The sequence below is a fragment of the Pelodiscus sinensis genome, chromosome 1, assembly GCF_049634645.1.
Source record: "Pelodiscus sinensis isolate JC-2024 chromosome 1, ASM4963464v1, whole genome shotgun sequence".
Classification (NCBI taxonomy): domain Eukaryota; kingdom Metazoa; phylum Chordata; order Testudines; family Trionychidae; genus Pelodiscus; species Pelodiscus sinensis.
The window spans coordinates 250,269,933-250,558,290 of NC_134711.1; the positions used below are offsets into that span (position 1 = coordinate 250,269,933).

A 288,358-nucleotide genomic window follows, 5' to 3' on the forward strand; every position below is an offset into this window, starting at 1 on the left:
TTTAGCTAAAGATAGACTAGAAATTTGTTTAAAGAATGAATGGGTCAGTTATCAGTGACTAGAGCAGCTGAAGGCTGGGTACAATTAGCATAATTTGTCAATCTTCACAGTGTTGTCCACAGAATAAAGACTTCTTACAGAGCAGCAGCCTCCAACTTTTGGCACCTTAAAACCAACATGACCTAGAAACAAAAAAACAAAACTCCTCCTCTCCCCAATACCCATCACATTCAACAATAGTACATTATAGTCATGTCAATAGCACCAAGATGTAACTGATAATCAACATTATCTAGAACAATCCTGTTAACATTAGCTATCACTACAGAGATATATAGTGAAATTCTTCCTAAGACTATGTATTTGGTAGAGCAATGCAAGACTAAAAAACCCCCCAAAATAATACACTCATCAACAGAACAGCTGATGTGATGATCAATCCCTGTGTTAAATTAAGCCATTGTAATTTTAATATAATAAAAGTAATAGCTGGATATTACATCTTCATGGTTAATCAAGTTCAGCTTATTAAATAATTTTAGAACATTTCAGAACAATTATTATTCAACTTTTCAGAATGAGATATGTACCTTAATAAACTTTGAAGCCACTGATGTTTTCTTGGAGCACTTTGTCTTAATATTTTATCCAGAGCAGTATATGTGAAGCTACAGTATATGTGTAGGTAAAAATGGAATTCAGAGCATTTGCCTGCCTCACTTCAGCTTATTTCAGAAGAACATTTTGAAAGGAGAACCTATCCTGAACTCGAAATAGGTCTGGTTAGTGCTGTTTACAAGTTCTAACTGGCTTTGGATGAGCAATTTAACAAAACCAAAATGGATGATACAAGGAAATCCAAGCCAAGTTTCATTAAATAAATTTATTTGTTAAAATAATTTAACTCCAAATACAACTGCTGAGTTTGCATCGAGTTCTATGTACAATTCTTGTTTTATTTGAAACATCAAGGTTTAACAATTGACATTGTTACAAAACAATAAATTGTTGCTCCATCTTTAGGTTGCCAGTTGTACTAGAGCTCAACAATTAACTGTGAAATATACTTATTCACCTCTGGGAAACCCCAAATCAATACCGTTAAACCTGGTTCAAAACCCACTGCAATCATTCTTGAGACCTGATGCACAACAATGCAGATAAAAGCCGCCTGCTGTTGTCAAACATATGCTTTGTTGCACACCATTAAAACCTCACCAGTGCTTTGATTCTACACAGGTAAAAAAAAAAAACAAAAAAACCAAACATGCATAACCCACCCCCAATCAAATGGCTGACATCTTTAGGCAACATTCTTCATACAGGAAAGCAAATGCCAGTAGTTTTCCCACAGAAAAGTGATGGCAACTGTAGCACTGGGGTTAGAGAGAGGCTAGTTACTTGTTGGCCAACCCACAACAGAAAGTCACCAAAAGCTGTCTTTGATGCTCTAATAAAAAACCCCAGGTGTAATACTTTTAATCTGATGCTGGTTTAATTTGTTCTGCCTACTTTTAAAAAGCAGGAGAAAACAGTTACTACTACTATCACATCTGAAAAAAATTAAAGTTGCAACACTAAAAAAAAAAAGACCAATAAAACTTAAAAATGCTGTTTTTGTAGAAAAGTACAAAACTCTACAAGAACAGCTAAAGAAAACATGGGTCTTTGGATCAAACCATAATATTTTAAGGCATGTTATAAAAAACGTTCACATACTATAATTGGTAGTCTGATCAGGGTACAAAGTAAGAGGTGACCCAAGACCACTGACTTTCTCCAGGTGGCCATCTATCTTGAATGTGGCTCACTTTACTATCCTCTTGCTATCCTTATGCTTTCAAAAATATTTTAGCCAAACGCAACTGTCATTGATTCAAGCTCCACTATATTCACATCAGTGGAAATGCAAATGGTGCACAACTTCCTCCTCAGAATTATACAATAAAGAGAAGAGCATTTTTAGCTTCCTCTGCCCTGCCCCGCGCAATGTTGTGTGATGGTATATGTGTTGCTTAGTCACTACATTTTTCCTTTCCATGTTGCATTTATGTCTCAGAAGTATCTTTTTTTAACTAAAGTTTTCTGTTTAGAATTTTACTTGTGCAATTTTCCTAAATTAAGAATTAATCTGTTTTACATTACACACTTCAATTTAAGCCTTTCATACATATTATTTATACCATTTACTGGTTGCACAGCAATTTTTATAGAAGATCTTAGCATTTTATGCATAGTATTGTTCAACATGCAAGCCAAACAATAATTTGGTATCAAATTTGATGTTTCTGAATGCTCAGGCAGTGGGTCTCAAAAATGGACAAGCTGCCTATTTTATTAACGAATTGTACGGTTTCATTAGATCCTTCTTCCATATAGCTATTATAGGGTGATACTACTGATTCAAGTTTCAAAATTTGATTAAGCAGACACATGGTTAAAATTAGGTGGGAGAAGGTGCAAACACATCAGAGTTTGTAGAAATTAGCTGGAAGGAAAGATCTACATTTCAAGGATTCAAAAAAATCTGAATAGTAGGGCCTCAACATTTATTACACTGAACATCTTTGTTTCCTTTAAAAGGACTAAGGGCAGTGGTGGCTAGTTCTCTTCCATCACTAATATCTCCTTTAGCTGTCACCCACTGAACAAGATTAAAATTGTTACTATAAGAAATTTTGTGAAGCTGTTTTATACTTGAGTTTCTCGTTTCAGAGATTAAGAGCATTTTTAAAGCAGTTCTGCTGTTGGAGGCAAATCTGTCAGAACCAAACTCCAATTACAGCATTTCTGAGGGATACACACACCCAACACATGCACCCATTTTCACTCATTTACACACAAGGAACTACACTGTTACTGCACAAGACTGAGAAACTAATATAATGCATGGCGGTATTTAGACCACAGGCTCAGTGATATTGCATTTTGATGACCAAATTTTAACTATAAAGGTCCAGCTCAAGACAATTGCTCCAACAAATAAAACTTAGACATTTTGATTGAAAACTTTTCTATACTTGATTGTAAGACTTCAGAATAGATAATTCTGTGCCATTAGTCATGCAAATGATAAATACTTCACAGCTAGAAAACTAGAACGCCAGAGCTCGAGCACCTTTGCAAAACAAAATATTTGCTTCCACTATTTGATACCCCAATAATCAGGGCAATCTTTGAATAGCATGTCAGGTAATTACACAAAAAACTTTTTCCTCTCACCCTTACAGGATAACCATAACCTATATTCCTCCTGTGAGCCAAAATGATTTCATATGGTTATTCAAACAAAGTTGCCAACATTAAAGCTATGAAATAGCAAACTTGATTTCCAAAGGTTAGTTAGGGATCACACCAAAAAATACCCAAAACAAAAACAAAAAAACCCCCCACCCTTTAGCCCTTAAAGGCAAGAAAGAAATTGTCTTCTTTAGCAAACTTAAAAATGCAGGATGTTCATACTGTCCCATGAGGTTTCTGCAAAAGGGAACATCTGGATGTAACATGGCTTTGTTTTCCTTACAAGATGGTACTAGTTAATCTATTAAAGTGTTCCTTGTTAGTAAGGCTAAACGATTTTTTTCATCACAGTTGCTTCCTCCTGGTTCAGTAAAGTGATAAAGATGTTTCCTGCTTTGTAAACAGAGGGTTTGTTTGGCTTTTTGTCTGACCGAAACCTGAAGTGATCCTCCATTCTTGAGCAGCAAAGTGGAAGATTTAAACATTCCAATGCCATATTATGTTTTTTCACTAGCCATTGGTTTTTCAGATCGTCTCTCTCTTCTTTAAAGTACTGATGCAGTGCTTTCTATTTCACAAGGTGGGATAAAGTGTAGAAATTGCATCAATTTTGAAAAATAACTATATAGGCCTTGTAGATCATATTTGCCTGTAAAACTGTCAGAAGTTCAGATGAAAATAGGATACTTGTTTGTGTAAACTTGGCCTCAAGCAAAAGTACTACTCCTGAATATCGTCACTGAAAGACTTTCCCCTCCTTTTGTGTTTATCAGTATAGACTATGCTAGTTGCATGTGATCTTTGCAGGTCTTCTCTCTATCGCTTTCAATTTTCATCACCAGGAATCTTCTAATTTATGAAACAGCTGTTGCTGACATAATGCAAACACATATAGTTCAACTGAGATCATCCTGTAGATCAACTGATTAGGACATGAAGTTGTAGGTGCACTAAGGGGTACTGGGTGAGAAGTTGTTGTTTAACCCTATTATGTTCAGAGATATTGATTCACTTTCAATGCTCAGCTCTGATTTAATGTTGTTACTTATGAATTATTCCAAGTGACCCACAAACCAGAAAATGAGGCAGACAGTTTTACCACCTTACAAAAATTCTGTAAATTAGGTCCAGGTAGGTCATTTTTAATGCTATTGAATATTACATGCAGAACAGCATGGATCATCTTTGTCTGGCTGAGCTGCATAGTTCATTTGTCTAACGATTTCTGCGAAGAGCTCATCCACCATTGTTTTACTTTTAGCAGAAGTCTCCATAAAAGGACAGCCCCATTCTTCAGCCAGAGCTCTGCCTTCATTCGAAGATACTTCTCTCTCACTCTCCAGGTCCACTTTATTACCAACTAAAATCACTGGCACCTTCTCATACCTATAATGCAAAAAAGGGAGAATTAAGATACCTTAAAATAGACTTATTTCTCCCCAAAAACACTGTGTATAAAATGAGAAATAATTCGAAGTCCTTCATCAAAATCTACCTTACAGTTTAAAACGCAAGCTTCCCACCCCCTTGTGCTAGTTCGTTACACCACTCCCCTTCAGTTTTCTTAGTTTTCTAATGAATGTTTCTTAATTTCCTCTCCAGTAAGGAAATCAGTCAGAAACACTTATAACCCTACCTCTTTTGGTGAGGCACAACATTTCATCATACTCCAACACATTCTGGATTAATATTTCAGATCGGCTGGAGTTTCAAGCCTCCCTCTAACTTTAGTTTATGTTCCCTCTCTCCAACATATGATGCACTTACTATTTTTGGTGGGAATGGAGGAATTTCTCATGTATAATTCCCATTCACATCAGTGGGAATCTCAAAAATCCTTTCATGCGTATGTCTACACTGCAGCTGCAGCAAGCCTCCCAGTCCTGGCAGACAGATTCACACTAGCCGAGTTCAAAATAGCCGTAATGTGGACATTACAGCTCCAGAGAACACCACAATCCCCTCTAAGCTGCACGCTTGTGCATGCACACTGAGGAAATTTCTACCCCGCCCACCTCCTAAGCAGAGCTGTGCAGCAGCATTGCAGGAGGCAAGCAGCTGTTCGGGCAGGTAGGCGGCTTCTCCAGCCAGCTAGGGCCGGAGGAACCGCATGACGGGGGAGGTGGCTGCTCTGGCTTGCTGACCAGGGCCAGAGGAACTGCATAGTGGGCAGGTTGCCACTGCGGTTTGGGGCCGCGAGCTGGAGGGAGGGTTGCTGCCACCAGGGGTTAGGGTTGAAGGGATTCTTCATTCCCATTATTAAAACAGAGAAGGAAAGATTAAAAAAAAAAAAATATCAGAATTGAGAACAGATCCTGGATGTTAAGCCCTCTTGCTGTATATGCTGGATGAATGGATCACTGCCCAAAAATCCATGCCATAAGCAAGTCTGGAGTTAAGAGCTATACTGTATCTTTTATTGTAGCCCTGAAGTGTAGGAGGTATTGTGTAGAATGTACTGGAGGAGAGAAGGTAGGACTATTTACAGTTTGCTTTTATCTGTGCCCAGCTCTGTTGATCACTTCCTGTGTGACTTCAGACAAGTTACTGACTGCTCTATGCCTCAGTTTCCCTGTCTATAACATAGGGATTCTGTGCCTCAAAAGCATCACAGAAGGTTTAGGATGCCAACTTGGTCACTTAATGTGGGCAAAGTGGCATGACACTGCCAGAGCAAAGGGGAAACAGTTATCTGCTACACTGAGTGTCTAATCTCACCTTAGTAGGTCAAACTATGGGCTTCCTCCCCACTGCTAAAGCACCAAATGTATATCCACACCACCCTTGCCCTCAGCTTCATGCACTCACTCCCCCTTGCGCAGAGCTGCAAGAAAGGGGAAGCACAGAGCTACTCCTTTAGCAGGGGAATTCTCCCATGAGTGGGTGCCACAGTGGCACACATCCAAACAAACGCACATGTCCTCATTGTTGGCGCACAAGACAAAACTCACTCTGCTCATAGATGGAAAATCTTGGAGGGAACACTGGAGAAGACTCAAGCTACTCAACCAAGTTCAGACAAAAAAAACCCACACTGAAAAACAGTTATTTAAAGTTGCAAAGGCAAACACTCAAGTTAAGCAGTGCAAGAATAAGGTTGCACAGACAAGTTTAAAATTTGGTTCCCTTATGTGAATGCATTGGGATATTTATATACACTTTAAATTACAAAACTCACAGATTATTTTTCCATGGCACTTCTATTGCACTCAGTGGAATAGATGGATAGTGCTCAATAAAGACAGATACTCAGTGTTTTTTTACCCTTATAATTCAGAGTGGGGCCCCCAGTTTATTTGCTGTACAGCACCCAAACCCTGATCTGAATACAGCATTATTCATTTGTAAATTTTTGTTATGTTTAGTTTCTTCAAACATAAGGGAATTTATCTTTGCAACTCCTTGGATGAGGAGTATTAGCCTCATTTTACAGATGAGGAAACATTCAGAGCAATTTAACTGAAGCTCTACAGTGATTCACTGACAGTCAGAATTAGACAAAGAACATCCCAATTCTCAAGCTTGCGCTCATTCTTCAGATGACACTGCCTTACTGCCAGAGGTATTAAGCATCTATAGTTCCCAGTGACTTAATTATGAATGCCCAGCACTTCTGAAAGTCAAGACAGCCAGGGCCTTATGAGAGCTCAGAAAAGGAACATAAAGGCTGTGAAAAGTCTGGTTTAATTGATTTGCTCAGCACTGCATAAACTATGTAGCAAAGGTAGGAACAGAATCTAGTTATCCTGTGTTGCATTCACCTGCCTTAATCAGGAAGCCATTCTTTTACTTCTTACTTTCCCCTGCTTCATTCACTACATGCATCCTGGCACAGTCTGAGAATGAACAGGAGCAGTTAATTACATCATAGCGTTCCCAGATCCTAACCTTAAACCTAAAGTATATCATGTTAATACTCTAAAGCTCTTTTATTTCTGAGAATTCAAAGTTCTTCAGTTCACAGCTCATAAGAAAGACAATGCTGAGTGGTGTGAAGGAGCCCACTATGACGGAAAAGGCAAGGGTGGCGTCAAAGAGGTAACCCTCTTCATGAGCCTCAGCTGTGAGCAGCAACGGCAGATCTAGGAACTATGCGCCAGTTTCACACTGATGTTTTAAGCCACTCCAGGATGGACTGAATGGGCTTACCACTCCATTAACACAATCACAGCCCAACCCTACCAGATGGCTCCTTCAGCCAAAGCTGCTATAGAGAAGGAGATCAAGGACATGTTAGAGATGGGTATAATTCACCCCTCTGAATGTTCATGGGCCTCTCTGGTGGTCCTAGTCCCCAAACTGGATGGAGAAATCCACTTGTGCGTGGTCTATCTTACGTTAAATGATGTAACTCGCCCAGATGACTATCCAATGTCCTGCACAGATGAGCTATTGGAGGAACTAGGAGATGCCCAGTTCATCTCCATCCCAGACATAACCAAGGGATACTGGCTAGTACCTTTGAATGACTCAGAAAAGGAAAGGTCAACCTTCTTTATAGGTGGGGCTGTATGAATTTAATGTTCTCCCTTTTGGGCTACACAATGCACCCACAACCTTCCAAAGATTTATAGATAATCTGTTGGGGATCTGGATTATGTGGCTATATTCGCTGTTTCATCAGTAGAACACAGAAACACCTCCAAGCTGTCTTCTAGCACGTAAGGGAAGCCGCTGACTATTAAGGCTAGGAAGTGTCAAATAGGCCTAAATAGGGTAACTTACCTGGGACATCAGGTGGGTCAAAGGACTATCAACTCTGTACAGGTTGAAGTAGTGGCTATCCAAAACTGGCCTGTCCCTAAGTCAAAAAAACAGGTCCAATCCTTCTTAGGCTTGGCAGGATATTACAGGGGATTTGTATCGCACTAGTCAGATCTCCGCACCACTGACAAACCTGACCAGAAAAAAAGTAACCAAATGAGGTTAAGTGGACTGAGAAGTGTCAGGAAACTTATAAGCCGCTTAAGGCTGTTCTTATGTCTGATTCTGTCCTAAGGGCCCCAGACTATGACAAACTTTTCTTCGGCACTACAGACACATCAGAGCGTGGTATGGGGGCAGTTTTGATGCAAACAGGGCAAATCAACAATTCCACCCTGTTGTGTTCATCAGTAAAAAACACAGAGGGAAAGCCACTGGTCTATCTCCAAGAAGGAATGCTACACCATTGTATATCCTCTAACCTCTATGACCATATATTTGGGGACAACACTTGTCTGACCATTCTGCTCTTCAGTGGTTTCACAAAGTCAAAGAGACTAATAAGAAATTCCTTCTGTAGAGTTTGGCTCTCCAAGACTTTGACACAGGAGCTCCTGAGATGTGTTGTAACAAAGTGGCTGATGCACTCTTGTGAAAGTTTTCCAGACTAAGCCAATTAATACTCTCCCTATATCTAAGTCATTGTGTTCCATGCATGTGGGAGTATTGTTTAGTTCTTTGTATACTCAGTATTGAGAGTAGTATGTACATATATATTATTAACTATATTTTATTCTAGACCTCCAAGAAGAAATCACAGCTAGTGTGGACCAGCCTTGTCCAGCACCACCTGTGATTTGGGGGAGTATGTAATGGATAGGAGGAGTGCTGGCCAGTACTTGGTAACTAAAGGGTTAAACTCAGGTAGCTAAGGGTGTTGGCAGCTCCCCAGGGCTGCTAGGGTTGCCAGGCTGCATGGCCGTGGGACCGCCAGGGGTCTGTACCTTGGGGTGTTAGGGCTGCCATAGCTCTGAGACCACAAGGGCAGCCACGGCTCTGTTATGCAGGGCCACTGGGGCTCTGCGCCCCAGCACGACTAGTGTTGCTGCAGCTCCACTGCCCCGGGATTGCACTCCTGTGTCCTGGGGCCACACATTCTGCCATAGCTCTGCTGCCCCAGAATCAGTGGGGCTCCACTCTGTGGGGCCTCTAGGGCAGCTGTGGCTCAGCTCCCTCCATTGGGGCTAAGAATGTTAAATTTAGATGAATCAACTAATTGAAGTCAATGTAATTGGCATCGACTATTTGATTAGCCGATAAGGAGCCTCCACCTTTGAAATCTGGCAAGAGCCCTGCTGGCTCTTGCTACATTTCAAAGGTGGAAGTGCCGCAGGGAGCAGGGCTAGCAGGGGACTCAAGCAATCCCTCACTGGCCCCACACTCCCTGCTTTTGAAATGTACAAGAGCCCCAGGAGGGCTCTTGTACATTTCAAAAGCAAAGCGCCACTGGGAGTGCAGGACCAGAGGAGGACTGCTTGAGTCCCCAGCTCACCCCAGGCTCTCTGCAGCGCTTCCGCTTTTGAAATGTAGAAAGAACATTTCAAAGGAGGAAGTGCTGCAAGTTCCCCGCTGCACCCCTACCCATTCTAGCCATGGAAATAGTACTGGGGGGGAACCAGCTCTCTGAAATATTTGCATTAATTTCTGTTATAATATGAAATGGGCATTTTAATTGTGGATTGTATCAGTTTATCTGCATTGTTATGGTAATGGTACCACTTGACAACTCCACAACTTCATCTTAAAGTAGACATAAAATTTGAAATTATATACATGCACATGATAAATTAAGAGGGTCCACTAAGTTGACCAAATTGTTGGTGTCTACTGCTTGTCTAAGTTTTCCTCCCTGAACCTAAAAGGTATACCCACAGATCGAAAACGCTACTCAATGACTGAATCCATATCTGAAAAGTTTTATCTAGACTGAGTCTTAGATGTAACAGGCTTATCAAAAGATAAAGTGAAATTTTGTCACAGGAGGAGGTAAGAATGACATACAGCTAGCCTGAGAGCAAAGAGATTCATTTTTTAAAACTCTGAAAATACTCAGCATCAATCAAAAAGAAACTGGCACAGAGTTGAACCAATGTAGCAAATGAAATTAAACAGATCAAAACTGTTTTTGTTTCCTAATTTTATGTTCTATCACTGCAGACAAATCTTTCAGCTTTTCAATAATTCCTTTTTGTCCATATTTCAAAACAGAGCCAAAACACATCCAACTTAGCTATGCAGAAAAAAAAATCTGCAAAAATGTCCAATTTGATCTCGGAACTTAGAGGGTCCCACATTAGCACTGATGGGAGTTAAACTCTGTGACTCTCCCCCAAGATGCTCAGATAGTTGCATAATAGTTCACAAAAAGGCAACATGAGGTCTTTCTAGAGACTGAGTATTCCACGGGTCATCATAATCAATGTAAAATGTGTGTATATATAAATTCCAATACAGATTCATATCTCTTTAAATATTATGGTCTTTAGGCAGGCAGGGCCGGCTTGAAGCCGATTTGCCTGAATCGGGCCCCACGCCCAAGGGGGTCCTGCACCCTGCACCCAGAAACTGAAAAGGTGGCGGCGGTGGTGGCGCACGTGGTTTGGAGTCCGGCCCTGCAGAAGGAGAAGGTAGGGGAGGGGAAAACTAGGAGGAGGTGTGGGAGAGGAAGAGGCTTGTGCAGAGGGGGAAGAAAGGGGAAGGTACCAAGAGACGGGTGCAGGAGAGACAAATGGCAGGGGGTCAAGTGCAGACAATGAGGGCAAAGGCAGGAGGGGAGGTGACAGTGGAAGGGGGGACAGGGTGATGCTGGGAGAGGAGAGGAGAGGGGAAGGGAAGGGCATTGGGGGCTAGAGGGTGGTGGGGGGTGCTGGGAGAAGGCTTGAAAGAAGGGGTGGGTATGTGAAAGGTGGGGATGGAGCAAGGCTTGTGTGAGAGCACAGGAGCATGAGGGGAATGGGAGCAGAGAGCGGTGAGGGGTTGAGCATCAGGGAAAAAGGAGGCAGAGGCAGTGAGGGAAGGGGGAGGCACGAGGAGGGTGCAGGGCTAAGAGAAGGTGCAGGTGCCAGGGGATTCTGGGGGTGAAGCAGAAGGGCAGACACCTGCCGGGGAGGAACCAGCACCAGAGGAGAGAGGCAGGGCAGGTGTGTAGAGGGAGGTGTTAGAAGAGGGGTAGTTCACATGATCAGAGTGGGGCTACTGGAGGAGTGGGCACAGGGGGGAGAGAAGGGCTGGTGGAGGGGGGCAGGTCGCAGGAGAGCTGAGGGCAGTGAGAAGGGCAGGAGTCAGGACAGCAGAGGAGAGTAAGGAGTTTGGGAGCAGCAGGTACCAGGGGAGATGATGGAGCAAGGAGAGGAGACATGGCAGCAGAGAGGAAAGGGAAAGGTTTATAAAATATTTATTAATAACTTGGTGTGCTGCCCACAGCCAGTTTGTTTGCGCCCTGCAGTGTAGTTTGGGTTTATGTGGGGATCAACCCATGGCCAGCGAGTGGGAGCCAAAACAAAAAAGTAGTCAGTGTAATGATCTTCTGTTGATATGTTTTTAAATTCTTTAAAATGTAAGTAGTTAAATTCTTAAACTGTCATTGCTCATGAAAAGTGCTGTCACATGGGTAGAATCGGGTAAATACTGCATTTTATTAATATCAGCAGAACTGACTTAAATGGGGCCTATGTGTTGTGTAGTCTTGCCTTAATCTTTGTAATTTTCATGCCTGTCAGTATGAGAGAAGCTATTTGTATATATTTGTTTGCAAATGCAACCACACTTAAGTTAAGGCCCTCAGCATGTTCTGTAAGTATCAGTGTGGCCCCTGGGGCTTCCAAAGTTGAGTTGCCTTAGCTCTTCCCTGAAAGGTATCTGTCTAACCTGGTCTTAAATAGCTGCAATTTAAGCCCATTGCTTCTCATCCTAACCTCAGAGGACAAGCAGAACATTTTTTCTTCCTCCTCCTTATGATACTCTTTTAGATACTTGAAAGCTGCTCTCATGTCACTTTTTGGTCTTCTCTTTTCCAAGGTAAAAAAGGCCAATTTCTTCAGCCTTGCCTCATATCTCATGTTCTCTAGACCTTTCATCATTTGTGTCGATCTTCTCTGGACTTTCTCCAGTTTCTCCACGTTTCCTGAAATGTGGCATCCAGAACTGGACATGATGCTCGAGCTGGGGCCTAATGTAGATGGCTCATTCCCTGCATAGGGGACGTGAGACTGAGCGGGTTAATTTCCAATCCTCCTGTTTATTCTTTTCCTAAGCCAGGAGGGCACAGTAGTTCTGATGGAGGTTGGAGAGGGGATGGAAGCCAGATCCAAAGTCAATGAACCCTGGGAAGTGGGCCCATTGAAAGGAGACTGGACCTGTGGATGCCTTGGGGGTCAGCAGCAAGGGCCTGCTTTAGGAAGCCCCCTCTTTGGAGGTGAATGTAGCAGCACTGAGACACCACCCAGAAGCAGGCGCCACAGACACTAACTGCAGATTCATGGGACGGCTCTCACAGATCTTGCACATGCCTAAGAGGATAGATCTGCGGGGGAGGGGAGGCAATACTGCTTTTTGATTGGTGAATTTAGAGAGGTCTGCCTCCTCAGTTTCCCTTTCCACCTTCCTTTTTTGTTACAGGTCATCAGAGAATCATAGAGACAATGGAGAGTAGGGCGAGTTCATGACTATGGCTAATGACTGGTCAGAGTGACTAACTATTATCAGCCAGTGGTCTGAATGAGCTATCTACTGCCATCTGTTAATCAACTGTAGGAAAAGGCTTCACGAGCAGACCTTATTTATATAGGCAAACTACTTTGCCACAGAGATCCATAGACACACTTGCTGTGTCAAGGTGATGAATTTTGGCTCTTTTGGGTTGAAATTCACATAAGACTTGGAGCTGGGAGAATGAAATGTTGTTATCCATATTGTATGATTAAAAGGTAAAAGACCTGAACTTAACATGACCTGGCTTAGGTTCTGCCATAACTTGAACACTAAGCAGAGAATAGTGAGTCACATCTAACAAAGTCACAGAAGATGGAAACAGGTTTTTCTGGTGGTGTAGAGTCTATTTGGGAGTCCTCAATTATATCTGACACTTTACATCCAGTGTTTAAAGGCAGAGCTGACTAGAATCAACTGAGAGTCCTTGTCTTGTCTCAGTGATCGCTTGAGCAAAAATCATTGATAAAATCTTGTGTAGACTGACCTTGGACTCAACATGCAGGCAGTGTGTTGAAGGGTAGTGCAAAGGAGGCAGTGGTGGTGGTGAGATACCATGTTACCTAGTGAAATCATTGGTGCTGAAATCACTAAGGACTGGAATTTAACCACAGAACTGACACTTTCTTAACAAAGACTCCATATTTGCTATTTAAAAAGTAAATCAATGTAAAAAAAACGGCAACGCTATCTGGTAACTTTTAAAAAATCAAACTTTAAACTTTATTGAAAAAATTGGATAGTTTGCAATTGAAAATATTTGACCTACACTTAAGGCAACTGATTTAATTTTGTGTAAAATTTTGCATAATAAAGGATGGCTCTTTTTGAAAATGTTCAACTATATTGGATATACATTTTGATCAGATCTACTTCTGATATGATATTTGTGTGTGGTTGTGGTTTGTTGTGTGGGGGGGTTTTTTTTTGCTCAACAAAAAATCCGGGGGGGGGGGGGGAGGGGTCTGCCAAAACTGTTTGAATCAGGCCCCTCACTTCCTAAAGCCAGCCCTGTAGGCAGGTTGCTGAGAGGTGACATACATCTGTTCCTTTCAAGCAGAAGGTAAATGATACCTATCTCCAGGGCTGTAACCAGGATGGGGCAAGTGGGGCTCATAACCAGGGGCGCAAAGGTACAATGAGTAAAAATAATAAGCTGCAAAAGGGTGCAACAAGTGCTAACCTAAGGAGAGAGGGGCATAATTAATATTTTGCCCCAGGCACAAAAATACCTAGTTACAGCGCTACCTATTTATCTGTCTGGCCATTGTATAATGCATGCCTCGCACTGTGTGCTCATTTGAATGCTGAGCCAGCTGCAATTAAGAGATTGTGAAAACTACAAGGGAGGAAATTCACAGGAAGAAAAACAGGATGGGGGTATCCTGTTCATGAATAAAGACAAAGTATTTGTTTCCCATATCTCTGAATGCAAAGACATGTTGAATCTTTCACCTAGGAGGAAAACTGATAGTGTGCATGTCTCATGAGAGAACGGTCAACAGCTCCTGGATATGAGGTAATAAAAACCCCATGGCACCAAGTCTCAGAGCCCAGGTCTGCTAGCTAACTTAGGCTCATGGGGATCACCGTGCAAGGCTATTAAAATAGTGTAGATATTTGGACTCAGGCTGGAGTCTGAGCTCTGGGACTCTCCACCTTCGCAGGGTTGCAGAGCCTGGATTCCAGCCTAAGCCATAATGTCTACACAGCAATTTTACATGCTGCAGCCCAAGCCCTGAGAGACAACACCAGCTGACCTGAGCAGCTGCAACTGTACCCTTAGTATTATTCAATCAACCTCTTACAGTGTTCAGCTTCCAAAAAGTATTGTGGGGAGGGGAGAATCCAAGTCCCTGGTTCTAGAGCAGTCTTCACAAAAACCACTATAAGATGCAATAGGACTTCTTGTTGTTTTTACAAAAACCACTGACACTCCTGACAATTCTCGCATCAGCCTTATTTCCTTGTGTCACATACAACTCAATAGTCCAGGAAAAGAGGGAAGAAGTGTCCTTTTAAATCATTTCTCAGCTGGGAACATGCCCTCTCTAGTCCAGTACTATAGAACCTCAGGGTTATGAGTAACTGCCTTCCCACTGAGTTTGTAACCCTAAAAACATTGTGGTTGTTTTTCTAAAAGTTCACTGCAGGTTGACCTCTTAGCCTGGCACACTCTGGTCCAGCAACATCTGTGGTCTGGCATGATTTTAGTTAGCTGGATAGCCACTTATCATGGGTGTGGCCATGTTCCCTCGGTCCCATAAAGTTTGTTTACAGCCACCAGTCCTGGCTCAGTATTCTGTGCTATTATTTACCTCAAAATTTACTCTAAGAGTCTTAAGAGCTGAGTAAACAGTGGAAATGTTAGCAATGCTGCTCGACAATATTGATCTACTGCGGTTTGGTACCAGCGAAGCCCCAAGGGTGATGGTCTAGAGAGGTTCAACTAGTACTGAACACTGACTTCAGATGATCAGTCTTCCAGATGAGAACCTTGACAAGCTCTTTATCTCCAAACTCTTTATTGCTTTTGATAAATTCTCTGTAGCGCTTTCATTCTGAATAAATACTACTTTGCTTTATGCAAGCTAGCTAGTCACTTGTTAAACCTGCCGCTGTTCTGCAAAATACAGTATAGTAGGGGCTGTGCAGAGGTCAAACCTGCTGAAATAATCACGTGAATTCCAGCAGTCTGTAGCCTAAGTCTGGACTGACAGGATAGCAGGATCCTGCCAGAAACTTATATGCAGCTCCATCTAGGAAACTATGAGAAAGTGGGGATGGGATGTGTGGGAGTCAGAGGTGTAGTTATCTCAAGAACTGATGGACTACTATTAATCTTTTTGGAAGAGTCAGTGAATACAGCCACCTAATTATATGTAGTTCTAAATTAAACAGAATAGAACAAATTAAGTTTTAATTATTTTATACTAAATTAGAGTTGATTATAGTCAACGTATTTTTGTTTTCAGTTGGGTTGCTGAGACAGGCTATAAGCAATGCCAGAACTAGCTGCAATTATGTACATACACTGTTGGCAAACCGATGCCTTGGCATTGTATTTATTATGCAAAGTAAACAGTATAGGAACTCTTCCAATCAAGAGGACATGGAAGAGAAAATTTAGTGATATATTACTGTTACTCCCCAATTGCTACTATAAGCACTCTTGCATGAAAGCACTCACAAGTTGCCCTGTTTTTGGACAAATGCAGAAAGGAAAAATACTCAAATAGCCTTAAACAAGGAATTTCTTCAAAATTATGTTGTGTAACGGCAGCAGAGAGCTCATGTGTTCAGTTATAAAAAGCAGTAAACTACTTGCAGAACTTTCTAGACTCTGAATTACATAATCTGTAGATTATTTGCAGTTACCTCAGGTTTGGAGTCACCTCTCTAAAAATTCTCACAAAGGCTATTTGTGCTTTGTAAGAGCCCTCAGCACTGGGTAGCTTCTGTTTTGGACTGACTACTGCACCACCAACTAGATATCACTACACTTGTGGCTTCTCCAGCAGCAGCAGATGGATGAGGACGACAACACCAAAGAATTACTAGAGGATTTTCTTGAAGCAGCGTGACATAATGCAGCATTGTTTCTGGGCTCAGGTAACCAGAACTGATTGACAGGAGAGGATTGTTTGCAGGTCTCTGCTGACCACAGTTGTAACAGAGTTTTAGGATGGCAAAGGCAGCTTTGAGGTCTGTGCTGAACTGACCCTGTTTCTGCAGTGATAATGCACAAGTACATAGTTTCTGGTAGCAATGATCAATTGCTTCTCAGTGCGTATCTGGAAACTGACCACACACAACTGTTACCAGCCCGCTGCTAATTCAATATGGGGAAGATTGACTGTTGGGGCCATGTCACAGAATCCCACAACTCAATGGGACTTCAAGAGGTCATCAAGTCCAGTCTCCTGCCCTGATGGCAGGACTTAGCACCATCTACATCAGGCCTGGGAAAAAACAGCCCGTGGGCCAGATGCGGTCCACCAAGCAACCAGATCTGGCCTGCGGGCACTGTGGGGAGCCCCAGCCAGTCTCCATGCTTGCCTTGCACTACCCATATGCCTCTCAGCAAAGCAGCTGCCATGCCATTTCTCTTTAAAAACTGTGAGCCCAGAGTGGAGGGGAGAAGGCACTGCCCCCCAGCACAAACCCATTGTCTGGTTTCTGGCCAGAAATTGGCCAATGGAAGCTGCCTGTTTGAACAGGCAGACACAAAGCACCATGCCTTCCCCCCCCCCCTCGCCTAACCTTACCTTCAGCTTGTAGTTATTCAAACATGCACATGGCCCTGCAGCCTGTGCGAGGGTGGGGCAGGCTCCTTGTCTGCCTGAGAAATGTGGTGGGCTACTGGTCGGGAGTCTCACAGGTAAGTCTTCCAGCCAGAGGCTGCCTCTGGAACCCCAGCCCCTCCCTTCCCAAACTCTCTGGCCCCCACCCCTCTGGTCAGAAACCCGCAACCACTCGGACACTTCTCTGAATTAAAGTTACTTTAAATTATCTGATGAGTGGTTGGCCACTCCAGTGCTCCAGGTCACAACTGCCTCCTCCATTCAACCTCCCTCCCAGGCCCCATTCTCCCTCACAATCCCTTCTGCACCCAACCTCCATCCCAGACCCCACACTTCCTCCATTAATATCATGGAAGATTGCAGCTCTTGGCCACTTTCCAAAATCTTGGAGTGCCTACCCCATCAAAAATTATTGCTCACCCCCATCAAGATCATCCCTGACAGATCTCTGCCTAACCTGCTCTTTATGTATATACAACGGTCAAGATTCCACAACTTCACTGGCCAATGTATTCCAGTGCTTACCTACCCTGACAGTTAAGAAGTTTTGCCTAATATCCAACCTAAACCTCCCATGCTGCAATTTAAACCCATTGCTTCTTGTCTATCATGAGAGGTCAAAGACAATTTTTCTCCCTCCTCTTTGAAATACCCTTTTAGCTCTGAGCTATCATAAAAAAGGTACTGCTGAACTAGGTCATAAAACTTGGTAATGCTCATGAGATTGTTGATTGATTTGGATGCAGTGGGCTCTGAACTAAAGATGTTAAGGACTAGTTGACTAGTCAACTCCTCCCCTTGATGCCTCTATCAGATAGAGGCAGCAATGGGAGGATGGAAGAGTGGGTACTTCAAGGACATATGGAGCCTGGGGTCAGCTTAGTGCAGCGCTACTTTGAAACGCCGAGGTGGCGTTTCAAAGGGACAGCACCACATGGAGCCCGGGATCAGCTGTGTGGCACTACCCCTTTGAAATGCCACTCTGGCATTTACATGGAGCCTGGGGTCAGCTGGGGAGTCCTCAACTGACTGTGGGCTCTGCATGGCATTTCAAAGCAGCAGCACAGCATGGAGCTGGGATTAGCAGGGAACTCTGAGCTGACCCCAGGCTCCTTGAGGGTGCTTCTGCTGGGGACTCTTATTTTTGTACTTTACACCCAAAAGTTTAATCGCCAGCCCAGCTACAATTAAGGTGTTGAAACAAATGTGTTGCAATGGTAGAAAAAATGGTAGAAAACTGTAGGTAGTGGGGGTACTTATAGTTTTTTGGTTTTTTTAAATGGGTACTTTATAAAAAAAAAAGGTTGAAAAACACTGCCCTAGCTAATGAAACCATTTACAAGGGACTTGGACAGAAGAAGGGAACTGTTTAACTATCTCCTCCATAGTTGCAAAATGACAGTGGAGCATGTATTGGAGCATCTCAAAACTAGACACTGTGGTCTTATGGCTAAAACAAGACTCAAAGAGAACAAACTTGACTTGAATAATAAGTGCATGTTGTATTTTATACAATATTGATAAAAGTGAGGGAGAATGTTTTAACAGTGGGTGGAAGGCTAAGGTACAGCCACCTGCTTAGCAGTAATGAGTACCCCTCAGGGTATCCATAAGAAATTGTAAGTCACCAGGCAATGTTGTCAGGATTCTATTTTGTTTTTCCTTTGAGTCTGAAATCTGAAAATGTGGAGTGGTTAACTGCAATGGTATATGCCTTTGTATTGTGTGTACAGTAGGTACTTTTATGTGTGACAGAAGTGCCATGTTGTTGCACTCTGTATCTTGTCTACACCTTTATACTTTTGTAAGAACTGACAACCTGTGAAAATGTTCGCTTGTACCATGCATGCACTGTAGATTCTTCATGACTAATGGCTTTTATTGCTCAAGTTATGCCAGTACACAAGCCAAAAGTGAAATAAAAAAATTGCTTCTGCATCTTTTGCTAACAGTGATTGTAAAAACATGAAAAACTGATTTAAACTGAAAGTGTCTGAAATTCAATTCAGTGCACTGGAGGGTGGTGGTTAGCACAAAAGAATGGGTGGGGGCTCCTATGCACAAGTGAGTGAATGCCTTTCTTTTACCTGTCTTTTCTGTGGTTGAGTGTCAGGGGTCAAACTGCAGGGTGCACTAGATGCTTTGATTATACGAGGCTCCAATGTAATGATTTTCTCCCCGTCCTGTGCCCATCCCCTAGGAATGGGGTCGGGGGGGCACAACTACAGGGCAACAGCAGGAAATACATGGTATTTCCCAATACACAGTATTATCCTGAGGCTGTGGAACATGGTTGGATTCTACAGGGTTGGAGGGCTGCACTCTGACAGAGCATTGTGTCCAGGTATTGCCTCTATCCAATGTTCTTGCACTTCCTCATCTTTGGTAGTACTAACACTGTCCTGGGGCTCTTCAACACTGTCACTCCCCCAGACATCTAAAATGCTCTCCAGGTCTCCATGGTTTTAATTGTCCTCCTCCCCAAGTCTATAACAAGGACTGTAAGGCATTCCTGCCTCAGCCCTCAGCCTTTTCTTCCCCCTCAGATTGGACAGCTGCTCAGCCACTGATCAAGATCCTGTATTGAAGAGACTTGCTACTGCAAGAACTGTGGATGGGGAAGTAAATAGAAAACCAGTGCTTATTGTTCATAGTACCAGGGCTTGACAAACCGAGGCAAAATCTACTTGCCAGCCCCGCACTGCGCATGAGCAAGACCCACATTGCGCGTGCGTGCGCCGCCAATAAAAGGGGCGACTGGCTGAAATCAACTCACCACGGGCGAGCCCTGCATATTACATTTATTTCCACAAAAATAACAAAAGAGAATTAACACAGAGCTATTTTAATTCCATGCTATGAAGTTCCCCCAGACACCTGAGAGGAGGTCAGTAGGGTATGCATCAGGGTTACATGGGGACATTAAGCTTTATGTTATCAGTTTGGTATTGAGGTTTATTAAATTAAATCTTAAATCAGAACTACCCTCAGCAGAAGCGATGAACTACCACAGTCCTTCAGATCTCTTTTATAAACTTTACACAAAGCAATGCACCCAGGTATGGGCTACATACCCTCACAGTTGCCAGTATGGAGGGCAAGACTAGGATCATAGAATACTAGGACTGGAAGGGACCTTGAGAGGTCCCTCATGACTGGACCAAGTACTGTCTAGAAGACCATCCCTGATAGATATTTATCTAGCCTACTCTTAAATATCTCCACAGATGGAGATTCCACAACCTCCCTGGGCAATTTATTCCAGTGTTTAACCATCCTGACGGTTAGGAACTTTTTCCTAAGGTCCAACCTAAACCTCCCTTGCTGCATTTTAAGCCCATTGCTTCTTGTTCTATCCTCAGAGGCCAAGATGAACAAGTTTTCTCCCTTTTCCTTTTGACACCCTTTTAGATACCTGAAAACTGCTATCATGTCCCCCTGAAAACTGCTATCATGTCCCCCCTCAATCTTCTCTTTTCCAAACTAAACAAAGCCAGTTCTTTCAGCCTTCCTTCACAGGTCATGTTCTCTAGACCTTTAATCATTTTTGTTGCTCTTCTCCGGACCTTCTCCAATTTCTCCACATCTTTCTTGAAATGCGGTGCCCAGAACTGGACACAATACTCCAACTGGGGCCTAACTAGCACAGAGTAGAGGGGGAAAATGACTTCATGTCTTGCTCACAACATACCTGTTAATGCATCCCAGAATCATGTTTGCTTTTTTTGCAACAGCATCACACTGTTGACTCATATTTAGCTTGTGGTCCACTATAACCCCTAGATTCCTTTCTGCTGTACTCCTTCCTAGACAGTCACTTCCCATTTTGTATGTGTGAAACTGATTGTTCCTTCCTAAGCGGAGCACTTTGTATTTGTCTTTATTAAACTTCATCCTGATTACCTCAGACCATTTCTCCAATTTGTCCAGGTCATTTTGAATTATGACCCTATCCTCCAAAGCAGTTGCAACCCCTCCCAGCTTGGTATCATCTGCAAACTTAATAAGCGTACTTTCTATGCCAATATCTAAATCGTTGATGAAGATATTGAACAGAGCCGGTCTCAAAACAGACCCCGCGGAAACTCACTTGTTACACCTTTCCAATAGGATTGAGAATCATTAATAACTACTCTCTGAGTATGGTTATCTTGCCAGTTATGCACCCACCTAAGTTACATTTGCCTAGTTTATTGATAAGAATATCATGCGAGACCGTATCAAACGTCTTACTAAAGTCTAGGTATACCACATCCACTGCTTCTCCCTTATCCACAAGACTCGTTATCCTATCAAAGAAAGCTATCAGATTGGTTTGAAATGATTTGTTCTTTACAAATCCATGCTGGCTGTTCCCTATCACCTTACTACTTTCTAAGTGTTTACAGATGATTTCCTTAATTACTTGCTCCATTATCTTTCCTGGCACAGAAGTTAAACTAACTGGTCTGTTGTCTCCTGGGTTGTTCTTATTTCCCTTTTTATAGATGGGCACTGTATTTGCCCTTTTCCAGTCTTCTGGAATCTCTCCTGTCTCCCATGATTTTCCAAAGATGATAGCTAGTGGCTCAGATACCTCCTCTAGCAGTTCCTTGAGTATTCTAGGATGCATTTCATCAGGCCCTGGTGACTTGCAGGCATCTAACTTTTCTAAGTGATTTTTAACTTGTTCTTTTTTAATTTTATCTTCTAAACTTACTCCCTTCCCACTAGCATTCACTATGGGTACGTCTAGACTACATGCCTCCGTCGACGGAGGCATGTAGATTAGCCAGATCGGCAGAGGGAAATGAAGCCGCGATTAAAATAATTGCGGCTTCATTTAAATTTAAATGGCTGCCCCGCTCTGCCGATCAGCTGTTTGTCGGCAGATCGGGGCAGTCTGGACGCGCCGCGCCGACAAAGAAGCCTTTCTTGATCGGCACAGGTAAACCTGGTTTCACGAGGCATACCTGTGCCGATCAAGAAAGGCTTCTTTGTCGACACGGTGCGTCCAGACTGCCCCGATCTGCCGACAAACAGCTGATCGGCAGAGCGGGGCAGCCATTTAAATTTAAATGAAGCCACGATTATTTCAATCCTGGCTTCATTTCCCTCTGCCGATCTGGCTAATCTACATGCCTCCGTCGACGGAGGCATGTAGTTTAGACATACCCCAAGTTAGGCATTCCTTTATCAGACTTCTCAGTGAAGACCGAAACAAAGAAGTCATTAAGCATCTCTGCCATTTCCAAGTTTCCTGTTACTGTTTTTTCCTCCTCGCTGAACAGTGGGCCTACCCTGTCCTTGGTCTTCCTCTTGCTTCTAATGTATTTATAAAACGTCTTCTTGTTTCCTTTTATTACTGTAGCTTGTTTGAGCTCATTTTGTGCCTTTTCCTTTCTAATCTTGCCCCTGCATTCCTGTGTTGTTTGCCTATATTCATCCTCTGTAATTTGTCCTAGTTTCCATTTTTTAATAGGACTCCTTTTTTATTTTTAGGTCATGCAAGATCTCGTGGTTAAGTCAAGGTGGTCTTTTGCCATATTTTCTATCTTTCCGACACAGCGGAATAGCTTGCTTTTGGGCCCTTAATGTCCCTTTGAAAAACTGCCAACTCTCCACAGTTGTTTTCCCCTCAGTCTTGATTCCCATGGGACCTTACCTATCAGCTCTCTAAGCTTCCCAAAATCCACCTTCCTGAAATCCACTGTCTCTATTTTGCTGTTCTCCCTTCTATCCTTTCTTAGAATTGTGAACTCTATGATTTCATGATCATTTTCACCCAAGCTGCCTTCCACTTTCAAATTCTCAACCAGTTCCTCCCTATTTGTTAAAATCAAATCTAGAACAGCTTCCCCCGGTAGCTTTTTCAACCTTCTGAAATAAAAAGTTGTCACCAATGCAGTCCAAGAACTTATTGGATAGTCTGTGCCCCACTGTATTATTTTCCCCAAAATATATCTGGATAGTTGAAGTCCCCCATCACCACCAAATCTTGGGCTTTGGATGATTTTGTTAGTTGTTTAAAAAAAGCCTCATCCACCCCTTCCACCTGGTTAGGTGGCCCGTAGTAGACTCCTAGCATGACATCGTCCTTGGTTGTTTTTTTTTTACCCCCGTTAGCCTAACCCAGAGACTCTCAACACTTCCGTCTCGTATGTCCATCCTATGGAGGTGAATCTTTGGCTGCAAAGATGGTGTCGCCAGGAGGCGATATGGATAAGACACTGGATTAGTGCTCATGTGAATCCAAGATCATAGATCAACACAGAGGCAAAGAAGAATCATACTTACTACTTCAGTCCAGCAGCTTAGGCTAAAGTGGAAGCTGCAAGGTACCTTAAGGCTTGCAAAGCCTACCTCTCAGACTGAAGGTTAATTTCTTCCTCCTCTTCCCTAGCCACAATCCTGAAATTCTGGTTTCATATGTATTTTAGGCATTTCACACTATATGAATTAGGGATGTAAGCGACTAGTCGCTTCCTTCCCCCCGCCCCCCTTTGCTGCCTCTACCAGCTTAAAAGGCTGGTTCTCCCCAGCACCATCTCTGCGGGGGGCAGGGGAGGCAGAGGCATCCCTAATGCTGTGCCTGTCCCTTTGAAATGTACAAGAGCCACAGTAGCCCTTGTATATTTCAAAGGGAAAGGAACTGGAGTGGGGATCTAAGCAGTCAAGGGCAGCGCTTGCAACATTTCAAAGGGAAAGACACAGTAGGAGAGCAAGCACTCCTAGATCAACTAATCGAGTAGTCAATATTCCATCGACTACTCAATTAGTTGATTAATCAAAATTTAACATCCCTACTATGAATCCAAATTTGTATAAAGAACAGCGTTCTTTTAGATACTTTTCTAAAGCAATTTAGTTTAACTTCCCTTACACGTTCTTTTTCTACAAGTCTATGAATCATGCTTGACTATTTTATTTCAATGCAATGTTGCAATGCAGCATCCAATACAACTGTGACAGAGTAGCCCTGCCATGCATTTCCTTCTATCTCCATATTAAATACCATGCCCACACATGTGGTATCATTTGAGACACCTATTTCCCATCACAAGAAGTCTGCTTCAAAAATGCCTCCTTTTACACACAATTTTGGATGCAATACTTCAAAGGAATTCAAGGCATAACAAGACCATGGCACACTAGTTAAAGGCAAAAGATGACCAATAGGCTTTATACTATTCTAGTTTTGGGTGTTTGCTGTCAAGTGTGAAGTGGAGGCAGGAGCAGGTCTTTGACAGGCTCGTAATATTAACTGTACATTTGGAAATTTGTAACAATATCAAGCCTTTCTATTAAATTAATTTAAAAACAAATATTATTTAGTCACCTAATTGGTAAATTCTTGGTTTATAGTATTAATCTGTCCAGCAGTTAGTTACACAAGTAATAGCATAAAAATTTAGCCTTGTACAGATATAAACGTTGTATCATTATATGAAGATATCCAGGGACATAAAATGAATATCAGTACATCTGAAAGGTTTTTCCAGGAACTTTACCAATGAAAGAAGCAGCACTGCTGTTTGCAGCAGTGAGTACACAGCACAGGTAGCTCCCCCAACGTGATTGTGCAGGCCTGGGAGCTGTACAATGATGGAGGCACCAGACTCATATCTGTCCCTGGTATCTGTCCAAGGCCATGCGAGTGTGTGCAAACAGCTTGCATGCTCTCAGACAGATTTAACAGAACTAACTGGAGCTCTATGCTTAACAATTATTTTTATCTTTATATCAGTTTATTCAAGCTATAAAATAAACAAAGGAAAAATACTGGTTAATATGCAAAACAGAAAAGTGTTCTCTAATTTAAAGTATTCTCTAAAAACAACTATTCAAAGGCATAAGCTTCATTAAAAAGCAATTACAAGAAAGATGAGCAGACAGCATTGTAAGCCTGTTCCAAACTTCAAAGTGAAAATGTTCTCATGCTCCTTTAACAAAGTTAAAAACACAAAGTCACTCCTACTACAAAACTCATTTAAAACTGTTCTAATAGGATTTTCTTTAGCCCATTAAAACTACACTTTTATAATCTTTAAGCATAGACCCGACCATTAATTCAAAACCTACTTAGCAGCAACACCTGTCTTATAAAGGATTATAATTTAGGAACTGCAGTGTCACATCATTAAATTAGAACTATTTAGAATAAGAGTACTTAGGGGTTTTTTTCCACATGGAGGGTATGTCTAGACTGCACCCCTCTGATGGCAGTGGGATGTAGATTAGGCTGGGCGAAATTGCTAATGAAGCGGGGATTTAAATATCCCGCACTTCATTAGCATAAAAATGGCCACCGCTTTTTTCCAGCACAGAGCTTTGTTGGAGAAAAGTGGCAGTCTAGAGGCTATCTATCGCTAAAGAAAGCTTTTTCTGATAGATCCTGTATACCTCATAAGGAATCTATCAGAAAAAGCTTTCTTTAGCGATAGATAGCCTCCAGACTGCCGCTTTTCTCCAACAAAGCTCCATGCCGGAAAAAGCGGCGGTCATTTTTATGCTAATGAAGTGCAGGATATTTTAAATCCATGCTTCATTAGCAATTTCACCCAGCCCAACCTGCATCCCTGTGCTGGCAGAGGGCGTGCAGTCTAGACATACCCGGAGATGGCAACTTTCCTTTTTTGGTAGGAAAGTGTGTCTGCTCTGGGGCTGTGTCTACATTGGCACCCTTTTCCGGAAAAGGGATGCTAATGAGACAAGTCGGAATTGCAAATGCCGTGGGGGATTTAAATATCCCCCGCGGCATTTGCATGAACATGGCTGCCGCTTTTTTCCGGCTCGGGGCTTTGCCGGAGAAAAGCGCCAGTCTAGACGGGATCTTTCGGAAAATAAAGCTTTTTCCGGAGGATCCCTTATTCCTCTTAAAATCAGGAATAAGGGCTCTTCTGGAAAAGGCTTTATTTTCCGAAAGATCCCGTCTAGACTGGCGCTTTTCTCCGGCAAAGCCCCGAGCTGGAAAAAAGCGGCAGCCATGTTCATGCAAATGCCGCGGGGGATATTTAAATCCCCCACGGCATTTGCAATTCCGACTTGTCTCATTAGCATCCCTTTTCCGGAAAAGGGTGCCAATGTAGACACAGCCTAAGAGTATAGATTTCCAAGCAAATATATGCAAGCCTGAATTACCACATCCACCCCTGGGAATTTGGTGGCCATGGGTTGGGATGCAGAACCAGATATTACATAAAGTCCTACATTTCAGGGGTATGCTTTTGATTTTTCTTTTTAAAGAAAAGAAAATGACCTTTTGCAATGACACTAGTTTTGGGCCATCTGATAAAAAAATTAAAGATAACAGTTTAGAGTCATTCATGCTAGCAGAAGTTTTACTTTCCACCAGCACCCATGCAGCAGTCTACAGGCATACTATCTGGTTTTTATGCCTTGGCATAGAAGGAAGAACTCCTTGTCTAAAGTAGTAGCAGCTATGTGTACACTGCAGCCAAGAAGAAGTGAGCCTCCTAGCCCAGGGAGACAGACTTATGCTAGGAGGCCTCGAGCAGGCATGCTAAAAATAACAGCGCAGACTCAGGTTCTCAAGCCTACCCGAGTCCCCGTGTCCAAGGTTGGGTGGCTAGTCTGTGTCTCTGCCAGAGTTGGATAATATCCTTACTACCTCTAGCATACTAGCTCGAGCCCAGCTAGCATGTGTCTATCCATGCAAGTGAAGTGGCTCACTTCCAACTGCAGTGTAGACATAAAGTAATACAGGAGTCACTGGTTAAGTCACCATAGAACAAAACTTAAGGTCATTCATGTTATTAAAAAGTTTCTCATATTGCTAACAAAAACCTTGCAGAGGGACAATGCTCTGTTGAGATTCTTTCCCTCATAGCAGTACAATTCCGTTTCAGTACTCTGGGTACTCTTCCTACAACAGAGATTTCTTTTCAGACGTCTTAAAATTTTAGAGCAGCAATGGGCAACTTAGACTAGTGAGAGGGGCACATGAGTGGTCTTCCATCTCACTGAGTCACAAGATTACAGTTACCAAGACAGTCTCCCAGGAGAGGATAGTTTTGCTAACTGCTCTTGCGCACTTAGAATTTGTGGGATTTGCTGATTGAACCCTAGCATCTCTTTGGTTGAACACAGAGCGAGTGAACAGCTCTTACAGTCAATGTTGTGTATAATCAGCATGCAACTTTCAGGTGCCCTTGCTTTATGTGTATGTAATTTAGTAATACCGGCAGGAAACAAAGCTATGCAATTTGGTAACCCTGTATGCAGGCAACAGTAAAGCAAATGTCTCATTGGCCACACATAGAACCCAAATAGGCTGCATATGGCCCGCAGGTTGCCCACCGTTTAATACCGTCCCTGCATGGACTATATTGAAGCAATTCAGCGTATCTTCAGTCCATACTCCCCCTCCCCAAAAGAGTATACCATGCTTTTGATTCTCTGGAGAAGTTAATCAACTTCTCTTTTAATCACATATTATACCACTATAATCAGTTCTGTAAGCATATATTTAAGATACTTGCTGGCAATATTTTAACTTGAGCTTCTTTCAATCATTAGGACAATTTAACTGATTGAGGCCTTGTCTTTACATAAAAGTTGCAGCGGTGTAAATTCCTAATGAAGGCACTTTAGAACTGGTGTGTTTCTGACTTAAAACAACATAAGTCAGTCTGCAAAACTGTTTTAAGAGTGTCCACATTGGATATGTGTGCAAAAACTAATTTAGTGCAACTTGTGTGTCCAGAAAAGCCCAGAGACATTTAAGACCGTACAACTGAGAAAAAAAGCATGTGGCTAAATATCACTTCTGCATTGACACAAACTCCTATAGAGCTATATCCCACAATTCCTAGGGCATGTTTGCCCTAGTCCTTCTACTGCCTCACGTCCTACTCATCCCTCTGCACCAATAGTTATCTGCCAGTCTATATACCACAGCTCTGCATTTAACCCTTAATTCAAACACAGGTGGTTCCATTCTCCATACAATTCTGCCAAACAGCATTACAAGAAGGGTACTCAGTGTAATGCTAGCTAATTTCATGGCCCTAGCTCCTACCCACAAGAAGAATTCTTGAGCAGACAGACACACAAACTCTCACATGTATAGTAGATTGCCACTGAATAGGAGAGTCTAAATGTTAAGAAGGCTTCCATTATACGATAGTATGTAATAGTACACTTGAGGGTTCTTGTTAACATTAAGAACAGCAAGGACATGATTTCAGGAGAGGCACCCAAAAACTGCAATTCCTTGAGATCATCTAAGAGAAGCTGGTGGAGGATGGAGATCAATTGGATTGGTGTGCACTTCAGGGAGTTCATCAAAACACCCTGAGACCCTATACTACAAGATTAAGAATGCAGATGACAGGCCCAGAAACTCACCCTCTATCTGTCCTTATTACATGGAGCATGAATGGGTGCTCATCACTGCCCCAAGCACAAGGTTGACCCCACAGCCTTGCACAACAAGCTTCTGAACAGAGATGGGCTTGGCTGGAGTCTCAGGTATAGCCTCCCTTATTTACATGTTCTGGCACTGAAGGGTCAGAGTAAGCTCCCTGTATGGTTCTACAGCTCTGAAGCCACTGCTGGTTGACTTAGGCCTGCATTACGATGTGATCCCATCATGCTAAACTAATTATCTTGTTACCATGCTAAACTAATTATCTTACCAACAGGGAGGGTCTACACATTGGGAAATGCAGTTTTAATCAAGTTGAAAATTATTAGGTAATTTGATATGAAGTCACTGAATAGTTTGAGACAAAAAAACAGGTGAAGTGCTAGGTAGGTTGGGCACAGAGTTATTCTTGTGCTCTCTCTGGCCAAATGACTATTCACCATCAGTTATCATGGCAATTGTGTGTGAGTGTCCCTCCTCTTCAGTAGTTTTAGCAGGTTTTATGAAAATATTTTAAATACAAAAATAACAAATCTGCAGCAATTGCAGCAAGGGTAATATGTCTCAGACTGTCATGAGTGAGCTCCCCTCCATGTCTTGTGTCTTCCACTATTCAGACACTTCTGCTGAAATGGCATCTGTTATTCGATAGAACGTCTACTCTGATACATGGAGAGTTGAAGCACAAGCAGGGGCAGCTCTTCCAGCAACACTGGATCCATGACACCAGGTCCAGCTGGAACAGACAAAAGTAAGAAGTGTGCAGACCTGGAAGTGCTTCAATTAAATAAAACTAAAGAGTACACACTGCAATATAGGCATGTACATAAACTGCAGGAGCTACATTTTAACATTTTCTCTGTAAACTAGTGATGGGCAACCTAGTCCGGAGGCCACATGCAGCCCACTGGGGTTCCACTTGCTGCCTGCACACCCCCTCTTGAGCCCTATCTCCCATGCACACTGGGGCACGCATTGGAGCCCCACACTTCCTACTCCTCCGCCTCCCTTCCAGCTCTTTTGGAGTCCCATGAATCCACTGATTCGTGTTCTGCCCCACTCCTTCCCAGAAACTGAACAGCCACGAACACCTTTTGAAACATGCAAGTGATATTTCATATACCTACAAATGTTAGCATTTATCTAGTCCCTCTCAACAAGAGGAATGTTTCTTAGCATGTGCACTCTCTCTCTTTTCATCAACCTAGTTTATTTCCTGAAACCTGTTGGGGTGTGTCACTTTCAATCTTTGTTTCACTGGAAACTGCTGCGCTTTTACCTCACAGCTGATTCTTAGTAGCACTACACTAGCAGCTTAGCCTTGTCTAAACAAGTACATTTCTTTAGAAACAACCCAGCTCATTCTTAAATTAAGTGGATTATTTGTGTAACATAAACACCACAGTTTGCTGCATTCCTCACTCTAACTGGAGAGTGAAGAAAGCAGGCAAACCTTGACCTGCCCCAGACAGGAAGCATGCACCCCATTCCCCCAGCTATGCCCACTAGAGCTGCAGTGGCAATGGAGAAGCACTTCTCACCTGGCTACAAGCTACTGCAGTGAGAGAAAAGACTGGGGTAGTCCTCTCTCCCCCCAGGGCAGCCCTCATCCCCACCCCAGAGCAATGATTAAAATGAAGCATGTTCAATTTCATTTTATTTTTCAAAAATTGAGTTGAGGATGCAAGCAATACCAGGTAAATCTTCTAGTGAATTAATATTTGGCATCTCTCTGCCCTCTAACACAGAATGAATCCACTGGACGTTGTGGCCATGCATAAAGTCTACAATTTCTTGCACACTCAGTTTCCAATCATTCAACATTTGGAACTAAATACTCACACAGCTAGGCATGTGTGTAAGTGTTTTCAAGATCAGGATGTAAAACTCTAACCCTTGTGAACTGGACTGAGTTTGGGCTTATGTACATGGGCAGGCTCACCATCACCACCACAACTATACTGGTACCACTATAATCTCTGTGCATACTCGCTCCTATGGCTTTTGGACTTACAACATTCAATTTAATTAAAATCTCATTTTTTAAAAACTTACTATGATTACAAGACTATATTTAAGATCACTAAAAATAAAATGGCTAAATATTTAAATGAAAAATTAATAAACTGATCATAAAACTGCAGAAGTTGCTATGAATACTAGTGGTCAGTACTACCCAAAATGACTTTGGGCTAGCTTTTAAAACAATTGCCTAAATTTAAAGGTAGTGTTCCCTTATTAACCACAATCCAAGTCCCCATTTAAAGTTACATGATTGGCAAAGTTTCTCTGTTATTAGCTGTGGACCTGCATTAGACTTAATTTCTGTAAAACACTGTAGTATTATGATACGTTGCTCATAACACTAAACCACAGAGCACCAATTACAAGTGTGAAAATACTACAAGAGCAAAGGTAAGAGTAGATGATGACAAAAAAAGGAGAAGCATGCAGATCTACTGGTAGCAGTGCTGACTGAAGTCAACTAAGGAATTGCAAGTTGGATTCTATTTTGCTTCAACTATCCACAAATTGTCCATTTAGGTCTGACTGCAGAATCTTTGTTAACAGTTATGCAAGATGCACAAGCAGCAGCTAGATTTTCAGATCCCAAATTCAATTTGGGATCTGACTGTAAGATCAGCTTTTGACTGATTAACTTAGAAAAATCTGACAGAAAGTTAATAAATGTGAAAGCCCAGAACAGTTAATTATTTAAATAAAAAACCGTCAGTGGGGAAACAATGAATGGCACAACAGAAATACATTTTAAACTGACCATTTCATCTTTAAATTTCCCACTGCATCAAATGAAATGCACGGGGGGGGGGGGGGGAGAAGGCAAGTTATAAAGCACTGAGTATAGGAAATTATTACCCAGAAATCTTCCTGAAAAAGATAATTTTGTTATTCCAAAATGTATTTTCCCCGCTCGTTATAATATTTACTTCTACCTTAGAAACTGGAATAACAGATTGCATGAATAATGTAATGATGTACTTACATGATTAAATGTTGCTGCTCTAAGCTCTGACTACATTAAGAAAGATGGAAACACAATTGTGGACATACTGTGTTATATTACAAGAGCTTTTTTCCCATATATAGAAAGAAGTGTCCATGTTGGAGAACCATGATTTAACCTTGACAGATACTTTGTTTGGCTTAAACATGGTTTTTTAGCAAATACTTCTGTCTACATATGCAAGAACAAACACAACTATAAGATGGTTTGGCCACAGCTAAGCTCTCATTCACACAAGCAGCTCAAAAATTTCAGATGATTGGACTGCCATTAGTGCAGTTCCACCAGTGGTAGCATTAATGTATAGTGGCCTCTTGTACTGCAACCAGTGTTACCCAGACATGTTCAGACTATGTCTCAATAATACAGTGGTTAAAAACATCTGGTCCACATACACTAATTCACCAATCCACTATTATGGAGGCAACAGGGCAATGAGAGATGTAAATGAAATTAGAGTGCAGATGAGGCCTAAGAATCACAGCATTCCTTGAACAGTTTTTATACTGAGAAAAGGGTTGGTATCTTGATGGGGTGTGGGAGGGTAGATACAAATCTATGCAGTCATGTGTCAAGGTAAATTTTGTAGTCAGCTAAACATGTGACCAGCGAACGAACACACACACACACACTACAATCGGTCTTTGCCAAATAATTGATTAGTAAAGTACTTTTAAGAAAGGATTTTGTGCATGATATCCAAGTCCCAGCTACCTCCCGCATAACCCCCGAGTTACTAAGGGCAGTCTGTCGCCTGTATAGGGATTAAGCAGCCTGACACATTTCAGACACGAAATTCGCAAACTTGTCTGTGCTAGCAGCTCCCAGGAGGCTCAGCATCTCCTAAGACCGGCTCCCATCCTCCCGCCTCGGAACCAAGCCAAGCAGCTGGCTTTGGAGAAGGCCCCGATGCCAGAGAGGAGTTCCCAGCACACGGGGAGCAGCGGCAAAGAAACCCCAGCCCGGCAAACCTCTAACTAACGAGCCACCGAGTAACGCCCTCGTCCCCCGTAGCTACGGCAGCTGCAGGGGTGGGGGCCGCTCGGCCAGAGGGGCAGGGCCCCAGGCTGCCGGCGGATGGCTGGGTGGGGCAGGGGAGCCGTGCGGGGGCGCGGGGCAGGGCGGCTCCCGGGCGCCGTGCGGGGCGAGTCACCTCTTGACGCGGATGATCTGGTCGCGCATGGGTCGGATGTCCTGGAAGCTCTGCTGGTTGACGAGGCTGTAGACCAGGATGAAGCCCTGCCCGTTCTTGATGTACAGGTCCCGCATGGAGGCGAACTGCTCGGTGCCGGCCGTGTCCAGGATCTCCAGCACCGAGGGCGACGCGTCCACCTCGATCTCCTTGCGGTAGAAATCCTCGATGGTGGGGTCGTACTTCTCGATGAAGGTGCCGGTGACGAACTGCACCGTGAGCGCCGACTTCCCCACCCCGCCCGAGCCCAGCACCACCACCTTGTACTCGCGCATCCTCCCGCCCGGCGCCCGCCCGCCGCCGCCGCCGCCGCCGCCAGCGCGAGCCGCTCACCCCCCCGCCATGGGCGCGCCCCCCGCGCTCGCTCGGCCCCCGCCCCGCTCTCGCTCGGCCGGCGGGACGCTCCGGCCGCGCGGCGCGACGGTTTCTTCCTAGGGTGGCGCTGCCGGTTGGCGGGGACGCGCGCTGACTGGCAGCGGCGGCGCGGCGGAGACTCCGCCCCTTATTCCTCCGTCGCCCAGGCAACAGCCCGCCAACCAGCCAGCGCGAGCCACGCCGCCACGTGACTCGGAGAAAGTGTGTGTGTGTGTGTGTGTGTGTGTGTGTGCGTGCGGTGGGGCGGAGCGCCAATCGCAGGGGCAGAGAGCGTCGCACGTGAGGCCGCCGCCAGAAGCTGCCTCCTCTGCTGCTGTAGCCTAGGGAACAGCGACCCGCCCCCTCCCAGCCGGCTTCGGACGCGCGCTTCCCCTCCCGGCCAACCGGAGGCCGAGCGTTTATCACGCGCACGGCTGAGGGAGCCAATCGGAGGCTAGAAGAGGGTCGATCACGCAATGCCGCGGCTCGGCCGGAAGCGTCGTCCGTTGCGCGAACGCGCACGCAAGGTGGTGGCTGTTGCTGCTTGATTTCTGCTAACCCGGCACGCGGAGTTTCCTGCGCGAGGCTGCTTTGCCTGGGGTGGCGGCGGCGGCGGCACGCGCCCTGCGGTGCTGTAGCAGCCCCGTTCGGTTCAGGGGTCCGCTGCTGCGCGCGCCGGACCCGAGCTCTGCAGGCGGCCCGGGGCTCGGTTGCGAACGGTTGGTCAGTCAGAGGCGCGGGGCCCTGTCTGGTTTGTTTAACAAGCGGCTGCCAGCAACAATCCTGACCTGGCGCGTGTGTGTGAGCGGGCCGCGTAGGCAGCGGGGCTGCTCGCGAGTGGTGTGTTTGCAGCGTGGAGCGTAGAGGCGTGAAACGCGTTTCTTTGCTACCCACAACTTAGGGCTCCATCGCGCTTTGCTCGGGATCCATCCCGAGGATACATGCAGATGCGCACTCGTGCAGGCACAGCTAGCCAGAGAAGAACATATGCAGGAGATGCCCCGAAAGGAAGACTACTAGCCTGGGACTTCTGTTTTGCTCAAGAGGTCGTTCTGGCAAGAGTCTCGCTCCTGCCGTTTGTTTGCCCTAAAAAAGACCAGGGGAACTTCCCAAGTTCTAAAATTTGCTGATCTGCACCATCAGCAGTAATGTAATAGCCGTGGGGAGCAAGCTGGGCTTAATTTGCGCAGAACCAGTTCTGGGCTTGCTGTGTCAGTTATTAATGTTAAAAGAATTGCTTGAGCTCAACTCATCTTTCTTTGCAAATTAAATAGTGGGTGCCAGATTTACTTTTAGGGATGTAATTGTTTAACCAGTAAGCTGATGTTAGCAGTTAAGCTTTACATGGTGATGTTGGCAGCCTGGTGGGCTGGTAGCCCTGACAGTATCTTCTGGTCAGCAGCTGGCAGCTCTGTTAGCAGTTAACAATTCTATCAGTTACATGGTTATCAGTTACATAGTTAATGTTTACATATTTTTTTACATTTCTACTTCCTTTCCAGTGGTGACTTGGGAGTTTAGTCACTGCACTTAGAATCTCCTGGTTAGTTCCTTTTCAACTGCAGTCAGCAAATACACTCACTTTAATTGTATCTCTGTGTAGCTTTTAATCAGCCTTTAATATCCTTATGTCTTTTCAGAAATCCAACTTTGTTTCCCTGTTAACTTTTTTTTAAAGGCCTCCATACCTTGGGGTTGATGCTAAGCAGGGAGTCTAGTCTTTGGAGACCTTGGAGACTCCTTGACTTGTGGTCAGGTCGTCTTATACTTTCAATGTCTACATGTCTGGTGCGTCATCACAGTGTTTTGTTTTGGCACTTCAGTTCCTTTCCCCCCCTCCAACCTATCTTCTGTGACCTCAGTTTTGAATTTTGATGCTTTTTGCTTCAAGGAGTTCATCTTTTAGGAGGTTGTCATACCCTAATCTTTCAACAAGGTAGGAAGACTGCTGCTCATCAGCAGCTAGTGATACTTATGTGGCAAAAGGATACCCAATAAATGGTCTCTAGCCAATGAGAATGTTCAGTGTATTCAGTGGGAATTGGACATGTGCTGATGTCTGAGTGCTCAGGTGTTTCTAGTCAGATTAGAAGTGACTAGTGTAGTATTTTCAGTGACTGTGTTTTTTCTTTGTTGGTTACTTCAAACCAGAAAAAATTACTTGGTCTCTAAGCTTGTTTCTCTACAATGATGCATGGTATCCAAATGGGCTAAACTATTCTGCTTCAGAAGGACAAATCTGTCAGAAAAGCCTCCCAATACTATTGCAACAGAATTTGGCATGTGAGGCATAAGCCCTGCTTTGGCATATGGTGTAGGTGTTCTTTGAGGGGCCCTGGCACTTCTATAAGTATCAGCACATGTAGTGACAAAATTGTACTTACCTATACTGGCTATCCGCTCCTGAATATTGTAGACAAATCTGGCTAGCATTTTGAGTGGCTTCAAACAGCCTTGGTGCATTTATTATGCCAGCAGTAACTGATTGTTGCTTCAGCTCAACAGGCCATTGACATAAATGTTCAATGTACTGATGGAGATCAGATATCAGAGCACCTGTGTATTCTATGGGTTTTCACTGCAATATAGCATCATAAAAAGACTGCACCTAATGGCCTAATTTTCTGAAGTGCTGAGCATCCACCAGGAAATGTGTTGAAATTAGCATAGAAACCCTTTTCTGTTTGGTCCCCTCAAAGTCCACTGGCAGTAAAATAGGACATATTTATCATATCCTAGAAAAGAGGGAAATAAAGATAGTTGCTGCAAATTGTTGCTGGCCATGCAGTGTTCGAAGTTGATTGCAATAATGTCTTAACAAGAACAAGTATACTCCCTGGTGTTCTGCACTTGGGGATGAAGAGTATACCTGTTCTTACACCTTCAGCCTCTCCTTTTGTTTTTAAGCAGGACTCTCTTCTCTTTTTTTTCCTTTACAGAAATAAATATAGAAATCCTTGGATTCTGTGCCAGTTCTACTGGACTCAGCTGCATATGCACATTATCTGCACCCTTTCTATTCCTTGTCTCAGAGTATTTGGCAACTAGTAGCAAGTGAAATTTGGGTCAAATTGAAGGGGGGAACCTTTCCTTGACAGAGAGGACACACAAGTCAGGACTTCTGGGAAAAATCTCAACCATACATTCATATAGGCAGAAAAAAATGATGTGTGGGGGAAGAGAAAAAGCCTGACTGAAGAGGGAAGCCCCTCCATTGTGTTGAAAGATACCTAATCCCCAGATGCTATTTAGCTGGCGTTTGGCTAGCTTCCAAAAGGCTAAAAACTTGTTCATGGATTTATTTTGGGCCAGTGTGCAATCTGAGTCCTGCAATTTATTCTTCTTTTTTTTTAAATGGTTTGTGTGTGTGTGTAGTGTCACGCTTCAAGCTAGAAGACAGTTTCTACAGTCATTGGCTAACCACACAGTCTTATTCAGTACAGTTACTCAACAAATGTTGATCTTTATCATCTGCTGATGACAAAAGCATGTCACAACTTTTTGCTCATGTCACAAATTACACTATTAAAAATTAAGGTTATGACAGAAAACAGTAAAAATCAGACAACTGCATACCTATGGCTGAAAAATTCCCTCGAATATCTGAGTACAACAGGATGTAAAAAAATGAAAAGCCCATCTACTTTAGGAGAATTTGCTAGCACGCTATTCTTTTCCACTTCATTATGTAGATTTTTTTTTTTTTTTTAGCCAGCGAGGACAGGAAAACAGAAATGAACAAAGTGTATTCTTGTCCATGCTGACAATAAATCTATGTATTTTAGAAATGTGAGTCTGTTTGTTCAAGAACTTTCTAAATGGTAAGAGCTAGGACCACCAGATTTGGAATGCAGCTTCCTCTAATAATAACTTAAAACAAGATCAGGGTTTGGTTGTGCCAGGATAATAGGATGTATGTGTAATTGTTTCATATCAAATGGAAAGTGTGGGTTAGCGCACAGACAGTTGTATACTTAACCCTGACCATAGGTGGTAGCAAGCACACCAGCTACTTTTAAATCCATTACTGAATGTCCAGGGAGGTTTAAGTGTTCTCCTACATGTTTATGAATATTACCTTTCTTGATGTCTGATTTGTGAGGCATCTTTCTACAAAAAAAACCCACCCCCTTCAGAACCACATTACAAAGGGAAACAGCAGAACTGCAATTCATTTGCAAATTCAGTACAATCAAGTTAGAACTGAATAAGGATTTAAACTGGTTATCTCACTATAAAAGCAATTTCCCCCTCTCTTGGTATTTACACCTCATCAACTACTGGTGAGTGAGCCACAGTCCATCCTGACTTAATTGGCCTAATTAACAATGATTGTATACTTGATAAGTAATTTCCTTTTCTTTTTTTATTACACACACACACACACACACCCTGCCTCTGTAATTTCTACTCCAATGATTGTATACTTGATAAGTAATTTCCTTTTCTTTTTTTATTTACACACACACACACACCCTGCCTCTGTAATTTCTACTCCAGTGCATCTGATGAAGTGGGTTTTGCCCATGAAAGCTTATGCCCTAATAAATCTGATAGTTTCTAAAATACCACAGGACTCCTCAGATTTTTGCAAATACAGACTAATACAGTGACCTTTCTGAGACTTCCCTTATAACAGTTAGCCTAGTGAGCATGGTACTCACCCAGCACATGGAAAATGTCTTATTTAAGTTCCCCTTGTGCCTGATAAGGGGTTTGAACAGGGATCTGCTACCTCTGAGTTAAATGCCCTAATCATTAGAGTATGGAATATTTGTATGAGTTTTCTTCAATCTCTACTATAGAAGTTTACTTAAATGAATAATTAAATCTGAAATAGGCCAGAAAAATTTAGTGACCCTTTGGCCTGCTGGTTAGAGCAGTGACCCATGTGGCAGTACCAGGAAAAGAACCCATAATGCCCGACGTGTCATAGGCTTCAGTCACTAGATCATGCATTCATTGGCTTGCTGTCTGATTTGGTAAGTTCTGTTGTATAATTTAAGAGCTTATTTATTTCTAAGTTTCCTAAAACATCACTCACAGCTTGGGTTCCAGCCCCACAGTTGCAGCCTGGGGAGGAAGCCCCACTTCCACTGCCTCCTTCCCAGCTTGTGGGTCATTGCAACAGAGGCATTGACTCTCTAATATTTTATTGCTAAATTGCTACACTTGTTTGTTGCTATAACTATGCCCTGATTTTGTACATTTGTCCCCCCCGACTGTCGTCTGAATTTTGCTGCATTTTACAGTGACAATCATATCCATGCCAATGGTTTATCTAGTCCAAGAATCTCCAGCAGTAGTCAGCACCAGATACAGCACACAAAGGTGTTAGAACCCTGTAGAGACCAGATGGGGGATAATGTGCCTAATTCCAATTAAAGATTGGTGTAATCCTTGAGCATAAGGTTTTTATATCTCTTCTTCTTTTAATACTCTTTTTTATCATGAGCTGTTAGAACTTTAGATATTCTTGTGAGTCATGAAAATGTCCAAATCCCTTTTGAGTCTTGCAATACCCTCGCATACAGTGGCATCTAGTGGTCGCATTTCAGTCAAAGTACATATTATGTTAAGGAGCTTTCTTTTAACTTAATTGAATGTTCCATTATTCTTGTGTTATGTGACAAATCAGGAACTTCTGTTTTCTCTCTCTTTTATATACTATTCATAACTGTATGTATTTTTATCATGTCATATACATTGCCTGTTGCATGTCAGCAATCCCCATCTTTTCAGTCTCTTCATGAGTGTTTTCATGCCCTTGATCATTTCCAACTTTTTTTCTCTAACCCCCTCTTTTTCTTTAATATCCTTTTTGATCTGTATGCTTCCTGGCACAGTGAGTGTGTCATGGGTAGATTAGTGATGGGGAAAGGAGTGAGGAGAGTGCTTCATCAAGGTGAACTGCAAATAAGGCAGACAATCCACCAAACAGGCTACTGACATGAGCTATGCTGAGTCATAGCTGCTTAATTCACAAAGTCCCTGATGTTCGTTACTATTTAAGGAAGAATCTAGCCAAAAACCTTTATTGACAGGGAGGTGAATTTATATGACCTAACATCACATAGTCTACCTCCCATTTCTCATCTCTATATTCTGCATGGAAAGCACTATTGAAATGTTATGAAAATTGAAGTTAAATGTCATGTCTGTATTAATGAAAATGTTGCTTTCTAAGAGATGGACAGACATTTTCCACTTGGAGATTGGGGGAAATTGGGGATTTTTTTGTTATCCATTAAACTTGGGGAAGTAGGCAAGCAGCCAGTACTGATCCTTCTTGTTTTTGTCAATGACAGATTCTGCAGGAAAAAAAAGAGACTGAATTTTTCAATGTAAGTGTATTTTTCAGGTTCAGAACTGCAGGCCCAAACACAGTATCACAACTGCAAAATATCTTAAAATTGGCCACACAGTGTTTTTGCATGGAAGTGCTGTGGAATTCAAGGGACATGACTGACACATACTTTAAATAACTTCTGAATACATTCTTCTAGATCATTGGGAGGTCCTGAATTATATTTCTTTATTTTGAAATCTTATAAAGAGTTTTTGCTGTTTGACAGAAGCTATGACTGAACAATGAAAAAGATCAAGAATTAAAACATTTGAATTCATGGAAATCCTTCTTTCAAAAATAGGGCCTATTGTACTATTTGGCTTAGAGCCTATATATAACCTAAAGCAGAAAATGCTTTCACCATGAGAGTATTGTGAACCTCTAAAAGCCAGCTGCGTGTTCTGGGTCTACAGAACACAACCCTGTTCCTTGCTTTTCTCAATGTCTCCCATCACCTAAACTCCACCGCAACTGCCAGTCACCGTAAGACATCCCATTGAGCAAGCTAGGTGCTTTATGTCCCTCGTCTCCCTGCACAGACCAAGTACTGTGCCAATTCTTAACTGTCCCTCCAGCCTCAGTGCTCTTGGTTTCTGCCATGATGATTGGCCGGGCCAATGGGGATAATCATATCTACTCAATTTTGCCTCCTAGACACCAAAAGCTCTCTTTTGGACCCTTCTTGTTCCTCCCAATTCCCCTAGGAAACCTCTAATGCAGTCTATTGAACTCCAGAGCCCCACCATCTTCTGTGGAGCTGAAGCTAGGAGCTATAGGGTTGAATTCTGCAGCCCCAGTGCTTCCCACAATGCAGAAGCCCTGCGCCCATGGGCAGAGTTGGAGAGACATGGAGGTGTTGTCTCCCAAAAACTGCAACACGTGAATCCCAGGACAGGTCTACACCCCTGCTCTACTTCTTTCTCTCCCCGCCCCCAGCCAGATCGGAGAGGCCAGAGCTGGGCGGTGGAGGACAATTGCTTCTCTGGCTGGTGCCATCTCCTGCTGGTGAAGGGGGTTTAAACTGCTCCTCAGCTCCTAGCCCTCTTTGGTCACACAGCTGATAAGAGCCACATGGGCAGGGGAACATGGCTGTGGCCAGCAGAGTCCTTGGAGAACAGGGATTGCAGGGGAACCTTACCAGAACATGGCCCCCTAGTACCACCCCCCTGTTTGCACACAGCCCCTAGCTACCTCCTCCCTACATCCTGAGCTACCTGTGTGCCCACACACGATCCATAACTACCCTCTTCCTGTACACCAGGCATGTCAAACTTGAAGCCTACTGAGGGATTTCAAACAAAAACTGATAGCTTTCAGATGGTTTGTCACGCAAAAAAAAAATTTAGGTGCCAGGCAGAAGGCACCAATACCGGATCCCTGGCAACCCTAGGGACACCAAAGAAAATGTACTTGTTGGAAAGTCATAGTTATTTATTATTATAGATTATGTTTTAGGTATATTTTATATTATTACAATAACTTGATGTGTAAAATTATTTGCTCACATTACATCATTTTAAAATTAATTTTACATCATTTTTAAATTTAAATACAAAATTTAAAAGTATCTTAAATTTATATATGATACATAACTTGTTTTGTTGAAATAAAAACAAGTATAGACCATGGTTAATCAAATAGAACAGGCATCTGTGAAAATTTCAGACACTTTGCAAGTTTGAGATGTTGCATAAAGATATAATTATTCATGCAATTGCAAAAATGGACATATTTATTGATATAACATTAATATACATTTTTTAAAAATTTATTTGGGAATAAATAAATAAAAAACAAAATAAATAACCGCTTCCTCTCCCCCACAGCCAGGCACTCCCATACCCTTCTTCTAACCCAATCCCCTTCCACGCCCTGACCCAGGCCCCTCCAACCTAATGCCTCCCTTCTCCCCCAAAGCCAGCCCCCCCCAACCTAATGCCTCCACCCCTCCTGCAGAGCCAGGCACTCCCAGCCCCGCCCTCCGTAATGCCTCCTCCCTCCCCCATAGACAGGCACTTCCAGCCCCCTCCAACCTAATGCCTCCCCCTCCCCCAGAGCCAGGCCCTCTCAGCCCCCCCAATCTAATACCTAGGTCCCGGAGTCAACATTGCCACCTGAGGTGCTGGGGCAGCGTGAGCACAGTAGCCAGCTGTGAGCACCTGCTGGAGCTCCCAGCGCAGAGTGTCCAGCTGGCCTTGAACAGTTGCTGTGGCGCAGAGCGGCCCGGCCGGCTGCGAGCAGGCACTCAGCCACATGATCCGAATGGCCAGTGGGCCGCACTTCATTCTTATAAAAATGTTCTGGCAGGCCACAAAAAATTTCGATTGGGCTGTTCCTCCAATTTGACATGCCTGCCATACACCTTTCCTAGCTATATTTCTCCTTGCATAGTTCAGGTGAGTGGCCTGCTGAGGGAAGTCAGGAGTAGAGGTGATGCTCCCCCATTCCTGGATTCTACAATGCAGCACTGGCCTGAGTCCACTGGCCCCTGCCCACACAAAGTAGAAGTCAAACTATACCTATGCTTGAGGTACCTCCTCTCCTGCTGGGCACTGGAGTTTTTGTAACGTTGTGGGAGCCCTCAAGGTGGCAGGGGGAGGGGGTGGGAGGAAGGTTGGGAACCCGTGCTCTAATAGATCCAATTTGTTTAGTAACTAGGTTCATTATGAGATGGCATCTACTTAGGAATAAGTTACTATCAATCCAAACTTGCTGCCCCAAGGAGGAAAATATAGATCAGGATGAGAAACAGCTGCCTCATACTCAACCTAGGAAGAACAGAGGTGGTGGTGAAGGGAAGAGATAAGCAGCAGGAGGAACTAGCAGGAAACATTACCTCATCCTGTACCGAGAGTATCTTTCTACTATCTGACTTTGTGGTCAGCAATTTCAGAGTCCTGCAAAAACATAACCTTCCTAATTTGTGGATGATCAGATAAAAGCAATGGCTTGATTTTTGACAGGTCCAGACACTCTCTCTTTGCATTTCACCTTAGATATAATAATCTATGTTTTTATCACCTTACAGCTTGATTACTGCAAATCATTTTACACAGGCCAGCAGGCATGCTAGAATAACATGGATAGTGGGGGTGCTGAGAGCTATTGAACCAAACTCTAAACCCTGTATAATAGAAAACCATTTCAAGCCAGAGGGTGTTGCAGCTAGAATAGAGTCATGGTGTTGTGTGTTCTCAATTTACTTCACTTAGCAGTCAGGTTACTCTATTATAAGGTGACCAAATGTCTTCCTTTGAGGAGGACAGTCCTCCTTTTGAGGGGCTTGTCCTCCCCAATAATTATGTCCTCCTTTGAAAAAAATTGTCCTTCTTGTCCTACTTTGCCAAAAAAATATATACCGCTCTTTTTAGAAGTATCATTATACTGCAATTGAACCCCTATTAAAAGGCTTAATATACAGTAAAGGTACACAGAGGGTATTTATAAAATTTTATTATTTATTTTGAGCCATTTTAATTTAATGTCAATGTGATTTTTTTAGTTGACACAATTAACCCTAAAAATGTCGAAGAAAAGTAAATGCCATTTCAACAAGAAAGGAAATTCCTTTTTTAAAGTAATCAGAATTGTGGATGAAACAAGAGATGATTCATTAGTGAAGTGTACTGTCTGTTTGGTGGAATTCAGTGTGGCAGGAGGTGGCCGATCCAGCATAACGAAGCATGTTTCATCAAACAAACATCAAAATTCTTTAACATCAGCATCAATGTCCCAGAAAGTTACAGATTCTTAGGAAGTACATCATTTGGAGAAGACGAAAAGAATTTAGCAGCTGCCGAAGGTCTGACTGCGTACCACACTGTGATGCACAATCAGGCTGTGTCTAGACTGGCAAGTTTTTCCGCGAAAGCAGCTGCTTTTGCGGAAAAACTTGCCAGCTGTCTACACTGACCGCTTGAATTTCCGCAAGAACACTGACTTCCTACTGTCTGAAATCAGTGCTTCTTGTGGAAATACTATGCTGCTCCCGTTCGGGCAAAAGTCCTTTTGCGCAAAGCTTTTGCGCAAGAAGGCCAGTGTAGACAGCTCAGATTTGCGCAAAAAAGCCCGATCACGAAAATGGCAATCGGGGCTTTTTTGCGCAAAAGCATGTCTAGATTGGCATGGACGCTTTTCCGCAAAAAGTGCTTTTGTGGAAAAGAGTCCATGCCAATCTAGATGCTCTTTTCCGCAAATGCTTTTAACGGAAAACTTTTCCATTAAAAGCATTTGTGGAAAATCATGCCAGTCTAGACGTAGCCTCAAAGTTTTCGGAGAATGGACTGTTCCTCAAAACTGAATAGAGTACTTTATAATAAAAAATTCCATTGTGTCAGAACTAAAGGAGAGGCTATTATTCGCAATGTTTTTCAAACTTACGCACAAGAGAATATGAAGAAAGATTTAGATGAAGCTAAATTTGTTACACTTCTTTCGTATGCTTCACACCACCAAGATACAAAGTTGTATCCAGTGTTAGTTCGTTACTTCAGTTTTGAAAATGGTATTCAAATCAAAGTTTTGAATTTGGAAGCAATTGATGGTGAGACATCTGAAATAATATTCAATCATATCAAAAAATTAGTGGATAATCATAATTTGAATCATATTGCGACGTGTGCCAATAACACAAATACTAATTTTGGCAGTGTAAATCGCAAAGGCGATAAAAATGTTCATAAGAAAATGATGCATTTACTTGGGAAAACAATTATTGGAATCGGTTGCAATGCCCATATTGTATCAAATACCATCAATACAGCATCAGGCTTAATGTCCATCGATGTCGAAGTTGTGACACCTCAAATTTATTTACATTTTGAATGATTCACTGTAAGAATTACATCATTAAAGAGTTTTTTATATTCAACTGAGGCTTCTTCGCAAAAAGTGTTTGGATATTCGAAAACAAGATGGTTAGCTTTAATGTCAGCCATTGAACAAGTGCTGCAATTGTTTGAGTCTTTAAAATCACATTTTCTACATTTGGAAAAATGTCCACTCATCTTGAAAAACTTTTTTAAGAATGAATCTGCTGACGTAACTCTGTATTTTGTTCACAATCAAGCAACTTTGTTCTAGTCAGTTATAAAAAGTATTGAAACAGAGCATATAACTTCTACAGAAGTCAGATTGCATATTAAACAGTTAAAGGAGCAACTTCAATCACGTCTTGAGTCGAACTTCCTTCCATCGGTTGTAATTACCAGGGCTCGACAAATAATACAATCTAGTCACTATGGGCGAGTAGATTGTGTCCCGGAAGAGCTGGGTTCGGGCGATCTGCGCATGCGCAGATCGCCGGACAGTGTGGCTAGCGAGCAGGGCTCGCCGTGGCTTGGCGAGCCCTGGTAATTACTAATTTAAACAAATTACAAGAGAGCAATCAGGGAATGAAGAAAGAATTTACAAAGGAGGCGATGAGTTTTTATAAAAATGCCTTGAATATCTAGAAAATTGGACTAAGCATGACGAAACAGTGTACGTGTTTCATTGGATTCTGTCGAATGAAGAAATTCAATGGAATAAAATCGTTGAAACAGTTTTATTCGTTAAAGAAAAATTTAGCAGCACAATAAATGACAATTTATTGTTCGACAAAGTACGAAAAATTAACAATATAATAAAAGACAATGAATGAATGGACTAACGCTAAATTGATAAAAAATGGATCGAGATTTTTAATTTCTTAAGAGTGACAAATATTGATGTTTTTAATGTTATATGATTGTTTTTGTTAAGTCTGTTTGTCTTATAAGACGACTAATATCGTGATAATTTATTTATATGATTATTTATATACATATACAAGTATGGTTTTTTTTGTCAACTCAGTGTCCTCCTTGCACATTTTCAAATTCTGGTCACCTTATTTATTATATTGAAACAGTGGTTTTTGACTGTTCTGCAGGTTAGATTGTAAACTTGCCCCAACAGTGTACTTCCTGGAGCAACAATCCAGTCCCAGCTACCTAAAAGGAAGGCCATTAAAATAAGGAAGGAATGAGAACTGGCTGCTTTCTTCATGGATTTGTGATGCATGCCAGAGTTAACAATAATGAAAAGTAATGTAAATTCTCTTCAGCACAATATTTTCAAATTTCAAGGATTCAATAGAATGTAAAATGATTTTTGATGTTAGACATTTGGGCTGCCCAATATTTGATACTATAAGTATCATATTCTGAGAAGGGTAGAAAGAGTGCTCTTGCTTTGTACAAAGAGGTACTGCTGAATTCCTCTGACAGAGGCCTTTATTTAAACAAGCATAATTATATTCCATAGGAAACTTGGCTTTGAAAACAGTTCTTCTGATAATTACTCTGAAAACCCCCCACATCTGCTGCCTGCGCCACAGACTGTAAGCAGGTCACAACATTTTTGTTCTTGGACCTCTCTCAGATTCCTGGAGGATAGCTCATATTTTAGCACAAAATGCAATGCGGTAGCTTTTGTTTTGTCTCTGTCACACAGAAAATAGTTCCTCTCACTAGTAGGAAACAGCCTAGTTAAATGGGAGTGCGGAGGTTGGGAGGAAACCTATAAGAGTATCAATATATCATTTTAAAGTGTTTCACTGCTGATTTCTGTACTGGTGCCTGTTTGATGATCCCTGGCTACTCTGCAACCTTCTCTCTTCAGACAAGAGGGCTACGTCTAGATTGCATCCCTTTTTCGTAAAAGGAATGCAATCTAGACGTAGCCGAGATGTAACTGAACACATTGTTGTGAATAATATTCACTGTGAAAATTGTCAACTTTTCACTAAATTATTTAGAGCTGTTGATTAATCAGTTAATTCATGCAATTAACACACTAATAATAGTGATTAAAAACTCATGATTAATCACACAAACAATAGAATGCCAATTGAAATATATTAAATATTTTGGTTATTTTTCTATATTTTCTATATTTATTTCAATTACTACACAGAATACAAAAGGTATTTTGTATTCTGTGTGGTGCTAATTTTATTTTTGATTACAAATATATGCACTGTAAAAATGATAAACAAAAAAAATATTTTTTAAATTTCCCTCATACAATTGCTGTAGTCAAGTGCAATCTCTTTATCATGAAAAGTATAAGTTAAAAATATAATTTTTTTTTAGTTACATAGCTGCACTCAAAACCAAAACAATATCAAACTTTATTGCCTGTAATCCATTCAGTACTACTTCTTGTTCTCACCATAAATCATTTATCACCAGAAAGGGAGAACAGGCATTTGCATGGGTCTTTTGTAGCTGGTTTTTCTAGGTATTTACTGCCATATATGCTAAATATATGTAAGTCCTTTCGTGTTTCAGTCACCATTCCAGAGGACATACTTCCATGCTGAAAATGCTCATTAGAACATTTTCACTGAAGATTTGAAAAAATGCAAAGGTGGTATCAATGTGAGAGTTCTAAAAATGGCTACAGCATTTGACCCAAGGTTAAGAATCTGAAATACCTTACAAAATCTGAGATGAGGTATTGAACATGCTTTCAGAGTCTTAAAAGAACAACACTCTGATGTGGAACTTACAGAACCCGAACCACCAAACAAGAAAATTAACCTTCTGTTGCTGGCATCTGACTCAGATGATGAAAATGAACATGCGTCAGTCAAGCTTTGCTTTGGAGAGCTGTTGAGCAGAACCCATCATCAGTATGGCCGCAGCATGTCCTCTGGAGTGGCGGTTGAAGCATGAAGGGCCATATGATTCTTTAGTGCCTCTGGCATGTAATATCTGCAATGTCAGCTACAACAGTGCCATGTGAATAACTGTTCTCACTTTCAGGTGACACTATAAAGAAGAAGCAGACTGCTATATTTCCTACAAATTGTAACCAAAATTGTTTATTTGATTGGCTGAACAAAAAGTAGGATTGCGTGGACATGTACATTCTAAAGTTTTACACGGTTTTATCTTTGAATTCAGTTGTTTTTGTATGCAATTCTACATTTGTGATTTCAATTTTCATAATAAAGAGATTGCACTATACTACTTGTCTGAGGCAAAATTAAACAAGGTTTTTTTTTGTTTTTAATAAAAAATATAAGGTGAGTACTGTACACTTTACATTCTTTGTTGTAATTGTAATCAAAATATTTAAAATGTAGCAAGCATCCCAAAATAGTTAAATAAATTTTTTTAACAGCACAAACATTTTTGTCAGAACAAGAGAAGTACCTCAAAACAAACCTTATTCAATTATTCAGCATTGCCAACTCATATTTTATCTTAAATATTATGATATATGGTATTATTCTTAAGCCCCACCTCATGGAGTCATATGAATGCAAGAGGATCTCAGTTTTGATCCAGTAAGTTTCAGGGACTTCAAGGTTGGGAGAGGGGGTTAGAAAGTTTGTAAAATGTAACCTGTGTATTCTAAATGTTCAAAAACCAGATGGTGAATAAACATTTACCAACATTTCAGTTTTTTTGAATCAAGGTTTTTAAAGCCAATTTGATAATTTTTAGGTTACTGACTCAGGATTTTTGAATGTTCAGGGTTGCCAATACTGTGAAGTCCAGCATAGTATTTGTCTTTATTGCTGGTTACTTGTGGTTGACAGTGCTATAAATCAAACCAATTTCTTCATGAAAAAAAAATCTGTATTTGCCTCAGGCTTAAAAGTGGTTAGTGCTGAATAACACTGTTACCTGCTACCTCCAGGCTCACTGACTCTCCTGTGTATTGCAGACATCTACTGAACAGTCCATTTGCCCTTAGCTAGGTAGCTGTTTTCATAAAAAAGAGAAGAAAACCTCCCTTCTGTGAGAAGTAAGCAAATGCATTGCTAATGAAAGTACAGAACTAGCTATGGCTTGACTCAAGTTCAGACCAGGCAGGAAGCTGAGCAACCCCACCCCCATCTAGTTCCTCACATGTATGTGAATTCTGACCTATCTATATCACCCTTACATCACCTGGGTATTTGGAGACCTTGTGTTATTTTGATCCCATGGCTCTCAATAACCATTCAGGCTAAACTATACTGGTTTGTGATGTAAACTAAGACTAGGAAAAGGCTCACCACATTTATTTCCACATGAAACTAAGATTTGAACACAGATCTTCAAAGGTGAAAGGCCACTGTAGTGCCATACTCATTTTCATAAAACAATGTGTTCTCCAGCATAATGCTTCAAGAACCTTTGGTAGAAACATCATCACAACATACCATGACACATAGAATCTTTTCTTGCTTTTAACGTTTCCTTTCTCAGTTTCAGGCCACTGACCTTCCTTTCAAATTTCAAAACATTTTAATTTCTCTTCTCGTTGCTGTAGCAAACAGTTTCATATAATATTTCAAACTAATGTTAGTCGCACCGTTCTATTTATGAAATTTTAATCACTTTGCTGTACATTGCTGAATGTACTCTACACCCAAAGCAAAAAAACAACAAACTTTGACCATTAAAAAAAGTCACATCCAAAAAATGTAATCTTCACATGGCATTTGAAAAGGAAACCCAGAAAAAAAGCTGTTCAAAGAAAGCAAGGAGCATAGCATGCAAATGACTTCATACCAAAAAGCTGGAGTCAGTGAGGCAATACAAGGCATTTTCAAAAATCCACTAAGTCTCAATGAAGAAATATCTTCAGTATAAGATTCATTCAAGCCTCTGCACATTACAGTGGTCATAAAAACCACTTGCATTGCCTTCTGCATTGGGTGAGACTTTGCAGAAATACCTAATCATTATTAATCTTTGTCTCTTTAAAGTGCTTTGTTTCCTTTTTGACACCCCACAATTATCTGAGGTCAGGTGGCTTTATTAGTTAAAACATAGAACTTGGTTATCAAATTAGGCTAGGCATAAGGGAGGAAGTTCAGAAAGGGAGGGGGGGTGAAAGCACTTCTTAAATGACATGAGAATAAGGGCTTTTTAAAAATTAAAATCAAAACATCAACATGGCCTGAGCCTTCTTGGCAGCAGTCAGCTTTCCAAATACCTATAGCAGGACAGAGCCTAGTGTGAAAAAGTACACCCACAAGCAGGTGAAGCTGAGCCATTTTAAGTAATTCAGTTAAACATTCTGAAATCAATTCTACTTCTTCCTCTTTATTATGTCCCTAGCAGGCCACCTGCCTGGCCTCATCCAAACACACACTTCTTTGATAAGCACTTAGCTTGAGACACCTGCCATTGGACAGGCTTTTCAGGTATTTCCCCAAAAATCATGTGAGACATTGGATTCCTCTCTAACCAGCTCTCAGTGATGATACAAATGCTCCTCACCCTGCAGGGTTTTATTTATTTTTACAGGTTGGCTCTCTATAATCCGGACTTCTTTGTATGCTAACACCCATGGCCCAACATCCCTGTGGGTGCTCCTGGGCTGGAAAAGAGGGAAGAGCTAGGGACCCAGCAGTTAGTAACTCCTCTCTTACGCTCCCAGAGCGCCTCAAATAGCTCATTTGCAGCATTTAAGCTCAGGGAAGGAGGGGCAGGAGAAGATGTTCAGAGGAAGAGGCAGGGTGGATGCAGAGTCCTGTGGCAGTGCACTAGCACAGTCCCATGGGCAGTGATGGGGGGTGAAAGAACAGCCTAGTGGCTGTGGGGTGCAACGCCGCCAGCCTACTTCTTCCTCCAAGCACACCCTGCCATCATTTACTGCTTGGTCAATGCTGGTTCCTCTGCTGCTGTCGGAGCAAAACCTTGCAGCCGGTAGCAGCAGAGGAGACAGCATTAACCTCCCCTGGTCTGGCAAATTTCCTGGTTTGGGGGCTGGATCAGAGAAGTACAACCTGTGCAACCATTAAAAAAGTAAATGTAATGCTCACCAAAGGTGTAAAATTGACAGCCTTAGAGAACAAAGTGCTATTTGCAATGGAACTGGCACTGCACCTGCTGCACACACTTCCTCATACAGCTGCCTAGCACTCATTTGTCTTGACCCCGAGTGGCAATTCTAGGGGATAAGAAGGGTGTTCAGCCCTCATGCTGATCCATGGCCTCTGACAAAAGGAGTGAGCCCATTTATTTCTGCTCTTTTCAATGATGCATAACTCTGTCCTCCAAGAAGCGTTACTTCTAAGTCACTGTTTCTCTCTATTCAGGAGGCCCCCAACTTCCAACGTAATTCGTTCCAAAGGAAGCGTCACAAGTCAGGGGCGTTGTAATTTGAACCTGCATTTATGGTAGGTGCTGTGTGCCATCATAAATGCGGGCCAAGGTCATAAGTCGGGAGTTTCTGATCCCTTCCACACTTACAAAAATGGTTGTAAGTGCGGGAGATCGGAACTCGGGTGGTCACATCTCGGGGGCCTCCTGTACTCAGTGCAATGGGTTGTGCCCTGCTACTGAAGATTCAAATGTCAGCATTATCTTCTGAACAGATCATGGGACTCTGAGCCAAACATTTTAACCTCTGCTCTGTCACTGGCTTGCTGTGTAATATTAGATTTTGGGCAAATAACAATCTCTATGAGCCTCTGCTTACTCCACTGGGAAAATGCAGCCACACTCACATTTACTTGTTTTTATAAGGCTAAGACTGGGGTCAGCGGCCTTTTCAAACCAAAGAGCCAAACGGCATCAAAATTCAGAACAAGTGGTCAACAAAGAGCTGTATAAAATGCCCATTTGCATAACTGAAAATATACAACTTAATATTATTGATAATTGACATACTACTAAATAATAGCATAAATGAAACATTCTCTCAGACTTTATTTACTCGAACTTCTGCCGCTGCATCTTTTCATGCATTTCTTTGATGTTTACGTCATAACTGGCCAAATCCAGTTCCATGCACGCATTCAGGCTGTCTTCTGTCAAATCTTATGGCAGGAAGCTGGTGATGCGGGGATGCAGGAGTCAGGGTTGAGGGGCTCAAGGCAGGGGATTTGGGTGTCCGAGGGACTCAGGGCACAATGTTGGGGTGTCTGGGGGTGCAGGAGTGTTATAGCAGGAGACTGCGGTTGTGGGGGTGCAGGAGTTTGGGGATGTGGGGGTATGAGCAGCTAGGATTGCCAGATGGTTTAACCAAAAATACCGAACACCCTTCCCCCCGCCAAAAAAAAAACACCAGAGAAAAAATTCTGTTGAGAAAAAAAAAAGGGGGAGACCAAAGTTGTTGAGGAAAAAAAAAGGACCCCGAGAGTTAAGCAAAATAAATAAATAAATAAATAAATAAAATAAAAAAATAAAACAGTATGGCCCCTTTAAGAAAAGCCTTTGAGGCTTTTTGCTGGCAGCCATCTTATTTTCCTGATCTGAGCCAGAAGACCATTCCCCTGTGGAACCAGAGAAGTGGGGGTCCAGAGGGTCCCGGTTGCTGAGTGTGTTTAGGGTTGCCAGGTATTCTCACCTCCTGGCAGAGAAAAAAAATCAGTTGGGGCGTGTGGGGAGTGCAGGAGAGTTAGACACTGTGGTCAGATGGGGGCTGTGCCCCAATTGGGGGCTTGTTGGCCAGGCTTCATTTTTAAATAAAGTAAAATATTATGTCTAACACAAAAGGTTTCAACATTGTCTTTATTTATGGAAGTAGTGGGGAACCTTTTTTGGGTTGGGGCCACTGACCCACAGAAAAATCAGTTAGGGACCAAACAAGTGAGAATAAAAAACAAAACAAAATCTTCCCCAAACCCTCAATCCTCACTGATGTGACCCCCACCTGAAACACCTCTCTCCCCTGATGCTCCAGGCCCACAGTGGGGGAAGGGGCAGGGAAGACTGGGGTTCAAGACCTCAGGCCAGATTTCCTGGAGTTCTAAGGTTAGTGGATTTTGTGGGGCCTCCTGCGCTCTGAGGTGGGGCCATAAATGAGGGGTTATGTGTGCAGGACTCAGCTGCCAGTGAATGGGGTAGGGATGGGAGTGCAGGATCTGGGAGGATGTAGGGTATAGGAGGGGGTGAGGGTACAAGGTCTGCCTGGGGGCAGAAGTGTACCGGGGGCAGGCTGCCTAGCAAGGGGAGATTCTAGCCAGCAGGGCTGTGGGGAGAGGCAGGGAGTAGGGAGGATTTTGGCCAGGGGACAGGAGCTGTCTGGCTGGGGTGATGAGTGAGGGGTTGGTCTCGGCATGAAGGGGTGGGGTGCATGCACTTGTTTGCACGCTGCGTGGCAGGCACCACCTGCTGCTCCCATTCCCCAGAAACCTCCAGGCGGGATTTCCAGGAGAAACCTCCAGGGAAGTGTTTCCTGAAGGAACAAAAAAGGGCAGTGCACAGGGAGCCATTTTGATGACTTGTTTTCCACATTCGGAGGGAAGGAAAAGAGCAGCACACCGAGACATTATTCACTCTGCTTTGCCTTACTCTGCACGGCGCCTCGGGGCTTTCTTCCCCCGCCCGCCCGCCCAGGAAGCCGGTGCTGATGCTCCAGTCTTATGGAGCCGTAAGGTTGTAGCACCAGCGTGGGCTCCCTTCTGGGGGGCGGCTGAGTTGGGGCTGCAGAAGAGCCATATCTGGCTCCCTAGAGAGCCGCAGGTTGTCGACCCCTTATTCTCATGTCTAAGTGTAGCTGTTCTTTTTTCAATACACCTGCGCGCACAGTGTCACTGTACGCAATTCTGTGCGCGCTACCAGAAGTGGCACACACAGTTACTGTTCTGGCCAAGGTAAATCTGTGGCAGGCCCTCATGCCCAGGTCCACTAAGGTATTTAGGCGGTGTTATGTCTGCAATTGCAGTGCAAGTCTTTTGAGCACCCACAAAGTCACTGGTACATGATCCACAAAGCTTGAATGAGGCGCCTCAACTTCTATACAGTGAATGTGGAGAAACAGGGGATTCAGAATGCAATCCACAAAGCCAGCATGCTAGGCAGGGAGCTGCCTAAGCTAATCTTTTTGGCATAGCCCATTGAAAGATGTGTCCTAAACTCTGCTCTTCTCAGAAATAGGCACCTAAGTCTGAGCTGCAAGGAGGTGCGCTGGCAGCTTGTGACCCATGGATAGGAATCCCTCTCCTGGAGGCAGGCGACGTAGGTATCCAAATTCTTTCTCTTGACAATGAGCTAGGTAAACTCCTAAATCCAACTGAAACAGCAATGAGGTGGGGGCTGGGAAAGACCTCCATTATAACGCTTAGCTCAGTGGCAAGGGTGAGGTGAAGGAGCTCCCTTAGGGCTTGTCTACACTACAGAGAAGTTTGAAGACGACATAGTCAATATTCCGGGGTTCGAATTAGCAGGTCTAGTGAAGGCATGCTAATTCGAACTGGGCATGTGCTCCTGCAGGCACCAGTAGTCCTGCTTCTCACAAGGAGTTAGGGAAGAAAATGGGAGCATGTACTCCCCTTGACCGCCCGCTCTGTGGATGGTGCCAAAACATGATTTAAGATACTTTGACTCCAGCCATATAATTAACATAGCTGGAGTTGCATATCTTAAGTCGACTTTCCCCTTTAGTGTAAACCTGGCCTTATTTACTTTAACCCAGTGGCTAGGGTACTCACCTGGGATCTAGGAAACCATTCTTGTGAGACAGGATTTACATAGGAATTTACCACTTCTCAGGGTTAGGATGGGATACCCTAATGTGGAGCGCCTGCTGCCTCTTCCGTTGAAGTTGTTCCACTTTAATGATATAATAAATTATTAAATATTAATTGGGCCAGTGAGAGAATGAGACAATCTATAGCTGAGTAGCTACACGAATCACCTGAGAACAGAAATCTCATTTGTTCAAATCCCTTCTCCTCCTCATGGAGGAAGAACTGGATCCAGGGTCTCTCCCAATACTAGACTAAACATTACAAAGGAGGTAATTCTCTCCCCCCAGCCATTTTGCATGTGGAGCTGAATGGCCTCTGAACACATCTGTTGGATTGACAGGTAAACACCTATCTTCCCCTGGTTTGTGAAATGCTCTTCATCTTAAGGGGAGGCTGCAGTGAGCATGCCCAGAGACAGAAACATAGACACCTAACCAACTTCTAGTGCAACAGCTTAGGCACCGAGTGCCTTTATGCACCTATAGGGTTTGTGTGTTAGATGCTTAAGCCTGAGAGTTCAAGTACCTTTGTGGATCCAAACCTCAGTGCAGTGGGACTGTTGTGTACAGGAAACCCGTGCCTGGCAGACAGAAATGTAGCCGTGTTAGTCTGGTGTAGCTGAAACAAAAAACAGGACTATGTAGCACTTTAAAGACTAACAAGATGGTTTATTAGGTGATGAGCTTTCATGGGCCAGACCCACTTCCTCAGATCAAATAGTGGAAGAAAATTGTCACAATTGTGTCCTTTTCATATGTGTTCATTTTTTTAAATTGTATCCTTTGGTATATATGATTGTGACAATTTTCTTCCACTATTTGATCTGAGGAAGTGGGTCTGGCCCACGAAAGCTCATCACCTAATAAACCATCTTGTTAGACTTTAAAGTGCTACATAGTCCTGTTTTTTGTTTTGGCAGACAGAGGCATTCTCAGGATTGGGACAAGGCTAGTAGATCTGCAGCTACAAACTTAGCCCATACATATTCCCTCCTGGAGATGATGTGCACAGCAGCCATAGTGCTGCTGTAATAGCTCCTGCTGACTAGGAGTGAGCAGGTAAAAAGAAGAATTCCATCCTCCTGCAAGTCACATTTGTTCACCCTGAGCCAGGTCATTTTATGACATTTCATCTCTCCTGCTTGCCACAATTAAAAAATGGTTTTAAAAATACCATGCTCATCATCTTTGATTTTTGGTGTTTTCTTATTGCATCAGTTGTTCTTCTTAACATGATGTCACAACAATGAAAGAATGCTTTGCTCCTGCAATCTTTTTAAATGCTTTTTATTTGAGCGGTTGCACATTGGGTGAATAAACTTAATGTTACAACAAAAATATAATGGATATTTAACAGATTGCTAATGGTTTCAGTGAAAAGTATGAAAGAAGGGATTTCTTTAAGTGTTATTGAAATATTCAATATAAGTGCAGTCAATTACATTTTGTATGACAGAGGCAAATGATAAGGTATTTTGGTGAAGTGCTATTTCATTTATAGAAAATAAATACTGAGACATCTCAAGTAACTTGAAATCACATCTCAGCTATAGTATTCATTATTTCAATGTTGGCCCATCTTATGGTTCTTCCTGGGGAGTTTATTTAGTTCAATTAAATAAAGCATTCATGGTTCACACATTGTCATTATAGTTTCTTTTTAAAATATATAAAAAATTTGGCAAATAATATTTATACAGAAAAATAGTTTTAGATCTTCCCAAATTTGTAATTGATCTAAAAATTATTTTGTTAATAAATAAAATGTTGTATATTTGCACATCTGTGTAATTGCCTCCTTATTGTTAGCACAGGTCTGTACTTGTACAATTTTTAGGACTATCACAAAGTTACAAAGTTGGAAAGTGGCTTTCATATTAAAAATACATTTTTTTCTTTTGTTTTGTAGGTTTGTCTGGATGCAAGACTTGAAGTATCTGAAGCTTTGTCACGAATGGGCAAAAAATAGTAGTACTGAAGTAATTATAAAAAAACTATAGAATAATTATCATGAAACATAAAAAGTTTGCACAAACAGTGTTTTAGAGAGTCCTCTACATAAAATATTTAAACAACGTGGATAATTTACCATTTAGTCTTTTACAATAAGCTACCAAAATGTCTAAATGAACTATTATTAAAAAAAATAAAAACAACTTTGACAGATTTAGGCAAGTTGCAATGTCAACTACCTAGTTATAATGACTGAGAAAGTCTACAAATATTAGTGTTTTAATAGTACATAATGGTGATACCTTAACTGCTAAAGTAACAAGTTAAGATACATGTTTTCCCCCACAAAATAAAACAAATGCAACATTACAACCACTATGTTAATTTTACAATCAGATTGTGATTTTTTTTTCTTTTGGGTGATCAGATCTACAGCTTTAATATAAATAGATAGTAATCAGACATTTGACAAACAAAATTTAGAATGAAAAACAATTTTCTAGACAAATAATCATTCCATTAGTGCCTCTAGTGCCTTTCAGAAAAGGCAGTGCTGCCAAAGTTTAAAACAGTTTACAATCAATCTGAAAAGGTTAAGTTAAAATACTGCAATCACTAACAATGTTCACATAGAAAACTGATGTTGCCAACAATTATACATAATATTCACTTATAACAGCTGTTTTGATTTTTAAACAATAATTTAAAAACTATGTATTTGTAATGTGTGCAACGTACAAAATGTAAAATATGAAATATTTGGTACAGTAGTGCTGGAAATAAATCTTAAACCAAACCTAAATGAAATTTTATTGTACATATATAATTACCATGTAAATCAACAATGTATTTAAAAAAGTAAACAACATTAAAATCTATTTAGTCCATATATATGTATGTATGTATATATATAATATGTATATAGTTGTATTAAAGATATCTTCATATTTCTGTGACATAAAATATGTTTTTAAAGAAAAAGTTTAAAAGTACTATTATTTTCTTCCATGCTGTAATCCGGTTACAACCCTTTAATCCAATTTTTAAAAATGCAAGATCAGTAATGATTTATTAAACTGAAACTCTCCCTACATTTTTAATGTTTAGTTAATAGTCTAGATTAAAGTCACTTATCAGGTCTTCAGTGACTGAACTCAATGTTAGTTAAAGTAAAGTATCTTCCAAATCTCCTCACCTTTTTGTTGTTGTTTTTGATAGAAGTTGCCTCAAAAACAATTTGACTCTTTTAGGTAACCTGACTGAGCATTTAAAAGATTAGTCACTTATTGTAGATTAGATTGTTGGCATTAGCCTCACTTGTTTCAAGTGTGATGTGGGAAAATTTAGGCACTTCTGCAAAGTCTCTTTAAAAAACATTATAAATATATTCATAAAATAATATTTTCAAGACTTTGTTGTGGGGGTATGAAGTTCATACCGTGCAAAGTTTTAATTTTTTTCTGTTGTCCCATGATTCAATTCAGCTTCTCTATACAAGTCAATTATCAGCTTACATGCATCTAAAGAATTTGTGCTTTATATTCGATTTACTATGTAAAATTTAGACTTATAGGGTAATGAGTGGGGGTAGTGGGTTTTGTTTCACTTCCTTTCTTTGTCTTGGAGTCAACTGACTAGGGAAGTAAACATAGGACTTCTTGTTTTTCTGCTTGGTTAAAATAATAATTAGGGTTAGAAATCAAACCTGCAACTGGAATATATTTTAGTCAATGTAAATTAATTATTGCTAAACTTGAAAGATTCATAAAATTGTGAATCTTACATTACTAAATTAATGGGACCATTTCCATTAGCTGTAGTTATGGAGACAATAAATATTCCTATGAAGTAAACTGTGTTTATAAAATCTTTAAAAGTAAAATGTTACCCTTTATGTCTTGAAACATCACAGCTGGTATCAGGTAGTTAACTATTTTAGGTTGGAATATATTAAGCATACCATATTTAATAATCATATATAATACAGCAGCACTAGCTTTTTAGAATTTGTGATCTGTCCATAAGAACAAAATCTTGTTTATTTAGCATGCAGTTTGTGGCAATTCTAGAGAGGAAGAGACAGGATAGTATGTACAATAACAATGTTTTGTCACTCTCAGTGAGGCCTCTTGACATTTCATTCCATTTCTGCTGATTATTTCAGGATTATCTGTAAAGAAATGAAATTATTACTGGATTTTTTGATTATTTTATCTTTTTAAAAGAAAACCACTACACTACAATTTATACTTTGGTCTCTTAAAATTAAGACACAGATTACACATGGTTTTCACCATTGACTTATGTTGGGTTTAGGCTTTTGCATTTCACAAAATTGTCCTTTTCCTCTCATTTACAGACTCTCAAGAGGATGAAATCAGACAAAGGGGATATTATATTTGAAAATATCAGTTACAGTTCCTCATTTTTCCAACATGAGAAAAGTGAAAAAGAAAAATATCAAAGTGAGACATGAAAGAGTACCCTAAATACTCCTTGAAATGTACAGAAATTGAGGGTACAGGAGGAAGTTACTTATCAAGTGTGGGACCAGTGTTAATGAGTGCAATTCAGTCAGGCTGGATATGGCTCGCTCCCAGCAGCTGATGGTGGCAGCCGGGGGGGGGGGGGGGGGAGAAGGAGGAGCATGGTTTGTGAAATTTCAGTATACTAGAGCTCAAGAGGGACCTGTGTTCTGCAGGTCAGTCATTTTATTTCCAACACAGCAAAGGTTAACAGCTTTAATTTAATGCCACCTCCCCACACACTGTACAGTTTTGGAAAACAAACCAGATTGCCACCATCCCTCCCAATAGGTTCACTATTTCATAAAGAGGCTAGCTTTCATACCAGATATAAAAATCACTACCTGGGGGACATCACACAATATCTCACCATCGCCATGTCTCCACTTCATAGCTAAAAGTGAAAAGGTTTGTAAGTACAAGGTTTGTGCTGAGATGCCCCTTTTTCCTGTTCAACTGGGCATTCAATACATTTTAAGCCATATTTGTAAGTAATCTATAAGGGCATGTCTACACAGCAGGGCTAAAGCCAAAATAAGCTATGCAACTTAAACTACACAATTGACGTAAGTTCAAGTTGAAATAGCTTATTTTGGCTTTTGGCACTGTCTACACAGCAGGAAGTCCGAGAAAGAGCATTCTTCCTCCTACTTCCCTTACTCTTCATAAAATGAGGGTTATAGCAGTTGGAGCAAGAAGTCCTCCAGCTTGACATTAGTTTGACATTATGTTGAAATAACTGCTTGTAGTGTAGATACGGACTACGGTATTTTGGAATAATGGCATAACCTCAGAAACATACTACCTCTGACATACAGACCACCAAAAAGAAACACTCACCCACACATGGACAGACCATTATTTCAGGCATATGTACAATTAAAATTTAATATTTTTGTTGAAAAATAAAACCATCAATGACTGTAGCCACTGAATGAGGGGTGCCCCAAGAGCTGGCTGGAGTATGTCTATTTCTCTGCCAGTTTTCTGCTCTATGTATAGTATGAAAGTAAGTTAAACTATTACAACTAAATTCCTGTGGGTATCCCAGAAACCACAGCTAATGGTGGGGACAATGAACACCAATATGTTCCATTTCTCCAAAAAAGATGACTGTTGATAACATGCTGTGTTCCAGGAGTGACATCAGTGTTTTATTATATCTGCACGTTGCACCACTTTCCAGGTAGGAATTCTACAAGTGCTCAGATCTGGAGATGGATCAGGTACACAAAACACTGAATTACTGTTTTTCAAGGCACCTACAATCTGGCCATTCTGTTCAAGCCATCTGTTCTAGAAGGCTGAAATAGCAGATCCCATTACAGTTACTGAATGATCTATTTCAAGCCTGGATTGTCTTTATTATCATTTATATTTTAGTATCTCGAGGATTCAGTCACCAGGCTCCCACAGAATGGGGGTGAGCAATAAGTGGCCCTCTGGGAGCTGCGAACAGCTGTACCTGCAGATGATCAGGTAAATAAAGCATCTGGCATCTAACCCCGTCGGGTCCATGGGTTGCTTATTGCCCACTCCTGCCACAGACTAAACATTTATTTGCCCCCAAAGGACTTAAAATTTAAACAGACAACACACAATGGGTTATGAAAGAAACAAATGAGTGGGGAAGGGCATAGGGGAGGATGAGGGAACAAAGCTTTGATGCTTACTAAATATTTTAATTGTGGTAGTAGCCTCAGATCAGCCAGGTTGGGACCCCATTGTGCTAGGCATTGCACAGAGCAACTGACAGTCTCTTTCCAAGGTAGATGATTTATCATGATGAGATGGGATGGCTGCCTAGCAGAAAAGGAGTTAAAAGCCGACCTAGAGAGGCTGTGCAAGAGGCCAGAACCCAATCATATCCCCGCAGGGTCATATAAGAAGAGCTTCAGGGCAGAGCAGATATCAGTAGCTGATTGGAGCATGAGGGGAGAAGACCATACTGCTAACAGAAGGAAGAAGTGCCAGCACCCTGGACAGAACAGAGCAGAGCAGAGCAGAGCAGAGCAGAGCAGAGCAGAGCAGGGAAGCGACAAAGAACTCCTGGCTTGCTGCTATGACTGGCAGGTGAAGTCCTGATATAAAGGCACAGATGGTGTTTGGGGCTGCAAGGAAGAGGCCTGGGGAAAGGTATGGAGAGGTTGGATGGGACATAGCACATGACCACATCTACAGGGTCCCTGAGATGGGACCTGAAGTAGAGGGCAAGCCTAGGTCTCTCTCCTCCCCTTCCTTGCCATTGAGGAAGCAGCTAGACAACTGGCTCTGGTGTCACTGAAGGATGTGGCTGGACAGTGAACTATGGTTTCCCTGGAAGGGGAGAGAGCTAATTCCCAAGACAGGCAACAGGCGGCACCACAGTGAATCCACCCATCACACATAGATTAATGGTTTGAGTAATTTGTAATCAGTTGACGGCATTAATCGCAATTTTCCACCTGCCTCGCCATTCTCAGATGGCAGTTTTGTGTACACATCACAGTAGAAGTGAATTTTAAGGAGGAACCTGAAGGAGAATAGGATGGTGGCTTTATGGATTTCAATAGAGAGCCTTCCTCCACACTAGTGGCAGCCTGGGTGAAAAGATGAAGGTACATGTAGAAGAGGCGCACAAAGTATTTTACATTGGACATTTCATATGCTGTTGATTTGTGCTGAAAATCCATATAACCACAACAAGTGGTATGTTATACTTATTCATGTGTGTTAATTTACTTTTATCCTCTCAGTCCTTAGATTTTTGTTGAAAAAAGAAATCAATTGAAAACCATCTCCACCATGGGAGTGGTATCTAAGGATCACCTATAATACTGTGGTGGGACTGACATTTTTGGCGTGTGCCCATGGAGGTGCACACCTTAGAGCAGGGGTGCGCAATAATTTTTGGCTGGGCTGTCCCGGAAGGAGTGGGACCTTTTCTGGAAGGGGAAGGGCCTGATCACTTCTGGGCTTCCCCACCCCGAGACCATAATTGGTCTGGGGTGGGGGAGTCCCTTTGCCCCCCCTTCCCACTAGGCAACCATGCCCCTGGGAGGGCGGGAAGAGGCTTCACATTCTCCCCTGCCCCCAGGTCCTGATTGGCCTGGGAGTGGTGGGAGTGTGCAACGCCTCCTCCCACCCGACACCCGCCTTGAGAGGAGCATGGGGCACTTCAAAGTGCCATGCACTGCTCGCAGGGAAGGAGGAGACATTATGCGCTCTCCCACCCCCAAGCCCTGATTGGTTTGGGGGTGGGGAAGCTGTGCGAAACTTCCCTTGCCCTGCTCCCGCCTTGCGCAAGCGTATGGCACTTTGAAGTGCCCCAGGCTCCTCGCAGGGCGGGGGGGGGGGGGGGGAGGAAGCTTTGCGTACTCCCCCATCTGCAGGCCCTAATTGGCCTGAGGCAGGGGAGTGGAAGGGCCTCTGCGGGCCGTATCAACCCACTTGGCAGGCCGGATCTGGCCCGTGGAGGCCCTTTTGCCCACCCCTACCATAGAGGGAACCCTGGTACCCAACTACATCGTCTGCAAATTTTGGAGGCTTTACAATTAAGTTTTCCTATTTAACATGCCTCTCTCCTAGCTGCTGTGTGAAAAGTCCACATAAATCACAGGACAATACTGATAACTGTGTAACTGATAGTCATCTTCCATGAGACAGCCTTCTGGAAAGGATTCGGGGGGAGGAATTCTCCACAAAGATCCCTGTGAAGAGATTTCCTAAAACTTCCAGCAGGTATGGGGCCTAGTCAGATGTCGAGCTTTTGAAGGAGACTTCTATTAGCAAAGGCTAGCAGGGATTTCTCCATGCTGCATCTTTTCCTGGAATCTCTTGAGGGGAGCTTTGTAGGAATGGTTAGAAAATTCACAGGCGTATTTTAGGATGGTATACGGAAGAGGAGATCCTTCCTGCAGACCTCACAGGATGCCTTAAAAAGGGCATTCTAGTGAAGTCTAGCCAACTAGTTCTAAAGCACTTAATTCCTTCCCCCCCTGTTTTTTCTCTTTTAAAATGCTACATGAAGAGAATATTGAAAGTGCACAACTAAGCACACAACATACAGGAAATGACAAATACTATACATACAACCACAACTCTTTGCACATGTGCATTCTGTCCATGACCCCCTGCTCTAATGCATTCTGATCCCTTTATAATGCTCCCCTAATGAAGAGAGAGTGGAAAGCAATTAGATCTCTCCTCCTGGACATTCATTTGGTCCCCAGCTAGCTCTTACAATATCTCCCCTGCACTCTCTTATGCAGGAAGTGTAATTGATGCAACGTGTTTAAAACGAGGGTCAGTCAGATAAGAATATTTTTTAATCACTGTCTTCAGTTTCCTTGCAAATTAACAATCAGCAAACATGGTAGATCACTCCAAATTATCTCAGGATTGCCTCAAAAGAATTAGTAAGAGTGTGAACTTGCTGGCTAATTCTGAAATGAAATAGTAACATTTGAAAGTATCTTTCAAAATAAATTCCAACTTTCTAAACCTCAAATAACCTTTCTTAAAATCCAAAATAGCATGTTCTTGGCTTTAACTGAGGCAGTTCACACCAATAAAGAACACCTTGTCTAAACTTGAAATGCACATAATTGAAACAGCCAATATTCACTACTGTGCCTTCTAAATTCTGGCCAATCAGTGTTGATTGGAGGCCTGCCTCCTTGGTCCTTACAACTGTGTGACATTAGCTGCTTGAATATCCAAAGTTGATATACAGCAGGGGTGGACAATAATTTTTGGTGGGGGGCCACTCCAAGATTTTGGAAAGTGGTCCTGGGCTGCACTTTTCTGTGGAGGTGGTGTGGGGTCGAGGATGAAGGGGTTGTGACCTGGGCCAGGGGATTGGGGTGCAGGGTGTGGGAGGGGGTTTCTTGGTGCAGGAGAGGATTCTGGCCTGGGGAGAGGTGTAGGAGGGGAGTACAGGATCTGGGAGGGAGTTATGACCTAGGCAAAGGGTGCAGAGGGTTCAGATGGTGACCTGGGGAGGGAGCTGGGGTGTGGGAGGGGCAGGGATGCCAATGGCAGGCTTTGGCTAGTAGGTGCTTATCTCCCAGCCAAAAGCCCTGCAGCACCCCCAATCAAGCTGGGCTTCCTGCCTGCTGCAGCCCCAGACAGCTTAAAAAGACAGCATGCTGATCCCTCCATGAGGCTCTCAGCTCCAGGCAGGGAGAGGGCATACGCTGCCTCCGTCCCCCAGGCCAATCCCTCAGTTCCTATTAGCTGGTTGTTTCCAGCCACGAAGCCTCCTCCTCCCTCCAGAGCAGAGAGGCACATGGAGCAGCCTGCGCTTATAACAGCAGCAGCTGTGTGCCTGAGGGGCCCGGGAGGGTGTCCATGGGCCAGATCCATTCAGCAAGGTTTCCTATGCTGCACAAATCTGATGTACGCTGACTCTTGCTCAGTTACGGATCTGTCAGTGGACCCACCAGCAATTGTAGTAAAAAACATGCTTTCTGTATATATTTGAGAGAGTCTCTGAAAGAGACAGATTACTCCTTAAAAACCTTTCATTCCACGGGTTTGAATGTATTTTGAGCCAAGATTAAGGCCATCTCCCTAAAATTGAACTTGTGCTTCCTGACTCTGTAAGTGGTGTTAATAAGGTGGCAAACATTTGTCTCTCCCCGTTGCATATTGCAGAGCTAGCTAAGAAAAGGAGTTTCTTGTAGACAAAGCAGTATTTTATGCTTCCATGCATTTCACATGAGCAGCAGAGCAGTCACGCACATGGAGGTAATACATTCTAAAGGTCTTAAAGACACTTACTTACAAGAGGGCTGCCCTTCTCAAAAAGCTTATCACACATTCCAAAAGTTACATGAAACATTTAATCTCTCTGACACACAAGCCAGGGGGATTTATCTTTTCATGTGTTTTAGAAAATGCATCTACATCAAAATTTTCTCATATTTCTATCTCATGTGCTCTGTCCTTTACACTTACCCTGCTCCTGCTTTAGTCTGATTATTACTACAGCTGAACCTCCATACTCAGGGTGTCCCTAATCCAGAAATATCTGTGATATGCAGGAGGAAGTGGCTGTGCACATTGCTGCTGCTGCCCCCACCCCCCGCAGCTAGGAAAATGGCAGCACACAGAGCCAATTCCCCTGAGGCTCCCTTAGTGAAAGGGGGTGATGCCTCAGAGTGACAGGGAGTGCGGAGCCATATGTGTCTGGGAGTGGGATGGCAGGTAAGCATCCCACCTCCTCAGTCCCAGGTCTTGCAGCTCTCTCTTTGGCCCGGTAAAATCTTTAATCCGATATACCCTGTTTTCCAAGACTAAAGAGGTTCAACTGTATTATCATTGTTCACTCCAAAATCCAAAAGGGTAAGTAGATATGTTCCAGATTATTTGGTTTTTTTAAATAAAATCTAAATCAAATCTGTGATTTATCTCATTTTAAAGTCCCACATCTTGTCTTGGCTTTCTGATATCCCTTCTGAATTGCTAGCCAGCAACTCCAGATCAATGTGGCCAAAACTCACCTTTTGATCTGTCTCTTGAAACCTTCCTCCCTAATCCCAATTTCTATGTTAAATCAGCCTAATTCCCACCAATGCATAATCTTGAATTCTGCCCTCCCTTGACATTCAGACAGCCACATAGTATCCAAGTCTTATCACACCTATCAACATTTTAAAGAAAATGCCTTTTTTTTCCTGTCTAGATTGCCAAGGCTCTAAGTATCCTATGCCCTGGCTATTGTGCTCTCCTTTCTATCCTTGACACCAGTTATATGCCCCACCCAAAGACCAGACAAAAACTGCCATGAGGATCATCTTTCTGGCCATATGAGACCTCCCTTTGCACTCCTCCATTGGCTTCCTTTCCTCCATCATACCAAACACAACTTCCTTTTTTTACATTTAGTTCCGCAAAGTCTATCTTAGCCCAAGTCTACACTGGCAAGTCACTGTGCAGTAAATCAGCTCCCAGCGCTGTAACTCCCCACGTGTCCACTCTGGCAAGGTACTTAGTGCACACTAACTCTGCAGTTGCTGCACTCTAGATAAACCAGCTTGTTGAGAAGTGTAGAGCTTGCTGCGCTCTGGATTCAGGGGTGAGATACCAGTGTGGACCCTTGAATTGTTTGTTGCATTCTGACTGGTCCCCAGAAATGGCCCATAACACCTCAAGACCCCTCTGCTCTTTGTTTGGAACTCACTTGGCTGCCTGCCATACAGGCACGTGTATATCGCCTTTCAGAGCTTTGTTTCGGACAGCCTGAATGCTGTGCTGATTTGCTCCGGGACACAGAGCAAACTAGCCAAAGGCAGAGAGGGAGACTGCAATGCAAAGACCCAGAGAGAGAGGTGGGGAGGGGACAGTGTTCCTTTTAACATTTTCTATCCTTCAGCAGGTTGAAATTTCTTATGTGCAACACCAATATTAAGGTAGTGTGGATGTGCACCAACAATACAAAAACCTATATAAATACAAATAACAGTTCATATGTATGGAAGGAAATATATTAAAATAAGGACTATTTAATATGAAATCAAATAAAAAAGAAAATTAACACTGCCCCTGTAGTACATGTATCATCATACTTTAACAATTCAAGCTAGTAAACACACCAAAATGCATATTATCCATACATAGCTTGGCTTTAAGATGTCAAACAAATTTATGGGTCAATTGGAAATAGTATTTGCAAGGACAGCATGACTAATACAATATTCACTGACACTGGAGAGTAAAAGGCATTCACTAAGGCTTATACAGTTTCTCTGGAGAATGTTTAGGATCCATGCTGTAAAAACAGATTGAAGTTTTCCTGGTTTGTGTGCACCATCAACACAAAGAATGGAAGCCCCAGAGCAAATTAACACATAGTTTCAGGGCTTGTATGCAGATAACACCTAGTACTTGCTACTTCTGACTCATAAGAGCCAGAACTCTATTAGACAGCAGAGATCTGGTCTTAATGCAATACCCTATACCATGTATTAATTAGTAATAATGATTTTTTTAAAAATACTGTAAGATTAGAATTTTAGATACCTGCAACACTCTAAAAACTTCTGTTAAAAGAATCTTTTTCTTTCTCACCTTAAGCCATTAACATCTATGCAAACTTTGCTTGAAATATAATCATGCAAATGTCCTGCTTTCCACCCCCTGCAACCCAGACAGACAGAGAGGACTGCAGCAAATGAGTCAGTACACCCTAAACAAACTCTCCTTGTCTCCACCGCACTGCATAGATGCCAGCACCCACCCACTGCTTTTCCCCACCTACCCCTGGGTAATCTGCTCCTCCCAGCCCAGGTAGATGCCCTACCTACCCTCCCGACCCCCTCAGACAGCTGAGCTCCCTGCCTGCATGGGAGCTTTGAACCTCTGAGTGGGGCTCAGAAAACAGCTGCACAGGTACGCAGCTTACAGGGAACTTAGGGAGGGGGTGAGATGTCAGGGTTTCCACGTCCCCTCCCCTTCCTCAGGAGGGGTTGTCTGAACTTACAAGACAGCATGCTGACACCCCCAAAACAGTCTACCAAAGGGAAGTTGGAGCAAAACCAAAAACCCCTAATTTCAAGAATGAATTTAGTTTATGGATGGGATGGTAAGATGAGCTATCTTATAATGGCATGGAGCTGATCTGCAACAGCTAGTAGCAAAAATTCCTCATGGCTGGAGATGGGGCAGTAGATGGGGAAGGCTCTGAGCTACTACAGAGAATACTTTCCCAGGTGTCTGTATGGTGATTCTTGCCGACATACTCAGGATTCAATTGATTGCCATATTTAGAGTTGGGAAGGAATTTTTCCGTATATCATATTGCAGAGACCCTGGGGTTTTTTTGCTTCCTGAACCGGGGGAAAGAGTCACTAGCTGGTTCAAACTAGAAAAAAAAGTTTGAGAAGCACTGCTTTAAAGTTTATCATAGTAAGCATCAGAACATTCTCATTTCTGTTAATTGGACTGGCAACAGACAGATTAGTAGAGAGGGAAAAGCCATTACTATAGCTATATTAGGAGCACTCATGTGACAACTGTTTTTATATCCAACTCAATATGATCTTTCAGCAGATTTGATCTACTACCATAGGTTTCATTTTCCATTTGCTATTTTTAGGGCATTTTTTTCCCCTGCTTTCATTTTCTTAACTGCCGTGATGGGTAAGTGTGAGATTATTCATTATGGCAGGTCTATATTTCTTTATGTGAGTGCTATTTCACATAGCGTTTCCAAGTTCACCCATTCTTTTCAAGTCCCGTTTTCTATTTTGTTTTCTGCTTGTATTTCATGTGCATTTAATTAAAAATATTCAGAATGACAAAGAGTACAAATTTAATACTACTAATAGAGAATGCTGCCTCATCACAAAGGTTACAGGGATCATTTCTTTTCACTCTTCAGGAAAAACGAAGGCTAGTTGTCTCCCAGATTAATAAAAAAAAAGCTCCAAATAAGCTTTTCTCCAGTGCAATAGCTCTCTAATGTGATGTTATGGGTCATGCCTGAAGGCATCAAGAAAATCCAAATTATATTTCCCACATAATTCATCCACCTTGCACATATTGTAAGTACAGTAGTATTTTCTATTACTGCACTTATGGTTAGCTTTAAAATCTTACTACCCATATTTTAGAAAATGGTCTAAACCATGTTCTCTGATAGAAATGTATCCATAAATGTCCTGACTTTTATTCATTTAAATTTTCATTACTTTTCTTTGTCTTAAACAAGAAAAAAGTGAAGCTACAAATTGTGAATGACTTTATATTTAAATTAATATATACAGAGTTTATTTGAAATAAAATCTTCAATGGGATCTTCACAGAGAGATACCTGCAAGATCACTGCCAAATACATAAGTGCACTATTGTTGAAAGGTGTGTGTGTGTTGGGGGGGGGGGGGGAGAGTCTTCAAGGAACAGACTGCACATTTAAGGAAGCTATGTAAGTTTATTCTTGAAATAGATAACTGAAATTATTTCAATCTCCAAACAAGTACAGCTGCAGTTCCAGACTGCAGTACATGATTAACATTTTAAAGGAAACACACATACTTGATATGAACTCTGAGTGAATTTCAAGAAATGAGAAACAGTTATATCTAAACTTTCCCCCGAATGTATGAAATCACTTGACCTAGGAAAACTGCCCGTTTTCCAATAATTAAAGAACACCCAATGGAATTTTGCCATATTTGCCAGCAATACCATTTTTGGCATGATCACAAATAAGCAATTTCATCTTAAAGATACATTGTTTGGAAAATTATATAAAAGCAGGAAATCATAAGGAAACTACCTCCTAAAACATATGTATACTGTATCCACTACAGTGTTATATTTTATGAAAAGGTTAAGTGCAGATAAACATTCCAAAATTAAAATATAGAGTGTAAAGGGAGGGAAGGATGCCTAGATTTCTGATATAGAAAAGAATTAAAATACATGTTTTCTTTACACATCTGTGTGAGGATACTGCCATCTAGCTAGTTTATGGGAAAAAGTCAATTTTCAGTTTTTTGCAAAAGATTACTTCTCCCACACCCTTGCTAAATTAGTAATATTTTATACATCATTAATACCCATCTATTGTACACAATAAAACTGCTAAAATTAACTGTCATCTGTAATGACTTCCATAGGTAAGCCTAAAGCGTTCCAAAAAACAATATTACTAAAATAAAGTGAAGACATTTCAAAGTATATTTAGCATTATATTTCAAATATCAAGCGCTTTAATTTTTGTAAAGTTATCTTTTGGTTTTGCTCTACCATATCTGCACTAAGAAATACAGCTACTTATGCAGTTTTGTTGTTAAAAAAAAGGTTTCATATATACTGGATAGCATCAATGTTTCTAGAAAATGTGTGTGTTAAGGTCTCAAGTCAATGTGAATTTTGATTTTAACACTGGCCCCTTGTGTTTGCAAAATTCTACAATCCTTACTTTGGAAAGTGAGACTTCCATCAACTTCTTGGAAGATTTTCTTTGATTACATACATTGGGTCTAGTGTGTCTACAATGAAATAGGACATGAGCCTATAATTTTTGAGCTCTGACCATGACATGTGTCTCAAGCACAGACCACCTACTGTTATCTGCATACTCTCTAGTACAGGGGTGAGGAACTTAAGGCCCGGAGGCCACATGCGGCCCCCGGCTTGCCTGGATCTGGCCTCCAATGCTCAGGGCTTTTCCCCCAGCATTGGGGAGCCTGTGCTGGTGCTCCAACCTCTTGCCACCCCCCCCCCCCCCCCGGGGCTGGAGCACACAAAATTTACTAGCCTGGGCCCCTCCCCCAAGGCACTAGTGAGCAAAGGGAATGTCTTTCTTCTTCTCAGTTGGGGGCCATGTCAGTGAGGGCTCTGTTTGCGTTTTTTTTGCTTCTCACTTGTGTGTGGCTCCCAACTGATTTTTCTGTGGGTCAGTGGCCCCGACCCAAAAAAGGGTTCCCACTCCTGTTCTAGTATAAACTCCTTTTTGCTATCTTGAGGAACAAAAAGCAACGGCCTCCTAAACCACTAAACATACTTTTTTCCCCTCTCACAAATATGTGGTAGGGTAACCAAAAAGAAAAGTTATAAAGAAACAGTCACTTCCTAGGTCTGAGAGGACCATGGGAGAGGAGGAATCCAGTCAAATTATCTGTTATTCCTGGGGGAATTCTGTGCCAAAAATTAAATTCTGTGCACAATATTTTAAAGAAACCCCTATGATAACTCTGCTGGAGAGGGAGCTGTGCAGGGTTCCCAGAGCCAAGACATCTGCACTCCCATTCCTCCAGAGCACAGCTGCAGGGCACCTCCCTAGCTCAGACATCCCCACCCTTTTCCTCCCAGAGCCCAGGTGCAGGGCAGCTTCCAGGCACCAACTCCTGTCTCCTTCCCCACACAGCCCAGCTGCGAGTCAGTCCCCAGACATCAGCTTCCCCTCCCCATAAAGCTCATCTGCGGGGTACCCCCCAATAACAGCTCCCTACAGAGCCCAACCTCAGGACAGCCCCCAGACACTGTTGTCCCTCCCTATAGAGCCCAGCCACAGGGAAGCTCTCGAACCAGACATCACCATCCCTCCTACAGAGCCGAGCCACAGGATAGCCCCCAGTCACCAGTGCCCCCCACTACAGCATAGCCATGGGGCAACCCGTAGCCTAGCCATCAGCTCTGAAGCCTTAAGAAAGGGTTGGAAGATCTTTTGCCCACTGAGACCCCACAAGACTTGGTACAGGTTGGACCTCCCTGGTCTGGCACCCTCAGAACCTGACCCATTCCGAATCAGGGAATTTATGGGACCAGGGAAGGTTCCCTGCCACAGTCCGTCAGCTCTCAACTCTCAGCACTGCTAGCTCTGGGGGCCCCCTCACTACTCCAAGCCCCGGCCAGCCCTGCTGCCACTGCCCTGGCTGGAGGCTGCCCGCAGGCTCCAGCAGCCTGCACTGTCACAGGCTGACACAGACTCCAGCTCCAGTTCTGCGCTGCTGCAGGCTGCTGGGGCTGCCACCAGCCCTGGCCCCAGTCCCACTATGTAGGCTGCCAAGGGCTAAAACTTCTGCCCTGTGGCAGCCCGGAGGCTCTGGCCCTGCTCCCATGGGCTGCCCAGGGATATGGCTCCAGCATCTCATTACCACTTGCTGCAGGTGCTGCCCTGGAACTGGTTTCATTGCCGCAGGATGCTGGAGGCTGCTGCTGGTTCCTGCCCCACTGCTGTGGACTGCTCAGGGTTGCCACCAGCCCCAACTAAGGATGTAATAGTGTAGTTGATTAATCGATAAGCAAAAGCTTAGCGGTCAATGCTACAGAATACACACATTTCCTCCTTTTCCCCCACTCAGTAAATTTTTTAGCAGGCTGGCCAGCAGCCCAGCTCAGTCTTGGCTTGTGCTGGATCTGGGACCTACCCCAACTGCGGCTCTGCATTTAAAGTGTATTAGGAGCCTGACGGACAGGGAGCCCGGCAAAGTTCCAGCTCACGCTGGGTCTGGGAGCTCAGACACCCCTCGGACAGGGGCTGCTGCCTCTGCATCAGAGGCAGCAGCGTGGGGCGACAGGCAGCCCATCCGTGAGGGGAGCTGGTTTTTAAACTGGTACCCCTCACAGACCAGCTCCCATCAGGCACCCCACGCTGCTGCGTCTGATACAGAGGCAACAGCGCGGAGTGGCAGGGGGCTCCTCGGGAGTAGAGCTAGAGTGCACTGGCTGTAAGCCCCACCCTCAAGGACTATGAATAGTGGAGTAACCAATAAGAATTCATGAGGTTAACTGACTGTTCAATTAACTGATATTTAACAACCCTAGCCCCAACTCCTGCCCTATCCTGCTTCTTCGTCCTAGCCCCACTTTTGGATAGCCCTCCTGCCACTAGGCTGCCAGGCTCTCTCATTCAGGAACACCCAGGGTCATGCTGGACCACAGATGTTGCCAGACCAGAGACTGCTGGTTTTGGGAGGTGCAACCTGTAGCTAGTTCTGAGTAAAAGCTGAAATGACCACAGGATAAATGCCTATGGGGGAGTTTCGAAGACTAATTGGGCTGATGTTTGGTAAGCTCATGAGCATGCATATCTACTTTTTAAATTGTGTTTAATGTTTTATCTGTAATGTTTTCACCTTAAGAATAAATGTGCTTGCTTATAAAGGGCTGTGTAGTTATGTGACTGAGGCAATTACACTATTGAACATCTTTGGGAAAATACGTGGAGCACTCTTGGTGAGCACACTTGCTCTGCTGCACATAACCGCCAATGTCATATCTCTAGGGGACTGGGTGCCCTGAAGAAAGAGACGTCAGGGTGATCACCAAAAGAGGTGGAGCTTAGGAAATGGGAACCAACAACCTGTCCCCCTTCACCTGGACTGCGCAACTGCTCCTGCTGGGGATGGCCATGGGCTGGGAGTTTGAGACCCCTGGTCTATACTATCACCTAGATAAAGCTGTAATAGAGCGGAGGAAGATTAACTAGATGAAACAGGAACCTTCCTTTCTTCTTATGAGAAGGGGAGACTGATTGGGTGAATTTCTATTTCTTTTCAGGGCTGGGATCAATGCTTTGATATTTCCATTTGTTTTCAAAAGCCATGAGACAAAAAAAGGGGGGGGGGCCTTCAAACAATGATTGGGGAAGTCCAAAAGGGAGGATTTTACAAGCAAGACTGATTTTGAACACTGGGAAAAGGGAAAACTTGCAGTTGTAATGTCAGATATGAAAGGCAGGAGAAAAATGCAATATATAAGAAAAAGAGTAATAAACCTTAAGTTCTTTAAAATATAGTCATTTTATGAAGTAAATATGAATTCTTTAGCATTGATAAGACTATCTCCATAAGATAGCTATTGAATTTAATAATATTAGTCTTATGCAAGATCCTCTGATTATACACCTACACTAAAGGCTTCATAAAGTTATCTTTCTCCCCAAGATGTTAATTTAATCCACAGAAATGGCCATTTTCCTCTTATCTTTCAGCTTTTTAGTTCATCTGCCCGACATTTTGCCACTTTTCTACAGATCAGTTTAACTGGTTTCCTTAAGAGACAGAGTGGAAAAGAATCAACTCTCATAATTCAGTACAGCAATAAGAATGGGAGATACCTGCTTTGCCAAACCTTCTCTGAGGGAGTGGATGGAATCAGCTTAATTATCTTCCTGGGAGCAGGGCAGGTTTACAGAGGGAAGCAGTTGCCATGTGCTGCTCCTGTGCTACATACAATTGATCCACTCCTGTGGGCTTTAACAGCTGCACAACTGAGCAAGGGGGCTATCGTGATTCTTTAGTTTAACATAATTTAGGTTTCCTGAATGCCTTGTGTTCCAAGCCTCCCTCTTCCCTTTTTCAAGACAGTTCTGTCACTGCTTGTTCCCCATCTTTTGTGTTACAAGCCATAAAGGAGGGATACGTAGCTGTCTTTCCAATCTTCACAACTCTGTATTTCCTGATGAAGCATGTGATTTAATTAATTGTTTAAAAAAATCATTTCCAACCAAATTCTGGGGCAATTGCTTTAATTTGTTTTTTTTTAAATTTGCATGTAATGTGCCTATTTTTATTTTCACTGTATTAATTTTACAATTAATTTAATAAAATGAAGGTTTTTTAATGATTTCAGAATTAAGTGTTTTGCATAATTTCCTATTTGCCTCAGAAATGGATACATAATTTAGGTCAGTTGGTATTGGATAATTCACAATTCCTGGCCTTATTAGATAACATGTTGATTCTTCATCTGTTTTCAAATATAAACTGAACATTTCTCTCATATAAATGCCTCTTAAGGCCATAAACAAAGGGAGAAAATTTATGCCCCAAAATATAATGTCTTTACACAGGTTTTTCTGTAATGTATATTCCATATTGTCTATCTGTTCTGTAAAGCATTTTAGAACAGTTTTGTATGAAAGATGCTACACAAAGTCATATGGTAGTGAACTGATACGAGCAAGGCTACTGTCCAAAGACATTTCAAGTTCTTATAAGAATTCTGGATTGTCACTCTGTCTCTCTGAAGTTAAAAGGCCTGAGTCAGCATGAAGCAAGAGAAACAGCTTCATGATGATTGCAACCTCCTTTTGTTTAGGATATCACCAGATTCAGTCAACACTGGATTTCACAGTCTATCACAGTCCAGGTTTTTAAGTTCTCAGACACTACTTCTTTTTACACTTTTCTACAATGTCGGGCAACCTGCAATTCACTGGGGTTTTGTGTGAGGCTTACAAGTTATTTTGTTTGCCGTTACCCATTCAGAGCTACCAGATTCCACTGGTTTCCAGCCACGTAGTTTTCTTCTGATCATTATTACTAAAGTAACATGCACGTAAAGCACAGTATGTGACAGCAAACAACACTGTAAGAGCTGTGCATGTTACTTTCTGCATCCAATTAGAATGCTGGTATAGTTCAATCGGCACACCCTGCAAATTCTAGGTATGCAAGCGCAGTTAGCAAAACTACCATATCCCAGGATATTGTATTGGGTATAACAATCTTATAGTCCACTAATATGAAGGAGAGTCACTCACATGACTCACTCACTAGCTTCAGTTGCCTGTGACTGCTTCACATATCTATATATCAGTACAAACTTTCATCTAGGATTTGGGGGTCTTTTTGTAATCAAGAACATAAGAACGGCCATACTGGGTCAGACCAAAGGTCTATCTAGCCCAGTATCCTGTCTTCCAACAGTGGCTAATACCAGATGCTCCAGAGGGAGGGATCACATCAGGTAATCCTCACATGATCCCTACCCTGTCACCCACCTCCAAAGAAACAGAGGCTAGGCATACAATTCCTACCCATCCTGGCTAATAGCCATTGATGGACCTAACCTCCATGAATCTATCTATCTTTTCTTTGAACCCTGTTAAAGTTCTAGCCTTCACCGCATCCTCTGGCAAGGAGTTCCACAGGTTGACTGTGCACTGAGTGAAGAAAAACTTCCCTTTGTTTTAAACCTGCTGCCTATTCATTTTATTTTTTATTTGTTTTAAACCTGCTGTCTATCTGTTCTTTTATTGTAGGAATGAGTAAATAACTTTTCCTTATTCACTTTTTCCATACCAGTCATCATTTTATAGCCCTCTATCATATGCCCCATCAGTCTCCTTTTTTCTAGGCTGAAAAGTCCAAGTCTTTTTAATCTCTCTTCATATGGGACCAGTTCCAAACTCCTAATCATTTTTCTTGCCCTTTTCTGAACCTTATTCAATGCCAATATATTTTTTTGAGATGAGGCGACCACATCTGTATTCAGTATTCAAGATGCGGCCGTACCATGGTTTTATACAGAGGCAATAAGATATTTTCTGTCTTATTCTCTATCCCTTTTTTAATGGCTCCTAACATTCTATTTGCTTTTTTGACTGCCGCTGCACATTGAGTGGATGTTTTCAGAGAACTCTCCACAATGACTCCAAGATCTCTCTCTTAAGTAGTTGTAGCCAAATTAGACCCCATCAACTGGAGACATGCCATGGATTCCTACTTCACCACTCTGCAGCTGTAATATCAGTTGAGATAAATTACACCAATATAGAAAAAAATATCACAATGTTCTGAAATAAAAACGAAAAAAAAAAAACCCCTGAATTCTTGGAACTGTGTAAGATTTCTTTTCTTTTGCTATCTCTAATATCAAAGAGAAAAAGAACCACTGCAGTGGAAGCTGTTGGCAACTAAGCAAGCAGCAGTCTCTTGCGCAAGAGTGTGTCCACACTGCCGTGTGCTTTTGCGCAAGAGCGTGTCCACACTGCCATATGCTTTTGCACAAGAGAGTGTCCACACTGCCATGGATGCTCTTGAGCAAGAAAGCTCTGATGGCCATTCTGATAGGGGTGTCTTGCGCATGAAACCCGTGTTGTCCGTCCACACATGCCTTTTTGCACAAGAGCTCTTGCGCAAAAAGGCGTATTCCTCGTAGAAAGAGGAATAACTCTTGCACAAAAAGCCCTGTCTTCTGATGATCTACTACACTTTTTCTTGTGCAAAAACGCGCTTGTAGTGTGGATGTTCCGTGAGATTTTGCACAAAAACTCTGCAGTGTAGACATAGCCAAAGTGAAAACAAACTTAGGGGTTATGTTCCATTTGAAGGCTCCTAATTAGGGCTGGTCAAATCTTGAAATTTTCACTCCATGGAAAATTCTGACATTCCAAAAAATTAAACAACAAAATGTTTTTTAAGTACATCAGAAGCAGGAAACCTGCTAAACAACCAGTGGGGCCCCTGGATGATCGAGATACAAAAGGAGCACTTAAAGACAACAAAATCATTGTGGAGAAACTAAATGAATTCTTTGCTTCAGTCTTCATGGATGAGGATGTTAGAGAGATTCCCAAACCTGACCCGTCCTTTGTAGGTGACAAATCTGAGGATTTGTCACAGACTGAAGTGTCATTAGAGGAGGTTTTGGAATTAATTGATAAACTTAACAGTAACAAGTCACTGGGACCGGATGGCATTCACCCAAGAGTTCTGAAAGAACTCAAATGTGAAATTGCGGAACTACTAACTATGGTTTGTTACCTAGCCTTTAAATCAGCTTCTGTACCCAATGACTGAAAGATAGCTAATGTAACGCCAATATTTAAAAAAGGGCTCTAGAGGCGATCCCGGCAATTACAGACCCATAAGTCTAACGTTAGTACCGGGTAAATTAGTTGAAATAATAGTAAAAAAATAAAATTGTCAAACACATAGAAGAACATAATTTGTTGGGCAAAAGTCAACATGGTTTCTGTAAAGGAAAATCCTGTCTTACTAATCTGTTAGAGTTCTTTGAAGGGGTCAACAAACATGTGGACAAGGGGGATCCAACAGATATAGTGTACTTCGATTTCCAGAAAGCCTTTGACTAGGTCCCTCACCAAAGGCTCTTACGTAAATTAAGTTGTCATGGGATAAGAGGGAAGAACTGATTAAAAGACAGGAAACAAAGGGTAGGAATAAATGGTAAATTGTCAGAATGCAGAGGGGTAATTAGTGGTGTCCCCCAAGGGTCAGTCCTAGGACCAATCCTATTCAACTTATTCATAAATGATCTGGAGAAAGGGGTAAACAGTGAGGTTGCAAAGTTTGCAGATGATACTAAAATGGTCAAGGTAGTTAAGACCAAAGCAGACTGTGAAGAACTTCAAAAAGATCTCACAAAGCTAAGTGATTGGTCAACAAAATGGAAAATAAAATTGAATGTGGATAAATGTAAAGTAATACATATTTGAAAAAATAACCCCAACTATACATATAATATGATAGGGGCTAGGTTAGCTACAACTTATCAGGAAAGAGATCTTGGAGTCATCGTGGATAGTTCTCTGAAGTCGTCCACGCAGTGTGTAGCGGCAGTCAAAAAAGCAAACAGGATGTTAGGAATCATTAAGGAGGAGAGATTAAAGAGACAAGCACTTTTCAGCTTAGAAAAGAGGAGACTAAGAGGGGATATGATAGAGGTCTATAAAATCATGAGCGGTGTGGAGAAAGTGAATAAGGAAAAGTTATTTACTTGTTCCCATAATATAAGAACTAGGGGCCACCAAATGAAACTAATGGGCAGCAGGTTTAAAACAATCAGAAGGAAGTTCTTCTTCACCCAGCACATAGTCAATCTGTGGAACTCCTTGCCTGAGGAGGTTGTGAAGGCTAGGACTATAACAAGGTTTAAAAGAAAACTAGATAAATTCATGGAGGTTAAGTCCATTAATGGCTATTAGTCAGTATGGGTAAGGAATGGTGTCCCTCGCCTCTGTTTGTCAGAGGGTAGAGATGGATGGCAGGAGGGAGATTGCTTGATCGTTACCTTTTTGATTCACTCCCTCTGGGATAGCCGGCATTGGCCTCTGTCAGCAGACAGGCTACTGTGCTGGATGGACCCATGGTCTGACCTAGTATGGACATTCTTATGTTCCCTTCTAAGTCTGAACAAAACTGAGAAATTTCCCATGGAAATCCCCAAAATGTTTTAAAATTCTGAACATTTTCATTCAATTTTCCCCAAAGGAAAACAAAGTAACCAGCTACCCTCCATTCCGGAGCCAGCCCAGGGAGTCCTCCATCAGGGAGCAGAGAAGCCCTTAGAACACTGGTTCCAGTCAGGGGGCCAGACTCCCTGCCTGCAATTATGTGATCACATGCTATTTTCTCCACAGGCCTGTTTTAGTGCACAGGTTGAATGACTGTGTATGGTGAATAGCACAGAAGGGTTTGTGTAATCTATGTTTTGGGTCCCATTTACTCATGTTATTTTCAAAAGCACCCAATTGGACAGTAGACAGGATTCATGCAGGATTTTCATTCAGTATGTTGGCACAAAATATGAACCATCAGCACATGGTAATTCAATTTCTGTGCCTGACTCAGGATTTTCAAAAAACCGTCAGCTGATACTCAGTGGCTGTAGCAATCCAGTATTCCTGGATTGCCATACTCAGTTCAGAGCAGGTCAGCACAGTTTTTCTAAGAGTTCAAAATATTAACCCAGATGATTAAGGACTGCTATGACTTCCTCTTCAGAATCAAGTCTGGCATCTCACTACATCTGGGTTAAAGTACCTATAGCTAGCAATCTGTTACAACAGCTTTCCAACGACTAATGCTAAGGAGGAAGCAAAAAGCTTACTGGGGAAAACAATGGCTCCACTGATAATCAAGAGGAAGAAACGCCTAGCAGTTCCTATTGATTTTATTGGTTAACTAAAGATTAATCAAATTTAAGTGTTCCTGTCTTCCAATATAAGTGGAAAAGAAAACTAACGTTGTCTAATCCAGGGGGAACTAGGGTATCCTCTTGCAGGGAGACAAATACCTGCTGTTTGGCTGGTGGGAAAAAAGAGCAGAGATATGATAGCTCTGTCTCAGGTGGAAGAAGCCTCTACAGAAATCCATGTGGAAAATATTACTGCTGACTGGAATCTTTGGCTGAGTCTACTTTGCAGCTCAGAGCATCCTTCCCAGAGCAGGCAGGCAGACATGCTAGCTCTGCTTGTCCTACACATTAAAAAGTGCAGCGTAACTGGGATAGCATAGGCAGCAGCTTTGGTTAGTCATCTGAATACAGCCCGGTTCCTCTGAGCACATACTCAGGCAGCCTGCCCCAGCCATCCTAATGCTACCCCAGCTACACTTCTGTTTTTACTAAGCTAAGTCACACAGAGCTACATGTGTCCATCTACCGAGAGCAGGAAGCCAGATTCCAACTGCAGTGTAGACATACCCTTTTTCTACGTAATTTAACTCCCTTGTCGTCTGTATTTCCACTTGTTTGTGACTCCTGTTTTTGACCTCAACATTTCCCAAGAGTTCATTAAGCACTTTTGAAACCAATTACTGTTGTGAAGACTGTTATCTGCATTATTAACTACATATCCTGAGAATCTGAAATTCAGCAAATCTACGGGATCATCATCCTACTCTTTAGGGAAGTACTATAGTATTATTCATTACCTTACCATACCTTTGATACAAAAATGAGAAGAATAGAAAATAGCTAAATTTTAAGTACTCCAGTTACTTGTAACATTTGTATTCTATTCTCAAATATCCTTCAACATTTCCCCTTATTAAAATGAATTAGCTATCAGAAAGGGAAGAACAAAAGAATAGCGTGTAGAAAAAAAATGATAAAGCCATGCATACACTATCACACTGAAAAATGTAAACCCTCCTAAAACCAAGGTATATGTTTGTTAGTATTTCTTGAAGAAAGCACTGTATTTCAGAGGTAGTATTTTTTCCCTAGAATATTATAAGTAAGCAGTAATGCTGACTTTTCTATTGCTTCAAGGGGTGTTACCAAACTTGATTTGTTTTGAAATTGAATCAGTTTTGAAAATCCAGTTTTCTGGTAGAACATCTTTAAATATTTTTAATATTTTTAAAAAATCCTTAAAAAAATTCTTTGCATGTGTTGCTGCTCCTCTGTTAGGTCTGAAAGGGGGCTGGAAGCAAGTGTGCTGAAGGCCATAGGTTCTTCCCCTTCTCTTTGTGAGTAAATCTGCCTACCAGCTCTTCAGTTCCATCTTACTGCTGCTGTTGCTCGTAAACACCCTTTTGCACACCGGGGAAAGAGTTCACATATAAGTTCCTCCTGAGCCGTGCATGACAGTGATGCACCGGATAGAAATAAAATAGCAAAAGTGACCAAACACAAAGTGGTGTGATAACTGGCACACAAAGGACTGAACTGGGGACCTCCAAAAAGCAAAAGTGAGAATCTCTACAGAGCCCAGGTTTTATATGAAAAATTGCAACAGACTCATATCCTTAGGAGATTGGGAACAGAGGAGAAAGGTAATACAAAGTGACCAGTAGGTTACATAAGCAAACCGAAAAAAAAAAGAAAAATAGTACTTCCGCTGATCTCTTTCATGTTAGGGGATACTTGTACCAACAGTAGATATAATATTTTCAGAAGGCAATGTAATTTTCAAGTTGGCACAGTGTCCCTTTAAATCTAGAGTGGACAGAGAAGTCCAACTTCCTATGTAAATATACAGAATGCAAATGAGAGTTATTTCTTATGTTACTGGCATTTTCTAGAAAATGTTTACTTTTTACTTTCATCAATGTCTCTTCAGCTGACTTTGCCCACTTGTGTTTTTCATTAGCTTTCACAACCACAAAGAGCTAGTCATTTAAACACACTGTATGGAGAAAATGATATTAACAAACATGAACATTTTAACACTGCTGTAATATGGTTTTCCTTTTGGCATCCAAAGTTAGTTGTAAATCTTAACAAGAAAACTACTAAAATTATTCTCTCAGCCAGGTTAATTACACAATATTAGATACAAGAAACAAACACTGCAACACAAAACATAGCTACATCATTATTTGCAATAAATGTTAACTCTAAATAAGTGCAACCTGTCCATAAACACTTGCTATAAACCATTTAAAAATAAAATTTGATGGGTAAACATGAAAAAAAATTCTCCATGAGAATTTTTTTTTAAAAAAAATATCAGCACTCATTTAGAGTTTGGGATTTGTGAAAGAAAGCTTTAAAAGGAGCAAACCTGATTGGCTGTGGCTGTTGCGGCGAAGGGGACACTTGTTGCAGGAGTTGCTGCTGCAGAGACAGTGGCGGACGTAGCGCTGTGCATCATGGGTACTTTCAGGAGGGGAACCATGGAAGCAATGAACAGGAGGGTGTAGCATTATGGTAATAGAAGTGGTATTTTGGCATGGTGAATATCAGAGCAGCAAGCCATCATGGGTTAAACCAGCAGATGGCATGCAATCACAATGCAAAGCAAGAAAGCGTGGCAGAGAAATAAAAAAAGGGAAAAAAGCTTATTACAAGTACAATTAAAGGAAGTTTGTCAACATAATCAGTGATTCCCAGAAAAAGCAAAATAACTTGTAATTGCTGACATTATATTTAAGAATTTGGCAAATTATTTTAAATTGGGCATTTACTTTTAAAATAGCTTATCACTTCAAGGGAGAATTGTAAAATCAGTTTTTAAGCAACTAAAATATATTAACAATCTATTCTTAAAGGAAAATCTTTCATTTTTAGTATTGGAAAGGAAAGAAACTATTATTTTGATATATATTAAACATAATTTATTTTCATTTACCAGTATTAGAGGTTAAAGGTATATTTGCAATCTTGCTTTAAACATACATAATTTTATATTTTGGTTTCTGGACTTATGTGCTACCAGCTCTGTACAACCGTTACATTTTATTTGAGATAAATTACCATCTGCTTTGAGGAGAATATCATCAGTGTTATAATTATTTTCCTGATAAAAATACTAATTTGTTTGATCTAAAAGAGCAAATTAGATTGTGAACATTTATTTTTGTTCAGTTTTAATATACGGATGAATTTATGAGCATGTGCAAAATTCACTCACGTGATTTGCTGAAAGTCAAGTAAGTAGCCCCATTAAAATAAATCAATTACAGGCAGTCCCCGGGTTACATGGATCCGACTTACATCGGATCCCTACTTACAAACGGGGTGAGGCAACCCCGCACTAGCTGCTTCCCCCCAGCAGACCAGGGAGACGCAAAGCTAGCGCCTCCCCCAGCAGACCAGGGAGACGCGGAGCGGCTTTTCTCAGCAGACACCTCAGCTTGAGAATAAAGGACTGAGGGAAGTGAGGTGTGGGAGAATAAAGCTCTGGAGAAATGGTTGGCTAGAGTTTCCCCTACAATATGTACCCGTTCCGACTTACATACAAATTCAACTTAAGAACAAACCTACAGTCCCTATCTTGTACGTAACCCGGGGACTGCCTGTACTCACAGGAGTAAGTGTCTGTTGCTAAATTCGCAACCATAAAAGATGTGCATTCAAATGCTGCAAATTTTAAAGTGGATTTAATTTAATTAAAAAGGAATGTGATTCAGACTTTAGGTCTCAAGTACTTTCAGTTACAAGTATTAAAATACATGCTTCTGGGAAACTCTGATAAAACTTTCTAACACACAGCAAAAAGGAGAAATAGGCACACGACTATGAAACTTCAAAACACTGATGGAATTAGCCTGTTTTACCAATATTTTATGATTTAAAAATATTAGAAAATATAAAATATATTGATAGAAACACAATTTTGGAAACTGAAAAGCAGATTGGAATCCATGATTTTATGCATTTGCAGTGTGGTTGTTATAGCAGGTGATGTCATATCTAAACTGAATTTTAATCTACAAATAAATCTAAGCTCCTACAAAATCAATCAAAAAGCCAAATGAACCATTACATCTAGTAATCGAGTCATGTTTAATATCTTCCAAACAATTGACGGTATAGTATACAATATAAAAGATCAATAAAGAAATTTGAAACCTACCAATACTGGTAGCGGGTGTCATGCACAAAACTGACCCTGCATGTCATGCAATGATAGGTGGAAAAAGTGAATAAAGGGAAGAAACAGGTTAGCTGTTTAGAGTTAACATTCAAAATGAGATTCAAGCATAACCAAGGGTAAGTAAAAGTTAGCTGAACACAATCTTAAGGTCATTCATAGTTTTTGTGTTACAAGAGTGACTTTAAATAATTTGATATTAAAATAGTATTACATTACACCAAAACATATTTTGTACAGCTGTATGTGTACTTAAGATGGACCAGATTTCATAAATATCTTTCATTTATTATTTTTTAAATAAATTATTTTAAAAGAAATCTTGATTGAATATTGGATTATCTATGGGCTGCTTAAATCCACTGAACAATTCAGACAGTATTATGTTAACTACACAGATTCATATTTATTAATTTTGCTCATACACAGCAGAGAAAAGCATTTAATTAAATAGAAATTCTCTTATTATTCGGAGGATATTTTGCTAAATCTATTTAACATACACTTTTTAATGACAATTTACTAATGTGAATTTTATCTACAAAAATGCTAAAATGGTAGCCCTGGAAATGGAACCACTTCAGCATGGCTAGTGACTGTACAAGTGTCCACAAAATGTCTTTCCAATGTGCCTCAGAATTATGCAGGGTGGAGGAAGGCCTCTATACGGCTAAGTTCAGTTTTTGTACTCATTCAACCATTATCCTTTCTGCTAAAGTAAATGAACAAGGATATGGCTTTTTAGGATGGTGAATACAATATATGATGGGGAGAAAGTGGAAGGCAGAGAGGAAGAGGAACAAAGGGGCATGTACACAATGCTGCACATTCAGCACACAAAATAGATTAAGTTTGCAGAACTCCTGTTTAGTGATGTTAACAACCTTTTAGGTATTTTGCTGTTTGCTGTTAAATGCGTAAAGTAACTATGAATGACCTTATCATGAAGAATAATCCCCACACACTTTCCCCTCTTGCACTGGTCTTAAAAGTTCTAACAAACAGCATTTGAAGAAAAACACTGCCCTCTTGCTTTTCTGATCATGAATAATCATTCACCAAACAATAAAACGTGCAGATGAAGCAGTCATACTGACTTAGTGTGTGCTTTGTATTAAAAGAGAATGACAGTGGGGGAAAAAAAATCCGAAGATAAGCAGTGCTATCAAGCCCCAAACCTTTAATTAGTGAGTCAGTGGTTAGAAAAGTCAGAAAATTACATAAAACAACTTATCAGTTTTCCATATACTTCATAAACAAACCCTTGCTCTAGCTGTAACAGTTCTACTGAACACGTCGGACATATTTAAAATTGATACCAGGAAATACTGATTTACCAATTTAAACCAAAGGATTGATTTCATGAACAGTTCTTCATAGGGTGTGCTTTATTTACAGCTACAATCCCATAGTGGGAAGGAGTGGATGTATTTGAAGCCAAGTTCCAGAAGACATAGTTCCTCCCACACTCCCTGAGAAGTGCAACTACTATAGAAGCAGCATGCACTGTTTTCTAATGAAAGGCTCATTATACTGGCCAATGGGAAGGGTGTGTGCCATCTCTTACATCTCCATCCTGCACCCTTCTTTACAGACACTAAGGATACCAGACCTGACGATTTCTCAGGCTCACTACGAGGAATGTCTTCCATTCTGCCCTGGCTCATGTGCTGGATCTCCTGGAGATGAGGAGCTTTTTGTACCTCTTCCCTTTGTTGTGCACCAGTGCTAGGACTGGATGACAATCTAGCCTTGCAAGAGTCTGGCAAGAAGGCCCACATCCTTTTACATCTTGAATTTATAATAAACAAACTCTCTCTCAATTCTGAGCTAATTTGTACTGGTGGTTATAATGAGTCCAGTGTTAACCAAAAATGTGAATTGAAGAGAACCAAAAATGTGAATTGAAGAGAAACGGCACATGGAACAAAGTACAAGCATTCTAAGTTTGGAAAATATCTGAATGCTGTCTAACTGAAATATTTTCAAACTAGCTTATTTTTCAGGTTTATTTTAATGTATTTTTACAGTAATTATATACTATGCTGATAAGCTCTGAAAGGCAGTCCCTAAGAGGAGGAACAATGCACATTGCACCCCAAGGTTTTATGCCTGTGATGTGAAGTACATTTGCAGGGGACTCTTCAACATTTGTAAGCATCAGATGTGCTTCCACCCATTTCTCAAATTCCTTCAAACCTTCCCACAGATGCACATTTCCATTTTAGTAGCAAGTTACAAAATGGTCATGGGATCTCACTGGAAATTAAAATTAAAGTGAGTCCATATGTAAAACCAGTGCAAAAAATAAATCATTAGAACATATTTTTACAAATATAGGGCCAAATTCTAAGATCTTAACTAAGTTTTAACATGCTTCTTTTTCCGGCAAACTTCCATTAAGTCCGTGTGATTTTTGGTTTTTTAAAAAGATTCTTGTAAAAGTATATAATAAGAAATGGCAGCATCTTGAATTCTTTCACTTATTTAATTGTTAATGTTATTGGACGGTTAAAGAATATGACAGAAGATAAGTAAATATATTAAAAACAAAAAAAATTACTTCAGAAAAGTGTTTTAAAACAGCCTAAAAATTCATGGTTACTATATATATTAATACTGACACTGCACTCTTTAAGAAACTCTTTCAATAGCTCTTTTTGACTAACACAGAGGATTTTATTGCAACTGTTCACTTCATTCTTAAATCACACATTTAAGTAGAATATTCAACATTCTTTCACAGTGTTAAAAGAAAGTCGTCACACTGCATGTGTGAGCTCAGGATGTTAATCCTGATGGGGTAATGGATTTTTCCAGATATAGTTTTCTACCGCTCTGAACTCCAATGTAATATTAATGTTACTAAAATTCCACCATAATTAAATCACTTATATTAAAAACCAAAACACCAGTTAATAATTGTAAATTCTGGGGAGAGTTTTGGATTATAAAATATTCCATTATGAAGACAACGAAACACATTTTCCACATAAAAAAGTTATGTGCAGACGTGGGGAGTATTTTATCCTCATTGTGCATCTGTGTAGGAATTAACTAAAATTTTGCTGTTAGTGCTGCAGTTCTAGAAGCCAAAGGGCAACATGTAGCACAAGCATGTCTATCATTGCAGAACAGTAGTACAAAATACACCCGAGGAACAGAGACAGGCATTACAAACACTTTTCACACTTCCCCTAGAATTCAAAAGCATTATGCCTTCTTCATCAAGTAAATGACATTCCACCTCTCCACCAATCACAGCTCTGGTAGATGGACCCAACATACAACCCATTACATATAGATATAAAGTACTCCAACATATGCAAAATAACGGCTATAACAGAACATACTAAAAGTTACATAATTACAAGTCAATTTACCTCCTAAATCCTATCATCCCACTGAAGGAATTAAAATAATGTAGTAAAATACTTGTGCATACCTGTCTGAAATCTGTAGGAAATGGGTTAAATATATTCAATGCACTAGGCACTGTCTTATGGGGCGAATGCTTAATTATAATTCTTTTTAGTGCAAATACAACATACCTGTTGGGATAAATGCTGCATGTTGTTGCAACTGTGCATTGGCAAGAGCCTGTTGATAGTGCAAGACACTGGGATTAAAAATGGCACTGGCACCATTACTTTTTTCAAGTGCTTGTCTCTTTGGTAATGGGTGAAGAACACCAGGAGGAAAGGCCTGTAAAAAAGAGAGAGTTTAATTACATTTACAGATTTTTTCAAAATATATACATCTTTTCTAATATATATATATATACACACACACACATAAATAAAATCTTGTAATATAGTTTTTAAAAAAGCAGTTAAAGATGCTTTGCCATGCACCTTAACTCAAATTATAGCAATGTAAAATGAGTGAAATTTTGTTGTTGATCGCAAAAGCATGGCACTATTAACATAAAACTGTAGCACCACAACTACTGAAAAGGAATGCCTTTAAAGCAACAAAAGTGGTATTTCCTTTAAATTTGGGCTTAAAATATTCTAGGAAGAAAAAACCACTTGTGTTTCATTACCAAGTATTCTTTCTTAGTTAAATATTTTTCCTATTATTAACTACAATGAAGGATTATAATATTTTCAATTACAAAAGCAGTCATATCTAATTTTAACTTGTATGAAAAGGTATTTTAAAATGAAATTATGTTAGGAAAAAAACTAAATTGTTTGCATTTATTGCATATGAGAATGAGATGGATAAATATAATACTGATTTTTCTGTAAATTAATAGTATATGACAGTTTTCAGTTGATGTTAAAAAAAGCAATAAAAATTTCATTAGTTGCTTCTCTGAAAAGCTACATGCAAAGCAAAAGGTGAAAGGTCAAAGTACCAGGTCTACAGTTGCTTCGAGAGGTCGCTTCATTGCTTTGGCAGTCGACTGAGTCTTTTAATAACAGGCAGCGAGCACATGATGGCAGTGGGCCAATGGGATTCAAGCGAATTAACATACAGGTAAACAGCAAGCAGAGGTGCATCATGGGAACGGCATTGCATTGTGGATAGGTGAGAAGGAAAAAAATATTCTGAATGCAGTATACAACATACAAAACACTAGGCATGCACAACAACAAAAATGTTTTCTAAAGAAATGAATATTACACCTTGAATTAGTACTGAAGCAAAAATGCATCTACTATACCTTAGTTAAAAGCATATAAGAGAGTAAAATATAGATGTTTGAAATTTAGGAAAGTTAATTAAAACAGCAGCTTGCAGACATCTAAGCATAATATAACACTTCACAGAAACACACAGGTTTTCAGGATTTTCTTACAATAATTTCTGATAATTATGTTAGTTATGTCAAGTTAAGAAGCATACAATACATTTTCAACACTAACATTTAAAATATAAAGCATTAATGATAGTTTTAATGCTTTAAAGGGACTACTCACGTGTATGTGTGCAGGATCAGGGCCTTAGTTAATAAAATGTACATTTCAATAGAATTTTTAGGAGTCAAAATAAAAACAATTTCTAATATAATAAATTAATATTATGTCTAATCAATTGATTAGTTTAATTTTTTTATAGCTAGAACACTAACTTGGATTATCCTTTTTAACTTATCATATTATACTGAGAAAAAGCTCTACATTTTTAAACAAATGTTTTCTCAGATGTTCCTTGTTCGCCAAGGAACCTCTCTCTAATCACCTAACCCCCGCTATAAAATATATTTCTTCTATTAGGCCTTTCTGTGATAATCAACCACTGGAGAGCAACAGAAAGAGAAGAGGGAAAAAGAAAAATGAAAATATAATTAACTAACTGCATAAAGGTTCTATATACTTTGTATATGTATACTATTATGAGGTGTGTTTAAGGTATGGTGACTATTTAATTTAACTTAGCTTTTATGTTCCTTAGTGTCTTCTTTCATGTTTATTATTATCCTGAACACTCTTTTAGTGCTCCATAAATAATGTAATGATTACATTAATATATCACACTGTCTTCAAATTGATTCCACAAAGCACAATACCACCAAAATACTTGTTTTTAGCTATAAAAGGATTGGGGTCTGGCTATTTCATAGACTGCTCATTGCTTTGCTTTTACCTTAAAAGCTGAAATCAGCTAAGGCATTTCAAAAAAAAAGTTACTAGGTTTAAATGTCAGGGGCAAGAGATACGCTTGTACCCTGAGGTATCTTGAACTCTACAATTCACTGACCCTGTTAATCTGTCTGGGATTCTTTCCTGGAGGCACAGCATTGAAGAAGCAGCCTGAGGGAGAGGGGGAAAAAGGTGACTAACTCACCTTAGCTCTATTTTATGGCAGCTCTAAAGCTACCTTTAAAGAATCTTTGCAGTAGTGTATGCTCCTGGGACTTCCTTCTTGTCCCAGACATGCTTTCTGTCTTGGGGCTCATAAAAGGGCCTACACAGGTCTAGAGATAGCTGTCCTATGCAGGGGCCTGGACCAGGGGAATTCTCCTTGGGCTGGCTGTGGGACTTTAGCAGCTCCTGTATGTGGCGGTTACAGCAGCATAAAGTTACCATAGTGGGAGCCAGACTCTCACTCCTCTTCTTCAGGCACACAGTTTACCCAAGACTTCTTTGTTTACTCATTCTTGTGGTATTTTGGTTTTTGAGGGAGTTAAAAATATTATTACCTTCCCTCCCCTTTGCTATCATCCAACTTTCCTTAGTAAGTATGGCAATCGCTTACATAGAAAAGAAAGCGTTCCTCATTCCATCAGTGACCCACCGAATAGAGTCATGAAACGCTTGATTTTGGATTTTTTGACTAACTGCTGGGGGAATTATATCCTGTGTTGATTACCTAGTATCTTAGGCTGTTTTAGAATAAGCAAAATTCATAACCAAAGACAGATGAGTCAGTGCTTTTATAAAAGTAAAAGAGTTCCAGCACCAGTGAAGATGACTGTTAACGTGTTCTACAGCAAAAATATGTACTGTTCAAACATTTATGAAGCATGTAAATTAACCCTTTTTCTGAGAATTAGTCTATAAATCCCTGCATAATCTAGGTTTTACATACACAAGCCTCCTGATCCACATCCCTGCCTACCAAGTACAGTGTATCAGGGTCGGACTGCTGAGAGACCATAATTTCAGCTCAGGACCCGTACTGAAGTTGGAACTGTTGGTTAAGGATCTCTGATTGTTTATTCCAAAGGAGATTCACCAGAGGTTTCGTTTGTTTGCTTAGGTCAGGCAGCATTTTTACCATTATTCTTGACCATTGTGGGGTCCCCTCTCCTGTATAATATACTGTATTAGCAATCACTGCCCCCCTCCATACTCTCTCCCCATTTATCCCAATGAAGAATTGATCTCATTTATTTATTTTGGTCCATGGTTTCCCTTTGTTCCAGATTTGTATTAAATAAAAAGTAATTTGGATGTAAAAAAGCTTCTGTCATCTGCACTGTAACTTTGGAAAGTTTAAAAATTCAATTAAAGGCCATCTATATAATTTCCCACAGGAATAATATACCATCATATGCCTTTTAGCCTTCTCCTGTTGTGGTAGAATGCTAGTAATTCAAACTGTTTCAAAAGACTCTTGGTCTGAATCTTCAATGGAGTTTATTCAATAAAAGGAGATACATCTTTAGAACTAGTTCGGCTCAGAAAAAAAAATGTTGCTTATGTTTTAATATCTTCTAGAACTGTAATGAATTCTGCATGATTGAAAGACTATTAATGGATCTGGATGCAATTTATTTTAGTTTATTCTCCAAAAAGTGCAATCTGAGTCAACCTGAAACTATTCATGACTTTGATTTGGTTCAATTTTGGCTGGAAAAAAGTTTTCATGGCCAGTTTTAGAAACAAAGCATATGTTTATCCTTGTGTCACTCACAAGCTTCAGTCCAATATTTAGAGAAGTTGAAAAGGAAGTGAGAGACCAACATTTCAAACACCATTCTGGTGCATGTAGATAGTATCATGAGCTTTCGTGGGAAGAGCCCACTTCTTAGGCTGTGCCCACAAAAGCTCATGATACTATCTATATGTTTTGTTAGTCTTTAAAGTGCTACCAGACTATTTGTGGTTTTTTTAAGTTTATCCTCTGCAGACTAACTCAGCTACCCCTCTGAAACATTCTGGAGCAGTGACTTCTCCACAAGTCTTCTTCCTTGCCAAATAAGTTCCTTAACAACTAGGCTACAGACTAGTGTGGAGGGGTTCCTCTCTATTTCTCCTGTTGAAGCTGTTTCATTCTGCATAAACACTTAAATTTGCAGTGGAACAAAGTGAGCTAGTGAATTTGACTAGCCTAGTGATTAATGTGTTTACTTGGAAGACGGAAGATGTAGATGCATATTTTCTCTGTCCCAGATTCAGAGAAGGGAACTGAATTTTCAAACACAATCTAGCATTTTTTTCTGATTTTTTGGTTTGCTGGTCATTCCAGATTCTCCTCTTCTCCCCCAAAATCTGTCCCTTTCCCTGCTCTAATTATTAAAGCATAAAACTCAGATATTCATCCTTTTTTATTTTCAGACTTCTGTGAGCACAGGGAAGGTTTTAGCTAAAATTCCAATATTTTAGATAGAGACTGGAAATACTGTAGGAGAAAATCCTGAATTATGAAAAGTTCTCCTTTGTTCTCTTCCTTAAATTCTTTTACAGTAGTCTCATTTAAAAGAAATTCACATTTTGTCCCCTAAATGTCTGGTCTCTATCTATTTGCTAAATACAATACCCCATGATAGTTATATACTGTACTGTATTGTGTTTTTGGTAGGCTTCTTAACATGAGAGTAACTGTATTGTCTACATCTATTGTATGCACGATCTACAACTATCACATCTGTATAATTATTCTTTCAGTGCTAGGAATTAGAACAAGGCTGCTTTGATCTATGAGCTGATTGCACCGCTGTCCCCAAAAAGACCCTGCATGCTTTATTTGTTCAATTTTCTCAATACTGATGTGGAATTGTTGCTAGTAATAGTATCAGTCATGATGCAAAAGGACACAGAGGGAAAGGCATTTCTAAATATGTTTCAGTAGGAGTATAAAGTTTCTCAAAACAAATCAGAATCTTTAACCTCTTTCCTTTGATCTTACTAGATATAGTGTTGTTAATTTATTTATAGGCATTATTATGCCATTTACAGATATAAAGCTAAATGTCTGAAAAAAGTTTAATAATTAAGCTTATTTCCATTTTTGTAAAGGAGAAACTGAGTCAGGTGGCAACTTAAAATGACCTACACAGGATATTACAGTAGTAAGCAGAGAGACCAGATCTCTCATCTGTGCCATGTCTTGGAAACAAAACTATTCTTCCTTGTTTCCTAATTTTTCAGATTATATTCCTGCCATCAGAGAGTTAATATAGCACATGTACATACTTCCCAATGACCACTAAATTCTGCCAGTTTTATTTCTCATCAAGAAATATTAGAAGGCAAATTTAGCATATCATCATGGAGCAGAGAGCAAAGACAACTACAAAGTGTCTAACTGCTCCACTTTCTCAAGAGAGGGACCTACTATGCTAAAATAGGTGAGGGAGAGAAAGTATTTTTCCCCTCAAAAAAACTAATCATTTTTAGATTTCCTAGCTTTTCTGAAGGTGTAAAAATAAATACTACTTTAAATAACGCTACTAGTGAGAGAAAAAACAGAAACTGAAAATTTTATGAAAAAATGCAACCATATATTCTTGCACTTACCATCACTGTCGCAGCTGCAGCAGCTGCTTGCGCTGCCACTGCAGCCTGGTTGGCTTGATGTTGAGCAGCTTTGATTTTGGCCTGCAAGTGTGCAGGAGGGTGAAAATATTTGCATTTCTCCCTCATGCAACGCCCCTTTATGTAATCCATACAAACGGTAACAGTGTTGTCATTTGTATCAATCATTGTGCTATCTGCAGGGTGTGCAAAGCGGCAGTCAGTCTCTCCCCGCGCGCAGTTTCCCCGCTGGAACTCCCTGCATACCTATGTGCAAAACAACACTAATTACAGCGGATGGGCTCACAGCAATCTTACCTGGGACAAGCGAAACAAAAAACCCCCACATACTCCACTCTTTTTCTGTAGTTTTAGACTTGTCCCATAGTGTTTACAATAGTCCTTTACCTATCCATTAACCACATTGCCTGCTTTTGATTAAGTTGCTGTGTTGTTTGATAAAGAGTTGAACTTACATAGAACAGTGTCATTTAAAAAAAAATCTATTCTTGTTCATCTACCTAAAACCGCTATAAATAACGCTCAGTATTCATCAATTAACTGCTCTTGTGGACCCAGTTACTTTCTCGATGAAGAAATTCATAAAGACACAGCTGTTTTTTAAAAACTCAATGTCTTTTGTTACTTTTAATATTGATTTGATATAATATATGTGATATCAAGTTGAATCCTCACATTCCCTGGAATTTTATCAAAACATATTAAATAAAAATGACACTAAACAATGGTACCATTTTCATTGAGGTCAAGTGTAAATCCTACAACAGTATTTATGAGATCTATATTTGTAATAACTAACATTTATGCTATTTTAGGGAGCGCGTCTAAGGACAAAGCTTTTCAATGCTCTTACTTAAACAGCAGAAAATTACTTTCTAGTCACAATGGTGTCTGTAGTACCTCCAGTTTATCAGTCCTCAAGAGTTTCTGAGTAGCAGTCGAACCAGGGACTGTCACAGGCGGACTTCCAGGAACAATGACAGGCGGCGTGGGTAGAATTTCAGTCGGAACTATCCCAACTCCAGGGGTTACAGGTGTTAAGTAAGGAGCAAAGCTTATAGCTGTGTTTGTTCCTATTGTTGGACCTACTGGAAACGTGGGCTGCAAATGGAAACATAGTGAGATGAAAAATAAATAAGTGATCTTACACTCATTTAAAAAAAACAAACTTTGCAAATCTTATTTGCTGTACATTTTCTCTGGTTTTGATTCATTTTCTTAATTAAAAGGTTTGAGAACATTTATGTTTACACTGCATGCTTTCTTCTCTTAAATGGGTAATACATTCCAGTGAAGTACATGTACAGCACTTTGCAGCCATATTATGAGAAAAGTGGTTGCCACTGCATCTATACAGGTCAGTTATCATATGAATATGGCCTTCTACTGAGATTGCTGTTATATTACCTTTCAGGTTTATTTATATGTCTCATATAAAGTGCATCTTATTTGTACTGCTTTCCTCTTTTTATCTGCTTCCCTGGTAAAATGGAAGGTAAAAAGTTATTCAGCATACTGAATCCATCTTTGTACTAATGATGAACATCACATGTTACATCTATCACTTTGCATATCATATTTTGTATCTGTATACCAACTTATTGTGCTCTGTGACATGTAAAACTGGCCTATGCAATGATTATGTTATATTCAACTGTCACCTGTGGACAATGGAGCATTTATTATTGGACCCAATATTTAGGTCATGATATTTTTCAGGTTGATAGACTACGGTAGTGAGATTAGTCTCTCTAAGCTTAGCCAATCAAAATTCTTTGAGGGGTGCAAATGATATGGGCCTGAAATTATGTTTCACAACCATTTAAAGCTATGCTATGCAATGCAATGAAGCTATATCAAAAGGAAGAAGCAGAAATCCAGTTCAGATAATGCAGGATAGCAGATTTGCTAATACATATTCCACGGGGACAAGAGTCAATGCATTATCATGGTCAAGATTGGAAGGTCTTTTGTAAGCCTGCAGAGGTGATGTTGCTAGAGAGAGGCAAACTACAGGCAGTCCCCGGATTACGTACAAGATAGGGACTGTAGGTTTGTTCTTAAGTTGAATCTGTATGCAAGTCGGAACTGGCGTCCAGATTCAGCCGCTGCTGAAACTGATCAGTGGCTGATTCCAGGAAGCCCGGGGCAGGGGCTTCCTGTAGTCAGCCACTGGTCAGTTTCAGCAGCGGCTGACTTGGGGATGCCTGGGGCAGAGCAGCTGGGGTGCTGCTGGGTTGGTCCAGTAGCGCCGCCGCTCCTCGGTGCTACTGGACCAACCCAGCAGCACCTAAGCTGCTCTGCCCCAGGCGTCCTGATTCAGCCGCTGCTGAAACTGACCAGCAGTGGCTGAATCAGGACGCCTGGGGCAGAGCAGCTGGGGTGCTGCCGGGTTAGTCCAGTAGCGCCCAGAGCGGCGCTACGGGACCAACCGGCAGCGCCCCAGCTGCTGTACCACAGGCGTCCGGAGCAAAGCCGCGGAGCACGGGGGCAGCGGGACAGCCTAGACGCGCCGTGGCTGTCCTGCTGCCCTCGGGCTCCGCGGCTTTGCTCTGCTTTGCTCCCCGTCTCCCTGGTCTGCAGACCAGGGGAACGGGGAGCAAAGCGGCAGAGCATGCGGGCAGCGGACAGCTCAGACGCATCTGGGCTGTCCGCTGCCCGCGTGCTCCGCCGCTTTGCTTCCTCTCCCTGGTCTGCTGGAGACCAGGGAGACGGGCCCCGTTCGTAACTGCGGATCCGACATGAGTCGGATCCACGTAACTCGGGGACTGCCTGTATAATTACAAAACTGAAAAGAATATGCATAGAAATGCAGCAAGTTTCAGACAAGTGTGGACTGATATTACAAGAGCAATTGCAGAGATTGTTTGTACCTGCACTCACTACTGGAAACTTTCGGGTTCTTACACAACTCTATCCAAGACTAGCCAGGCCAGAAATGCAGGGTCAACCAAAAGTTAAGCCCCAAAATAAGCTGGCAGCTAGTAAATGCCAAGATGTAGCAGAGCTCTAGAAAATGTAGCAGCAAACATTTCTTTCTCTTCAAGGTGGCCTGTGTAAGCTCTATTAGAAGGGCAAGCTAGCCATCTACACTGTATGAAACAGCCCGAGGGGGAAAAAACATGACTCAAAGGGGTTTTAGCAGTCCTTGGAGAAAGTTGCCAATCAAGAATGAGTCCAATGTAGCCCCCAAAAAGGGGCTGACAGCAGCAGAAGAACTAGCTAGGGTGCCCAACTGCAAGAAAAAAAATAATCTAGTTATCACTCATGAAAGAGTAAAAACTTTAAAAAATTGTTTCCTATGCACATCAAAGACTTGCTCTTATCCCAATGAAAAACTATCCATAAACTGTAAATCAAAATAATTTAAAAAATTAAGAAAAAAAGGATTCTTGCTCTAATAGCTCTATGTTCAATTATATCACACAATAGGTATTAAAAAAAGAAACGTGCTATTACAGCACAATGTTTAATAGAAAAATAAAATCTTTGTACTAAACATAGTTTTAAGAAGAACCCTACAAGCTTCACAGAATTTTTAGGTATTTCTTTGATGCTTTTTATTCTGCTTCGTCAATAATAATCTATCACAGCTCAATAACAGTTTCAGACAGAGAAAAAATAACTTGCTTTTTACTTTCCATTGTAGGTGAAAAGTGAAGTTTGAATGATGATATTGATAAGATAGAGAAAGGGGAAGAAACGCCTATGTGAAAATTAGGGGATTTCTTTCCTTACAATAGTGAACAGTTTAACCAACCTCATATTACATTCAAAACAGGAGTTTGTTCTGAACCACCAAGAAGGCCTACTGAGTCATTATGAAACATTGAAGAATAAGAACTCTGTTGATTGCTACTTCCAATACCCATGCAGAGAAGAGGTACAGATGGATTAGTCCCATCAACTTGACTTCTGGGGCAAAAGGAGTAAAAATCCCTGACAAGAAAGCACTGTACCTCTCAGCTGTTTGAGATTTCTAAACACAAGCAAGAGTTTCCCTGGGTTTGGCCCAGCTTAGCTGTAGAGTATATACAGACCTTGCATGTTACAGCAGCTTCTATTGCTCTTTGAGAACTTAAGAGTGAAACCAATTTGTGTGCGCCTGCTTACTTACTTTAACCTTAAAATAATCCATTTCTTTTTCCCAGTTAATAAATCATTAGATAGTTTATTACATGACTGGCTACAAGTGTTGTCTTTGGTAAGAGATCTAGTTTAAGCTAACCTGAGGTAACTTTCACTGGGAAAACCAAACCTGATAATATAAACAAAGTTTCATTTTCTTCCACCACAAGATCTTTCTTCCTGTCCCTCTTGGGCTAACTGCAGTGTTATTTCAAAATAAGCTATTCCGGAATAGTTATTCTGCAATAGCTTATTTCGAAATAGCACGTCTACACTGCAGGGAAGCCTCAAAATTAGTCTGAGGCAGGCTTTCCTAATGTAGATGGCCCTGGTGAGAGGCTATTTCAAAATAGCAGAAGTGGAGCATCTACACACGCCTTATATGAAACAGCTATTTTGGAACAGGTGTTATTTTTCGTAGAATGAGGCTTACAGAAGTTGGAATAAGTTGTCCGTTATTTCGAAATTATTTCAAAATAACAGAATTGCTGTGTAGACGCTCGCATAGTTATTAAGGAATAACGGCCGTTATTCTGAAATAACTTTGCTGTGTAGTCACACCCTTCAGGACCATCCCTGATGTTCATTCTCCCTGCTCCCCTCATATTGTCTCCTTGCACTCTCTCTCTCTCCTGTGTGAGACACAAATCTGTCTGATGCAACTTCCATGTGAACCAATGAAAGCAGGCTTTGACCTTAAGTGTTCCCACTGGGTCACACTGCATTTGACAAGAAGGAGTACTACCCACTCACCTCTAATCTTTATTGTTTGTTATGAAGTTGTCCCTGACCTGTTTGAACAGGACAATATTGCTGATTACTTTTACATTTATCCATATCATTTATACATATATACTCAGCTGGTGTTCATGGCTGCAAAGTGCTTGCTTTGGATTTGGATTTGGATTTGAAGGAAGTGCCCCGGACTGTTTTATATATGATTTCAAAAGAAGCTTTTGAAGCTTGTAAAGTGCCATATCATTATTCTTCTTTGTCCACATCATTCTGGGTCACTTCAAAAGTAAAGCTAGGAAGTAAGCACAACCCATTAATACAAGATCATTTGTTCTCTTAGGAAGGGAATAAAGAAACAATTGGAGAAGAAAGATTTATTTTAAATTAATCAGTCCATAGACACTGGGAAAGAAGACACAGCAATCCTACTCAAATGGTTATGGTTGCTGCAACTCTTTACACACAAGCGGGGATCTTGCACAAAGTCCTTGCAAACCTAACTCATTAGGTAGCTAGGTCTCAAAACCTGAGAAAAAAAAGAAAGGAAAGCATTTGGGGAGGAGAGGCAGAGGAGTGCAACGGGTGAGGCTGAGACTTGAATGTGCCACACCTATCATGACTCCTTGGCACACAAATTTAAATTTGTGCCTCTTTTCCAGCATTTCTGTAGTTCTCGCAGACTCTAAATAGCAATTTATTTTCATTGACAATGAAAGTGTTTAAAGGCTATTCTCATGTCAACCCAATCTCACCTCTGAGCTTTAATTACCCTCCATATGATTTGAAAAAGGACACTTACCACTGGTTGAATTGGTGATCCTGGAAACATGAATTGCATCTGCTGGGCAAGCATGGCTGCTGCAGTTTTCTGTTGGATTAAGTTGTTCCTGCCATTAATTTCTAGTTGAGTTTTTAAATGTGTTGGTGGATGAAGATACTTGCAATTCTCTCTTGTACAACGACCCTGCAAAGAATTACGTCAGTTGCTTTATGGCTTTTAATGGCAGTTTGGAATCTCAAAACAAAATATTACACCATCAATAAAGCAACAAAAACTGAGTTGCAAGGCATTTTCTTGGCATTAAGCGAGTAGCTGGGAGGAGATGACAATCTACAGCTGTGCCTCAGGCCATTAACCCTAGTTCGTCATTAATGTTATCAACTGCAAATTAAAAAAAAATCCACCAGATGAATTTTAGAAAATTATTGATGGTATGTTAATGGGTAAATATGGGACATTGCTGAAGAATTAATGCTCTGTATATTAGCCAGACTGCTTGAATTTCCTCTCCCAAGATATCCTGAGCATAGCCTCTGATGTTACCACAATATACATGTTAATAATTAATATTAATAGATTTAACATTCTAATTTAAAACAAAATATAGCTTTTAAACACCGGATATGAACTACAAGTCTTTTGACAGTTGGCTTTCCCTGGTCCAGCATCCTGGGGGTTTGATTGGTCCTAAACCATGGAGTTTACTGGATCAGGAAGGTCAATGCTCCCCTGCTGGCCATCAGCTCTCAATCCCAGGCTCCCCTCTTGGCCGTTTGCCTCATTCATGGTCACCAGGCCCACCCACTGAACTCAGCTCTCAGCCCTGGCAGGGCTACCAGCTGCCAGCCCCCCCGCACTTCCAGTCCCAGTAGGACTTCTGGCCGCTGACCTGGCTGTGCTTCTGGCCCCAGCAGGGCTCCTGTCTGCTCTTCTGGCCACTGGCCTGGCTATGCTTTCAGCCTTGGCAAGGCTCCCGGATGTACTTCTGGCCCCACTGCCACTAGCCCAGTTGCACTCCTGGCCAGACTCCAGGCCAGCTCCTGCTTAAGGTTGCCAGGTGTCCAGTATTGGACTAGACAGTCTGGTATTTTTGCCTCCTATCAGGTAAAAAAATTCAGACAATACTGGACACCTAAAATGTCCGGTACTTTCTGACTTTTTCCCAGCCAGGAGGCAAAAATCCCAGGCTGTCCGGCTCAATACAGAGGCAGCCTGGCAACCCTAGTGCTTACTGGGGAGCTGTCTGGCCCAGCGCAGGGACGTAAGATTGTGGGTGGCCGCTGGCAGCCTGTTAGGGCCAAAAAGCCTCACCCCCGTGGTTTCTAAAGGGGCCTCTGCGGGTTTTTTTTTCTTAACAAGTGTTGGGGGTCTCTCTCTCTCTCTCTTTTTTTTTTTTCTTCTCAACAAATTTTTTCCTGGCTTGGGGTTTTTTTTTCGGTATTTTTTCTGAAGCCATCTGGCAACCCTACCCCTGCTCTCAACAACTAGGGCTTTCTGGGCCAGAAACATCTGTGGTCTGAGAATCCTGGATTATAGAGGTTCAACCTGTAATAATTTTCTTTGCATTTCCATTCCTCTATATTGTTCTCCCAATTCGACCCAAGCTGCTAGTCAAATTTTGAGGTTCTGTATGTGTTTTAGTGGGAAGTAGAAATAGGCGATAGGTATTTCTTTGATCCAATTTTGTTTCTTTACAAAGAATATATAAAATTCTGTGTCTCTCAATACAGGCTGAAACAACAGCAGGAAACAGAAATTTTTCTTCACAGTTCGGATCGGAATGATTATCAGTAAACATCAATTTAATCACACATACACAAAAGCTAAAAACATTTCCATAGATGATTATCCAAATGTACAGATATTCAAAGAAAGAAAAATGCTGCTTGAGAACTTACTAAAGTTTGATGTAAGGATATTTATTTTGTGTATTTTGAAACATAGTTTTGACAATTTGATTTAATGCTTTTGAAGCTTTAACTTTCTGACCTATTTGTCATTTAAGGCCTATTGTCATTAAATAATTATTGTCCAACTCCCCCCATAACTTTGCAAAACTGAGGAAATTTAAAATCAAGTGAAAATGTTTTCAATTAAACATTGATATTATCCATCAAAATTATACATGTTTTAAAATTAATTCTGCCAACTCTACTTTATTTTCAGTCCAAACCGTAACCTAAAACCTCTTCCCGGGTTTCTTTCAGTAGCAGCCATGGTGCTTTCAGTTAACATTTCAGGCTATCTTTGTCAAATCTGATTGACACTACAGATTCAGGTTGAGGCAAAGCAGATTACAACATCGATTTAACTATGGAAGTGGCTAAACTTAAATTATTTCCACTTTTGGGTGCCACATTTCAAGAAAGATGTAGACAAATTGGAGAAGGTTCAGAAAAGAGGAACAAAAACAATTAAAGATCTAGAAAACCCGACCTCTGAGGGAAGACTGAAAGGCTTGGGTTTGTTTAGTCTGTTACTAAAAGCCAGGCAGCATAGCCACTATTTGTTGGCTCTTTTGCCAAAAAAATATTTGTCCCCAACAAGCAGCATTCACTTGGTTGTCAGGAGAACACTCCTGCCAACGCATCATTGTTCACACCAGCGCTTTTCCTGGCAAAACTTTTGTCTTTTGGGGGGAGAGAGGGAGTTTAGCACCTCTGAACAACATTAAGTTTTACTGCTCAGTTGCCAACGTAGACATAGCCTTAACTGTGTAGACATAGCCTTAAGATGAGTTTACACTTATTTTAAATGGGGTTTTAACGTAACCCAGAAAAAGAATTCACCCAGATCAAAACAGAATATTGATTGTTATTATAGTTTATGTAGTGTTGTTAAAGCTGTCTTGATTTCGGGATATTAGACCATGTGGGTGAGGTAATATCTTTTATTGGGTCAACATCTGTTGGTGAGAGACAAACTTTTAAGCTACCCAGAGATCTTCTACAGGCCTGGGAAAGGCCTGAGAATGTTACAGCTAAATACAAGATGAAATGGATAGTTTAGCATAAGTAGTTAGCACAGATTCTAAAGGTGAAGTGGCCTATTATTTTTTTAAATCATTTTCCTACGTGAAGAGCTTAGTTCTCATATCTCTACTGCTACAATGATCAAAACCCCCTACATCGTACCTTTTAAGATCCACAAATACTTCACGTGCACATCACATGTGGTATACTTCATCCAGTGCACTAAAAGCCCCAACGACCACTATGAGGGTGAAACCAATCACTATGTTCCCAAATAAACTCATACAGGAATATGGTAAAGACAAAAACACCCTGTCACCTGTGGGGTGAACACTTGTCACAAAACAGTCATTCTGTATCTGAACTACTTGTCCTCATTCTCAAAGAAAACCTGCCAGGGCTAGATTAACTTTTTGTGGGACTGACACCAACCATATTGTGGCCCCCATAGTATCCAGGCTTAAAAAAAAAAATCAAACCTGAGCCTGCTTCAAACCTAAATCAGCATTTTTCAAAGGAAAAAAAATGAGGTTGGACAATTTGTCCCAGCCTCCCATTAACCCACTCTCCTGAGTGCTTCTTACTCCTTGGGGAAAAATAAATACTGCTTTGTTTGGAAGATGGCTCTGTGTATCTGCAAACATGAGCTGTCCCAGGCTCTAGCAAGGGAATGCTCCTAACTCACATGGGTCCATGTGATGAACACAATTGCAGTTCCCTGGTTTTGAAAACGCAAGATCCAGCCAGATGAGTGGTTCCACCTGGGTTGACCAATGGGTGCACTCTAAAGGGGTCACAATGGGCGCTGCTTCCTCTGCAGCCAGGACCCCAGCCAATCCAGGTTTGTAACACACCAGGCAACAGCAGCAATCCAGACTACACAAGTGGAAGGAGCTGAGGGACCGGTCATTATGGCTTAGAGCAGGGTGGGTATTTCATTGTGAATGAGGGATAGGTCAAGACAAAGATCTTTATGAAAAGATGGGTCAGCCAGGTCTGGAGAGAGAGAGAGAAAGAAAGAGAAACTGACAGAGAGAAAGAAAGTGTGTGTGTGTCTGTGTGACACACAGGGAAACTCAAGGGAATCCGACCTGCTCCATGTGTGTGACAGAGTGAATTAATGAATCCATGGGTTAAGGTCACAGATCAGGCACACCGGTGTCATTGCACCTTCTCCCCACATGCTTATTTTCTGTGATTTGCAAGCTTGCATGGGCAGGTGCACCTCATTTTTAGGCAATGCAATGCAGTAGTAGAAAAAAGGAGTGAGTCTAGAGTCCTCGGGACTCCTGGTTTCTATCCCCATCTCTGAGGGGAATGGGGTCTAGCAGCTATAGCAAAGGGAGTCTCCTATGTAGGGCTGAAAGTGTCTCTCTCACAAGTCTGCTCAGCTCCCAAAGTTCCTCCCCCCCCCCCCCCCCACTGCTCAGAAACTCCATTGCCCCATTCCCTGCTTTCCAGAGAGATGGTTCTGGAAAGCATGGAACAGGCTGCACTGCCAGACATTATAGCTGGTGCTGCTTTGCGTGAGGTTTGTAAGGGAGCAGCACCAGGGGGCAAGGAGCCAGTGAGAAGGGGCTCAAAGAGCTGCAAATGGCTACAAATGGAGCCTGGTTGGGAAATCAGACAGTACTTATTTTCAGGACTAGCGACTAGATGGGGCAGAGTACCCCTAGGCACTAAGCCTTGTGGCTGTCTGCTGTGGGGCAGCTGCCAACTTACTCAGCTCACTGCTTCTACACAGCAGCACAGAGAGGTAGGCCTCATCCTTGGGGAGTCAAAAAAAGTAGGGCCCCAGAGGTCCGGAGCAGAGCAGCTGAGGACTCCTCTCTGTAGTGCCTTGCAAATCCATGGATATCTGATTTATATCCATGGGTATCCGCATCCGCGAGTCATTTCTGCAGGTGAACGCACAAAATTCAGCTCTATATCTCTGTGCAATGCAGGTGATGGGCGCAGAGAAGATCCCTCAGACCAAGCGGGTGGGGGGGGGGTGTGTGTGTCAGGAGTGGAGGGAAGACCTAGGCCAGCAGGCTAAGAGGAGCAAGTGAGAAGTGAAAGGGAGGAACAAAGAATGAAGAGAAGTCAGCGGTTTGGGGAGCAGCAGTCTCTCCCCAAGCAGCCGGTCTGGTATGGTTCTGGGATTCCCATCAAGTTCTCCCACAAATTCCTCATATGCTAGATGTAGCATTCTGAGCAGCTCTGTGCCTCATATGCTAGATGTAGCATTCTGAGCAGCTCTGTGCGTTCTCCATGCTGAGGAATGTAAAACAGCACAGCAGTCCACTCACCCCACCTCCCTTCCCTGCAGTAGCCGTCTGCCTGCCCCTGTGTTCCCAATGCAGGGCAGAACATTCTACGTTAATGATTTACTCTCTGTTCCTCAAACAGAGCAGCACCTCTGCTGTCCGATAAAAGGGGAGGGGTGCATGCCTGCAGAAATCACAACACTGGCTTGGTCTATACTATAATGCTTTTAGCGACAGAGCTGTGTCAACATAGCCATCAGGCAGCGTAAACACTGTCAGCACTTTTTTAGACAAAAGACTTCCACCCCTTTAGAATGCCATATGCTTTGTCCATAGGAAAGCATTCCCGGCTGACAAAGCACTGCTTACACTAGTACTTGCCGCAACAAAGCTTTGGTCCTTCAGGATTTTGGGTGGGTTATTTTTAAGCAACTATGGACCACAAAAGCTTTGTTACTCAGATGTGATGTGTAAAAGGGAAGTCAAATCCCCCGGAGCCATTGACTCCCCTATGAGGGCCACGTACAATATACATACATTGCTAATGCTTAGATATATTTGCTATTTGTATAGGAGTAAGACATGACAAAGGTCAAGGCCTGTCACAGGTAATAACTTATAATAAGGAGACGAGGGGAAGTGAAACCAGTCTTCTGTTAAGTGGAGATATGGATAGATTCCACATCCTTTAAACTTGTGACCGGCTCAAGCAGGAAAGGAAAAAGGGAAGTATGGCTCGCCCATTGTTCAGCAAAAGTGAATGAATGTAACACAGCTGTAACTGCAAAGTCAGCAAGTAGGCACTGTATTTAACCTCATTGGGAAAATTAACCTGACCTATAGGAATGCTAAATGTCAAAAATGAAGTAACCTATCATGTTAAGGCACCTAAACCAGGAAGGATGTTAACCCTATAAAAACCCCTGCATATGAGATGTTGGGGGTCGGCTCTGCTTTGAACATTGAGTTCCTTAGCCGTACCTTGGTTGCAACCAATAAACTTGAGTTGGACCCAGCCTGAAAGTGTGACTCTCTTCTTGGGGTAAATCAGACTAGCCTCCAAGGGGACGAAACCAGCAATTTATGCAACAGATGCCACAGTAGACAAAGAGCCAGTAAGAAAAATGGTCACATCAGGCATTATTGGATACTGGTAGGGTTGCCAGATGGCTGAAAGAAAAATACCGAACACTCGCCTCCCCCAAAAACACACCGGGAAAAAATTTTGTTAAAGGAAAAAAAGAGGGTGGGGGAGGGACCAAAGTTGTTGAGGAAAAGAGAGAAAAAAAAAAAACCTCTAAGAACCTGGATCACTGCTAGCGGTTACCAGATAATCATTTAAAAAAACAAAACAAAAAAACCCACACACCCCAACATGCTTCATTGGGGGGGGGGGGGGGGAGAGGGAAGGAGGCCAGGAAGGGAGCGGTGCTAGCTGGAAAGGGGGGGGGCCTGGAAACAGCTAACGGGGGGGGGGGGGCGGCAACGGGAAGCAAGGCTGGTCGGGGGGGGTCAGGTGGAACAGGGCTGACCATGGGATATTGGAGGAGGGGGGACCGGCTGGAAGGGGGTGGGGCTGGCTGGGAGTAAGGGTGGGCAGGAAGCACAACTGGGGAGGATTGGGGGTCACGAGGGTGGCCAGGAGGAAGGGGGAGTGGGATGCAGAGCTGGTGTGGGGTGTGGAGGGAATGCAGCGGCGCTGGCCGGGAGGAAGGGGGAGCGGGAAGCAGAGCTGGAGGGGGTGGGGAGAGGTGCAGTGGTGCTGGTCGGGGGAGACAAGGAAGAGGAACGGGCCAGCGGGAAGCAGAGCTGGGAGGGTGCAGGGGGGCTGGCTGGGGAAGATCAGGAGGGGAAGTGGGGGAGAACCAGCCGGCCGGGGAAGGGGTGAACAAATTGGCCGGCGGGGAGCTGGACTGACCTGGGCACTTGCTGCCTGTCCCACGCAGGCTCCCGGCGACGCACGAGTGAGGAGGAGGCTTCTCCTCCTCCTCTCACTCAACCAATTGAGGGCTCCCGGCAGCAATCACGGCCCCGCCTCCCAGCTGGGACTCCTATCCGTTCTCCCCACCCATGCCAGGCTTCCGTCTGGTGTGCAGCTGGAAAAATCAGAAAATACCGGACATTGCACATGTCTAGCATTTTCTGATTTTTTTACCGGACAGAGAGCGCAAATACTGGACTGTCCAGTACAATACCGGACACCTGGCAACCCTAGATACTGGTGGAAGTCAGCTATGTCAACAAAACAAACACTCATTGTCCCTTTAACTTTGCTATACAGCTCTCGTTGAGGTGGTTGTATTTTGCCACCAAAAATAGCTTTGTAGGGTAGACAAGGCCTTAGTTATGACACTCTCAGTACCTTTGCCAGCCCTGAAGAAGAGCTCTGTGTAGCTGGAAAGCCCATCTCACACCAGAAGTTGGTCCAATAAGGTATTACCTCACCCACTCTGTCTTTTTATTATGGCTGACATTGCATTGTGCCAAATTCTGCTCTGTTAGACCAGTGGAAATCCAAAATAATTCCACTGAAGTTACCTCAGATTTACACTGGTATAGCACAGCACGCTATTTGGCCCAGAATATTTGAAGACTAAAATTAACAACTATAAATTGGGTTGGTTCAGACAGCGTACAGCTAAAAATATTCAGAGGATAAAACAGTATCAGTCTAAAACAGAAATTGTCTTATTTTACTTCTATTCTATCATATTATAAAACATAGGATAAATGTTTATGTTACTGAAAAATAAGTGAGATATTACTACTATTAAGTTTCAGAGGGGTGGCTGTGTTAGTCTGTAATTGAAAAAACTTTTAAAACAACGAATAGTCCTGCAGCACTTCAGAGACTAAAAAAAAGGCAGATGGTATTATGAGTTTAAACTCCATTCATCTGAAGAAGTGGGTTGTGCCCACAAAAGCCATCTACATTTTTTGTTAAGTCTCTAAGGTGCTGTCTCAGGACTATCTGTTGTTTTTTTAAGTTTTACTGTTATTGAATTGATGTTAAAATGCATGTACTGGCAAAGTAAAAAAAGACTATATTTAATAATGAAACCAGGCAAACTAAACATTTTAAATGATTTTTAGTTGCCTCATTTTCAAATATCTCCTTTTGCAAAACAAATCACCCTGAAGTGCCCAACAACAACCAAACAGAAGTATGGATGGCCTGTAGATACTGCAGGGTGGCTCCATCTTTCTTATGTCAATGGAGGAGCTGTAAGAGGCCAGCACGAGCCTACGACTATTTGGCATTGATAAAGCAGTTGTAGTGAGGGTAGCCAGAAAGTGCACAGATGCATTTCATTCTCTAGTAGAAATTACATGGAGCTCTCACAGGAGTTAAAACTGCCCTCCCCCACACCCCATCCATCAGTAGAACCACCACAATATACACTTATTAGGATGAGATATTAGAATTATCAAAGTTACATAGCTCATAAGGGTTGTGAGGTTTTGGGATTAAGATCAGTGCACAGAGTACTCTAATAGCAGCAGTAAGGTTCTATTTATAAGTGCACAAAACATTACCTGTAGATGATGGATTTTTAAATTGAGAAATTGGGGGGGGGGGCCCTGAACTTCCCATTGCTCAGTTGTAATGTCCTATAAATACACAGCTGGAAAAATCTTTTAAAATGAAGTAAATAAGGAACATTATTGGAGTAATGTAGGTGTTTATCAAAAATCACCACAGGACATAAATACTAGCCACAGGCCAACATAAGCTCATTAAGATCCCCATGAAAGAACACATTTTAAACCATTTTCTCTTTATAAAAACCCTTGATATCTGTGGAATCCTGGAAGGCTAGTATTAACGCTATACCTTGTCATGCTATTCAAGCTCTGAGACACTACCGATTTCCTCCTGCCTGGAATAGACACTGATTCTCATAGACTTTACTGCCTTCTCAGAGTCTCTTGTTCAATTTTTCAAAGGTCTTAAGTACTTTAAATAAAACCAACAAGAAGTAATGTGACACCTTAAAGACTAACAAATTAATTTGGTCATAAGCTTTCATGGATGCATAAAGTGGAAACTTCAGTTTGACAGGTATATATATATATATATATATACACACACACACACACACACACACACACACACATAAAGATAAATGAGTTACATTACTATGCGGAGGACCAGTGCTAACAAGACCAATTCTTGTTGATGAGGTGGTGTGAATACCAATACTTGATATAAATACTTTACATAAAATATTATTGTTTGTAACATTTCCCACATATTTGAAAAAAATTGAACCCCCTATCCCCCAAAACCTTCCTGACCAAATCTATAATATAGAAATAGAAATGGCTTTCATATTAGATGCCACGCCTGAGCAATACACAGCTATGGGAGAGTTTCAAATGATGGTCTTAAGAAATTACATTGCCTGTCTTATTGATTCCCGTCTCAGATCACAACAAACAGTACTGCAAAAGCCTACCTTTTAAAATGCAGTCCATGCAAATCCACAAGAAGAATTTACATGCACACACTTCATTTGCAATTTAAGTGCAAAGGGTTCTTCAATATAGATTTGATCGCTTACATAGGACAATGTTAGCACACTAAAACTGTGTGCACTCAAATGAAGCCAGATTAACGTGTCCCTTGGAAAATTCTATCCTGAGAATTTAAAAATCAGTATTCCTTCCAAATAAAATTTTATATAAGTGGCCACTTATTATTACTACTATCTACTACAGGTATTTGAGATGTCATCAAATAATAGCTGGGCACAAGTGTAGGTTTTAAGGAATAAATACATGCTGTCAGCAAAGGAGAGATGTGGAAACTAGGAGGATAAATTTCAAGGAAATTTCAGAATGGATAATTAGTGGAATGCCTAGACAAAGAGAGGCTCTCTGAGAGGTGTGCTTTGGATAACTGGCACACTTCACCTATTGCAGACTAGTGATATTAGAGTTTAATTGGTTAATCATTTAACCGATAAGCTGATGCTTATCAATTAAGCTCAAACTCATCCGGCTCCTATGGAGGCGACTTCTCTGCAGAAGGAGGCAGCGAAACCCCCTTCCTTGGAGCCAGGTGGGCAAGGGATGCCAGCTCCAGCTCCGCCTCACAGTGGCAGCAAAGCCACTACTGTGGGATCAGAGTTGGCAGGGGCGGTTGGCCCCACTCCTGGGGAGGCTGCAGTACAAACCTAAGCCTGCAGTTAGTGTAACCGGGTAGCAGGTTACCATATGAAGGGCCTTTTAACATCCCTACTGCAGCTCGACAACCTCAACAGATCCCTTCTTCAGCCATATCGTGCCATTGGTTTTAAACAGATTTCCACAAAAAGAACAATGGGTAGTTTGCCTTAAAATCAATGGCACAAGCCAGTCAATATGTTCATACAATGCTTTTAAAGTAAGAGATGCTATCCAAGCACTAAGACATTTAAAAAATTCTACAGCTGTCCTCAGTAAGATTAAAAATCCACATATCCTGTGCACACTTTTGCAGTTTCTCCATTGTATCAAATTTGGACACGCAGCAGCCTTGTTTAGCTATCAGTCCCTCAAGTTGGTGGGCCAGATCCAGTCCGCAGAAGCCCTTTTGCCCCCCCCCCCCCCGATTTAGGCTGTGGCTGCAGCCTGAGCTCTGAGATCCTCCCACCTCACACCTTTCAGTTTGGAAAAGAGGAGATTGAGAGGGGATATGATAGAGGTATATAAAATCATGAGTGGTGTGGAGAGGGTGAATAAAGAAAAGTTCTTCATTAGTTCCCATAATTTAAGGACTAGAGGACACCAAATGAAATTAATGGGTAGCAGATTTAAAACTAATATGCGAAAGTTCTTTTTCACACAGCGCATAGTCAACCTGTGGAACTCCTTGCCAGAGGAGGCTGTGAAGGCTAGAACTATAACAGCGTTTAAAGAGAAGCTAGATAAATTCATGAAGGTTAGGTCCATAAAAGGCTATTAGCCCGGAGGTAGCCATGGTGTTCATGGCCTCTGTTTGTCAGAGGCTGGAGACGGATGGCACAAGACAAATCGCTTGATCATTGTCTTCGGTCCACCCCCTTTGGTCCACCCCTTCAGTGTTGGCCACTGTCGGCAGACAGGCTACTGGGCTAGATGGACCTTTGGTCTGACCCAGTACAGCCATTCTCATATTCTTATATCCGGTATTTCCTGTTTCCCTTGGACAGAAGCCCGGCGGGGACAATTTTCCCCTGCCGCATCTGGCGGGGGTAGGACAGTGAGGTACACGGCAGAGTCTTAGCAAAGATGGGTAGAAGAGGGCACTTGCCGGGTGCCACGCCAGGCTGGGATGGGAGCAAAGTGCATACTGCTTTGGCCCATGTGACCAGCAGAGACCTGGGAGCTGGCCAAATGATGCCTCCCTCAATACCAGCCATGGCCAAGCCCCGGCTTGCAAGCCACATGCGGCTCTTACCCCCCAAAAGCAAGGCTCGCGAAGCTGGTCCTGTGCCCCTCAAACGGCCCCTGCCCCCTGCTGGCTCCCCTCCCTCCCCCCCCGGCTTACCGGGTCGGAGATGTAGGGTTTTAAAAATGACGCCCAAGATGGCAGCCATCTTAAAGGGACAACCTCCTGTTTGCTTGTTTTTTTTAAACATTATTTTTTTGCTCAACAATTCTGTTCTGGGGGGGGGCTTGCTTTTTTTGTTTGTTTGTTTTTTGTTTAACAACTTTGGACTTTCCCTTTTTCCCCTTGACAGAATTTTTTCCCCGGTGTTTTTTTTGGGGTGGGGGTGGGGTAGGGTGTTCAGTATTTTTTGTTAAACCATCTGGCAACCCTACCAGCATTCTCAACTTGTTTTTAATTCCAGCCAGTGGCTGATTGTGGACATGTGTGTGTGTGTTTGGCTAGTTCCCACAGAACTTATGGTGCCTATGGAATAATTCCTCAACTACATAAAACATCCATAGGTTAAAAAGCCTTGCTGTCTAAGGGTATGTCTACAGTGCAGTTAGGCCAGGGATGGGCAATAATTTTTTGCCAGGGGCCACTTTGGAAATCTGTGACATGGCCTTGGGCCACACAGGAAGGGACAGGGCACCAAGTGGAAGGAGTGGAACGTAGAGCGGAAGTGGCAGGGCCAAGGTATTTCCAGGTTCCCCATCCCCAGACAATGACTGGGAGTGAGGGAGTGCCTTTTCCCTCATGTTCCCCCAAGGTGCCCATGGCCCTGGCGTGGGAGGAGACTTCCTTTGCTCCCCTGCCCGTAGGCCAACTAGGGCCTGGGGAGTGTGCAAAGCCTCCTCCGTTCTCCCTCCCGCCTTGCGAGCAGCGTGCGGCACTTCAAAGCTCCACGTGCTCCTGGCAGGGCAGGAAGAGGCTTCGTGTGCTCCCTCACCCCCAGGCCAATTGGGGCCCGGGGAGCATCCAAAGCCTCCCTCTGCTCTCCCCCACCCTGCGAGCAACATATGGCGTTTCAAAGTGCCACTTGCTCCTGGCAAGGTGGGAGGAGGCTTAGCTAGGGTTGCCAGATGGTTTCAACAAAAATACCGGACACACTTGATATTACATCACAATCTTCATTATATCTTATTTAGAAAATACATTTATATTTTTTCATTTATTTTTTCTCAATTTGTTTTCCGAACAGAAAGCTCAAAACTGGATGCCTGGCAACCCTACTGGGACAGGGCGAAGGGTGATCACGAGCCCTTGGAATTGCCACCCCTGAGATCAAGAAGATCCAGCTAGATGAATGAGACTAAAATCTTCCTCTTTATACAGGATGAACAAGGGTTACCACATTAATACAGCATGAGTTGATAGATACGGATACAGATACATTCCCTCTCAGAGGTGTCCTTTTTTTTGAAAGTTCAAATATAATACCTAGTTGAACCTACCTGATCTGGCACCCTTGGGACCTGAGAGGTCCCAAACCAGGGTATTTGTTAGACCAGAGGAGGTCAATGCTGGCCCCTCTGCTCCTGAAGCCCAGGCCAGCTTCACTCCTAGGTGCCATCCTTTGGCTCTCTCCTGCTCCTGCCCTTGGGACTCGCCTGCTGGGGCCACTGGGGCTCCACTCTTCCCTGGTCCAGCAACGCTCATGGTGTCAGCCCGCCTGTTTTTCCCTGAGTGTTCCAACCCTGGAGAACCCATAGGGTCGCTGACAGACCTGAGGTGGTATTGAACAGGGGAAATCTGAAGTACAGCAACCTATAAATGCTTCTGAATGCCAACCTTGAAGTTCAGTATACATGTAATGTTCCCAGACTTCAGGCCTCAAGGTGACTTGCAAAATTTTTTTTACAAATTGGAATTATGCTATTTTTTGCTTCTTTATATCATGTAAAGAAACCCTGACTTTTATACATTTGTGTGCTTGAAGTATCTTTGTTTATCTTTGTGAAAACATAACTGGATTAATCTCTATAGAATTATGCCTGATTTATATTGATCTGAGAGAAAAAAATTGGACTCAGTGCCTTTAAAGAAAATGAAAGAGACCCTAGAATTATATGAGGTTAAATTCAATTAAATAATGACCAATAAGATTATACTAGAGCAACAGATGCTAATCCTTTGATTCAAGGAGTTGGATTGCTTGAGCTTGCATTCAGCTGCTGGCAGAGGATTGCCATGAGCACAAACGAGACTTCAGGGAAAAACATTAAACAACTAAAGTATTTCAAGTCTAATATACATAAATTACAATGAAGCTTGGAAAATTGGGGAAAACAAATTAATTCCTTAGTCACAGGACTGTAACATTTGCTTCAAGTTCACCCACTAATATGAGTTTACAAGCCTATGCTCTCATATTTTCATCTCAAGAAAATATCAAGGTAATATTCACCTTCTTACTCTAGGTGAAAAAGGAAATAAAAGTAAAATGCTTAAAATTAATCTAGATTGTTTCAGTTACTAGTGAGGGAGGAAAAATGATCTGCTATTCTTCTGTTGATTTTGGATAACATGCTAAAATTACTGAAAATTGGCATAAAAAATGGCTTAATGTATTCCTAAACTTAGGGAGAGAGAGCTTTCTGTGACAGACAAAACTATAAAATAATGAAGAAAAATGAAACTCTCAGAAAAGAAACTATTATGTCTAAATGTTAGACGATACTTAACATGGAAGACTTAATAGGAGTTATTTATTGAAATGGAGAAAACAAAATGTTCTATTGAAGAATACATTTGTAATGCAGATAGAGAGTTTTGTCTCAAGTTGCATTTTCAAAAATATTGGGATGGGTTTCACAGTGTGAGTACAAAGAATGGTATGACAATTTTCTTTAATATGAAAGAAAAAACTGTGTCAAATACTACAACTGAAAAAAAGGTACATATGAAAGTGTAAATAAACTGATGAACAACTTTGAGAATACTTTCAGAAATATAAGAGCGAATACTTGGAAGGCAAAGAAACACTATGTAAAGTGAAAAACAGTTTCTTATATAGTCATTGTCTCAGTTATTGTTTTAGAACAGGGCTACTCAACTTTGGAAGCGTGTTCTCAGTGGAGGCCATGTTCAAAGGATCCCACCCGTGGGCTGCGTGTTAAGCCCCGCATAAACCCAAACTGCACTGCGGGGCTTAACACGCAGCCCACGGGTGGGATCCTTTGAACATGGCCTCCACTGAGAACACGCTTCCAAAGCTGAGTAGCCCTGTTCTAAAACAATAACGGAGACAATGACTATATAAGACAAATAGGCTGCGAGCCGCATGCAGCCCACAGGCCGTGTGTTGAGTAGCCATGTTTTAGAACCTTAAAAGTAAACATGCCTTTCTCCAATGATCTGGTCTTTTTCCATTTGGCCAACATTAACTTATCTCCTTATTTTCTAAGGTTTCCAGAAACCAGATTAGTTCTGTTTATTTCCTTTCTTGCTTACCAGCATCAGCAAACCATTGGCAAGAATTTTTACAGCTCTTGAAAAACTGGATTAATTTTACACTCTCAGGTATATATGAAACTTCCATGGACCAAAAAGGCAACTGAAAGTCAGTATATGGGACGTGTGAAAAACATCACAACCATATTGTTGTATAAGTTACTAATAATTTTATTTCTACCACAGTAGCATCTAGAGTAGAGGTGGGGAAACTCTCTTGGGTCGGGGGCCACTGACCCTCAGAAACATCAGTCGGGGGCTGCACACAAGTGAAAAGCAAAAAAACCCCTCACTGACGTGGCTGCATAGCGAGAAGGAGCAAGTCACTCCACACATTCTCCTTGATCAGCAGAGACTAGGGGGGTCTAGGGTATTAGATTTTGTGTGGCTTGTGGTGGGCAAGCCTTGGGGGCTGGGTCCAGGCAGGCCTCCAGGCCTGAGGTTCCCCAACCCTGATCTAGAGGCAAAGTCTCATTGTGCTAGGCATTATTTTAAATATGGGGGAGAAGGGAATTTTAATAATCTCAGGCCACATCTCCATTTGCAGGATAATCGATGCTCTGGCGATCGATCTTCCAGCATTCAATTTAGCAGGTCTAATAAAGAACCACTAAATTGAACGCTGAGGGCATCCCATCAGCCTGGTGCGCCTCACTGTAGGCAGAAGTAAGGGAAGTCAATGGGAGCTTTTCTCCCATCAACTTCCCACTGTGGAGATGGCATCAAGCTCAGCTTACATTATTTACGTAGCTGGAGTTGTGTACCTTAAGCCAATCTTTCCAGTGTAGTATAGACCTGGCCTCAGATTGTAACTCATGACACATGCTAACTTTTTGTGACAACTAATGTACTCAGTCACTAAGTTCATTATAGTCTGAACTGAAATACAGTCAGACGTAGTGGCTTTTTCTACCCTTGCAGCATTTAAGTGCTGCCATGGCCCTGCTACCTTGGCAGCGCTTTAGTTTGACATAGTGATTGCGGTGCCAGCACTGGGAGAGCTCTCTTCCAGTGCTTTTGGAAAACCACCTCCACAAGGAGTGTAACTCCCAACACTGGGTGCCTGTGTATCTTGGCAAATTACTACACTGAAACTTGCTGCACTGAGGGACAAGGGTGATTTTTCATACCCCTGAGAAAGTTTCAGCACAGTAACTCGATAGTGTAGACAAGCCTAGTAAAAGGTAAAAAAATTTGGTAATGACAGAGTTTTCTTTTAAAACCATCTAAAAATCAACTGCAAATCGGTAGACAAAGAAACATGGAAAGAGAGTGTATCAGAAAAGAAGCACTTTATAAAAATTCTGACCAGATAAATGAGGAAACAACTTAACTGATACTCTAGAGCAAAAGCATCCTCTCAAAAATGCAACAGGAACTTGATTCCATTTCACAAACAGCTGTAAAATTAATTAGATTTCATCAAAGGGGTAGAAGATATATTTTGGTAATGAGATTACTGACTTTGTTCAAAACTGAAAAGGAAGAAAATCTGTAAATTTTAATATTACACAAAGTCTTATGGCAAATGTTACCCCCTTAGGTGATCTTGAAACTATGTTTAAATTGGAAGCAATGTTTAAGCAAAAAGAAATGCTTTCATTTAGAAAGGGCTTACTAGTATGATTTGGTAAATCTGCAATACATCAATGAACTATGCTATTGTATTACAAACAATGTCAACAAAATCACGATATATTATGTAGAGGCTTATGAAACAAATATTTACAGTATCAAATTCTAAAATGAGCTACACAAGCAGAAATATATATTCAGGGGCCTGGACTGATTTTGATTCTGCCACTTTTGTATTACCTTGGTGTTGCTGGCAAGAAGTCTCAGGTCCGACACTGGGTTCTCAAAGTACAAAAAACGCTACATGGGTATCTGTCAAACACAAGCAGTTTATTTCCTGACAGCTATCAGCTGAGCCCCTTAACTAAAAGAACAACATGATAGGAAAAGCGGCATTTCTTACATCCTTTCGGCTAGCTGGGAACCCTGTTTCGGCTGCAGATAAAGTGGGAGACTGTCTCAGCTTCCAAGGCGCCAGTACCCAAAGCCCATTGGTGAGGTCCAAATTGCTGTGCTTTGGTGCAGTCTTAAATACAGTTCTCTTGCCTTGTTTTGCAGTTTGGAAATTTCCAGGGGTTACTCATTACGTGCCGATATAGGACTTAGCTGTTAGTTAATTGATCTGGTTCTGATCTAGTTCTACTTGTTCTTTGGCCTTGTTTACGTGAGGGTAAACAGAATTGTTTATGCGTTCTTGCCCTTTACCCTTATCTTATACTTGTTCTTGCTATACTGGCAACAATGCTTATCTTTAATGGCGTATGTTCCCAAAGACTTGCTTCTGGCTCATCAGATATAGGGAAAAGGGGGAAAGAATGCAGGCCTCACCACCCCTAAACTTGCATGTATAAAATTCTTCCGCAATTAACCCCTACACTTGGGCAAGCCACTAACTCCTCTGAGCCTCTGTTTTCCCTCCTGTCTTTGCCAGTCTTCTCTTAATAGGAGCAGATCTCCCAACTGTAGGTTGGGACTAAAAGTGAGTCATACCTTGTTTTAATGGGGTCACCAAGTCTGGCATTAGACTTGCTGGGCTCAGCGGCCAAAAACCCAAACCCCACTGCCCATGGCTGAAGTCAAAGACCAGGGCAGCTGGGCTCAGGCTTCAGTCCCCACTCCCGCTCCTGGGGACCTGTAGTAATTTTCATTGTCAGAAAGTGGTCACGGTGAAATGAAGTTTGAAAACCCCTGTCTTACACTCTAAAAACTGAGGCAGGGACTGTCCCTTACTATGAGTGTACATAGTGCTGTAGTGTGCAAGACAGCATACTTTCAGTTGGGGCCATTAATGGCTGATCCTAACACAAATGGCAACAGATGTAAAGGCTGTTTCTCCTGTAATTTTCATCCTTTATTAACCAAGGACAAGATTACTAACAAAAGGGAAATGCAAAATCCTAGTCAAATAAATAGTCTAGGAAAAATTACACAATTGTAGAGGTTAAAAGTACAATATCTCATCTCTTTACAAAATGAAGAATGTTTACCAGTGCTTAATAACAGTGCTAAAGCTACAGCTGTGTTATTAATACATCATTGGCTTAGAGGAGGATGCTTGCCAATGAGAGTAGAGTCTGATACAAGTTTCCAATTTGGGCTGGAAAGGAGATGAAAAATGCATAGAAATTTCTTCAAGTATAAAAAGGGCCTGCATAAGTCAGACCATCATGAATCTACAACCTACTCTGGAAAAAGATCCCTCGCTCTCACAAGCCTTGGGAAACAGGAGCCACTCCTCACCTACTCACAACTCCCTAACCTGAAGCAAATTCTTTCCAGCAACTACATATCACACCTCAGACATACACATCAAGGACTCTATCACTACAACAAACTTTGGTGCCAACTCTGTCCACACATCTCTACAAGCGACACCATCACAGGACCTAACCACATAAGCCATTTTATATCAGAGGCGCATACTAGGGATATTAAATTTAGATTGATTAACTAATCAAATAGTCAATGGGATTTCCATCGACTATTCGATTAATCTATAAGGGCACCTCTGCCTTTTAACTGTAGCAAGAGCCCTACTGGGCCAAAAAACATAATTGTAACCTCTAGAAAAGATGGATATGCAGAGTCTCTTTTAACTGTCCATAATTACATGAGCAACAGTGAACAAGGCTATTAAAACAATAGACTCTTATACCATATCATCTATATAGAACATGACATGTGATTTTAGTAAATGATAACTTTCCAACTAATTTAGCTGATATTAAAAGTAACATAGGATCTCTCTCAACTAGGGATGTAATAGTGTAGTCAATTAATCGATTAACAAAAGCTTATAGGTTAATGATATAAACTACACGCATTTTCTCCCTTCTCCCTTTGCTAGTAAATTTTTTAGCAGGGTAGCCAGCAGTTCTTGCCTGTACCAAGTCTGGGGCCTATCCCTACTGCAGCTCTGCATTTAAAGTGTACTAGGAGCCAAGCCAGCTCCTAACTGGCACTCCGCGCTGCTACCTCTGATACAGAGGCAGCAGGATGGTGTGGCATGGTGCTCCTCGGGAGTGGGGATGGAGCACACTGGTCTGGCCTCATCCCTGGGGACTACAGAATAGTCAACTAACCAATAAAAATTCATGAGGTTAATCAACTATTCAATTAACCGATATTTAACATCCCTATTCTCAACCTGCTTTACAAACACACTTCACATGCTGTGTAGATTTAAAACTCACCCTCTCTTCCTGAGTTTTGGCTTTACTAATAAATAAATAAACAAGTTGATAAAGTTCACACTTTTTCTAGAGGCATGGCTGCTCCTAGATTTCCTTCCTTAAGTTGGCTCATCCACACTCCAGGTCCTGGTTCCCAGAGAAAGAATCCCAATGTGTCCACAGCATAAGGAATCTTTTATGTTCAGGTGTCGTAACAAGTCACCAGCCTCTGAAGGTATACCTACACTGCAACCCACGGTATGACATACCTGTGCTAGCTAATCCATTCTAGTATGGCTAAAAATCATAGTACAGAAGTATCAGCAACCTAAGTAGATGCTCCTCTTCCCAGCTTCTTTGAACAGCAGTGTTATCACATCTACACTGTTGAATTTATCAATGCTGGGGTAGGTATGTTAACCTGAGTTACAATCACATTTTGAATTGCAGTGTTAGCAGAACACACTGATAATAGTTGCAGGGATAGGTTCCTGTGTAAGTGTTTCTATGGTGCATTTTGTGGCTGTAAGCGAGAATTGATCTCGCCTGATTCCCAAGGCTTGTGAGAAGGAAGGGTCATTTTCCAGGATTGGTGGTAGGTTTTAGTTGGGGGCTGTAGGTGATAACAAGTGGTGTTCTGAAGCAAATACTTACCAGCAGCCACAAAACGCACCACAGAAACACTTACCCAGGAACCTATCCTTGCAACAAACCCCGTTGCCAACTCTGTCCACACATCTACGGAAGCTACACCATCACAGGACACAACCACTAAGCCATACCATCAGGGGCTCATACAACTGTACATCCACTAACTTGATATATGCCATCATGTGCCAGCAATGCCCCTCTGACATGTATATTGGCCAAACTGGACAGTCTCTGCAACAAAGGATAAATGGACACAAATCAGACATCAGGAATAGTAACACAAATAAACCTGTAGGGGAACACTTTAACCTCCTGGACATTCAGTAATGGAGTTGAGAGGAGCCATCCTTTCACAAAAGAATTTCAAAAACCGGTTACAAAGAGAGACATCTGAACTGGAATTAATTTGCAAATTCAACACTATCAATTTAGGACTGAATAAGGATCTCAACTGGTTAACGCATTGCAAAGGCAATTCCCCCCTTTCTGAATATTCACATCTCCAGACCAAATGCTATGAATGACCCACTTCCACCCTGACTTGATTAGCTTCATTAACACAAGCAACTTCTTCCTTATATATCCTCCTACGTCTGCAACTTCCACTCTAATTCATCTGATGAAGTGGGTGTTACCCATGAAAGCTTATGTCCTAATAAATCTGTTAGTTTCTAAATGCCACACAACTCCTCGTTGTTTTTGTGGTTACCTGGTAAGCATCACCCAGTAAGGTAACATGAGCAGGAGGCTGCTCCAGCCTGGCTGGTACCACCATGTTGCGGGCAGAGGGTCCACTCAATCCTGGCCCTCCTGTGGGATCTCAGTTAACTTTTTAACCAGGATTTTACATTATTTCAGACTTTGGGTTGTGACACAGTACACGAAGCATATATATCATGGAATATAAAGCACTGGGTTCCTTGCTCAGCACCCAGAAACCCTGGTGGCTAACTAATGCCGAGTCACAACCCACACTGAAAACCACCTGTCCCTACCAGAGCTCACACTGCATTGAGCCCCAGAAATAGCCAGAAAAAATGAAAGTGGGGAGGGTTATAGGCTCTGTGCACTGCCCATGCCCCGAGCACTGGCTGTGCATTCCCATGGGCCTGTGGGTGAGGGGGCCCATGGAACCACTTGCATGCCTCTGCCTAGAAGCTGGACTTGCTGCTGGCCACTTCCAGGGCAAAGTGTAGTCTGCAGTGCCAGGACAGGCAGGGAGCCTGCCTTAACACTCCTGCTGTAAAGCTGAACGTGAGCCACCCGAGGTAAGTCCATGTCCCAAACTCCTACCCCAACCCTGAGTTCTCCCTCTAATTCCGGAGCCCATTCCTGCAACCCAAACCCCTCATCCTCAGCCCCACTGCAGAATATGAACCCCCTGCCTCAGCCGAAAGCCCCTTCCAAGAGCCCAAATTCCCCATCCCCAGCTCTGTTGGGTCAAAGGCATCAACAATTTTCTTCAACTGGAAAAAGGTTTTAAAATATTGATTATATGTTTATCTTAAGTGGCACTCTGTAAAACAGGTCAGCCAAAGCTTAAGAGGACAGATCCACAGTAAGGTATCATGTGATTATGCTCTTGCTCTTTAGAACGGAAAGTGCTGGGCAGCATCAAGTATAGGTGGTCCTACCAGTTCAGTCTGTAAAAATATGTTATATCTGTAATTCACTTGATTAACACACCAAAAAGTTACATTATATTCAGTAAAAGCTTTTAAAAATGAAAAGAGAACGCAAAATATAATTCTGCACAAAATATTTGGCCAAATGGATATTATCAACCACATTCCACAAGTACCCTATCTGCTAGACAGTTCAGTGCTTCCAAAAACCACATCTCTGTGTCTAGACTGCATCCATTTTCCGTAAAAGGGATGCAAATTAGACACATCGCAATTGCAAATGAAGCGGGGATTTAAATCCCTCCCCGCTTCATTTGCATAAACATGGCTGCCGCTTTTTTCCAGCTCGGAGCTTTGCCGGAAAAAAGCGCCAGTCTAGATGGGGATCTTTCAGAAAATAAACCCTTTTCCGAAATATCCCTTATTCCTCTTAATATTGGAAGACAGAATCTGAGTCTGGCTTAGGACTGATCACCCAAAGACCGCCTCCCACCCATCTAAAAAGGGGTGTACAAATCTCAAGCATGCTCTGATTACTTGTATGTCTTTGTACTGTTGTTGTTGCTGAGTTCTTTTAATTTACCCTCACTGTTAAGTGGTTTAAAAGAGACAGGTTAGAAAATATATTGCTCAGTTGTAATTTTTACCTTTGCTATTATCAGTGTGTTTAAAGAAACAGTTTTTGAAATGTGTATATATTTGACTTACCTGTAACTTAGGTAGAGTTTTAAAAATTGTTGTGGTTCAATTGTTTTGTGGCAAATATTGGGCAATTGCTCATTTTAAGTTGTTCAGTTTAATAAATCATTCCTTCTTTGTTACAACTTGTTGTCTTGCCATCATTTGGTGTTTTCACTGGGTATTTGGTCTTAAGCCTCTGGGACTCCCGCCATTTTACCAAACCGAGCACCAACAATGGTCAGTCCCTCCAAGGCTGAAGCTTCTAGCAGAGTTGCAGTGACAGAGTGTTTGGCAACAGCAGCAAAACTAGCAACTCAATTTAGTTGTCAGAGTGTCTGAGCAGCCAACAAACTCGCTGGGCCCTGAGCGAGGTGTGGGGGTGGTTCTGGGTCCCGGGGAAAGAGGCGAGGCCTTAGTCAGAGGGGGCAGGCCTCCCCCACTCAGATTTTCAGCACTGCCCTGGGCTCTGGCAGCGATGTAAAGGGTCCAGGGCTCTGGCCATTGACATTGCTGAGGTAGCGGCAGCAGCTGGGAGTCCCGAGTCCTTTTAAATCATGGGGCCCTGGGGCAGTTGCTCCCTTTACAGATGCAATACTCACTGATTGATAGATTGGGGAGAAGACTGAGAGAGCTACAGGGCTAATTAACCAATTAGACCAGATCAGGTATGGAAAGGAAGCACTGCGGGGGAGAGAGAGAATCAGAGTGTAGCTGGCTTTGAAAGCCAGGGCCAAGAAATGTGTCAGAGGATGAGATCTCCTCTCTTACCTATAATTTGTCCAAGAATCTAAAGAACTGTTAGGTTGCTATACTGTTATACTTTTCTTATTCTGAGGTTTTCTTAGCTCTTCCCGTGCCCCATTCCTTCCTCTCACTTTCTCACTATCCTTTTCCTTTGGTTGGCAGCTAAGAAGTGAGAGGAAGAGAGAGAGAGAAACAGAGGGTTAAGGCAAGGACTCCATTACTCCCACTTTGACAGAGGAGGCAAAAGAAAAATCAAAACACAAACAAAACACTATCTAACGGAAAGGGCTAATATCATCTGTGATTGTCTCTTAGCTTAATAGGTAGAGATAGAATGACACTGGTTATATAATTTCTCTTTTTAAGGATGGGAAAGAGAAAAAAAGTCCTTATGAAGGTACTATAAGATCACAAAGGACATCAGTTTAAAACTTTATGTACTAATATAGGATGAAAAAAAAGTCTCAAAATTCAAAGCTCAGAGGGCAAGAGAAAGTTTTGTTGATGAAAAAGATTAATGATTGGTGCCTGCACAGGGGTAGTTCTCTTCCAACAACAAAGTGTAAAATATTTGTTTTCATCTTCTTCTTGTCTGACATGTACCTCATCAGTGATTAGAATTTCCACAATACTTCAAAAGTAATTTCATCTGAAGGGCATTCAGGTTAAAAATGTAATATAGTTTAAATTGTCAATCATTAAAACATTCAAGACTATAATTTTTCATAATGCTTTTGAAATTACAGGTATTCTAAAGAAATGATTTACGTGGGCAATTCTGTCTTTTCCTCTTGCAGATTTTATTTCAGTGTGTCTTATGAAAATTGTGATGGATGAGCACCATTCATCAGAAGGAACGTTCATAATAAGTTATCGCCAACTACCATTTTGAGTGGGGTTTAACCAATTCCTTTACCTCATCAGTGGGGAATTCAAATAGTAGTGCAATTTCATTTTTTACTGAAAAGAAATTTATATATACTCTAACGGACCATTTGATATTACACACACACACGAAAGAGAAAGAACTTTCATCAGTGTGCACAGCCCAATAATTACTACAGTTGATTTCTTGGCATAGTGAGAATTATCTCAACAGAGTTTGATTATACAACGACCATAAAGCAGCCAGGTTTAGAACCCCCAAGCTCTCTCTACCATGGTAACAAGTCGAAGAACAGTCTGGCTCTTCATGTTAAATGCTAAGGTGAGTTATATAAAACTCAGTGCCTGAAAGATGTGATAACCAATATAGGCAGTTACTAAGTAGTACCATATGCTGGAAAAAAACCCACTATGAAATAAAATTCTATTCTCTAGTGACTCACTAAACTACTGGAAAAAAGAAAAACAAAACGAAAACTAATTCTTCCTCTGCCTCTTGCTCTCACCTCCCCGCTGTGGCCCCTAACTGGTTACCCATTCACATCTCTACCACAGAGTATGGCACTGTTGTAGAAATCTCTGCAGATGGGTTTTGCCAACAGATCCACATAGCTGTACGCCTACTGGCCACCCCTCACCTGGCCCCTCATATCCAAATGCACTCTCTGGGGATATAATTTTAACACAGACATTGCTTTGGAGTTAGGAATCTGCCCTTTGGACACCAAGTTTTGGGCTTTAATGTTCCTGGTTCCATTCATGTAAGCTTTTAGAGATTTCAGAAGTGGATCAATGAAGAATGTCTTGCTTTCTTACTCTGGTCCCATGGAAGACTGTAAGACAGTAAATGACCTTGGCTTTCTTTTGCAAGAAATTTTACTGGAAATGAACAAATAGATAAAGAATGTTAGCTCTTTAAATTACTGTTAAAATGTGCTTAAGACTATATCAGCATTTACAGATTTTAAAGCACACTTGTCTCCTCCAACAGAAAACACATAGTATTTTTGTTTCTTTTGCATTTCTACGTAATGGTGATTTTATAGTTCTTTGTGAACTGATAATATCTGTCTCTTTTATAGCAATTTGCATTAGCACATTTTAAAGCATTTTACAAAAAAGGTCTGTATTATTAACCCCATTTAACATAAGGGGAAACTAAAGCACAGAGAGATGAGGTGACTTGCCCAAGGTCACCTAGGTCAGTGGCACCGAAAGGGAATTGATCTCAAATTCCAGAGTCCTAACCAGTGCTTTATCCACTAGGCAAAACTACCATCCATAAATCAGTGTTCATCTATCTTCCAGATATTAACATGAGTAACAGATCTTAATACTTCAGCGGATAAAGAATTTCTAATTAGTTTAATATTTCAGTGGATAAAGAATTTCTAATTAGTTTTAAATGCCAACTTTGCATAGAGTGGAGAAACTGGGAAAATCGGTAACTGTGCTAAGCACTTCAATAGAAGTTCCATTACTGTGCACAGCTGTCTGCCACATTTTAAGCCATACTTTATCACTTTTCCTGATGTTGTATGTCAATGAATAATAAAAAGGAAGAAATAAATAAACTGAGATCCATGCTTAGCAGGGTTTTCTTTTCTAGATGTGTTTAAAACTGATATATGGGGATGGGGAGTAGGAATATTAGGATTAATGATGAATCTTCAGGGCAAAATTAAATAATTTCAGTTACTAAATTCCCTAATATTAATTAAATGTGTTATAAATAAATTAAACTGAGAACCACCAGGAATGGATTTCACATATCCTTTGCCTTTTAGCAAAACAGAATGCAATTTAAGCCATGCTGGACCCCAGACAGACTATATATAATGACCCAGTGACCGAGAAATTATGCAATAAAACCATTTACCAGCCTACCTGATATTCTTTGCAATGCTCTGATCTGGGATGGTTACTACGGCATTATCAAATAGTGAAAATATTTCTCCAACACTTCAGATCTGCCCAAAAGGAGTGCCAGTAAAAAAAAGCCAACTCTTTGATGTATTCTGAAAGGGTTTTCAAATATCTCACAGTATCTGAGAGGATAATCCTGAGATGAAGGAAATCCAATGTCTACAATTTTTCATCAATACAGAGGTCTTGGAGGGAACATATCTGTTACTGCATATCAGCACTTACATGGCCCCTACCTAAGCATATGAATATCTTTGGGAAAGTAACTAACCAGAGAACTTATGCACAAAATCTTAATTTTTTGATCATGTATTCATTAATAGGAGAGATAACAATGCTATTATTCCTAACTTTCCTGGTCTCTCCTACTATCAAGAAAAAATTCAAATCAGTGTTCTAATAAATGGGATTTTCTGAGTTTGAAGATAAAATAAAAAGTTAGCTGTCACATATAATGAAGATGCTCAGGTCCTACTGAAATAAAAAAGTTGCTAGCTTCCATGGAGAGGAAGGAGCAGTAACAAGTATCACAATTAGCAGGCGTTTTAGGAAGGCTATTCAGCTATTCTAAATGTCCCCTAATTTCCAAGCTGACAAGGCTTAATAGAGGTACAACTATTGAATCTGGGCTTATGCAGATCCTTAATTTGCATTAAAGTGTAGTTTGATTTATGACATCTCAGGCCTGACAAGGTGTTAGACGTGAATTCCTAGAAGAATAAATGATTTCATAACCATAAAAATTAGGTAGGAAGTCAGAAAAGATATATTACCACAACTAGTAGAGCCAAGTTCTTCTTGTTTGCAAGTTCTGCTTGATAAAGGATCTGAAATGGAACTATAAACAATCATAAGCTCAGCTGCTAAGAAGTGGCCAGACGGTATGGCAATAGATACACCTGATCATAATGTTGCCGTGCAAATCTACAATACTTAAAAAACAGATTTTGTTAAGGGCTTATACGTATACATTCAGCATATTTGCACCAATATAGCTACATAGATGTTTAAGTCATTGGTGTTGCTATGTTTTTTAAAATGTCTAGTGCAGACAATCTTTGAAATGCAAAAGTGATCTAGAGACATAATTATGACTTAATTTTAAGCACGAGACTTTCAAAATGCCCTGCCTCCTTGCCATACTGTGGTTTATAAAAAGATATGGAGGGTTTAAGAACCAACCATACATAGTAAAATTAAATTGCAAACAAAAATTAAAAAAAGGATTTGTACATGAAAGGTAAGAATATTATGTCCACAATTAGACAAGTACATGTACATATAGTCTGATTTTGCCTTGCAGATGGAATATTCATGTGAACATTTTATGAGTATAAATTGTGCTTGGGCCTTTTCACTATCTGTTCAAGCTCCCTGGACACCATTCCTAACTATAATAAGTATCTCTCTCTATTATAAGTATGCCAACATCTATGAAAGGAGATATATACCTTAATATGCCTATTTATATTTGGCCAACAAATAAAGTTGCAAAAAGAATCCATTAAAGTCAGAGCCTCGGGGGCAGGAACCAGGCAAGCTGGAGGCCACATCTGGTTCCTCACTCCACTCTAAAGTACAACTGGTAAAGTTTTGCTGATATGATTGTTCAATCAATTCTAGTCTTGTTGAACCCAACTGACTATTTATATTCTGTAGTCGTAAAATATCCAGATTTATTGCAAGTTGCATTCTTACTTCAATGTAATACAAGATTAGTGACTCTCTGTGCTCAGCAGAAGGCTGCAATTTGAAACACTTCTGTAATTACTAAAATGAGCTGTTATGCTCCACTAAATTTGTCTTTATATTCTCAAGAGTAAACCACAGCTTCCACCTCTCACAAGTTCCTGCACCTCAGAAATGGAGGGGGAGGGAAAATACCCCTCCTGATAAATTATTCAGTAGTTGAAAATCATATACTTCTTTCAGATAGTCTTGATGAAAATTCATAGAATAGAATTTTGATACAAAAAACTCTCTCCTCAAACTCTGGAAAAGTAAGATGTCATAAACTTTTCAAAAATGGAACAGAATGCAGCACAAGATCCATTTTTCGGATTCTTCTCACAAACACTTTTTAAAAAGTAAGAGACAAAACAAGACAAATTAAACCTGTTGTTCGCAAAAACACATTTAGGCACATACTTGAGAAATAACATGCATCAGTATTTGTATATGTTCTCTTTTGAATTTGAGTGTCAATGAGTTTTCCCTGTAAAACTCTCCCCATGGAAACCTGGTGTTAAATGTATTTATTTTGTGATATCACAACTCGGAACTCCCACAGTATTTAGTTGGTAAATTTTAAGATTTTTATAAACAAAATATGAGCTGGATAGAAAGCCTCCTGCATCCCCAGTGACCCAGGCACCGGAACAAACATAAAGTAGGTAAGCCTGAAAGGGTAAGGATGTGGCCCTCTGGGAAGAAAGGCTGGACTTAGGAAGGTATTGAGAATCTGGGACCATTAGACACCTGATCCGCCCCACTGACATCAAGGAGAGCTTTACTATAAACTTCTATGGGATCAGTATCAAATCTAAGAGATGTTTTGGAAGGATGCATGGAAGGGTGAAGGTAACCAGGCTGTAAATCACAGCTGCAAAGGGATCAATTACTTTGGTTTTTATACAGTTCAACTTCAAACCAATTTGCATGTAATAACAGGGTGCCTGCTGGCATACTGGAGTAAGACCAGGAGTTAAGAGTTGACTAGGGCTCTAATATAGCAGAGTGCTAAGCCCATCTCTGCTCGGTAAAGCACTTATAAAATACTGTATAGGAATTGGTCAGGGAAAGCCTTTGTTCAAATACCATGTGAGTAGAGAATAAACTGCTAAGACAAATGAGGAAAGGACATACTAGTCAATACATTGCAGCTCATTAATTTAACTGGCACTTGACAAACATTTCAATCACAGCACTGAGCTGGTTTACAGTAAAAGTTATTAAACAAGAATTATGTGACACCAAGTATAAGGATTAAAAATAGAAAGGTTTACAAATTAACAAGAAGTAAAAATATATTTTCTAATAGCTGCGACCTAATTTAACAAGCTGCAGTCTTTGTTCAAGGTGGTTTCCTCCCAAAAATCTTCCTTTTCCAGCAAAGACTAGCTAGCTAGCTCTAAGCCAGGATTCTGACAGCGTCCACAGCACCAGTCTTCTCAGGTGAAGGATATGTTAGTGTTTTTCTGTGTGCCCTTATTCCTGAAAGTCTGCCTTTGTTTCAAAGGCCAAATTGATCCCTTGAGGTTCAGACTACTGTCTCCTGGCTGGGGAGAGCCTCCATCTTGATCAAGGTTTCCCCTGGTGTGTTCAAATGTGAGGCTTTTTGCTGCAGTTTTACAATGTAAATGTCTCTGTGGCTATTCCTAATACCACTAACAGATGTCCTTCCTTTGTGATCCAGACATGTTGATTTCCCATTCACTCAGTGAGCTCTGACTGTTTTGTTTACCTCATAAGTAAACTGCATTTCCGTTATCACTGGTCAACTTGCTTCATTTTTATTCAAGACCTGAGCTGACCTGTTTTCTACTTTATTCAAATACAGACTTTAACTCCTAATATTAGAGGACATCCTTATCACCACAAACAGCATTACCACGCACACATATTACAATATTATTGACCAGCATGTTATTAATTTTCAAGTGATACCTCACGAGGCATATTTTATACAAGTACCTTTGCAACAGTTTGTAGGATGTGAATATACAGGTGTCTAGGGTACCCATTATTTTATATTATAAATTATTCAAATTATTATATTCAAATTATAATTTTTACATATGTGGGAAATCGATGCAAAAGGAACGTGTTTTTCCTCTCAAAATTTAGAAAGGACTCTTAGCATAAACATATAAACAATATTATATTTTGTATACCACAGTTTTTATAAGAATCTCTAATGTGTCACATTTTTGCATAGTTAGAAATGAAGACCTGTTTCCAAGAGTAATAAACACTAGCATCTTTCAGTATAAATTAGTATTTTAACCTATCCTCCAAAAAAACCTCTTCAGCTTAGTGCTGTTTCTCCTAACAGCGTGCTGCTGCTAGGCAACAATGTACAATGCTACGCACTTAGCCCCAAGTCTTGAAAAGAGGCTTTTAATGCTGAGTGTCTCTATTTTGGGGTGCCCAAATTTCATCATCTAGACTAACAGCTGAACATCAAGATCCCTATATATAGCTGTAGGAGCCTGTAGTAGCATCAGGTATAGCTCTCTTCTCCCAATGAGCTATAGGAGCACTTAACCACTATATTTTCAAACCACTGTATAAATATTTACCAATTAAACCTCCCAACCTCTTTTGGAAGGAGGAAAGGTAAATAAATATGATCTCTATTTCACACATAGCAAAGCAGAGGCACCAAGAGGATAAGTGACTTACTCAAAAATATACAGAAAATCATTCCTAGAATCACCATTAGAATAAATATCTTCTTACAGTGTTTTGAAATTGCAGTTTCAGCTGAAAGTAGTTTATTTCTTGTATTACGTCAGGTAGACCACAGACTATCAAGTCACTTATGAATTACACAGACATACCGAAGTGTACAGAGCACACAGAAATATTTAAATATATGCATCTCTTTATACAGAAATGATACTGATTAAACCAGGACTAATGTTCAGAAGTGGATAATTGATAGCCATGCCCAAAGACAGCTCTTTCACTGAAAAGGTGATACTCCCCGTTTTATATTACAGAGCTCTTTGACAGGAAATTAATAAGAAACTTTTGCAACTAGACATACCCACATTCAAAGTGTGGGGGAAGCTTGCTAAACAGCATTTTTGTGAAGCGTATTTCCTAATCACCACAGCATCTGTCCATTTTTCAGCAAATGGACTCACGTTCAGAGTTTGCTAATGTTATAGAATTTGTACTGATAAGTTATGCTTGTTCGTTTTGATATTACTCTTTTATTGTTGTACACTATTCACATAAGGAGTGCAAAATCATGAGGATGTTAAACAAGTTCTAACAATGACCTCTGTGGTTCTTCATTAGACAGGTATAACTTCTAATTTGATGCACTGCCATTTATCTTTTTTACCGTCATCCAAGCAGCTATTATTCTGCATGATAATGCTACCATCCATGTTGATCAATTTGAATTACATTTCAAAAAAGATTCCCTATGATGCAATCAAAACGCCCTATTAAAGTCCAGACAAATTCAAATCTACTATATTCTCTACATGCACTAATTTTGTAATTATTTTACAAGAAAAAAGTAATTTGGTTTTGCTGGCTTTTCCCTAGTGTTTTCAGAAATTTGATGTTTTGCATGCACAGAATGCCTAGTAAACTATAAAATTCTGCCCACAGGGCGGCCACATCCAGTTATAACAGGTACCTACTTTGTTCTTACAAAAATATTCCTATTTATTTGAATGCACCATTGTTCTTACATGCATTTCTGGAAAAAAAACTTAGGCAGAAATCAGCACACTTTCTAAAATGTTTCATTTTACTCAGGGTCCTTGTGGTATTCACAGAAATGCAGACCTCCAATACCAACAACCAGTGCTTTTTTCGTAAGAAAAAAGGTGCCGGTACTCCAGGCTCAAAGTTGTTGGGAGAAGGGGGGGGGGGGGGGGGGGGGAAGGCGTACCGCATGTCCCGAGCATACCATCACAAAAACACTGCCAACAACCAAACACAGCCAAGAACTCGCTGCCCACAAAACTGAGCTACGTTACTTCAGCAATGCCATGCCCTTCTTTTTGACTTCTCCCTTTACACACCATCTCAGAAGATTATCTCAAGCTCACTGAGACCAGCAAATTCTGAAAGGTGCATTGATTAAAACATGTGATCAAACTGAACTTAAAACAAGCTATGGTTTCTATATATTTAAAAGAAGGGTGGGAAAAATAAGGCCCAGGGGCCTGATGTGGCCCCCAGCTTGCCTGGGTCCAGCCCGAGACTTAGGGCTCTTCCCCCAGCATCGAACCCATGCTGGCGCACCAGTCTTCCGTCGCCCCACTGTGGGCTGGAGCACACAAAATCTATTTGCATGGGCCCCCCTAGGTTCTGGTGTGCGAGGGGAATGTGGTAAGTATCTTCCTGCTTCTCAGTTGGGAGTCACGTCAGTGAGTGTTTTTCTTTGCTTTTGGTTCTCACTTGTTTGCAGGCCCTGACTGATTTTTCTGTGGGTAAGTGGCCCCCGACCCAAAAAAGGTTCCCCACCCCAATTTAAAATAATCTTGGTTTCTATACATTTATCTTATACAGCCACCATTCTTATTTCTAATTTAGTGCCTGTGCTATATTACATGGCTACATATGCAGATATTAATTTCCTGAACTTTGTTTACAATTTAATTAGTTCTTGATAAAATTTCATTTCACAGAAAAAAATCTATTGGCTATCTTTAGATGGCTGTTTTTAATGCCCATTACCAGTAAGATGTTCGGCTGCTTTAAACTAAATCAAATGACTCAGTGGCACATATGACATGGATTACATTTGATCCTCCAAATAATCCAGGTTTAAAGGTTAATAACTAATTAGAAAGAATAGTCTCATTCCAAAGATCTATTAATATTCCTTTGCTGATTAAACAAATTGTATATGCTATAACAGCTGGCATCCTTGAATATCTGATGCAGAAAAAAATCTGCTTAAAGAATAGTTGGTGCTTTACAGAAACTTGGCAAAATGCCACTTTTTTTAGAGCAGTATTTTTTTTAGGATTCATAACAGTGAGGGACTTATTCCATTACCCAAAGCCAGGTTTAGGATAGAAAAGAACTATGCCAAGATGCTTAGCCGACCGGGTGCTCTCACTGGGTCCTGGTCCTACAAAATCCCCAAAGTTGTATTCCAGTTCTGATACCATCCTCCTGAATGAATATTGCCAAGTACATCAAAAAATATGATTGTTCTTTAATGTGTGTTATTTACTAAAGGAACATATTGAAAAACAGCAAGTTGTTTTAATGTGTTTTAGATAACAGTGGAAATCTCTCTAAGTCTTCTATAAAAGAGATCATATTTCACACTGACTAAACAGATGGAAGTGCATTTAGAAAGAAAATTATTTCAATAGTAAAAATACTTTAAAGGGAAAATGGTGTTCAAATTTAGCCCAACATTGACATTTAAAATTACTTGTATAAATTAATGTAAAATGTAAGGTTAAAACATAGTTAGCCATATAAAAGAGCAACAGAAAAGAATAAGAACATAAGAACAGTTATACTGGGTCAAAGGTCCATCCAGCCCAGTACCCTGTCTGCCAACAGTGGCCAATGCCAGGAGTCCCAGAAAGAGTGAACTGAACAGGTAATGATTCCTAACATCCTGTTTGCTTTTTTGATTGTCGCTGCACACTGCATGGACATCTTCAGAGAACTATCCACGATGACTCCTAGATCTCTTTCCTGATTAGTTGTAGCTAAATTAGCCCCCATCATATTATATGTATAGTTGGGGTTATTTTTTTAAATGTGCATTACTTTACATTTATCCACATTCAATTTCATTTGCCATTTTGTTGCCCAATCACTTAGTTTGGTGAGATCTTTTTGAAGTTCTTCACAGTCTGCTTCGGTCTTAACTACCTTGAGCAGTTTAGTATCATCTGCAAACTTTGCCACCTCACTATTTACCCCTTTCTCCAGATCATTTATGAATAAGTTGAATAAGATTGGTCCTAGGACAGATCTTTGGGGAACATCACTAGTTACCCCTCTCCATTTTGAAAGTTTACCATTTATTCCTTTGTTTTCTGTCTTTTAACCAGTTCTCAGTCCATGAAAGGATCTTCCCTTTTATCCCATGACATCTTAATTTACGTAAGAGCCTTTGGTGAGGGACCTTGTCAAAGGCTTTCTGGAAATCGAAGTACACTATGTCTACTGGATTCCCCCTTGTCCACATGTTTGTTGACCCCTTCAAAGAACTCTAATAAATTAGTAAGACATGATTTCCCTTTACAGAAACCATGTTGACTTTTGTCCAACAAATTATATTCTTCTATGTGTCTGACAATTTTATTCTTTCTTTTGTTTCAACTAATTTGCCAGATACTGACTTTAGAGTTACCGGTCTGTAATTGCCAGGATTGCCTCTAGAGCCCTTTTTAAATATTGGCGTTACATTAGCTATCTTCCAGTCATCGCGTACAGAAGCTGATTTAAAGGATAGCTTATAAACCATAGTTAATAGTTTCGCAATTTCACATTTGAGTTCTTTCAGAACTCTTGGGTGAATGCTATCTGGTCCTGCTGACTTGTTACTGTTAAGTTTATCAATTAATTCCAAAACTTCCTCTAATGACACTTCAACCTATGACAAGTCCTCAGATTTGTCACCTAGAAAGCACAGGTCACATTTGGGAATCTCTTTAACATCCTCATCCATGAAGACTGAAGCAAAGAATTCATTTAGCTTCTCTGCAATGACTTCATTGTCTTTAAGTGCTCCTTTGGTATCTCGATCGTCCAGGGCTCCCACTGGTTGTTTAGCAGGCTTCCTACTTCTGATGTACTTAAAAAACATTTTATTATTACCTTTTGAGTTTTTGGCTAGCTGTTCTTCAAACTCCTTTTTGGCTTTTCTTATTACATTTTTACACTTAACGTGGCAGCGTTTATGCTCCTTTCTATTTACCGCAGTAGGATTGGACTTCCACTTTTTAAAAGATGCCTTTTTATCTCTCACTGTTTCTTGTACATGGTTGTTAAGCATGTAAAGAAGGCTCTTTTTAGATCTTCTACTGTGTTTTTTAATTTGGGGTGTACATTTAAGTTGGGCCTCTATTATGGTGTCTTTTAAAAGTGTCCATGCAGCTTGCAGGGATTTTACTTTAGTCACTGTACCTTTTAATTTCCGTTTAAATAACCTCCTCATTTTTGCATAGTTCCCCTTTTTTAAATTAAATGGCGCAGTGTTGGGCTGCTGAGGTATTCTTCCTACCACAGAAATGTTAAATGTTATTATATTATGGTCACTCTTTCCAAGTGGTCCTGTTAGTTACCTTTTGGACCAGATCCTGCGCGCCACTCAGGACTAAATCGATAATTGCCTCTTCCCTTGTGGGTTCCTGTACCAGCTGCTCCAAGAAGCAGTCATGTAAAGTATCAAGAAATTTTGTCTCTGCATCTCATCCTGAAGTGATATGTACCCAGTCAATATGGGGATAGTTGAAATCTCCCACTATTATTGAGTTCTTTATTTTGATAGCCTCTCTAATCTCCCTTAGCATTTCATTGTCACTATTTACTGTCCTGGTCAGGTGGTCGATAATAGATCCCTACTATTATATTCTTATTAGAGCAGGGAATTACTATCCATAGAGATTCTATTGAACATGTTGATTCATTTAAGATTTTTACTTCATTTGATTCTAAATTTTTTCACATATAGTGCCACTTCCCCACCCGCATGACCTGTTCTGTCCTTCCGATATATTTTGTACCCCAGAATGATTATGTCCCATTGATTGTCATCACTCCACCAGGTTTCTGTGATGCCTATTATATCAGTATCCTCCTTTTTAAAATCTTTCCTTTTTTAATACAGTAGAAACCGTTTAAAAAAAAACACATACAAATTAGGGCTGCCAAGTGATAAATAATTATTTGGATTAATCATACTATTAAACAACAGGAAAACATTTAAATATTTTTGGATGTGTTCTATATTTTCAAGTATATTTATTTAAATTATAACAGAATACAAACTGGCCATGCTCACATTTTATTTATTTTTATTACAAATATTTGCAATTTAACAAAAAAATTCACCTAATGCAAGTACTATTGTGTAATCTCTTTATCATGAAATTGAACTTACAAATAAAGAATTATCTAAAAAATGCATTCAAAAATAAAAATTCAAAACTTTAGAGTCCAATCAGTCCTACTTCTTGTTCATGCAAAACACTCTAACAAGTTTTCAAGAGATAATGCCACCAACTTCTTGTTTACAGTGACACTCAAAGGAGCGAACAGGCATTCACATGGCATTGTTGTAGCTGGGCCTTGTAAGACAGTTTTGTGGCAGATGTGCTAAAGATTCATATGTCCCTTCATTCTTCAACCATCATTCCAGAAAACATGTGTCCCTGCGGATGATGGGTTCTGCTCAATAACAATCCAAAACAGTGTGGATCAATGCATATTTTTTCCATGATCTGAGCCATATGCCACCAGCAGAATCTTGATTTTCCGTTTTGAATGGTTCATGTTCTGTAGTTTCTGCATCGAACTGTTGCTCTGTCAGACTTTTGAAAGTATGTTCCACACGTCACCCCCCTCAGATTTTGGAAGACATTTTCAGATTCTTAAACCTTGGGTCGAATAATGTGACTATCTTTAGAAAACTCACATTGGTACCTTCTTTGTGTTTTGTTAAACCTGCCGTGAAAGTATTCTTAAAATGAACATGTGCTAGGTAATCATTCGAGACAATCACATGAAATATATGGCAGAATGTGGGTAAATAAAGAGTAGACATACAATTCTTCCTCAAGGAGTTCAGTCACATAATTAATACTCTTTTTAAAAATGAGTGTCACCAAGTAAGCGTCATTTGGAAGCATGTTCTCTGGAATGGTGGCCAAAACATGTTGGTAATGTAAAAATCTGATTAGAAAGAGCTCATTCTCCCATACCTAATTGTCTGTGGATTTGCCACAGAAGAGATCTGCTAAGTAAGAATATGTATATGGTCTCTTTTCAAACTAGAATAACTCTTTCAGTTTTGCACAACTCCAGTCATCTCTAACGTTTGCTTAATCTTTTCCAACAAATTCACCCACTAGCAACTAGCGCACACTTTCCAAATACCAAAAGTCAGAATTTGGGGATAGGGGAGGAAACCATGAAAAATGGACTTTACAACAGCTTTGACAAAAGTCCAACCTTAAGATTTCCTACAAAAAAACTGGTCATATTAGGTTTCTACAAATTAGGTCAGAACCTTAGGGGAATTTCTGGCCTATACTCAAACATGGATACAACTTCATTCTGAAGTAATTAATATGGACTGTCAGGTTACGTGTTATAATGCAACAATATTTTCTTCGTAGAATCACAGGCACCGGCTGTATAATGCAAAAGAAAACTGGATGCGACTGTTGTCTAAACACCAGACAACATGATACTATGTAAGACATAACCCCAAACTAAATAATACACATGAGTTTACAGTTTTGTGAGGATTTTTTCTGAGAGGGAGGATTGGCGAGATCACAGGAACGGTGTTAAGTGTATTCTTGTTTTAATTAGGAAAAGCAAACATAACTAGAATAACTCTATAGAATATTTTCTAATGTCTATAGGAAAAGAACTTAAGATAAGAACCAGCCAATCAATATAATTAATTTCCTGGTTTCAGAGGTGGGGGAAAAATTAAGGTAAGACAATGAAACTAAAGCAAACTGAAAAAAATTCAGAGCTGAGGGGATATAACTAAAATTGTTAAGCCTAAAAATTAATTTTCACCAACAGCTGTACCATATTAAGTTCTTCAAGTAACTCTAATTTTTTTTATAAAAACTGATCATAAACATATAATTCAGTTAAAAAAAAAGAATGTGTGTGTTTCTGTGAAATACAAACCAGTGCCTAATCCTTCTAATTGATTTCTAATTTTTCCACTTATTTATAAAACCATGGATTTACAGTAGACTCCACTGTTGGCCAGAATTTCAAGAGTACATGTGAAACACAGAGACCAAAAGTCTCATACACACACAGACTTTAGTATGCTTACAAAAACCATACCTACATGTGTGCACATATTAAGGGATGTATACACAAATACACCAATTTGGTGTACACGCTAATCAAATTCTTGCATATTTGTAAATATTTAAGTATTATTTAACTAATATTGTAAAGTGGGCAGGCAAGGCTGCATAGAAGATGAATTTGCAGGGTACCCTGCATTTTTGAGGCATCCAGTATATAACTCGATGAAATTTCTAATTTTAGTTACAATATACATTAACTGAATTGTTCTCATTTCCTTTATAAAAATGGATTATCTCACATTTTAATGTTTTTGTATTAAACACCAACTGTGTAAATATTTGAATGCATTTGATACATAAGATGTGTACACAACTCTTCACTGAATATATGTAGACAAATATGAAGTCATTCCATGTTTAACTCATATTCTCTGAACATAATTTTGGAATACTGGAATATTTTGCAAAATTCTTGATTTGACAGAGCGTATAGACCAGAGTATCTGAAAGTCTTCCGCGAGATCACTTTGAGAAACATATTAACTGGCCGTGCTGCAAGAAGAGGCACAGGCCAGGCCACCACTTCCTGCGACTCCCTTTGGCTGCAAAGAGCGAAATGGAGCCAATGGGAGCCGCGAGGCTCCGTGGCTGCGGCGCCAGTAAATTAACAAACTGGGGCGGCCAGTTAAAGTGTTTCTCAAAGTGATCTCGTGGAACACTTTCAGAAACACTGGTGTAGATCATGTTATCAGCTAATTTCCATTAAAAAAATCTTCACTAAAGTGCAGTTAAAGTTGGTAATCCATATTAATGGCAAGACTTTCGGTTGGAAATTTCTCTTCTTCCACTGACTTTTGCAGTGATACTGATGTAGATCATGGTTTCAAAAGGTGGTCTATATTTCTGTCTAGTTTCTTATATGGTCTGCATCACTATATCTGTCAGCACTTTACACAGACTAAATAAATTTATCACCACAGCATCCCTGTGAAGAAAGGAAGTTGTTTCCTCATTTTATGGATGGGGAAATTGTAACAGAGAGGGTTGTTTTTAAATAACTTGCCCAGACCACATACTACCACATAAGCTGAAGGAGAATCACAATTAACTGTTCATATTATTAACGTTAAACAGAAAAATTTAAAAAATTACAAAACTGAAACTGCTTTTGCTGTATTGCTCTATACCTAGTCAACACAGAGGTTGTAATATGGCAACTTCTCAAGGGCTAGTTCTGTAATCCACATCTTCTCTCATATCAATCATATTGGCAATTAACATACTTATTCTCCATCTTCTTCTGGAATTAAGAAGAAAGGCATCATAATTACACACCCCCAGTTATGTCGATGGATGGTATTGAAGGCGGACAGTCACCACCACAGCTGCTAAGTAGATGGATGTGTGGCCAGTTGTCTTCCTCCCAGATGTTTCCCACTTCTTTACTAGCACTCCACCCTACAGTGGTTTGTCCTTTCCAGTGACTCTGCTCTCCAGGCAGGTCACATACTCAAGTCTGTACCTTTCAGGGCATATAGGAAGAGTTCACAGCGAGACTTTTAGAATTAAGCAGGAGACTCCTTCCGTTTTGGGTCCATATCTCATTCCTCTGATCCTTCCATCTTCAAGATGTTCCCCCCACCCCGGCAGCTTCATTCCCTGCATCATTGAGAAGGCCTCTTCAGGAGTTAGTAGGGGAATCTGGGTCCACTATCCCCCTGAGCTCTGCTAGAGGTCCAATGCTGCATCTCAGTCTTACACACTCGGGTGCTGGTGCAACTGCCACCCTGGATCATTTCCTGTCAGCTCCCAAAGTAAAGAGTGACACACCAAGTTACAGTCGCTGACCTTCAGAGACTCACAAATTCCTTCTTAATCTTGGTCAGAACTCAGGCTTTAGGCAGCATGAGCTCAATCCCAGGAGCTCAGAGTGCAGGCCAGTTTACCGCCCCTGCCTGTCTACCAATGAGATAGCTGCTCCCTTTATTGGCTCTTCTGCCAATCCACACACAGACTTTGCAGGCAAAGTAGGGCAGAGCCGCTGGTCCCAGAACAAATCTTTCACTTTTCTGGCCCCACTCTCCAGCCATTAAGGGTGATGCTTATCAGGTAACAGGTTAACGAGTTATTCATTAACACCCATCGTTTGGAGAAATTTCATTGGGTTGGAATTTGTTCCCCTTCTCTCTCTCTCTCTCTCTCTCTCTCTCAAAAAAAAAATATATATATATATATTCCCCTCACCACACTTATTTATCTACTACATGAGCTATATACTAGGGAATGTAACAGTGTAGTCAATTAAACGATTACTGATAAGTGGGTGCTTATCGGTTAACGCTATTGGCTACAGGTTACGCCCCTCCCTCCTGCCCACTGCTCTGCAAGTACATTTTTTATGGGCTGGCCGACAGACTGTCTTAGTCCCAGCTCATGCTGGGTCCCAGAATCAACCCCTTCTTCAGCTCTGCATTAATAGGGGACAGGGGAGCCAGCGTGCCCTCTCTCCCTTCTTTCGCTCCCCTCCCCACCCCGACTGCTTCTGTTTATGGTTCTATGACAATTATTTACAGATATTTTGCAGATATGCAAAATACCTCATTACATTTGCATAAAATGTCATATGGGCCTTGTCTCCAGTAAGCACTTACAACAGGATAACTTTTTTCTCCCCGATGACTCAACCCCAGAAGACATAGCTTTGTTAGCAGCAGTTAAAATAGAAGGGCTGCTGCTTGACTGCCCACCTGGGAGAGACACAGCCCCACAGGCCAAGAAAAAGAGAGGGAGAGAGTGCCTGTTGGAAAAGTAAGGTGGGAGGGAGGAAATGAAGAAAGCAAGCCTCTAGGCACAGTAAGTGACCTGAGGAGGCAGTGAGTGAGGGAGAGGAGTGAGCAGTAGGCAACTGATCGGGTGTTCAAAAAAACTAGCAGTGGAATGAGTCAGAGAACCTGATTGATTTTTGCCTACACTGTTCCCACATATTTGTTGTAGTAAAGCTGCAAGCACTGGCTGGTGCAGCAGCAAATGCTAAGGAATGCTAAGCAGCTGGGCATGCAGGGGATCCCCAGTGCACATAGCCTGATGCAGAGCTGCCACATTCTGTGCTCCTCCATATGACATGTTATGCAAATGTAATGAGGTACTTTGCATATCTGCAAATAATTTTCATAGAACCATAAACAGAGGCATATGGCAACAGTCCGTGTCCCCAGCAGTAGCAGGTGTCACACATGGAGCTGCACAATCCTTGCTGACTGTGGCTGGGGCAGGCAGGTGCTTGAGGTTATCTGACAATCTTGCCGGGTTGGGGAGTATGAGAGGAAGCTGGGAGAAGCTGGGTGGATGTCTGTTGAAGCTCCCGCAAGTACAGGGTTCCTGCAATGCTGGCACTTCTGAGGATACTTAAGGGGGGCGGAGGTGCAGGAGGTGCTGCAATTCAGGGACCTACTGGGAGGCAGAGGATGCTGGGGAACCTGGGAACAGCCTGGTACAGCAGGCTGATGCGGGAAGGCAGCATGGGGCTGGTACTGGCTTCCTCACCTTGCACTCCTGTTGCCATGTATGCCCTGCTCCTCCCTTCCCCTTCAGCCCCTGCCACTTCTTGGCCGCACCCTCCTGGCCCTGATTTAGTTGAGGGTGCAGCAAGAGAGGACATGCCAGAACGCTTGCTCAGCAAGATTCACAGTAGTTTCTGGCAGCAAGAAAGGGGATCTGCCTACTGGCAGCAGCAATCAGAGTGGCCTCCCATGCTCTCAGTGGTGCAGCAGCCAGCCAGATGGATAGAGAGCCCTACAAATTTGAGGATCTCTGCGGGTATCTGCATTCATGGAAGTCAATGCAGATAGCTATGGTTCATTTATGCAGGTACAAATGTTGTATCCACGCAGGACTCTACAGATGGAAATTGTTCACAAAAGAGACAGATGCTTTGTGTACATGCTGAAATTGCATAAATTTAGTTTGAACCAATTTTTAAAAATTTACTTAAATCAGTGCAAAACCCTGTGCAGACGACATTCACATCAGTTTAAGGGTAGTTTATCTTGGTTTAGTTAACGCCTGTTCCTAATCAATTTAAGATAAGTTAAAGTAAACCGGGTTTATATTGGTTGAAGAGCATCCACACACCAGTTTAACTGAGTACATTTTAAATTACACCTTTAGTTAAATCAGCATAAATCTACATGCAGACAAGTCCAGATATTTGTTGGTGACACTTCCATGGATAAGAAAATATTCTTCCTTGGAGACAGTCTATTAGGTGGGCGAGATTGGAAAATAAAGAAATGGAGGACTCTGCACAAAATAAAATAAAATAAAATAAAATAAGGCAGCTGACTAGGCAGAAGCTGGAGATGGAGGGGTAGTCAGTGATGGGAGTCACTTCGGTGAGACAAACTCAGAATGAAAAAAGCTGCATTTGGCTTAGGGCAGAGAAGCCCAACCTAAGGTCCACCTGAGCATTTCATAAGGCTTGCTTAAACACAAAAACAAACGATTCATTAGCATTGTGTATTCACATTTGAATCATTTCAGTTTACACAAGTGAGCAAACAGACAGTCCTGTACATAGAAACAATCTACCTAAATATGAATCAAGCTGAACTGAAATCAGAACAAGTGACTAAAATATGTAGAATCTATGTGGCACTCACAAGGCTGTGGTTAGGTTTATGTGGCCCTTCTATATAATAAGAGTGGTCTCCATGGGCTTAGGGGGTCTTGCCAGAACAAAGCAGCCACGCCATAAGAGTGTGCCTAGAAACCATTTTTTAACCCAGTCTCCTTCAGCAACAGAGGCAGCTTATCTTTTACTTGTCAGCACTACCATCCACCTCCTTCCACTGGGCCAGCTAAACCACAAGCACTGCTGAGACCCACTTCACTCTTCCTGAATGCTATAGTGCGCCCCAAGGCTCAGAAAAAAAGTTCAAGCCTCTACTGGCTCCATTCACCACAGTCAAGGATACAGTCACACAGTTAAGCGGCAGTTTATTTGCATGTACAGTTACTCTCTACAGAGACCCAGTTCAATTCGGAGAGCACATTCTGTTCCTTGGCACTAAAACACCCAGCTGAGAGTCAGCTCTGTGAGCCAGGAATTCCAGTGTCATGTTTCATCCAAGCCTAGAGAGAAGGAATCTGAGTTGATAGAAGATGTGAGATGAAATCTCTATATCCTCACAGTCTTGGCAGCCTAGTGGTCAGAGCAAGAGTCATGTGCCAAAAAACAGAACCAGAGCCAGAGTTTCTCTTTCTGTTCCTCTTTCTGACTTAAATATTGCTGCCAGGCCAGTTGGTGAGTTCAGACAATCTTCCAATCAAGACTCCTGTGGGCAGTGCTTCTGGTAGAATTAGGATTCCATGCGCCAGAGGGAATATATGTGTAGCTTAGGCTATGTCTACACTGCAGTGCTATTTCGGGATATGGAAGTATCCTGAAATAGCTATTCCGCATCTTTTGAGCACACCTGTTATTTCGAACTATAACGGGCTTGCTATTCTGACGTCCTTGTAAACCTCATTCCATGAGGAGTAAGGGACATTTCAGAATAGCGATTTATTTCAAAATAAGTGCTGTGTAGACAGTGCCAAATTTCAAAATAAGCTATTTTGAAATAACATCAAAATAAGCTACGCAATTTGCATAGCTCAAATTATAAATCCTATTTCAATCTACGGTGCAATGTAGACACACCCTGAGAGACCTGTGGACCTAGATTTCAGACCTAGGTAACCTCACACCTATCTCGGCAGAACTGCCAGGGCAAATCCCTCCCCAAAGGCAAATAAAGGCTGTTTTCTGCAGAAAGGTTTGTAATGAAATTAACCAACTTCAAACCAGGTGTCTTGCTTAGGTGGCAAACACAGAATTGGAGTGGGGCACAGCTACTCTTGAGCACTGCAGTAAGTCAATGACCATGATAACTGACTTCAGATGGGGTAAATACAAAGCTACATAGCAGCTCAACAGAGCCAATTTAGCTGGTCACATAGAACATAGCCAGGCCTCCCTCTCATGACAAGCCCAGGGACTTGCTTTGGTGACCTCTACAAAATCAATCCCCCTTCCCTCAATCATTTTCACTCTCACCGCAACCAGAGTCTTGTATCCACCTTGCCTTTGAGTGGTGTAAATGCACACAACAGTTAATGAATACAGATGGCAAAATCTCAGCCAACTAAAAAAAACCCAAAGAACAGAAAACAGTAAGTAGCCCAATTGCCTTCTCACACTGCATTCTTAAGATATGAAACAAGTTAGGAGATGTTACTGGCTACCAATGTTAATTCTCAAAAGTGTACTTGTAAGCTTCCATTCTATTTTAATTTACTTCATAGTCTATACTGCAGATACAGCAGTCCATATGACTAGTAATGCTATGGACTCATCTTAGATCTCATAATACCTAGAACAGGTATAAGCTGGTGAGTTAAAACTGAAGTAAAATCCATAACTCAATTTTCTTGCTTCTGTAGATCTAAATTAAACTCCTTATTTAATTTATCACAGGTTGCTTTATCATTAAAGGCAGAATGGCCTAAGTTTTAAACCAGACCAGTCCAATGATTTTGGTCATTAGAAATATAGGCAGCTGCACTACGTCTACATTGCACAGTTATTTTGGAATAAGCTATTCCGGAATAGTTATTCCAAAATAGCTTATATCGAAATAGCACATCTACAATGCAGGGAAGCCTCAAAATTAGTCCAAGGCAGGCTTCCCTAATGTAGATTTGCTATTTCAATTTAGAGCCCCAGGAGGAATAACTTACAATAGCCCTGGTGAGGGACTATTTTGAAATATCAGAAGTGGAGCATCTATACATGCCTCATTTTGAAATAGCTATTTTGAAATAGGCATTATTCTTCGTAGAATGAGGTTTACAGAAGTCAGAATAAGCCGTCAGTTATTTCAAAATTACGGAATTGCTGTGTAGACGCTTACATAGATATTTCTGAATAATGGCCATTATTCTGAAATAACTTTACTGTCTAGACATACTCCTGGGTTTGTGATGATCGTGAGAATCATATGGTGAATTGCTTGCCTAGTGCAAAGGTTGCTGATCTCTTGAGACATCTAGATAGACTTATGTGAAGTGCTGGGGAAGAGCTATGTACCAATGACATAGGGAAAGATAGGAGAGGGGTTCTGGAGGAAAATTTAGGAAACGGTTTGAAAGAGGAAAGTTTGCCAGGAAAGAGTTTGAAATTCAAGACCTCTATGGTAGTATACTTGGAAATGCTTCCTGTTCTACATTCAGGGCCATGTATACAGGCAGAACCTTCAGAGCCTCAATGCACGGCTGAGGTGATGGTGAAGACAGAAGGGGTTTATATTTATTAGGAACTGGGGAAACTTTTGGGGAAAGGGGGGCCTATATAGGAAAGATGGGCTCCACCAAAACCAAAATGGAACCATACTGCTGGCACTTCACATTAAAAATATCATAATGCAGTTTTTAAACTAAGGGCTGGGGGAAAGCCGACAGGTGCAGAGGAGCACATGGATTGGACAGAGATATCTCTAAGTCTTTTAGTAGAGATTCTCTATGGTCTGATAAAGAGGACAGGATGGAAAATGATAAAGTATGGGTAAGATCAGATGAGAAACAATCAAATGAAAAAGAGTTTAACATCAGGCAATGGCAGACAGATAAATAGTGAGAAATTTTTGAAGTGCTCATACACAAATGCTAGAAGTCTAAACAATAAGATGGCTGAACTAGAGTGCCTTGTACTAAAGGAGGATATTGATATAATAGGCATCACAGAAACTTGGTGGAATGAGGCCAATCAATGGGACAGAGTCATACCAGGGTACAAAATATACCAGAAGGACAGAACAAGTTGTGCTAGTAGGGGGAGTGGCACTATATCTGAAAGAAAATGTAGAACCAAATGAAGTAAAAATTTTAAATGAACCAAAATGTTCCATAGAATCTCCTATGTATAGTAATTCCATGATCTAATAATAAGAATAGATCAGTAGGGATATATTATCGACCTGACCAGGATAGTGATAGTGACTATGAAATGTTAAGGGAGATTAGAGAAGCTATTCAAATAAAAAGCTCAATAATAATAGGGGATTTCAACTATCCCCGTATTGACTGGGTACACAACACCTCAGGACAGGATGCAGAGATAACATTTCTGGATATCTAAAATGATTGCTTCTTGGAGCAGCTGATTCTGGAACCCACAGGGGATGGGGCAATTCCTGATTTAGTTCTAAGTGGAGCACAGGATCTGGTTCAAGAGATAAATTTAACTGGAAATAGTGACCATAATGTAATAAAATTTAACATCTCTGCAGAGAGAAAAACACTTCAGCAGCCCGACACTATAGCATTTAATTTCAGAAAGGTGAACTACACAAAAATGAGGAGGTTAGTTAAACAGAAATTAAAAAGTACAGTGACAAAAGTAAAATACATGCAAACTCATGGAAACTTTTCAAAGACACCATAATACAGGCTCAACTGAAATGTATACCCCAATTAAAAAACGCAGTAAGAAAACAAAAAAAAATGCCACTGTGGCTTAACAACCAAGTAAAAGAAGTGAGAGATAAAAAGGCATTGTTTAAAAAGTGGAAGTTAAATCTCGTGAGAAGACTAGAAAGGAGCATAAACTCTGTCAAATTAAGTGTAAAAAAAAATAAGAAAAGACAGAAAGGAGTTTGAAGAACAGCTAGCAAAAACAAAACAAAACAAAACAAAAAACACAAAGTAATAGCAAAATGTTTTTAAGTACATCAGAAGCAGGAAGCCTGCTAAGCCACCAGTGGGGCCCTTGGACGATGGGATAACAAAAGAGCACTCAAAGATGATGAAGTCATTGTGGACAAACTAAGGGTACGTCTAGACTACATGCCTCTGTCGCCAGAGGCATGTAGATTAGGCTACCAGACATAGTAAAATGAAGCGGCGATTTAAATAATCGCCGCTTCATTTAAATTTACATGGCTGCCGTGCTGAGCCGACAAACAGCTGATCAGCTGTTTGTTGGCTCAGCGCGATAGTCTAGACGCGCGGGTGGCGACATCAGAGGTATTTGTCGACCACCCAGGTCAGCTGTTTGTCGGCTCAGCGCGGTAGCCATGTAAATTTAAATGAAGCTGCAATTATTTAAATTGCCGCTTCATTTTACTATGTCTGGTAACCTAATGTCTGGTAGTCTAGACGTACCCTAAATTAATTCTTTGCTTTGGTCTTCACAGCTGTGGATGTTAGGGAGATTCGCAAACCTGAGCCATTCTTTTTAGGTGACAAATCTGAGGAATTGTTCCAGACTGAGGTGTCATTAGAGGAGGTTTTGGAACAACTAATGAACTAAACAGTAACAAGTCACCAGGACCAGATGGCATTCACCCAAGAATTCTGAAAAAACTCAAATATGAAATTGTAGAACTATTAACTGTGAGCTAGCACAGTTAATAGTGACCTATTTGTGACCTAGCATTTAATCAGCTTCTGTACTTAATGACAGAAAGATAGCTAATGAGACGCCAATATTGAAAAAGGGCTCTAGAGGCGATCCTGGCAATTACAGACTGGTAAGTCTAACGTAAATACCGGGCAAATTAGTTGAAACCGTAGTAAGGAATAAAATTGTCAGACACATAGAAGAACATAATTTGTTGGGGAAAAATCAACATGGTTTCTGCAAAGTGAAATCATTTCTTACTAATCTACTACAGTTCTTTGAGAGGGGCCAACAAACATGTGGACAAAGGGGATCCAGTAGATATAGGGTATTTAGATTTCCAAAAACCCTTTGACAAGGTGTCACATAAAAGTCATATGTGGGTCCTGCAGCTTAGCAGGCCTAGGATGGAAGTTTCCATCTCCGCTGTACCCACCTTAGCATAGTGTGGGACGCTGCAAGCCCAAACAGCATAGAATCATAGAACCGTAGAGCTGGAAGAGACCTCAGAAGGCGATCACATCCAGCTCTCTGCCCAAAGCAGGACCAATCCCAATTAAATCAACCCAGCCAGGGCTTTGTCAAGCCGAGACTTAAACACCTCTAGGGATGGAGACTCCCCTACTTCCCTAGGTAACACATTCCAGTGCTTCACCACCCTCCTAGTGAAATAGTTTTTCCTAATATCCAACCTGGACCTCTCCCACCGCAACTTGAGACCATTGTTCCTTGCTCTGCCATCTACCACTACTGTGAACAGCCTCTCTCCAGCCTGTTTCCTCCCTTAAGGAAGTTGAAGGCTGCTATCAAATCCCCCCTCACTCTTCTCTTCTGCAGACTAAATAGACCCAATTCCCTCAGCCTCATAGGTCATATGGTCCAGCCCCCTAATCATTTTGGTTGCCCTCCGCTGGACCCTCTCCAATGCATCCATATCCTTCCTGTAATTGGGGGCCCAGAACTGGACACAATACTCCAGATGGGGCCTCACCAGAGTCGAGTAAAGAGGAATAATCACATCTCTGGATCAACTGGCAATGCTCCTCTTAATGAAACCTAATATGCCATTAGCCTTCTTGGCTACAAGAGCACACTGTTGACTCATGTCCAGCTTCTCATCCACTGTAATCCCCAGGTCCTTTTCTACAGAACTGCTACTTAGCCAGTTGGTCCCCAGCCTGTAACAATGCTTGGGATTCTTCCATCCCAAGTGCAGGACTCTACACTTGTCCTTGTTGATTTCTTGTGGCCCAATCCTCCAAGTTGTCTAAGTCACTCTGGACTCTATCCCTGCCCTCCAGCGTATCTACCTCTCCCCCTAGCTTAGTGTCATCCACAAACTTGCTGAGGGTGCAATCCATCCCTTAATTCCGGTCATTAATAAAGATATTAAACAAAACTGGTCCTAGAACCGAACCTTGGGACACTCTACTAGAAACTGACCGCCATCCTGACATTGAGCCATTGATAACTACCTGCTGGGCCCAACCTTCCAGCCAGCTTTCTATCCATCTTACAGTCCATTTATCCAATCCGCATTCCCTTAACTTGCTGTCAAGAATATTGTGGGAGACCATATCAAAAGCCTTGCCAAAGTCAAGGTATATCACATCCACTGACTTCTCCATATCCACAGAGCCAGTTACCTCATCATAGCTGTGAGCTTTATCAGTGTTAATCCATGCCTTGAGCTGGGAAACTGCTAAGCGGTAAATAAGTTTGACCTCGGTCTCAGCCCGTAAGAGTGATAAGAATGGCATTGAGCCAGGTATGTGCACACCCGGTAAACAACTGTAGTGCAGTTATTGTAGAAAGTCCCATCCCTAGTTGAGTCTCAATCGAGGCCCCAATCTCGAGGGCTGACCGGGATTCCCCCATGCTGGAGCCATGTCCGCTGTGGCCGGGTGCGAGGTAACCGGAATGGGACTCCCCACAGACCTGAAGGGACGTGAGCATTCCAAAGAGCCTTTTACTCCTTTAACCATTGTTCTGTAGTGCTTTCGCTTGCTAGAGTATACCCTGTGAAGTATAGTAGCAGTGGAGTAGTGAGCTTAATAAAGTACATTATCCCTAATCGCTACTGTGTTGAAGCGAATCTACAACCCTGTTGGGCCCTGGCCCTGTGGAATGACACGAGGTCCCTCACCAAAGGCTCTTATCATGGGATAAGAGGTAAGGTCCTTTAATGGACTGATAACTGGTTAAAAGACAGGAAACCAAGGGTAGGAATAAATGGTAAGTTTTCAGATTGGAGAGAGGTAACTAGTGGTGTCCCCCAAGGGTCTGTCCTGGGGTCAATTGTATTCAGCCTATTATAAATGATCTGGAGAAAGGGGTAAACAGAGACCTGGCAAAATTTGCAGATGATACCAAACTGCTCAAGATAGTTAATAGCAAAGCAGACTGTGAAGAGCTTCAAAAAGATCTCACCAACTCATAGACTCATAGACATTAAGGTCAGAAGGGACCATTATGATCATCTAGTCTGACCCCCTGCACAAAACTAAGTGATTGGGCAACAAAATGGCAAATGATTTTAATGTTGGTAAATGTAAAGTAATGCACACTGGAAAAAATAATCCCAATGATACATACAATATGATGGGGACTAATTTAGCTACAGCTACTCAAGAGAGAGATCTTGGAATCATTGTGGATAGTTCTCTGAAAACATCTAGCAGCAGAAAAAGCAAATAGAACGTTAGGAATCATTAAAAAAGGGACAGAAACTAAAGATACAGAACATCTTATTTCCTCTATATAAAACCATGGTACGCCCACATCTTGAATACTGCACACAGATGCGGTTACCTCGTCTCAAAAAAGATACATTGCCATTGGACAAGGTTCAGAAAAGGGTAACAAAAATTATTAGGGGTTTGGAACGGGTCCCATATGAAGAAAGATTTAAAAGACTAGGGTTCTTCATCTTAGAATCTGTGGAGATTAAGAGGGGATATGGTAGAGATCTATAAAATCATGACTGATATGGAAAAAGTGAATAAGGAAAAGTTATTTACTTGTTCCCATATTATAAGTAGTATGTGTGTGGGGGGGGGGGGGTAGGGAATCATCAAATGAAATTAATAGGTAGCAGGTATAAAACAAACAAAAGGAAGTTTTTCTTCACAAAGCGCATGGTTGGCCTGTGGAACTCCTCACCAGAGGAGGTTATGAAGACCAGAACTTTAATAGAGTTCAAGAAGGAACTAGATAAATCCATGGAGGTTAGTTCCATCAATGGCTAGTTCCATCAATGGCTATTAGCCAGCTTGGGTAGGAATGATGTCCCTGGCCTTTGTCAGAGGCTGGGAATGGGTGACGGGAGAGGGATTGTTTGAAGATTCCATGTTCTGTTCACTCTCTCTGGGACATCTGGCATTAGCCACTGTTGGCAGACAGGATACTGGACTAGATGGACCTTTGGTCTGACTCAGTATGGCCATTCTTATGTAGACATTTAATTTGACCTGGAACCATGATAATTCATGTGAACACAATGGTCTTATCAAATGTCAATAATCATGCATTCCATACTCTTACACAATTTGGATTTACAGACATTGACATCTGACAGGAAAATACGCAAGCAGAAATTCTTGTAAAGCTTGAAAAAACAAAACTTAAGATAAACACAATCTGTAAAACATGCAAAATATGCATATGATGCACCAGCAATAAAATTACTGTTTATATTTTTATGTCAAATATTAATATGTTCATTAACATATGCAACTTTCTTACCTTTAGAGAATCAAAGCAGGCAATAACTCTTCCATTTTCAATCTGGCAACTTTTGGGGGGATGTGCAAATTTGCATTCCTCATCAGAGCGCGAACAAGTTCCTCTCTGAAACTGTCGGCACACTTCTAATGTCAGCCATTTTGTATCTCTTACAGGAGCAACATTCAAAGCCATGATGAAAAACCAATTTAGGTTTTCTGAATGACTATTAAGTGAATTATGCAGAGCAACAATTCCAAAAACTATCGTTTTGAGAGAGAGAAAAAATACCCACAGAGCTCCTAGCAGCAATGAAGTAATAAATTGCTTAATGGAGCCCAATACACAAAGCAGAATGAGCAAAGACAATTTATCAGCAAGCAGTCACTCATCAATCAATATGTCCCACTTCTAGACTTTTGGCTGCAAAAAAATCATGCTCAGTAGCATCTCTGTCTGTAAAATATCTGAGTCTCTTGATTGGATCACTGACACAATTTTTTAAATTAAGTTACTTTAATCCAATGGCACTCCTTGATATAGTATTAATTCTTTGCAGGCTACTTGCTGGTATTGATTGCACAAGAAAAGCAATGCAGTCAGCTTATTCACGTTCTGGCAATAATTCTTTCTTCAGCTTTTTTAATATGGAAGCCAGTTCACATCAAGCAATTGGCAAACCAAGACAGTTGAGGTGTTTTCCGTGACATATAAGGTCAGGGCAAAGTCTAGCTGGCAGAGATGATATTTTGAAAACACATTCAGGAGTCGCAGTCCTCTCTTGTAAAAGTGACTTCACAAAGGCACTTTTTAGTAATTGACCTGATAAAACAAATAAAATATCAGTTTATAATCAACCTTTAAAAAAAAGTCAACATTTTGAAAACCAACCACCACTTTATCATCACGAATACTGAAAATGTAAAGTTAATGCAGTAAAATAGTGCAGACAAACAAAAATCAGCTTCTTTCATGAAGTTATTCATGACAAATGAATAACCAATTGAAACAGGTATGGTAGCAATATTCTAGGCAACAATTCAAAAATTGTGAATGACTCACACAGATATTGTATCTTCTACAATACATAGGCACGCTGCTACTGAAACAATTAAATCTAATGTGCTTAGATTCCAAAACAATGCATTAGAGCCACAGTCTTCAATTAATTTTAGTCTTCTAGATTGCATTACTGAGTATTGTAAACAGCTACTTGCTAGATTTGTAAAAAATGAAGATGGTTGAATTTTTGTATGAATTTCTTGTCTGTTGAAAAAAAGAGGGTTCGTCTCTATTAGAGGAAAAACCCCTCTGTTTCTAATAGAATTAATGTTAATTGAATTTTTTAAAACGACTTCCCATTTCTAAAAGGTTTCACATCAGGCTGCAGTTATCTTCTAATTGTTTGAATGTTCTCTTCAGTATTTACTGTTATTGAGAATCTAATTCTTTCTTAATTAAAACAGTATTCATGGTTCAGTTTTTTAAAATGTATAACTGAACGACAAAACTTATGATAGAAATATACATCACAATACACTACTATAAAAATAAACTTTATTTGTAGACAAATGACCGTAGACATGATTTCTGCTCTAACTCTGCTTTAAAAACATACACATTTGCTTAAGAACATAAGAATGGCCATACTGGGTCACACCAATGGTCCATCCAGCCCAGTATCCTATCTGCCAACAGTGACCAATACCAGATGCCCCAGAGGGAGGCATGTGATCCCTCCACTGTCACCCACTTCTGGAGAAACAGAGGCTAGAGACACCATTCCTACCCATCCTGGCTCATAGATTAATGGAAGTTAGATCCATCAACGGCTATCTAGGTCTCTTTTGAACCCTGTTAAAGTCCTAGCCTTCACCACATCCCGTGGCATGGAGTTCCACAGACTGACTGTGCGCTGAGTGAAGAAAAACTTCCTTCTGGGTATGTCTACACAGCAAAGTTATTTCAAAATGACAGATGTTATTTCGAAATAACTTTACCAGCGTCTACACAGCCAAACCGCTATTTTGAAATTAAATCAAAATAGCGGAGGGCTTATTTAAAAATTCGTAAACCTCATTCTACGAGAAATAGTGCCAATTTTGAAACTGCTATTTTGAAATAAGCATTCTGTAGATGCTTATTTTGAAATAGGGGGCCTCCAGCCCTTCACAGGGTGCTCTCCTGGCCACTCTGGCCCCAACCAGGAAAACTCCTCTCTGTCCCCCCTCCCTTCCGGAGCTCTTAAAAGGGCAGACTCTGGCCACAGTGCCTGTGCCAGCTCCAAGCTGCCAGCCCAGAGCCAGCAGTCGCTGCACCTGACCCAGTGGCCCCAGCATGAGCCAGGCAGCCAGTGCCAGCTAGCCCTCCACCGCTCCCCAGGACCAGTCTGCCAACTCCCAGCAGCCTGCCAGGGGCCAGAAAAGGCGGGCGCCTGCCTGGTCCTGTGCGGAGATCATGGACCTAATTCAGGTTTGGAGGGAGGCCTCCAACGTCCGCGATTTCTGCACTAAACGAAGGAATGCAACCGGCTAAAGGCGGATGGCTGTCAGCCTGGCCACCAAAGGCACATGCGAACCCAGGAGCAAGTTCACATGAAAATAAAGTAGCTGCAGCAGGCCTATGCCAGAGCTACAGGGGGCAGCTCCAGACCCCTGTCCCTATTTTGATGCCCTGGACCACATCCGGGGAAGGGGTGGGATGGTCCATGCTCCCCAGGTGGTCATCGTTCCTGGGGCAGAGGGCCCTGACCAGGAAACGGAGGAGGAGGGGAGCCAGGAGCTGCAGGAGGGAGTATTCCGTACACCCAGGACCGCTGAGCCGTCCCAGCGGGCCTGTCGCCGGTGTCATCCAAGGCCGGGGAGGCAATGACACGTGAGTGCCACCATTGCCCTTTATGTCGGGGGGGTGGGGTGGAGAGGAGAGGGAGACCAGGGACCGCGTGTGGCCCTTGCTGACCACGGATTACGCAGCAACCTGTGCATGTGCTGTGCCACCCCTGGGCACGTGGCCCCAGGTGACTGCCACACAGGGGCCTTGGCCTGTTACCCACACGCATGTATGTATAAAGGCACATGATATGCTCCTGATTCCGGGGTGGGACACTGCACAATGCCCTCCCTCCAGAAGCCCCCTCTACACAGAGGCAGGGCACATCTCTCCCCCTCCCCACTATATACAGCACAGGGGCAGGGGTGCAGTTCTGGGCCAGCTCCCACTCCTGGGGATAGCAGGACATGCCGAACACGGCCTGTGTGCAAGTACATTAGCTCAGATGGTGCGGAGATCTGCGGTCCTTGCCTTGCAGAGGGGGACTGGGCTTCACCCACTGTGTCCCAAGGGAGAACTGACCACTGCTCTTGTTTCCCCACAGCCGCAGCAGCTGCGAGTGCAGGGAGCACCACCCTGCCCAGGACATCCTCCGGCACCCAGGCCAGCAGGCTGACCCGTAATCAGGAGTACCACCAGCAGCAGCACCTTGGGGATACTGCAAGGCCAGCACCGCACCCTGGACTACTGTGTGCATGAAGACCTGCAGCTCCGGTGGGAGAGCTGGAGGAAGCTGCTTTCCCAGGGCCATGACACGTGAGACCACCTACAGACCCTGGTGCACAGACTGGTGCCTCCTGCCGCTCCAGCCCCTGCTGCCTCCCCAGCTACCGCTCCTCCTCCCACTCCTGCTCCCTCTCTTGCTTCTTCCTCCCCACCTGCCCCCCAGGGATGCCAAGGCCCCCGCACCTGCAGTGCTGAGAGACAGGTGGCCCAGCAAGATCCCCAACCCTGAGCGTCTCCTCCCCCTTCCAGCTCCCTCCTCCCAGGTTTACCCCTCCCCCTCCCACCCTCTCTCGCTTTCCTTCCCCCCCCACCCCAGTTTTGTTCAATAAAAAGAGTTTGTTTTCTTCAACATGTGTCTTTATTTTACATCGGGAAGGGGGATTAGGGAGGACATGAGGGTGGAATAATGCACACGCCCCCAGTGGGGCACACCAGGAAGACTTTAGTCCTCCATCTGGAAGCTCTCCTGCATGGTCTCCCGGATACGGACAGCCCCGCGATGGACCTCCCGGCTGGAAGCCGTGTGGGGCTGTGTACACAGGCCGGCCAAATGCTCGGCCTCTGTCATCCAGACTGGCAGGAAAGCCTCCCCCTTCCTCTCGCACAAATTGTGCGGCACACAGCACGCTGCCACCACGTGCAGAATATTCCACTCTGAGAGGTCCAGTCGGGTGAGGAGGCATCTAAAACAGACCTTCAACCAGCCGAACGCTCCCTCCACCATGATGTGGGCCCTGCCGATCCTGGCATTAAAGGCCTGTCGGAAGGATTAAGATGTCCCGTGTAGGGCTTCATGAGCCAGGGTTGTAGGGGATAGGCCGCATCCCCCACCACGCACACAGGCACGTCCACATCCCCGACCCTGATGTGGCAGTATTGGAAGAAAGTCCTGGCGTGCAGCCTCTGGCACATGGAGCAGTTGTGGTAAACCTGTGCGTCATGTGCTTTGCTGGACCAGCCCACGTTAATGTCCACAAAGTGGCCCCGGTGCTCAGACACAGCTTGCAGGATGACTGAGAAGTACTCCTTCCGGTTTATGTACAGGGAGGCCTGGTGGTCCAGGGCCCAGATGGGGATGTGTGTCCAGTTGATTGCCCCTCCACAGTTGGGGAAGCCTAGGACGCCAAACCCCTTGATCACCACATCCACATCCGTTAGGTGGATGACTCTGCGGAGCAGCACTCTGTTGATGGCCTTGACCACCTGCAGAGGGGGACACAAAACCGAGAGTCACTGGGGTGCCAGGATGACAGAGTACCCCCTCCCCGCCACTTCCCCGAGCCCCCACTCCTCAGGAGTGACCCCCCCTGCAATCCTGGCCACCATGGGCAGTCGTTAGTGCGAGCAGCACAGAACAAACCTTCCCACAGCAAGGGAACTTTCACCACCTCCCCCCCTTTTCCATAGGGCAGCCCATCCCTTCCTTGCACCCCCCTCCTGGCACAGTGGCCAGAGACTGGCATACCTGCATGAGCACTGCTCCGACGGTGGATCTCCCCATGCCGAACTGGTTCCCCATAGATTGGTAGCTATCCGGCGTGGAGAGCTTCCAGAGGGCGATGGCCACACACTTCTGGAGGGGGATGGCGGGCCTCATGTGTGTGTCCCGTCGCCGTAGAGCGGGGGCGAGCCACTCACAGAGCTCCATGAAGGTGCTGCTTCATCCTAAAGTTCTGGGTCCATTGTTGGTCTCCCCAGAGCTCCAGGACGATGTGGTCCCACCAGTCGCTGCTGGTGTCCAGACGCCAGATGCAGCGGGGCACGCTGGCGTCCAGGAGCAGCAGCTGCCCCTCCACGTACCCCAGGAAGGTCCGGATGACGGCCTGGGGGTCGGGCTGCAGCAGATGCTGTGAGGCAACCTACAGAAACTGCTGCCAGGCTTGCAGCAACACATCCAAAAGAAGCACAAGTGCACCCAGAGGCAGCTCCGGCTCCATGTTGCAGAGTGTTGTGGTGTCCCGAGTGAGGGCAACCAGAGCACAGAGAGAAAAAAAATGCTTTGCTGTCCCTCAGCGAGGTAGGCAAGCAAGCAGGGAAACCTGAGAACCAGCTGTCCAGGTGGGTCCCTATAAGCACAGGCCTCAGATAGCCTCAGGCAGCAGCCACACAAAGTAACTCCTAACCTGATGCCCTGCCAGAAGTGGTTTCAGCTGCCCTTCAATGCAATTCAGCGTCCAATCAGTGTGGACGTGCTATTTCAAAATAGCAAAACGCTATTTCAAAATGCATTTTGTGTGTAGACACATTATTTTGAAATATCTTATTTCGAATAAACTATTTCAAAATTAGATATTTAGAAATAATGCAGTAGTGTAGACATACCCTCTGTTTGTTTTAAACCTACTGCCTATTAATTTTATTTGGTGACCCCTAGTCCTTATATTGTAGGAATATGTAAATAACTTTTCCTTATTCACTTTTTCCATACCAGTCATGATTTTATAGACCTCTATCAAATCCCCCCTTAGTCTCCTCTTCTCTAAGCTGAAAAATCCAAGTCTTTTAAATCTTTCTTCATATGGGACCCGTTCCAAACCCCTAATAATTTTTGTTGCACTTTTCTGAACCTTTTCCAATGCCAAGATATCTTTTTTGAGATGAGCTGACCACATCTGCATGCAGTATTCAAGATGTGAGCGTACCATGGTTTTATATAGAGGCAATAAGATATTTTCTATCTTATTATATATCCCTTTTTAAATAATTCCTAACATTCTATTTGCTTTTGTGACTGCTGCTGCACACTGAGTGGATGTTTTAAGAGAACTATCAACAATGATTCCAAGATCTCTCTCTTGAGTAGCTGTAGCTAAATTAGTCCCCATCATATTGTATGTATAGTTGGGATTATTTTTTCCAAAGTGCATTACTTTACATCTATCAACATTATATTTCATTTGCCATTTTGTTACCCAATCAATCAGTTAGGGGAGATCTTTTTAAAACTCTTCACAGTCTGCTTTGGTCTTAACTATCTTGAGCAGTTTGGTATCATCTGCAAATTTTGTCAGCTCTCTGTTTACCCCTTTTTCAAAATCATTTATAAATAATTTGAATAGGATTGGTCCCAGGACAGACACATGGGGGACCCCATTAGTTACCTTTCTCCACTCGGAAAACTTATCATTTATTCCTACCCTTTGTTTCCTGTCTTTTAACCAGTTATCAATCCAAGAAAGGACCTTCCCTCTTATCCCATGATAACTTACTTTGCTTAAGAGCCTTTGGTGAGGGACCTTGTCAAAGGCTTTCTGGAAATCTAAGTACATTATATCCACTGGATCCCCCTTGTCCACATGTTTGTTGACCCTCTCAAAGAACTCTAGAGGATTAGTAAGGCATAATTTCCCTTTACAGAAACCATATTAACTTTCCCCCAACAAATTATGTTCATCTATGTGTCTGACAATTTTATTCTTTACTATTGTTTCAACTAATTTGCCTGGTACTGACATTAGACTCACCAGTCTGTAATTGACAGGATCACCTCTAGAGCCCTTTTAAAATATTGGTGTCTCATTAGCTACCTCCCAGTCATTAAGTACAGAAGCTGATTAAATGCCAGGTCACAAACCACAGTTAATAGTTCCACAATTTCATATTCGAGTTTTTTCAGAATTCTTGGGTGAATGCCATCTGGTCCTGGTGACTTGTTACTGTTTAGTTTATCAGTTGTTCCAAAACCTCCTCTAACACCACCTGAGTCTGGGACTATTCCTCAGAGTTGTCACATAAAAAGAATGGCTCAGGTTTGCGAATCTCATCCACAGCTGTGAAGACCAAAGCAAAGAATTCATTTAGTTTCTCCACAATGACTTCATCATCTTTGAATGCTCTTTTGGTATCATCCAAGGGTCCCACTTGTTATTTAGCAGGCTTCCTGCTTCTGATATACTTAAACATTTTGCTATTACTTTTTGAGTTTTTGGCTAGTTGTTCTTCAAACTCCTTTTTGGCTTTTTTTATTATATTTTTACACTTAATTTGGCAAACTTTATGCTCCTTTCTATTTTCTTCACTAGGATCTGACTTCCACTTTTTAAAAGATGTCTTTTTATCGTTCACTGCTTCTTTTACTTGGTTGTTAAGCCATGGTGGCACTCTTTTGGTTCTCTTACTATATTTTTAAATTTAAGGTATACTTTTAAGTTGGGCCTCTGTTATGGGGTCTTTGAAAAGTTTCCATGCAGCTTGCAGAGATTTTACTTTTCTCACTGCACCTTTTAATTTATGTTTAATTATCATCCTCATTTTTGTGTAGTTCCCCTTTCTGAAATTAAATGCTGTAGTGTTGTGACTGCTGAGGTATTTTTCCCACCACTGGGATGTTAAAAGATGACCGTAGACATGATTTCTGCTGTAACTGTGCTTTAAAAAATATAGACATTTGCTCGAATAACTGTTTTGTGCAGATTATACCAGAGCAAAGAATTGATAGCTTCATTATTCTATAAAAGTTATTTTGAATGCTAACTAGAATCCACAAAGTCATTTCTTTGAAAAGTCACAGTGCCTGGCCAGTAACAAGCGCTGGAGGTACGGACACCGAAAAGGCTCAAGCCTCTTCCCTTGCCCCCCTGTAAACAAGTGCTGGTGACTGACTCTCCCTGGAGGACACCCGGGCGTGACATCACGGCCCTGGATTTTAAAAGTCTTCGGAGGCACGTGGCGGGGCCACGCTGGCTCCGGCGGCCTCTGGCCCCGCAATGTGGAAGGCAGAAGGTAGGAAAGGGGCTTGGGCCGAGGCGAGGAGGTGGCAGCGGCAGGCTTGCGCGGAGGGGGAGGAGTGGAAGGTGAAGGCACCAAGAGACAGGGTTCAGGAGAGAGAGACAAATGCCAGGGGGCCAAGTGCAGACAATGAGGGAAAGTGTAGGAGGGGAGATGTCAGTGGGAGGGGGAACAGGGTGATGGAGAGGAGAGGGGAAGGGCATTGGGGGCTGGAGGAGGAGGTGCTGGGAGAAGGCTTGAAAGAAGGGGTGGGCATGAGAGAGGTTGGGATGGAGCAAGTCATGTGTGAGGGCACAGAGGGGCAGGAGGTGATGGGGAAGAGTGTGCTGAGGGGGTGGGTATCAGGGAAAGAGAGGGCAAAGGGGGCAGGGGCAGTAAGGGAAGGGGGAGGCACCAGGAGGGTGCAGGGCTAAGGGAAGGTGCAGGTGCGAGGGGATTCTGGGGTGAGGAGGAGGGGAGAGCTGGCCACTGGAAGCAGCACTGGACGGGGGAATCGGGGCAGGCTGGGGAGATTGGGGGGCCAGTGTTCCCCATTCTTAAGTATAACCTACATACTTTGTTCCTTGATGTCTACATTTACATTTAGCCATATTAAAATACACATTGTTTGCTTGTGGTCAGTTTACCCAGTAACCCAGACCTCTCTGAATCAGTGATTCTTCATTATTTATCACACTCCAATTTCTGTATCATCTGCAAACTTTTATCAGTGATGTTTTTATGTTTTTTTCTAAATCACTGATGAATATTGTAAAAAGCACAGAACCAAGAACTTATTTAGAAGCAAAGAAATAAAGACAACCTGGAGAATTACAGATAGTCATCTTAACTTCAGTACTTGGAAAGATAATGGAGCAAATAATTAAGCAATCAATTTGCTAACACAAAGAAGATACTAATGTGATAAGTAACAGCATGGATTTGTCAAGAACAAATCATGTCAAAAAAATCTATAACTTTCTTTGATAAGATAACAAGCCTTGTGGAAAAGGAGAAGCAGTACATGTGTAGACTTTAGTATGGTTTTTAATACTGTCTCATATGACCTTCTTAGTAAAAAATATAGGGAAATACAATCTAGATGGAGTTAATATAATGTGGATGCATAACTTGTCAGAAAACCATTCCTAAGAAGTAGTTATCAGTGGTTCACAGTCAAGCTGGAAGGTCATATCGAGTGAGGCAGAGGTTAAATCAGTTCTGGTTCCAGTTCTGTTCAGTATTTTCATCAATGATTTAGATAATGGCATATAGAGAGTATACTTATAAAGTTTGCGGAGGATACCAATGAAAGGGTTGCAACTGTTTTGGAGGTTAAGATTAAAATTTCAAATGATCAGTATAAACTGGAGAAATGGTTTGAAGAAAATAGCAAGAAATGTAATAAGGCCAAAGGCAAAAGTACTCCACTGAGGAAAGAAAGATCAATTACAGGCAGTCCCCGGGTTACGTACAAGATAGGGACTGTAGGTTTGTTCTTAAGTTGAATTTGTATGTAAGTCGGAACTGGCGTCCAGATTCAGCCACTGTTGAAACTGACCAGCGGCTGACTACAGGAAGCCCGAGGCAGAGCTGCTCTGAAACTGACCAGCAGCGGCTGAATCAGGACGCCTGGGGCAGAGCAACTTGGGTGCTGCCGGGTTGGTCCAGTAGCGCCGAGGAGCCCCCCCCAGCAGACCAGGGAGACGCGAAGCGGCTTTTCTCGCCACGGAGGATGCGGGCGGCGGGACCGCCCACATGCACTGCGATCTCGCCGCCTGCGTCCTCCGCAGCTTCGCCACTCCGCGTCTCCCTGGTCTGCTGGGGGGAAGCGCCCCCCGCGCCGCTAGAGGCGGCAACAGTGGGGGAGGTACCCTGCACTAGCTGCGCCCCTCTGTTTGTATCTAGGGGTCCCTCCCTCCCCCGTTCATATCTAGGGGTCTCCCCCCGTTCGCATCTAGGGGTGCGACTTAAGTCGGATCCACGTAACCCGGGGACTGCCTGTACACGCATACAAAATAGAAATGATTGTCTAGGAAGGAGTTCTGCAGAAAGGGATCATAATGGATCACAAGCTAAATATGTCAAACGATGACACTGTAGAAAAAAAGGCAAACATCATTCTGGCATGTATTAGCTGCAGTGTTGTAAGCAAGAAATAAGCAGTAATTCTTCTGCACTATTCTGTGTTGATTAGGTCTCAAGTGTAGTATTTTGTCCAGTTCTGGGCACCACATTTCAGAAAAGAAGTGGACGAATTGGAAAAAGTCTACAGAATTGCAGCCAAAATGATAAGAAGTCTAGAAAACATGACCTATGGGATAATTGAAAAAAACTGGGTTCATTTAGTCTGGAGAAGATTGAAAGGGGATATGGTAATAGTTTTCAAGTACCTAAAAGGTTGTTACAAGAAAGAGGGAGAAAATTATTCTCCTTAATTTCTGAGGGCAGGACAAGAAGCAATAGGCTTAAATTGCAGCAAGGGAGGTTTAGGTTGGACATTAGGAAAAGATTCGTGTCGGTGTAGTTCAGCACTGGAATAAATTGCCTAGGGAGGTTGTGGAATCTCCAACAGAGAACCTCATGAGGCTAGGATACTGTAGTTCTGTGTAAGAGAGTCTTTGTTTCTTCCCAACTTTGTGAGAAAAATTACTTCACTGCCTGCATCTTCCGTTGAAGTACTTTATTCTCTACTTGTGACACATCAAACACACACACACACACACACACACACACACACACACACACACACACGTTAAACAAACAATACTACTCTCATATTTACATTCAAAATACAAAAACTTGGACGTGAAGTTGTAGAAAACGTCACATGATAAAGATAAGGAATCCATGCTATTTCAAGTTCATCAGCTCCTACTGATTTTGGGTCTATTTCATGTTCAGTGGGATTGAAGATATAAACATATAATCAATATATGTCCACCTATGAACACAGGTTATCACGTCCTAATGAAATAAATCTATGCCTAATGGAAATTAATATGTAGATACTAAATAATTCAACCTATTGCCATGCCTTGAAAGTTAGGCTTGCCAAATTAGGTTGGCTATATTCCTGGAGATTTCATCACGTGATAGTCTGTAATTACAGACTAATCTTTTATTCTTGGAGACTTCTGGCCAAACCTGGAAGACTGGCAACCCTACTGGAACTAGGTATTATACCCATTGGACTGATGGAAAAACCAAGGCACAGAGGAGATAAATGCCTTGCCCAAGATCACACATGAAGTCTGTGGCGGAGCATGGACTAGATCCCAGATATCCCGATTCCCCAGTGCTATGTTTTAAACATCAAGACCTTCTCTCCTTATCTGGGAACACATCATATTATTGCTTTTCAGTAATGTATTTAATTCAGGGTTCCCTTTAACTTTGAAATAAGGCAAAAAAAGAGATGTTTAATTAGTAACCCCCCCAAAAAAGTTCTAACTCTGAGAAGTGCTGAGCACCTAAACTCAATGACAATGAGGAATCCCGTGGCACCTTAGGATACGTCTACACTGCAGGCTTCTTTCACAAGAAGCCTTTTGCGCAACCTCAAAGAACATTGCAAAAGTGATGTGCTTTTGTGCAAGAGAGAGTCCACACTGTATGGACGCTCTTGGGCAAGAAAGCTCTGATGGCCATTCTGTGCTTTTTCCCATAGGGGTTTCTTGCACAAGAAACCCCTCTGGAGCATCCACACTTGCCTTTTTGTGCAATAGCTGTAGCACAAAAAGGAGTTATGCCTCGTAGAAGGAGGTTAACCTACACCAGCAAAAGCTCTCTGTTCTGCCACTTTATGGCCATTTTTATGCAAAAACCTTGCAGTGTAGATGTAGCCTTAGAAACTAACAGATTTATTGGGGCATGAGCTTTCATCGGTAAAACCCACTTCATCCTATGACTTCTGTAAACTCCACTCCAATTCATCAGCTGAAGTGGGTTTTACCCATGAAAGCTTATGCCCTGTTAGTCTCTAAGGGTACGTCTACACTACAGCGCTAGTTCGAACTAACTTAGTTCGAATTAGTTAATTCGAACTAAGCTAGTTCGAACTAACGCATCTAGAACTAAAAACTAGTTCGAACTAGCGTTTTGCTAGTTCGAACTAGTAAGTCCACATTGAGTGGACTCTGAACAGGGCTTAATGATGGCCGGAAGCAGTGCCGGCAGGGCATAAAAGGAGGACTTAGAGCATGGAGATACTGTCTCAGGCTAGCCGAGGGCTGCGCTTAAAGGGTCCCGACCCCCACCCCGGACACACAGTTCTAAGGGGTGCCCCGCTTGCAAAGAAGTTCTGGCTTGGAGTGCCCTGAGTGCCCACACTGGGCACATCACACCACTCGGCCATCAGCCCGGCTGCACTTGCCGCAGGCTGCCATCTGGGGAGAGGGAGTAATTGGGGGGCTGCAGGAGAGCTTCCACCCCCAGAAGCCCGCAGAGCCAGCCCAGTCCTCCCCATCGGGGGCTCGTACCCCATTCCTCCCTCACCTCCTTCCACTTGCCCTTCCCTAGCCCCCCTTCTTCTTGATGTACAAAATAAAGATAACGTTTCTTCCAACATTGACTCTGTCTTTATTGAAAAAAACTGGGGGAGACTGGGAAAAGGAGGTGGGAGAGGGGAAGAGAAAGGCTGGGAGAGGGGAGGGCAACTAACATGATCAGGGGTTGGGAACAGGTCCCAGATGAAGAGAGGCTACAGAGACTGGGACTGTTCAGCTTAGAAAAGAGGAGACGGAGGGGGGACAGGATAGAGGTCTGTAAAAGCAGGGGTTGGGTGGAGAGGGTGCATTCAGAAAAGTTCTTCCTGAGTTCCCATCAAGAAGGACTAGAGGACACCAAAGGAAAGGAATGGGTAGCAGGCTTGAAACTAGTAAGAGAAAGTTGTTCTTGACAAAGCAAATAGTTAACCTGTGGAACTCCTTGCTGCAGGAGGCTGTGAAGGCTAGAACTAGAACAGAGTTTAAAGGGAAGTGAGATCAAGTCATGGAGGTTGGGTCCATGGAGTCCTATTAGCCAGAGGGTAGGAGTGGTGTCCCTGCCCAAAGTTTGTGGAAGGCTGGAGAGGGATGGCACGAGACAAATGGCTTGGTCATTGTCTTCGGTCCATCCCCTCCAGGGTCCCTAGGGTTGGCCGCTGTGGGCAGACAGGCTACTGGGCTAGATGGACCTTTGGTCTGACCCAGGACGGCCATTGTAAGCTCAGGGCTCAGTGTCGGGGGTCTCAGTGGACCCCCTTGATTTTCATGCACACCTGGTCCTGGGTGGCCAGGCTGGCAGCTCTCCTGCCCTAGACGGCCACTTTCCTGTGCCTAGTGCGGAGATCGTGGACGAGGTCTACGATGTCCGCACTAGCCCAGGAAGGTGCCCGCCTCTTGCGGTCCCGGGCAAGCTCCCGGGAGCCGCCAGCCTGGTCCCGGCAAGAGGGGGTGGGCTGGGGGGCATCGGGTGGGTGGCTCTGTGCCGTGCCAGGTGCAGGGTCTGCTAGCTGGGTGCTGGCAGGCTTGCACCTGGCACGGGCACCGTAGCCAGCCCGTGCCCCTTTAAGGGGTCCGGGGCCGGGAGGGGGGCATAGAGTTTCCCTGGTGTTGGCCAGAGTGGCCACCAGGGAAACCTGGGGAGGGCTAGCCTCCCACTAGTTCGAACTAAAGGGCTACACAGCCCTTAGTTCGAACTAGCTAGTTCGAACTAGGCGTTAGTCCTCGTAAAATGAGGTTTACCTAGTTCGAACTAAGCGCTCCGCTAGTTCGATTCAAATTCGAACTAGCGGAGCGCTAGTGTAGCGCATAGGAAAGTTAGTTCGAACTAACGTCCGTTAGTTCGAACTAACTTTCTAGTGTAGACATACCCTAAGGTGCCACAGTACTCCTCACTGGTTTCACAGAGAGATAGCTGTGTTAGGCTATGTCTACACTGTTGGGTTTGTGAAAAAAAGAAAAAAAAATATGCAATTTGAAAATCGCAATTTGCGTGCCTTTTTTCCAGTTCCTTTTACAGAAGAGGCTTTTCTGACATTTGGCCTATCCACACGGGGCCAAATGTGGGAAAAATCTCTTCTTTTGGAAGAGCCCTTATTCCTCATAAAATGAGGAATGTATGGCTTCCAAAAGAGCACATCTGCGCTTTCCAGAAAATTTTTTGGAAGAGCTGACATGTTCCCTGGATCTCCGGTATCCCGGAAAAATCTCCGTAGTTTAGACATAACCTAAGTCTACTTCAGCAAAACCAACAAGGAGTCTGGAGGCACTTTAAAAAATAAAAAATACCCTAATAAATCTGTTAGTCTTTAAAGTTCCACCAGACTTCTTGTTGTTTAAACTCAATGGCTACGTCTAGACTGGCATGATTTTCCGGAAATGCTTTTAACGGAAAAGTTTTCCATTAAAAGCATTTTCGGAAAAGAGCGTCTAGATTGTCACGGATGCTTTTCCGCAAAAGCACTTTTTGCGGGAAAGTGTCCGTGGTCAATCTAGACGCGCTTTTGCACAAAAAAGCCCTGATCGCCATTTTCGCGATCGGGGCTTTTTTGCGGAAAACAAATCTCAGCTGCCTACACTGGACTTTTTGCGCAAAAGTTTTGAGCAAAAGGGGCTTTTGCCCGAACGGGAGCAGCATAGTATTTCTGCAAGAAGCACTGATTTCTTACAGTAGGAAGTCAGTGCTTTTGCGGAAATTCAAGCAGCCAGTGTAGACAGCTGGCAAGTTTTACCAGAAAAGCGGCTGAGTCTAGACACAGCCAATGAGTTGCAGGTATTCAACACCTCATAGGATTAGGCCTTCCACTTGTGGATTAGCAGGCCCTGGTAGAGCTCTTAGCTGGAATGCAGGGCCGGACTGAGGCATGGGTGAGCCGGGCAGCTGCCCAGGGCGCCAACCAATGGGGCGCGTGGCGTCCCTTACAGCTGCCATCAGGTACCACGTGCCTGGCTCCTGCAGCGCTGGTCCTGCGGCGCCCTTACCCCTATGGCCGCGGGACCCTGCATGGCCCGGCGCGCACACCAGCAGCACTGGCCGGGCCGGGCAGCACATGTGTTGTGCGCCCCAGGGGCGGGCCCCGGGGTGCGCGCCATTGGCCGTGGCTAGCCCACGCATACGCTGTGCGCCCTGGGGGCGGGCCTGCGCCAAAAGGGCTCGGGCCGGCCTTGCTGGAATGTACAGGTCTAAATATGAACTCCTTTGGCCCAACAGCTTTGCTGCATCACAGTGACAGCACTGAGTAATAAAATAGCTGAGGCTTCATAGGTATGCTGTGCTTGTGCTTTGGTAGCAGTGAGGGTACGATCAAGACTACTTCTGTTGGCCTGGTTATGAATTGAGGTTCTGATCCTCTAAACTGATCTTCACAAGTAATGATCCCCAGGACAGAAGGATCCCATAATCCCAGCTATGCCATCAATGGAAAGAATGGTTTCAAAATGTAAACCATTTTCCAGTTTTACTTAGAGCACTAAGAATAAAAAAGCGTTAGTCAGTTCTATCCTACCCAGCCCTCAGTATTAACATCTGATGTTCCATACCAAATGGCAACAGTAGGGCTTGATTCACAGCTACCTTGCACATTGGTAGTCATTTACAACTAAACAAAGTGGTGCTAGGATAGCATTTACACTCACTTTGTACGGATGTAAATGACTACACAAGATTCAAGTGTAACACCAACAGGCAGAACCAAATCCGGCCTACGGAGGAAGCAGGGAGCCCCAGACTTAGAAACGCAGCTGCGTCTGAGACCTGCATGCCACTCAGAAATGCAGCTTCCGGGTCCCATTTCTGTTTCACAACTGTAGGGGAGAGAGGAAAAGCTTCTGCCTCCCTCTTGCACCCATACATCCTCCCAGATCTGACATCCCAATCTCCTGCCCAAGATCACAATCCCCTCCTACCCTAGGTCACATCCCAGTTCTGTGCCCTAAGTCACAACTGCTTCCTGCACCCAAACTCCCTCCCAGACTCCATTGCCCCCCTCCCCCCTGGAACCCAATCCCTTACCCCAAGCTCCCTTCTGCACCCAATTTCCATTGCAGACCCCGCATCTTTTCCATTAATATCATGGAAGAATGCAGCCCTCAACCACTTTCCAAAATCGTTCATGATATTAATGGAGGAGATGTTTGGTATGTTGAATGAGGGAGGGGGGAGGAAGTTGGGGAAGGGAGACTCAGGTGCCAGAGGCAGGCTCTGGACAGGAGACTTACCAGCCAGCAGCCAAACCTGCCCACACAGCTAAGGCTTGCAGAGCTTAAAATGTTTCCCAGCCAGCCAGCCTGACTGCCCAGCCATGTGCTTGTGTGAATAACTGAGCTGAGGAGAGGGGTTTGGTTCTTCTTGGCTGCCTATTATTCAAACAGGCAACTCCCATTGTCCAGTTTCTGGGCAGAAACTGGCCAATGGGATTGTGCTGGATGCAGGGGCAGCTCCTGAAATTTTCCCCCCTCCCCACAGTTTTGAAACAGAAACAGGGCTTGGCAGCCACGTTTCTGAGCAGCGTGTAGGACTGCGGGGCAAGCAGGGAAGCCTGCCTGGGTTCCCTGCTACTTCCGTAGGCCAGATCCGGCCCACGGGCAGTATTTTACCCAGGCCTGCTATAGATCGACAGCACAGGATGTCTGCAACTTGAATTAACAGATAAGCTGGTATAATAGTAGTTACTCACTAAGAGTACTAGTCATCAGGGGGATATGAGATACAAACTATGATAATGGCTTTCAGAGCCATTTACTAGAAATTTAATGGCCTTTGATATACAGAAGGTCAGAATTAATGATCAATTAGCCTTCAGGCCTTAATTTAGACGACAAAGGAACACTGGATCTCAGGAACTGAGGATCTGGAGATGAGTGGGCATTATTGTTGTTAAAGACCCTTCTTCTCACATATCTCTCTCCCCCATTCCCTGAGCACCTCCTATACCCTGAATGCGGAGGAGGAGAAGCTAACATGCTCCTCTTCTGCGTTGCCTGGGCAACAGCAGGGGGAGGAGAGAGAAAAGGAGAGACTATGCCCATTCACAGTTTTAGTGTGGGTTCCACAACAATCCCTAACATCAGGGAGCAACGATTGCAAGGAGAGAGACTCAGAACTTGCAGCCCTGGGCAGCAGCATACTCACTACAGACGGCATCTTTGGGGAATGTAGCTGTTTCACACTAACCTCAGCAAGCTGTGATTTTCAGAGGCTAATCATCTCTGCCAAAAGGTAGGTGGATTCTCAGTGGACAACAAAAGGCATGCATCTGACCCTAGGGTGTCCCTCTAGCCAAATTTCAAAGTTGAAGGTTCTAGAAACCATTTTTACTAGAACTTTTAATGAAAAGTCAGTTAATGAAAAATGAATGTAAAGTTTTAGACCAAATAGTTGAAAGTTCATCAAAGCTGTAAAGGATTCAAAACATGGTCTTGTAATAGGAAAGCATTAGGCAACCTTGACAATCAACACAACTAATAACACTATCTTGAAGATATTACAGCCATCCCCTCCAAAAAGACAAAAGCTTAAGATACTAGTGTGTGGGAATCTCTGTGTTCAGTGAGCTCTAGGGGCTTGCTTAGGAAAAGGTTCATTATCCTTAAATGTAACATTCCCTTCAATCCACAGTTAAGAGTAATTTGCTGAAGTGGAGCTAGAGGTAACATGATAAAAACAGACAGTGTGCAAAGGATACAATCTCTCTCAGAAGTCCCAGGATAGCCCTAGAGACTGAGACACGAGAGTCTCTAGCTAATGTGGACATTCCTATCCTACAGGTGCCTCCCCAGACTAATAGTTGTCTAAATATTTGGATAATTGGTGTTACAAGGTCCTTCTTGAATACTTTTTGAAAGTATTACCACTGAGATTTGATCTTTAGGGAGGAATTTTGTTTCTGCCTCTAATTCTGCATACCCTGTTTCAAGTAAGAGTTCACAAGCTTGACTGTTACAGTAAAATGAAGTGGATGCTTTTACTCTGCATCACTGATGGTGTACTATCAGTTACATATTAACACAAACACCCCCAGTTGTGAAACCTTAGGGATGTTCTATACAAATATCCCTGATCCAAAATAACCCAACAGAATATGGAAAGTTGAGCTCTTTAATGGTACAAGCAGTCCTCAACTCACAAGCCAACCATAACCCCTGTACAGCACAAATCAGCCTTAACTCTGCACTTGTTCACACTTCTGCACACACTATTTTACTAGATTTTCCCCATTAGTAGTTGTGACTATCTGATGCAGCAGCAGGTGGTTTTGAGGGAGGCAGATTGGTAAGGATGTGTGCAATACAACTGTAAGCGAGTAGTTGAGTAGTCCACTCCCTTCCCACCCCCCCAACCGCCCACTGTCTCTATATCAGAGGCTGCCAGAGAGGGAAGCAGAAGCTGGTGCTGGAGGGAGCTGGCTTAAAAGTATGGTAAATTGCATGGTAAATTGCCTGCTGGTTGCAAAGAATGAGGATCTCACAAGACATCTCAATAGATTTCCACACAGTGCTGATACATGACATAGTAACAGGTAGGAGAGAGATATCACGGGCCAAATTTAAGCTACTACAGGTTGGACCTCCCTGATCCAGCACCCTCCGGACATGACCCATTGCAAATGAGGGAATTTGCCAGGTCAAGGGAGGTCCCGTCCCTTGCCACCAGCCTCCCAGGACATTTTCCCTCCCTCTGGTTGGCTCTGCTCCAGCCTTGCTGCTTACAGGGCTTTGGGTTGGCTCTGGCCTTTTTCTGCCAGCTGGCTGGGACCCTCTGGGGCTGCTGCAGCCAGCTGGCATTTCCCATGGATAGGGCTCTGCACCTGCCCCATGCTGGGTGAGGGCTTTGTGGCTGCCCCGCTATGCTGTACCCAGATGGGGGTCCCCAGGACAGAGCTCACCAGTCCCGATGGTGGGCATCCCTGCCGCTCGACTCCTGACTGACAAGCACTCCCGGGCACTGGAGCTCTCTGGTCCAGCAACATCCATAACACTGCCGGACCACGGATGTTGTCGGACCAATCAGTCCTGGATTTAGGAGGTTCAACCTGAACTAGGTAATAAATTAACATGAAGAATAGAACCTCTATTGTGCAGTCACTGAAATGCTTCCAGTTCCACATGCATGATCAAGAAGGTGGGCAGAATTGCAGGGTCTCAATGTGTGGAGAGACAATGGAGTAGGAAAGGCAGTTTTAGGGTTATTAAGAACTCTGTTCAGACTGGCCTGGTTCAGAATTTCATCTTTATAGCCTATGAGCCCAGGACCTTTCCCTTCTCCAGGGTAGGTGGACTGAGACTAGAACTATGTGCAGCTGACCCTCAAGGCACTTTAAAACATCAGCTCATCCTGCGATAGATCCCACTGCACAAACAAGGCTCTCTGCTAACATATTAAAAGCATTCCTATCTCACAAATTTACAGTCCAAAACAGGGGTCAGCAATGTGTCCATGGTAAAAATGTTGAGGTCCATAGTAATTAAAAAAAAAAATCAAATGGCAGAATGATATAAATCTCCTACCCTCCAGTATGGTAATTTTGTTAAGTGTTCATCATACAGCATGGTGGTGCAGACTCCTGGTCCAAAACACAAAAACAGACGAAACGTGGGTAACAGGTATATTATAAAAACAAATAATCATGGGGGTTGGCACAATTGTTAGTTACATATTCTGATCTATTATGCTTTGAGTTAAACAACTCAAACACCTTAGCATTGTGTTAGAACACAGAGATCAGAAAACTAAATAAGGAATGCTCTGGGTCTGTGTAAATGATGGAGTCTCTGTAACTTGAAGTCTTTACATCATGATGTGAGGAGGACTTTGGTAACAGTCAGAGATGAGGGTGTGGGTGAGATTCTGTGGCCTGATATATACAGAAGGTCAGACTAGATAATAATGATGGTCCTTTCTGGACTTACAGTCTATGAACCTGGGATATTCTAACAAATTAAATGTTATTTTGTGTCTTCCTCAAGAACCAATCTCTAACCTCTCTACAGGATATATTCTATGCATTCTGACATTTGCAAAACAGATAATGTAACATAGGTTAATATACACATTTTTGTATGACTGAACTAGGGATGTTAGATATCGGGTAATTAAATAGTCATGTAACCGCATGAAATCTTAGCAGTTACATGATTATTCAATAGTTCCCAGGGGCTGGCAGCCAGTTATCTCCCAGCCCCAATTCCAGGGAGCCCACTTCCATCTCATGTGGGGTGTCAGGGGGAGCCAGTCCACGAGGGGAGTGGTCTAAAAACCAGCATTCCTCATGGACTGGCTGCCACCCTCCGCTGCTGCCTCTGATGCAGAGGCAGCAGCGAAGGGTAGCAGTAGCCCCTGTCCATGGAGGGTTCGAGTTCCCCGCAGACCAGTGGTTGCTGCCACGAAGAAGCCTTGCTAGAGACAGAGTCTGCTCAGCTGCAGCCTCCCCTTCTGCTGCTAGCTGTTAAGTGGATACAAAGGCAGCAAGGGTGGGGGAGGAAATGCATGTAGTCGACAAGATTATCCAATAAGCCTAGACTTATCGGTTAATCGTATAGTCATCTTCAGATTGACATCCCTAGACTGAACAATTAAAAACTTGATTAGGTAGCATTATAACTGATTACCATTTATATTATTATGCAATTATAAAAATAATGACTTCAAATGTGGGACAATTAATGTGCTGAAGAGCTATGAAAGAAAAGTAAAAGGCAAAAACAACTTACATTGCAATGACTGACCTTGCTTAAAAAAAGTGAGACGTAAAAAATTCAACTGAACCATTTGAAAACAAAACAACAAACACCTTTCATAAAGTCTCATCAGTTTTTTTTATGGAAAACAAGAATGGAATACTGCTCTACTGCCACTGTAATGTTTTTAGAAAAACAAATTCAATAGGAAGCAGTCACATATTTTCTTCCACAAATTAAAACCAAAATCTATTTCTTCATGCATCTAATTTTGTTAGCATATAATCAGCTTTGAGGTTATGCCTGAAATCTCAGTGAGTTGTTCCAAGAGAAAGAAAATGGTAGCCTACTTGAAAGAGAGGCAGCACATTGGCATGAGTAAGTGGCTGGGTGCCTTAATGAACCTTAAACGTTCTATCAGTTTTCTCACCTGCAAAATAGTAATTATTACAGTACCTACCCTACAAAGCCACTATAAATTAGTATAATGTCTGTTATGGAAGATGTTCACTATTATATAAATGTTCACTATTATATAAATTATTACTAAAACATTACATTTTAAAAGTGAAACCTTTAATTTCATTAGTATATAGTCCCTGAGATGGACAATTCAGATGTGTATTTATCTAAGTGAGCTACAAATATCACTTTCCTTAAATGAGCCAACTCTTTCTTGCCAAGATTACTAATCTGGAATGTTGACCCTTTTGCTATCCTAACTAAGGTGCCAGTTTTTTACTATGCCCCATTCTATTTAGAGTAGAGCAATGAGCTTATTAAGAAAATCTATGGGTTTACTTTAAAACTGGCTTTACTGTATAACAATACTGAATTGCCCTAGGTCCATCAGGGAAAGAGGAAAGGAAGTATACCACCAACTGTGAAATAATTAGGCTTATGAAGATGCACAGGCATAATTCAAATACATGCGCACACAAAAATTTTCAAGCACTTCACTGTATTTCTTTGCTGAAGGACTATGTGTAACAAAGCTTCAGAAAACATTTCAAGAGTCTGCATAACTGACTTAAAGTCACAAGGATATTTTGTAACACTGATGTCTTTACAAATATTGTTGTTGAAATGGACTCATATTTATTCCATTTTAACTATCATTCAGTGCAACAGGAGAAAATTGTTTTTTCTGTCTCCTTCAAATATTTTTTGATATTTCAGTTTGTGCCACTATATCTTTTACTCCTTTTCTGATTTTGTATCATTCCTCTTCACTTCACATTATCACCTCACCATTTTTTTAAGTTAAAAGTAACCCAGCTTTTCCATTCTTATGCAGAGACTTCAGCTGTAAAATTGGCTTCCAACTTGACAGAAGAGTTGTGGGCAATGGTTAATCATCCTTGTCAGAGATGACTTATCCCTGGGCCTCTCTTGGACACCAATGCTTTGCTTTTGGCAGACTGCACTGAACAACAGGTATTATAAAATTTAATTCCCATGACAGCATTATTTAAGAGGGTCTATGCATGACGCAAATTACAGAAGCTGATCATTCTGCTATATCGGGGTGGGGAACATTTTTTGGGTTGGAGGCCACTGACTCACAGAAAAATCAGTCGGGGCCACACAAGTGAAAAAATACACCCCAAAATACCCTGATATGGCCCCTGACTGAGAACAGAAAGACACTCCGCACATTCCCCTCATGCCAGAGCCTGGGGGTATGCAGGCTAGTAGTTTTTGTGTGCTCCAGCCCTGTGGTAGGGTAGCAGGAGGGTCTCCTCATTACTGGGGGGAAGCTCTGAGCCTCGGGGGCTGGATCCGGGCAAGCCAGGGGCCGCATCAAGTCCCCAGGCCTGAGGTTCCCCACCCCTGTGCTATATTAACAACATACTTTATTTTTTTCAGGAATGTACAAATCTTTTTAGAGAAGTGCTCCTAATCAGCCAGATTCTGGAATATGCTCTGACTCTTTCATACCACCAGCCTAATATAGGAGGACTATAGCACAGTTGAAAACAACCCAAAGATGTTCCCAATAAAAACCTTTTCCCTGGGCAAGCATGAAACTGCTGCAATGGCTCTATGCTACCTCCCCAGTCAGCTCTCCGTATAGGGGGTTTTCTAGGGAGGGATGAGGCATAGCTAGAATGCTCTCTGGCTGTTCTTACTTAGAAATAATATCCCTTAGGGAGTCATACAAGATGGCACAATGTAGAACATGCTTCGATTTCTCTCTGTTGCATCATGGACCTACTTCCTACTCCAATTTTATGCTGAGTGCAGAAATGGAGTAATGAAGAATCTGGTCTCTCACCCTGCCTCTTTGCAAGACCATACAGAGCATACATGCAATTTGCCCATTAAGTACTGTATACAGCAGCTGAAGGCCAGAGTCCTCCGGGGGAAAAGGGGAATTCTGTCTTCAACTTGCCCATTCACATGGATATAGACTGGATGAGCTGGTGTTGGATCAAATCCCAAAATGGGATCTATTCCAGTCCATTTTCCTAGTCATCATCATGATTTTCAAGGCAAATACCAGATGGACAAAGATCAGCCTCCTAGTTTAATGTTCTATCTCCTTCACTGGAAATCACATCACTGAAGTTTTTAGCAACCAGCTGATCAATGGCTAACTCCTTGGTAAACATGCTTTGTAATTTGCTTCCATCCTAATAATATGTATGTACCAGAAGAGCTGCCAAAACACACACAGCACCAATGGAGACAATTACTGGGTTCAGCCACAAATACAGTATCTTAAAAATATAGGTCTGCCAGGGGCCTCAAGAGGTCATCTAGTTCATTCCACGGGGCTTAGACAGGCTTACGCAAACCTACACTGTATCTGACAGGCGTTTGTCTAAACTGTTCTTAAATACCTCCAAGAATAGGGTTTCCACAGCCTCCCTTTATAGCATGTTCCAGTGCTTAACCATCCTTAAAGTTAGATTTTTTTCATAATAGCCAACATATATCTTCTTTGCTATAAACTAAACTGACTATTTCTTGCTCTACCATTGGTAGATATGGAAAAAATTGGTAACGGATCTTTATAATAACCTTATTTAAAGAACTGTGTCTCAATTCAACCATCTATTTTCTAAATGTACAATGGCCAGTTCTTTCCACCTTTTCTTTTGTGTCATGTTTTCTAAACCTCTTATAATTTTTGTTGATCTCCTCTGGAGTCGCTCCAAATTGTTCACATCTTTCTAAACGTGTGGTGCCCAAATTGGTCATTTTGGATCTTGTCCTGCCAGTTAATATGGAATAGCTGGTGATGACCACAAAAACTAAATATGTCAATCCTCCACTCTAAGTCTTCTTGTGCACATTTCACTGCCACGTCATAAAGTTGGTATAACTATGGTTCACCACTTTCTTGGTGAGCTATTACAGATATGTAACACCGCTCCATGCTCTCCTTCCCTCCATCACTACAGATGATGGAGGGAAGGAGAGCATGGACAAAGACAGAAGTAATGGTCTTATTTCAGGATCCAGAACCTGTTAACCTTGGGAACAGATACTATCTCTTTGACAATTTGTGGAATTTGTCTGTGGAGATGGTGAATTCTGTCGGTGTTTATGAACTCTGTAGATCTATTTACCAGACTGCAGCCTCTCTTTTGGATGTGTGGTTCTTTATCTTCTTTCTTGTCCCGTTACCATGTTGGTCCAAAATTGGAAAAGTGAATGGCAAAGGAATAACAAAATAGGATTACTTACTTAAGTGCCTGACCACTGAAAGGTAATTGGTCTAGACAAAAGACAGGCTCTCAACCTAGAGAATTGCTCTGGCAGGGGAGCTCACCTAGCAACAAAGTCAGCTGGTAGGATTCTGTGGTCACCTGTTCAGGTGAGTTACCCAACTGAGGGCCTGCAAAGTTACAAAGGGCAGAAGCTGCTCCATTTACCCTCCCTCTTCAACCATTTTTCACCAGTTTAAGGTGAGAGAAGCTGTTGCAATAGCCAGATGAGAGTCGTTATTAATGGCTCACAGTCATGCTGGAAGGGCATAACAAGTGGGGCAAAATCACGGCTGAAATGTCAGCCAATGTCCCGCGGAAGATCTACTCTGCCTCAAGCAGCTCAGTCACAAGCAAGAGTGGCTCATCCAACAGTACTGGATTCATGCTGAGGCCCCAGATGGAACAGATGGGACATGAATAACCTAATTTTTTTAGCAGGCTAAAATCAGTTTCCATGCAGAAGCCTAACAAGTTTTCCTCCAATTCCATTATAAAACAATTTCCCCTAGAATATCCCTCTCCCCAAATCCCAACCGCATGTAACTGCAGCATCTGCATGGCCTCACGGTACTGTAAGGATAGTGTGAGGGTGGCAGTATAGACATGCGAAGTTTTGGTCACGTCTCCATGAAGATGAGCCAGGACCTGAGTAAAACATTGTAGTGCTGACATGCCCTTTAAGATGTATGCAGTTCCTGCTGGCCACTTTAGAACGTACTAATCCCAATATTATGCTGCATGCTTTATTTGATGGTGACGTTGCCACTTCAAAGAGTTGCTGCTACCATGGACGCTCAGTTCTGTGCCAGAACCAAAAGCCTTTGAAAGTCATGTGTCCTCACTGCACAGTCAGAGTAAATTAAATTAGGTTTTGGTTTCAAATGCTGGCTTCTTAGGGATGTTAGCATGTAATTAAGTAGTCGTGTAACTGAACAAAATTTTAGCAGTTACACGACTATTCAATAGACCATGGGGGCGGGGCCAACAGCCAGTGCGCTGTCACCCCCACTCCTAGGGAGCCCGCTGCCTCCCCACGCTGCTCTCTCTCAATCAGAGGCAGCAGCGCGGGGCGACGGGCAGGAGCCGGTCTGCAAAGGGAGCTAATTTTAAAAGACAGCTCACCACACAGACCAGCTGCCTCTGATACACAGGCAGCAGTGCAGGATGGCAGGAGCCTCTGTCTGTGGGGGTCCGAGCTCCCCGCAGACAAGAGGCTGCTCCGCCTCCCACAGAGCAACTCTGTCCACGGCATGCCTGGGCCTGCCAGACAGAGGGAGGTCCAGCAGCAGCCCCTGTCTGTGGGAAGCACCAACCACCTGCAGAGAGGGGCTGCTCAGAGGCTGCTTCGTGGCAGCCTCCCCCACTCTCGCTCCCCGTGCTGCCTCTATCAGAGACGGCAGTGCCCGGGGGTGGTGGCACCACAGAGTTAGCGCTGAGAGGAGCCAGCTTTTAAGCTGGCTCTCCCCAGCACTGGCTCCTGCCTCCCCTGCAGGGGACAGGCAGGTCCATGGAGCCGGCACAAAAAAAAAGAGAGCCATAAGCTGGCTCCCTGTGCATATTGGCTCCAGCCTGCCCCCCTCACCCTCCGTGCTGCTGCTTATCAGAGGCAGCAGTCGGGGATTGTGGAGAGTAGGCAGATGCGGTGCTTGCGGGGAGCTTGCTTAAAGCCAGAGGCAACAAGGAGGGGGCGTGCATGTAGTTGATAAGATTAACCGATAAGCCATGGCTTATGGGTAAGTTGTGTAGTGGACTACATGTTGACGTCCCTGCTGGTTACCCTGATATAGCACAGACAGCACGTGCAAGGGCTTCGCACTGCCCACAAAGAACTGGGCTACTATGGTAATTAATGTATTTTATAGAGAAGTTGAGGCAATAGAACAGTCTGGGTTCAAAGTGCTTCAGAAAGTGCCAAATCACAGTAGAGAGACCTAAAAGGCACAAAAATAACTTGACAAATTCACTGTGAATGGAAATACTTTGTAATTTGAAGAGGAACGTAGTCCAGGACATCGCTGCTAGAACAAAACTCCAGCCATATGTGCTCAGTGAACTCACTAGAAGAGTACTGCAGCACAGCCAGTCCACACAAAGCCATCTCTTTATTCCTTTGCAAGCACATTCCCTGTCCTTCCACATAAAGAGCTCTTGAGTCTGTCCAATAGTGTTGTGGTTACTACCACATTAATTGGTACTGCAGTTCTACATTCTGCTAATCAAGAAAGCATTTGTTTTCTATTTTACTGGAGGAAATGGACAGTGGATGTCACCCTAGCCTAACCCACACAGACACAATTTTGAGGACACAGAATGGAGGTTGTGACTGGGCAATGTCTCCAACCTCATTCATGGGACAAAGACTAGGATAGAAGCAGTAGGACCACCATTCTCACAGCACTTACTGGGCACTGTGCTAGCTAGCAATGAGTGCGGCCATCAAAGAAATCCCAGGATAATTCTTTCAACCTTTCACATAAATAAAATGCAAACTAACGCTTAAGTCCTAAATCATTAACAGACACCCGTGTATACTCAAGTTACAAAAGGAGGCAAGGTCTGACTGTCAGAGAATCCAGAAAAGCAGAGTTACAGCTGTCTGTTTACAAACTGTGGCACTTTGTGTTAAATATTTATATATTTGTTATAAACAGCTAATAATAATGCTGTAAACAATTTAACTTGTCTGACAATTACAAAGTACTACACATTAAGCTTGTGTTTCCCCCTGACTCTTCACAGAGCAACTACCTCCAGATCTGCCACATCATCCCCACTTCAGCATCAGGAGACTGGTTCTAGTAGAGACCTACTGGAAAACGTGAACCAGAAAACAAATAAAATGAATTCTACTCTGTAAAGCAAATTATGAGCACTTGATAAAGTGAAAGCCACCAGAAAGCCACCACTTAAGGTCTCAACAGCTGACAACCTGCATAGTCCAGAAAACTGTCTTCAACAAGTACAAAACTGAGACACACAGTGACAGAGACTCAGAAAATTAAAGACACTTGTGAAAAAAGATAGTGGGTCCCTTGATATATACAACTCATGAAGCAAGTGCTCAAAGAATCTCAACCTTCAGAATCCCAGAGATAAATATTTTGCACAGCTAGGAAGAAACATAGGGAAAATAAAACCCATTCTTTGCTGGGCCTGGACACTGAGGATGATCTTCTATGTGTCAGTTAATAGTTATCAGAATCCATAAAAAATAAAAATGCATTTGCTATCCAGTTCTGTAATTGCCATTCTCAACTGAATCCAAAGATGAAGAGAATCCTAGCCACATCCCATAAAACTTTTAAAATAAAATACTTTATTATTTTTTCTTGATACAGTTCCTGTAACAGAAATACTGACTACAGTATGAAGGAGTTTTTTAAATATATAAACTTCTGCATCTATCTTGTCTCCATTTATGAGCAATGTAACACTGAACAACCCTCTTCTCTTTCAGTATATTTCTTCTACACAGATATGTCTGGAAACCTGCATGGATACAAAATTGGTATCCGCATCTGCAAAAAATAATCCACGGATATCCGCAGATAACTGCGAATATAAAACAGATATCCAAAGATTTGCAGAGCTCTATGTATATTCTACTCTGCCTTCTGTGTAGGAACTATACTATGAAAACTTTTCTATCTTCTTTCCTGCTTGACAAAACACACATCTTACATGCATCCCCTGACTTAATTACATATTATTCATTCAAACTGTGGGCAAATCATTCCTTCATTTCCTACTTCCTTACGGAATGATATTACTTTTTTGGGATGCTTCATTTATTGTTCTAGGATGTAGGTAAGTAAAGACAAAAATGTTCTTCTGTAAAGTACTATCTAATTTGAATTTTGCAGAGTCATTCAACTGTACTTTCTTGTTACAGATTAGTGGAAAGTAGAAATTATTTATATGTGAAGTTAATTGCTAGCTTTATATGTCAAAATAAGAAGAATAAATATGGATAATTTTTAAAACAAGAATTTTTCTTTTACCTGCTAGGACTGGAGCTCAGTTGTTTTTCTTCTCTAATAGTTCAGGATATCACAAACATACCAGGCCCTGTGTAATCTACGACAAAATGGATTCAAATGTGCAGAAAGCACACCTGATTTTTGCAGCATACAGGCAGTCCCAGAGTTACGCGGATCCGACTTATGTCGGATCCGCAGTTACGAACGGCAATTTTCTCGCCCCGGAGGACTGGAGCAGCGGGATGCCTGGTCCCGCCGCCCGCCTCCTCCGGGGCGAGAAAAGCTGCTCCCTGTCTCCCTGGTCTGCTGGGGGAGCCAGCAGACCAGGGAGACGGGGAGCAAAGCGGCGGAGGACCCGGGGCCGGACCGCGGCGCTGATCTGGAAGCGCCGCGGTCCGGCCCGGGTCCTCCACCGCTTTGCTCCGCGTCTCCCTGGTCTGCTGGGGGGGGGGGGGGGAACGCAGCTAGTGCCCCCCCCCCCCCCCAGCAGACCAGGGAGACTTGGAGCAAAGCCTGGGGCCTGTGGTAGAGCAGGTGAGGCGCTGCCGGTTGGTCCCGCAGCACCGCTCCTTGGCGCTACTGGACCAACCCGGCAGCACCCCAGCTGCTCTGCCCCAGGAGTCCCCAAGTCAGCCACTGCTGAAACTGACCAGCGGCTGACTACAGGAAGCCCGAGGCAGAGTTGCTCTGCCCTGGGCTTCCTGGAATCAGCTGCTGATCAGTTTCAGCAGCAGCTGACTTGGGGACGCCTGGGGTTCTTAAGTTGAATCTGTATGTAAGTCGGAACTGGTGTCCAGATTCAGCCGCTGTTGAAACTGATCAGTTTCAGCAGCGGCTGAATCTGGATGCCAGTTCCAACTTACATACAGATTCAACTTAAGAACAAACCTACAGTCCCTATCTTGTACGTAACCCAGGGACTGCCTGTACTGAAATTCTACCAAAGCTTTAATTAAAAATGAAATATAGCATTTTATTGAATTGAATAGGGAAAAAATAATATGAGCATGTTATTCCTTGTGTTGAGTATCTGAGGGGTAGCTGTGTTAGCCTGAATCTGCAAAAACGAGAAGTCCTGTCATGCATCTGATGAAGCGGGTCTTTGTCTATGAAAGCTTATGGTCCAATAAATCTGCTAGTCTATAAGGTGCCACAAGACTTCTCATTTTTCCTTGTGTCGGTTATTTTACATTTAATCTAATTTGAGGATTTTTAAAAAATATTTTACACTATGTCAATTTTTTTTTTAAAGTACGCCATGCATTTGTGCATTCACAATTTTTAAAATTAGGTTTCAGGGTTGGTACCTCCCTTTAAGGTGACTGGCAGCACTTTATTTCTCCAAGGCTATTGTTTTACACAGTTTGCAGACACGTCAACACTACATTGGTTCACGCTTGGAAGGTTATTTTCACTACCATAAGGACTAGAAATTACATTTTAAAATGAAAACTTAAGACTGTACAGCCAAATCCTATGGCAAGGAATGGATTCTACAATAAATTTTGAAAATAATTCTGTTCTCAAGTCACAAGGAAACTCTCTCAAAACACAGGGCTTTTTCTTCTCTGCAGGATAAATGAACAGCCCTAAACAGAGACCCTGAAAGTAAGAGCAAATGACTTCCAATATGTATTATTGGAGTTTGCAAATATATTTAGATAATGGATTTCAAAAATTAAAAATATTTTTGTATTTATTCATAAGGCGTTCACTTTACCTTTAAGAGCCCTACTCAAGACTGTGAACATTGTAAAGAAATGGTGGTCAGAAGTGGAGCTTTTCACAAATGACCTGGAACTCAGATCAGATTATTCCTGAAGTACTCAGGAGGTACATCCCAGAACATTAATTTGGAGATATTTGGCTAACCAGGACTGTGTATCTAACAGTGCATACAGCATTATTTTATTGTGAGATACGATTAAAAAGAAGCACGTGTATACTGTATGTATCCTAAGTTTCCTACAAAGTGATACTTTAATTTTATATCAAAAGAAACACTGCATAAATTCATTGATATCTAATCTGGTACAACTTAAGTCATTTTTTTAAGTAATGTAAACTTGGTTTCACCACAGCCATAGTATACAAGTGACTACTTCACTTCTAATGGCCAGATTTTGCCATTCTTACCATACCAAGTAATAAGTTACTCCATGAGAAGTCTCACTGAAATCCATGGGGCTATTTCTGGAGAAAGGTACTACTAAACATGAGTAATGTGATTAGAATCTAGCCCTCAAAAGTTTAGTATCAAGTATTTACATGTTGATTACAAATAATTTCAAGATTTTTCTCCCCCCTATATCATAAAAATAAAAGCCCACCTAAATGTATAACAGGTATGTTTGTGTGGGAAGGGCCTAAGAGAGAATGTGTCCTTAAGGAGATTTGTTTGTTTTTTTAAACACACTCAAAAGCAAACTGTATGTGAAGAAAAATCTTGTTCGCAAAGCTTAAATTACATTTAGTTGTTTAGAAGAGCAGGAACTATTTATTTAATTTTTCAAAGATAGTTTTCCTCTAGGCTGGCGCGATATGTAATCTATGCATGTATACTGAAATACTACATTTAAAATGTAGGCAGTAATTAGAAATATTGTGGACATAATACCAATATGTCATATCAGCAGAAGTCTTAATGACTCTTCATCTTTTTACCTTTAATATATTTGTTATTTAAAGAAACACATTGTTATGTTAACTCAGATGAGTTAGGCTTTTGAAAGTTATAGTTTAGAACGTAAGACAATCCAAAGCTAGTGCCAACTGCTTTATCCAGCACTGAATCAGGTATTTTCAGACATGAACCAAAGAAGAAAAAAAAGTTTAAGCAGACCATTGGAAGATGACATTATAAGTTTTGAGCTAGTGTCCTGTACTTCTCCTTGAAGCTAAAAATGGTAGGGCTATGAGCATCTATATAGTGATGCCCTTTTAAAAACAATTCACCTTGTTACTAGGACAATTATTCAAGATCTATTCTGATAATAGCACTATAGGCAACAAGAATTTATTTATAATGTGCCTTCTCTAAACACATACATATTTACTTTTCATCAACTCAGTCTTAATTATTCCACATCATTGGGTAAAAGTGCTTTGAGTAGTAATGCCTAATTAATATAACAGGCATTAGAGAAAAAATATGAGAAATTTTCACATCTTTACTTAAAGTAATTATAATTTTGTTGCTTGTTCCTTTAAAATTATATTACATCTTGTTTACATAGTAAATACTGCAGTACTATAAATGTTATTGAAGGCAGTTTAAATTCCTGTTGCTATCTATGGATTTCATCCTGAGAGGTACTGAGAAACCATCTGCACCCCCTGAACGCAATGGAAGTTGAAGAGACTTTGCATCTCACAGGATTAGAGTCTATATTTGCATATCTTTCTTGCAATGTTCTGGTGAAATTTACTATCGCCTCTTACATTCATGGTCTAACCACACAGTACAAACTCCTTATTCCACCTAAAATTGAATAGACTTCTGTCCCAAATGCCTCCTTTCCTTCTCATTGCCAAAAACATTTAACATAAATCGTCTCCATTGCTTTCTTCTGCTAGTTCTCAGCAAGAAAGTTGATATTGTTCAGCATAGTGAAAGCACTGCTTTAAAAGCCGCCTGCTCATTAAATTATTCTGCTGGATGTGTGTTCTCATTAAAAATGTATAAAGATCAGATAATTGCAGTAAGCATTATTAACCTTGCTTTTCCTGTTTTAGCTTCTACTTTTAAACCTAAAACAAAGACATGGAAATGGCAGGGAAAAATATTCAACTAAATGGCAATATCTAAAACTCTTTAGAAGCTTGCCTTAAAGAACACAAGAAATCAGTGTATTGAAAAATACCTACAGTCTTTTATACAAGCCACAGTGGAATGAAGTATCAGACTCACTGTAAAGCTGTTTCTAATCTTACAAATAGACAATCGTGGTTTTAGTTCAGATCTTATAATGGCAGCAATTGCTTAGAACAGACATTCCAATTCCATCTGAATCTTCAAACCTATCTATTGTAAACTTTATTGATTTTTATGTTTACCAATTGCCTTTATTAAACCTAGCAACCATTATCAGATGAAAGCACAGCTAAGAATCCAATTAGACCAACAGTATTTTTTTAAACATACCCACCTATTTCCTTTTTAAACTGTAATTTTAAAATGAAATATACAAATATTTGTACTATTTCTCAACAGAACAATTTACATTTTAAAATGAAATTCACGTACGCAAGATCACATCAAATTCACATTTCACCTCCAAGGACTATATATGCCTGGAGAAATCTTGTTTCCTTGACTCCACCAAGCAACACATATGGTATGCAGCATACTGCAGCAAACTCTTTAAACATTCAATAAAAGACAAAGATCCTCTTACCTTGTTTAGCTCTGTCTATTCGACACATTTACAATGTGAACAGAAACGTATATAATCAAATGACCACATCTTTTCCATTGCATCACTATGAGGAGTATTTTTCATGTACAATAATTATCAACCTATTTTTTTGGGACACTGAAAGCCTTATGCCTTATCTGAGGATTTTCTCTCAGATGATGAAGCAAAGACACAGCCTGAACTCTGTTGCTGAAAGACTGCAGCCCTTCCTTCCAACAAATCCCTCCCAGCATATGGTACCCAATCACACACAAGTTCGTCAGTCCTACTGGTCTTAAACTGGTTGTAATAGGATGATTGACAAGGCAACACAGCACTTCTAAAGTGTAAAAACAATGCATCCATACTGATGAAGAAGAAATTTCCCTCTCACAGGAAAACAATGTTATCAGGGAGGTAAAGTCACATCTATATGAAACAAAACCACCTCCACCATTCCAGCATTTAATGTTTCCTATGTATGGTTTTAAAAAGCCTGTGTTAATGCAAAAATGTATTATAGAAAATAAACAGAATTGCAGAAGTGAAGCAATGCTTCATCTGTTTTGTTATAGTGCATGAATAAATCTTGGTATTTCAAATAATTTAGCTCAAGTGTTGTTTTCTAAATACAGCCAAAAAGCATCTATGACCAAACATAAATACAGTTACATCTCTATATGGCACAATATTGCTGTTTAGTCTCTCTAGTTAATTGTGATATATGTGGTATTTTTCACAAGATTCAGACTTGTGTATAGTTGTGGAACAGAATAAAAATGTAATCAGTAACATATTACCATTTTAATATACTTGGTAGGCATAGAGTCAAGGTGAGTGGTACCAAAACAGTGTTCAGTTTGATTAGCATTCAAGTGCTGTCCATCAACAGTAAGGTTCAAGCACGTCATTTATGAATACTGTTACAAGATGACAATAGTCTTAAGTCAAAATTTTAACACTTTGATTGCTGGAACTTTCAACATGTAATAGTAGAGGTGCTATACATGTACCAGCTTCCTCACACTGAAACATAAATGCTCCTGAAGTACCATTATGTTCTACTGCAACAGAAAACAGCAGCAGAAGACAACAAATGAAGGGCTAGCATTTTAAAATAAGGGAATGTGAACTTTCAATTCAAAGCTAACCATGTAAAAATGTAAGAAATCTACAGTGGTGCTGCACTATGTGTGTATCCTCTCTCAAAAAAAATACATTGCCAAATATATTTAAAACTGTATAAAAAGATTAAACATAAGAATAGACAAGTCAAAAACAAAGCTCTCATTCATTTAGGAGTTGTAACCCTGAGCCTCTTTATTATTGACTGTGTGGCATATCTGAAATGAAGCATTTCCAAAAATCATTTCTTTCTATCCCTTCACTTAAAACTTTCTTCAGGCCTCCTCCCTTCTCCCCTTAATTACTGCAATCACCTTCCCTCTGGCCTCCATAAAATGCAAATTGCCCCACCTCTTTCCCACACCTGCTGCTCCTCTTTGCCCACCAAACTCACTACAGCTCCTCTCTTTCTTCCCTTTGTATCTCTACACTGGCTTCCTCTCCACCAGTGCATGAAATTCAAGCTTATCCCAGTCTTATGACATTTCTCTTCCCCTTTCCTACCTGTCCACCCTGGTCTCATTTCTGAAACAGTCACTATATTTGTCAATGATGAAACCATTGAAGTCCTACTTACTTAGTTTCCCCACATGCATCTCCCCATGTTTTGTTTTGTGTTTTTCCACAATATCCCCTGTAACTTGCACATCCTTCACAGGCCATATACTTTCTCCACATCCAGGTACCTGCTTGAGACCCATCTCTGCAAAAATTTAACCAGTTGACTCCAACATGTTTGTGGAGTTACTAGAGATAACAGCACTGCCTATTACATCAAACAGCTGTGAAACCCACCACAAAGTGCTGCTGCTATCAGTTCTTGTAAACTCCAATAGCAGAGGTCAGAGAATCACCAAAAGGCTCCAACCCTGGTGATGACAGGTAGATGGCAATGAAGCCACATGATTAAATTTATTTTTTGTTTGCTTTTTAAAAACTTAGTAATTAACACAAACATACAAACCAGGAATGTTAAAACATTTATTTTTGTAAACATGTAACTACTGTATTTTTCAGTGGTTACATGTTTACATGCAGGAGGGAGACCAGTGCTTGCTGGGAGCCAGCTTTTAAGCCTGCCCCCCCCTTACTGCCTCTGATAGAGAGGCAGCAGCGTGGGGGGGTGGGGAGGCAGCTCTGCAGGAGCCAGTACATACATACAGAGAGCCAGCTGGAAAGCCAGCTTCTCCCTACCCTCCTCCACCCCTCGCGCTGCTCCCTATCAGAGGCAGCAGTGCCAGGGCGAGGAGGAAGTACCGTATTTTCCGGCGTATAGGGCGACTGGGCGTATAAGACGACCCCCTATCTTTTTAATTAAAAGATAGGGTTTCAACTTATACCCCAGCGCCCCTCCGCCTCCTTTGCTCCCGGTGTCCCTGGTCTGCTGGAGATGGTCCCCAGCAGACCAGAGGCACCGGGAGCAAAGCCGCCAGGAGCGCCTGGGCTGCCCCCCCCCCCCCCCCCCCGCCGGAGCCCCTCCGCGGCTTTGAAAGCCTCGGGGGAAGCCGGCGGCGGGGCATCCCAGGCACGCATGGGCTGCCCCCCCCTCCGGAGCCCCTCCGCGCCGCCGCGGAGGGGCTCCGGAGGGGGGGGAGCCCATGCGCGCCTGGGATGCCCCGCCGCCGGCTTCCCCCGAGGCTTTCAAAGCCGCGGAGGGGCTCCGGCGGGGGAGGGGGGGCAGCCCATGCGCGCCTGGGATGCCCTGCCACCGGCTTCCCCCGAGGCTTTCAAAGCCGTGGAGGGGCTCCGGTGGGGGGGCAGCCCATGCGCGCCTGGGATGCCCCGCCGCCGGCTTCCCCCGAGGCTTTCAAAGCCGCGGAGGGGCTCCGGCGGCGGGGCATCCGGCGTACAAGACGACCCCCGATTTTTGGGGGATGTTTTTTAACTTCAGAGGTCGTCTTGTACGCCGGAATATACGGTAGCTCTGCGGGAGGCAGCAGGGGATGAGGGAGCAGGAAGCTCTCATGTGCAGAAACCAGCTTAAAAACCAGCTCCCCACAGACACTGGCTCCTGCTTCCCCTCACCTGGGGGGCAGGGGTGGGGTGTGTGTGTGTGTGTGTGTGTGTGAGACTGACCCCATTAGGACAAACCATATAGGGTTGCCAGGTGTCCGGTTTTGCACCGGACAGTCCAGTATTTGAGCTTTCTGTTCGGGAAACAAATTGAGAAAATATAAATGTCCGGTATTTTCTACATAAGATGTAATGTAGATTGTGATGTAATGTCAAGTCTGTCCAGTATTTTTGTTGAAACCATCTGGTAACCCTACTAACCAATGAGCCCAGACTTATCAGTAAATCATGTAAACAGGTACACGCTAACAACCCTAATATAAATCTATGTTTAAAAAATGTTGCAAAGTCAAGCACTCAAAAGTTAGGAAGTTTCAGAATTTATGGTGCCTTTTCAAAAAATTAAATACTGCATCATAATGCATATGCATAACCAGGATATGTTAAGATTGCTCATAAAACGTTGATTCTGGCATTCTCTAATTTTTGAGTGCTTGACTTTGCAACCTTGCTAATGTCAAGAATGTAAGAACGGCAATACTGGGTCAGACCAAAGGTCCACGTAAGCCCAGTACCATGTTTTCTGACAGTGGCCAGTATCAGTTGCTTCAAAGGGAATGAACAGAACAGGCAATCAAGTGATAGCCCATTCCCAGCTTCTGGAAAAGAGGCTAGGGACACCATCCTGCCCACCCTGGTTAATAGCCATTGATGGACCTAACTTCCATGAACTTAAATTAATTCTTGTTTGAATCCTGTTAAGAGACTTGGCCTTCACAACATCCTCAGGCAAAAAGTTCCACTGGTTGACTGTGTGTTGTATGAAAAAATATTTCCTTTTGTCTGTTTTAAACTTGCTGCCTATTTGTTTATGTAGTGACTCTTAGTTTGTGTTATGAGTAACTAACACTTCCTTATTTACTTTCTCCACATAAGTCATAATTGTATAGACCTCTCTCATATCCTCTTAGTCATCTCTTTTCGAAGCTGAAAAGTCAGTCACTTCACATGGAAGTTGTTCCATACCACCAATCATTTTGTTGCCCTCTTCTGCACCTTTTCCAATTCCAATATATCTTTCTGAGAAGGGGAAAACACTTCTGAGAAGGAGAAAACACATCTGCCTTCAGTACTGAATATGTGGGCATACCATGGATTTATACAGAAGCAATATATATTCCATCTTATCTATGTCTTTCCTAATTAGTCTCAACATTGTCAGAGGCTTTTTTTTAAACTGTGGCTGCACTGAGTGGATTTTTTTATAGAACTATCCGTAATGACTCCAAGATCTCTTTTTTGAGTCGTAACAACTAATTTAGACCCTATTATTTTATATTTGTAGTTGGAATTACATTTTCTAATTTACATTACTTTGCATTTATCAGCATTGAATTTCATCTGCCATTTTGTTGTCCAGTCATTCAGTTTTTGTGAGATCCCTCTGTAGTTCTTCACATGCCTGCTTTGGACTTAGCTATCTTGAAGAATTTTGCCACCTATTTACTCTTTATTCTAGATCATTTTATGAGTATGTTGAAGACTACTGACCCCAGTTCAGACCCTTGGAGGACACCACTATATTTACCTTTTCCAGTCTGAAAACTGATAATTTATTCCTATATTTTGTTTCCCATCGTTTAACCGTTCTGATCCACAGGAATTTCCCTCTGATCCCATGACAGCTTACCTAAGAGCCTGGGATCCCTCCATCACTGGCTTTCTGAAAGTCTAAGAATTCTATATCTATGACTGCTTTATCAGATATTGGACCCCCTTCCTCTTATCTTCTGTCTGCTTTATTTTTTAGACTTTGAAGGAAAGACTATATCATATTTTTCTATTTGTGAGTGCTACTATAAATTAGATTAATAATTAATGTATTTAGAGTTACCCTATTTTAGAAAACAAAAATGTTACACAAGCATCTTAGTTAAAATTGGATTTTTTCCTAGGCGGTTATGGTTATGTACACTTTAGTATTAAAAAATATCTTATTTTAAAATCTGATTCCCCTCCCCCAGCCATCTCCTTGATTTCTTTTGTATACCACTTACAAATATTTGACTTAAGATCCAAAGTAGGCTACAGACATGTCCATCTTGAAGTCTGACCAGCCATTTTTCACATCCTTTAGATGGGAAAATGCAGGATTATAATTGTCATTCATATTTTATAAAATTATATTGCATATTTAATTGAACATTTGGAGGAAATCCAAATGTCAAGAACAGGGCAAAGACAATAAGGATCCCTCCTTCCCACATGTAAAAGTAAACAGAAAGCCCTAGTGGTTGTTACTAGGCACGTGTTTTAAAGTAACGATTTGGACAAAATAAAAAGATATGAAAGATCATCTGCTAAATATAAAGTTTTCAGCAGTACAGATATAACTTTTGTAAAAGATGGTCAGTTTTTCTGTGATATAAATAAATATAGGATTGTGTTGCACTCTTATTCTCTGGTAACATTTCTATTAAAGTACAAAAGCTCTGATATAACATTCACTAAGGCAGAGTCATTTATTTTTAGGCATGTATGTTGCATGCATATACTATGGCAATCGCACGTCTGTCTGACCATGCACTTTAATATATTAAACAGTGGCCTTTAAATGTTCCACAATTACTGTGTGTCAGCAGGAGACTTTCCTCTTAAAATGTCCCCACTACTGCTATTAAAGGAGCAGCTCACTCCTGGAAGCAATGGCAGGAGTCTTAACATACAGAGGACTTCAGGCAGCTCCTGGCATTTTAAACTCAGCGTTATCGAAGCTTACTTAGCACTAGGGATGTAAAATCCTATTTTATTTAACAGTTAAACATTCCCTTTACTCAGATAACTGATTAAATGAGGACAGGTGGGAGGGGGCACAGCCGAGCTGCAGCGGCCCCCACACCATGGGCAGGAGCTGCTCTGAGCCGCACACTGAGCTGCCAGCTCCTAGTTCACATGGGCTAGGAGTTGGGAGCCTTGTGTGGGCCTGGAAGTGGCAGCCCGAGGAGGAAGGGGAGAGGGCTGCTCCCAGATAACAACAAACCATTACCTGGTAAACATCACGGTTAAGGGTGATGCTTACCAGGTAGTCGTTCACATTCCTACTTACCATAGGTAAGCACAACACAGTTGCCACCAAATCCTTGCTTATGCACAGGTGAAGAACTTCCGGAGCACTGGCTACATCAGTTTGTCAGGGTTAGCTAGTGGTGGGCCATGAGAGGATTTATTTACCTGAGCATCCACAGGCATGGAGACTCACAACTCCTAGCGGCCACAGTTCACTATTCCCGGTCAATGGGAGCTACTCTAACTGTTCTTAACATTGGTTAAGTAACATTGCTAGTAACAGAACTGCTAGCAGCAATAGTTTAAAAGTGTCAGAAGGGAGTCCCCAAATATAAATAGGTTCCCAGGATAGACAGTGGTCTGGAGGAATGATAATATATTTAAAAAGACACTGACACATCTTATTTGAGCAAAAACTTAGTTTTATTTAAAAAATCCTTCTGAAAGATTTTATAATTCAAACTGAAATGTTCTTGTTAACATTTCCTCTACAGTATTTATAATCCAAACATGGCAACATTTTTCATGCAGGAGAACCTGATGTGAAACAGCCTATTCTATTTCTACTGTCAGAGATACTGCATGCTGAAAGAATGCAAAATGTGAAGAGACATCAAGGTGAAAAACAAACTTGTATTTTGAAGTTTCAGAAATTATAATATTGATAAGAACACCTATATTTTTAAAATATGATATTAGCTTCTTAATTGATGTAAATGTGTATAGTTCCACTATCCATTTATACCAGGTTGGGATCTGGCCCCATATTTCTGAAATATAGATGTGTGTCCATTGATTTCAACTGAGAATCTGTTCATGATTTTTAAACTAGGAGTGTTCCTTTAAGTATGAAAGCACATCTTCAGCTGCCTAAAACTTAGTCATTGTATTTGTGCACACTGTTATCTTTGAAGCTGTTCAAGGCACTGGTTTGCTACAAAATTAACTGTAAGAGAATTCTGCAGGCCAGCTGATTTCTTACTAAATCAGTTTATGTAAGACAGATAACATATAACAAACCTTTTAAAACAATGAATGTAGGTTCTATTAATAGATTTATAGAAGAGCTGTGATTTGGAAACAATTCTTGTTTTCTATGCAACAGCTGAAAATGCTCTTTATAATTAAACAGTCTGACAATCAATCCTTGAGCTATTAAAACTGAGAACATGACATATTTCTTTACCCACTTCAGAGTAGACCCTTCCAAATACAGTCCTGTTTTCTTTAGTGCCATACCATGTAGTTAAATGCAAAACAAAATCCTTCGCTAGCTTCAGCTGCTGCACATTATGCAGCAACAGTTTTATGACTCACAATGAATCACACAGAAGTATTTAAGACAATCATGTAAACAGTAAGTCAGTGAGCCAGGGCTTAACAAATGAATTCACCAATGGTGAGCAGGAAAGTTCCCTCATTAGGTGGCATATTATCCCAATATTTGTATAGTTTCAGAGGGCACCCGTGCTAGTCTGTTTCAGCAAAAACAATGAGGAGTCCTGTGGCACCTTAAAAATTAATGCATTTATTTGTGCATAAGCTTTCAGGGGCTGGAATCCACTTCATCAGATGCATACTTTTTTTAAGATGACACAGGACTCCTCAATGTTTGTATAAGTACCCCTCAGGCTTTTGAGTGCTACACTAGTACAAATAATGCAAAAGCAAACCTTTCTTAAAAATAACCAACTCCCCCCTGCTTTTAGACCACAAGGTTATGAAGAAAACCTTTCAAATGTGAACTGAATGTAAATCAGTAAGAAAAAACGAACTTAAGAACAGCCATACTGGGTCACACTACAAGTCCAATATCCTGTCTTCCAACAGAGGCCAATGCCAGGTGCTTCAAAGCGAATGAACAGAACAAGCAATCATCAGGAAAAAAAGGGTAGGGACACCATTCTTGCCTATCCTGGCTAATAGCCATTGATGGACCGATCATCCATGAACTTATATATTCTTTTCTGAACCCTGTTACAGTCTTGGCCTTCACAACATCCTCTGGCAAGAAGTTCCACAGGTTGACTCCAATGTAGCACTTGTCTACACAGGTGGTCTGGTGCCCTATTCCATGCTAAACTGAGTTACTGCTGATTGAAAATGCCTGCATTCACCCAATACAATCCTTTACAGTGCACTAAATCTCTTCCTGGTGCAAATTCTGGAGTCTTCTTCAAGCTGGACTAAATTTATTGTGAATTGAGTTAAAGCAGACTTACTGTTCACGTGCATGTAATGCTTGTTCCTCAATATTTTGGCCATACTTCAATTGCTATCCACTGCTTTTGTGGATGTCTATGGTTGGCTTGTTTATTGGTGTGGCCTCCACTGCACCAAGGTCAAGTTGACTGGATCTCATCTCTTCTGTTTAAATACCGGCATGGGGCCAGAATCAGTCCATTTGCTCCTGGATTCAAATAGGTCAGCATTATAGTGACTACTCCAGCAGCTTTACAAGATGCTTCAAGCAGTCTTGGAGCTGTGGTGAGATCCTTAATCTTCTTGCTATCTGAGAATAAGTGATTGTGCAGGCAACTCTTGTGACCAACCACCACAGCAAGAAACATTTTGTGAGGATCTCAAAGCCTCAGAAGGGTCACAGCTAGATTTCTGCCCAGTGTCATGTAAAGCAGGGGTGGGGAACCTAAAGTCCAGGGGCCACCGTGGCTTGCCTACATCCAGCCTCCGAAGCTTGTGGCTCTCTCCCCCAGCTTTAGGGAGACCGTGCTGGTGCTCCAGCCCTATGGCCCCTCTGCGAGGCTGGAGCACTAGGTCTCTGCTATGGGGGTGAGTGTCCCAAGTCTTGCAGGCCAGACTCAGGCAAGCCAGGGCCGTATCCAACACATGGGCTCTGCCTTGTGTGGGGAGGAAGTGGCTCCAGGCACTGCTGCTTCCCCCTCCCCCCAGCTGCTGCAGCATAGTACTGACTGGAGGCTTTTCCCCTGCCACTCCGATTGGCCATGTGACGGGGGAACTTACCCCCGCACTCCCAGCCACGGGGACCGCGGCCCCGCGCCCCACGGGGAAGGTCAGCGGGGGACAGGAACCCAGCCCCGCGTGCCGGAGCCGGCGGGGCAAGGGGAACCCGGCGTGACTGGCGCGCATGCGCAAGACGGCGCGGCTGGAACCCGGCCAGCGCTAGGACCCAGGAGCGCAGGGCCGGCGCCCGGAAGGGCGGGGGCCGGCCAGACGCCGAGCGGGGAATTCAAAAGGGGGGAGGAAGGAGCAGCAAGGGAGGCTTGGGGAGAGCAGGGAGGATTCTGCTCTCAGCCTCCTCCGCAGGACCCGAGCAGGACCCCACCGGGAGCGGCGGGGAGCCCAGCAGCAGGAACCGACTGCGCAGCGGGGACGCCCGGAGCGGAGAGGAGCCGGACGGAGCCAAGCCCCACCAGGGAAGGAACGGCCGGGGAGCGGACCGGAGAGGATCCAGCACCGGAGCCGAGACAGAGGCAGTGAGGCTGTCGGCCCCGGGAGGACCGACAGGGGGGGCCCGCGTCCAGGGGGACGACAGGATAGAGACCGGGATCGGGAGGTGCCAGGCACACGAAGGCGGGGACCCTCGGACTCAGGGAGGGGCGTGCCCGGTGGCCCCCGAAGAGAGACTCGGTTACACTGGTGGAGAATGTGGGCACTGCCCCAAGGGGAAAAGGGGGTGTAGGAGTAGTATAGTGGGGGTGCGTTAAAAAAAAAAAAAAAAAAAAAAAAATATATATATATATATATATATATATATATATATATATATATATATATATATATAAAAAAGAAAAAAAAGGGGGGGAGACAGGGGTGCACCGTAGCAGATAGGGGTGCACCGTATGTATGGATGTATAGACCCAAAGGACGAGGTAGATTGAGGGCAACTGAGGTTACGGAGATGGATGCAGGGAAGCTGCTGGAGTGGCTGGCTGATAACCAGCGCCAGCAGCAGCAACAACAAACTCAGCTCCTCCAACAAATGGCTGAGCAACAGAAAGAACAACAAAGGCTGGTGAGGGAGTTAATGGAGCAGCAGCAAGGGCAGGTCGAGCGCTGGCTCCAGGCAGGGTCAAGGGGCCCGACAGGGGCCACGACGGAGGGAGCCGGCGTAGGGGCAGCCCTGGCACTACCCTTGAGGCTAGTGAAAATGACCCCGAGTGACGACCCCGAAGCGTTTCTCATAACGTTTGAAAGAGTGGCCACGGCAGCCAGGTGGCCCGAGGAGAACTGGGCGACCCTGCTGGCCCCATACCTTACGGGCGCTGCGCAAGGGGCCTACAGGGGTCTGGCAGCACGAGACGCTTTACACTATCATAAAGTAAAGGAGGCCATCTTAGACCAGGCAGGGATCACGCCGGAGACGCACCGGCAGAGGTTTAGGACGGAGAAATATCGGCCAGGCGAGCGACCGAGAGCGGTGGTACAGAGGCTCAAAGAGGCGGCCATGAGGTGGCTGGAGCCGGAGAGAAAATCATCCATGCAAGTCGTGGAGATGGTAGTGTTGGACCAGTTCCTGCAGATCCTGCCCCCAGATAGCCGCCTGTGGGTCCGACGCCACCAGCCCACTACCCTGGGAGAGGCTACTTCTATATTGGAGAATTACATGGCAGCGGCAGGGGGAGAAGAGAGGGTGGAAAGGGGTCCTGAAGGCCCTGGGGGTCGTGGGGAGCGCGGGAGAGCACGGCCCTCAAGGGCCCGCGGAGGCTGGGGCGCGCCACCCATACCGTGGAAAAGGTGGGGGGAGCCTTCCACCACACCCCCACCGGGACCCCCAAAGGAGAACCTGCCCCGGGAAAAGCCGGCAGTCGCCCCGAGACCCCCGGAGGCACCGACACCCGGCGCCTGTTTCGAGTGTGGGCAAGAGGGACACTTCCGCAGAGACTGCCCGTTCATGGACTGCTCATACGGGAGGGCCCTGATGGCCGACCAACGGGCTAGGAGCAGGGCCGACGACAAGATCACCGTACAGGTAGGCGTGGCAGGGAAGGAGGTATGGGCCCTCGTGGACACAGGGTGCAACCAGACGATGGTCCGGGAAGCGTTGCTGCCCCGAGGAGGTACAATGGGCCCGACAATAGCGATGCAGTGCATCCACGGGGACGTGAAGCACTACCCGACACAATGGGTCCTGATTACAGAGGGGGGCCAACAGCGGAGGTGCCGGGTGGCCGTGGCCCCGGGCCTGGCTTACCCCGTAGTGCTAGGGCGGGACTGGCCAGGACTAACACGACTCCTCCAAGAGTGGGGAAAGGTCCATCCCACCCAGGCGGAGAGGGCGGAGTCACGACCCCACGCAACAACACCCCCGCGGGAGGCCCAGGCCGGAGACACGCCAAGCATCGATGATAGGGGAAGAGCGACGGCGGACGACCACGAGTTCGTACGGGAGCAGTGCGAGGACGAATCCCTGAAGCATGCCTGGGAGCAGGCGGGGAATACGGCGGAACCAGACAGGACCGGCAAGAGGGGACCTCGTTTCGAGGTAAGAGACGACCGACTGTATCGGGTAGTCTGCCCCCCAGAGCAAAGAGGGGAGGTATGGCAGCTGCTGGTGCCAGCCCGGCGGCGGTGGCGAGTGCTGGAGGCAGCGCACGCCAACCCCTGGGCAGGACATTTAGGGAGCGAAAAAACACTGCAGCGCATACTGCAACGGTTTTATTGGCCGGGGGTTCACAAAGAAACCAGAGACTTCTGCGACTCCTGCCCGGAGTGCCAGCGAGTGGCGGGGAAGAGTGTGGCGAGAGCTCCGCTGGTACCCTTGCCAGTAGTGGATGTGCCTTTTAGGAGAATAGCATTGGACCTAGTGGGGCCCCTCGAGAGGTCAAGAAAGGGCAACCGATACATCTTAGTATTGATAGACTACGCCACCCGCTACCCGGAGGCGGTCCCGCTCCGCAGCACGAAGGCCCCGGTCCTGGCCGAGGAGCTGGTTAAGGTATTCTCCCGGGTCGGGTTACCCCAAGAAATATTAACGGACCAGGGGACAAACTTAACAGGGCGAGTCCTAGCGGAGCTTTGCCGCCTACTTCGGGTGAAGCAGCTCCGCACATCCGTATACCACCCCCAAACGGACGGGTTGGTGGAACGTTTTAATAGGACCCTCAAAACCATGCTACGGAAGTTTATAGAACTAGACCCCCGGGATTGGGACCAGTTCCTCCCGGCCCTACTGTTTGCCGTGCGGGAAGTACCCCAAGCTTCTACCGGGTTTTCCCCGTTTGAGTTACTCTATGGGAGACAGCCTCGGGGCATATTGGATCTTATCAAAGAGGAATGGGAAGAACAGCCCCCCAAGGTACAAGGGATGGTCCCGTACATTTTAGGACTACGAGAGAGATTGAGAGCCGTAGGAGAACTGGCCCAGGGTAACCTCCGCAAGGCCCAAGCGAGACAAGCGCGCTACTACAACCGAGGGGCACAGGTGCGGACCTTTGCCCCGGGAGAGCGGGTTCTGCTGCTGCTGCCGTCGGCAGAATCAAAGCTATTAGCAAAATGGCAGGGCCCCTATGAGGTCATCCGGCAAGTAGGTCCCGTGGATTACGAGATCAAACTCCCGGACCGGCGAAAAGGGGCGCAAATCTACCATGTAAACCTGTTAAAAAGATGGAGGGAACGGGAAGGCCTCATGGTCAGTCTGCAGAAGGCGGAGCCGGAATTGGGACCCTGGGGAGGCGACATCAAGGACGTGGAGGAAGAGGCCCCCCTGGGAGCGGAGCTGACGGAGCCCCAGAGGGAGGGGATGAGAAGCCTGCTGCGGGAATTTGCAGACGTGCTGTCGACTCAGCCAGGCAAGACCACGGCAGGGTATCACCATATCCAGACGCCACCCGGACAAAAGATTCGAGAACCCCTCCGCCCGCTACCTCGGAAGATGTGGGACCCCGTGCAGGAGGAGGTAAGCAAGATGCTGCGGATGGGGGTCATACGAGAATCCCGGAGCGCCTGGCGAAGCCCCATCGTGCTCGTCCCCAAGCGGGACGGGACCCTGCGGTTCTGCATCGATTTCCGAAAGGTGAATGCCATCTCCCGAATGGATGCCTACCCGATGCCGCGGGTAGAAGAGTTACTGGAGAGACTGGGGCGGGCACAATACCTGTCGACATTAGATCTGACCAAGGGATATTGGCAGATCCCACTCACGCCCACGTCACAGGCAAAGACTGCCTTCGCCACGCCATCGGGACTGTATCATTTTATCACAATGCCCTTCGGATTAAACGGAGCGGCGGCCACCTTCCAGAGGGTCATGGACCAGGTGTTGCGAGACCATCAGGCATACGCCGCCGCCTATATTGATGATATCATCATTTTCAGCGCATCATGGGAAGAGCACCTGACACACGTCCGAGCGGTCCTACAGGCGTTAAAGGAAGCGCGACTGACAGCCAACCCGGCCAAGTGCACCTTTGGCCAGGCAGAAGTGGCATACCTGGGGTACGTGGTAGGAAGGGGCCACTTGAGGCCGCAAGTGAACAAGATAGCGGCGGTCCAGAACTACCGGGCCCCGACCACGAAGAAGCAGGTGCGGCAGTTCTTGGGGCTGGCCGGATATTACCGCCGATTCATCCCGCAGTTCGCCACCATCGCGACCCCCCTAACAGACCTAACGAGAAAGGGTTACCCGGAAAAAGTGAAGTGGACGGAGCGGTGCGAAGAGGCATTTCAACAGCTGAAGCAGAGGCTTACCTCCGCACCAGTACTAACACAACCCGACTTCACTAAACCCTTCATCGTGCAAACGGACGCGTCCAATTTAGGGGTGGGGGCGGTCCTGGCTCAGGACCAAGGAAAAGGGGATAGACCCATTGTGTACCTGAGCCGCAAACTACTGCCCCGAGAACAACAGTACTCCACCATAGAAAAGGAAGCGCTAGCACTTAGGTGGGCGGTAGAAATGCTGAGGTATTACCTCTGGGGCAACACGTTCCGATTAGTGACGGACCATGCACCCTTAACGTGGATGCACAACATGAAAGAGGTTAACCCCCGGGTAATGAGATGGTACCTGTTTTTGCAGCAATATTCATTTATAATAGTCCATCGGGCGGGGCGAGAGCACTCAAACGTAGACTTTTTGTCCCGGTGTGTTGAGAGAGAGGAGGTAAAAAGAGAGACAAGAGAGACTAGGGGGGAGGGGTGTGACGGGGGAACTTACCCCCGCACTCCCAGCCACGGGGACCGCGGCCCCGCGCCCCACGGGGAAGGTCAGCGGGGGACAGGAACCCAGCCCCGCGTGCCGGAGCCGGCGGGGCAAGGGGAACCCGGCGTGACTGGCGCGCATGCGCAAGACGGCGCGGCTGGAACCCGGCCAGCGCTAGGACCCAGGAGCGCAGGGCCGGCGCCCGGAAGGGCGGGGGCCGGCCAGACGCCGAGCGGGGAATTCAAAAGGGGGGAGGAAGGAGCAGCAAGGGAGGCTTGGGGAGAGCAGGGAGGATTCTGCTCTCAGCCTCCTCCGCAGGACCCGAGCAGGACCCCACCGGGAGCGGCGGGGAGCCCAGCAGCAGGAGCGGCGGGGAGCCCAGCAGCAGGAACCGACTGCGCAGCGGGGACGCCCGGAGCGGAGAGGAGCCGGACGGAGCCAAGCCCCACCAGGGAAGGAACGGCCGGGGAGCGGACCGGAGAGGATCCAGCACCGGAGCCGAGACAGAGGCAGTGAGGCTGTCGGCCCCGGGAGGACCGACAGGGGGGGCCCGCGTCCAGGGGGACGACAGGATAGAGACCGGGATCGGGAGGTGCCAGGCACACGAAGGCGGGGACCCTCGGACTCAGGGAGGGGCGTGCCCGGTGGCCCCCGAAGAGAGACTCGGTTACAGGCCATAATCATGGAAAATAGGAGCAGCAGGGGGCGGTGCCTGGAGCAGCAGGGGACATGGAATCATGTGTGTCCCTGGGAAGATGTGCCAGGTAAGCGCTCCTCCATCGCCCAGCACCCACACTGCACTCCTGCACCCCCCTGCTCCTGCCCAGATCTCCCACGTCCCTCCTGCTCAGACCCCACATCCCAAACCCACTTCCTGGCAGTCCCCTCCCAACACAGAACATCTCATTTTTGGCCTCAGCTCTGGTGTGCAAGGGTGATGTGGGAAGTGTCTTTTTGATTCTCAATCGGGGACCACCCAAACAATCGGCATCTATCATGTGCTGAAGCCCTGACTGTTATCTGTTTTCAAATCCATCTTTCTGCCTCCCACATTGCTCCTTTCTGACAAATGCTGCATCCACTCCACCCACTCCTAACTCTACTTCACATGCTTAAAACTCACAAGGTACAGGCACAGACAGCCTCTACCTCCCCTTCCCTGCTTTCCCACAGAACATTCAATAATGATACTATTTAATTGGGTGAAATTCCAATGTTTATTGAGACAGCTATTACAACATGGAAAAAAGTTTAATTCGTATTCACTGTTTACATGAGGTACTCCTAGGTGTGGACATTCAGGTTACTGCTCCCTGCTAAAGTACATACAACCCATCAGAGGGATTCATACAGTAAAAGAACATTTAAGTTAGAAGTAGCATAGCTATATAGCTCTTAATGGCTTTTCATCAGGTTACATATTTCAATGGGGAGAGGGGAGGAAAGGGATTGGGAGCAATAAAGGTTTCAAACAATCAGTGCAGAACCCAAACTATTTTCTCTGCAATTTCTGCATGTCTGCAGGGGACATTAAATAGAACAAAAGACTGAGAAACTGCTTGATTTTAATCTAGAAATTCTTTGGGACAGCTGCACCCTCCCTTCTCCCTTTAGCATAGCTCCACACCTTCTGCTCCTCCAGTTTTACAGTGGGGGAGGGAGTGGAACCATCTAGGTAACCTCACAGCATCTCTTGCAGGTCTGCCTTTTTTATCTTCCTGAAAGAGATCATTCTCTGCCTCTTAGTCACCTTCCTCTCTGTCATTGGGAAAGCTTTTGATACAGTCTCCCACAATATTCTTGCCAGCAAGTTAAGGGACTATGGATTGGATAAATGGACTGTAAGGTGGACAGAAAGCTGGCTAGACTGTCAGGGCCAATGGGTAGTGATCAATGGCTCGATGTCAGGATGGCAGTCGGTTTCTAGCATAGTGCCCCAAGGATCTGTTCTAGGACCGGTTTTGTTCAGCATCTCTATTAATGACCTGGATGAGGGGATGGATTGCACCCTCAGGAAGTTTGCGGATGACACTAAGCTAGGGGAGAGGTAGATAGCTGGAGGGCAAGGATAGAGTCCAGAGTGACCTAGGCAGATTAGAGGATTGGGCCAAAAGAAATCTGATGAGGTTCAACAAGGACAAGTGTAGAGTCCTGCACTTGGGACGGAAGAATCCCAAGCATTGTTACAGGCTGGGGACCGAATGGCTAAGTAGCAGTTCTGCAGAAAAGGACCCGGGAATTACAGTGGATGAGAAGCTGGATACGAGTCAACAGTGTGCCCTTGTAGCCAAGAGGGCGAATGACATATTAGGGTGCATTAGGAGGAGCATTGCCAGCAGATCCAGAGAGGTGATTATTCCCCTTCATTCAGCTCTGGTGAGGCCACATCTGAAGTAGTGTGTCCAGTTCTGGGCCCCCTACTATAGAAAGGATGTGGACACATTGGAGAGGGTCCAGCGGAGGGTGACCAAAATGATTAGGGGGCTGGAGCACATCACCTATGAAGAGAGACTGAGGGATTTGGGTTTGTTTATTCTGCAGAAGAGAAGAGTAAGGGGGGATTTGATAGCAGCCTTCAACTTCCTGAAGGGAGGTTCCAAAGAGGATGGAGAAAGGCTGTTCACAGTAGTGACGGATGGCAGAACAAGGAGCAATGGTCTCAAGTTACAGTGGGGGGAGCTCTAGGTTGGATATTAGGAAAAACGATTTCACTAGGAGGGTGGTGAAGCACTGGAACGGATTACCTAGGGAGGTGGTGGAATCTCCATTCCTGGAGGTTTTTAAGTCTCGACTTGACAAAGCCCTGTCTGGCTTGATTTAATTGGGATTGGTCCTGCCTTGGGCAGGGGGCTGGACTTGATGACCTCCTGACATCTCTTCCAGCTCTATGATTCTATGAAGCAGGATAGCCTAAAGGAGATACAGAGGAGATTAGTATCCTGTTCCCACTAACCTCTCAGACCCCATATAATAACTGAAGACCCAAACCAGGTACATCTTGCTCTCATGCACACGCCACTTACCATCTGAGGTTTCTACAAGCCTGGGGTGAACCTTGGGGAATGCAATTCAGAAACAGAGGACTAGAACAATTCTATCATTGCTTCTATGAAAAATAGTTGTAAAATGAACAATAACCGCTTGCTTTTTTACTCTACTCCCCAGCACCACCAGCAGCAACACCCTCTAGGACAGGGCCCTTTATCAGCAGCAGTGCAGAACCTGAAGGGGAAGAAATAGAAGTCTAAGAGTGAGATGTGTGAAGCCCTCTTCACAGACTCACAAAAAAATCTAAAGAACTACGGAGAGTTGTATGGGATTTTTGAAATCTGAGCTGGAGAAAGACAGACAACTATCCAGACACAGCAGTTAAGTGGGTTGGGACAGTGCTGTCATGACCAGAAATATTACGGAGAAACACAGGGGCATTAAAAAAATGTAATTTCCAAATGCAATGCACATACACAATGCTCTGCTGGAACATGTGCTGCTATTAAACAATCAGACAATACAGTACCTTCAACTGGGACCCAGTCATGTTCTGAAGGCCCTGGATAATACAGGGTTCTGCGAAGACCAGCAGATATACCCTGCTATAGCTCCACAGCTATACTGCAGCAGCCATTCCTCTTCCCAGCACAGAAAAGAGAAACATTAAAACATGGGAACCAAGCACATTTGAGCCATTCAGTGCGGAAGAGTGCTGACCAGCACCCGGTAACTAAGGGGTTAAACTCAGGTAGCTAGCAAAAGGTGTTGGCCTGGAGGCCAGGAGAACCAATCGAGATAGTGTGTTGAAATGTGAACTGGATATAGATTCCTTGCCTGCTTTCTTTGTGTGGGAGAGAAAAACCAGGAGTTGAGAGAGACAGAATGATTTAAACCCAGACAGGACTACCATGCCTCCAAAGAATTCGGGACATGAAAGAGGACTAAATAAAGAAAAGTTTAGAAGTAAGTAAAGGAAAAGTGGATCCAGTCACAATCAGGGTATTTTTCTTTATTTTGTGGTTTGGTTTCAACTGCTCTGTGTGAATCTATGCCTCTCCTCCCCATTTACTATCTTGTATTGTGCCCAGAGACTTTTCTCTGTGTTTTAATTTGCTTTCCTTAGTTGTTCTGTAACATCTAGCAATCAAGTATGCTTTATCAAGTTTATCTTTTGTTTTGTAATAAAAATCACTTTTTTTAAGGTGATGATTTGATTCTTGTGTCCTGGAAGGTCTGTCTGTCTGTGTGTATCTGCCTGCCTCTGACTGAGGGATCAGCTACCAGAGACTGCAGCTTGTTTTTCTCTTTTCTTTTTTAAAGCTCTTTGGGGTAGGAGTCGGGGCATTCCTGGGGGGTGGGTTCAAGAGTTCACCCCAGTTGTACGGATTAAAAAAATCTTTTGATGGTGGTAGCTTGTTATTTGTTTGCTTATTCCTCAGAGCCAGGGAATCTGCGATTCTGGGAAGTTTTGGTAACCAGTGCCTCTAGAGGCAAAGTTTTAAGCTCTCTTGCGGACCCTCACCTTCTGCAGTCGGAGTGCCAGAGCAGGGAACAGCCATGACAGAGAAACACAGGAGAATTAAAAAACTGTAATTTCCAGATGCAATGCACAGACACAATGTTCTGCTGGAACACATGTCGCTGTTAGACAATCAGACAATACTGTGCCCTCAACAGGGGCCCAGTCATACTCTGACGGCCCTGGATAATACAAGCTACTGGGAATACCAGGAGATGTACCCTGATATAATTGCACAGCTGTACTGCAGCAGCCATTCTCCTTCCCAGCACAGAGAATCAGGAACATTAAAACATGGGAACCCAGCACATTCGAGCCGTTCAATGAACCTGGCAGTTCTGAGCCCCAACTCTCAATCCCAGAAAGACATACAGCAGCAAAGCAAGACAGTCGCTGCTCACCTGAGGACAGGAGTGCACCTCCCACCCGTTGTGTGCTGTCCCCCTCCACCACTCTGTATTTGCATTTCAGACTTTTCCACATTAAACCTGTGTTTCATGTTCTAATAATCACTATCAGCAAAATGTGTAACATTTTCCAAATATTATTCTGGCTGTTATGTACCCACATAACTTGTGCAATAAAAACATCAAAAAGTCACATTCTCAGACCCAAATCCAGCCCAGGTCACAGGAGGAAGATCCTATCGAGGGGACACTAGCACATTCTTATCTTTGCAATGTATCATGTTATACTGCTGTGCTGACCTCAGTGATAGGTACTTCAGAACCGCTGTCCCTTGTCCATGCCACTTCCCACAGTTCCCACTGGCCAGGAATGGCGATCCACGGCCAATAGGAGCTGTGATTGCCATTACCTGCAGAGGTACAGATAAATATAGCAGTAGGGGCTTACAAGGGACTAAACCTGGCAAACTACCCCCATTTTATTGCCCACCCCTGCATTAGGTGTGAAGTATCCATATTCGTAATCCCCTACTGAACATCAGAATTGTACATCGACAGGTATTTCCACAACTAGTGGTGAAAACCACCTCTGCCTCAGGCTCTCTTCTCTTTTCAAATCAGATACAAGAAGAAAAATATACAGACGAAATATCCCAGTTTTCAGAGCATGTGTACCCTCTGCATGTGCTCCCCAATTCCAGCTCCACACCTTGGGAAGCAAAAATCAAGCTGATTCTACATGATGGCTCCCAAGGTCACAGAGAGTAGGGATGTGAACGTGAACCCAAATATATGGTTAACCGATGAGCCTCCCAACGAGCATTGGCTCCCTCTCCCCCTAAATGCTGAAAATTTCAAGGGTTACACGTTTATACTAATAAACATTTTAACAATTCTAACAGAAAGCAGGATTTGCCTACACCAAAGGTGATGAATTACCTTCATTTAACTAAATGGAGTGTTAATTCTAATGGGTCTGTTGCTTTAGTTTTACCTTAAAAAAAAAAGTTGTGAGGCTGCAGCTGTCCACACATTGCAAATGTGAACAATAACAGCCGGCATGAATCTTTGAGCTAGTGACCTCAAATGACCCATTATATCTAAAGGACATGTTTTCCTAAGAATTTACTCAGCTCCAAACCAAACAAAAAAAACCACCTAAATTAACCATATTTTGAATTTTTCCCTTCATTTAATAAAAAAATATTGACTCAATTTAGCAAACTGATTCAATTCATTAAAAAAAACCTATTCTATTGTTTTCATATACTCTTGGGATGTAGATTTAAAATATAAAATGTATGCAGCTACATATTGGCCAGGGGTGGGCAAAAGGGTTGGATCCAGCCCACGGAGGCCCTGCCACTCTCCCACCCCCAATCCAATCAGGGCCTGGGGACGGAGAGAGTGCACAAAGTTTCCTCTGCTCCGCCCCCACCCTGCAAAGAGCGTGCGGCACTTAAAAGCCCCACACGCCCCTGGCAGGGTGGAAGAAGGCTTCCCATGTTCCCCCATCCCCAGGCCCTGACTGGGGCAACTTGGGGGGGGACGGGCTCCCCCACCCCCAGACCAATCATGGTCTGAGGGTGGGGAAACCCAGAAGCATCTTGGGCCTGCCCCTTCCGTTTGAGGCCCCTTCTGGTGCGGCCCAGGGCCACTTAAAAAATGTTTGAAGTGACTCCCAGCAAAAAATTATTGCTCACTCCTGACATTGGCATCTCTCATTTCTGTAGAACAGCTGTTAGTAGGCACTGTTTCCTTACAAACGGTCACTGAACTTCTCAGGCAGGGCCTGCAGTGCTACTCCCAGATTAGCTGCTCAGGGGTGTATGTCAGTTTCCTCTAAGTATTTCCATCCATGAGCAGAGCGAGTTTTGTCATGTGCACCGATATTGACGTCATGTGCGCGTGTGCAGATGGGTGTCACCGCAGCACTCACCGGTTATAGTGAAAGCTTTGTTATCCAGAACTCATGGAGAATGGGGGTTGCCGGTTAATTGAAAGTGCTGGATAAGAAACCTTATTGCTCTGCCCCCACCCTCCATCAGTACATTGGGCTCCCAGCAGCTCAAGGCAGGGTGAAGGAGGAAGGAGGTGCGTGCTGATGATGTCATGTGATAAAAAGGCAATCAGTCTCACTCCCGCTCCCTCTCTAAAGAAAAGAAAAGAAAGAAAGAAAACTAAAGCAAGAGATAACTAACGAGGTGCATGACTTTAAATGTTTAATATTAAATCAATTAAAAAGAAAAATTAATACTGCAAAATTTTCAGTAGCATTTGATATCTTATTAAAAAGGTGTCTGCTTTCTTTGTCTTTGCCAGGAAAGTAGAGTTGAAGGCACTGGGGCCTGAGCCGGCAGGGAATGGATTGGACTGTTGTGATAGATGTTTTAAATTGTTTTCAGCTACTGGCTAAATGTTATTTAATGGGCTCACTTCTGAATGCTTTTTGTGCATATGGTTCTCCCTACTACCCAAGTGTAGTGCTAAAGGTGCCTCTGCTTATTTTTGGGGAAGACCCTGTATGCTGCAATCCAGCCTCACAGACTACAATTCCCATGAGCCCTTGGGAAAAACAGGAAGGCAGTGACTCTTGTGTGGAATAGTGATAGAAATGTAGCCGTGTTAGTCTGGGGTAGTTGAAGCAAAATGCAGGACAATGTAGCACTTTAAAGACTAACAAGATGGTTTATTAGATGATGAGCTTTCGTGGGCCAGACCCACTTCCTCAGATCAAATAGTGGAAGAAAGTAGTCACAACCATATATACCAAAGGATACAATTAAAAGAAAGGATACAATTAAAAAAAATGAACAAATATTTGTTCATTTTTTTTAATTGTATCCTTTGGTATATATGGTTGCGACTACTTTCTTCCACTATTTGATCTGAGGAAGTGGGTCTGGCCCACGAAAGCTCATCATCTAATAAACCATCTTGTTAGTCTTTAAAGTGCTACATTGTCCTGCATTTTACTCTTGTGTGGGAGAGCTGAGTCTATCCACGTGTGTGGAGGAAGACACAGCAGTCTGTGGACTCATCCCTGTTTTTGGAGCAGAAAGGGGGCCAGGCTTCTGTGGAGGAGTTTGATTCTGTTCAGGAGCTGTTACACTGCAGATACAGATTGGGACAGCGAGCCTTTGGAACTGGGATCTAGCAGGCTGCTTCTGACTGCCCTAGAGGGAGGCCCTTTGGCTGTACTTGTGTCTAGAAGCTGCTCTGCATCCAGCACACAGAAGGAGACTGAGTAACTGGGCATCTTTGGGGAAATGCTGCCTGGGACAGACCTCAGAGATATAGACTAACTCTGGGTTCAAATAGAGGCCAACCCAATGAACCAGAGCTGCTGCATAGCTTGGACCCACATACACACTACCTACAGAGAATCACCATTACAGCTGCAGTTCTTCAAGCGCACCCACGCAAGCAAGAATCTGGGACTCTGAGTCCAGGGGTGTGCACACTGGGGTGGGATAAATACTGGCAGCTAGATAAGTTTATTTTATTTCTGTGTACTTTGTTAATTGATGTTATTCACTGTTAATTTGTTAAATCCTGTTTAAGTTAAATAAAGGTTGTTCATTCTAATGCAATCTATTAGATGTATATGATTTATGATTTGTAATTGTTGTTCTGGAGTTAGATCCAGTTTATTGCTGGAATAAGTTTATTCCTGGAGGTTTCCAAGGCACACCAGTGTGTACAGGGCCAGCCAGGAGGAGGCACTGTCATTGTACATTCTTTATGAGCAAGGGACTGCAGTAAGGGGTGGATAGGTTTTCCCCAACCAATCACCACCACCACTGGGGTACTCAGGATCTCCTTTTATGTCAAGACCATCAGGCGCCCATGCACACCTGTGAGTGTGACCTGCTCCCGAGTAACCCAGGGAGGAATAAGGGGGTTACACAAGAAACAGGATTTTATTATATTTCTGTTCTGTTTACATTATGTACAATCTTTCAATTTGCTTTGCCCTTCATCAAAGCTGGTGTGATTCAGCTCAGGGGAAAGATTGAGGAATGAAATCCTGCTGCATATTCTATTTATTTTTATTTCGGCACCAAACCAAAACGTCGGAACAACAAGGGTGGACAGTAAGCTTCAGCATTTCAGCATCAAGTTAGTGCAGTTTCCTTCTCAGCTCTGAATTGCTCTCTTTGTTTTATGGGTACTTCCTACCTTACAGCCTGAACAGCAGCCACGCAGCAGGAGTTACCTGGAGGGAAAGGGAAGGAGCGGAGGGGACAGGAAGGTGCCGCTTTCATTCAAAGCAGCCCAGCACCCGGAAGGACTGCAGGGGGGATTGGGGCAGTGGGGGGGGGGAGGGGGAGGCAGGGAGCTGTCTCCACTTGTATTCCAAGCAGCCCCGCACATGGAGTTGCCCGGGAGGGATGGAGGGGACAAGGAGCTTCTACTGCTTTTATTCAGAAGCACTGGCAGCCCAACATATGGGGCTGCCAGGGAGGGGAAAGGGAGCTGTCACTGGCTTTTATTCAAAAGCAGCCCAGCAAATGGGGCTGCCTGAGAGAATGAGTGGAGGAGGCATGCTGCTTCTAGTTGCAGGCACACTGACTGATGGCAGTCTAGCTGCTGGGGCAGGCTGAGGAGGAGGAGAGGCAGCTTCTACAGGCACAGTGACAGCAGTCCAACTCTCTCAGGCAACTCTCCCTATGCCTCCCGACCCCCCCTAGGCTACATCTATATGCCTTCCTTCTTGCACAAAAGCCTATGCAAATGAAGTGCAGATTAGCATATTGTTGCACTTCATTTACATAGTTAATATGGGGCCGGTTTTGCGCAAGAGGCTTTTGCACAAACAGAAGCTGTATAGACGGCTCCTTTTTTGCACAAAAACCCCTCGTGCAAGAGCCGATCTTCCTGAAAAAATGAGCAGTATAGATGTAGCCTAAGGGAGTCAGGAGGCATAGGGGGAGTTGACTCTGAATTTCCATCAACTACTTGATTAGTTGATAAGAGGGGTGCTTGCTATCTTGCTGCAACTCTACCATTGAAATGTACAAGAGCTGCCCACATTTCAAAGGAAAAGGAGCAGCGGGGAACATTTCAAATGAAGAGGCGCAGCCATCGGAACCCAATGGGAGTGGGGACTGCTTTGGCTTTTAAGCCAGCTCCCCCCAGCACTGGCTCCTGTGCCCCCACCTTGGGGCCTCTGATACAGAGGCAGCAAATGGGGAGGGGAACCGACTAGTCAAGTAATGACTCAACTACCCAATAAGCCTAGGTAGTCAATTAGTCGCTTACATCCCTACTGGGGATGTCTGTGGTGGTTCCTTCCTGGGGGACCAGGGTTGTACTACCCAGCCCACCCCCCTCCCTGCTAGTGGTTCCTACTACAGGTACTAAGGACCATCACAACCTCATTTGCTTCTGTTCTAAATGCAAGGTGCATGTTGTTGACTTTGCTTTCTCTAGTATACATTATGCTGTCCATTTATTATTTTTTTAAATAAGTAAAAATAGCTACCAAAACAAGAACTCTGCACATATTTCTCCCCTAGGAAGATGATGAGAGAAGAAACATATGGCAGCTGTTAGTCATATTGTTCAACACACTCAGCTACTATGATTATGAGTGTGGTATAAGAACATATATAGAATAGTAAAATTAAAATGCAACAAATGCCATTGTCACAAGGTGGTTAAAAGTGCCATAAGATTAATCATATAAACCGTTCAAGAAAGGGTTGTTAGCTCAACTTAAAACCAAATATTAACTGTTGCTAGTGAGAAGAGCACCCCCAAGAAGCTAATCAAGACACTACTGTAACCTTGGCTGAAAATCCAAATTGGTTAGAATGCAACCCACTGCCTTCTTTGCTGAAAAACTCTAAAAGAAGTTGATGTTATGCATTCTTCACTGACTGCTACTTCACTTCTAGTTCCAACCTGACCTTATGTTTAAAAGCTTCAAGGGGTGGCCAAGTTAGTCTGTACAGGATAAATTTAAACAACAAATGGTCTGGTAGCACTTTAAAGATTAACAAAACATGTAGATGGTATTATGAGCTTTTGTGGGTACAGCCCACTTCTTCAGATGACTGGAGTTTAAGACAGTCAACATGTTGGGATCAATTTACATGAGAAACCACCTATCTTCTGAGCTGCACTCCTCTGGGACAATCCTGCTGTCAAAGGTGAAGCTCTTGAAAGACACAAATAAAGCATGCTTGGTCTAGAACACGCAAGTATGGGGAAAAAATCTACAGTAATTACTCATTTAACATGGTAGATACATTTCAGAAAATGATCGTGCTAAGCAAAAACGTGTTATGCGGGGTCAATTTTCCCATTGAAAATGATGGAAAAGGTGGGGGTTGTGTTTCAAGCAGTTGTGACAAAGTCAATTTTCTGTTGGTGCTGAATTGTCAATGTCAACATTAGATGATGTACTGTACAGTAAAACTCCAATTGTCCGGCATCAACTGGAACCCAGAAGTGCTCCAGTCATCCGCTCTCTTGGCCGGGCTGCTGAGAGTCGCATGTGTGCTCACGGCTCCAGTCTGCACTTGCTAGCAGCCGGCCGCTGAGCACAGGCAGCTGCCTTGGGACCAGGACATAAGGTTTGGGGAAAAAGGGGACTGGGAACCCAGCCTCCAGCCTGCAAGCAGGGGCGGAGAAGAGGGGGCGAGGCATCCAGGGAGCCCACATCCCCAGACGCCTCGCCCCCTCTCCTCCGTCCCTGCTTGCAAGCTGGCGGCTGGGGCCTGTCACCGGTGGCTGCGTGTGGCTTCCTCCGCCTCCCTGCAAAGCAGCAGAGGGTTTGCCGCTTGCTGTGCCGTTCCCCGCTGACCCCCCCCCCCAGATGTAGTGCAGGTCCTGGCAGACCCATCACAGACGCCTTATAGTACCTCCCGGTATTACCGCTGTTTTCACAATTTATACTGCTGCACGAAGTAGTCTGCCACTTGATTTTTTTTCGTGTTATTTCGGGGACAGTCGTGTTATTCCAAAAATGTTCCCTAAGTAAAAAAAAATTTTAAGTGGGCACATGTTAAACGAGTAATTACTGTACTAAAATTAATAAGGCAGAGTCTAAGCATGAGAGTTTTCAAATTATACTACAGGTTTGACCTCCCTGGTCCGGCACCCTCAGGACCTGACTGGTCCCTGAAGAGGAATTTTCCTGGACCAGGAGAGTACATTTCTGGCACCCTTGCTGCCGGCCCCACCTCCTGCCATGCTTCCCAGATCTCCTATGTAGCCCAGCTGGGCCATGTGCCTGCCTTCCCAGCTCCCACCTCAGCCAAGCTGAGCTGCACACTGATCTTCCCAGCTCCTGCCTCGCCACCATCTGGGCTACAGCCCAGCTGGGCCATGTGTCAACCTTCCCAGCTCCCCCCCTGAACTGCGCCAGTTTCCTGGCCTGCCCACCATCTCACAGTGCCCCAAGACTCTCTGATCCTGGAACATCCATGGTCCTGCCAGATCCCGCTTAATCAATTAACTGGTTAAACCGGTTAACTGATTAACTGGGATTTTACATCCCTATTTCTAAGCTATTGATTACTGCATTAACATATTTTCTGAACACTTCAGCATCAAAAAAGCTTTCAACAAACTGGAAAGAATTCAGAGAAAAGCGGTGAAAGTGATTATGGGGTTTGAGGAATCATCTGAAGAAAGATTTAAGTGAGGTTCTACTCCAATAAGTGACTGTGTAAAAATATCATCTTATCTTACAGATTTCACTCCTACGTGCCAGGCTCTTAATTTTTCTAGGCAGGTTAGTTTGGACCCAAATTCTGCTGCCACGTTTTTTGATTCTGCTACACTCTAACAGTGTGGTAACAGGAAAAACTTAAAAAACAGCAAACAGTCCGGTAGTACTTTAAAGACAAACAAAATATGTAGATGGTATCATGAGTTTTCGTGGGCAAAACTCACTTCTTCAGATGACCAGAATGTTGGAAGTCCAGAACCAAGAATAAATAAGGGAAGGAGGGAGAGGAAGGAAAAATATTGGAGGGGGAGGGGAAGAAGACATTGGGTAGATAAGTTTCAAAGGGGTAGGGGAGCCAGTCTGTAACAGGAAAAATGTAGAAAACAAGAAATAGTCTATTAGCACCTTAAAGACTAAATGGTTAAAAGAGCCTGATAAGAACCATTAGTTTGCACTTGGAAAGGAAGAGTACTAACACCAGATTCTACACAGACATCAAGAACCATTGGCACCTTCATTGTTTGGTTGGTTGATAATGTGCGAGCCATCTGATATTGCGATTTAGACCATTTGCATGAGAGTTAAACTTGAGAACAAAGTGGCGTTCCAATCCTTCTCTGTGTATTTGGCTTGTAGAATTGGTCTGAAACAAAACAGCAACTTTGTAGATCCCTTAATGAGTGTCCAGGGAGGTTAAAGTGTTCCCCAACAGGTTTGTGTGTGTTGCCTTTTCGAATATCTGATTGGTGACCATTAATTCTTTCCCATGGGGACTGTCCAGTTTGTCCGATATATATCACAGTGGGGCATTGCTGGCATAGATCACATTACTGGATGTGCAGTTAAATGAGCCTCTGATTTGGTGGCTGATGTGGTTGGGTCCAGTGATAAAATCGCTTGTATAGATGTGTGGGCAGATTGCAGGGATTGGTTCCTGGATTCTTATGATGTAGCTGTGTAGTGTGGTTACTGGAAAGGATTTATTTCAGGTTGGGGGGTTGCCTGTAACTGAGACTAGGCCTTTCCTCCAAGGCCTCCGAGAGTGAGAGGTCATTTTCCAAGACAGGTTGTAGATTGTGGATAATGCACTGGAGGGGTTTAAGTTGTGGACTGTAGGTAATGGTAAGTGGAATTCTGTTGTTTTCTCTTTTGGGTCTGTCTTAACGTAGTTAATGTCTGGGTACTTTTTTGGCTCTGTCAATCTGTTTTTTTACTTCACCAGGTGGGTATTTCAGTTTTAGGAATGCTCTATATAGATCCTGTAGGTGTTTGTCTCTGTCTGTGGGATTGGAGCAAATCCGGTTGTATCTTAGGGCTTGGCAGTATACAATAGTAATGGTAACAGTAACAGTCACTGACAGACTTCCCTCATTGAGCAGAGACATATGGCTTAGACACAGCTAATATACACAATCAAGATATTAATGCATGAGGCTATGGTAGCAGTTAATGAAATAACATGTCTAACCTAAAATAAAATTAGATTGTTCATGTGACATTGGCAGACAGGGTGCTAGCTCATGCCAAGGTCCTCCTGTCTCCACTGGATTGTCTTGGAACCAATCTAGCTCATCATCTGTGTTTTGCTATAATTCTAATATCTATTTTAACTATAAAAATGCTTAGACGTTATGGAATGCTTGTAAGTTGCTGCATGCATCAATCTCACTTATCTTATACTATGGGATCTAGGAGTTTATATTTAAATGTTTGTATCGTAAGCCCCAGTAACTATAAATCATCAGAAAAGAAACAGATATTCACTTCTTTGAAATGCTGATCTCCAAGAGAAGGCATTATGTGAATATCTTACTGCCCCTATATAAAACTATAGTACGCCCACATCTTGAATACTGCATACAGATGTGGTCTCCTCACCTCAAAAAAGATATTTTGGCATTAGAAAAAGTTCAGAAAAGAGCAACTAAAGTGATTAGGAGGTTTGGAACGGGTCCCATATGAGGAGAAACTAAAGATACTTGTACTTTTCAGTTTAGAAAAAAGGAGACTGAGGGGTGATATGATAGAGCTATACAAAATAATGAGGGGTGTGGAGAGGGTGAATAAAGAAAAGTTATTTCCTTGTTCCCATAATATAAGAACTAGAGGACACCAAATGAAATTAATGGGTAGCAGGTTTAAAACTAATAAAAGAAAGTTCTTCACACAGAGCACAGTCAACCTGTGGAACTCCTTGCCATATGAGGCTGTGAAAGCTAGGTCTATAACAGAGTTTAAAAAAGAGCTAGATAAATTCATGGAGGTTAGGGTCATAAAAGGCTATTAGACAGGGGGTAAGGAATGGTGCCCCTGGCCTCTGTTTGTCAAAGGCTGGAGAAGGATGGCAGGAGACAAATTGCTTGATCATTGTCTTCGGTCCACCCCCTCTGGGGTACCGGGCACCTGGCACTGGCCACTGTCAGCAGACAGGCTACTGGGCTAAATGGACCTTTGGTGTGATCCAGTATGGCCATTCTTATATGCTTCCTCTTAAGGAGGGGACACTGACAACAGAGTTACTGGAGTGGAATATTAAAGAGGACAAAAGACTTTGGTGTTTATTCTCCCCCTTTGGAATAAAGAGGAGTCTCGGAAATTAACTGCTCCCATTAGCTGAGTTTGCAGCAGAAATGCAGTAGAGGGAGGCTAAAAACCACTAACAAGGAGGAACTGTATCGTCATGCTGCTTTAACCCCGAGAGGCAAGGATTACTAGGTATAAGCAAAAGATCCACAGTGCTTAGTCTGGGTTAGCCCTAAAGGATGTACAGGGTACCTCTGGCCAGTATCAGGTGATGCAAGGTCATGGGAATCAGGCTACAGGTCTGACATTTGGAGCTCATGCCCGATCCTGGGCTCTGGGACACTTCCTCCTTGTGACTGACCCTTGTGACTGGGAGAAACGTGAATATTGCTGTGGTATTTGATCCAAGTGACCATCTACCACAAAGGTAATCTTTCCTGGGTAGCGAGACAGATCAGAGGACCCAATGGGGACTATCTTGTGATTCCAAGTGTGAATACTTCAGACACTTTTAACAGGCTTAACATGATTTATTGGTTGGTGAAATCTACATACAGAACTCGCAATCAATTTGGAGTTTGTGCTCTGGCTCCTAATTGTCTGCCTGGAGGTTAATACTCATGCTCTTGAGTCACTGCAGGACAGCTTGTCATTTATACTTAGTGGCATATATTAGGGATGTAATAGCGTAGTCGATTAACCAATTAGCAAAAACTTATAGGTTAATGCAACAGACTACACACATTTCCTCCTCCTCCTCCTCCTCCTCCTCCTCCCACCCCAGCCAGTAAATATTTTAGCAAGCTGACCAGCAGCCTGGCTCAGTCCTTGCTTGTGCTGGCTCCAGGGACTAGACCCTCTTAGGGTTGCCAGGTGTCCCGTTTTGAACCGAACAGTCCGGTATTTGAGCTTTCTGTCCGGGAAACAAACTGAGAAAATTCCGGACATTTATATGTCCGGTATTTTCTCAAAGTAAGTAAGTTTTATTATCATGAGTATCAGTACGTAGTTGCGTACTGCCTAGCTGGTAGACACGCTCACAATGCGTGAGCGTGTCCACCAGCCAGGCAGTATGCAGCTACGCAGTAGAGAGAAGGGTGAGGGCAGGGCTCGCCTGTGCGCCCCTCCAGGACCGTGCATGGGACGGGCAGCACCCCGGGATCTGCGTGCACCCAGGCCAGCCCCGCTCCCTGCTGGCCAGTTCCCCCGACACTCTCCCACCCAGCCCTGCTTCCCGCTGGCCGGTTCCTTCCCGCGATCTCCCCCAGCCAGCCCCGCTCCCCTCCCGCTGTTCCTCTCCCCACCCCCCGCTTCTGAGATCATGTGTGTCCGGTATTTTTTTGAAACCCATCTGGTCACACTAGCCCCTCTGCACCTCTGCATTTAAAGTGTATTAGGAGCCAAGCTGGCAGGCAGCCTGGTTCAGTTCCGGCTTGCACCAAAACTGTATCAGAGGCAGCAGCGCGGGGCGACAGGCAGCTGGTCTGTCAGGGGAGCTGTTTTTTAAACTGTCTCCCCTCATGGATCAGCTCCCATCTGGCACCCTATGCTGCTGCCTCTGATACAGCGCGGAGTGGCGGGGGGGCACCTTGGGAGTTGGGCCAGAGCCAGAGTTGGCTGCCGGCCCTGTCCCTGGGGATGACAGAATAGTCGAGTAACCGATAAGAATTCATGGTTACTCAATTATTCGATTAACCAATATTTAACATCCCTAACATATAGTAAGTGTATGTAATGAAGTAATTATACATTATGTCTACACTATAGTTTCCAAAACTGGCAGCCTTGATGCTGAGGTTTTCAAAGCTGCCTGGAAACGCTGAATTTAATGGAAATTGAGCATCTAAATCCTCTAGACATAAATAAAATAGATTGGGAATTTTATATATCTGACATTCCTTACCCTGGCATGCTATTAGTATGAATTTCTTTATATTCCTCATGTTCAGCCTCTACCCTGAGAAAGAGGAAGGCTAGTAGTTTAGATTTTGTGTAACAGGACTTTAATCTGTTTACAGCCCACACAACTCCATTCGAAAGACTATCCCATAAACAGAGAAGAGTGTGTGTGCGCGCGCGTATATAGATAGAGAGAGAGAGTATGTAATCTCAGATAGGAATTTGAGATAATTACGAATCAGTAGCCTTTTTTAAAAAAGCCTCCTCAGAATTACTTTGCCTCATTCTATAAAAGCAAAATGTTATGAAGGTAATGAATCATATGCAGCTTCTAGCATCTTAATCCCAAAAATACTGTTTCCAAAGATTTGAGATTGTGACAGATTGTTCCAACTGTCTGCTTTACTTTAAAAATAGATCCTTTCTTCATGAATAAAAGGCTGATGATGATGAAAAGAGGAATTAAACTTCAGAAGGAAAACTATGATGAGACTACACACAACAGCACAGCTGGGCCTACTAATGTACAACCTGAGTGGCTGCACAAAGCAGCTATTCCACTTATGAGGAGACCAATTTTTAATACAGCAAAACAAGCAGGATACCAGAGCAAAGACACCTTTCTTTGGTCCTGAAGCTACAAGTAGTTCAACATAGGCAGACCCTGTACCTGTGTAGGCCTGCACTGAAATCAAGGGGTCAAGTCACCTACAGATATATAAAGGATCGTGATCTATGTAAGCAGTAGTGAGTGCCAGTGAATGAAATACAATAGCCTTGGAAACCAGTAGCCTGGAGTAGTAGATGCAAACCAAGACATTCATGGTAAGATTGGAGAAGAGCAACATGGAAAAACAAAAAGACAACTGGTGTTCAAAGGCTCTTAACTCAGATGGCTTTTTGTCCCACTAGGTACTCTCTTATCCTTTATACACATGCCAACCTAGTACTGAACAATACTACAAAAAGCTGAGGTTTTTAAGCACCAGTATCATGTAGGGATGTAAGCAACCAGTCAACAAGTGACTCAACTAGTTGCTCCCTCACCCTTGCTGCCGCTATCCGAGAAGGGCAGCAAGGAGGCAGCAGAAGCCGGTGCTGGGGGAGCCAGCTTGAAAGCCGGTCTACACCCTTCCCCCCAGCATCATCTCCATGGGGAGGCAGAGGTTTAGCAGGGGACTGGGCGGGCATAAACTGGGAATCAGCTGATTTCAGCTCGCACCAGGTCTCCGCCCCCCTCCCCCGCTTGTGCTTTTTAAATGTATTAAGAGCCGCTAGGGGCATGCCCCCTGGGGTGATGCTGGCACACAGAGGTTCCCAATCCTGGGGAGGGGGGGTTGGCGGAGTGAACACATGGCACTCCCTGATTACAGTGCCCGGCACCCTGCACCCTTCAGCCAGGACAGCTCCTGCCAGCTCCTTGACCCCTCCCAGCCAGGAGAGCTCTCCCCCAGCTCTCTGCCCCTCCCCGCCAGGGCAGCTTCCCCCCAGACCTCTCCAGCCAGGGCAGATTCCCTCCCCTTCAGTTCCCCCTTCCCCCCAAGCAGGGCAGGTCTCAGCCAAACCCCCTTCCCCCCCCAGTTCAGGGTACCTCCCAGGCCTCCAGCCACACCTTCCCCTCATGCTGGAGACAATACTGGCTCAGGTTTGCCCAGTCCTTTGGCCAGGCCATGAGACAATGAGAGTAGCCCAGCCCCCTGAAGGCTGATCCCACTGGGGCAGAGCAGGGACGCTTGAACCCTAGCTCCAGTGTCTGTAACTGGGTTTATTTATTGCAACAGTCACTTCCACGTGGCAGCCAGATGCTGCTCCAAACAGGGAATAAGTTAGCGAGTGTGGACGGAGGCTGCGCCTTGCGAGGAGTACAGAGTCTGGCTGGTGGGTCTGGGCAGGCTGGCCATGATCCATCTTGCCAGCACCTGGATGACGGACTCCAGCAGCCCCACGGCGCTGTCCAGCGGGTATGAGTGCACGGCATGCACAGACAGTGTAAGGTGGGGCGGAGCAGCAGGGACATGGACATGGCAGCAGTGGGTCCTTCGCAGGTAAGATGGCAGCTAGATCTGATTCTGCCCCCTGCGCCAGGCCAACTCGAGTGTACATCTACCGTCACAACGGGACAGGTAATGCTAGTATATTTAAAAGGCACAGCCACAGCAGGGTTAGCTGGGAGCTAACCCTGCTGTGGCTCTGCAGTTTTCCCTCCCCTTATCAACTAATCGACTAGTTGATGGAAATTCCATCGACTAGTCGATTCACTGATTAAATTCCATTTAACATCCCTAGTACTATGCACACTCTATTGCAGATTGTGCAGATATTTTTACCATGTCGGACACCCAGTCTACACAAGAGTTTCCAAAACGGGCAGCCCTGACACTGACTTTTCTTTTCAGTATCAACACACTCTAAAAGCAAGTGTAAAAGAGATTTTCTACCAGCCTGCCACTTCCATATTTCAAGGGCAGTATTCCATGGGTGACGCTTCAGTGTTCAAACACATACTGAGTGTCAGAAAACCTAATGCAAGACCTGTAGGTGATGAGGATCAAAAGGATATTTTTAATCCAAACACCATGAACAGTGTTTTAAAGCTACAAGCAGACTCACATATACGTAAGAAAATATTATATTCTGCTTCTGATTACAAGTCTCATTTACTTTCAAAATACAGCAATTTCACATGACTACTCTAAACATTCTCATTGGTTATATTATCCCTATATGGTTTTGTACTATAGTTATATAGTCAGGAGCTGAACCGGTCTAAAACTGACAAAGCATTTCAAATCAGAAACTGACAAAATAATTTTTAAGAGTGAAAACACACCCCATAATCAACAGGATTTCTTGCATATAATTGGCAAAGGCGGGGGACTTAAGTGTCCTCCCTATTGTTTCTCACGGTGTGTTTACAAACTAGCGTTTTTTATTCAAACTTCCCACTGTTGCTTTCCCATCAGGACAGATCTACCAGAAATATCAGTAAAGGGAGAGCTAGTACATAACAACAACAACAAATACCCTGTTATCCAACTCTAAACAAAGCAAATCTAGATAATGAGTTTAAAAAAACACCAGGGACTTCTGGAAAGGCATCTGCATAAGCCCATCTAGCCACTACATAACTATAATGGGGAGAAATTTGGGGGAAATGCTAGTTTAAACAAGGCCTTCATCAGAGAATGTGTCTCTTCCAGAAATAACACAAACAATTAGTTGTGCTGGCTGCCACTTTCTACCAAGCCCCGTGTGCCAAATGCTGAGTTAACAACACTACAAAAAGCCGCTGAACCACACATAACAGGGAGTAAGCAGAGTTCTGAGGAAGAGCATGAAGCTCATGTCGCGCCCCTCGCCTCGCTGTATCCCACCGGCACCAGGGCAGTCCAACTTCTCAGAGGTGGGAAACGCACAGAAGTCGAGGGACGAGGGTTTATCCGCGTCAACAAAGCGGGGCAACTTCCCGCTCTCCCGCCGTAACCTCCTTCCTGAGGTGGGGAGGGACTGGAGAAGGGCCCGGGGGCATCTCCCCTGCGGACAGGGCGCCGCGGCAGCTGCACAGGTGCACGGCGGCCACTCCCCGGCGCCCTCAGGAGCCCCGCAAGCCCGGCGCGTGGGAGCCGCGGGCAGAGGCCGGGCGCAGCAGGAGGGCGGGGTGTCGCCGCTCAGCCCCGCTGCAGGCCCGTCTGCCGCAGCCCTCGCGCCCCGGCCCCGCCCCGCGCCCCCTGCCCGGCCCGCGCCCCGCGCCTCGGACCTGCTGGCGGCGGAGCCCTGGCTGTGTCCGCCCGGTCGCCTCTCTCCCGCCGCGGCTGGCTGCTGGGGCGGGGGCGGCGCAACACGCCAGCAACGCGCCTCCAGGCTGGGCTGGCCCGAGCCTGCCGCCCCGCCCTGTGCGCGGAGGGGAGGGTGCAGCTCTCCCCGCGGCTCCGCCTCCTCCCCCAAAGCGACACTGCAGCTGCTGCCCTGCTGCCTCTCCTCAAGTATCCCCGAGTTACAGGCTGCAAGCCAGCCCCCCCCCCCCCCCCCCCCGCATACACACACACTCCTAGCGCCTCGCACACAATAGCCGCACAGGCGTATTCATGGACTGAATCCATCCCCCCCCCCCCAGCCTCAGGCGTGTGCCACTGTAGCTCATCAGTGCAGGACAATGTAGCACTTTAAAGACTAACAAGATGGTTTATTAGATGATGAGCTTTCGTGGGCCAGACCCACTTCCTCAGATCAAATAGTGGAAGAAAGTAGTCACAACCATATATACCAAAGGATACAATTTAAAAAAAATGAACAAATATGAAAAGGACAAATCACATTGTAGAACAGAAGGAGGATGCGGGGGGGTGGGAAGGGGGAGGAAGGAAGGTAAGTGTCTGTGAATTGCTGATATTAAAGGTAGGGAGAGTGGGATGTTTGTGAGTTAATGGTATTACAGGTGATAATTGGGGAAACTGTCTTGATAATGGGTGAGAAAGTTCAAAGACTTGTTAAGTCCCTGGTGGTAAGTGTCGAATTTTAACATGAATGACAGTTCAGAGGATTCCCTTTCAAGTGCAGATGTAAAAGGTCTTTGTAGCAGAATGCAGGTGGCTAAGTCATTTAGAGAGTGTCCTTTCTGGTTAAAGTGGCAAGAAACTGTTTTCTCTTTGTGATCTTGTCTAATATCTGTTTTGTGGGCATTAATCCTTTGGCGAAGTGTCTGAGATGTTTGTCCAATGTACATAGCAGACGGACACTTTCGGCACATGATAGCGTAGATTATATTTCTGGATGCGCAGGAATATGTGTTCTTGATCTTATAACTCACTTGGTTAGGTCCAATAATGGTATCAGCAGAATGAATATGTGGACAAAGCTGGCAACGGGGTTTGTTGCAAGGGAAGGTACCAGGGTTGGTATTAGTGTGGTATGTCCTGTGGTGGTTGGTAAGAATCATCTTGAGGTTAGGTGGTTGTCTATAGGAGACTATGGGTCTGTCTCCCAGAGCCTCTTTGAGTATGGTATCCTGTTCCAATATAGGCTGTAGTTTCTTGATAATGTGTTGGACAGGTTTAAGTTGGGGGTTGTAGGTGATGACAAGTGGTGTTCTATTGTTGGTTTTCTTGGGTCTGTCTTGAAGTAGATGGTTTCTAGGTATTCGTCTGGCTCTTTCAATTTGCTTTTTTGTTTCTCTGGGTGGGTAGTTGAGATTTATAAATGCTTGGTAGAGATCCTGAAGCTTCTGGTCTCTGTCAGTGGGGTTAGAGCAGATGCGGTTGTATCGAAGGGCTTGGCTATAGACGATGGATCGTGTGGTGTGTTCTGGATGGGAGCTGGATGCATGTAGGTAACTGTATGAGTCAGTGGGTTTTCTGTAGAGAGTGGTGTCTAATTTTCCATTGTTGATTTGTACGGTGGTGTCCAGGAAGTGGATCTCTCGTGTAGAATGGTCCAGGCTGAGGTTGATGGTGGGGTGTAGGTTGTTGAAATCTCTGTGGAATATCTCCAGTGTTTCTTGGCCATGTGTCCAGATCATAAAGATGTCATCGATGTACCGTAGGTAGAGGAGGGGTGAAAGGGGACGGGAGTTGAGGAAACGTTGTTCTAGGTCAGCCATAAAGATGTTAGCATACTGTGGGGCCATGCGTGTACCCATGGCTGTGCCGCTGATCTGGAGGTATAAGTTGTTCTCAAACCGGAAATAATTGTGGGTGAGAACAAAGTTACATAGGTCTGCTATCAGGTTGGCAGTAGTGTCCTCTGGGATAGTGTTTCTAATTGCTTGTAATCCGTCTTCATGTGGGATGTTGGTATATAGAGCTTCTACATCCATGGTGGCAAGGATGGTATTATTGGGGAGGTTATCGATGTTTTGTAATTTCCTTAGGAAGTCAGTAGTGTCTCGGAGATAGCTGGGGGTATTGGTTACGAAGGGTTTGAGAAGAGTGTCTACATAGCTGGATAGACCAGTAGTGAGCGTGCCAATACCAGAGATGATGGGACGTCCGGGGTGCCCAGGTTTATGGATCTTGGGAAGTAGATAGAACAATCCTGGTCGGGGGTCAGAAGGTGATTCTGTGAGGATTTGTTCCCGAGTAGCTGTGGGGAGGCTTTTAAGGAGACAGTGTAGTTTCTTTTGGTAGTCCAAGGTGGGATCAGAGGGGAGAGGTTTGTAAAATGTGGTGTTCGAGAGTTGTCTGGTTGCCTCCTGGTTATAGTCGGCCTTATTCATAATGACCACAGCACCCCCTTTGTCAGCTGGTTTGATTACAATGTCCAGGTTGTTTTTGAGACTCTGGATGGCATGGTGTTCAGCGCGGCTGAGATTGTGTGTCGCTTGTTGTCGTTTGTGAATAATGTCAGTCTGTGCGTTGTTGCGGAAGCTGTGTATATAGAAATCCAGATTGTAATTCCGACCGTCAGGGGGAGTCCATATAGAATTATTTTTCCTTTGGTGTTGGTAGGGGGGATCTGGTAGATCAGATTGATGTTCAGTGGTGGTTTGGAAATATTCTCGGAGACGGAGGCGGCGAAAAAAAGCCTCAAGGTCACCACAAAATTGTATCCAGTTTGTGGGGGACGTGGGGCAGAAAGAGAGACCCCGGGACAAGACAGACTCTTCTGCTGGATTGAGTTTGTAGCTGGAGAGGTTAACAATATTATTCGGTGGGTTGAGGCAGTTGCTGTTGTAGCCAGTGGTATGGAGCAGGTTAGAAAATTTATTGTCTTTTCTTTGTTGTAGGGAATAGAAGTGTGTATAGTAGATTTCTTGTCTGGTGGAACAAAAGTCTTGCAAGGTGTCAGTCGGTGTGGATGTTTGTCTTGAGATGAGACGATCTAAGTTAGAAATGTCATTCTTGATGGTTTTCTGTTTCTTGTATAAAATGCTTATCAGGTGGTTTCTTAATTTCTTGGATAGTGTGAGGCAGAGTCTTTCACTGTAGTCAGTGAAGTATGTTGATCTTAGTGGATTGTTCACTTTCAGTCCTTTGGGTACGATGTCCATTTTCTTGCACTTGGATAGAAAGATGATGTCTGTCTGTATCTGTGCGAGTTTCTTCATATGGTTGATGGATTTAACTCGCACAGATACAGACAGACATCATCTTTCTATCCAAGTGCAAGAAAATGGACATCGTACCCAAAGGACTGAAAGTGAACAATCCACTAAGATCAACATACTTCACTGACTACAGTGAAAGACTCTGCCTCACACTATCCAAGAAATTAAGAAACCACCTGATAAGCATTTTATACAAGAAACAGAAAACCATCAAGAATGACATTTCTAACTTAGATCGTCTCATCTCAAGACAAACATCCACACCGACTGACACCTTGCAAGACTTTTGTTCCACCAGACAAGAAATCTACTATACACACTTCTATTCCCTACAACAAAGAAAAGACAATAAATTTTCTAACCTGCTCCATACCACTAGCTACAACAGCAACTGCCTCAACCCACCGAATAATATTGTTAACCTCTCCAGCTACAAACTCAATCCAGCAGAAGAGTCTGTCTTGTCCCGGGGTCTCTCTTTCTGCCCCACGTCCCCCACAAACTGGATACAATTTTGTGGTGACCTTGAGGCTTTTTTTCGCCGCCTCCGTCTCCGAGAATATTTCCAAACCACCACTGAACATCAATCTGATCTACCAGATCCCCCCTACCAACACCAAAGGAAAAATAATTCTATATGGACTCCCCCTGACGGTCGGAATTACAATCTGGATTTCTATATACACAGCTTCCGCAACAACGCACAGACTGACATTATTCACAAACGACAACAAGCGACACACAATCTCAGCCGCGCTGAACACCATGCCATCCAGAGTCTCAAAAACAACCTGGACATTGTAATCAAACCAGCTGACAAAGGGGGTGCTGTGGTCATTATGAATAAGGCCGACTATAACCAGGAGGCAACCAGACAACTCTCGAACACCACATTTTACAAACCTCTCCCCTCTGATCCCACCTTGGACTACCAAAAGAAACTACACTGTCTCCTTAAAAGCCTCCCCACAGCTACTCGGGAACAAATCCTCACAGAATCACCTTCTGACCCCCGACCAGGATTGTTCTATCTACTTCCCAAGATCCATAAACCTGGGCACCCCGGACGTCCCATCATCTCTGGTATTGGCACGCTCACTACTGGTCTATCCAGCTATGTAGACACTCTTCTCAAACCCTTCGTAACCAATACCCCCAGCTATCTCCGAGACACTACTGACTTCCTAAGGAAATTACAAAACATCGATAACCTCCCCAATAATACCATCCTTGCCACCATGGATGTAGAAGCTCTATATACCAACATCCCACATGAAGACGGATTACAAGCAATTAGAAACACTATCCCAGAGGACACTACTGCCAACCTGATAGCAGACCTATGTAACTTTGTTCTCACCCACAATTATTTCCGGTTTGAGAACAACTTATACCTCCAGATCAGCGGCACAGCCATGGGTACACGCATGGCCCCACAGTATGCTAACATCTTTATGGCTGACCTAGAACAACGTTTCCTCAACTCCCGTCCCCTTTCACCCCTCCTCTACCTACGGTACATCGATGACATCTTTATGATCTGGACACATGGCCAAGAAACACTGGAGATATTCCACAGAGATTTCAACAACCTACACCCCACCATCAACCTCAGCCTGGACCATTCTACACGAGAGATCCACTTCCTGGACACCACCGTACAAATCAACAATGGAAAATTAGACACCACTCTCTACAGAAAACCCACTGACTCATACAGTTACCTACATGCATCCAGCTCCCATCCAGAACACACCACACGATCCATCGTCTATAGCCAAGCCCTTCGATACAACCGCATCTGCTCTAACCCCACTGACAGAGACCAGAAGCTTCAGGATCTCTACCAAGCATTTATAAATCTCAACTACCCACCCAGAGAAACAAAAAAGCAAATTGAAAGAGCCAGACGAATACCTAGAAACCATCTACTTCAAGACAGACCCAAGAAAACCAACAATAGAACACCACTTGTCATCACCTACAACCCCCAACTTAAACCTGTCCAACACATTATCAAGAAACTACAGCCTATATTGGAACAGGATACCATACTCAAAGAGGCTCTGGGAGACAGACCCATAGTCTCCTATAGACAACCACCTAACCTCAAGATGATTCTTACCAACCACCACAGGACATACCACACTAATACCAACCCTGGTACCTTCCCTTGCAACAAACCCCGTTGCCAGCTTTGTCCACATATTCATTCTGCTGATACCATTATTGGACCTAACCAAGTGAGTTATAAGATCAAGAACACATATTCCTGCGCATCCAGAAATATAATCTACGCTATCATGTGCCGAAAGTGTCCGTCTGCTATGTACATTGGACAAACATCTCAGACACTTCGCCAAAGGATTAATGCCCACAAAACAGATATTAGACAAGATCACAAAGAGAAAACAGTTTCTTGCCACTTTAACCAGAAAGGACACTCTCTAAATGACTTAGCCACCTGCATTCTGCTACAAAGACCTTTTACATCTGCACTTGAAAGGGAATCCTCTGAACTGTCATTCATGTTAAAATTCGACACTTACCACCAGGGACTTAACAAGTCTTTGAACTTTCTCACCCATTATCAAGACAGTTTCCCCAATTATCACCTGTAATACCATTAACTCACAAACATCCCACTCTCCCTACCTTTAATATCAGCAATTCACAGACACTTACCTTCCTTCCTCCCCCTTCCCACCCCCCCGCATCCTCCTTCTGTTCTACAATGTGATTTGTCCTTTTCATATTTGTTCATTTTTTTTAAATTGTATCCTTTGGTATATATGGTTGTGACTACTTTCTTCCACTATTTGATCTGAGGAAGTGGGTCTGGCCCACGAAAGCTCATCATCTAATAAACCATCTTGTTAGTCTTTAAAGTGCTACATTGTCCTGCATTTTGCTTCAACTACCCCAGACTAACACGGCTACATTTCTATCACTAGCTCATCAGTGATCCCCTCCCGCCACCCCACCGGCCGGCCGTACTCCGCCTTCGCCCACCCCCGCGCCCTGCCGCCGCCCAGCCGTGCTGCCCACCTCCAGGGGCTCTCTCCATCGCTCCTCCATTCCCTGGTGTAGAGCCTCCCACCCATCCTGATTCAAACCTTCCAGAGATGATTTGGAGGGGAAGGACAAGGACATACAGCCCTCTTCACCTATTTCTCCCCTGCACTCTTCCCTGGGGCTGTAGCCCTCACCTTACTGGACCACCTATCCATCCTGTGCCTACCGTACCCTTCACCACTTTGGCCTTGATTGTGGAAACACACACTTGCGTACCTTTAGGCTGTGTCTACACTGCGCACCCCTTTTCCGGAAAAGGGATGCAGATTAGACACATCGGAATAGCAAAATCCGCGGGGAATTTAAATATCCCCCGCGGTATTTGCATTTACATGGCTGCCGCTTTTTTCCGGCTTGCGGATAAGCCGGAGAAAAGCGCCAATCTAGACGTGATTCTCCGGAAAATAAGCCCTTTCAAGTAGGAATAAGAGATCCTCCGGAAACGGGCTTATTTTCCGGAGAATCACGTCTAGACTGGCGCTTTTCTCCGGCTTATCCCCAAGCCGGAAAAAAGCGGCAGCCATGTAAATGCAAATACCGCAGGGGATATTTAAATCCCCCGCGGATTTTGCTATTCCGATGTGTCTAATCTGCATCCCTTTTCCGGAAAAGGGGTGCAGTGTAGACACAGCCTTACTGTCTGTCATGAGTGGTCCCACTGAAACTAGGTTCAGTGGCAGTATAGGGACCACGCTGAACAACAAATGGGAAGACAGTAACTAGAGGTAGAACCCTGCAAATCAGTGGATGTCCACTTAATGTCTGCCGGTATCCATATCTACAGATGTAGATGCTGATCTCCAGGGCTCATTTTTGCAACTAAGGATGCAGATATGGATACAAAGTTTGTATCGGTGCAGGGCTCTAACTACAGGGATTGAGACCAAGCAAGATTGTCAAATCCACTCAACAACATACATTTATTCTTCTTTAAAAAGTGGAACCTGAAATCACTGCAAAAAGCAACTTACTGTTAAAATAGCGTAGCAATAAGCCTCCACAGGGAGTAAGTTCTGGCATGTAAGTTCTTCCACCTGTGAAATGCACCAATAGGCTATTAATACACACTGTCAGAGTATGTCTACACAGCAGGGCTAAAGTCAAATTAAGTTATGCAACTTCAGCTACATGAATTGTAGCTTTTGGTGGTGTCTACACAGCAGGAAGTCGAAGGAAGAATACGCTTCCTTTGACTTCCCATACTCCTCATGAAAAGAGGGTTACTGGAGTTGGAGTGAGAAGTCCTCCAGGTCAATATTATAATGGCTTGCAGTATAGTCATGCTCTTATTTCAAAATAATATCAGTTATTTTGAAATAACACTGCTGTATAGCCATCATTCTTTACAGTAGTTTTATGCAAACTATTCTTCCACTTTGAAAAATTATATGTGAAAAATTATACAGGCAGTCCCCGGGTTACATGGATCCGACTTACATCGGATCCCTACTTACAAATGGAGTGAGGCAACCCCGCACTAGCTGCTTCCCCCCAGCAGACCAGGGCATTTTGCGAATGCTACTAAGGCCATCTATATTTTATGTAAGAGTAAAAAGCAGTTTTGAAGCCATAAGATGTTGGGTTTGTAAGAGACATCATAGTGATATCCTCCACAGTGATAACCTCCACCATGCAACCAAATTCTCTTGTGTGGACACTGAAAAATCTCTTTAAGATTTCCATATAAGGTGTTCATATTAATGTTACTACCTTGGGCACACGCTGTGCAATAGACCAATCACTAAATGTAACACACACCTTAACCAAACAAGATGCTGGTGAAAGGCCAGTTGCCACCACACTTACCATCTCCTCAGCATCATATTCCAGGTCATAATAATGACTATGCTAGTGCAGGTATGCAGTCTCTCCACCCATCCATCTATCCACACCCATACTCTTACCCTAAAACATAAGTGAATCTTCTTCATTAAGGACTATTTATTGACATGCTAGAGGCAAGCTGGTTATCAGTCAGCACAGATCCATTGAAGTCAATGGAGCTATGCAGATTTACACAGTTGAGATGTAACTGCCATTTTCAACATACTAAGGTTGACCAGGCTATCAGAACTTGATGATTGAAGGGATTTTTTTCAAACCAAGCATGGACAGCTTCAGCTCAGAATGAGATTCTTCCAGAAACATAGGAGCTTTTGCACACAGAAGATTATATCAGACTCCATTTATCTTTCATTACCAGCAAGTGCTATTAGTCATTTTACTAATTTCTTTCTTCAGAGGGAAAAAAACCCATGAAACTAAATCTAAAGCTGGCAGAATAAGGGTTTAGCAAACAGTAAACTGCTGATAATTCTGTGGAGACACCACTTTTATCCACAAGGAATATACGTACACAAGAATGGTCATACTGGGTTAAACCAAAGATCTGTCTAGCCCAGGATCCTGTCTTCTGAGAGTGGCCAGTTCCAGTTGCCCCAGAGGGAATGAACAGATTATCATCAAGTGATCCATCCCCTGTCACCCATTCTCAGCTTCTGACAAACAAAGTCTATGGGCCTACCCAACTTGGCTAATAGCCATTGATGGACATATTCTACATTAATTTATATAGGTTTTGTTTAGACCTCGTGAAAGTCTTCGCAACATCCTCTGGCAAAGAGTTCCACAGATCGATTGTGCATTGTGTGAAGAAATACTTCTTTTTGTTTGTTTTCTATCTGTTACCTATTAATTTCATTTGGCGACTCCTAGTTCTTGTGTTATGGGAGCAAGGAAATAATTTTTCCTTGTCTAGTTTCTCCACATCAGTTATGATTTTATAGTCCTCTATCATATCCCCCTTTAGTGTCCTCTTTTCTAAATTGAACAGCCCCAGTTTTATTAATATCTCCTCATATGGTTAGCCATTCCAAACCCCTAATCATTTTTGTTACCCTTTTCTGAACTATTTCCAATGCCAAGATATCTTTTTTGAGATGAGGCAACCACATCTTCATGCAGTATTCAAGACATGGGCGTACCATGGATTTATACAGAGGCAATAAGATAGTCTGTCTTATTCTCTATCCTTTTAATGATTCCTAACATAGTTTGCTTTTTCTATTGCTGCTGCACATTGAGTGGATGTTTTTGGAGAACTACTCCAAGATCTCTCTTGAGTGGTAATAGCTAATTTGGTCCATATGATTTTACATGTATAGTTGGGATTATGTTTTCCAATATGCACTACTTTGCGTTTATCAACATTAAAATTAATTTGCTATTTTGTTGCCCAGACACCTTGTTTCATGAGATCCTTTTGAAGCTCTTCACAGTCTGCTTTGAACTTAACTAGACTTAACTATCTTGAGCAGTTTAGTATCATCTGCAAATTTTGTCACCTCACTTCTTACCCCTTTCTCCAGATCATTTATAAATAGGTTGAATAAGATTGGTGTCAGGACCAAATTCTGCGGCACACCATTAGTTACCTATTTCCATTCTGAAAACTTACCACTTATTTCTACCCTTTGTTTCCTGTCTTTTAACCAGTTATCAATCCATGCGAGGACCTTCCTTCTTATCCCATGAAAACTTATTTTACTTAAGAGCCTTTGGTGAGGAACCTTGTCAAAGGTTTTATGGAAATCTAAGTATACTATAGCCACTGCATTCCCCCATTCCCACATGCTTGTTGACCCGCCCCCCTCAAAGAATTCTAGTAGATGAGGGTATGTCTACACTACCACCCTAGTTCGAACTAGGGTGGTAATGTAGTCAACCGGAGTTGCAAATGAAGCCCGGGATTTGAATTTCCCGGGCTTCATTTGCATGTTGCCGGGCGCTGCCATTTTTAAATGTCTGCTAGTTCGGACTCCGTGCTCCGCGGCTACACGCGGCACGAACTAGATAGTTCGGACTAGGCTTCCTATTCCAAACTACCGTTACTCCTCGTTCCACAAACTACCTAGTTTGTGCCGCGTGCAGCCGCGGGGCACGGAGTCTGAACTAGCGGACATTTAAAAATGGCGGCGCCCGGCAACATGCAAATGAAGCCCGGGAAATTCAAATCCTGGGCTTCATTTGCAACTCCGGTTGACTACATTACCACCCTAGTTCGAACTAGGGTGGTAGTGTAGACATACCCTTAGTGAGGCATGATTTCATTTTACTGAAACCATGTTGACTTTTCCCCAACAAATTATGTTAATCTATTTGTCTGACAATTCCATTCTTTAGTTTCAACCAATTTACCTGGTACTGAAGTAGGACTTACTGGTCTGTGATTGCCAGGATCACCTTTAGAGCCCTTTCTGAAAATTGATGTCACATTAGCTCTCTTCCAGTCATTTGGTACAAAAGCTGATTTAAAGGATAGATTACAAACCACAGTTAATAGTTCTGCAATTTCCCATTTGAGTTCTTTCAGAACTCTTGGGTGAATGCCATCTGGTCCTAATGACTTATTTCTATTTAGTTTGTCAATTTGTTCCAGATCCTCCTCTAATGACACCTCAATCTAGGACAATTCCTCAGATTTGTCATTTAAAAGGGATAGCTCAAGTTTGGGAATCTCCCTAACATCCTGACGTCTGATGCAAAGAATTAATTTAGTTTCTCCACAATAATTATTATCTTTGAATGGTCCTTTAGCATCTCAGTCATCCAGCAGCACCTCCCTCCTTTGTTGTTTAGCAGGCTTCCTGCTTCTGACATCCTTTACAATTTTTCTATTAATTTTTGAATTTTTGGCTAGCTGTTCTTCAAATTCCTTTTTGTTCTTCCTAATTATATTTTTACACTTCATTTGACAGAGTTTATCCTTTCTATTTTCATCACAGTGATTTAGCTTCAACTTTTTAAACACTTTTTCCTCTCTCATTGCTTCTTTTTCTTGGTTGTTAAGCCACAGTGGCACTTTTTTGGTTCTCTTAGGCTGTGTCTACACTGGCATAATCTGGTGCAAAAGCGGCCACTCTTGCGCAAAAACTTGCTGCCTGTCTACACTGGCCGCGTGTTCTTGCGCAAGTAAACTGATGTTCTAATGTATAAAATCAGGGCTTCTTGCACAAGAACTCTGATGCTCCCGCTCAGGAATAAGCCCTCTTGCTTATTCCAGAAGAGGCCAGTGTAGATAGGCAACATGACTTTCTTGTGCAAGAAAGCCCTATGGCTAAAATGGCCATCAGAGCTTTCTTGCGCAAGAGAGCATCTACACTGGCACTGATGCTTTTGCGCAAAAGCAAACCTTTTGCGCAAAGGCACATGCCAGTATGGACGCTCTCTTGTGCAAATACTTTTAACAGAAAAACTTTTCAGTTAAAAGTATTTGCGCAAAATCATGCCAGTCTAAATGCAACCTTACTGTGTTTTTAAATTTGGGGTATGCATTTAAGTTGAGCCTCTATTATGGTGTGTATGAAAAGTTTCCATGCTGCTTGTAGAGATTTTACTTTTGCACTGTGCCTTTTAATTTTTATTTTACTAACCTCCTCATTTATGGTTTTGAGGTGCCATTTTTCATAAGTTATATGCATGAAGCATAAACTTGCTTACATGCCAAACTAAGGAGGGTGATGGTCCAACCCATCTGTTGTTGATGCATTTCTGGCAATAGCTCTACAAATATTTCTGCAAAACAAAAAAATAAGGAATTATTGAACATGGAAATCTGCCTCTTGCATTTTGATTAATAGATTTAAAAACCTGAAGGGGACATTTAAGAACATCTGAACTTTTTCATAACAGAGGTAAAAGAACCTCAACCATGAAAATCAACATCATGCCCGTTATTCATAGATTCATAGACTTTAAGGTCAGAAGGATCTTTTAAAAAGATCCAGTTTTGATTTGCAAACTTTAAGTATTGAAGAATCAACTACATATCTCAGTAGATTATTCCAAATATTACTTAATTTACATTATATATCTAATCTGAATTTGTCTAACTTCACATTTGTCGTGGCTGTCACTAGTTTTTTTAAGTAAAGATTATGGATTAGTTTTACAATATGTACAATAACATCTGTTTTCATAATTAACAGTATCAGGGGCCCAGTGTTGCACCAATTTATATCCTGTTTAGTCTCACTGAAATTGGTGACTGGAGGGCCCCAAAATTTGGCCCTGTAAATGGTAGCTAGTTTGACATACACAAATTAAAGCTTTGACAGAAATTTGCAATGTTGTTGGGATAATGAGGCACATTTTGGCCTTGTCCCAAACAAGGGAAAATGTTTATTTAACATGTTAGCAATGTCATTTGAATTAAGTACTGTTATGAAATGTGGTAGCATGTCTTACACTGTTTTAGTACCTTTAAGAACTTATTAGCTGGTTATAGTCAAATCCAAAGGATTATTCTAGGTTTTGCTTTCCACTAGTACTATGTCCATCTAATGCATCACTTCGCTGCAGCATCAAAATTGTTTGGCCTCACAATCAGCCTGATGAAAACTGTGGTGTTGCATCAGTCATCTTTATCACTCCATGCCATACCTTCTAGTGGGATCCATTAAAGCTAGTTGATAGTTTTACCTCTCTCAGCAGAAACATCTCCAGTGGTGCCTCTCTTGACAAAGATCACAAACATGATATAGGAATCTTCTCAATCACTAGAAAAGTCTCTCCTGTTGACTTCCCTTACCCCTCATGACCTGGTGGAGTCCCAGAGTCAACAGGGGTGTAATTAGCATTCAATTTAGCAGTCAATACTAGATCTGCTAAATCAAACCCTGGAAGATCAATCTCCACAGCACTGATCTCCTAGTAAGTGGAGACAAGGCCAAACTCTGTGGTCCATAAAGTCAGTACAGTAGGCAGGGAGCTCCCTAAGCTAACCAATAGGAGATGGATACCAGCCAGGGAGAATGTGAGCTAAGCCTCTCTCTTGAATAGAGATAAGCACCTAACAGTGCATCTACACAGCAGAGCTTAACTTGAAATAAGCTACGCAAATTGAGCTACATCAAGTGCGTAGCTTATTTCAAAATTGGGAGCATCTACACAGCACTTATTTCAAAATAAAGCACTCTTCTTCTAATTTCCCTTAGTCCTTGTACAATGAGTGTTACAGGAGCCGGAGTAAGAAGTCCTCCATCTTAACAGTATTTAAACATTATTTCAAAATAACTGCCTGCTGTATAGACGTGGACTAAGTTATTTTGAAATAATGTTGCTGTGTAGATGTAGCCTAAGTCTGGACCGCAGGGAGACACTGATCTCTTCCCTTAGGATTCACAAACTGAGAGAAAATAGGCATTCAGCTTCTTCAGTTACATGGGTGAGGGGGGCAGGAAGAGGCAAAGTCCAGTAGATGAAGCTTTCCTAACTCCGCAAAACAACTAGCATTGGGAAGGGGGAAAGAGAAACTCCTTTATAACCATTAGCCTAGTGGATAGAGTATGCATCCCCAATTCAAGTCTCTCCTTTGCCTGATAAGAAGGGGTTTGAAAAGGAACTCCCTTCTCAGATGAATGCCCTGAGCTATAGTCATTCTTTCTCTTTATGGCCCAATTAATATTTAATTATTCAATTAAAGTGGAACAACTTAATCAGGTGAGATTGAAGATGCCCCACATCAGATTATCTCAGGGTTCATTGGTTAAAGCAAAAACCCTAACAGGTGGCTACTCCCTGTTCAAAACCTTTGTCTTCCTTGGTGGGGAAAGGGCTAGAACTACTGAGTTTTCATATTGTAAAGGTTATAAGAGAACTGCTCCACCTTCTCTCCCATGCAACCCTTGTGGTTGGGAGTGAATTTGCCTGAGCACCCTGATCTGGATACCAATCTCCGAGCATACTTACTGGGTCAGGCACCCAAACACCACCTATCTTCCCCTGTTAGAGATTCACTTTGGGCCTTAGGTAGGAGATATGTGCTCAGACCTCTACAGTGAGGCTGCAGTGTACATGTCCAGAGGCAAAAATTTAAGCACCAAGTAACCCTTGGTGTCCACTTGGTTAGGCAGCAGGTGAGTGAGAGTTTATTAAACCACAGTGGTGCCTAAAAATGGGAGTTAGTATATTATTGTCTGGATCTAAAATTCTTGACATCACTTTACAAAATTTTCCATAAAAGTAAATCATTCTTATACAAAAATGCCTAGTGGGAAAGTTAGGGATGAACTGTGTTTATTGTTGGTGCTACTGGATTTAAATGTATGATTTATAACAGTAACAATATTGTTTGAATTCTGACTCCTAGTTATAAAAACCTTCCTACTAAAGACATTTGTTCAGACTGAGTAAGTGGATGGAGAGTGTTAGCTTGGAATGTTGCCTGTTTCAAACTAGAATAATGGGGTCCGTGAGAGTTCAATTTTTAACAATTGCAGAAAGAGAGAAGAAACTTACCTGACTTGTGCTTAAATCTTTTTCTGGGGCTGACTAACAAGTTGAGATTATGAAAGTGACCCTGACTAGATCAGACTGACATGCAGTAACAGAACTAGAGAAAAGTGTGGCAACAATTTTTCATGAGAGGGAAATGTATTGAGCTAGTAATCTTCAGCCAGATGAAGATTGTATTCAGAAAGTTGCTGTAAAGGACATTTCCTTCCAGCTGCACAAAGAGCAGCTCTTGACTTGACTAACATTAACACCTAGGAAGAAAAAGACATACGCTTCTCTCTAATTTATCTTTTAATCTTAAAATCAAATCACAGCTCATCCACAAAGCTAAGAATTCAGCAATTTTCTTTATATTTTGCATAAAATGCATTCAGCGAAATTCACACCAGGTGTAAACTCAGTGGGAGTTGCACCTGGAATGTCTCTGGACCATTATGTCATCACATGAACATATAGTATTATGTAGTTCTCTTAGTTAGCATAACATTACACATTGTTACATTTCTGTGAATATCATGCATCACCGCTATGCATCAAGATTGTAAGCATCAGTATTTGGTTCTCAAAGCAGCTTTGACACACTGCAATCAATTGAAAACATAAACCCTTTTTAGGTATATCTGCACACACTACTAAACCACTAGACATATCTCTAAAGAATGCGTATGTTTCCTGTTATTTCTTTAGACCAAATCTTGCAGTTTTTATTCAGGCAAATTCCCTGGGAAACTAATTGATAAGTAAAGAGGCAAATATCTGCAGGATTGGGCCCTCTCTTGATCTCTTCTTATGCCCTTACTATTAAACTAACAATAGCATATTTAAAGGTTAGCCAGATGAGGTCTCATTTTATGTTGAATGCAATGAAATATCACAAAATAGGCATGCTAAGGTGTAAAAGATGATTCATCCAGAGAGTTTACAGAAACACTGAGTAATGAAGACATTTTATTGTGTATAAAGCAGGAGGAGGGGTAGCTGAACTATTTCTGTCAATGAACTTCTATAATAAATTGACAAACATGATTATACTTAGTAATGCAACTTACTGGAGTCTTAGTTTTGGGTTTCAGTTTCTCACTACCAAAACCAAAACCAAAAAAACTGACAAACATCTCCCTCCAGCAAAACCCTCGTACTGCCACAAGTCTCCTTAAATATTCAATATTAGCTCTTTGCAGTATGTTCAATACTTCACAACACTTTGAAGATGTAGAGTGCTACATAAGTGCTAAGAATTCAATATGTTTCAGCAATATTTAATAGATGAAGGATAAAGGGGTGGTATCAAGTTAAAAATCACTTTACTATAGATTTCCTTTCTTTTCATTATTGACCTCTTAAATTAAAATTGTGTAAGCTTTGATCTCCACCACTAAAGGTCCTGCCACACCTGCAGACCTTATTTCTCCATTAATCTCTCCCAGGGTATGTCTACACTACCCTCCTAGTTCGAACTAGGAGGGTAATGTACGCATACCGCACTTGCTAATGAAGCCCGGGATTTGAATTTCCCGGGCTTCATTAGCATAAGCGGGGAGCCGCCATTTTTAAATCCCCGCTGCTTCGAACCCCGTGCAGCGCGGCTACACGGGGCTCGAACTAGGTAGTTCGGACTAGGGTGCCTATTCCGAACTACCGGTACACCTCATTTCACGAAATTCAAATCCCGGGCTTCATTAGCAAGTGCGGTATGCATACATTACCCCGCTAGTTCAAACTAGCGGGGTAGTGTAGACATACCCCCAGCTTTACGTTCAGCATGGGGCTTGTGCACCCCATCACAAGTTGGCAATGTAAGTCTAGCTCACTGTATCTCTTATAACGATTCATATTTTCCTCATAGTTTCTACTGAACCAAACCATGTCAGTCACAGCTGTATAGGGTTTTTTTTGTTCCTTAATAACCCTTTTAGGATTCCTTATCTTTGCTTTTACTGGTATATTTGAATATTCTCCTCCCACCCCCAGAAGCTATGACAAATGTAGAGGAACTCTGCTTTTTGTGAACTCATTCCTTATTATAATCACTGCCCCTGCCCTGCGAGGAGCATACAGCGCTTAGAAGTACTGCACCCCTCACAGGGCAGGAGGAGATTGTGCACACTCCCCCCAACCCAAGGCCAATCAGAGCTTGGGGGTGGGGAGTGGGGGTAAGTGTATGAAGTCTCCCGGCCTGCAAGGGATTCAGCAGTTAAAGTCAAACACCAGTTGCTGTTTAGCTGGTGGTTGACTCTAAGCACTGCACGCTCCCTTGCACACCGGAGACAGGGAGCAAATGATATGCTTGAAAAATATTTTGAAATAACTGGCAGCTTGTGTAGACACAGAGTAGCTATTTCATGATGCCTCCAATATCCCGAAATAGCCATGCAGCGTAGACGTACCCATCTAGAGTTGCCAACTTTCTAATTGCACAGAACCAAAACACTTTTGCTCAGTCCTGCCCTGTTCCTTCCCTCAGAGCTCACCCATGCCCTACCTTTTCTCTGAGGAACTGCCTCCACTCACTCCATCCTTCCTCTCTCTGTTGCTCCCTCGCCACAGGTGAACCTCAAAATCTGGGACTCTCTGGTCAGATAATATTCGTGGTCTGGCAGGACCATGAATATTGTTGGACCAGGGAGCCGCAGCTATGGTCCAAAAGAACAGCCCAAGCTGGGCGGGCAGTGGGGAGCCCAGCCCCAGTGGGGTGGAGATCACAGCCTTAGCCAGGGCTGGGGCCAAGAAGAGCAGCCCCAGTCAGGGCTGGAGGTAGCGGGGCCGGGGACCAGGAGCACAGCCCCTTCCAGGGCTAGGGCCGTGGGGAATGAAGCCCCAGCCAGGGCTGGCATGGTGCAGGAGAGCAGTCCTGGCCAGGGCTGGAGTCAGCTTGGTGCACAGCCTGGGCTGACGCTGTTTGAGGGGTAGACAGCTCAGCTGGCCCCGGTCCAGAGCTGGCGCAGTGGGGGACGCAGCCCCAGCCAGGCCTGGCATGGTGTTGGGCTGGAGGCAGTGGCAGGCAGCAGGGAGAGCAGCCCCAGCCAGGAGCAGAGCCTACTGCCTGGTAGGAAGCCTTGACCTCCCCTTGTCTAGCAAACTCCATTGTTTGGGACCACTCAGGTCCCAAGGGTGCCGGACAAGGGCGGTCTGGCCTGTACTCACTTTCACTGGGTTGCGGCAGAGGGCTAGGATGTGAGAGAGGGTGAGGGCCCTGGTGGAAGGGTGTAGCCTTTGGGATGGGGCCAGAAATGAGGTGTCCATGATGCAGATAGGGGCTCCAGGCTGGAGCATGGGGTTGGGATGGGAGAGGATGAGGGATGCAGGCTCCAAGTCAGCCAGCATTTACTTCAAGTGGCTCCCAGTTAGCAGCACAGCAGCAGGCCTAAGGAAGGCTTCCTGCCTACCCTGGCTCCCTGTGGCTTCTAGAACCAGCTGCCATGTCCAGCTACTTGCCCACGGGTGCCATCCCTGCAGCTCCCATTGGCCAGTACTCAGGGTGGGGCAGCATGAGGAGCCTCTCTGCTATTCCTGTGCCTAGGAGTCTGCCATAATGTCTGCTTCTGGGAGCTGCCAAGAGACAGGGCTGGTAGGGAGCCTGTCTTGGCCCCACTGCACTGCCAACCGGACTTTTAATGGTGCTGACTGGAGCTGCCAGAATCCCTTTTCAACTGAGCATTCCAGTAAAAAACTGGAAGCCTGGCAACCTTCCTTTTATATATACAGCTGAAAAGGAAGTTACAAAATTATAACAACCATTTTCAAAGCAAGGCAATCACATTTCAGAGGCAGCATGGCCACCACTCACTCCTCTACTGTCTTCACAGAGGTGTTGGTAGCTTTTAACTAGTTTTTCATGTTTCAATTGTATTTGTGCTCATCACAACAGAAGTACCATATACATCTGTACAACGCGTGCTAATTTCCAAAGTAAACCATTGAAACAAAATGTTCAGCACTGTCTACAGCATTCCGGGACATTCCTTTTAAGCTTTCTTTCATTTTATAAAAAAGAAACTAAATGCAAATGTAATGTCATTGTGTTTGCATAATGAATTGTACCAAGTCTTGTTCCACTAAAGAAAATTCTGAACAAATTGCCAGATATAATTGCAAAATGAATGAATTTTCTTTGCAAGTATGTAACAGCTATAAAGCTTACACTTTTGTAGAGACCTTTGAAGGGCAGCAAGGCTCCATGCAGTTATATGTATCCACCCTCATGAACTGCTTGCAGGATCAGAGTCTATATTCATGTATCCAAGAAGAATGTTGTAACGGGATGCTTGCCAGGCCAAGTAGCCCAGTGGTTGGTGCACCTAACCTCTGGCCTCTTGTTTCCCTGGTCCTGGTACCTCAGTCTTTTAGACAGTGGGCAGGAGCAGCAGGATAGTGAGCAGGGGTGGCAGGTTTGCAGGAATTTCAGAATGCCCAGAGCCCAAGCCCCTCCTCCATCCAAACTCACACACACACCTGCCTAAGGCTCTGGGAGGGAGTTTGTTTTGCAGCCTTCCTGCTTCTGAGGTACTTAAAAATTGCTATTACTTTTTGAGGTTTTGGCTAGCTGTTATTCAGATTGTTTTTTGGCCTTCCTAATTATGTTTTTACACTTCTTGCCAGAGTTTATGCTCATTTTTATTTTCCTCACTAGGATTTAACTTCCACTTTTTAAACTATGCCTTTTTATTTCTCACTGCTTCTATTATTCGGTTGTTAAACTACAGGGAGGCACATTTTTGATCTCTTACTAAGGTTTTTTTTAGTTTGGGCATACATTTAAGTTGAGCCTCTATTATGGTGTCTTTGAAAAGTTTCCATGAAACTTCCTGGGATTTCACTTTCCCATGAAACTTCCTGGGATTTCACTTTCGACACTGTACCTTTTAATTTCTGTTTAACTAACCTCTTCATTTTGTGTAGTTCACTTTTGAAAATAAATGCCAGTGTTGGACTGCTGCAGTGTGTGGCAAAATTGAGCAGGCGGGGGTGTGGGGCCACCCCACTTCTCCGCTCGCTTGTGCCTCTTGCCCCTTGTCTCTGCCCCTCTGTCTCTGCCCCTCTTGCAGCAGACGCTGCGCCCTGGCTTGCTCTCAGCCAGGGGCGGGGAGGGCTCTCAACTCTCGGCCCCACTCACGGGCCGGCGATGGGGGTTTGTCCTCCGGCGGGCTCGGCCTTCTTTGCTCCGCGAATGGGGGGGGTCGGAGTTGTCCGCCGTCTGCACCCGTCCTCAGGTCCCCAGGGTGGGTCGTCCCGCTCTGGGTCTGGGCTACGGGGGACCAGCGCTCCTCCTCCGGTCCTCCAGCGTTGCTCCCGGGGTTGTCTGCAGGAGTAGAGGGAATGCCGCCAGCCCCCTCCCCTTCCGGCTCCCCCCCTTTATGAGCCGGCACGCCCGAGACGTGCTGCTCACCCTCCTCCCGGCCGCCTCCTCCCAGATCTTATCACCCGCCGCGGGCGGTGCGGTTGCCGCCGCGCGCGCCCCCGCTCCTCCCTCCCAGCTTGGCGGCTTCCCTTCCTGCCGGCCGCTCTCCCCCGGGCCCCGCCCAGCCACATCGCCCGGTGCCTCGCCGAGGGCACGGGTGTCAGTGCGGGGAGTGTCTTCCCCATCACATGGTGCTTTTCACACCAGAAGGAGGTTAAATTTAATTAATTCACTATTTTCAATCATTCTAGCTATATTCACCTTCTGGATCAGATTCTGCACTCCACTTATGACTAAATCAAGAATTGTCTTTCTTTTTGTGAGTTCCAGAATCAGCTGCTCCAAGAAGCAGTCATTTAAGGTATCAAGAAACATTATCTCTGCATACCATCCTGAGGTGAGGTGTACCCAGTCAGTATGGGAATACTTAACTCTCTCATTATTATTGAGTTTCTTTATTTTTATAGCCTCTCTAATCTCCCTCAGCATTTCATAATCACTATCACTATCCTGCTCAGGTGGTCAGTAATATATCCCTACTGCTACATTCTTATTATTAAAGAATGGAATTACTATCCATAGAGATTTTGTGTTACAGTTTGGTTCATTTAAGATTTTTACATCTTTTGAGTCTATACTTCTTCATATATAGTGCCACTCCCACATCAGAATGGCCTGTTCTGTCCTACCACTATACCTGGTATCACTGTGTCCCATTGATAATCCTCATTACACCAAATTTCTGTGATTCCTATTATATCAATATCCTCATTAGATATGAGATACTCTAATTCACCCATATTATTATTTAGTCTTCTAGCATTTGAACATAATCAGTTAACTTACCACTTTTTAGCTGCCATTACATTATGTGATTGAATGGAATTTCTCATTTGAGTGATTCTTATCAGCTCTTACCTGTATTTGATCCTCTTCACTAGAACAGAGACTGTCTATTAAAGGATCCTCCCCTAAGAGATGACTCTGTCTGATCCATGTGCTCCTCTGAACCTGTTAGCTTTCCCCCCAGCTCTTAGTTTAAAAACTGTTTTACCACCTTTTAAATGTGAAGTGCCAACAATCTGGTCCCATCCTGTATAGGCTCCCCCTTTTCCAAAAGTTTCCCCAGTTCTAAATAAATCCAAATCCCTCATCCCTAAACCATCACTCTCATCCATGCATTGAGACCCTGCATTTCTGCCTGTCTACCTGGCTCTGTGCGTGGAACTGGAAGCATTTCAAAGAATGGAGGTCCTGCCCCATAACTCCTAAGGATAGCCCTGTACGTGCTTTTTAATCTTGGGGATGGGCACTCCCAACCACATATTGTCTGAAAAGTTCTGTTTCGAGTCTAGGAAGGACAGAAGCACCAAACTGTATGATCTTTTATAGGAGGCTCTGATAGCTCAGTAATCCAAGGAGCTCGGGTGACCAGTTTTCGGATGGAAAGCCTGTTTGAAAAAGACCTGACAGCGTATGGTCAGACCTACTGACCAGACACCCCAAGTCTGGTTACTGTGGGCTGGGAGGTTCTGGGTTATCACCTTCTCCATTGCCGATCTTCATCACGTGGCTGCAGCTCCCAGCCCCAGCTCTGCAGGCAAGTCCCTCCTAACCCAAGTAGGGTGTGGGAGGGATGAAGAGGAGAAGACAGAAGCCCAGTGTGTATGTGTGTGTGTGAGAGAAATAGGAGGTTCTGGCACTCCTGTTGGAGTATCCAGTTTTGTAAATATTACCAAGTTTGCAACCCTACAAGGAAACTTCCTCTGAAAAGGAATTTCCAGACTTGTTTGCCTCGAAAGCCTGTCAGATAAGGGAGGATACAAATAATAAGGTTACAGTTACTTTCTTCTACCAATCCTACTTTCAACTTTAAGCTAATTTTAACCATTTACAACTGATTTTAAAAGCCATGCAAAGGAGAAATGGGTAGGTTCAATCACCTCTGGCTGATCCCAGGCTCACAGGAGTCATCCTCATGTCCCTGGAAGGATTTGAAGAACTGAGATCCACCAGCCAGAGATTCAAACTCTTCATATGGTGCTGATGCCCAAGTATGGCTAAAGAAGTTCCAAGGCATCACAAGGGAAAAAGCGAAGTCTCTGCTATCGTGTTTTCTGCATTGTGACTCTGCAGGCAATCTCATGAAGGAAAGATGGGGTTACTTGCTTCAGTGACTCTCTCGAAATGTACTGCTTCCATAGAGATACTCCCACTGCCTCTAAGTTTAAGTCCTAAAGCTTCTGAAAGCAAAGAGGGATAATTGGACGGCCATGGTATTTACATCCTCTGTTTAGATGTTGCACCACCCACGGGATGCATGCCACCTACCTTTAAGCTAATGCTTTAAACAGTTCCATGGTCACATAATATGTTTGGCTGTATATACAACATGATGCTGCTGAGGCAGTACATTCAGAGAAGAAGAGTTGCTAAGGTAACTAATCCTTCTTTTGGTTTTATATATCAGGAGTGTAGAGCAATGAACTGGGAATGTGATAATGCAAGAGACTTGGGCAGTTAATAGATCCCTGGGTGGGGAGAAATACTTGAGACAAATTGCAAGTGGTAGGAATCAGATGACAGCTGATAAAAGTGACAGTGACAGCTCAAATACACCACTAGTCATTCTGGAGGAAAGTTTCTCTGAAAATAATTTTTTTTTAAAGTTGATTCTGAAAGCTATACTCTGACTCAGAACTCATTGTAGCAACACTGTGTTTGACTTATTAAAAATGCAAAGTGGCTGTAAATATTTAAAGAAAAATGCAGAGAGAGAAAGGTCAGAGAATAGTGAAGTGTCATTTCAACGTATCACATAGGTGACTTTGGTGATGGGGGGAGTTGATGTCAAGGACAAACGAATGGTTTCTCAGCTTCTGCCATTGAAGAGTTTCTGCAAATGTCATCCTTCCTCTCCAGTCATAACTAACTTTCAACCTTGATGAAAAGTCCTTTGCATTTTTCAGTGAGATCTTGTTCTTTGATTTGCTTCTTGTAAAGTGGTGTGACCAAAAAGAATCAAGCTTCAAATGAACAAGCCCTATTTTTAATTTCAACCACTATGAAGAATTTAAGAGGGTAAAATTAATTATGCTAGTTGGCACTGCTTCCTAAATAGTACTGGCTATACAGGGCAGCAGATGGATGTAACCACAGAGTTGTGTAGGCTGCTGACACTTAGTTTTGAGTACATTAGCAACTAGTCTGTGAACTTGTGCTGGCCCCTGAGATCTCCCTTATACAGATTAGGAAGGCAGGAAGCTGGTCTCTGGTATGAAAAAGGGTGAGAAATGCTGCATATCGTTTAGGAATTCACTAGTATCCTTTTAAGTCAGGGGTGTCCAAACTTTTTTCAAAGAGGGCCAGATTTGAAGAAGTGAACATGCGTGAGGGCCGTCCCCGCACTCTCAGCCCCAAGGCGGAGGGCCCGCGGGGTCGGAGGCGGGCGGAGAGCACAGGGTACGCCGGCCTCACAGCAGCCCGGGGGAGGGCGAACCCGCAGCTGAGCGGGGGAGCAGGGCTGCGGACGTGCCATACAGGGCAGGCTCTAGGACCGCGGAGGCCATGGGCGGCGGCGGCTGTGGCGCGGCCAGAAGCAGCGCGCTGGGCGTGCCAGTTCAAAAGAGCGCCGGGGAGCCAGGAGAGGGGGAGGAAGTGGGGGCCGTATTAAACCGGAACATGGGCCGCAATTGGCCCGCGGGCCAGACTTTGGACATTCCTGTTTTAAGTAGTTTATCAACTTTCTAATGTCCCTTGCTATTTTCTGTGTTTCTGAAGCTAGGAGGGTTGCCAGATGGTTTCAACAACAAAAATACCGGACACACTTGACATTACATCATAATCTACATTACATCTTATGTAGAAAATACCGGACATTTATATTTTCTCAATTTGTTTCCTGAACAGAAAGCTCAAATACTGGACTGTCCAATTCAAAACCAGACACTTGGCAACCCTAGAAGCTACCCGAATCTTGCCCAAACAGTGGTGTATGTGTGTGACTAGGCCTTGGCTTTTATGTATGTTTAACAGACATGGTTATTTGGATTCCACCATACCAATGCGATTCCTTCATAATACAGATGTGTATACAAAGAGCACAAGAGATAGTAGTTTCGCTCCAACAAAGTGTTTGTGACAGCAGGGTTCCCCAAAAATCTGTACTGGGACTTGTTCTGTTCAACATATTTATTAACAATCTGGAAAAAAATGGGTGAACAGAAAAGTGGTGAAGTTTGCATGATACAAAGTTATTAAAGGTAGTTAAGTTCAAAGCTGACTGAAGAATTACAAAGGGATCTCACAAAGCTGGGTGACTGGACAACAAAATGGCAGATGAAATTCAACATTAACTGCTTAGTAATACTCATTGGAAGACAATCTGAATTATACATATACAATGTTGAGTTTTAATAGCTTTTTTAGCACCTCAGAGATATCTTGGAGTCACTGTGGGTATTTCTCTGAAAACATCAACTCATTGCACAGCCATGGTCAAAAAAAGCTAATATTATGTTAGAGGAACCAGGGGCGAACTAGGCAGTTGCCTAAAGCGCCGCTGGCCTGGGCACCCGATGATGATGTCATGGAGCACTGGGGCACCCCGTGATAACATCACGGCTATTGATGGCCGTACAGGCAGGGCGCCAATTCCGCCGCCTGCCTAGGGCGCCAGCTGCCACAGCCGGCCTCGGGCCGCTCCTGAGAGGAACTATTATGAAAGGGATAGAAAACAAGAAAATACCATTCGACTATATAAATCCATAGTGAACCCACACCTTAAATGCTGTGTCCAGATGTGGTTGTCCCATATAAAAATGATAGTGTAATTGGAAAAGGTTCTGAGAAGGGCAGCAAAGATGATCACAGGTATAGAACAGCCTCCATATGAAGTGAAACTAAAAGAACAGGTATGACTAGCTTAGAAAAGAGATGACTAAGTAGGGGTATGATAGAATTCTATAAAATCATAATTGATGTGGGAGATTAAGTATTATCTACCCTTATACACAATAAAAAACCCACAGATCATCCAGTGAAATTAATAGCCAGCAGGTTTTATGCACATGGAGAGAAAGTATTTTCACACAATGCACAACTAACTTTAAAGAATTCATTGCCATGGGTTTTTGTGATTGCCAAACCCATTAACAGGTTTAAAAAAATTTGGGTGAGTTCACGGAAGGGAGTTCCATCAAATGGCTATTAGCCCAGATGATCAGGGATGCAAACCCATGTTTAGGGCAATCCTAAATCATGGACAGGATACTGAGCAAGACAGACCATGGTCTGACCCAATATGGCAGGTCTTATGTGTAGGAAAAATGGGTCCATTTACTAATAATCCTACTACCATCTTTACCAACCTCTTCCCTGTCCCCATCTGACCTTCCACTTTGGCATAGATGTAAACCTGCTTTCTTACACTATGCTGTTTTTCAATCTAGTCCTTTAGCTAACATCTGTCTAATCTAAACACTTCTTCATGTTGGCCCCAACTCAGCAACTGGCTTCAGATAGGCAGCCCTTGGGTCCAACATAGAGTCCCAGTAAACTTAAGGGTTCGATTCACATGGATCCATTTGCACGATTAGGGCCACTGAGCACTCTATAATCACATGGCAGGGGGGTGCAAAGGGTTTGAATGGTGACCTAGGGGAGGGATTTGGGGTGCAGGAGGGGCAAGGGTGCCAGTGACAGGGTTTGGCTGGGAGGCACTCACCTAAGTGTCTCCTAGCCAGCAGCCCTGCAGCACCTCCAAGGCAGGTTGGGCTCCCTGCCTGCTACAGCCCCAAATTGCTTCCCTCATGTGGCTTTCAGCTCCAGGATGGGGGAGAGGCTTGCATTGCCTCTGTCCTCCAGGCCACTCTCTCAGCACCTATTGGATGGTTGTTTCCAGCCAATAAGACCTGAGAGATTGGCTGGGGTCAATTCCTATTGGCCGGTTGTTTCTGGCCAGTAGGAGCTGAGGATTGGGCTGGGGGCAGGAGATCACACAAAAACTCCCACATCCTCCAGAGCAGAGAGGCACACAGAGCAGCCGTGCACATAAACCAGTGGCAGCTGTGTGCTTGCGGGTCCTGGCAGGGTGTCCGCGGGCCAGATCCAATGGCTTGGCAGGCTACATCCAGCTTGAAAGACATATCTTGCCCAGCCCTGGGCTAGACAATGTACTGTGAAGAACAATCCTGCCTGGGCCAAGAAATAGACCAGATGACTAATAAAGGTCTCCTTTATATCAAACTGCTGTGATAACATCACTGATTCAGACTCCTTACTTGCTATCCATCAATTTAGTTGTCTGACTGGTATCCTTTCCACTGTTCGAGCAGCCAGGATACTTCTTTATTCCTGTTGATGGCAGGAGCCATAAATAGCAGCAGACATCAATCACTACCCATTTAGTGAATGACTGCAGAAAGTACTAGTAAGTGGAAAGGGGCTTGAGTATGAGATGACTGTTCACCTTTAAAGTTTCATTTTATGCCAAATAGTGGCTTGGAAAGTAAAAGAAATTTGCCTTGTGCCCAGACAGGATATGATGCATAACGAAGGTGAGAAAAAACACATCTACTAATTTTAATAGTAGAAATCCAGGTCCTGTCTTGAAGACCACGGTGACTAAAGAAATGAAATATAAGCTAGATATGGAAATTGAACAATAGTTAACCTTTACAACTGAGTTTTATTTGTTTTTATTGGCACTTACAAAAAGGTCAGGAAGAAAGGGACACTCTGGGGCAAGAGCATAAGTGCTACAGAATATAAAATATTGCTTACATCTCTATTTCTACACAAGGAAAGATTATTTAGACTAGCTTTAGCTGGTGTGCAGACCGTGAGGCATATATTTTGTTATAATCTGATTCTTCTCTAAAGAATATTCAGTCCTACCTTCATAAAGGATTCCGTAAAGGATTCCGTGTTAAGAGTATTCTTTTTAGATCTTCTGTCTCTAAAATCCTGAGGTTGATCTAAATGTGTTTGATATTTAAAAAGCAGGGAATATATTGCCCAGAAAGAGCATGTGAGAAATGAATTCTGTTATCCCACAGGAGATTGACATGATTTGACCTGTCACTGTATAAAAAAATTGCTGCTCAACTAAATCTGCAATTCCAAAACTAAGTTGTATGATTTATTGCATTGCATGTTACAATTGCATCATCTGTATTTCCAATGCTAATGACACTTATGTCCTTTATTGTTAGCCTCATGTAGCTAGAAATACACACCTGACATTTGATGTTTTGCTACAACCCAACTCAGTTTAATTTGGTAATTCAGGACAAAATAATTTAGTGCTTCAGCTCTGTCTTTCAGCAAAATGCAAATTCAAAATGTGGATGAAATTACTTTAAAACCCCCATTTATTAAATTTCAGCAAGATTAATTAAACTATATATTATAGACAAATGCTTTTTGGGAAAAATATCTGTGAATACCAAATAGAGCAATTTTTATGGGAAGGTCCTTTGTCCTAACCAGAATTTACCCTTTTCAAATTAGAATATGAACTTGATTTAATAAACAGTATAATAAGTTACAGCTGGGTGAACTACTGTGATTGAATCTGAACTGGATCACCATTTGTACTGGAAGAACAAAGTTTCTCATAGACCGTGTTTGAAAGTCTGTCAATGGCTATAGACAAACCCTTACATGTGATATGCCTGGCTCTAAAGTGGACAGATTTGATAGACAAAGGCAAAAGGAAGTGAAATGGCTTGTCCAAAGCCATACAACAGTTCAAAAGCAGATCCAGGAGAAGAATCCATGTTTCCTCGCTCTCCACGCAGCACCTATCCACTGCAACACGTTGCCTCAACACCAAAGCTACACAGCTCAAGTTGATTCCCTTTGGTACTATTATGAGGTACAAACTGGTTTCTAGAGCTAAAGTGGTGGTTCCTCTGACCTTTCTTGAAAAGGCTTGAAAAGTTAAAGCCAATTTCTTCAAAATTAGACATTTACATTTATTTCATATTTAGGCATCAAAACACAAAGTTAGCGATATCTGGGGTGCTCAGCACCTTTGAAGAAAGTCAGGCTTTTTTGGGCAGAATGCATCCCTGCACTCCCCCACCCCCTCCAGGGCAGTGCTATTCAGCACCACTCTGGCACAAATGATTCACGTAGTACAAGATTTTTTTTTTCCCCACACAGAAAAACCCTCTAACAGTTATTCCTTTGGAGGAAAGTACCCTGGCTGGGTCTAGACTGGCCAGTTTTTCCGGAAAATCAGCACTTTTCCGGAAAAACTTGCCAGCTGTCTACACTGGCCGCTTGAATTTCCGCAAAAGCACTGACTTCCTACTGCAAGAAATCAGTGCTTCTTGCGGAAATACTATGCTGCTCCCGTTCAGGCAAAAGTCCTTTTGCGCAAAAGTTTTGCTCAAAAGGGCCAGTATAGACAGCTCAGATTTGTTTTCCGCAAAAAAGCCCTGATCGCGAAAATGGCGATTGGGGATTTTTTGCAGAAAAGCGCGTCTAGATTGGCACAGACGCTTTTCTGCAAAAAGTGCTTTTGCGGAAAAGCATCTGTGCCAATCTAGACGCTCTTTTCCGCAAATGCTTTTAACGGAAAACTTTTCTGGAAAATCATGCCAGTGTAGACGTAGCCCCTAGGTCTAGTTTCCTATTTTGTTACCATGTTCCACATTCCTCTGCTGCAGAAGGTATCCATTAGAGCAGGAAATGTTCAGCCTAGTGCAGAGGTTCTCAAAGTACCATCCACAGACCACTAGTGGTCTGAGGCTGCCTTACAAGAGGCCTGCAGCTCGAGCTCAGCTCCCTCACCTCCCCCTGCAGCTTCTTACTCTGAGAGCGTGGTCTGTGTGTGTGTCTGTGTGTGCAGAAAGCCCCAACCTTCCCTACCAGACCGGCTCAGAGAGAGGCAGAGCAAGCGGCTCCATGCACTGCTGCTGTTTCTTTTCCACCCTGTCCTTCTGGGGGAATGGCAGCACAGTGATGCACTGTCTGGAGGCTTTCCCCACTGCTCCCATTGGCCGGAGTTGCAGCCAGTGGGAGCAGCAGGAGGTAGTGGTTAGGAGTTACAGGGCCGTGAAGCCAGGTAAGTATCACCGCTCATGTCCAGACTCTGCATCCCAATCCCCCTCAATTAACCACCCCAACAAGACCCTGCTCCCCCAGCTTGCTCCTGCACCCTCCCTCCTGGCCACACTCTGCACCCTCCCTTGCTCCCTCCTTGCTAGACACCCTATCCCCAGCCTGCTCTTGCACCCTGCCTCTCAGCCAGACCTCGCACCCTCACTCCCTCTTGTATCCCACCTCTCAACTAGACTTTGCACCTACCCCACCTCCTGCCCAGATCCTGCACCCCATCCCTCTTGCTGTCAGCAAAGTCCCACACACTGAACCCCTCATTTTTGTCCCAACCCCAGAGCCTAATGGGGTCCACAAAATCCACTAATCCTGGAACCCCAGAAGAGTAAATCTGGCCTATGGGAAACCCTGAAGTCCTCCCTGTCCCACCCCCTCCCCTGGAGGGGGTGGAGTGCCAGAGGAGTGAAGTGTCTCAGCAGGGGACCACATCAATGAGGGTTGGAGATTTTTGGAGGGGTTTTCTTCTTTTCACTGACATGGTCCCCAGCTGATTTTCCTGTGGGTCAGTGGTCCCTGATCCCAAAAAAGTTCCTCACCTCTGCCATAAAGAAAGAAAACATGGGAATGTTTTGTGTTGGACATTAATATTTTACTTTACTTAAAGGAAGTTTAAGAACGTGAGAAAGTTAAAGCACTCAATCTGTTTAATTTAAATTAATATTTCCTTCCTGGTTAAATTAAACTGTTCTCCCTAGATGCAGCACTAGCAAAATTACTCATGCGTAATTATGTAATTAACGGCGAGTTTCCATTAGCAACTGGTGGTCCACTGAAAGGTTTGCATTGAGCCAGGTGGAGTCAGGGCCAAAAAGATTGAGAACTACTGGCCTAGTGCTATCTGATATTCAGTCGCTTCTCAGGTTATGTTGTATCTTGAAGACAGACTAGGACTAGAGTGGTGATTTACATTTTATTCCCATCTTTCTCCGGTTCCTTGTTTTGGGCTCCTAGCAGTAGGTAGAAAACCAGTAACAATTGGCCACAAAACAAGTTTTCAACTGTTTTTTTTGTGCAATACTCCATCTATTGGATATGGCATGGCATTGTGTCCTCTTCTAATGTAGAGCTTAGATCCCAAATTAAACTTTTCATAAGGGGAGGAAAAAGAACTGAGGAAGAATTCTCAGTCACCACCCCTCTGAATTTCACAAATGTAAATCAATAGCTGTTACTTTAGGGAATACCTCCTACCCAGCTATTAGGGTCAGTCATTACAAAAGACTGATATGGGTGCTATCCATCCGTCCTGTTGACCATACTATTCAGACCTTTTCACTTCTTACTCCAGAAGAACAGTAAGAAGAGCAAAAATAAAAGAACTGCTGTCTAGTTTCACATGAGAATGATTTAGTGTCAAACAGTGATTATGGAAAAGTTGGAAGTGAGTCACTGTGCACTCCTGGGGAGTTTGCATTTATGTTCAGCATAATCACTTTTCCCTGGCATTAAGATCTTTCAGGCTTGAGCACTATATTAAATAATCGTAAAAATGATGTTAGGAAAATAATACAGTGTGTGGCTTTTAAGTGTAAATGGGATTGTGCCAAGGTGCTTTAAATAAAATTGTAGTCATGCTGTATTTCTGTTACAAACTGAGTGGAGAAAGCCATGTGATGCTGTGAGTGTATAGCACACAGCATGAAAACAAATGATGGCACTCAGGCCTATTTTAGTTCCTTTGAATAAACTCAGCGCCTCTGAAAAAGTAAAATTACTTTAACTGGATTCAGTTTTACTGTAAAACTGTGATATGTTTTAAACTATAAATGTATCCAACCCTAGAAGCCCCTGGAGAAAGGATGGTCACTGTATTGACTTCCTCCACTTTTAAGTTCATTCTCTTGTCTCCCAGCTCTGACCTCTTTCTTTTTAAGGGGCTTTAATTTTCCTCCCTTATCAACTGATGCTGCCAGTCCCCACCAACTCTGCTCTATCAGTTCCCTTCTTAAACTCCTGCTCCCACTACTATTCTCCTCCTTTTCATCTGCCTCTTTCATTCTTATTTGAGTCCGGAGGCTTATATGCCCTGGTCTACGTTAGAGAGTTATTTCAAAATAACTCCCCTTATTTTAAAACAACAAGCAGAGCATCCACATTATTGAAACAAGCTGGCTATTTTGAAATAATAACTCCTGATTTCCATAAGGAATAAAGCTTATTTCGAAATAGTGTTAGGATTGAAAGTTCTATTCTTTTTATATTTCTTATCTCAGGGTGTGGTAATGTAAGGTAATATATATATAATCATATAGTAATATAGTAGTAATGTAGCAATAATATAGCAATATAAAGCATATATATTAACATACATTTAATATTTTACAAATCAAGTCCTTTCAGTTGAAGGTTTATTTTCTTTGTTCTAAAGTTTAGTAAATGTCCTAAAATAGAAAAACAGTTCTGGGTATTGTGGCTGTGTTCATAAGATTAGAGGAATTCTGCTAATGTGCAAGTCCAAAGCCTTAATTGCTTGATTTACAATTGCAGATCTGTAACCTCGAAAGTCCTTGTAACATTGCTCATGTGTGTGAGAGGAGTGTGAATGTGTCGAGATAAGATGCAATGTTATATTGCTTAGGACCAGATGGCCAGAGAAGGGGGTTGAGCAAGAGTGGGCAAAGGCCAGAGGATGAGACAGCCTGACTGCAGAGGAGCCATCTACAGGCAGTCCCCGGGTTACGTACAAGATAGGGACTGTAGGTTTGTATTAAGTTGAATTTGTATGTAAGTTGGAACTGGTACATATTGTAGGGGAAACTCTAGCCAAACATTTCTCCAGAGCTCAGTTTTATTCTCCCACACCTCACTTCCCTCAGTCCTTTATTCTCAAGCTGAGGTATCTGCTGAGAAAAGCCGCTCCGCGTCTCCCTGGTCTGCTGGGGGGGGGGGGGGGGGGGCGCTAGCTTCGCGTCTCCCTGGTCTGCTGGGGGGAAGCAGCTAGTGCAGGGTTGCCTCACCCCGTTTGTAAGTAGGGATCCGATGTAAGTCGGATCCATGTAACCCGGGGACTGCCTGTATAACCATCGATATATACCCCCTACTCACAAGAAGATTGGATAATTGGCAGATTGAAGATCTTAAAGCGGAGCAAGCACCACGAAAGGATGATTGATTACAGGATGAGCCTTCGAGAGATGTTTGGGAACACTGACATAAAAAAGATAATGTTCCGATCACAAGCTGACAGAGCGGAATCCATGGATTTCAACAAGAGAAATGGATTATAAAAAGCAGGCTGCTTTGCTATGGAACTTGGGTTCATCTGCCACCGTCTTGAGAGGAGCATTGGATCGCGACCGACAAAGGTCCCGCTTCCCCCCCGTGCTCAATCTAGCTGGCCACTAGATTGACACAGACTCTGGACTGGTAACTATGACATCATCTGGCAGAACTGTGTATGCATGATGTCTTGTGTGTGTGATTGAAAAGCATATGCAACGGTTGTATTCTCAATAAATGCGGCATACTGCCTTTTCCCCCATAAAAGATCTCGCGTGCTTTGTTTAAGCATAACAATAGTGGTAGTGTGGATGCTCCATGGCTGCTATTTCAAAATAACTGCTCCCCAGAGTCATTCAAAGTAACTACTCCCTAGTGATTCCTGAGGCTCTAAGTCAAAGTAGCGCACACTAGAGGAGCCTGCCTCGAACTAATTTTGAGGCTTCCTTGTAGTGTGGACATGCTATTTTGAAATAGTTATTTCAGGAGATATTATTTCAAAATAAGTTATTTAGAAATAATTTCCTAGTGTAGACTTGTCCCATGAGACTATTTAATCTGCCCTCTCTCCACACATCTGTCCTGTCTCTTGTCTTTCCTACCCCACTTATAAGTCATCTCTTTTAGTCTCATATTTAATGGTTTCCTTCATTCCCATTGACTTCAGCTATGGTCCTTTTCTCCAATCTAGTGCATCAGAGTATCTCTGTCTGGTTACTATCATTCTTTCCCCCCAGAGAGGTAAAAATTTGCAATTACTATTGTAATAACATAAGAACGGCCATACTGGGTCAGACCAATGGTCCATCCAGCCCAGTGTCCTGTCTGTCAATAGTGGCCAATACCAGATGCCTCAGCGAGAAGGAACATAACAGGTAATCCTCACGTGATTCCACCTCTGTCACCCACATCCAGAGAAACAAGAGGCTAGGGACACCAGTCCTACCCATCCTGGCTAATAGCCATTGATGGACCTAAGATCCATAAATCTATTTAGCTCTTTTTTGAACCTTGTTAAAGTCCTAGCCTTCACCGCATCCTCTGGCAAGGAGTTCCACAGGTTGACTGTGTACTGAGTGAAGAAAAACTTTATTTTGTTTTAAACTGCCTATTAATTTCATTTGGTGACCCCTAATCTTCTCTTCCCCTTCTCCCTCCCAGGAGGCCTAATAAAGGTTTAAAAATCCTTCTCATGCTATGTTTTGTTCCCACCAATAAAGCTAACCAATGCGTTATTTTAAGAAGACTGTGTGTGTGCAGGGGGGAGGGGGGGAGGGAAGGGTCTTGTAGTCACCAATGGTCATAAGCACCTGAAGGGAAGAACTAGAGTTACTATGCCCAGCTGCACAGGCTCCACTGATAGAGAGGGTGCTTTTACTGGGGCCAGTCTAATTTGGAGAACCACAGAATTCTACTCTTGGTGAATGAACCCCTTTCCACACTCTGAAGGGCTCCCCTTCTTGCCAGGTGCTACATAGCTATCTTTCAGCCTGCGGCCTCCCACTGAGAGTCGCTGTGTTGCTGCAGTGGTCTCTTCCCACACTCAGCCCTGCAGCCAAATTATTTAGTTCACCCCTCTCCCTGGCAGTGCACATCTTGCCCTTCAGGGCACACTATCAGGGTATGTCTACACTACCCTCCTAGTTCGAACTAGGAGGGTAATATAGGCATACCGCACTTGCAAATGAAGCCCGGACTTGAATTTCCCGGGCTTCATTTGCATAAACTGGGTGCTGCCATTTTTAAATCCCTGCTCGTTCGAACCCCGTGCCACGCGGCTACACGCAGCACAAACTAGGTAGTTCGGACTAGGCTTCCTAGTCCGAACTACCTAGTTCGTGCCGCATGTAGCCACGTGGCGCGGGGTTCGAACGAGCAGGGATTTAAAAATGGCGGAGCCCAGTTTATGCAAATGAAGCCCGGGAAATTCAAATCCCAGGCTTCATTTGCAAGTGTGGTATGCCTATATTACCCTCCTAGTTCGAACTAGCGGGGTAGTGTAGACATATCCTCAGAGCCTACTTTATCCCAGTGACTGTTTTATGACTACCCAGCTGCTTGTCAGACTAGGAACCCAGGGATTATTCTACCCCCAGTCTTCTTCCTCTCTATACCCAGAGAGTGATTGCAGACTCTCTCAGTAGTCTTATCTATTCTCAGTTTCCTCGCTTCATAATCACCACCCACCCAGCCCTTGCTCAACTGGTCTTTATCATCAGATCAGCCTGACATTCTCACAGGTGCTGTCAAGTTTGTTAATTGGCCTCAGGTACACATTAACCCATTTAGGGCCTCTGTGGGACTTGGGGTATACACATCACATAGAGGTAAAGGCATGAGGGTTCACCAGCTAGAGTCTCTGAGGGGTAGAAGTGTTAATTTGTAACTTAAAACAACAAGTAGTCCTGTAGCACCAAAGGATACGGCTACACTTCACAGGAAGATCGAAGCTGCCGCTGTCGATCTTCCAGAGTTTGAATTATCTGGCTAGTTAAGGTAGCTAATTTGAAGTGAGATGGGCACTCTGGTTGATGCCAGTAACCCTGCTTTCACAAGGAGTAAGGGAAGTTGAAGGAAGAGTGTTCTTCCTTTGACTTCCTGCTGTGTAGACAGCGCCAAAAGCCAAGTTAAGCTACTTTGACTCCAGCTACTTAACGTAGCTGAAGTTGCATACCTTAATTCGACTTTGTCCTGTACTGTAGACATATCCTAAGGGTACATCTACGCTGCATGGCTGTTTTGGCATACTGGAGGATCCTAAAATAGCTACCCTGCATCTACATAAGCCGCCCATTATTTTGAAATAAGGGATAAGGTATCACTCGAAATAGTGCATTATTTTGAAATTTGGTGCTGTGTAAATGCACCAAATTTCAAGTTTCAAAATAGATTAGAAAGGGTGCTGTGTAGATGTACACTTAGGGTATGTCTAGACTGCATCCCTCTGTTGGCAGAGGGATGCAAATTAGGCAGGTTGACACTGCAAATGAGGCAGGGATTTAAATATCCGGAGCCTAATTTGCATAAAAATGGCCACTGGTGTTTTGCCGACTAAGCACTTTATCAGCAAAAAGCGGCAGTCTAGAGGGGGATCTGTCGAGAATGAAAGCCTTTTTCAACAGATCCCTTATGCCTCTTGCAAGGAGGTTTACAGGATCTGTCAAAAAAGGCTTTCTTTCTCGACAGATCCCCCTCTAGACTGCTGCTTTTTGCCGACAAAGTGCTGAGTCGGCAAAACGTGGTGGCCATTTTTATGCAAATTAGGTGCAGGATATTTAAATCCCTGCCTCATTTGCAGTGTCGACCTGCCTAATCTGCATCCCTCTGCTGACAGAGGGATGCAGTCTAGACATACCCTTAGAGATTAAAAAAATATATATTTGTTATAGTATCATGAGCTTTCATGGGCAAAACCCGCTTCCTCAGATAAGACATCCAGAGATGCCCTGGAACTCTGACATGTCTCAAGAATTTTGTAAGCTAGAATCCAATGGTGTCAGCAATTTGACTGTATGAATCACTACCTCTAGGAGTTTGTGGGAGTACTATCTAAAGGTATATCTATACTACAGGGAATGATCGAAGGTGCCACTGTCAATCTTCCAGGGTTTGAATTAGTGGGTCTAGTTAAGACAGCTAATTTGAACTGAGAGGGACACTCCGGTCGATGCCAGAGGTCCTGCTTCCTCAAGGAGGAAGAGAGTCGAAGGAAGAGTGTTCTCCTTTTGACTTCCTGCAATGTGGACAGCACCAAAAGTTGAGTTAAGGTACTTTGACTTCAACTACGCTAATGCATATCTTAATTCAACCTTGTCCCAAAGTGTAGACATACCTAAGAGTATTCATGGGGAAGGGGTAGGGGAGGAAAGCAAGGCAGTGATTTAGAATAACCTATGTTTATACATAGGTGAGTCTTATTTGTTTGTTTTTTTACTGCATTTTGTTACTGAATATCAGCTACATAAAACTTCAATATTTTCATAAAACTTGTGTCCCTCAGCTGTAATTCTTTCTCAGACAAGTCAGAGACTACTTAACTCAACTGCTATCATAGCATGTCCTGTTTCTATTTCCAAGGACAGTTTCAACAGACTAGTGAAATGGAATAAAAAAAGTAAGAAAAACTGAAATCCAATATTTTCTCCATTTAGCTACAACATCTCCAGAAAATCCTGACTGGAAAGAAATTGCTTATGTCATGTCAGCAGTATCATCAGACTCAGAGTTTACTGAGAGAAAGAACCACAACAAGGATCAAATATTGGGTTTAAATTTTCAAACATATTTAGTGATCAATAAACAAAAACAATTAGCAAGGTAATAAGCTAGTTCAGATGACAGTACATTTACAATGTTCACCTGTTCTTTACTTCAGAGAAACATTGTCAGAACAGTACAAAAGCTTTCTGAAAAAATAAAACAAGCACTGGCCTCCAACTAGTAATTTGAAATAAAAATGCTCACTGTCTAAGACCAGCATCCCCGGCTACCCAACACCACCAACAACCAATAGCTGTAAACTGCCACCATTTTCACCCATGATCTTTCACCAGTAGCCAGGACCAATGTGTGTCTCAGCATTGAGTGGAGAACAGGAACAGGAACTAGGGAGTGAGTGACTAACTTCCTGCTTGGGGAGGTCAAAGAAAAGGCTTGCAACCTGTGCCCTATTTTTGTAGCAGTTTCCTATCCTGTGTGCCCCACCATAGATCAGGGAAACAAAACAGGTTGGATTTCCTGAAGGGAGTAGCCTCTTCACCTTCTAGCTTCTGACTCTGACAATGGGAGCTAAGAAACAAGCCCATTCAACAGCCACTAGATCATTATGCCAGTGGAACCTCCTTCCTCTCCCCATAAATGAAGCTAGTTCACAATTTAAAATCTGCCCTGATGCTGGCTGGCATCATTCTACTGACCAAAGGAAGAACAAACATAGCTGGTGACCCCTGGGGTACAGTTGAGCAGAATTCTCTACTGGTAGATTCATCGGTTACTGTGTATGACACTATGCCTCCAAGTAGCATCCTGGATCCCCCATATTTACCACTGTCATATCATTATGATATATTTTGTACAAAGGATACCCTGTGAGGTCTTGGTTTGCTGATCATCAATAGCCTGTTGGATTGTATACGCTATCATACGTGGAATTATGAAGTATTTCTACGTGCGCTTCTGAAATACGTTGTGAGGTCAGGAAAACCAACAACCAACCTTTCAGTTACAACAATTGAGTAGCTATCCATAGCCAGATGGTCCTTAAAAGGCTCCTCTACACACTATTCACTATCCCAGAGATTTCTCAGGAAGACACGTGTGCCCCAGGGGCAGACTAACACATATCAAAGGCAGGATCTTTCTAGCAGCTGGAAGAGAACATAAAGGAGGAAGAGTGACATGACCACCTGGCCTCTCTTCCCACCCTCCCCCAACTCAACACCAGGAAGAATGTCTGGAGGACAAAGACTGACTGGGGAAATGTATTCCCAGGCTGCCAGGCAGTCCCAGTCTGTCTATTGAGAAAATGTAACCTGCTTGTACTATCTGTCAGGGTGAGAAAAGCTATTTGATTCAACTTTTGACTAGATTAAGAGTTTAGGATTCAAAATGTATATTTACTTTTTATTTTCTTGAGGTAATTATCTTTATGCCTACCACTATAATCACTTAAAGCCTGTCTTTCTGTAGTAAATGACACTTATTTTTTAATATTTTATCCATACCAGTGAGTTTATCTAAAGTGCTTGTGAAATCTGCTCAGATTATCAAGGGTGGCTCATGTCTACTTTCCTTTGACTAAATGGCAAACCAAGTAATGAATTTACACTGGCAACCAGGCTTCTAAGCAGTGCAAGATGGTAATGTCCTGGAGTGCAAGACTGGGGAGCTGATGAGAATTGACTGGAGCCTCTATTGATGGCTTATGCGTGGCTGAGACACCATTCATGCAACTCACTTGGCTGTCTCCCTGCCTGTGGATGTTTCTGTGAGTGCAGGGCTTGTCAGAGACTTGTAGCTTGACATCAGCATCACAGTATGAATGGCAGCCTAGGTTTGTAGTTTGGAGGACTCAGCTGTTCCACAATCCAGGTGGCACTCCTGAGAGCAGGAGCGGACTGGCCCGGCAAGATACCGGGAATTTCCCGGTGGGCTGTCCTTCGAAGGGCCAAAGGGTTGGAGGAGGAGAGGGATTGTGACGGGGTGCCACAGCCCCGCACTTTAAATTCCCTGGTACTGGCCATGTATGGGGCACAGTGAGGCCAATGGAGCGCATGCGCAGCATGCTCAAACACCGTGCAACAGCTGAGAAGGGAGACACCCGGGCGTGGCGTGACGTCATGGCCCGGGACTTTAAAACCGCCTGGCCCAGAGTTCCAGGCAGGATCCTCAGACCATTGCTGCAAACCAGTCCCCAAACTCTTCACAGGAGATGTCCCCTGTTTTCACTAAGACATTTCCTCCCCATCTAATGAAGAGGGGAAAGAGCTGAGTGAAAAGACAGTGAACTATGAGTGGTATTATCAGGTGTAAACAGTTACACGAGTAAAAATTGTTTGTGGTCCTGTTTTTACAATCCTTCTATTAAATTGTCTATCTTGTACTTTTAATAAGATGTTATGCTTTGTCTACTATAGGATGGTCGTTCTTCCTCTCTATGGTGAACTGACATTAGTTTTCTTTGGTTCTCAAGTGGGCCACAAGCTGCCTACCTCATGTCATTGAATAGTTTGTAAAAAAAAAAAAAAAAAAAAAAAAAAAAATCTAGGGGCATGAAAATGCAAATACTTTTGAGTCTCATCTGCAAAGTTCATAAAATGTTTAGGCTGGATGGATAAATGGAAAGGCTAGGGATACTGCAGTGTACCCGTTGTGCATTTTGCAAAGCACTACTCTTTGTCAATGTTAGTTTAGCAGGTGTCTAAGACACAGGCAAAGGGTCAGAGTCTCAATGGCTTTATTAAACATGACAAAAATCAAAACCCAACCACAACAAAGAAAGAGGAAGCAATAACAGTCTATGCAAGTGCTTTGTACAGAAAGTCCCACCTTAAACTGTAGTGTTTATTGGTCTGTAACAGATGTTAGTTGCACTTACAATTGCTGATGATAAAACGAACAACAAAACAAAACCTCAAACCAAACACAATGCTTCAATACTTCTCCTCTCCCAAGCAAAATTATAAGCTCTTTAGAAAAGTTTAAGTGCTCCCAATAAGAGAGGTTTCTCAAAGTAGTATTAATAGTTAAGACAAAAATATTAAACAATGACCATATGACAGGAGTTCTCAAACTTCATTGCTCCACAACCCCCTTCTGACAACAAAAATTACTTCATTACCCCAGGACGGGGGATCTGAACCCTGAGCCCAGCCCAGCTCTGCCATCCTGGGTGGCTGAAGCCTCGCCACTCTGGATAGAGGGGCCAAAGCTGAAGCTCTAGGGCTTCAGTGTCAGGCTGGGGCCCATAACCTGAGTCCTGCTGGCCAGGGCTGAAGCCATCAGGTTTTGTCCCTATGCAGTAGGGCTCAGGCTTCAAAGAACTCTAAGCCAGCCCTGGCAAACCACAGTTTGAGAACCTGCGCCATATAACAACGTAGCCACTACTCTCCACAGCACAAACCCAGCCCCAAGGAGATAACAGATGTGCTTATTATATTTGTCTTGATTTCGTATCATATTACGCACACCAATGGCTAATGGTCTGCTGCTACACAGAAACAATGATCAAAAACCTGTGTAGCCGCACAAGTACCAGTGTTTCCTCGGGTATTTCTGTAAGCTTTACAGGATGTGATGGTGTCCCTCAGCTCAGGCAACCAAGAGGTATGCACATATTGGCTACCTGATTTTCCTTGTCTACTGGGACCCAGGACTAGGATCCATGGAAGTGGGATCTGGCAGCCTGTACAGAGTTTGTAAACCAAACCTGTCCATAGACCCCCGGGGTGGAAACTCTTTTTACCCTCACAAATGTTATGAAGAGCACAGCAGTTGATTATATGAATGGCATTGGTCATGATGGCATCCAGTCAAGGGTGTAGGAATCACTAATGAGTTTTCAGCCTAATACATCAGACTCCATGACCATTCTGCAGCTACTTAGGTTGTAATTGAATTCCCTTTTTCCAAGGTCATGAATGTCAGGGTATCATTTCATGACAAAACAAAGAACAAAATGAAACAAACTGCACCATATCTGGCCAGATACTTGGTTACTCCAGGTCCAGGCTTTTCACTGAGTTATAAGAAGTCCCTCCCTTCCCCCGCATCTATCCTCAATTACAATGGAGAATAGATAACATAACATAAGAACACAAGAACAGCCGTACTGGGTCAGACCAAAAGTCCATCTAGCCCAGTATCCTGTCTGCTGACAGTGGCCAGCACCAGGTGCCCCAGAGAGGGTGGACCGAAGACAATGATCAGGTGATTTTTCTCCTGCTATCCTTCTCCAGCCTCTGACCAAACAGAGGCCAGGGACACCATTTCTATTCCCTGGCTAGAAGATGAAGACGGACTTCCTCCCTCCCTCTACTTGATGGGCTGACCCTGGGCCCTTGAAAAAAAAAAAGCAGGTTCTTAACCCAGCTATTCCACAAGCTCCACTTCACTGCCTAGAGTCACTTCCTTCACATGGAAGACTCTCCAAACAAAGCTTTCAAATATCTCCATAACAAACAAATGTCCCTGCTTGGGGTTTCTCCTTCCCCCAGCCACTCAGCACTCAACAGTAGCTGACCATGTTCCTTCCAGGGCCTGCTGTAGAGACACAGCCAATAGCATCTGTTAAAAGGGAGAACACAGAAGCTGAGTGTATTAGACTGATGGGTCATGATGTTTATGAACTCTGTCTCCACGATGAAAATGTGTCTGCATATTTATGCAGTGTCATTTTTTCAAAAGCATCCGAGTGACAGAAGTACAAGTTCCATTTTCCAATACCAGTATATGCTATATGCTGCCTCCCAAATGACTTCAATGAGAACTAGATTGAGGCTCTGGTTTGGAGAGAAGAGAATGGACTCTCTCACATACCATGCAATTACAATCTTCCTTTTCATCTTTTGCAGTTTTTCACTTTGTATATGCCCTTGCAGGCTTTTATCTATTCTAGGAGTCCCACAGGACTAGAACATTCATGCTAATTCTGTAGAATGGCTGGATAGTGGTTTCAGGGGACTGTTTGAGAAGCACTTTCAGCCTCTGGCTAAAATGTGAAGTACAAATATACAAGAGGAAGGGGAATTAGACTAAGAACAAGGATAAAAAGAATGATATGAGGGAGACAAAACAAAGAAACATCACTTGGATCTCTGCAGTCTTGGCCTATTACATTTTATCATATATATGGAAATGAAACTCCAACTTGGATATCCTCATTAGCTGAAAAGTGTAGAAGGAGCAAAAGAGGCCTGGATGCTCGTAGCTACCCGTAAGCAATTTGGGTGTGAAAGAACAGAAAGCCCAACAAAATTATTACTTCAATAACAGTTCTTTCTTCTAAGTGTTACATAAAGCTAGGAGAGAGAAACTAAAATCAAGATACAGATAGAGAAGGCAAGCCTTTGATCCAACTTCTCAGGACTTTCATAAGTGGAAATGTGTTCTTGATGAAGGTGGGTACACAACTAGTTGAAAGACTGTATTCAAAGAGTCTATGGTTCGTGGACTGTATTCAAAACACACAGTTCATGGGTAAACTGGGAGGTCATATTTGGTAAGGGGAGAGAGCATGCCAGCAGCTGGCTTGGGTCTGGTATGATTCAAAGTTTTCATTGATGGTTTGGATAATGGAGTGGAGAGTATGCTTACACAATCTGCATAGGATATCAAGCTGAGAAGGAGTGCAAGCACTTGGGAGGACAGGTTTAGAATTCAAAATGACCTTGATAAATTGGAGAATTAGTCAGAAATCAACAAGCTGAAATTAAATAAAGACAAGTGCAAAGTACTTTACTTAGGAAAGAAAAATCAAATGCCCAAATATGGAATAACTGGCTATGTGACAGTACTGCTGTAAAGGATGTGGCGATTTTATAGTGCATCACAAAACTGAATAGCAGCCACCAGTTGCTAAAAAGGTAATTAGCAGCAACGGTACATGTAATATACTGGTTGTAACTATCCTGTTCTAATAGTGAGGCCTCAGCTGATGAGGGCACCACACTTTAGGAAAGATGTGAACAAATTGGGGAGAGTCCAGAGGAAAGCAACAAAACTGTTAAAAGGTTGAGAACCTGACCTATGAGGAAAGGTTTTAAAAAACTGGGCAGGTTTAGTCTTGAGAAAAGAAAACTGAAAGGTGACCAGATAAGTCTTTCAGTAGGTTAAAGGAGGTTATAAAAAAGACATCCATCAATTGTACTCCATATCCACTGTAGGTAAGAGAAAATATAATGGGCTTTATCTGTAGCACGGTAGACTCAGGTTAGATATTGGGAAAAACGTTTCTAACTACAAGGATAGTCAAGCACTAGAATAGACTCACATGAGAAATTGTGGAATCCCCAGCCACTTGGATGTTTGTAGGAACAGACTAGAGAATTAGACAAACACTTGTCAGGGGTAATCTAGATACATTTTGTCCTGCCTAAGCGCAGACGCTATAGCATAGATGACATCTTGAAGTTTCTTCCAGCCCTCCATTTATATGATGTTATCTCTCCAGGTTTTTATAAAGTATTTGAATATAGTATCTATATTTGAATGGACTCTTAAGATACTGTAGGATCTGTTGAATTTTGTCCCATGTTTTCATGTTGAATATTTGTGTATTTATCATTGTGTATTTATCATTCATAAGAACGATAGCTGAAACTGATCAACAAAACATATCAGCTCACCTACCTTATCTCTTTTAGATAGTAGATATTAGAACAGATCAGATCATTTTCAACATAACCTTTTTCTCCTTTGGAAATGCCATTTCATAAAAACCCTAACATTTTTCAGAGATGTCTCAGTTTTGTTGGGGGTCACTGGGCATGATCCTAGGTAACTCGGGGGAGTGGAAGATCACAAGGATCGATGAAGCACCCCCGCTCTAGGCCCAAGCACCCTTTCCCCCCTCCCCCAACATAACTTTTCTCTAGCTCACTAACAGCTGGGAACAGCAAGACCTTGAAGTTGCCTAGTTACTAGCAGTGGTATAGAAGAAGAATTCAGATGTGTTTCCGTAGAGGGGGAGGAGGAGGAACATGTCCCAGCATGGGAACCTTGCTACAGTTTACTATGTTCCTGCAAGTAAACAACCTGGGTATATAAGGAGGGAAAACTGCTTACGTTAGTGTGCTTGATTTGAGATGTCTAGTCTCCTGGCACCTATTTGAGAGTTCAAATAAACTTTTTTTGCTTCTCCACACCGGTGTGTTTATTGGAGTGCGCACACTGGGCAACGAACCCAGCTGTCGCCCCCCCCTCGGGCACTGTGTGCCGGCAACAGTTCTTGGCACCCCAGATGGGACACGAGGCTGAAATTTAGCCTTGCCCAGACCCCTCCCGGTGGTCGATGGATTGTGGCAACGACCGACGCCCAGCGCGCACCAGTGACTTTATCGGGGGCCTCAGCGGAGACACAGTTTGATCGACCCCGGAGGGCACAACGGTGCAACGTGCTCAAATAGTGGAGAAGCAGTTGCAGGCGACGGTGCGGAACCGGTCCCGTGGATAAGGTAGGAACAGTCCAGTGGGGTGGACTTTCACCTGTTAAGACCTGGGGACTATGGGGCAGGCGACAGGCCGGGCATGGTGTACGCCTTTAGAATGCATTCTAGTGAACTGGAAAGTGTTTGGATCAGATCCCATGACTAAAAGTAAACTGAAAAGGTTCTGTACAGTAGACTGGCCTCAATATCAGCTAGAGGACCAGGAAAGGTGGCCACCAGAAGGATCAATCAATTATAACACAATCCTCCAATTACTCCTGTTTTGTCAGTGAACGGGTAAATGGCATGAACATTTATATGCGCAGTTGTTTATGGCTTTAAGAAATAGAACAGATATTTTGCAACAGTGTAATTTAACTCCGTCAGGTGCAGTAGTAACTAATGTGAGCCCCCAGAGCTCTCCTACAGCTGTAATGGCAGATTCAGTGTCCCCTTCGGCTTCAGCACCCCCACTATATAAGGAACAGGTGCCTCAGGTCCCAGAGGTTGCCCCCTCTGTGGGATTCTACCCACTGATTACCGAGACTGTGGTAGCCCACCAAGGAGCCGAGGGGCGCCAGGCCACTACTATGCAAGTTTACACCCATGTGCCTTTTAACCCAGTGGACCTAGCAGCCTTTAAAGTACAGGCTGGGGAATTCTCCACGAACCCAAGCCGGTTTATCTCAGTGTTCGAGGGGTGTCTGGCTAGCCACAAGCCTGACTGGGATGACTGTAATATCCTCATGAGGACCCTATTGTCTGAGGTGGAGCGGAATCAGGTTATAGCCAAAGCAAGGGAGGAGGCACAGCAGAGACATGAAAGGGATCCACAAAACCTCCCTCAGCCTGCAGACATGGTTCCCCTAGCAGATCCTAGGTGGAATCCTAATGACCCCTTGCAGTACACCCGTCTCACCTCCTACAAGGAGTTGCTTTTACATGGTCTCCGGCACTCGGCTGTCCGACATAACAACTGGGCAAAACCATATGAGTTAATACAGGAGCCAAAGGAAAGTCCGGTTGCCTTTTTGCAGCGGATTCGGGACGCCATCCAGCAAAATACTAACGCAAATCCCGATGACCAGGCAACTGAGGCAATTATAAAGGGGATCTTTACCAGCCATGCAGCCCTTGATATTAAAAGGAAATTACAGAAAAAGGAGGACTTAATGGGCATGTCCATGGCACAGATTCTGGAAACTGTAAATAGGGCTTATTCCCTGAGAGAGGGAGAGAAGGAAAAAGCATGTGAAAGGGGAAGGCAAAAGGTTTGGAGCCCTATGGGCATAGTGGAAGGAATAAGGAAAGAAAGAATACAGTCATTAGAAAGTTAAATTAATAGGAATGAGAAACGTTTTCTTTGGAAAGACGAAGCACGTGATTTGAGGGTATGTGAAGGTGAAAAATGGACTCTGTGGAAGTGTAGAAGGAATGAAGCGATTGTTGTAATATGTGAAGAGGGAAGCCAGAGAAGGGTTGCAGGAGACTATAGACCGGTTCTTAAGCTGCGATACACTTCAGGAATGTCAGTCAGCCTGGAACAACCCCATCTTGCCTGTCCGGAAGCCAGATGGCACATATCGACTAGTCCAGGACTTAAGGGTGGTTAATGAATGGGTTAAGACGCTGTACCCCCTTGTCCCAAACCCGTACACACTGTTGGCCTCCATAGGAGGACAGTATACCCACTTTTCGGTTCTTGATTTGAAAGATGCTTTCTTCACGATTCCGGTTGATGCTCCTTCTCAGGAGATTTCGCTTTCGAGTGGGAAGACACAAACAGGGTTAAGAAACAGCTTTGCTGGACAGGGATTTAAAAATTCCCCCACCCTTTTTGGCCAGGCCCTGGCCAGAGACCTGGCCGAGTGGGACAATGAGGACAAGGTACTCCTTCTACAATATGTAGATGACTTGTTAATTGCCGCTGTGGGCCTAACCCCCTGCCTTAAAGCCACCATGAGCCTCCTGAACTTTATTGGACTCCGAGGATATCGGGTAGCGTGGAGTAAGGTTCAAATCGCCCTCCCAGAAGTATGGTACCTGGGGTTCCACATACGGCAAGGGGAGCACCAGCTTTCAAATGAAAGAAAAGAGGCCATCTGCCAAATTCCCACCCCACGCAGTAGCAAGCAGCTCAGGGCATTTCTGGGTATGGCAGGCTTTTGTAGAATATGGATTCCAGAGTTTGGACTGTGGGCTAAGCCATTGTATGAATGTGTTAAGGGAACAGATCAGGACCCTTTTCACTGGTCCACAGAAGCCGACCAAGCATTTAAAACTTTAAAAAGAAAACTGATGGAAGCCCCAGCCCTGGGTCTGCCAGACCTCTCCAAGCCGTTTCAACTGTATATACATGAACGAAAAGGGGTGGCCTTGGGAGTGCTTACTCAGTTATTAGGCACCTGGAGACGTCCCGTAGCCTACTTTTCCAAACAACTCGATCAAGTAGCCAAGGGCTGGCCAACATGTTTACGGGCAGTCGCAGCAACAGCCTTAGTACTTGAAGAAGCCGAGAAGCTGACGTTGTGGGGGGTCATGCAAGTGTATACTCCCCATATGGTCCAAGACCTGCTGGATGCTAAGGGTGGTCTTTGGCTCACCCAGGCTCGGGTAGCTCGGTATCAGGCTAAGCTTTTAGAGAACCCCGAAGTGACCTTGCTAACCTGTCCCTCCCTTAACCCGGCCACTCTTTTACCAGAGACAGAGCAGCAGGAACACGACTGCTTGGAGAGAAGAGATGCCCAATACTCCAGCCGTCCGGACTTAAAGGATCAACCGCTCCTTAATGCAGATTGTGAGTGGTACACTGATGGTAGTAGTGTTGTGGTAGACGGGCAAAGGAGGGCGGGCTACGCTGTCGTGACCCTCCATGATACCGTGGAAGCCGAGGGTTTGCCTGCTGGGACATCTGCCCAGCTTGCTGAACTGGTAGCCCTGACCCGTGCACTCGAACTGTCAAGAGGGAAAACGGGTCAACATCTTTACCCGGGTCAACTCCAATGGGTCAACTCCAACATGCTTTTGGAGTACTACATGCTCATGCTGGTCTGTGGAAACAGAGGGGCATGCTGACAGCCCAAGGCTGCCCGGTCAAGCATGGGGCCCACATTCTTCGGCTCCTGGAAGCAGTGCAACTCCCCTCGGCAGTGGCAGTAGTACACTGCAAGGCTCATCAGAGGGACGACCAAGACGTGGCAAAGGGAAATGCCCGGGCAGACAGGGAAGCCAAGCGTGCTGCCACCCTGCAACCACTGGAAGCAGAGAACTCCTATATGCAGGCCCTCATCCCATCCGTGGGGGAGCTCCCGACCCCTCAGTACTCACCTGAAGAAAGAAACCTGGCCACCAAGCTCGGGCTCCGGGAAAAGGAGGGATGGCTCCACTCCACAGAAGGAAAGATCCTCCTATCGAAGGACCTAATCCGACCAGTGCTGCAGAGACTACATCAAACCACTCACGCCGGCAAAGAGGCTCTAACCCAGCTTATGAATAAATACTTCTTAACCTCTGGACTTCGGCCCCTAGCATCTCAGATACAGGCCAACTGTATGGTCTGTCAAAAGAACAACCCTCGACCAGGATTTTCAGTACCACCAGCTACTCCGGAACCCACCCCAGGCCCGGGATTGGTTTGGCAGATAGATTTCACTGAGCTCCCATGGACTCAAGGGTTCAAATACCTCCTTGTCCTGGTGGATCGATTTAGCGGGTGGCCTGAAGCCTTCCCGTGCCGTAACTGTACAGCCAAGACTGTGGCTCTCAAGTTTGTCAAGGAACTCATCCCCCGCTTCAGGCTGCCCCAGTGGATGGAATCTGACAACGGAACCCACTTTACATCCAAGGTTGTCCACCACATAGCAGCCGCCCTACAAATCCCGTGGAAGCTCCACACTCCATGGCAACCGCAGGCCAGTGGAGCGGTGGAACGCACAAATCAGACCTTTAAGAGTCACCTCTCGAAAATCTGTCAAGAAGCCTCCCTACGGTGGCCTGATGCTTTGCCCATTGTTTTGCTCTGCATCCGCACTCTCCCAAAGGGTAGATTAGGGCTTAGCCCCTTCGAAATTATGTTTCGAAGGGCATGGCCTATGAATGGGACACCGGCTCTAGCAGGGGAGTGGGAACTGGGATGCGGCTTTTTATCTCAGTATATGTGCTCTCTGTCTGCTGCTCTCTCTCTTCTCTTCACAGGTACACCAAAGACTCACAGCCTCTTCCGCTGGATGCCCCTGTCCACTGCTTGCAGCCGGGAGATTCCGTGCTCGTTCGTACCTGGAAGGACGAACCTCTCCGGGAGAAATGGAAGGGACCCCACACCGTCCTGCTGGTTTCCCACACGGCAGCAAAGGTTGAGGGACACAAAAACTGGATTCATCACTCGCGTCTGAAAGCAGTGCCCACATCGCCACCAGCAGAACAGTGGACCGTCCAGCCCGCCAGAGCATCATCCACCGACGCTCTGGGACTTAAGTTGTTGTTTAAAAAGCGCTAAAGGGTTGGGGGTTCTGTTGGGAACATAGCTGCCCTGTCCAGTAGACTCACCATGGGTTCTAATGCAGAGTTTGCCCTACTAATACTTTTGGCCACAGGTGCCAGTCTCTTGTTGTCTCCCGTGTCGCCCTCCACGCATGCAGGATAGGGAAGGGCCTCTGCAAACTTGGCTACTAACACATATGAAGCCCTAAAGGTTGCCTTCGCCCGCAAATTTAATCTCTCCAACTGCTAGGTGTGTTCTCATAAATGACCCCAGTTCCTTAGCACTTAATCAGCTTTTGTCCTCAGAATATGAGAAAACTCAGACAAAAGTTTGTTGAGTATTCTCAAAGGAGGGAGCTGTTGGGGGTCACTGGGCATGATACTAGGTAACTCAGGGGAGTGGAAGATCACAAGGATCGATGAAGCGCCCCCGCTTTAGGCTCAAGTACCCTTCCCCCACCCCAAGACATAATTTTTCTCTAGCTCGCTAACAGCTGGGAACAGCAAGACCTTGAAGTTGCCTAGTTACTATCAGCGGTATAGAAGAAGAATTCAGATGTGTTTCTGTAGAGGGGGAGGAGGAGGAACATGTCCCAGCGTGGGAACCTTGCTACAGTTTACTATGTTCCTGCAAGTAAACAACCTGGGTATATAAGGAGGGAAAACTGCTTATGTTAGTGTGCTTGATTTGAGATGTCTAGTCTCCTGGCACCTATTTGAGCGTTCAAATAAACTTTTTTTGCTTCTCCACACCGGTGTGTTTATTGGAGCGCGCACACCGGGCAACGAACCCAGCTGTTGCCCCCCTCAGCCACTGTGTGCCGGCAACAGTTCCAACCACATTTTCAATGGAAACAGGTCTGAGGACCAGGATAGATTCTCTGGTTTGAGAGAGTGAGAGAAAGCATACATTTAAAGTCTGACTTTTATATAAAAATTGGCTATCACACAGGATAAAGAGATGGTATTCAGGCATTGCTATACTCAGTATTGCAATAATTAACTCATTTAGGCACATACATCTAATTGTGAAAAATTCCACTGAGAGTAGATGGGATTTAAACTTGTAAGTGCCTAAATCTCTTTTGTAAGTGAGCTCCTAAGTCACTTATGCATTGCAACACACAATAAAGCACAGCAATGACTAAGCACTTTTACAAATATGGGCCTGTGGCCAGGTCACCCTGGCAGCAAGGCAGCCTATTGGTTAAGTCCCAGAATTAGCCAGCAGAAAAAGGGTGCAGAACCCTGCTGCTGGTGCCCTTGCCTAGAAACTCCAGCCCATTATGAGTATAGGCCTTAAGTTTGGGGTGGGCTCCAAGAGTCCAGATTTTCCCTTTAGCTAGGGTTCTAGCAGGTTTTCCCCTTTGTCCCAGGGTCTGGGTTGGCGGCTTACTTACTCCTGTGGATGGCAAAATGGCTTTGGTGCATGTCCTGCAGACAGCAGAACCACACTCCTGTCTCCTTGCTCATCAGCCCCTAACTAAGCCAGGCTCCTTCCTTTCATCCTCCCTCCAAGCCTGGCATTGGCTACAGGTAATGCGGGGTGAGAATAGTTGGGCCAAAAGGCTTTGATTAACCCCCGCGATGCCAGGCCCTTCTCTCTTCACTCCCTCAAAGGGCCTTAGTGCTATTTAAAATATGGACATGTAGTCATCACCAGTAAAAATTCAGCGTTTGCAAAGTCATCATGTAGTAGTATCCGAGATAACAAGTCTTCTATTATATAACTGGTAAACATTGCTCTTGAATAGCTTCTCTTTGACCCTCTACAATTGTATTTACTCTTCATGAGACTGGCATGAGAAAAAGAAAAAATGCTGTGCACTGAATAACATGCCAGATAATTGGGTAGACACATTGTCAAAGGCAGAATATAAGCAGGGAATTTGAGACATGTAATAGCTATACTGACTCTCCTCTTACATATGAAGAAAGAGTCCTTTTCAAAGACAAAAGAAGCCAAAAAGTACAATCTAGTTGAATGGTATGAAGTCTAATGCTTAATAACTGGCATGCAGCCTAAACCTGCTGAACTCATCAAAATAGGCATGCACTCAGGACTAGATTAATGAAGATGTAAGTGGGGGAATGGTTCTGCTATTGTGGGGAACTTTCCTGGCTTCTATACCACCCCGGTGAAATGGACCAGCAAAAGGATCTGAGTCCCTGCTCCCACTTCCTTTACCCCACGGCTTCCCTGATCCTGAGGGCTGCCCCTCTACTCTCCTGAGTAGCAGAGTCCTCAAAACCCCAACAAGGCTGGGCCCAGGTTTCCTGGGGCTTAATCCCCGACCTTGTAGTCACTAGGGGCAGGAGTTAGGGTGTCCCCACTCCGAGGTGCTCTCTTCACACTGCATGCTTTCTTGGCCCAGTGATCATTTCATAAGGTTCAAAGCAAATACAATTTATTAAACATCAACTGATTAAAGAGAAAAGAATAAGAAAAAATTAGAATGGTTAAATGGGAACACACAGTCCTGCTCTGCAGCACAGGGACATCAAAACAGCAGTCTGCAGAGTGTAAGGATAGGTCCACAGTCTCTTCCTTATAGGCCCCTTAGAGGCCCTGGATGTGCTGCAGGGGGGCTGCAGGCTGGACACGCTTGCTCTGGCAGTGACCACACAGCCTCAAGCTCTAAGTGGTCAGACCCCTCTCCCAGTCTGGTCTGCTGGGCCTCTTGGCTGGTGATATCTCCCTGCCCAGAGCCTCTCCCCACACTTTGCTGGTCTCAGCTGCTCACCACACCCAGCTGTAGGCTGTGCTGCTTTGCCAGTTTCCAGCTCCTTGTGTTGCTTCTCTGTCCCTTTTGGCTCTCTGAGCACTGCCAGTCTGCTGCTCATCACAGGGTCTGCGCTCCTTGGGCTCTGTTGCTGCAAAACTGTCCCTCAGCACAGCTTGCACTCCTTGGGCTGTCTGTTCCTGGCTCTGTTGCTTCAGGACTTCTTCTGCACACAGCTTGCTCCTTTTAGCAGTCTCTCAGTTCTCTGCTTGCTCAGAGAGACCCAGAACAATCCCAGCTCACAGGGAGGATGGGGCCTGGCCTCTCACTTTCCTCACTGGCCTGTCCAACCTGTCAATCAGGCCGAGCTGGAGTGTTGGCTGCTTTCCATTGTCTCTGGGGTCTGTCAGTCTCAGGGCCCTGATTTCTCATGGACCCTTCCCCTTTTGACACTGGGAGCTGGCGAACCAAAAACTCCCACAGAGTTTTAGTAAGGGGCTAACAGTCCCCTTACAAAGAGGCAGATGAGGACCGAGCCAGAGGAGCCTAACCACCCTTTGGTATTAAATATCATAATGCTCCATCCAAAATGGAACATGGAAGAAGTTCCAAGCTTTCACCATCACTTCATGGTGGGGGTGGGGGAGAAAAGATATTGGCTTATTTCATTGATTTTTTTTTCCAGGCAGATCATCTCATAAAACATTCATGTTTAGTTAAAACATGTAATTTACTGTTTTAAATAAGATAATTTTTACATATAAAACGCACCATATCAAGTTAATACATTTTATTGGACATTCTGTCGTGTTTGACGAGAGACCTCTGAATCTATGTTCCTAGCTCCACATTACCTCTAGAAGAAAGTCTGTGCAATTAATAAGCTAGTGAAAGGGAAGGAGGGCTTATTTTGTCATAGGAAAAAAATGTCTGTTTTCTATTTTTTACTTGTCAATGACTTGTAAGGTTCTTGGCAAATTTAATGGCAAGGTGCAAAGTTTCTTGACATCAGTTTACTTAGTACTTTCAGGACATAGGAGAGTGAAGTCCCTTCAGGGAGAGGTTGACCTATCCATTTCTTCCTCCTCTCAAAGTCCTGTGAATGTTTCTCTTTAATTTTTAATTTCTCTTTTTCTCGGAGAACCCTTTCTTGTGTATTTATGAGCATGTATAAGAGAAGAAGAGCTAAAGTTTAGCCAATATAGTTTTTTAGGGTCAAGGACCATGACTTTGTGTTGTGGTTTAGGTACTATAGCCAAAATGTTCCAGCTCAAAGCCTAAAGTTGTCCTTTAAATCCACACTTAGGTTTCTGAATAAATTGCTGAATAGATCTAATTTTGAAAGATCCCGAACATCTTCTATCCCATATAAGTCAATAGGAGTTGCAGGTGCTCAGTATTTTCTTAGAGCAGAAAAAGAAAAAGATATAGATCCACTGAAGCAAGAGTTGGAATGAGATGTAGAAGAGGAAATAAAGGAGCAATAAAGGGAAAAAAAGACGATGGGACACGAGCGACAATGTGGCTGTAGGCATACCTATGAAAAAACTGGCCATGGAAAATATATCTTCAAATATCCATAGCTGGTATAAACAATGTTGCAGATGTCAAGTGTAATTTGTTGTTGTTGTTCTTATTTTTGTTTTTAAGATAGAGGCTTAGCCAATAACTATAGTGGGAAAACAAGGCAACACATAATGAGAAACTACAGCAATTGTAAAGTGTGGCCGTATTATTCCATTAGAGAGCAAAGAGATCTCAGAAGAAAAGAAAATGCTTCAGAATGTTTATTTTCCTGTACAGTCCTGTTTTTAGTGAGTAATGACTGCTCTTTGCTACTTGATAGCACAAGCAGGCAGTACTATGGCAACCAGGCTGCATAAAGGGTGGAGGGGAAATGTTGCTTAGCAACATCAAGCTTGAGACAGGCAAATACTGGATTAAAGCACAGCTTTAAAATAAAATAAATAAATAAATACATAAACCAAAGCACAGCTGAGAAAAAGTCCGTTTTTTAGATCAGAAAAAGACAAAGATAAAATACAGATCCACAGAAGCAAGAGTTGGAATGAGATGTAGAAACGGAAATAAAGGAGCAATAAAGGAAGAAAAGATAATGAGACAGGAGCTTAGAAAGAAGTTTAAACGATTACATCTCAGAAGAGAAGGTTTAAACTGACAGTCATAGATGGAAGCTTTTATTTTCGTGAATGTGCAAACGCAACAGCAACGATAGGCATTATAAATACAAAACCACTATGACTGTCCATACCAAATCCAATACTCTGCTACAGTAATTATACTCTGTAGTCTCTCTCTTCTACTGCTCTTGTTTGGGATAGGATGATGAGTGGACTTTATGATCTCCTCAGACCATTATTTAATGCCAGCTGTCCCTCCTTACATAAGCTGGTCCTATAAAGATCTCAGAGGGGATTAACCATTCTTCAGGAAGATGACAGGAAGAACTCCTGGATATTATTACCAGTATTCATAATTATTTATATAGCACCCACAGTAGAAGCATCGTACAGGAAAGAAGAGATAGTAGAGGAGTACAGTATATTTATTTAGATTAAAATAATTTAAAAATGCTTATCCACACGCTCAAGGCACCCTAAAACATCATTAATAATATAATAAAATCCAAGCAGCAGTAAGTGGATCATTTCACACCCAGGGTTATGAGTTCAATCCTTAAGGGGGACATTTAGGGATCTGGGGCAAATCTGTCAGGGATGGTACTTGGTCCTGCTGTGAGGGCAGGGGACTGGACTTGATGACCTCTCAAGGTCCCTTCCAGTTCTATGAGATGGTATATCTCCATATATATATATATATATATATATCTAAATAAAATTTCATCAATAGGAACTCAGCCTGGCTGTACCAAACTCCTCAACTCTATCATTATGAAAAGCCCACCCCTGGTCCTCTCCAAAAGCCCTCTCAGACAGATATCTTTTGCAGCATGCCTGGAAAACCACCTAATTTGGGCTATTTCAGACCAAAGAGGGAAGCAAATTCCAGAGTCTCCAGATCCTCACAGAGAATGTCGTACCAGGAGCCCCCTTGCTTCTATAATAAGATGATTCAGCTCCGATGCCTCCAATGTTGCTATGGCAGTATAGCATCAGGAGAGAGGTGATCCCTCAGGCTTTATAGGTCATAACCACACATTAAGCTCCACCCAGCAACCATCAAGCAGATAGTACAGATCTCTAAGCACTGGTCTCACTGAAATTTTGGGAGGTGGGCAGGCACAAGCCAACCCACTTGTAAAAGCTTCTCCCTGAGTCATGCACAAGTAGCCTCTGGACCCAGTCTACAAGTAATTCCAGTGGGGACAACTAAATTAAAACAGGAGCAGAAGTGAAGGTCATAAGTTTAAAACTTGAGAGAACCCTAAACTTGCTTCAGAGAAGGGACTTGAACTTGGGTCTTCCACCTCTCAGATACTGCACCTAATCACTGCAGTACAGAATCACTCTCTCTGAGCACAGGTGTTACACACTTCCCCTGTGATGCCCTGCTCAGCAAATGAACCACAGTGGTCTGCACCAGTTTGAAGATCCAAAGAGTTCTGAAGAAGAGCCAGTCAAAAAATATATTTTTTTTGTTAGCAAACTTCTTCTGGAAAATGCTGATTTAAAAAAAACATTCCATGGGAATGTGTTGAAATGTCGATTCCATCAAACTTTTGAGAGAAACAAAACAGGTCATCCTGCCTGATTTCCTGCCAGACAGCCAACTCATTCCCCACAGCTGCTGGGGAATGGTGGTTCTCCATATCCCAGACTCCAAAGCTTAGTCTGCAAAACAAAATTCTCTCAACAGCTCTATAACATCAGGGAACAGCATTGGCCGGACCTCTAGCAGAGGAGGGATTTGTTTCCTTAAACCTTGATCTGTTGCCCCGGAAGCTGATCACCTACCCCCAAACAAAGCAACCTTATTCACAAAACAACAAGCAATTCCTTCACATTGACAGGGACTCAGACCACCTCCTTAGCAAAGACAGTCTTGATTTACCATACCAACCACCAGAAACAAATCTGCTGCCCAAGATTCTGCTAAGTGAAAACAATTATTTATATTGTGCCTGTGCGGGAGGCAAATAAAAGAATTACAAAGATAATATTTCCAACACCTGATCAGTGTTGCCTCAAGAGTTCTGCCACCAGCATTCCAGCCATTTTACTTCTCGCTTCACTTGCTGGAGATCATCGCTTAACCAGAACAATCTGGCTGTGTCTAGACTGCATCCCTTTTCCGTAAAAGGGATGCAAATTAGACACATCACAATTGCAAATGAAGCGGGGATTTAAATCCCCCCCCCCCGCTTCATTTGCAATTGCGATGTGTCTAATTTGCATCCCTTTTACGGAAAAGGGATGCAGTCTAGACACAGCCAGATTGTTCTGGTTAGGGATGCAGTCTAGACACAGCCTCTGTGAGAATGAAGCTGGTGAAGATGGCAACTGGGGGCCACCTCATGAGTGACAGAAGACAAGAGAATGATAATGTTCTATCAAACCATCAAAGGAATGAGCCCTTGATGGAACAAGATTCGCCCTCAGAGCTCTCTGGAACATTTCTGGTTCCATCCATTGCCTAGGTTGGACCATTGAAATAGGTCCCACATCCCCAACAGGAGAGGTGAGCTCTAACCTCAAAATGCAGGAAGTAATGATGGGTCCATAACGTAGGATTAAGACCCAATTACCTAACTTCTAAAGCCAAATCAAAAAGCCAGGTCCAAAGATTGTCCAGCTGTCTGAGCTGGGCCAGTAACTCCTTGCTGGGATAGGTTCCCAGTGGACTGGATGTAAAGAGCTTCCTCATAAGATTCATCTACTTGCACATTAAAGTTGCCAAGAACCTATGAGGAGGCAACATACAAACAACAACATGAGGATGGGACTTATTTGTTATTTATATTGCAGAAGCACCTAATCAGTCCCAGTTATGGACTGAGGCCCTCATTGCGCTAGGCACTCTACAAACAGAGACAATGCCAATGATTTTCATTAATTCCATAAGTTATTTAAATTCGTGTTTGGGAGGAGTGAGGGGTGAATAGGTCCCCATGGATGATGCCTCCTGTGGAGTGGTAGGTCTGGTAGCCTCTTTTCTAGGTATCATGTGGTTCAATTTATTTTAGAGCCAAGAGAAACCAGGACACTCCAGGGATATTTAACCACTTTCTTATTTATTGCAAGCTTTAAGCAGTTAATACGGTTGTTTAAGTTTTACAGGCCTTAAAAACAATTACTATACAATTTAAACCTTAAATACTATTAATTCGAAAGCAATTGATACAGCACAACGTAATGCAAAAGCAATTAATAGAAGATCTACAATAATACAATAATAAACCCTAATTCACTTCCACTTCATGGCTGTGTCTAGACTGCATCGCTTTTCCGCAAAAGGGATGCAAATTAGACATATAGCAATTGCAAATGAAGTGGGGATTTAAATCTCCCCCGCTTCATTAGCATAAAAATGGCTGCCCTTTTTTTCCGGCTTGGAGCTTTGCCGGAAAAAAGCACCAGTCTAGATGCGGATCTTTTGGAAAATAAAGCCTTTTCCGAAAGATCCCTTATCCCTCTTAAAATAAGGGATAAGGGATCTTTCGGAAAGGGCTTTATTTTCTGAAAGATCCACGTCTAGACTGGCGCTTTTTTCCGGCAAAGCTCTGAGCCGGAAAAAAGCGGCAGCCATTTTTATACTAATGAAACGGGGGGGTATTTAAATCCCCGCTTAATTTGCAATTGCAATACGTCTAATTTGCATCCCTTTTACGGAAAAGGGATGCAGTCTAGACATAGCCCATGTGTATGCTACCTACAGTGCGAGGCAGGAGGTTGTGGTTCCTTTTCTTCCCACGCAATGGAATGCCACACACAGGGTCGCTGGTGTGAAGGGCCTATTTACCTCTAGTTACATTGAACAGGATCTGTTGGTCAATCCTGCCTATTCCCTCTCATTGATTGTTCTTACAAAGCCCATTTTATAGCAAAGCGAGACTTGGTTGTTCTAATAATATTTACCAATTGATTTTGTATCATGTAGGCAGGGATGAGAGTTTTGCGGGGCCCAGGGCAGCACAATATCGCAAGGCCCCCCCTTTGGAGAAAAAACAGAAAAAAGGGGTCCCCATGCCCACTCCTCCAGTAGCCCCACACTGATTATGTGAGCTACCCCCTCCTCATCCCCTCTCCTAACACCTCCCTCTACACATCTGCCCTCTCTGTCTCCTCTGGTGCTGGTCCCTCCCCTGCAGGTGTCTGCCCTTCTGCTTCACCCCCAGAATACCCTGGCACCTGCACCTTCCTTTACCCCTGCACCCTCCTGGTGCCTCCCCCTTCCCTTACTGCCCCTGTGCCCTTTGCCCTGTTTTTCCCTGATGCCCACCCCCTCACCACCCTCTGCCCCCATGCTTTCACACATGCCTTGCTCCATCCCTGCCTTCCTCATGCCCACCCCTCCTTTCAAGCCTTCTCCCAGCACCTCCTCCTCCCCCCTTTAGCCCTCAATGCCCTTACCCTCTCCTCTCCCAGCATCACCCTGTCTCCCCCTTCCACTGAAACCTCCCCTCCTGCCCTTTTCCTCATTGTCTCCACTTGGCCCCCTGGCATTTGTCTCTCCTTTCTTCTTCCTCTCATCTTTCTTCTCCTGACCTGCCCCCCTCCCCTCAGCACAAGCCCCTTCCTCTACCATCTATCTTATGCCTTCCAGTGTACAGGGCGGCCGTGGCCCCAGCCTAGGTTCCAGGCCACATGCTGAACCAAGCGGTGCAACACTGAGCCATGCGGTTTTGAAGTCCCGGGCCATGACATCACGCCACGCCATGCCTGGGTGTCTCCGCTCTCAGCTGTTGCGCATGTGCTCCCTCAGCCCCACATGGCCAGTACTGGCTGGCGCCGGGGAATTTCAAAAGTGAGGGGCTGCAGCGCCCCGCCACAATCCCCCACCTCCTCCAGCAGCCGCCAGCTGGCCCTTCGGTGGACGGACCACCGGGAAATTCCCGGTATCCTGCTGGGCCAGTCTGCCACTGGCGCTGGCGTTGGGCCTATTGAAGCGCGGGGCCCAGGGCAGCCGCCCCGCTCGCCCTGCCCTATATCCGCCACTGCATGTAGGATACATAAAGTGACCAATGCCCCTATTTGGAGGACATCCTACTCAGGATGTTGTTGCTAGGTACATAGTTGACATTTGTATGGCTACATCTGTAATTAATGGTTATCAGAAAAAGAAGTACCCATTCAAGGTTGCTTGTCCTATGTTCTTGACGTGGTCTCGTGAACCATGCTTAATCTACATTGTTATTCAAAACATTCCTTCTTCTCACTGCTTCTCCCTCCCAAACCATGCCTGTGTGCTTATGTGCACCAGACTTGAGATAGGTCTGGGCTTTGCTTTTTAGGGATCTGCTTTTTAGGGATCTCCCCCACACTAGGGTGTAGGTTTTCTCCTGCATTTAAAATCTTAGGTTCTCTAAGTTGCCCAGTCAGATACATTGAGCAAACTCAGAAAATAACAATCTTGTACACAGGTATAAAGCTGGTCTCTAAACCCATCCTGTGATTGAAGAGGACCATAGATATGGCAGAAAGATAATAATTACCCTACATGGAGGAAGGGGAGAAGGGACATGATTTAGGAAGCCTTCCCAGAGGACACCCTCCCCTACACATCTTGCAGAGAGGCTCCATATGGAGTCCTGGCACAAAGCCATGCAGGCCGGCCCTGCCCTTGGACAAGATGGGCGAGGCAGTTGCCTTGGGCCCCACACATTCAGGGCCCCACACTGCCTAGCTCCCGGCCCTGTACACCCAGCTGCTCACTCAGGGCCCTGCATCACCCTGCTTCTGGCCCTGTCCACCCAGCCACTTACACAGGGCCCCATGCTGCCCAGCTCCCAGCATTGTGAGAAGGAGCGGAGGGAGCAGTGGATCCATTAGCCATTTCTGCACATAGATTTGGGTGTCACATAGGAGCTGCAGAAGCCTTAGATTTGCAATGACAGCTGCAAAGGGGCTGCTGCATATCCAAGATGAGGGAAGAGAATTCTGTAGTGCCCAGCTGAAGCACATACCCAGTTACTCAGGCTGTACACAAGAGTGTGCCAGGGTATGTCTACACCACCCCGCTAGTTTGAACTAGCGGGGTAATATAGGCATACCGCACTTGCAAATGAAGCCCGGGATTTGAATTTCCCGGGCTTCATTTGCATAAGCGGGGAGCCGCCATTTTTAAAACCCCGCTGGTTCAAACCCCGTGCAGCGCGGCTACACGGGGCACGAACTAGGTAGTTCGAACTAGGAAGCCTAGTCCAAACTACCTAGTTCGTGCCCCGTGTAGCCGCGCTGCACGGGGTTCGAACCAGCGGGGTTTTAAAAATGGCGGCTCCCCGCTTATGCAAATGAAGCCCGGGAAATTCAAATCCCGGGCTTCATTTGCAAGTGCGGTATGCCTACATTACCCCGCTAGTTCGAACTAGCGGGGTAGTGTAGACACACCCCCAGAGACTAACAATTCCATTAAACAGACTTTCAGAGTTCAAAGTTTGTTTTCAATCAAACACACCAAAACAAACCCCAAACCTTTCAAAAGATTTTGCAAAATGGAATTTTGTAGGGCAGGTTTTCTATTCATCTCAGTCTTTGTTTTCTCTGGAATTAACAGAGAGTCCATCTTGGACCTCAGAAACCTTTCCATCAAAAACATCATCAATATCAAAACATTTCCTTGACACAGTCCAGTGTCAACAGCATTTTCTGATGAAAAATATTTGGTTTAAATGTTCCAATTAGCTCTACTGTGCACTGTGCCAAAGAGTTGATCTCTAAAGAATAAGTTACATACATACTTATTCACCATACTTTTCACTGAAGACCTCTCAGGCCTTTACTTTTTTTGATAGTTCCACATTCCTTCAGTGAATTACAATGTCACAATTCCCATATTTTGAACCCATGCTATTTAGGGGTGTGTCTACACAGGAAAGTTATTTCGGAATAATGTCCGTTATTCCGAAATAACTATGCAACCATCTACACAGCAATTCTGTTATTTCGAAATAATTTCAAAATAATGGACGGCTTATTCCGACTTCTGTAAGCGACTTTGAAATAAGGTGTGTGTAGATGCTTCACTGCTATTTCAAAATAGCCCCTCACTAGGACCATTCTAAGTTATTCCTCTTGGGGTTCTAAATCAAGGTAGCATGTCTACATTAGGGAAGCCTGCCTTGGACTAATTTTGAGGTTTCCCTGCAGTGTAGACATACTATACTGAAATAAGCTACAAAACAAAAGACAGGACTATGTAGCACTTTAAAGACTAACAAGATGGTTTATTAGGTGATGAGCTTTCATGGGCGAGACCCACTTCCTCAGATCAATTTATGGAAGAAAATTGGCACAACCATATATACCAAAGTGATACAATCAACAACAAAAAATGAATGCATGTGAAATTGACAAATCAAAACATTTCTTCCACAAATTGATCTGAGGAAGTGGGTCTGGCCCATGAAAGCTCATCACCTAATAAACCATCTTGTTAGTCTTTAAAGTGCTGCATAGTCCTGTCTTTTGTTTCAGCTACACCAGACTAAGACGGCTGCATCTCTATTACTATTCTATTCTGGAATAGCTTATTTCAAAATAGCTGTGCAGTGTAGATGTAGCCTTGATGCTTTTTTCCTTTGTCCAGTATAATATTACATAATTTTGCATTCAAGTTTAGCAGAGACCATTGCCTCCACACAAGCTGCTGCTGCATGAAGTGATGATTGATGATGACACTAAGGAGTTCAGCATGTGGTCATCATATAGTACTGGTTAACATGACACATACAGTGGTGTCAGTATTAGCAGAAGGACAAAGCTCAACTTTTAGCACATTCATAAGATTGTTTAAGAGTAAAAAGTTATCAGTATGCAAAAAAAGGTCTTTAACTGAATAAAAATGTGAACAGCAGGCATTTTCCTGTTGTTTTGATCGCAAAATTAGGATACAAGCTACAAAAATAAGTCTATCTTGCTTTAATGCTGATGGAAGCTGACTCAGAAACATGCTTCACTGTGAAAAGATCACAAGCCACATTCACAGGCAATCTTACTTCTGACATTTCCTAGTTTTTGAGTGCTTCACTTTAAAACTTAATGTTCTTTTGAGGTATGTTTTTGTACTGACTGTCTATTGTCTTCACACATGCACCCGAAAAGAGGGCAGGTTAAGTAGACTAGGTGTTGTGAGTGTATTAGTTTTGTAATATGTTATTTTGCTGCCATCTAGTGAAGAAGATGCAAAAGAGAGATGTTTAAAAATATTCCTGACTGCAAGCAACAGACACTGCTCAGGTGAGATGAAATGATTTTTTTCCTGCATGGTTCTTCTGTCAGTGAGAAAACCTCTCTACTTTCTTATCTATTTAACAGGTCCTGCTCTCTGATACTCCCTCGCTTTGCATCTTGTGCATAGGTGCAAAATGAGAACTCAGTTTGAGCAAGGACAACTAATTACACTAAGTCTATCGCACAGGGCAATGGAGAGTCAAATTTGGGTAGCCAAAATCTTTGGGTAGATAAAATCCTCATGAAAAGTATCTTTCCATCCATTTTTTTTGTTCTTTAATTGGGTTGAAGGATTTCATTGGCCAACTAGAGGCTGTTCCTTTCCCACAGGTGCTCAGTGGACTACTTGTGAATACTTTGGATATGAATTCTATATGCTGAAGAAAACTGAAGGCAAGCAATAAGTAGATGTTTCTAACATGACAGTAACAATCTGCAGAGCAAATACCCTGTTTCCCTAAAGCCAAGAGGGACATCACTGTCTGTAAGAAAAGACAGGGAAATAAAATAAATAACCCTGCACATTAGCCAGGTATTGAGAGCTGTATGCGGGACAAGGGATGGAAAGCACACAACAGAAAGTATACCCAGAATAGTATCTACATGTGAGAGGAATTATTGGCTAGCCTTCTTTATGGGATGGCATTGCTTCTGATTCACACACTTACCTCCAGAGATTGATTTGATAATAAAAACAGCAGTTGGTTCATAAGATATGGCTGTCCCAAAGGCCTCCTTGTAGGCCTTCCCCAGTTGGGTCAGTCTGGGGGCAGCAGGGACTACCCCTTGATGGCAACAGGACGGGGTAGGGAGTGGCCAGCTAAGGCACATTACCCATATCATCCCTTCAGAGCCCCTGGACTTCAGCAACATCAACCATTTGCTTTGCATGATCTGGACTCAGCTGATTTGTATCTGCTATTTTCTGCAGTCTTCCTTCCCTTTTCCAGTCTCTCAATCCCACTCACCTTGATTTGCATCCTCCTCTCTCTTTGAATGTCCCTGTAAACAGGTGCTATCCCAGGATGCCGCTTCATGACCTGGGGTGGCTCCCCACGGGTATTCTGCCTCAGTTTTCCACTGGTGTCCCTGGAAATAAGTTACTGAAAGCCTAAGATCTTTAAAGTAATATTCCTCCTCTCCTGCAGTCTACTTTATTTAGCACCATGTGACTCCTAAAAGCACCCTTTTGCCCCCCTTTAAGTTAAGGATTTCACAGCCCTGCTAGGAACTGTGGCATTTTAAGTCCTGGCCCCTCTAGCCTCTAGACTCACTCCTTTTGAGCCAGGTTCCTCAGCCCTCTGGGACTGTGTACCCCACCAACTGCCTTAGGAACATATTTCTCTAGGTTAGAGCCTCATTTCTGAGTCACCCATGTCCAGGAAATCACCATTCCTTGATTCTTCTGAGGGAGCTCTAATAATTACCCTAAACACCTAGCAGGAGAAGGAACCTTGCAATACTCTCTACAAGGCTCCTAGTCCTGGGTTTTTAAAGGAATAACCACCTGGGTTTTTTTCCTATAACTTCTTTCTTCCAGCACTAACTATTCCCTTTTTTCCAGTGACTGGTTTGGGTTATTCTGGACACCTGGCATCAGGAAACTGGCCTCTCACACCACCTTAAATGACTGGTACCCTATTACGGTCCTTTTCTTCTTTCTTCCAACTCCTTTGCTCCTATTTACTCATTATCCTCCTTCCATCCTTACTGTTCCTTTAAATAAAAAGAGAACTGGATAAACAAGAATAAAAAGACTAAGTAGCACTAACAAATTGTGTGCATTACTTCACCTGTATCACTCTCCCACTGTGGAAATCCCACTTTCTCTTATTTTCCCACATGCTTCATTTGTTTTTGTTTTTTGTCAGACTATAAACAGTAGGGCTGAGATGTTTTACTCCATATTTGTACAATGTCTAGCCCAGTTAAAACAACAACTTAATGGTGCTTTTTGTAAGAGGCTTTATAACTCTTTTCCAAAGATCTCAATCAACTGACCAACTTTGCTCTTATCATGAACTTCCATTGACAGAAAAGCATGGAATCCCATTTTCCTCTTTTAATTGTGTGATTACCAGCATTTTTATGCCTGAAGTCTGCCCTAGCTCCTGGTCTGTCTCCCAATCATTCTTTGCAATAACTGAGATATTTGGTAGAAAGATCAGAGTTGGAGAAATATTTGAAATTGAAGCATATCATTTCTTTTTAGAAAGTGAAGCACTGAGCCTTAGAGAACAAGAAGCAATAATTTTTAGTGCTGCCTGAGTGGCTAGCAATGCTCCCATCCTTAGAGCAATTGCAAATCATTAAACTCTGCAAAATATCCCTAGGCCTATGCAATTCATCTAAAAGTGAGACTTATGGAAGGTAGGGGAGGCTTCAATGGTGGATAATCAGTGCAAGAGGAGAAGGGGGGCTCCAGGTAGCAGTGAAAAAACCCCTTTAGTCATATTTTCTAAGCTCTTTTTAATTGTAATGGCCACTTGGCAGCAATCACAGACAATAAAATACAGAATGGAGCAGCCGTTAGGCATAAAAGTAATCAACAGAGTTCTGAACATGCTGAATTTATTACAATGTCCGCCCTTAACAAGTAATAAATATCACTTTTGATTAAGGTATAAAACATTCTGGAATCAAACCAGTTGTTGGCATATGCCACGCAGGTTACTGGCCAAGATGGTCTAATTTAGTAACGCAAATCTATCTCCAGCAGTGATCAGTTTCAAGTACTGCAGAGTATGCAAGAAATACCATAATAATTGCAGAATAATATGTTAAGGGTAGCAGTTTCTTCTTAATCCTCAAAGCCATCATTCTGTAGACCTAAACTTTGTACAAAAGAGTTACAAAGAATACGCTATAATCAAAGGATTAAAACACTGTGTCATGATTTAAAGTTTTCTCTTGCTACCTAGCCTTTATTAGCTAGTAGGTTCTAGGAACCATTGTGGTAAAAATAAGATTTGAAGGAAGGCAAAGATAGGGGGAGTGTCCCATGATGAGAGAGATAACTTAAGAAGAAAGTCAAGAGTGGAGGCATGGGGATGATGATGACCATTAGGTATGTGGTGGGAAGGAACGGTCAGGTTACTAGAGCAGAGGAAGTAAGAAGGTGAGAACCCACGGTATTAGTAGGAAGGAAAGAGTCGGGAGGGGGGCGAGGGGAGGAAATAGGAAGCAAGGCCTTGTTGACCTGCACTTTGAAAATTAGCTTTCACCATGCCAATCACTGGAACATCTGTACTTGTTGAGAACTTACTTTCTTTGCAGACACAGCCCAGTTGTAGGAATGACCCAAGAAAAATGGTTAGAATTTGGCCACATGTCTCAAAATAAGCAGAGATGGGGGTCCACTTATTGAGGAAGGGGAAGAGAGTAATTGGATACTGACTGGCTAACCTAGCAAGGAGGGCTTTAAACTGGGTTTGACAGGGGCAGGTGACCAAAGCCCACAGGTAAGTGAAAAGCATGGAAACCCAGGAAATGGGACAGAAATTGTGGGTGGTGGGTGACGGGGAGCATGAACTGTAATAGCAGGGACAAAGGAAAAACAAGGCAGAACGGGAAAGGACGACAAAATCAAATCAGTATCTTAGTTGTCTATATTCAAATGCAAGAAGTATGGGGAATTAGCAGGAAGAACTTGAAATGCCAGTAAATAAACACAATTATGACACAATTGATAAGGGTTCAGCGGCACTTGCCTAAACTTTCTGTGCTGTGTGGATTAATGGTGAACAATAAATTCACTGTGTTACTCTTTCATTAGACTTAATATGCACTCACTGGATAATAATTAAACTTCAAATATGGGATAATAGACATGATTAAAATATTGGCATAGAATGGTACAGCTTGCTCAAGGGTGGGTGCATACCTGTTTGGATAACAATTCTCAGAGAGTAGTTATCAATGGTTATCAGTGGGCAGGGAGTGAAATTCTCTCTCTGTGGGAGACTGCCAATGCCAGACCCGATGTGTGTGGGACACAGAAGGAAGCTGAGCCACTCCATTCTCCCTCCCACCCTCAGGCTCTTGGCCTGGCTGGCACCTTCCCATTCCTGCTTGTCCCTGGGCTGTGGGTGTAGCGATGCTCTCCTGGGATGTCTGTGCATCTGCTGGAATGTGCCTGCTTTCTAGGCTTTCTAAGCACCATATGGCCTTGCAAGAAGCACATCACTATTGTCTGAAATGAGACCTTCAGTGTTGGCTCAGAGATTAGGGCTAATCTTCATACACAGTGTCTCCTGGGAAAACTGCCCTTGTAATTTTTCTTCACAGCTGGGCCAGCTACGTGGTTGGTGTGTCCCCCTGCTCCCATGCCATCTGCACAACTCTGCAGGATGCACAGGAGGAAACACTCCCGTGATGACCTGATGTGGGAGTAGATGCGCTGCCTGCAGTCCCTCATCCAGAGGCTTAAGGAGAAGTGCCAGGAGCGGGCCACTGACAGGGAGCAGCAGAAGGCTGGCTGGGACCAGCTGGCACTCCAGCATGATGCCATGTACTCCTCCCTCAACTCGGTGATGGTCTTGTCCATGGAGCAGGCCACCAGCCACCTCCTTGTACCCCCCAGGACTTACCCTCCTAGTCCCCCCAGGGGCCACTGGATCCCCAGAACATGTAACAATGGTACCTCTTGGGCAGCCAAAACCTCCCGACCAACCGGGGGCAGGCACCAGTCCCAGACCCATCCCTGAGCCTCCCTCCCACCTCCTTTCCCCTCCCCGATTCCAGATTATTTTCCCAGTCGTCCCCTGTTGTATATCCCCCCAATAAACAGTCCTGTTTTAGCAACAAAGAAGGCTTTATTATTACAGAGGACAGGGGAAGGTGGGAATGGAGGGCAGGGGAAGAGATAGGTGGGGGAGGAAAGGCACACACAGGAAATGCAAGGGTCCCTTGTGGAGATGCACTTGGGAAAGTCTCATAGTTGGCCTTGGATGAAACTCTCCCCCTAGGCCTCTCTGATGAGCACCGTTGATGTGCTCTCCTGATGGTGCTGGTGTCCAGCTGCTCGAATACCCTGGCTGTTCAATCTCTACCTCTACCCCACCCTGGCAGAAAAGTTTCCCCATTGCTCTCACACTGCTTGTGCAGCGCACACCAGGCCGTCACCACGAAGGGGATGTCTCACTCGCTATGGTCCAGACAGTTGAGGAGACTCCTGAATCTCCCCTTTACATGGCTGAACACACATCCCACCACCATGCGGCACCTGCTCAGGCTATGTCTACACTATGGAGGTTTTTTTCCAGGATATCGGAGGTATCCCAGAAAAACTCCACCATGTCCAGGGAACGCATCTGGTCTTCCGCTTTTTTTTGCGGAAGAGCAGACACACACTCTTTCAGAAGTCCTGTCTTCCTCCTTCCATGAGGAAGAAGGGCTCCTCTGGAACAGGAGGCTTTTCTAAAATTTGACCCAGCGTAGACAGGCCAAATTTCAGAAAAGCCTCTTTCAAAAAAATTGCAGAGCACAGTTTGAGGACCTTTTTCTGATAGATCAGTGTAGTCTAGACCGAACCTCAGACTAGCTTTGAAGTGCTCCTTGGTGAGGTTCAGGCTGACCATGTAGGGCTTCAAGAGCTAGGAGAGCAAAAGGTAGGCTGTGTTGCTCAGGATGCAGATGAGCATGTCCACATCCCTGCCTCTGATGGTGCATTCAGGGAAAAAAATGCTGGTGTGCGTATTTTGGAACCGGCAGGAATTCTGGAAAATGCGGGTGTAGTGCGCCTTTCCTGATCACCTGACGTTGATGTCAGTGAAGTGTCCCTTGTGATCCACGAGGATCTGAAGTACCATAGAGAAGTACCCCTTCCTGTTTAAGTCTGTGGGTACCATCTATGCTCCTCCCCCCCCACACAGTTGGGGAAGCCCATGGTGGCAAAGCCATTCACAATGTTGTCCACATTCCCCACAGTGATGACCCTCTGTAGCAGAACCTGGTGGATGGCCTTCACTACCTGCAGGAACACAGCCCCGACTGTGAATTTCCCTAAGCTGAACTGGTTGCTGACGGAGCGGTAGCTGTCCCATGTGGTGAGCTTCCAGAGGGCAATGTCCACATGGTTCTGTATGGGGATGGTGGATCTCAGTTGGGTGTCCTGTCACCTAAAGGCAGAGGTGAGCCACTCGCTAAGCTCAAGGAAGGTGGCCTTCCACATGCGGAAGTTCTGTAGCCACTGCTGGTCGTCCCATACCTGAGGACAGTGCGATCCCTGTAGTCCAAACTGATCTCCTGCCACCAGAAGCAGCATTCTGTGGTGTCCAGGGGATTGAGGGGCATGTGCAGCACCAGGAGCACCAGGGCGTGGGTGATCAGGGCCTGCGGGTCTGGGCTGGTCCTCGTCCAGCTGGAGCAGCATGCGGGTGGTCTGGATGAACTGCACAATGCGGCACAGCACGACTGCTTTGCAGCAGCTTCAGCTCTATGGTGTGAATGCTGTGGCTTCCGCAAGGGTAAGCAGAGCACCCCGGGCCCTTTTGTGTCCCACAAGGGGGAGGCAGTGGGAGAGTGGCATGAGATACGTGGCCGTGGAGAGGAGCCCCTGAAAGCAGGCGTCACAGCTCGCCTGACCAAAGAGTCACAGGAAGTCTCTGCCTTCCTGGTGCCCTCCCCAGAGTGCTTCCAGGGTCTGTAAGTCCGAGGCAGGCTCCATTCAATGTGGACATGCAATTCAAAATAATTCTGACTAATTTCGATGCTTCTCCTTAGTAGGAATATGCTATTTCAATTTTGTTAAATTGGGAGTCCATAAATCATGCTGGAAGGGCATAACAAGAGGGGTTCTGTAGGGGTCTGTTTTGGGACTAGTTCTGTTCAATCATCAGTGATTTAGATGATGGTGTAAACAGTACGATTATTAACTTTGCAGATGATATTAAGCTGGGAGGGGTTGCAACTGCTTTGGAGAATAGGGTCAAATTCAAAATGCTCTGGACAAACGAGACAAATGGTCTAGACAAATCCTTTTCACACATACAGAATGGAAAGCGACTGTCTGGGAAGGAGTACGGCTGAAAGGGATCTAGGGATCATAATGGACCACAAGCTAAATATGAGTCAACAGTATGACACTGCTCCAGAAAAAAAAAGCAAATATGATTCTGGGATGCATTAACAAGAGTGTTGTGAGCAAGACACAAGAAGTCATTCTTTTGCTCTACTCTGTGTTAATAAGGCCTCAGTTGGAGTATTATGTCAATTTCTGGGCACCACATTTCAAGAAAGATGTGGAGAAATTGGAGACGGTCCAGAGAAGAGCAACAAAAATGATTAAAGGTCTAGAAAACATGACCTATGAGGGCAGACTGAAAGAACTGGGTTTGTTTAGTTTAGAAAAGAGAAGACTGAGAGGGGACATGATAGCAGTTTTCAAGTATCTAAAAGGGTGTTTAGACAAGGAGGAGGAAGAAAAATTGTTCTCCTTCGCCTCTGAGGATAGGACAAGAAGCAATGGGCTTAAATTGCAGCAAGGAAGGTTTAGGTTGGACATTAGGAAAAAGTTCCTAACTGTCATGGTGGTTAAACACTGGAATAAATTGCCTTGGGGGGTTGTGGAATCTCTGTCACTGGAGATATTTAAGAGCAGGTTAAATAGACATCTATCAGGGATGGTCTAGGCAGTGCTAGGTCCTGATGTGAGGGCAGAGGACTGGACTTGATGACCTCTTGAAGTCCCTTCCAGTTCTAGGATTCTACGATTCTATGATTCTATGAAATTGAATTTGGTAACTTCAGAATAACGTCTCCCTGAAAGGCTTGTTAGGAATAAGAAATAGATAAAAATTCACAGTGGTTCAATAGCCCAAATAGTGGATGGACAATTACTTGGTGATGAAAGAGGCCAGTCTAAAACTGCAGTAATTTTAGATATAACATAAAAATACACAAGTTTCTACTGTAGATGGAGCAGCAGTAGATGAAATATTCAGACACCTGTTGGAGGTGCAAGAGTAGCATCAGAACATAATGTACATGTTCAGGAATCATGCAGACATTTATGAACTTTGTGCTGAAGTTGTTAAAAGCTCGATCAAGTGAAAATAAAATAATTGGCTACTCCCTGCCTTGTATACACAGAATAAAAATTTGGAGTTGATCCCAGCAATCAAAATACTTTGCAAGTATAGGCAGTGATTCTGCAAGCTGTTTAGTCTCTGCAGAACCCTACTGAAGTCACTAATAAGCCAGGTAGGCTCTGAATAGGCTCAAGGACATATTTTCACTTCTATCTGCTGAAAGTATTTTATTAGGACATTGGAAGGGTGAAACTCTTGTTGAAAGGTTGACTTTGATGTCTAGTGTGACAACATATGAGAGTGTGGCATTCTTCTGACAGTTCTTTTTGATGGCATTTGGATACCTTCCATCAAACAAAATTTTGGAAACAACCATCACCCACGGCATTAAGTATTTATAATACCTGCAAAATAGGCTAAACTAATGATTAAATGTGTGCCTGGCTCATTCCCCAGGCTCCTCCTTTTCCTCCTTTCTTTTTTCAGGATGTCACCATGATATAATTAACTTTTTTAGGGTGAGGCATTAATATAATTGGAGAAATATTTTTTGATGTTTTCTATTCTTTAAAAAAATTAAACTGAGCCCCCACAAAATGCAAGAATGCAGCATTATCTGCAGGATTAGCAATCCTGTCAGGGTCAGCTCTCTTGAAAATGGAGACTTTGATGAATCTCTGCCAAGAGGACTCAGTTCATTCAGAGGCATTTATATGCCCATCCTGCCATTTCTTTAACTGAACATTTATGTTGGTAGCCTGCTGGGTAGTGAGTGCTGTGAGCATTTCAGAGAGTAGGTGCATGCTGTGCAAGTAGCTCTCTTAGTAAATAATGTCCCAATTAATAAGATAATTATACAGTCGTTTGGTATTTTATTGATGTTCTTTGTTACTACAATGTTGATCATAACAGTAGTTAAGGTTGTGTCAACCTTCTCCTTATGGACACTTGTCTTAGAGCAGGGGTGGGCAATAATTTTTAAAAGGGGGCCACTTCAGTAATTTACAGAAGGGGTGGGGCCTCGGATGGAAGGGGCGAGGCCTCATGCAGAAGGAGCAGGGCCAGTAGACTTCTTGTGCTCCCCTCTCAATTGGCTTGGGGTGGGAAAGCACGAGAAGTCCTCCCCCTCCCTCTCCTACTCCACCCCCTAGAGAGAAACGCCAGCTGTTTTAAAATAGCTGGCAGTTCCTAGGGATGGGCAAAGGGCCAAATCTGGCCTGCCAAGCCAGTGGATGTGGCTCACGGCCACCCTGCCACTCTCCCACTCCCAGGCCAATCAGGGCCTGGGGGTGGGGGAGTGCACAGCGGCTTGAGAGATACACCAGCTGTTTTAAAGCAGCTGGTGTATCTCTCCAGCCGCTGCACACCCCTAGCAGGGCTAGGAAAAGACAAGAGAGACTTTGCACACTCCCTGCCCCCGGACCCTGATTGGCCTGGGGCAGGAAGTGCGCAAAGCTCCCCCCCCGCCAAAGGCGCGCATCAGCTGGAGAGACATACTGGCTGTTTTAAAAGAACAGGCGTGTCTCTCTATCCACCTCATGCTCTTGCAGGGGCGAAGAGACTTCGCTCATCCTCTGTCCCCAGGCCCTGATTGAGGGAGTGGCAAGGTGGCCGTGGGCCAGATCCACTGGTTTGGTGGGCTGGATCCAGCCTACGGAGGGCCCTTTGCCCACCCCTGTCCTAGAGGTATAGAATTAGAGATTCACTCCAAGCTGAAATCTTGACATATCAGATTACCAAACAAGCAGGAGATTTAAATTACAGTACTGTTTAGATTAAATACTTTATAGCTTATAAAATAAAAAGAACATGAGAAGAACAGTTTCAATGATACCATAACCTTTCAAAGGCATCTAAAACTGAAATTTACAGGCCATTAATTTGGTATAGGGAGAGAGCTTAGAATGATTTGTGGGTAACATTTCTAAATGACTATGTTATTTTGTTTACAATATGCTGCTTTTTTGCAGTTAAAATGTTGAAAGTATCCTTAAGATATACATTTTATGGGCCAGTTTTTGAAAGCTAGGACCTTCAACTGCACTCATAAAAGTTTTACGTTCATTTATTGCAAATACCCCAAATAAGTGCAGTAATTATGCACATCTTTATTATTAGATTGCAAGTCCTTCAGGGCAAGTTTGTATGCAACCCAGAACATTGGAGCCCCAATCAAGATGGAGGCCTTCAGGTGCTATGGTAACACTGAATAATAATAAGTTTCACTTTTGTGCACCTACACATACATTTTGCAAGTGTCTTTCAGGTCACCTACTCTGAATACCTGTTCCTATTTGTACGTGTGATAGTTGTATTAGCTCTTATGGAGCTCTGTTTTATCTTCAAATCAAGAGAGATTTAGCTAACATATAATACCGAACAATCTAGGAGTGATTATGCTTTATCTGATGTAAAATCCACTTTGGAAACATCTATTCTAAGCACATATTTACCTACTAGATATTAGTAATTGCTTTTCAGCTAGAATTATCAGTACC

The 288,358-nt window shown here is 43.3% G+C and overlaps 2 protein-coding genes and 2 long non-coding RNA genes across 21 annotated transcripts; 2 read left to right on the forward strand and 2 right to left on the reverse strand.

Moving 5' to 3' along the window:
* Positions 1–868: 868 nt before the first annotated feature.
* Positions 869–33,110, reverse strand: RAP2A (RAP2A, member of RAS oncogene family). Its single transcript, XM_075918802.1, has 2 exons — positions 32,562–33,110; positions 869–4,626 (listed from the first exon to the last, which is right to left on the reverse strand). Exons 1-2 carry the CDS (start codon positions 32,873–32,875, stop codon positions 4,389–4,391), a joined length of 552 nt encoding a protein of 183 aa, XP_075774917.1. The 5' UTR covers positions 32,876–33,110; the 3' UTR covers positions 869–4,388.
* Positions 33,111–55,019: 21,909 nt separating this feature from the next.
* MBNL2 (muscleblind like splicing regulator 2) lies at positions 55,020–216,359 on the reverse strand. Of its 17 annotated transcripts, XM_075918786.1 has the most exons (11): positions 216,213–216,308; positions 202,289–202,501; positions 148,111–148,911; positions 97,387–97,551; positions 92,625–92,825; positions 91,707–91,970; positions 86,876–86,929; positions 86,064–86,217; positions 82,495–82,530; positions 80,701–80,795; positions 55,020–57,871 (listed from the first exon to the last, which is right to left on the reverse strand). In XM_075918786.1, the coding sequence occupies exons 3-11, from the start codon at positions 148,282–148,284 to the stop codon at positions 57,857–57,859; spliced, it is 1,158 nt and encodes a 385-aa protein (XP_075774901.1). In that variant the 5' UTR covers positions 148,285–148,911; positions 202,289–202,501; positions 216,213–216,308; the 3' UTR covers positions 55,020–57,856. The 17 variants fall into 17 exon arrangements, with proteins under 17 accessions (XP_075774901.1, XP_075774899.1, XP_006119770.1 ...); XM_075918784.1 differs by lacking the exon at positions 202,289–202,501 and having other exon boundaries at positions 216,213–216,349; XM_006119708.4 differs by lacking the exons at positions 202,289–202,501; positions 216,213–216,308 and adding an exon at positions 181,107–181,534.
* LOC106731749 (uncharacterized) lies at positions 165,363–175,615 on the forward strand. 2 transcript variants are annotated; one of them, XR_001368031.3, is made up of 3 exons: positions 165,363–165,552; positions 170,308–170,447; positions 175,469–175,615. It is a non-coding gene; the product is annotated as an uncharacterized LOC106731749 (long non-coding RNA). The 2 variants fall into 2 exon arrangements; XR_012900569.1 differs by lacking the exon at positions 165,363–165,552 and adding an exon at positions 167,302–167,601.
* Positions 187,814–198,722, forward strand: LOC142826449 (uncharacterized). Its single transcript, XR_012900570.1, has 3 exons — positions 187,814–187,928; positions 189,020–189,201; positions 198,598–198,722. It is a non-coding gene; the product is annotated as an uncharacterized LOC142826449 (long non-coding RNA).
* Positions 216,360–288,358: the final 71,999 nt, after the last annotated feature.

Bases quoted from the DNA above. Each gene is read 5' to 3' on its own strand.
- RAP2A (XM_075918802.1), bottom strand. From the start codon at position 32,875: ATGCGCGAGTACAAGGTGGTGGTGCTGGGCTCGGGCGGGGTGGGGAAG. The intron at 4,627-32,561 runs GTGACTCGCCCC...TTTGCATTATAG, and splicing joins CAGATCATCCGCGTCAAGAG to GTATGAGAAGGTGCCAGTGA.
- MBNL2 (XM_075918799.1), bottom strand. From the start codon at position 148,284: ATGGCTTTGAATGTTGCTCCTGTAAGAGATACAAAATGGCTGACATTA. The intron at 86,930-91,706 runs GTAAGTGCAAGA...TGTTATTAAAAG, and splicing joins CTGCAGCTGCGACAGTGATG to ACTCAGTCGACTGCCAAAGC. The intron at 82,531-86,063 runs GTATGTTGTATT...CATGACATGCAG, and splicing joins TGCAGCATTTATCCCAACAG to GGTCAGTTTTGTGCATGACA.